Genomic DNA, 245896 nt, shown 5'->3' with positions numbered 1-245896 from the left:
ATAGTTCCTTGTGCTGCAACCAAGCAGGGGAATGTGGTCTGAAGAACACAGGCAATGTACTTTTCACAATCTGTTGTCCAGGGACTTTGAAAACTATTTTTGAAAAGGGAGTGGATATTGACTTGACTCCTATTAGAAGAGCCCAAAATTCATCAGAGAATGAGAAAAGAAAGAAGCCTTTTATTTCGATGCTAGCTACTCCTTCTGAAGTCTATTCATGTTTACAAAGAGATGAAAATGATACCTATTTTCATTGCTAAATAGAATTTTGTAGCATGTGCTTGATCAACTGGAAAGGGGGTTGATTGAGACAATGGGATTTTTCAGAATTTTATAAGCTTAAATCTGAAGATGGAGACACACTAAGGACAGTTTTCTTCATTCTTTCACACCCATATTTGAAATGATAAACAGAAAACATGTATGTGCACTTTCACAAATGGGAGTATTTTAATGGACAAAACAAGCACATTACTCGTTTATGTAAAACATCTCTACTCTTTTGCCATTGAGCGAATGTTCACAAATTAGTTAATATGAAAACTGAAAATTGCAAAAGATTAATTAATGACTAGGTAAAAACTGGATTTTATTGAGGTTAAATAGTATATTTTGATGTTTGTTCTACCTCAGAGACTTAAATTTTAAAAGGTAACTAGAATTGTACTACATTTTATAGAAGAGCTATTGCTGTGAAATCTGAATGTTGTAGTTTTGTTTACAATAGAATGAGCTGAGATGCACCAGGATAAATCTTTATTAAAGGAAGCCTATTGGTAAATCACCTTTAACTTATTGCTTATATAAATCCAAGTTTTGTACCTGACCTTTATTTAAAACAGGTTTTACATCTGTAGTGTCTAATGTTCTTTGCTGTTACATTTGACTGATGTACTAATAATATATTCTGTATTTTAAGAAAGTAGTGTTTTGCATGATTTCTTTAAATGCTGGATAAACTAGACATACACTAAAGACTTTCCCGTCACTGTCTTTAGCACTACAGTTCTTGCCCTAGTAAAAGTGTTTCAAGTCTGATAGCAGACTTACTTGATGTGATATGCTTTACATTGAACTTTTTTAAATGAAATATTTTTTTATATTTGATCAGAGTGATTTCTAATTTCTACTCAGCACCTTTGTACTCTTTTCCTTTGAAGAAAACAACAACAAAAAGCTATTCTTCAGAAATTTATTCCTCCTACTCATCCCCAAATATTCCTGGAATAACTCAATATCCACATGCAAACATTAACTCAAGATAGATCAAAGACTTAAGTGAAAGAGGTAAAACTATAAGTCTTAGAAGAAAACAGAGTAAAGACTGGAATTTGGCAATAGTTTTGTAGGCCAAGACACCAAAAGCACAAGCAAGCAACAAAAATAAATTGGATTTCACCAAAATTAAAAACTTGTGCTTGAAAGGACACCACCAAGAAAGTGAAAACTCACAGAAAGTTTTGCAATTCATATATTTGATCAAGGAGTTGTAATTAGAATAAAAAAGAACTCCTATAACAATGAGGACAAATAACCCAATTTTAAAAATGGGTAAAGAATACGAGCACATTCTTCAAAGGATATATACAAATGGCCTATACACACAAATATATTTTCAACATCATCGTATGGGAAATACAAATCAAAACCATGAAAAAAAAATGAGATATCACTTCACACAGATTAGAATGGCTATAGTAAAATAGATAATAGATAATAAGTATTAACAAGAATGCACAGAAACTAGAACACTGAATACACTGTGGGAAAGTAAAATAGCAAGACACTTTGTAAAGCAGCCTGGCAAAAGGTAAAACATTGCTGGAAGACTCAACAAATATGATAGGCGTATATAGAAATATAAAACATGCCCATGCAAAAACTTTGTACACAGATTTCAGCACTATAAAAGCTAAAAAGTGGGGAAAGTTTAAATGTCCAACTGATGAATAAAAATGCACTATATCCACACAATGGGTCATATGGTAAGTGTATGTTTAACTTTGTAACAAACTGGAAAAACTTGTACCCTCTGCACTTTGATCAGGGATGTATGAAAATCCTTTCCCCCAGTACAGGTATTGGCAATGTTTTGTTTTGAATTAGCCATTCTAATAGGTGTGCAGTGATATTTCACTGTGACTTTCATTTCCATTTTCATAATGGCGAATGATGCTGAGAATCTCTTCACAGGCTTATTTGCCATTGACATAATCTGACATGAAATACCCATTCAAGTCTTTTGTGCATATTTGGGAAGGCTGGTTGCTTTCTTTTTTAGCATTACATATTCTGGAGCTAAAAAGTGCATTATCAGATATGTTTTCTCCATGTCTTTTTTTTTACTTTGTGTATTTTCAAAAGCAGACATTATTAATTTTGATGTCAGTTTTTTTTTTTCTTTTAGGGGTCATACTTCTTAGAATCTTTGCCTAACCTTACTCACACAGATTTCTTTTAGATATTCAGTAGTTTTTTATTTTACATTTAGGTTATGACCTACTTTCAAGTTAATTTTGGCGTGTGGTATGAGTTGAGGTTCAATTTTTACATTTGGATAACCCAGCACCACTTGTTTAAAGGCTGTTCTTCTCCAGTGGATAACCTTTTATAAACTCTTGTCAAAATAAGAGGTCCAAAAAAATAATAATAATAAAATAAGAGGTCTATTTCATGGCTCTATTTTGTTCTATTCATCCAAGGGTCTATCTTGATTAGCCACATAGAAATCTTAAATTAAGGAGGGAGTTCCACCTTTGTTCTTTCTTTCAAAAATGTTTGGCTATTCTAGTCGTACCTTTACAGGGAAATTTTATAATCAGTTAATTTCTACAAAAATTCCTTCTGGGATTTTGACTGGAATTATGTTGAATCCTTAGATCAATTGAGGGAGAAATGAAATCTAAATGTAGACTCTCCCAATTCATGAACAGGGTATGTTTTCAGATCATTTCATTTTTTTAATTAATGTTTTTTTACATTTAGCACAGCTCTTGTACATTTTGTTCATGTTTTTTGTTGCTACTATGAATGCTAATTTTAACATTTAAGTTTCCAGATGTTCATTGTACTGATTTTGCATATTGATCATGCTTATTTCACTTATTAGTGCTAGCAGATTTTAAAAAAAGATCCTTTGACTTTTCCATATAGGCTATCACATCAACCACAAATAGGTATCTTCTTATTTCCATGGCCTACTCAGGGGGAATGGGGGAGGGAGAAGGGCTACTGTTATTATAGAGATTTTTTTTTTTAAGTTTATTTTTTATTTTTTTTATAGAGGCATGTTTATTTATTTATTTATTTGTTTGTTTGTTTTGGTTTTTGTTTATACATGCACTGGGTACAGTCAGAAGCGCAGGAGGGTGAGAGAATTCACCAGAGCCAGAGCGGGGAGCAGAGCAGGCAGAAGGACCGAAGTACACTGCTGAGGGGAGCAGCGGGCGGCAGGAGAGGTCTGCGCGCCATGTGGGACCCTCCTCTGGTGGCTGGGGAGCAGCCGGGCATCGAACCGGTGCCGCAGAGGCTGCGGGCAGCTTCGCAACCCAGCGCTCAACCGCTGCGCCACCGGGGAGGCCCATATAGAGATTTTTTTTTTAAAGATATATTTATGTATACACAAGAACTGGGGTACAGGCCAGAGGTACGGAGTGGGAGATGAGAGGATTCACAAGAGACAGTGGGGAGCAGAACAGGCAGATCTACTGAAATACATTGCTGAGGGGATCAGCGGGCAAGGCAGGAGAGGTCTGCTGCACCATGTGGGTTGCTCCCTGGCCTGCTGGAGATAGAACTTGTGCTGCAATGGCTGGTGATAGCTTGATAGCGCTGTCTTTAACCCCTGCGCCACCAGGGAGGCCCAGCTATGGAGTGTTGATAAATGCTTTTTATCAGATTTAAGACCCCTTGCATTCCTAGTTTGCCGATTTTCTTTTTATTTTAATCATGAGTGCTGAGTTTTGTCAGATGATTTTTCTAGGTTTTTAAAAATTAATTTATATAATACTCATTCCCTTGAGCAGACTAATTGAGTATTTTGTATATCCAAAAGGTCATTTTTCTGTAATTTTTGAGATGATCATATAGCTTTTCTTCTTTTGTATGTTGATACAGTGAAACACGGACTTAAAAAAAAGTTAGCTTAACCTTTTATTCCTGGTTTAAGTCCAACTTGGTAACGATGTATTTTTAATATATTGCTAGGTTTCATCTTCTAGTACAATAAATTACAGCATTAAAGTCTGTGACCTTACAATAAACATTACCCTGAAATATACTTTACTGCTTTTCAATGGAAACTAAAACTGACTTAATGCTTTCATTAAACTTGGTATTTAAAAGGAAATTTTTAATCTTAAAAAAAGCCTTTATTACTCTCATCTAATAAAATCACTTGGATCATATGAAGCTCACATTTGGTCTATAATGATAAAATGTGCAGTCCTCCCTGGTGATGCAGGAGGTTGAGCACAGCGCTGCGAAGCTGTCCACAGCCTCTGCCTTGCCAGTTCGATCCCTAGCCGTGGAACTACCCACGCGGTGCAGCAGACCTCTCCAGACTCGCCTGCTGCTCCCCTCAGCAGTGTACTTTGGTCTGTCTGCCTGTTCTGTTCCCCACTCTGTCTCTGGTGAATCCACTCACCTCTCGCACCTCTGGCCTGTATCCCAGTTCTTGTAATCATAAATAAATAAATCTTTTTTAAAAAATGATAAAATGTGCATTAAAGGGAACCTAACAAAAAGCTCTAATTAGTAATTTACAGAATAGAAAATAATCCAATAGTAAAGTTCTCTAGTTGATTGGCTTCCCTTTCCTTCGGATTGCTGCTCCAAAATGCCTATATATTAATAAAATGTTTAAGGGATGCAATATGATCACAGGGAGGGCTGGAAGTCCTGTTCTGAAGCTTCATTTACATAGTATACATTTTCTTACCTATCTGTGTTACAGAGCAATAAAAATAGAAAATTTTTTCTAAAGGTTTTTTTTTTTTTATATTTTATGTAAGACCAAAAAATATCAGTTGTCCATATCAAAGAATGGAGACGCTAAAGCAGTTGTCCCTTCCCAAAGTCACTGCCCTTATAGTTTTACTATAACATTAAGGTTCTGTTTCCCACTTAGTACAAGAGGTAAGACCTACAGGTTGCATTTTGTTATTGAGAAAAAAGGAAATTAAGAAAGGCGCTCACCATAAGAACATCAAACATTAAAAGAATGGACTGATTTTCTACCCTTGAAAGAAACAGTAGGGAAAAAAAGAAGACAAATATTCTCATTTCAAAGCAATTTATGTTCATAATGGGGCAAAATGATAATTTATATTTCTGTTGTGTGCTTTCAAAGGTAATTACAAATTTACTTAAAATCACTTATTTTTAAAGAGTTCTTGCATGCTAAATGGTTAAAAGTGGTGGTATTAAAGAAAAAATGCAAAACTTTTTTTACAGAATAGTATAAATGTTTATTTTCTGTATGATTTACTTTGCTGTCCTGTTTTTACAATATAGAAAAGTGTATTCTTTGAATAGCTCTAGTAAATATAAATTTAATCTTTCTACTTTGGGATGTAAATAGAGCTAAAAAATTATATACCCAACCCCCCAATAGTCTTTTAAAATTGTTGAGTTAATGTGGATATTAATCTTGTTCAGCAATTTGATGCAAATGCCTAAATACAAAATGTTGTTTAGTACTACACAGGAAGGAAAACACTTAATACTTTAGATAGCTTCTTGATAATCAGAAAAACTAGTAGCATTTGATTGCACCTTCAAATTTTTACAAGCAAAACATTCTCAAGCAATGTCATCATACATAATCTACAAGTGTAATCCAAATTCACAAACATTTTCTGCACACTGTATATATAAATACACATCACAAAGGTGCAATTAGAATTAAACACAGAATATGTACAAAATGAACAAAGTTTAGGTTTAGACCAAAAAGGTATTGTAATCTTTTGAAAAATAACTTGATTAGATATTATTTTATCCTCTTACACTAATTTACATTTATACAAACTTTAATTTTAAACATACTAGAGTGAGGTGCTAAGAATGTTTGCACTATCTACATTTAAAGTTACTGCACTGGAATTTTATAAATCCAAATTTCAAAATACACTTTAATGAATAACGGAATCCTCTTTTGGATTACTTAATTTCTATTGCCTATACCTTGCTGTTCATATGAACATATATACACACATAATACATACAACTATAGATTCCTTGTAGGAAATGCAATAATCATCTACTAGTAATTATTGAGGATTAGGTATCTAACAAAATGCCTGAATTTCAACATGGTTTTTTCCTTGTCATAAAATTCAGAGTCCATTATAGGCTCTTAAATTCATAAAGCTTTAAATTTTGAATTACTGAAAATGGTTTCTGTAGTTTTAGTAATTATTTGAAAACACTCATACTTTCCACTTACCAAATCACTGGCTAGAAATAATGCCATATTACACTTCCCTTATAAAAAAAATTCCCAGTACAATTTTGAAAGCTATGTCAGGAGGCCCGTTTCACTACATCAAGAGTTACACACTGGCTTCAAAAGTGTATGATGAGAATTTTGTAATGATGAAAAATTCTCCCCTAAATTCATTTCTTAGAGCTTCAAAATTCTTTATTTCGCCATCCAAGCCAAATTTGATACCTGATATAATGTTACCTCTACTCAGATGCACCTCTCATTGTGAATCACTTTCACAATTTATTATTTCAAATACCACGCCTCCTTGAAAGAAAATAAAAACATCCCAGAGCATTTCTTAGAACATACTACAGAAAGTTATTGCCCACTGAGAATTATTTTCTGTCCTTTAACATTTTTTTGTTTTTAAAATTTCAAAATGACTTATTTTAAAAGTGTGCTTATGGATACTTCCTCTTCCGCATTCCCAAAGTGACAATAAGATATTATTTGAGAATCACTCTAAAAATTGATTTTTCTTAAAAAGATAGTACTTTACTAAACACAAAATGTCATCTGAATATGTTTCATAAGAATTTGTTTATGTAGACTTTCTACCTGCTTATATTATAGATCGAATACCAAAGGATCATTGGGTAATATCAATGCTTCTTTGGGTTTTTCTACTGGAACAAAGCCATACAACACCATACATTATAAATTATAGCAGTTTATAAATGTTCTGTCAATAGAATCAGAAGGATAGAACATCTAATTCTTAAGAAACCCAAGAAAATTAAAAATCTATATAATACATAAAGTAAAATTCAATTTAAAGGGGGCATGAGCAAATTTAACTAAGATTTTAAATGTACTAACTTCCTCATTTAAAATTTCTTCTCTTTCAATATTATAATTTCAGGTCTCACAAGGACTGAATTAACAATACAGTAATTGTTAAACTATCTTCCAGAAAATCAAGTGTCCCTGCACCTTAAATTTTCTGTACAGTTCCATTTGTCAGTCTTTTGTGCAAGAGTTAGCAATTCATGGCACAAGGGTCACTTTTTGCTTTTCCTGCAGAATTGATGACGCTCATCAAACATCGTCCAAATTCCTCGAGTATCATCCGTTCTGCCGCTGCTTTTGATTTTCCCTTCTTGTCTGCCTGCTCAGCCTGGGCAAGAAGGCAATTACACGTGGCTTCAGCTACTTCCTTAGTTACAAAAGTAAATGGCAATCTGAAATGATTTTTGAGAGAAAAAGGGAAATGATGATGGTGTTGAATCACAATAACAGTGGATGACATTCTTTCATTTGGAAATATATTGACATTTTCATGATTCACCATCAGAGTGAACATTACAATTTGTGCAATGAGCAAAGCACATCCCAAAGAGCTTTAAAAAGTTAGACCTAGTTTTATTATTCAAAAATATTGTTCAGAAATACATATTTTTACATTATGTCTTATTACCTAAACAAGGTTAATTAAAAGATGTAATTCTACATGTTAGATATTTCTACCACAGACATCCTCCCAATTCATGATTGTAAGCTCCAAGAATTCACAATTTTATTTATTGCTGTTTCTTTACTGCCTACAACAGAGCCTCACACAAGGACATACCAAGAATATTCACTAAATGAATGAAATGAGTAATGCTGGGAACTGAAAACACTATCTTCTACTAACACCAAAAATAAAGCACTTTCTCACAGTCCTATACATTGTAAAAATTTTGCACTGTTCCATTTCAAAAAATAAAAGAAAAACCAAACGTTGCTCTATACATGGAGTTTCATTCATAAAGACCTGAACTATTAAGTACTATATTAGAGCAACTTATCCTAAGGTTTGCTATACTGTAATCAAGATTTCCTTTCGGAGACAAAGCCAGGCAACTCAGTCACCTGTAAACTGTCATGATTAAATATAAGCTGAGAAACAAAACAATGAAGTCTGAAATTAAGGCCCATTATGACAAGAGAGGATAATTGAAGATGTAGGCTGCTATCCAGTAGTAAAGAAATCTTAAAATGTAAAAAAACAAATTTATATTGTAAGGATGTGACTATTACAATAATATTGTATGATTACTAGTACTGTATAATAGTAGTGCACATTATGTAATATTTGAAAACTACAGAAAAAAAATTTAGATTTTTGTCACTCAAAGACAAAAAGCTTGTTAACAATCAGGTATGACTTTTATTTACAGTTTTGATTATAACATATTTTTCTCTTATACTATATAGTATCATAAGCAGTTTACCAAAGTGAAAACATAACTGTAAATATTTTAGTGTAGCAATGTCTTTTATCTCCAGATAAAGATTAAATAATCTGAAAGATTATTGGGAGCAGATGACCAGAAACATTATAATCCCCATTTAGGTGACTGCCCATTCCACTTAATTTAGTCAACGTAGCAAACCATTTCCTAATTACATTCCAGTTGTAAGCTTCTTTTAAACTAAAACCTATACATTTTGTACAAAGGAAGTCTTACTTTTTAAAACACTGGATCTTATTTCAATTTAGGCATTTTAAATAACATATCATTTGCAATACAAGCCATTTAATAATCCCTCAAAGAAAACTGTAATGGACTCTACTACACATCCAAGACAGCAAATTATGCAAACTATGTTGTAATAGTCCCTGCCAAATACTGAGATAGAAATGCTGTACTCCTCTCAGCTCTGTGGCAAGGGTGACTTGAAGGATAAGAAAACAAAAGCTCAGAGAAATGACATGCTTGTCTAATTCTTAAAGTGCTACAAAGCACTGATAGTATTTAAACTTATGTCAGCCTGACACTATAAAGCTTTTTAACTCCAAAACTCAGGAGACCAGTGAAATAAGGAGCTATAGTAAAATAGTTTGTGATAGCTATGGGAAAAGTATTATAAGGACATGAAAAAGGCAAGGGAAGGTGAGAAGATACAAAAAATATGAATGACATTAATAGAAGGTGTAATAATTTTGATTTTCTTGGGGGTTTGTCAAATTACATAATTACTTCATCTTAATAGGGAGAAATCAAATTAAGCATAATGAACTAAGGTATCACTGTGCATTTTAGAACTGCTACAGTGGTTTTTCTATTAACTTTAAATTTCTTTATATACCACAAGTAACCAAAAACAGAAAGAAAATACAAAAACTGGTTTTACAATAACTAAAAGTCTGAACTAAATTTTGCCCCCAAAAGGAAGCTTTACTAAAAATGTATAGTGATGTAAAACTACAAAAAAAGGTTAAAATACTGACTTACTTTCCTCCTCCGCTACTCAAAGCTGGTGTTGGCCTAGTAAGCAAGTCCGAAATTTGAGAGGATAACTTAGTCTTCGCTGCTGTTTGTTGCTGTACCCTCACTTCAGCAGCATCTGCCAAGTGCATCAATGTCTTTCTTTCTGGGCTTTCTTCAAAATTTTTACAGCCAATACATTTGCATATTGAGGAACACATTATTTTTGCCTAAAAGATTTACAAAAGAAAAGCTTCCACATCAAAAAACCAAAAAACATGACTAAGTAGACTCCATGGTAAAATCAACAAAGAAGAGAATTAACTAGTCAACTGACCGAAGATAAAATGAAAACCTCTCTTGCTGACAAATACTAAAGAGCTAAGTGAATATGAACAAGACTGAGAGAGGTTATACAATGTTTGTGCTTGAGTCCTTTTCATGTCAACCTTCTCCCCACTACAAGTTTTCCTTCTGACATGAATAACATGTTCTTTATAAAGAATATGAATGGAACACTAAAAAAAAGTTTAAGGGTTATCCAGAATTCAGCCACCTTAATCAAGTCACCATTAACATGCTGGTGATCTCCCCTCCCCGCCCCCCACATACAATTTCACATTAGAGATATTTAATAGATGCTATATTTAGTTCGAATTTATCTCTCACTTCTCACCAGATTCCCTATTTTAATAACCCACTGTGAACTTTCATGTAAAATATATGTATTTGAGCCTCCCTGGTGGCCTAGGTTTAAGTCTCAGTGCTATCACCAGCTAAGGCCTGAGTTCAATCCCGGGCCAGGGAGCTGACCCACATATGGCGCAGCAGACCTCTCTTGTCTCATCCACTGCTCCGCTTAGCAGTGAATTTCAGTCAATCTACCTGTTCTGCTCCCCACTCTGTCTCTGGAGAATTCTCCCAGCCCCCAAACTCTGGCCTACACCCCAGTTCTTCCATGCAAAAATAAATATTTAAAAAATATATATATGTATATGAAAAAAACTGTGCACATGTACATTTATCAACTTAGAAATACATACGTCAACTTTTTTCCAGATTTTACAAAATCTTATACTCTTTTCTGCATCTCCCTTTTCTTGCTCTACCTCGTGGAATCCTTTCTTCCAAGTCACCCGGCATAGAATAAATTTGTTCTATTTGGTAGCTGGGTACTAATCGCTGTTATGGGCCACATTTCAGTTGGGCATTTGTTTCCCTACTGATTGATATTTATTTTATTTCCAGTTCTTGAATCCTACAAACAATGCATTAAATGATTTTTATGTTTATTAAACCTTTATTTCTATGAGCAAAACTTCTCAAATTGCAATCACTGGCACGTGTATTTGAATCTTAATAGACCTGGCCAGATTACTTTTTCAAAAAGTTACCATAGCACCTCACATCTCATCAGCACTGTATAATGGAAGCCTTTCCCAAATTCCCTCCAACAATGTATGTTACAGCTCTTCTCAATATTTACTATCTGATTTGGGGAGTGAGGGGAATTGAGATCTCCTTGTTCTTTAGTGTATATTTCCCTTATTCTTAGTAAATAAATATGAGCTTCTTTTGTCAGCTGCATTTCCTTCATTGAACCTATGTCAGTTAGATAAATAAATATGACTACTCTCCTTTTCTATAGCATCTAACAACATAAATGGATCATATTATGAATCTCTGGCATGACGAGATTGCAGGACTTAAACATTTACTCTGTTCCTTTCTTTTAATACACTAATATTTTACCAAAAGGGAAAAAAATAGGTATACAGGTTGAGTTAGTTGGGTTACTGTGAGTCTGGGAATCTAAATAAAGCAACACTTGATAAGCGTCTAATGAAGATATATTTAAATCCCTGACATAGGAGGGAAAAAGATACCAATAATGGTAATTTGGATTAGTGTTTAGAACCATAACAAAGGTACTAATAATGTCTCAGAAGCTCAAGCACCCTTTTAGTTTTGCTATTCAACTTTCCCTGTGGTCAGAAAGAACAAAAAAAGGAAGGGAAGTTCATAAGAAAAGATATAACCACTTAAATAATGTGGACACTCCAAACATTCAATGAACACACTGTGAAAGGCAGGTGAATGTGTTATAGAGAGGCAGATCAATAGGACCAAAAAAGTTGATTCAATTCAACTCAAACTGTGAGACAGCATCACAGCTGATGCATAGTGAGCCACTTAGCTACCACTAGTCACAATTTAGTGTATTCTAAGTTCTTTAATTTCTTAACCATTTGGAACAACAAATTAGTTATTAGACATTTTGTTATGTCCTGAATGTCAAAGATTGTCTCTTATAACATTTTCTTTTTCTTTTTTAGATTTTATTTATTTTTGCATAGAAGAACTGGGGTGTAGGCTACAGGTGTAGGGGTGAAAGGTTTCAACAGAGTCAGAGTGGGGAGCAGAACAAGCATATTCACTGAAATACAATGCTAAGGAGAGCAGCGGGCAAGACAGGAGAGGTCTGCTGTGCCATATGTGGGTTAGCTCCCTGGCCAGGAGATCAACTCAGGCCATCACTGGGGTGTAGGCTAGAGGTGTAGGGGTGAAAGATTTCACCAGAGACAGAGTTGGGAGCAGAACAGGCATATTCACTGAAATACACTGCTAAGGAGACCAGTGGGCAAGACAGTAGAGGTCTGCTGCGCCATATGTGGGTTAGCTCCGTGGCCAGATCAACTCAAGCCGTCACGGTGGGCCCTCTGGGCAGTACTGCTGAGATATAAGCCCTAGGCCACCAGGGAGGTGGCCTTATAACATTTTCCAGTCAGTCCACTGTCTTTTCTAATTCTATTAATTCACAGATTTGTTAACCAACTCAATGAAATGATTAGTCCATGTATATTCGAATTCCATATGCTATCAATTGCTCAGTGCCATATATGTGAAAGGGTTTCTTTGCCCTCTTTACCCAGCTTTACAACAATTTCCACCTCTTCTCTTTTCCAGACTTGGTTTGATAGTTTAATAAAAAAGATTGCCTGTTGTTAATTGCATATATGCATGACATGGTTTTTGAATAGAAGCCACCTATTTTACCAGGTATTCGAACAAAAGAATCAATCTTTTCTGACAGTGGATAAAATTACTGGATTTTGGACTTTGAAATATTACTTAAGAGACCTTTGAAAATAATCTTGGTCACAATCTTCACTTGTACTGACTTAGGACTAACAAGATGTTATTTTTACTACATTTGAGTAACCATTGAAATATGTAAATTAGAATCCACTACTCAAGAGAATACAGTACACACATTCTTTATGGTGACACATTTTGTATGTGAGAAGACACTACAAGTACATGTTCCTTTAGCAGAGCAAGCCTCAACAGGGGAGAGAGTAATCCTTGGTGGTGCTATTTTACCAAGTGTAGATGGGTAGGCCTTAGGCCAAAACTAAAAATAAGGTCTCCCCTGAATATGAAATCTGAAAGAATGAAAATATAATTATAAGAATAGCTAACTGCAGAAATGACTCAATTCAAAAGACTGTCAGCAAAGAGTTTCAAGTACATCAAGAAACCAATGACAGTAACCCAAGTTAATCGTGGGCATGACTAGATTGTTAATTTTATATAAAGCAGACCTTTCAAAGCACACTATCAACTACATTCTCTAGAAAAGATGCCTGAGCCATACATTTTAGAAGTCAGTTTAGTGGGATGGTGAAATTGGAAAAATGGGTGCAATCACCTCATAATGACCAATAACCTCATCTTGCAATAGTCCACATTCCTCTTTTCCTATATTTTTATGCTCACAATGCAAACTTCTTACTTCTTAAAAGAATTTAGTTTTCCACAAAACAGTGTTCTTCTCAGGGCATTACTGGCATTTTGGACAAAATAAATCTTTACTTTCAGGACAGCACCATGGGATGCAGGCTGTTTGTTTACACATATTTTTTTTCCCACTGGCATGGGGGAGCATGGGTAGCACTGCTCCTTAATTAAGGCACTGCTGTAGATTTTCTAATCCACTTTGGCATTATTTTTATTGAAAATTAGTAAACTGATCAATACACATTTTCAGGTGTGATGACTAACAAGTAGGAGCTGGTAAATCAGTTAATGAGACCCCCCAAGCTGTAAAGACAAAACCAAAGTATCCTTTCTCTGAAGTCCTGCTTGAGAGGAGGGAAGATATTCTTCAAGTTAAGGTCCTTGGGATGACAATACAGTCAAACTACAACAGCAAAGTCTCCCAGTTTTGAAGTAAATTTTTATAGTATGCCCATCCTAAAGTTATTGGGTTATCGGAAAAGTCATATTTTTTGTTTTTCAAGCAAAAATGCATCATGACGTTTCTGCTAGCCCAATATTTTAAAAAAATGGCTAGATTATTTTCCCCAACCAGCACCTCACCTCATAACATTCACAGTAGTTTTTAAGACATCCTGATCGTTTGCAATTACATCCTTTGCTGTGACGGCGATCTGATTCTCCCTCTTTCCCTTTTCCTATTTTAGGCTTAAATGCTTCTGGATTTCTGTCAAGGCATGCCTACCAAAACAGAGCAAATATTAAATGAAGTAAATCATAGTACATTAAAATTAAAACATTGCAAAGGGAATTAATTTTGATTTCCTTAAAAACAAAAAACAGGCTCAATTGAAAAATTTTTGTCACTCAAATGAAATAAAAATCATCACCTTTATTGCTTTTTGCCTTTCATTTTCATGTTCCAAATTGTTATAACAATTAGTACAATTGCAGTTGTTGCAAAATTCACCATTTGCAAAGCAATCACAGTATCTGAAATACAAAAATTAGCATAAGTCATGTAAAAGTCATTGTTAAAACTAGAAATGTTCTGATTCAACAGCATTATCTATGCATTGAAACATGTACTTGGAGACACCTAGTTTTAGAATAAACATGTATTGATTGCCAACCACTTATTGACAAAGATAAAAATTAAATTTCCTCAAATTTTGATTTAGAAACACAAAGAAATGTGACTTTTATGTGTTCCCAGAATAAATTATTTCAAAATCATGGAAAAGGAAATACACAGGCTATATTCTACTATGGAACCTGCCTACTTGAACTATAGTCATGTAGAGGATTCTAAATCCTCTATAAACCGATGCTGTTCATCTAACTGTTTCACGTCAAATCTTTTTTTTTTTTTAAGATTCATTTATTTACACAAGAACTGGGTGCAGGCCAGATGTGTTGGAGGGCAAGAGGATTCACCAGAGACAAAGTGGGGAACAGAACAGGCAGGCTGACTGAAACACCTGCTGAGGGGGGCAGCGGGTGAGACAGGAGAGGTCTGCCTCGCCATGTGGGTATCTCCAAGGCCAGCCGGGATCAAACCTGTGCTGCAGAGGCTGTGGACAGTTTGACAGCGCTGCGCTCAACTGCCTGCGCCACCAGGGAGGCCCCGATATATATATTTTTAAAAAGATTTATTTATTTATACAAGAACTGGGTACAGTCAGAAGTGTGGGAGGGTGAGAATTCACCAGCGCCAGAGCGTGGAACAGAACAAGCAGACTGACAAAATACACTGTGAGGGGAGCAGCAGGTGTGGCAGGAGGGGTCTGTGCATCATGTGGGACCCTCGCCGGCAGCTGGGGATCAAACGGGTGCTGCAGAGGCTGTGGGCAGCTTCGCAGCCCAGCGCTCAACCGCTGTGCCACCAGGGGAGGCCCTTCACATCAAATCTTTTAGCTCAGTATTGATAAGCAAATCATCTGACAATTTTTAAACTGCTCAGAGTATCATCTCATTTAAGAGAGGAAATAAAAAGGTTATAAATAAGATTAAATTTGTTATTTTTTAAAAAAAGATTAATTTATGTATACAAGAACTGGGGTACAGGCCAGAGGTGTGGGGGTGAGAGGATTCACCAGAGACAAGGTGGGGAACAGAACAGGCAGACTAACCAAAATACACTGCTGAGGGGAGCGGCAGGTGAGTCAGGAAAGATCTGCTGTGTCTTGTGGGTAGCTCCCGGGCTAGGGATCTAACTTGGGCTGCAGTGGCTGCAGATAGCTTCATAAGTTATGCCTTAACTCGTTGTGCCACAAGGGAGGTCCCAAATTTGTTATTATTAAGGACAGAGACTATGTCTGTCTCAAGTTACTGTGTCCCTAACCCCTATGCCAATGCCTCATCTATGGTGATGACTAAAATGATCTCTTTTTGAATGAAGAGTATTTTTACACTGTCACATGTGCTTAGACATCTATATATTTAAATTACTAGGCTTATGAAATTTGTTATGGTGGTGAAATATGGGTGAGTTGGTAGTAGGTATACTATGGTGGTAATACTTGTGATGGGGATACCCCAATATTACTTCAGTTAAAAGTAAATCGATTACATTTTTTTAAAAAATAATTTTTAGTTAACTATTTTTAAAAGCATTTTTCAGTTGTACAGGAAAAAGACTTACAATTTGAGACACAGTGATTTTGTACAATTACAGGGCTTTCTGGGTCGACTGGCAGACTCTGATGGGATTATGCTATGAGACATAAACCAAAGAAAGGCATTTTAATCAATTACAGGTACCAATTTAAAGTTAAAGTCTTCAATCTAGGAATTCCTTCTAAAATAAAGCTTAAAAACAGTGTCTAACTTTAATAAAAGTTAGCCTGCTACATTAATAAAAGTAAGTCTGCTACATTTGTTCCATTTACATTATATTCAAAAGCATATGGTAATAAGAAAAGATACAGCAGCAAGATAGAGATTTAAAAATAATATTTTACAGTTTTTGATAGTTTCTAAAGAAGAAACCACAAAAAGTCTTCCAACTGAATGGACTAAAGTTGAAATCTCCCCAAAACTTCTGGGATTCAATGACAATTGGTACTGAACGAAAAAGGACTGTGTGAAATTGAAATTTGGGAAGAGAGGGGTCAACTGGTTCCATGTAATTAAGCATTGCTTCTAAACCACTACTACAAAGGCACCAATTAACAGAATAAAAAACAAACAAAAGAAATAAGAACCTAACATAACAACTTAAAAACTACCTATGGTCACTTAAAAGACATAGTCAAGATGAGAGAGAGAAATAAAGCAAATGGGACAAAATTGGTGAATCCAAGTAAAAAATATTTGAGAGTTCTCTGATTATCCTTGTAACTTTTCTGTTTAAAGTATTTCAAACTAAAAGGTACTATAGAGACATGCTCACACTGAGTTTGAGGGGGGATATAAATCAAATATATTTTGAAATAAATATACTTGATGCTGCATTTAAACCTGATCTAACAAGCTAACTAGCATATTTTCAAAATACTCACCCATTGAATGGAAGCCTTGCCTGGGTCTGGATACCAGGTGTTCCAGTAAAGGTAGAGTTGCTTGCTATAGACACATATGAAGACTGCTGTAGCTACACATAAAGAGAGGTACAAATAAAATAAATATTTCCATGGGCAGATTTAAACAGACACTTATCCAAAGAAGACATACAGATAATCAATGGGTATATGAAAAAAAAAGTTCAACTTCACTTTTAGGGAAATGCAAATCAAAACCACAACGCTATAAACTCACACCTGTGAGAATGGCCTATATCAAAATGACTAGAAACAAGAGCTGGCAAGGCTGTGAAGAGAAAGGAATTTGAAAATGGAAATATCATATGATCTATCAATACAAAGAAAAAATATTGAAACTGGCAAGGGGGAAGAAACAGATAACCTCTAAGGGAAAATCGTTCAGGTTAACCTCAGACTGCTCCAAAGAAACACTGTGGGCAAGAAGAGAATGGAGTAACATATTCAACAAACCTCAAGACAGCAAATGCCAACCAAGAATACTTTACCCTGCAAAAATGAGGCAAAAATGAGAGACTCCAGTAAAGCATGTAGGGTGTTTTCCTTTTAAGAACAAGTATGATATAGTGTATTTGCTTTGGAGGCAAGTACAGTGAACTGAGAGGTTTTTTTTTTTTTTTTTTTTTTTTTTTAATTTAAGGTGTATATTTGAGTAGGTTCAGTATGTATTAGAAAGAAACAAACCAAGAGTGGTAGATAGTAACTTGGAATGCAAGTTCTGGAAACAAACATTCATATTGTCACTTCTATGTATGTATGTTGTGTATTTTTCTGTTTTTAATTGTGGATTATTCCCTTTGTTCACTTTTCTATTAAATCATGGCACATAAATTTATCAAAAAAAAAAACAACTGGATGGTCTCTCTCACATGTGGAATATAAATAGCCAAAGTTAATGAACTTTAGACAACAAAATGTACTTTAGACTGTGAAAAATAAGGTAGTTACCAGAGGGGAGAGGGAAAGGAAGTGGGAGGAAATGGTAGAAGGGCCAATTTGATCACGGAAATGGTTAAGAGAACCTTGGTGGTGGGTGAGGATTATACATATAAAATGGTGTGAAGCTGTACTCACCAAAATTATATAGTGTTGTAAATTTATAAAATTTCATTAAAAATAGAAATTTTTAAAAATTTAAAGAAATATTTAAAGGAGTGTGTATATCAGAATATCTAGATGAATGCCCTGAAAGTATTACAATAACTTCAATTCTTTAGAAAAATGGACTGTGTCTACTGCAAATAAAATAGTATTATATTGATCATCACAAGTTACAGGGAATGAAGTTACATGCACAATAATTAAGATTCTTTTTTATACTGATTTCTGAACATGAAATGCAAATGATAAAAATACTGAATACTAAGTTTTTTTATACTTAAAATTTTATTATATTTTGATAAAACTGACAGAAAAAAACTACCCCAAAAGTTATTTATGAGAATTATCATTCTCAAGAGCAATTTTTAATGTGCCACATAATATACTATAAAGTTCACTTTACTGAATTACACAGATGTTTCTCTTTCTCTCTCATAATCTGAGTAGATCAAGTCAAAAGCTTAGAACCTGCTGTTAATTTGCTGATTCTTAGATGAACTTCCACCTGCTTCCTAAAAGCACTCCTAACCCAGGCCCATCAACTAGACAATACATGGCTTTGACTCTATAGATGACCAGATGAGTGTCTGAACTGATCACTAAAGGAACAACACCTGGAAATATATCTCACAGTCTGTTTTCCAAGAACAAGCCAGTGGCTTCATATTCACAAGTGAGAGCAGCTTTATTATAGTCTTTTCTAAAGCCAATTGGATGCTGTTGACTTTAACTTCAACTTATTTTCTCCTATATCTACATGATCATGTCCTCTCCAAACTGTTCTCAGCTCCAAGTTACCTGACTTATATATTAACTCATGCTGTATATTTTTAAATGCTAGATATACATAAACTCAGAAGTTGTTAACATTTCAAGATTAAAAAAAATTTCAAGATTTTAGGAAATCATTTTAATACTGAATCAGGCGTTTTGAGTAGTTTCAGAATGGGATAGTGCTGAACATCTTAGAAACAATTATCTTTTTTGAAATGGAATGACTACCTCTCCCGTTATACCTGAGTAACATACTGTGCCGGAAGCACTGCATAACCCACATTCCCTGTTCCTGGAGCGGGTGCCAGCACAGTGCCTGGTGGCAGGTTGGTGAGGTTTGGCTGGATCTGTGGCAGTGGAGTGGCAGGCATGATGAGCCGCTGCTGTGGTTGGCTGGTAGTAACTATTTGTGAAGTCGGATTGATTGGTTTTGGAACAACCTACAAAGAAAGGAAGTATATCCACAATGACAAAAATAAATTTTACAGCTTCCTAACTCAATATATATATCTTGCACATTAATCTTAGCTTTCAATTTTATTTTATTTTATTTATTTATTTTTTTTTTAGCTTTCAATTTTAAAAGTAAACTGACAGTTTGAAAAAGACTAAGAAAAGGATTTATGTGACACTCACTTGCTTGACAGTCTGTGCCGAGACAATTGGAACTGACATCCGCACTGGAGTGGTATTAACCACCACTGGCTTTGCTTTTTTAAAAAAGGGAAGAAAAAGGAAAAATTACTTATAGAAAATAGTATTTAAAACACTTATAACATTTAGTTCATGCAAGATATCCTCATCAAAGAGTTTAAAGAATTCCATTTGTTTGATATTTGGAGCAATCTTTACTTATAAAGGACAATCTTTCAAATGTCTGTAACTCACCCACTACTTAAATTCTTTTTGTCTATATTCTTATTTACAATCTGGGAATAGAATCTCTCCTATAGGGTATAAGGATTAACCATGTAAACTCATGAAAAGTTATTAGAATTGCCTAACAAGGGCCTCCCTGGTGGTGCAGGGGTTAAGCACGCACTATGAAGCTATCCGCAGCCTCTGCAGCATAAGTTTGATCCCTGGGGAAGCCAGGGAACAATCCACATGGCACAACAGACCTCTCCTGACTCACCCGCTGCTCCCCTCAGCAGTCTATTTCAATCAATCTGCCTGTTCTGCTCCCCACTCTCTTTCTGGTAAATCCTCTCACCCCCACACCTCTGGCCTGTAACCCAGTTCTTGTATGCATAAATAAATAAACTTTTAAAAAAAAGAATTGCCTAACAAATAGTTGGTTTTGAATGTTAGTTACCATTATTAGTTACCATTATTGTTACTGTTATTAATGCAACTTACTACTAAATTAATGGCATTGTCAATGGAGTCTCAGGGAAACTAAAGTACAAGACATCAGCTCAGAGATTACATTGACGAAGAGCAGATTAGACCCAAATAATATAAATACTGAAGGGAAAGTGCTGTGAGATCCAAAGAAGAGAGAACACACATGTGACTGGCAGAGGATGGGAATAAAAATGAATGTATAGAGAACACAGTTTCCTAAGTGGGTTGTAGAGAGGACAGAATGGAGGAAGATATTTGATGCAGAGGCAGATGCACAAGAAGTGGAGGCTTGATCCTAGGAAACAGCAAAGCTTATTCACAAAATGTTGATGAACAGACAAATTTGATTGGAACCCATGGTTAAAGTGGGCAAGCACAGGCAAAAAGCAAATTGTGGTCATTTTCCTGAAGACCTTAAACACTAGGGTAGAAATTTGCATTTATATTTTTAAATTCAGCAGGCAGTGAGAAATGTCTGAGAATTTTGAGGTGCAGAAATATTATTGGACTATTAGAAAAAAGAAAATATTTGGTAGCAGTATGTAAAGACATAATGGAGCCGCAAGAAACAAGAAAAGTCAGAAGAGTACAAAAGATCAGGGTCTAATCTGTGGTGACAGTACTTGGAGTGAAGAGGCAGGTGCAAGAGACATGGGGAGGTGAAAGCAGCATGAATTATCACCCAGCTGGAAGGCAGGAAGAATATGTATAAGGGAAGGAAAAATCACTGAAAAGCATTTAAATGGCCGGGAAAAGATAGCCATTTTAACAGAAAATTCAAGGATGAGGTGATTTGAAGAGATGAAACCTGATCTGGAGAAATGTTATGATGAAATTCAGGAGAAGGGTTGGAACTTGCGCTGTATGTTTGAACCAAAAGAAGGACAATTTTTAATACTGTTTATTGACCATTTCCACATGTAAGGAAGGGATTTAAGAAGATAGAAAGGATATTTCTGTGGGTTTTATTTATGCAAAAGGCCTAAAGCCTGGTCTGAGAGACTGAGAATGGGGTCTAAACTGTACTAAACAAGAACAAAAAAAAAAAAAAGATTTTCTTGGAAAGAAAGGCTGTTAACAATACTAGCAGGATTTATTTCTTTTGGTGAGGATGGGAAGGATGATGGCTAAAGAGAAGTTAAGAGTCCTGGAAGAACGTCAGTGAGTACTCTGATTTGACAGGGTGCAGAGCCTGTAAGGGGACCAACTAGGGTGAGGAGGCAGATGAGACCTCTAGAAAGAGTGGATGCTTAATGGCAATGATTGTGTTATCTATAAATAGACTAAAACCCACTAAATTATATGTTCAAAAAGGGTGCATTTTATGGTAGATATGAATTATATCTCAATAAAAGTTGTTATACAAAAATAGTATATAATTGTGAACCATGCATAGCAGCAGTGAGATCTGGATACTGGATTTGCAATTGTTCTCTGTTCTGTTTCAATGCTCCTCAATTATTTTAGTTTTAGTGACATAATGACCACTGTAGATTGGTCTTAGTAATACTAAAAGTAATCAAAAGAAATAAAAGCCTGAATTTGTGCTCGGGACACAGAAGCCTGAACTCCCCACACCACTTGTTCCTTGGAGGGGAGATGCTGGTCATTGTTCTGTGAGTACACAAAGCAGAGATTCTGAAAGAATACAGCAGTCAGAGGAATGTCAAGAACTTCCTGGTGGTCTGTGAAATAATGGGGGAGGAGTGTATGCTGCATCTCTAACATCAAGTGGAGATTTTGATGATTCTCAGCTAAATGACAAGGAGAGTACAGCTATCCCCAGGCATGCAAAACACACACACACACACACACACACACACACACACACACACACAAACCTAGATAAGTTTACATTAGCTTGGCATCTGCATGCTGTGTTTTAACTGAAATCTGGCATTCCAGAATTGGAAGTGATCAGAAAATAGACCTTTTTTTTTTTTTAATTTTATAGAGGCATGTTTTATTTTATTTTATTTATTTGTTTGTTTTTGCTTTGTTTATACAAGCACTGGGTACAGTCAGAAGCGCGGGAGGGTGAGAGAATTCACCAGAGCCAGAGCGGGAGCAGAGCAGGCAGAAGGACCTAAGTACACTGCTGAGGGGAGCAGCGGGCGGCAGGTGAGGTCTGTGCGCCATGTGGGACCCTCCTCTGGTGGCCGGGGAGCAGCCGGGGATTGAACCGGCGCTGCAGAGGCCACGGGCAGCTTCGCAACCCAGCACTCAACCGCTGCGCCACCAGGGGAGGCCCCAGAAAATAGACCTTTTATAATATATCTAGGGAAAGGTGCAAGATTGTTTGTATAACTAAGTCAAAGTCTGGATTTCTTCTCCTAACTTTCAAGTACAAACCCACATTACTACTAGTGTATTTTTCATAGATAGTGGCACGTTTTTATTTTTTTTGGTCTTTAGCAGGAATTCTGAATAATAATTTTAGGGCCTCCCTGTTTGTACAGGGATTAAAGACACAGTGTTACCAAGCTATCGCCAGCCACTGCAGCATAGGTTGGATCCCGGGCAGGCCAGGGAGCAACCCACATGGCGCAGCAGACCTTTCCTGCCTTACCCGCTGATCCCCTCAGCAGTGTATTTCAGTAGATCTGCCTGTTCTGCTCCCCTCTCTGTCTCTGGTGAGTCCTCTCACCCCCATACCTCTGGTCTACACCCTATTCTTGTATGCATAAATAAGTAAATCTTAAAATAATAATAATAATATTTTTAGAATACCCTCCTTCCAAATTTCAGAACCCATACCTACAAATGTTTTAGGCTTCTTAATTTCTTAAGTTTATTTCCTCCCTCACCAAAATATTAATAGATTACCCTGTGAAGAGGTTAACTAATTACTCTTCTGGGTTCTTTTACTGTACTACCTTCCATGCAATCAGCAATTAACAAGGTGGAGCCTTTCACACTGACTTAAGTCTTTGGTGAGAAAATGTGCAAGATGAACCCAACTCCCTCTGGCAGTTAAGTAAATCCTTATAAGGAGTTAAGCCTTTAGAAAGACATATTAATACATTTCATGAACTATTGTAACTACTAATGTATCTCTAATTGTAAATATAAGTCATTATTCCTCAAAATCATGTATTATTTATGTCCAGATCTTTAATGGGATAGGAGAGAAAGACAAAAGTAAAAATGAGAGTGGATATAAGGGAAATTGCAAGGTTGATATATCTATGAAAGTTGGTGAGAAGAGGGTGTATAAGATAGACTTGACGGAGCAAGACAGAGAGGGAGAACAGAAAGAACACACAGAAAAAAGGGAAGATGTAGGGAAGCAGAAAGCAGTAGGGTGGGCCTGGGGGTAGGCATAGCCAGGAGGCAAAAAGAGTAGAGAAAAAGAAAGGCAGAAAGACAGACATAAAATAGGAAAAAAAAGAACTGGTTAAAAAAAAAAAAACAGAATTATGAAATGTCCAACCCATTCCTCCAAAATATAAGTTGCATTTTTCCCTCTCATTAAGAATACTATAAAAAAGTTCCTTCCAAAATCAATTTAAAGAATTAGAAAATACCATTTACAGCAACATGGATGGAGCTGGAAGGGATTATACTAAGCGAAATAAACCAGAAGGAGAAAGACAAATACCGATGGTGTCACTGTCACTTGTATGTGAAATATACATAAATCAAACAAAGGGTGAAAGAAAAACTTTAAACTCTTGAAAGTGGACCATAGAACTGAGGCATCCAGACGAGGGGAGTGGTGGGAAGAGAGTGGGGTGAGAAAAAAATAGACTTTGGTGGGAAACTGTGGGTTCTTTGGTGATAGATGCACTAAGATGACTACACCTAAAGGGGGAAACTGTATACTTAAAAACACTAACAAGGATGTAAATCAATGGTACCTCAATAAAGGAAAAAAAATTAGAAAATGTAATTACTTGGTATGTCCAATTTTAATAGACCACACACTAAAATACTGTTTCCCTCATGCATCCTGTGTTTTCTGGCATCAGCAATTTAAAACACAAATAGGGGGCCTCCTCTGGTGGCGCAGGCAGTTGAGCACCGCACTGTGAAGCTGTCCACAGCCTCTGCAGCGCTGGTTCGATCCCAGCCGGCCAGCAAGGGTCCCACATGGCTCAGCAGACCTCTCCTGTCTCGCCCGCTGCTCCCCTCAGCAGTGTATTTCGTCAGTCTGCCTGTTCTGTTCCCCGCTCTGTCTCTGGTGAATCCTCTCACCCTCCCGCGCATCTGGCCTGTACCCCGGATCTTGTGTAAATGAATAAATAAATCTTTAAAAAAAGAATTAAAAAAAAATAGGATTTTTCTGTCAGTTCCCTTAGGTAAGCTAGCTATGGGCAATGGAAAGCTCCAACTTTTGATCCCTTAATAAAAAAGAAAGAGTAAACAAGTGGTCATTCATTCTTCTGTTTACAATCAGTAAACAACAAATCATTCACTTGCCATCAACTGCTTTTTGACATAGGTAGAATATGCAGCAATCTTCCAAAAAAGAAAATTAGGTCCTAAACTACAATCTGTCCTGATCCTGACGCACCACTCAATTTTTTAACAAGTAGATAAATACAGGGAAAGGTTATGTATGTGAGTCTATGGTACTAAGGGTTAAACACAGACAGAAAATGGAAGGACCACAGAAATGTCCTCTAGGAAAAGTACAACTAAGCAAGGTAACAGATCATTTTCATCACTTTTTATTAACAACTATAGATTCAAATAAGTATAGGACATAAAATGCTTTTCATCTACACCTTGGGTAACTCAGATCCTATTAAGTGACTTCACAGTTTAGAAAATAACATAGGGCCTCCCCGGTGGCGCAGCGGTTGAGCGCTGGGTTGCGAAGCTGCCCGCAGCCTCTGCAGCACCAGTTCGATCCCCAGCTGCTGGGCAAGGGTGGCGCGCAGACCTCTCCTGCCGCCCGCTGCTCCCCTCAGTAGTGTGCTTCGTCAGTCTGCCTTTTCTGCTCTCTGCTCTGGCTCTGGTGAATTCTCTCACCCTCCCACGCTTCTGACTATACCCAGCGCTTGTATAAATAAATAAATAAATCTTAAAAAAAAAAAAAGAAAAGAAAATAACATAAATAGGGCCTCCCTGGTGGTACAAGGAGTTAAGTCTCAGCACTATGAAACTATCAGCAGGGAGCTAACCCACATGGCACGGCAGACCTCTCCTGTCTCGCCTACTGCTCCCCACAGCAGTGTATTTCAGTAGATCTGCCTGTTCTGCTCCTCACTCTGTCTCGGGTGAATCCCCTCACTCCCGACACCTCTGGCCTGTACCCTAGTTGTTGTATGCATAAATAAATAAATCTTTCAAAAAAAGGAAGAAAATAAGATAAATAATTTGGTCCATGTAAATCTATCCCACTGGCAAAAAAGGTAGGTCTTTAAAGCAGTAATAAAATGGCTACTCGCAAACTAAAGATAATGCCTAGCAGAATGAAATATTCTAGTTTATCCAACTATGATTCCATTTCACTAGCCTCTGCACTAGCTGTTGATTCAAACTTAATACTTAAGCAGGACTTAAGCAAAAAAGGTCTAACGTTCTTTATCAAATGTTCAAAACTTCAATTACTGTTTTTAAGAAATGGCTACTAACCTTGCTGAAGAGGCTGAGTGTTTGTACTGGGATTCTGACTGACTGGTTGTGTTGAGCTGCTGGCTGTTGTGGCAGTAACAAGTCGGACATAATGAAACTTGCTTCCAGGCACTTGAATCTGCTGAACATTGGGAGCAGTTGCCAGAGGAATAATTGTCTTAAATTGTGATGTGTTCACACCTCCAACAGTGATGGTTTGCACAGCTGATTTCACTGCCTATTAAATAATACAACATGGTTATCATTAATCTGGGATTTAACTTTCCAACTTTTAATTTATGAAAATCGCTCAAGTAAAAAAGTACATTCCAGTATTTCATCAAAGCTGCTGAAGGAACACCTTGTTCAAGGAGAAATGAGAATAGTAATGAATACAAGAATGAAACCAAAATAGATGAGTCAAGTCTTCCATCTCTCGTAAATTCCTTGATAGTCCAGGTCAGATGACTTGCTATAAAGAAATCATTATTTAAATTACAAGAACTTACAATTTTGTTAATATCAAGCAAACGATTATTTTTAAACAGCTAGAATTAAGCCTCATCATCAACATCAAAACAAGATACAGATATTTGGCTCTACTGCTAACCACCAAATTAATTATGACAAATTTCATTTTCACATGTTCTAAAGAAGAAAAAAAACCCCAACTTATACTCTCATTAAGCCAATTCTAAAAGACTTACAAAACTCCATAGATACAAATGTGCCAGCTAACATATGGGTAAAGAGTACAAATTCAGTCCCAATTTTGGTTGTTTAGGGAAACTAGTTTTAGGTGATTCAGATCTGAGTCAATTATAAATCACTTAAATGATTTTCAGTCCTTTCCTTCAGTCTGACAAAAAGCATTATTACTTCCCAACAAGCTAAATGAAACATCAGAGGCAAAGCAGAACAAGTCTTTTAAAATGTCTCCCAAAGGATGTTTACCTAACATATAACAGAGTCATAGAATGCAAAGGTCCAGACATAATTGTTCTCTAGTTCTATAGCTTTATTTTATAAAGAATTATATCCCACCTATTCTTCTAAATGTCCTCATGCTAAAGTACAATTGACATGATAGAAGAAATCTATATACATTATGGAGATAATTTACAAAATAATAATTCCAAAGAACTTGAACACTTTCACAAAAACTCAGGGAAAAAAAAGAGCGACAGATCACTTAGTTACAAAATTCTACAGGTAATAAAGGATATTACTTCAGCATAAAATAGGACACATATTATCATTCAACAGAGGCACCACAAAGCAGATTTAAAATAAAGAGATAACAACCTAAGTTGTGAGTTACATGAAAACAGTGAAGCTTAAGAAAAAGGATAAAATGTCTGCAGATGGATGTTACTGAAAAATCAAGCAACCTATGAAGGCAAATAATGTACAATATCCTCGTTATATCAGCTCAAAATGGAAAAAAACAGTATCTCAGGAAACAAGGTGCCTCAAAACAAAATAGTTAAATTTACCAGATACTTAATATGCATAGAGGACAGTGCTTTTAAAAATTCTTAGGTAAGATTATTTGATTTAAATCTAGCAATTGTATTAAGAGTGAGGTACAGCATGATCCAAGAGGAGAGGTTTATTAGCTAAGTATGAACTGTATACCTTTCCCATCTTTTTTTTTTTTTTTAAAGATTCATTTTATTTTTATGCATACAAGAGCTGGGGTACAGGCCAGAGGTGCAGGGGCCGGGGGAGTGAGAGGATTAATCAGAGACAGTGGGGAACAGAACAGGAAGATGAACTGAAATACACTGCTGAGGGGAACAGCGGGCGAGTCAGGAGAGGTCTGCTGCACACATGGGTTGCTCCCAGGCCAGGGATCGAATTCGTGCTACAGTGCCTGAGGTTAGCTTCATAGGTCGCGTCTTAACCCTTTGCGCCACCAGGGAGGCCCCTTTTCCGTCTTTTTTACGTTCAATATTTCTGTATCCTAAACTTCAAGCTACAAGTTATAAAACCTGCAAATAACTGAATCCTTTAAAAAAAAATCAGATATGGGGATCTCCCTGGTGGTGCAGGGGTTAAAAACAGAGCTATCAAGCTTTCCTCAGCCACTGCAGCACAAGTTCAATCCCCGACCAGCCAGGGAGCTACCCACATGGCACAGCACACCGCTCCTGCCTCGCCGACTGCTCCCCTCAGCAGTGTATTTCAGTAGATCAGCTTAGTCTGCTCCCCACTCTCTCTGGTGAATCCTCTCACCCCCTGCCCCCACACCTCTGGCCTGTACCCCAGTTCTTGTATGCATAAATAAATAAATCTTTAGAAAAAATCAGATATGACTTTATTTTTAACCACTGTATGTCTGATCACCCCTAACATACTTAAATATCTAGATTTAAATTTGTCATTACACTGCTTTATATTTAATTCATCCATCCTCTTCTTGTTTTTTCCCCTCCTTTCAGGCTAAATATTTTATTATTTCATCCCCTGGCCCTGTATTAGCTTATTATTTATATACTACGCTACTACTACTTCATGGGTCACCTTAGATATTACAGTGTACCAATTCAACAAAAACAAAGGAAACACTCTAGTCAAGAAATGGGCAGAACTTAAAAGACATTTCTCCAAAGAGGAAATGTAAATGGCCAATAGGCATATAAAAAAATGTTCAACATCCCTTATCATCAGGGAAATGCAAATCAAAACCACACTGAGATACCACCTTACACCAGCAAGAATGGCACTATGAAAAAACTATCAATAACAAATGTTGGCAAGGGCCTCCCTGGTGGCGGAAGGGGTTAAGCACCGCACTATGAAGCAATCCACAGCCTCTGCAACAGGAGTTGGATCCCGGGCTGGCTAGGGAATAACCCATATGGTGAAGCAGACCTCTCCCGTCTCGCTCACTGTTCCCCTTGGCAGTGTATTTCAGTCTGTCTGCCTGTTCTATTCCCCACTCTGTCTCTGGTGAATCCTCTCACTGCCCACCCATTTCTGGCCTATACCCCAGTTCTTGTATGCATAAATAAACCTTAAAACAACAACAACAACAGGGCCTCCCCAGTGGCACAGCGGTTGAGCTCTGGGTTGTGAAGCTGCCCTCAGCCTCCGCAGGGCTGGTTCGATCCCAGCCACGGGATGAGGGTCCCACATGTTGCGCAGACCTCTCTCAAGCGGGTGCACAGACCACCCGCTGCTCCCCTCAGCAGTGTACTTGTCAGTCTGCCTGCTCTGCTCTCCGCTCTGACTCTGGTGAATTCTCTCACCCTCCCACGCTTCTGACTGTAGCCAGTGCTTGTATAAATAAATAAATAAATCTTTAAAAAAAAACACAAATGTTGGAGAGGATGTGGTGAAAAAGGAACTCTCCTACATTGCTGGTGGGAGTGCAAAATGGTCCAACCACTATGGAAAGCTGTCTGGAGGTTCCTTGGTCTACTAAAAATGGAGCTACCATAGGACCCAGCAATTCCACTCTTAGGGATCTACCCAAAGGACACAAAAACATTGATTCAACAGAACACCTGTACCCCTTGCACCCCTATGTTTATTGCAGCACTATTTACAATAGGTAAAATCTGGAAACAACCCTAATGCCCAAAAATAGATGACTGGATCAAGATGTGGTATATATACACAATTATTCAGCAATCAAAAAAAGATAAACTCATGCCAGTCACAGCAACGTGGATGGAGCTAGAAGGAATTATGCTCCGTGAAATAAGCCAGAAGGAAAAAGAAAAATATCGCATGGTTTCACTTATAGCAGGAATATAGGGGAACCAAATAAGACATCAGTGTAAAAAAATAATAACAGTACAAAACACAACAAAGCAAAAACAGACAATTATGAATCAGAGACATCCTGCAGGGGAGGAGGAGGGAGAGGGATCAGAGGGAGGGTGGGAGGAGCACAGGGGACTGAGGTGAGGGTGCTCAGGTGCACTGGTGAAGGAAACTCTATGGGGACTACACCTGAGGGGGTGGGGGGAAGCAAATATTGTTTAAAAATGAACAATGCAAAAAAATTTTAAAAATAAATAAAAAGTGAAAAAAAAAAGAAATTACAGTGTACAAGGTAGGAATTAAATCAGTATTTTATATACCACCCAATGAAAGAACCATAGATCACTAGCACCATTTACTCCTGCCCCACCCTTGTGTACTGTACATGAGATTCACTTCTCTAGGTTCCCCTCAGCTTGGATGGTAGTCTCTGAGGTCCTAGCTACCGTGGCAAGTCTTTAATGCCTTCCAACAACTTATTAAAATATGTTTTACTCTGCTTTTTAGTTGTACTTGGTGCGACGGGTGGTCTGCAACCAGCCAGTTCTGTATAGCTAAACAGAGAATCCAGGCTGCCTCGCTTTTAGCCTGGACTCCAACAACTCCTAGTTGCATGACTGTTTAAGTAACTAAACCTCCCTATGCGGAAGCTTCCTCATCTAAAGATGTGAAGTTTGTTGTAAGGATTAAATAAGTTAAATTATATAAAGTGCAAATAATAATTCATCACATATTACAATGCTCAGTGTTAGTTATATCATCACTCATTCATGATGAGCAAACTGAGGCTCAGAGAGATGAAGTAACTTCCCTAAAATCACACAGCTAAAAAACAATAAAGCCAAGATTTGAACCAGATCCAACTCCAAAGCCTATTCTCTTTACTAAGATATTGTAATACTCCTACTGTTATATCAGCTTAAATAATGTTATTAAATAACTAAATAAAAGTAAATAGCACTGAGTCCTCAAGAACTATAAAGAACTAAAGTTTCATATCTGCCTCTAAGAAACATGAAAAGTAATTTTTTAATCAGTACACTTAAGTATACAGCAGTACTTTAAAAACTTTTTACTTTAGGGCCTCCCCTGGTGGTGCAGGTGGTTGAGCCCCGCACTGTGAAACTGTCCGCAGCCTCTGCAGTGCAGGTTCGATCCTGGCCAGGAGGCAAGGGTCCCACATGGCACGGCAGACCTCTCCTGTCTCACCTGCTGCTTCCCTCAGCAATGTATTTCTTCAGTCTGCCTGTTCTGTTCCCCGCTCTGTCTCTGGTGAATCCTCTCTGCCTCCCGTGCATCTGGCCTGTACCCAGGTTCTTGTATAAATAAATAAATCTTTAAAAAAATACTTTTTACTTTAAAATAATTTTAGACTCACAAGAAATTACAAAAGTGAGTTCCTGTGTTTCCTTTCCCCAGCTTCTCCTAATAGAATAACATCTCACATAACCATAGAACATTACCAACATCAGAAAACTGCCATCTGGTACAATACTATTAACTACAGAAAAGACCTTATTCAGATTTCACCATTTTTATATACGCCTTTTATTCTTTTTTTTATTATTTTTTAAAGATTTATTTTTATACAAGAGCTGGGGTATAGGCCAGAGGTGCGGGAGGGTGAGAAGACTCACCAGAGACAGAGCAGGGAACAGAACAGGCAGACTGACTGAAATACACTGCTGAGGGGAGCAGCAGGCGAGACAGGAGAAGTCTGCTGTGCCATGTGGGTATCTCCCTGGCCAGCTGGGAATCAAAGCGGCACTGCAGAGGCTACAGACAGCTTCACAGCACTGCGCTCAACCCACTGCACCACCAGGCCCCACCTTTTTTATATGTATACTGAATTGCACAGACTCATATAACCAACATAACACCATCAAGATGCAAAACTGTTTCATCATCACAAAGACACTCTATTCTCATATTCCTCTCTATCCTAACTCTTGGCAACAAGTGATTAAACTGCATTTTTTTAAATACTTAAAACACCAAATAGTATATAAAAGTTGCACAAAGGAAAGCATTTTAATATACTGTGGCTTTGAGAATTCACCAGGTGGTCCCTTCCTTTAAGTAGTAAAGTGGCCTGAGAAACTCCATGTGAATGTCAGTCTAAACATATCCTATTATATAGACAAGCATCCAATAAACATCATCAGTTATAGTTACTTCTTGGTCAACAACCTTAACAGCTGGGTTAAAAAGCAACTATCTTTAATTCAAAATCGCAACATTAACACTTATTAGTGGCTGCTCTCAAAAATATGGACTTGAAAAGATTTTTTTTATTTGTACTATTTCCTCCTAAGTAATTTCTATTTAAAGATTAGTATAATAATCTTATACTTCAGAAAAATTTCCTTGACTATTATTATCCAATTAGCAGATGCTAAAAGCCCTTGCTTAAATGAAGATTTACCAAAAAAAAAAAAAAAAAAGACTACTCTTTTTAGTCTGCAAATGAGAATTCTTTTTTATTTGGTGAAGCTGGAGATGTTATATAAACATAAATATGCTTCAACTAATATGCAAAAATGTTGAATTGTAGGCTCCATATTAATTGCCCTTTTAAAAATAATTTGCATTTGGTTTTGTTTGTAAATGTGACTGAGAAACCTTTGCACATGTCTGATTCACTCTTGTATATGTTCTGCTAAACAACACAATGCTTCTTTATACCTTTGTTTCTCTATTTGTATAAAACATTATCACTATATGAAACATGTATAGTGCTTGGGACACATGCACAAATTGTGCTGTTTCAAACAGACACTAAGAAGGTATTTATATACTGCAAAATCAGAATTATACTTTTCTTAATGTTGGTTATATGTTTACTAAATTGCATTTGTTTCACTAAACATTGCTCTTCAGGATTTGATGTTACATGACATGTCTTAGTTTTGTCAAATAAATTTTTGAAACCCTATGGTAACCAAAGTTAAGCATTGTCTTTGCTATGGGACTTCTCAGAGCCTTTAATATACTAACAAGTATTATGCTCTTCTAGAATACGGGTATATGGTGTTTCCCAAACTTATTTAACAAGTAACATTATTTCCTTGGCAGGGAAACTTTTCTATTCTTTCAAAAATGTGTGTATACCGAATTGGTGCCAAAGGAAGGGCACAGAGTGTCATGTCAACACATACAGGAAACAGTTTTTCACAGAATTTGTTATAAAGAATAGTGAATGTATGTGGTTATGTGGTAGAACAAACATAATGAATCCCAAGCAACCTGCACAATGAAAGTCCTAGTTGTGGTATGTCTTAAATTAGCAATTTGTAAGCATTTCTACATAGGATATAACTTAGATGTGAATCTAGATAACTAGGAGCTAATTTTGGCATAATTTTATAGAAATAACTTGTCTTTTTTTAAAAAATTGAGATACAATTGACATATAAAACATTGTATTGATTTTAGTTATATAATGATTTGATATACATATATATTATGAAATGGTCACAATATATAGGTTAGCTGAAATCCATCACCAGCTACATTTTTTCTCTTGTGATGAGTACTTTTAGGATCTACTGTCTTAAGAGCTTTCAAATACACAATATTAACTACATCATTATGCAGTGATTATACACATTATGCTCCCATGATATATTTATCCTATAACTGATAGTTTGTACCTTTTGACTACCTTCACACATTTCACACACACCCCACTCCACACCTCTGGCAACCTCCATTCTATTCTCTGTATCTGAATTTGGAAAGGTTGGTTTGGAATGGTTTGCTTTTTTATTTTTTTTTAAAGGTTTATTTATTTATACATACAAGAGCTGGAGTACAGGCCAGAGGTGTGGGGGTTGAGAGGATTCACCAGAGACAGAGTGGGGAACAGAACAGGCAGACTGACTGAAGTACACTGCTGAGGGGAGCAGCAGGCAAGTCAGGAGAGGTCTGTTGCGCCATGTGGATTGCTCCCTGGCTGGCCGGGGGATCAACTCATGCTTCAGAGGCTGCAGACAGCTTCATCGGTTGCATCATAACCCCTTGTGCCACCAGGGAGGCCCTGAAAGGTTTGCTTTTTAGATTCCACATATAAAAGATATTTTTGCCTGGGAGTGTTCACATGCGCCCTCAACATTTCGCTGACTGGAGCCAGTGTCATGGTGAGCAGTCCCCTGTGGTTCTTGTTGTGATTGCAAGATGTACTTCAGCAACAAATATCTCAAAACTCTGAAAGAAACGGTTTATTACTCAAAGGTCCTGGAGAGTACACCCAAGGAAAGGGAGTGGGGTGGGAGAAGTAAAGCCTACAGTGAGGTGACCAGAGAGCGTATGTGTGGACCTGAGGATCTGCTTTCATTGGGGTTGCCGTTAGGGTTTTTTGGGTTCATACTACTGGTGAATTTAAAACATAATAGTGGAGATTAAAGTGCAAGAATGGCAAAGCAAGTCAGAGCTTTTTATAAAAAGGCAGGGGGGAGAGGAACTTCATGGGAAGGATGATATAGCTCTTTTTCTAGCTGTGTAGCTGATAATATATTTATCCTAGATGGATGCCTTAGTAATCAAAAGCTTACTGTCAGGCTTTTGGATTATAAGTTAATTGTCATAAAAGTTAACTGTCAGGTGCTTATACAATATATCAAATAGTATTTGTGTTTCTGAGTTATTTCTCTTAGTCTAATGCCCTCAAATTCTATCCATGTTCTCATTCAAAGTCTATTCATGTTGTTGTAAATCGAAGTTTCCTTTTTTTTATAACTGATAATATTACATTATATATGTGTATACCACATCTTTATCCAGTCAGCAATGTACACTTTGGTAGTCTCCATGCTTTGCCTGTTGTTAATAATGCTGCAGACTTGGGGGTGAAGAATGAGATAGCAATTTCATTTTTTGCAGATAAATACCCTAAGGTGGAACTGCTAAATTATATGGCAATTTTATTTATTTTTTTTTTTTGAGGAGCCTCCATACTACAATCCATAGTCACTGTACCAATTTACATTCTCCCCAATAATAAACAAAGGCTCCCTTTATTTCACATCCTTGCCAATAATTGTTATTTCTTGTCTTTTTTTTTTTTTTGATTGATTGATTGATTTATACAAGCACTGGGTACAGTCAGAAGCGCAGGAGGGTGAGAGAATTCACCAGAGCCAGAGCGGGGAACAGAACAGGCAGACTGATGAAATACACTGCTGAGGGGAGCATTGGGTATGGCAGGAGAGGTCTGCGCGCCATGTGGGACCCTCGCCAGCCAGGGATTGAACCGGCGCTGCAGAGGCTGCGGGCAGCTTTGCAGCCCAGCGCTCAACCACTGCGCCACCAGGTGAGGCCCGTCTTTTTGACAATTCTAATAGATGTGTGGTGGTTCTGATTTGTATTTCCCTGATAATTAATGTTGTTGAGGATCTCTTCATATCTGCTGGCCACCTGTCTTGTATTTCATTTTTGGAAAAGTATCTATTTGGATCCTTTGCCCATTTTTTAATCAGACTGATTGCTTTCTATGCTATTGAGTTGTATGAGTACTTCATATATTTTGTATATTAACTCCTATCAAATATATAATTTGCAAATATTTTCTCCCATTCAGTAGATTGCCTTTTCAATTTGTTGATGATTTCCTCTGCTGTACAGAAGCTTCTTAGCTGATGTAATCCCACTTGTTTATTTTTGCTTTTGTTTTATTTGATTTTGCTGTCAAACACAGAAATTATTGCTAAGGCCAATGTAAAGGAGCTTACCAACTATGGTTTCTTCTATGAATTTAATGGTTTCAGGTCTTATGTTGAAGTCTTTAATCCATTTTGAGTTGATTTTTGTGCATGCTATACGATAATATTTCAGATCCATTCTTTTGCATTTGGCTCTTCAGTTGAAGAGGCTGCCCTTTTCCCATTGTATATTCTTGGCTTCTTTGTCATAAATTAATTGACCATATAAGTATGGGGTTACTCCTAGGCTTTTCTATTCCATTCCATTGATCTATTTGTCCATCTCTACTTATACCAAAACCACAATGCTTTGATTACTATAGTTTTACAATATAGTTTGAAATCAGGAATTGAAGCATTCCTTAATAATGTTTTAAAAAAAATAGAGATTTCCCTCACAGAAAAATTAAGTCTGTATTATCTTAATCCCAAACTTAATCCTCAAAAAAATTAAACACATGGGCCTCAGAGGTGGCGCAAGGTTAATGTCTCAGCAATACATATAGCACTATCAAGCTATCGGCAGCCACTGCTGCATGAGTTCAATCCCCGGCCAGGGAGCTAACCTACATGGCGCAGCAGACCTCTCCTGTCTCACCTGCTGCTTCCCTCAGCAGTGTTTTTCAGTAGATCCACCTGTTCTGCTTGTCACTCTGTCTTTGGTGAATCCTCTCACCCCCCACACCTCTGGCCTATACCCCAGTTCTTGTATGCATAAATAAATAAAATAAATTTTAAAAAATTAAACAAAGGATTACCCTACAATCCAGAAATTCCACTTCTGGATATACACTGAAAAGAATGGAAAGCAGGGTCTCAAAGAGATCATCATTCACTAAAACTGAAACATGGAAGCAACTTAAGTGTCCATTAACAGATAAATATTCATACAGTGTAATATTATTCAGCTATAAGAAGGAAAGAAATTTTGACATATGCTACACTGCTTGTGAACCTTAAGAACATTATGCTAAGTGAAATATGCCACCCACAGAAGAACAAATACTTTATAATTGCATTTATGCCAAGTACTTAGAGTAGTCAAATCAGAGACAAGGGTTGGGAGGCAGGGAAGAATGAGGAGTTATCATGTAATACGTACAGAGTTTCAGCTTTCCAAGATGGAAAAAGCTCTAGAAATGGAAGCCACATCAATCCACTTGCTACAATATGAATGTACAATATGAATACAATACCACTAAACTGTATACTTATAAATGATCAAGACATCAGGTTTTATGTTTATATTTTACCATGATGAGAAAACAGATCCAACTTCTAAGATGGGTTATTGGAATCAGAATCAAAGTGATATAGAAACTAATTTTAATTTAAATATTTCATAAAGTTTAAAAAACAAGAATAAATTTATTGTATTTAACTTGCAAGAAAGGAATATTACACATGAAATAAAATAATAAAGCTTGATGGAGGAATATCTTAAAATATTAGAGTAAGAAAGAATTACCTAAACATGACTTAAAAACTCAAAACTTATACATGATGACACCAAGATATTTTGGTAATTTAATGTATAAATTATATGCCAAAAAAACAAACCAAAAACAAAACACACAATCAGCTGGGAAAAATGTATTTAACTACACTGAAAACAAAGCAATAATTTCCTTAATATGCTAAAGGCATTTTTTAAGTGCACAAGGGGAAAAAAAATACAATGGGCATCAGAATTCATAGAAGAGTCTAGAAGACACAAAGATATGAATAATTTATAAAATACAAATTTATGTGAGATCTTTAATCAGCTGACTGATAAACAGAAGAGCACAGAAAAATACTCACACACATACCATCAACTGATCTCTGACAAAGGAACAAAGGTAATTCAATGGAAAAAGGACAGTTTTCCCAACAAATAAATGATTTTGGAACAACAGGACATCCACATGCAAAAAGTTGAATCTTGACACATATCTTACACTTTATATATGAATTATGGACCTAAAACAAATACAAAACTATAAAACTCCTAGGAGAAAATATAGGTTACCCTGGGTTTGGCAATGATTTTTTACACATATCATTAAAAGCATGATTTGTGAGGGAAAAAAATTACTAAGTCAAATTCCATTAAAATTAAAAATTTCTGCCCTGCAAAAGACAATGTGTAGAAAACAAAAAGACAAGCCACAGACTAGAAAAAAAAATCTGAAAAACATAGTAAAGTCTAAAGAAAAAGAAGTTATCTGGGTTCCAAATATTCTTGACACTAAACAGCACCACAGGGATGCAAGCAGCAAAATCCAAACTATGAAAAATTATAGGATTTAAACAATCCAATTTTATTTAAAAAAAAAAAAGGCAAGGGAGGGATCATGCTCAGCGAAATAAGCCAAAAAGAAAAAGAAAAATACCGGATGGTCTCACTCATAGCAGGAATCTAGAGAACTTAAATAAGGGACCAGGAAAATGAATATAAGAAAGTGAAAATCAAAATCAACAGAAAACTATGAACCAGAGACAGTTTTTGGGGGGTGGGGGGTGGGAGGGGAAGGATTGGGGTCAGAATGGGGCGTTTGCAATTGTATGGGGGAATATAAAAATAAAATTTATTATTTAAAAAAAAAATATCAATTCTGAACTACTTATTCTAGTTTTAATAAATGGTCCACAAAGAATTAAAGGAGCTATCAATATTTACTAAACCAAAGGTTTTTAAAACTTAAGAACCTTTCCTTTGTTTTTTTCTTAAAATAAAAATTTACCTGGATAAAAAAAAAAAAAAAAGGCAAGGGAAAAAAGGTGAGACAATGAAACTATGAGAAATATCAGACATATGCAAACTTATTTGCATCCCAATTCATATAGTATAAAAATAAATAAGATGACTGAGGAAATGTGAATTACCTAGATAGCTAAAGACATTAAAGGAATGTCAGTGCTGTTATCTTTTATGTACATGCTATTTTTTATGTACATACTATGTACACAGACAAATATCTACAGGTGAAACGTGACTTACTTTTATTTATTTTTTTTAAAGTATTTTTATTTTTTTTTTTATAGAGGCATGTTTTATTTTATTTATTTATTTGTTTGTTTGTTCGTTTTTTTGTTTATACATGCACTGGGTACAGTCAGAAGCGCGGGAGGGTGAGAGAATTCACCAGAGCCAGAGCGGGGAGCAGAGCAGGCAGAAGGACCGAAGTACACTGCTGAGGGGAGCAGCGGGCGGCAGCAGAGGTCTGCGCGCCATGTGGGACCCTCCTTCGGTGGCCGGGGAGCAGCCGGGGATCGAACCGGCACCGCAGAGGCCGCGGGCAGCTTCGCAACCCAGCGCTCAACCGCTGCGCCACCGGGGAGGCCTGTGACTTACTTTTAAAAAAAGGCAAGGGTGAGGTTATAAATGAGAACTAGGTAAGTTGATAATTACAAAGTTAGATAAAGGGTTAATTACGCTATTCTAACTTTTTAATATATTTAAAATGTCTATAGTAAAAAGAGTTTCAAACATGACTACATAACTCCATAGGTATTCCATCAACATAACAAAAGCAAAAAAACAAAACCAATATATGACACAGAAAAGAGAATAATCTCTTAGTCATTTATTCCTTCCACTCCTTCATCCTGGATAATGGGTATTGGTGTGAGGAGCTCTGCACAAAATAAAAATTCAGGCAACTGATCAATGGCGCCTACAACTTGTAGTCAGTCACCTCATCTCCATCTTTTATTAATCTTATAACAACCTATGCCAAAGCTATCCGGAAAACAGATTTCCTATACATCAAATTTTACTCATTACCACCATGACTACCCCCCAACTCAAACATGCAATTTTCACAGCAAAAGCAAAATTTATCAACTTCTGAAGTCTCTTTCTCAAAACTGTTTTTAAATGATCAATGTGTCAATATTGTCATTGTTCATATCACTTCCTACCCGGATATGTGCAAAACAAATTCAGAATCAGCTTTATGATTCACGTCTACCAGTCCTGAATCCACCATATAAATACTGCCTTGCTAATGTTTTGCAAATTTCCCTTTCATACATTATACCTCCTCTTGCCTCAGAAATATTCCACAACAAAACTTAATAACATTTAATGACAAAATTAAATCTGAATTTGCTTTGTTTTGAAAATTATATGTAATCAAATCCTATCTTTTCTCTCCACTCTCTCCAAAGTATTACTAATTTCAATCAGAGTAGTGTGTTACTGTCTCATGCAAATATCTATTTCACACTTCAGTCCTTCACTCATAGTTGATAGCCATTCTTCCTGATATCCTTAGCTAAAGGATTCTGTCTCTAATCATCCCTACTTTGGTTGAATCTCCTTATATAGGATCTCATGTCATGCGTCTTATCTTAATTTTGGAATTCTCTGTTTTTATAATTATTTGATTCCTTTCTGTCACATTCCTACCCATACCTCCAATGACTTTAGGTTACATGTGTCTATTTCTGCTCTCTACTTTTTTCCCAAAGAGCACAGCCCTTGATACACAGTAGGCATTCATAAATATTTGCTGAACAATGAATAAAGGAAATATTGGGACTAATTTCTTTTCTTTCCTTTTACATCACCTAGTCTATACCATGCAACTTAGCAACTACTCCATTATTGACTGTTTTACTTGAATTCAATTTTGTCTGCCTAACCATTATAAGCTCTTCTATAGTTCCCATAGTCTCAGCACAGTGCATACATAGACCTCAATAAATACTTGATAGCCATAGATAAACACAGAATGGAAGAGTGACTGTAACAGGAAACCTTCACTAATATTCAAGCTCATTGGTTTCTGCCTCATGCCAACTGCCAGTGCTAATACAGCACAATAAAGCTGTATTTAGGTAATTATGCTACAGACTGCCTGTTGGTAACCAAAATCTACATTCTCTTTTGCTTTGTAGGCATGTAGTTGGATCATATTTCTTATTCTCCATGAGTAAGACTATGCTGAATTTTAGCTAGTGGACAAACATGCACACTTCCATATCTGGCCTAGAAAAATCTCTCACATGTGCCTTTCCTATCTTTCCCTTTCCAGCCGGCTGGAATGGAGATAACCAGTATAATTCAGACCATCACTCAGTTCATTTCAATTTCCATATTATGAACATTAGCATTTAAAATAAAACTGGGACATCACTTTTTTAAGTGTATTCAATGGAATTAAATCAACTTTAGTGATTCATCACCAGTATCAATTATAGTTTTAAAAATACAAATAAACCATTCTTTAGCAGTCAGAATTTTATATTATCCCTTTCCCCTGTGAACTTCTATTTTAATTTCATCTCCTCTAAAATTTTATCCTAATATAACATTTTATGCTTGTGAAATTCTTTTATCACAATCTCTGGAACAAAAAGATATAAACTGTAATTTCAAGTATATTATTTTCTATTACCTTTATGTAAGGCTCTAAGTGTTAAATAATTTCATCTGGATTGAATTAATAATACAATTATTGTATACATTTAATTAAAACAGCATCATTATAAATTGTGATTACGACAACATAAAAAGTTTCTATTGCATGCACCTGTCAATAAGATTTTTATATATTACTTCCAATGTCCACAGATGAATATTACACATTGTAGAGTGAGAGTTCAGGACCAATTCTAATTTTTTAAAAACAAATGTCTACCAGACACTGAAAAACATTGTTTCGCAAATAAATACATATGAACAGAATATTTATTATAATAGTATAGATTAAAACTTTTAATTCCTTCTGAACTTTATTGTATTCTAACATGAATAATTATTTTTAATGATAGGAAAATTCCTTCAATTTAGTAGAAATTGGAAGCTATCTGATCCATAATGAAAAGAAATTTTAATAATCTGAAATCATTTGTTTTTCCATTTCTAGTTAATATGTCAAAAAGGCTTTTTATTGAAACATATCATAGCTGCCTTGTTTATCCTGATACATTCAGAAACAGAGAAAATAAATTTATTGTTAATTTCCTGCAGTGATAATAATGCTCTAATCTTAACAAGTTTGGGGTACAGGAATGTATGCATTTTTATCTGAATACTTCCAAAGGTACTTTCAAATTTTGAATATTTCAGTATATGTGACTTTTACCTCAAAGGAAAAAATACCCTAAACAAATAATGAATTCCAATGAATGGTTATGCATGATGAAATATTTAGGAAGATGAATATAGAATATGTGCAACTTGCTTTGTAATGCATTTAAAAGTAACATCTGGGTGATAAAATGATAAAGCCAACTATAGTAAAATGTTGAGTCTCAAATTTAATTATAGAAATTTCATGGGAAGTCTACCCAAACTACATGGCCTAGAAGTAGGAAGAGTTCAAGAAGTTAAACTGGTCATAGAAATCAGAGAAGAAACTTTTATTAAACCATCTGTACATAGCTTACACTCTGAAATTCTTCACATGAGAATCCAGTACATTTTGCATTCTAAAATGGCAATGTGGTGACTCAAGTACTTATCACAGGCAAGGCAAACAGGAAAGATATGTTTGTCAAATAAAGCCTCCTTGGGAGGAGAGAAAAATTGAAAAATGGATATAAAGTATATATAAGGATGTCCAGGATAATCTGAAGACTCTCAACCATAAAGAATAAGGTATGCTGAAGATATAGTCATGTTCATCACTGTGATATGATTTTTAATCAGAAAAATATGCTTGGTCTTTGTTTCTGTCACAGAGCTTCCATTGCTGTAGGAAAACTCCTAAACTATGAGATTAATAAAGGTATTTTGTTATGTTAATGAGGTGACTTTGGAGTTGGTTGCCAAAGGGACCAATGGGATCAGAAAAGGGCTGGAATTTTCAGATACAACCCCCTAAGTAGAAAAAAACAGGCTGCAGACTGACCCAATCATAAATGGATAATGAGCTAATCAATCATGCCTAAGTCATGAAGCCTCTAAGAAAGCCCAAAAGGAGCCATTCTGGAGAGCTTCCGAGTAGGTAAACTTGGAGATTTGAGAAGAATGCTGTGCCCAGGGGGCACAGGGAAGCTGTCCTCTCCCCATGGCATGTTTTGTGCATGTCTTCCAGATGGCTATTCCTGCAATACATCCTTTTATAATAAACCAGTAATCTGGTAAAAAAAAAAAAAAAAAAAGTTAGAGATTCTCTGAGTTCTGTGAGTAACTCTCAGAGTCGCTACCCAACAGAAGCAGCAGTGAATCAACAACTTCGGTTACTCTAAGGAGGTCATTGTGGGAACCTCTGATTTATGGACATTTCCTCAGAAACGGTGGTGTGAGGGGAAAACCCCCACACACACACGTTGGAATTGGGTGTACTACCTCTTTAATCATGAAAACATTAGAGGGGAGGAGTACTCATCAGTATTACATAAAGTGTAAGCAGGTCTTATACTTCAGGAATATTTACTTACTCTGGGACCAACAATAGTAGGAGGGGGGTTTGTAGGTTTCTAACCCACATTTCTTTGATCCAAGTTCTGCAAACCTTTAATTTTCTTGAACTTCAGATATCCAAAAATCCACTATACTAAAATATTTCTCATCAGAGTTGATATGAATCAACAGGCCACCTTCAAGGAACAAGGTTCCCCACCCTAGATGTATAACCTTAAAAATCCCAAAATTAAAAAGAAGAAATACAAATGGTCATTCCATGAGAGCCAGACCCAGAAATGCCTCAAATAGTATAATCATCAGATAAGGTTTTAAAAATAGCTATAATTACTTGGTTAACAGATACAGTGGGAAAGGAAGACAACAATGAAAAGAGCGCAGTTTCAGCAAAGATGAAAACTATAAGAAAGGTCCAATTGGAAATGCTAGAAATCAAATAAATACATTATCAGAAATAAAGTTCTTTAATAGGCCCATTAGTAGACTCCATGCCCTTGAAGGGGAAAAAAAAAAAAAATCAATGAATTTGAAGCTGTCAATAGAAATTATCCAAATGGAAATACACATATGCAAAACAAGTGGAGAAGGAAAACAGAATAGAGCATTTAAGATCTGTAGAACTTTATTGGTCTAACATCTTTGAAATTGGAGTTTTGAATGAAAAGAAATAAAGCAGTAGAAATATTTGAAGAGATAGCAGCCAAAAGTTTTCCAAATGGCAAGAAATCATAGCTCTAAGAAGCTTTAAAAATCAAGCTAAATATATATCTAAAAAATAGCAACAGCAAAGAAGCACACATCTGCCAAATATAACTCTTGAAGGCAGCAAAAAAAAAGGCATGTTACATACAGAAAGGGGAAAAATTACAGCATTACTTCTAGCCAGAAACTAGGCAATCCAGAAATCAATGGAGTGACATTTTTAAAGTAGTAGGGGAAACGGCAACCCAGCATTCTTTACCCAATGAAAATATTTTAAAAATTAATGTCAAGGGCCTCCCCGGTGGCGCAGCGGTTGAGCGCTGGGTTGCGAAGCTGCCCGCGGCCTCTGCAGCGCCGGTTCGATCCCCAGGTGCTCCCCGGCCACCGGAGGAGGGTCCCGCATGGCACGCAGACCTCTCCTGCCGCCCGCTGCTCCCCTCAGCAGTGTACTTCAGTCCTTCTGCCTGCTCTGCTCCCCACTCTGGCTCTGGTGAATTCTCTCACCCTCCCACGCTTTTGACTGTACCCCAGTGCATGTATAAACAAAACAAACAAACAAACAAATAAATAAAACATGCCTCTATTAAAAAAAAAATTAATGTCGAAATAAGACTTTCTCAGGGAAACAAAAGCTGAATTTGTCAGCAGACTTTGATGAAAAGAAATAGTAAAGAAGCAGTAGAGGAAAAAAAAGAAATAAATATTAAAGTTCTCTAGTGAAGAGTTTGGAATCAGACTGAGATTTGGACCTAAAAATAAAAAAAAATAAAAAAAAAAAGAAAGGAAGCATGTAGGATATGGTTCAAATGTTTTCCTTATTTTTAATCATTTTATTTATTTATTTATTTATTTATTTTAATTTTTTTTTTTACATCATTGTTCATTTTTAGACAATATTTGCTTTCTCCCACCCGCTCAGGTGTAGTCCCCATAGAGTTTCCTTCACCAGTGCACCTGTCACCTCAGGCCACCATCACCTCAGTCCACTGTGCTCCTCCCTCCCTCCCTCTGATCCCTTTCCCTCCTCCTTCCCTGCAGTATGTCTCTGATTTATAATTGTCTGTTTTTGCTTTGTTATGTTGTGTACTGTTATTATTTTTTTACACCAATGTCTTATTTGGTTCCCCTATATTCCTGCTGTAAGTGAAACCATATGATATTTTTCTTTTTCCTTCTGGCTTATTTCGCTGAGCATAATTCCTGCTAGCTCCATCCACGCTGCTGTGACTGGCATGAGTTTATCTTTTTTGATTGCCGAATAATATTCCATTGGGTATATACACCACATCTTCCTGATCCAGTCATATATTTTTGGGCATTAGGGTTGTTTCCAGGTTTTGCCTATGTAAATAGTGCTGCAATAAATATAGGGGTACAGGTATTCTTTCGGATCAATGTTTTTGTGTCCTTTGAGTAGATCCCTAGGAGTGGAATTGCTGGATCCTATGGTAGCTCCATTTTTAGTAGACCAAGGAACCTCCAGACAGCTCTCCATAGTGGCTGGACCAGTTTGTACTCCCACCAGCAATGTAGGAGAGTTCCTTTTTCACCACATCCTCGCCAACATTTGTTGTTGCTTTTTTGATTTGTTTGTTTGTTGTTTTTGTTTTTGTTTTTGTTTATACAAGCACTGGGTACAGTCAGAAGCGCGGGAGGGTGAGAGAATTCACCAGAGCCAGAGCGGGGAGCAGAGCAGGCAGAAGGACCAAGTACACTGCTGAGGGGAGCAGCGGGCGGCAGGAGAGGTCTGCGCGCCATGTGGGACCCTCCTCCAGTGGCCGAGGAGCAGCCGGGGATCGAACCAGCGCCGCAGAGGCCGCGGGCAGCTTCGCAACCCAGCGCTCAACCGCTGCGCCACCGGGGAGGCCCATGTTGTTGCTTTTTTGATATGTGCCATTCTCACTGGCATAAGGTGGTATCTCAATGTGGTTTTGATTTGCACTTCCCTGATAAGGGACGTTGAACATTTTTTCATATGCCTGTTGGCCATTTTAAACAGTAATTTTGTATAAAGCAAAAACAGTAAGATGTATTATGGTGTTTGTAAAATGTTTAACAACGATACCACTAAAGTTGGAAAGGAGGAACTGGGAGCACTCTATTTTAAGATTCTTATCCTACATGAAGTGATGAAAGTTTGAAGGTAGACTGGGGTAAGGCAAAAATGCATATGTGACTCTCGAGCAAACAGCAAAAAAAAAAAAAAAAAAATATGAAGTTAAAATGAAGAATCACAAAAAAATATTCAATTTATCCAAAGATGGGGAAAAAGTTAAACAAAAACAGAAGGGACACTGAGAAAGTAACTAGTACGATGGAACATTTGAGTCCAATCATATCTACAATTATATAAACTGCAAATGATATAGTAATATTGATTTCATTTTGTATCTAATCATCTTGCTAAATTTATACATTTTTTTAAATTTTTTGTGTAATTTTTTAATTTTTGGGGTGCAGGCCAGAGGTGCAGGGGGTGAGAGGATTCACCAGGACACAGTGGGGAGCAGAAGAGGCAGAAGTGAGGGGAGCAGTGGGTAGACAGGAGAGGTCTGCTGTGCCATATGGTTTAGCTCCCTGGCCTGTAATTAAATGCAGGTCATAGAGTTGACAGAGTTGAGAGTTCATCCTAGCTACGAGGGAGGCCCTATATACACACATTCTAATAGTTTAATAGAAATTCTTAAATTTTACATGTATATAATAATGTATGTAATATGTAAATTATTATAATTTTTTACTTCTTTTTAAGTCCTTCTGCCATTTACTTCTCTTTCTTGATTTGTTGCTTTAACAAGACTTGCAGTAAAATTGAACTATTGCTAAAAATGGATATCCTTGATCAATATTGCAACATTACATGAAGTTTCATGTATTTCTCCCCTTTTCAAATTATGAAAGTATCCTATTTTTATTGTTTCCAGTAATTTTAACTAAAATGAAGGTTGTATAGTATCAGAATTTTTTTTGCATGTATTTGAGATTGTCATATAATTCTCTCCATTTTTTAAATTAATGTAAATTAGATGAACACAGGGCCCTCCCTGGTAGCACAAGGGATTAAGACGCAACCTATGAAGCTGTCTGCAGCCTTTGCAGCATGAGTTCCATCCCCGGCCGGCCAGACCTCTCCTGACTCACCTGCTGCTCCCCTCAGCAGTGTATTTCAGTTGATCTACCTTTGCTGTTCCCCCCTCTGTCTCTGGTGAATCCTCTCACCCCCCACACCTCTGGCCTATACCCCAGCTCTTGTATGCATAAATAAATAAATATTTAAAAAAAAATTAGATGAACATATTTTTAATTAAATTTATCATTTACATTTCTATCAATCAATACATTTTTAAATGTTAAAACCACACTATATTTCTGAAATAAATACAAATATGATGCGAAAAAACAATACTAAATGGTAAGAATTGTATCACTGGACAAAGACGCATTAAATGCCAGGAAGTAAAGGAAAACAGCATTGCTTAAAACTGAAGCAAGAACAAAGTTTTGCATGCAGAATAATATTTCCATTCATTTAATGCTTATTTGCATGTCTAATAACTACTTAAGAAAACTGAGGATTACTTTAGAAAACAAATATAATGGAAGTAATCTTTCTTACAGTAAGAGACAATAACAATATCAAGTAAACTGAGAAAACATTAGACATATCCAACTTCCAATAATGAATCTGGTAACATTAATTACAAAGATGCAAAAAAGGGGGACAATGGTCCAAAAATTGTTATGAGAAAAAGCAAGGCAGACACTTATTCTCCCGAACCCCCTTTCCAGGCTCTAGTATAAGATATGAAGGAGAAATATAGCTATCACTTAAGAGGTCTACAGGGAAAGCAGTATTCTCAGGGAAAGAGCCAGGCATCCATTAGATCAAGAAGATAAAAGAAACATTCAGTGTAGAGGATGAGGATTTAGGGGATTACCTTGACTATGAACTCGAGAGGGCACCGCACAAAGATTTTAAGAGTTGGGAATGGGAAGGAAAGGAGACAGAGGATTTGATAGCCTTAAGAAAATTAGATGTGGCAGAATGAAAGATAATCTAGGATTCTGGGTCTTCAGTGGTACCCACTATAAACAGGGATAAATGATGAAAGAAGTCCTGGCAGAGTCAGGGCAGATGGTGGTCAGACTGTGAATGCTGGCAAGGAGGGAAGGTGAGGGAAGGGGTTTCCTTTCTACCACTTTTGATCAAAAGGAACAAGGAGATCTCCAGCAAAATCTTACTTTTTATCTTTTCTAATATTTGATAACATATAGCCCAGTGACATTCTTGAAATCATCTTCACTTCCTACTTTTTATAGAGTCTCCTATCACCTCTCCGACCAATCCTTTTCTTCCACTGACTTCTTTATTCTACTAACTCAACATTTTGTGGTTTGCTCCTGGTTTTTTTCTTACTCTACATGCAATCTCATGCTCCCTGGTTGATCTAATCTAAATGCACAGTTTTAGCCACCACCTATATTCGGCTTCCTCAAGACATATTCCACTGGATAATCAGGGAGTACACATTTCAGTGATAAACATCTGTAAGAAGCAAACACATCTCTGCACAAACCAGGTACTCCTTCAATATTCCCTCTCTACTGAAGAAGATAATGCTATTTTTTTTCTACTTTATCAAAATTTGGCAGAAGTGAGGCCCCAAAGCTGAGAACTACAAATAAACATCTCAAAACACTCATACAAGAACAAGACATCCATGCCAGACTTTCTTAAGGAGAGCACTCACATAACCTGCCTCCAAAATATCAAAAATTAAATAAAACAAAATAGATTAGAAGTAGAAATGAATTTATAAAATAGTGAATGCTAGGGCTTTATACCGCAATGAGAACAAAGTTGGAAATTCGCCAAGAAAACCTCTGGCATAGACAGTTACATCAAAACGAATGCTAACACAACATCTAGTTGCCTTTATCTGACAAGGCTGACAACATACTGAGATAAACTCTTAGACCTGTCTTGATCTAGCTACCAGAGTGAAAGAAGAAAGTTCTTAGGAAAGCCTAACCATATGCCCAGGAGTTTAGAGCGTATGTGAACACAGACACTGATCCCAGCCTGGAGAATTCTGAAAAATAAGAGGTTGGCTGGAATTTTCACAATGGCAAGGCAAGGACAGAGAGGACAGCGTTTGACAAGCTGGAATTCTACCGCTGGGTCCTGTAGGTTTCCCATTAGTCCAGTCAATGCTGTATAAGGGCTAAAACACCTTGATAGACCAAAGACATGTTCCTTCTCAAGTAAAGCACTCAGCATGACAGACTGTAGTGTGGATATAGGAAGCAAGAGAGAGCTAAGAGCACAATGTCAAAGGTAGCTGGGCGTGCACCACATCCACGAAAGGCAAGTGGACAAGGGGGACAAACCCAGCGGGGTCTTTAAAAAACTATCTAAACGTACAATTCTAAAAGTCCACACTTACACACCTGCCGCACAGAGGGCACCTGCAGTTAGATTACAATAGCACCAGTCATATAAAACTTTGTCGTTTCTCATCTAATCTTCCTTGTAATCAGTAGGCAAAAGCAGAAAGAAAGGCAACAGAAGAGTGAAGGAAAATTACAATGCTCTTCTGAGTCATGACTAGGTCTGAGTTGAGGAAGCTTTGAACCAGATGTAAACTTTTGACTAGACTGTAATACCTGTATACCTTAAATTTAATTTAAACTAAGGTTAATTCTTAGAGTTAAAAATGACCTCCAAAATGCATGAAAGTCAAGGACAGAAAAAAATAAAGCTAGTTCCTATTAGCATACCATATACCAGTCTTGCCAGCCGATAATGTCAGCATGTACTCTGTTATGTAAGTCAGGAATCTAGGAATCATCCTAGATTCTCCTTCTCCCTAAGACCTTGATGTCTAGCCACTATGTCTTAAACTCTTTCCTCTTTTTGTTTTTATTTATTTTTGTGTAGAAGAACTAGGGTGTAGACCAGAATTGCAGGGGTTGAGAGAACTCACCAGACACAGAGTGGGGAGTAGAACAGGCAGATCTACTGAAATACACTGCTAAAGGGAGTAGTGGGTGAGACAGGAGAGGTCTGCTGCGCCATATTGGTGTTAGCTCCCTGGCCAGGGATTGAACTCAGGCCATGGCAGTGACAGTGTGATAGAGCTGAGACTTAACCCCTACACCATCAGGGAGGCCCTTAAACTCCTTTCAATACATCTCCCTTCCTGTCCTTTAGCTACTAAGTCAGCTCAAATGTGAAATATTATAATAATCTAGTTTAGTGTCTCTACCCTTTTTTTTAAAAAGATTTATTTATTCTTATATACAAGAACTGGGGTACAGGCCAGAGGCACGGAAGGGTGAGAGGATTCCCCAGAGACAGAGCGGGAAGCAGAACAGGCATACGGACTGAAAGCACTGCTGAGGGGAGTAGCAGGCGAGACAGGAGAGGTCTGCCACACCATATGGGTAGCTCCCTGGCCAACCGGGAATCAAACCCATGCTTCAGAGGCTGCGGACAGCTTCACAATGCTGTGCTCAACCCGCTGCGCCACCAGGGAGGCACTCTACCCTTTTTTTTTTAACTTTCATATTTTAAATCTAATACCTAGACACTAGTCACTAGTTTTTCTAAGAAGCCCCCAGATATCCCTAAAATGCAATCAAGGTTGAGAATCACTAGTCTAACTGATCTCTCTCAGGATCCAGATGTGCTTTCCCCACACTATCTTTCAATAATGCCACATGTCATCTTTTTTAAAACGCAAGTCTCATATTATCATAGAGCAGTGGTTCTCAATCCAGGTCACCCATTACAATCACATACGGAGCTTTTAAAAGTATTAATACCAGGCCAAATTCTTGAAAAATAATTAAAACATCTTGGGGATGAAAACCAGGCATGGGCATTTATTAAGGTTCCCAGGTAATTCCAAAGTGTAGACAAAGTTGAGAATCACCGCCCTAGAAGCAACAAGAAGCCACAAAGCCTTTAAGAATAAACTCCCATCTCCCCTGAAAGTAATGGAACCTTCCATCTAACCTCGCACCCTTGGCTCTCACACTACCAAAGCAATATATCTCCTACAAAAGCCACACTTTTATACATTTGTGTAAAATATTAGCTAAATTAAGGGAGCCCCCTCTGCTCAGCTAAGACCTAAAGCATCCTTAAGGTTAAGACCTTTCTAGAAGAACCTCCTTTGTATAAATCCTCCATGACACAACAGCAGAGCTCATCAATTTAGCCGTGACCACTATGATTTTGAGGGTAATTTTTAATGTTTTAAGTACAACTTCTCACCTAAACTACTTGAAATTAAAACCTATCTGACTCATACTTTTATCCCCAGTGACTATCACTATGCACAGCACATAGTAAGCACTTATATAACTATTGACTTCATTCCATGTAAGAAATAATTATTAATATATACAGGTAGAATCCATTTTAATAACTGATGTAGTATCAGACATATTTATACATTATAATCAAGTATCATTAAGATAGAAACTAATAGCCAGACTTTTTAAAAAGGTAAGGCAAGCTGTTAATGTTTGCTTTATTTATGAACAGTAAAAAAAGTTGGGTACAAAGGGCAATATGTTTCCAGATTCACATGGGAAGCTCTTACAGAAAATGACACTTGGTTTTCCACTTGAATATGTTCTTTAAAACAAACCTTTTTTAGGAACCTTATTACACTGTTGGTGGGAAAGTAGACTGGCCCAGCCCCTATGAAAAAAGTATACAGACTTCCCAAAATATTAAAAATGGATCTGCCACAGACCCAACAGTTCCAATTATAGTTACCTATCTGAAGAATACAAAAAAACTAATTTAAAATGAAACCTACATCCCCATGTTTACTGCAGCACTATTTACAATAGTCAAGCTATGGGAACAACCTAAGTGCCCAAAGAAAGGATGAGTGGATTAAAAAGATGTGGTATATATACATAATGGAAGACTACTCAGTGATCAAAAAAGATAAACTCATGTCATTTGTGGCAACATGGATAGAGCTGAAAGAGATTATGCTAAGCAAAATAAGCCAAAAGGAGAAAGATAAATAGCAGATGATGTGACTTATATGTGGAGCATAGAAAAACTAAACACAGGGTCAGACAAAGACAAACTTCAAAACCAACCCTTGAAAGTTGATGATAGAACTGAGGCATTGCAAAGGGGATGAGAATACAGTGGAGACAGCAAACAATGGACTATAGTGGAGGACAGTGCTTGCTTTCATGATGCGTGCCCTTTCATGACGGCGGAGTTTCTCTACTTCCAAAACATTAACAAATATGGAAGCCAATGGCACTTTAAAAAAATACCTTTTTTACCCAAAGCAATATGTAGGATCAATGTACTTCCTATTAAGATTCCAACGGCACTTCAAAGAAATAAAACAAACAATACTAAAATTCACATGGAAATACAGAAGATCTTGAATAGTCAAAACAACTCTGACAAATAAGTGGAAGATGTGACAAAGGGCTGGTATCCAAATACAAACAGAACTCAAGCAACTCAACAGAGAGAAAACAATTAACCCTATCAAAAGATGGGTAGAAGAGCTAAACAGACATTTCTCCAAAGTAGACATACAGATGGCTCAATAGGCACATGAAAAAATGTTCGTTATATACTTAGCATCAGGGAAATGCAAGTGAAAACCACATTGAGATACTACCTCACACCCGTGATAATGGTTCATATAAAAAAGACTGGAAACAAGTATTGGCAAGAATGTGAAGAATATTCTTACATTTATACTCTGTTGGTGGGAATGTAGACTGGTCTAACTCCTCCAGAAAACAATTTTGAGTTTTCTCAAAACATAAAAAAATAGATCTAACGTATGACCCATGAATTCCTCTCCTAGGCATCTATCCAAAGAACACAAAAACAGTTATTTGTAGGGCTATAAGTACTCCTATACATTGCAGCCCTATTTAAAATAGCCAAAGAATGGAAACAACCTACATGCCCAAAGACAGGGAATGGAATAGAAAATGTGGTATGTGTACACACAAACATACATTGGAATTCCAGTCAACTATAAAAAAAGATGAACTCCTGCTATTTGCAGAAACATCAATGGAACTAAGTGAATGCTAAGTGAAATAAGTCAAGAGAAATACAAATGCTGGATGATCCATTTATATGTAGAATATAGAGACAAAACAAAGGGTCAGACAAAACCAAGCCAATAACAAACCCTTGACATCTGAATGCAAAACTGAGGTAACCAGGAGGAAAGGGTGGTGGGGTGACAGTGGGGGAGGGTAGGGACCCAAAGAGCACAGTGAAGGATTATTTGGGCTTTGGTGGTGGGCATGATGTGAAAAAATAGTTTAGAGGTTTGAACAAATACCCCTAAAACAAATACAATGATGTAAATCAACCTTTCCTCAATGATCATAAGTAGAGGGGGAAAAATACCTGTTTTCAAACATGTGGTATAATGACATCTGTATGTTTCAGGAAAGTGAGCTAAGACTACTTACTTTACCTGTATGTTTTAGGAAAGTGAGCTAAGACTACTTACTTTACCTAGGAGTAAAATGATAGGTACAATAAATGAAAAGAAATTATGAAAAATTACCAAGTACTCTCAATGAATTGTACTAAGCTTTAAGATATCTGATAATATGGTTACCAGCATTTAATAGCAATTTCTAGCAGTCTGGGTACTGTGTTACCAGCGAAAGTTCAGATCTCCATGACACCTGTGACAGCTTCGGCAGAATACATAAAGTATTTCATTTTTAAAAAGTCACATTTAACATTTAATATTTACAAAATCACTCTATATGTGACTTACCCAAATATGGTAACCCTGCACAAATATTAACAGTAAAGGTACTAAATATATATTCAAAAAATTTTTATTGTACCCACAGTCCAATGGGCCATGTCAATTATTTTAGCATGCAAAATGATAACTATGTTACTCTGTATTTAGTTAACTGTCATATATCCTTGATTATTAAATTATTCCAGTATTAATTGAATGTCTATTACTTGCTTGGGAATATAATGAAACTAGTATATGAAGTGACCAGTAAGACAATAAAGGCATTAACCACAATATTTGGCATTTGTGGCTAGTCTTTTTTACCTTATTTGGCGATTTCAAAGGTGAGATGGCTATTTTATTTGGTGTCTGTGTTGTAGAATTTAAAGTTGATCCAATAACACCACTTTCAGATATTGTTATGGTCTTTGATGGAGTCCCGGGAGTAGACTGTGAAAGAACCCTACCTGCAAATGAGAGGCAGCACATCAGTTTGACTTTTTTCAATAATAGTATAAAAAAGAATGTGATGATGATCTACACCACCAAGGACTGTAGATCACTAATTCATATTTATCCATCTATAAACTCAAACATGTGAGTCCCTAATGACCCATGGTGAATCTAGGCAGAAGAGCAAAACAATGCTTCTTAGTGACACTGTATCTTAACACCACTTTACATAAAGCTCACAAAAACATTTCTGCTCATCAATACATTTTCATCAACACTGTTGTCATATCCATCAGAAAATAGGCTAAGGACAACTAAGAAATATGTCCTATGTAATACACCTCCTGGAAATGAAGACCTGAATTCAAGTCTTAAAACACCAGTTTCTGTTCTCTGCTATGCTATAGCTCTCTTCTTGTTTGAACTTAAACCCTTCAAGATACAATTTAAATCCACATCTATAAGACAAGTAATTATTGAACTACTTAAGTACTGTCTGATGTTACACTGTGCGACTTTCAGACTGTCAAAAGAAAAAAAAACTGTTTTTTTCTACTAGCTGTTCTGGCCAGATTCCAAGAGGAATACTGTGTTCCCTTCTGGGCAATACTCTTTAGGAACAAAATAGAAAAATCAGAGTGTGTCTTACTAGCTTAGGGAATTGGAAATCATATTACAATGAGTTGAAGTATAAGGAATTTTTATCATAGGCAAGAGAGGGATGCAAAGAAAAAACACACGAGTCATTAGTGCCATTCACCAAGATTCTGGTTCTCACCCATTCTGGGCGGTGTTAGAACTGTACTTCCTACCCCACTCACCGTAGTTAATTTAGGGCCATATGACCAGTCCTAGCAATGAGTCATGCATAGAAGTAATGAATATCATTTCTGGGCTAGAATATTTGCTGCCTATGCAAGACTTTCCCAAAACTCGGTTTTCTCTGCCACATGCAAGGTTGGTAGATCTGTCAGTCTGGGTCCTTGAGTGGCTAAATAAAAGTCCCCTTTCTAACCTAAAATAGACATGAAGTTTGAATAAATACTAAAATTTTGGGTTCTTACAAAGTCTTCTAAAGATTCAGAGCTTGTTTATCATGGCAGGAAACCCAAGATTACTCTGACTGATGCTGGTTGTCAGTTGAAGGATTAGAACGAAGCATAAGTACACAGAAACAGAAAATTTTCAATTTAGGACTAAGAAAGAACTTCTACTGAAAAGTTCCAGTGAAATGACTGTTTCAACATAAGGGAGTTTCTAGTCACTGAAAAGTTTCCTGAGCAGTTGCTAGATAACCAAATCCACTGATTAAAATGGAGTTCAGCACCCAAAAAGTGCAGAAGTAGAAAAATAAATTATCTCTAAAATTCCCTCTCATCTTTAAATGCTATGATTTAACTTAAAGGTATAGCTAGAGATGAAAAAAGAGGGAAAAAGGAAAAAGAAGAGACTTTCTCTTTAGACAAAAATTATTATTATTATTTATTAGTTGTTAGCTATTAGATAGCACTTTTGTGCCATTTTCTCAGATAATAATGCCACAACAACATAGCTTCTTTTAAGTGAATCAAATTTTATCTAACATTTACAAATTTAAAAATTATTTCAAACACAATTTTTTTCTGTTACTTTGTAGTACATGATTACATTTAATTTTATGGATATATTCCTTAATGAATTTCAGTTCAGTGTTTTTTTTTAGCCTGAATTGCATCACCGCTAAATAAGCCAATTTTATAAAATAAATCTACGTCAAATAGTTTTAGAAGATCACCCTAAAGTTTGCTGGTTCTTCATTCCAAAGCTAATACCTATGGGTAAGACTGAAGCTGCATCAACCATTATGTTAAGATAAAAATACCAATAAAGGTCCAGTGTAATAAAATATTCACCATGTATGGTTATTATAATTTATTAGTTGTTAGATATTACATATATTTCAGAAAATGTCCACATAGAAAATCCTCAATTCTTGAGGATAATTGACACTAGAGAAAGACCACTTCAAATGAATTCACTTAAAACAGGAATAAAAATTTCATTATAAATAAAAAGAGAACTAAGGATAAAACCTTCACTTTTTTTCCCATTATATTTAACAAAAATTCAATTTATAACTACAACTACAGTTATCCTTAGGATGAACAAAGGATAAATCAACTGTTGTGTTTGAGGCAAAGAGAAGTCTTCTGAAAATCTGTATAACATTTTGTGTTGATGGGTACAACCTGATCATATAGGTCATTCCTTGCAAAAATACTTCAAGATTTCATCAATTTCCCCAAGAATCCTTTAGACCCTTTAAAATTCAAGTTATTCTTTTGGGGATTCTGCTTGTTTTTCATTCAGATATCAATTCTTCTGATTATCTTATCTAATCTCCAAATCCCTAGTTGCTTTTAGTCCCACAGATTCAAACATATATACAAGTTATACAATCTCACCTTGAAATCATTTTGTAAGGCATCTACACTCTACTGTCAGAAGTTCTCCAGAATTAAGAAACATACCCTAAAAGCTACCAACAAGACAGGCTGAGGCAGGGAACTAGCATATCTCAGTAAGAACTAAATCTATTAGAGATTAATTCATTAGTGAATATTTTTACATTAATGATGTTTGTTCCACTATAGCAACCTTCTACTTTGTGAACTTTGAAAATGAGGACCTTTGCATCTCACTTAACCACCTCAAGTCTTGTGAAGTAGTTGGCATTAACATTTTACAGACCTAAGTATGGTAAACAGATAATATAATTACCCAATAATTTGGAGAAAATAAATGGAGGAGTCTTGACTAAAACCTAAGTTTCCCATAGCACTATACTGCCTCTATAATGTACATATTCATTCAACAATCCATACTCACTAAATCACATCTATGTGCCAGAAACTGTGCTAGCTATTGGAAAGAGATAAACACCAGATAAAGGAGCTACCATCAGTGTGGTACATACATACAATGGGATATTATTCAGCCTTAAAAAGAAATTCTTACATATGCTATAACATAGATGAACCATCAGTATAGTATGCTGAGTGAAGACAGTGAGTCATAAAAAGACAAACATTATAGGATTCCACTTATATGAGTTACAGAGAGTAGTTAAAATGTTAGAGATGGAAAGTCTTTTCCAGGGGCTGAGGGGAGGAAGGAATGAGGAGTTATTGTTCAATGAGTACAGTGATTCAGTTTCACAAGATAAAAAAAGTTCTGGAGATGAATGGTGGTGATGGTGAGTACACTCACAGAACAATGTGAGTGTACTGAATGCCACTGACCACTTAAAAATGGTCAATTTAAAGTATTTATATTTACCACCATTAAAAAAAATAATTAAAACTAGATGATAAATAAAAATAACCATTAAGAAAAATACTAAGTTTACTGTGGAAGACAGAAGAAAACCATTAATTATAATAAAGAATGATTAATGGAAACATAAAAAGTGACTATGAAATTTAATAGAAGTCTAATTATAGTTTGGTATTTGCAGGTGTAAGTTTTATGGAAATACAAAGATGGCCAGAAGAGTACCCAAGTAAACCTAGGAATTTTCCAAGATAGGTGGAGCTAATCCAAAGACACATAAGCTCAGAGGATACATAAGCCCAAAGGAACAGCAAAAACCTGAGAGAACATGGTCAATTTGGTGATCTCTTAAAATAAGTTAAGTCAGTAGGTCTGGAGCTTGACAGGAGGTGAAAATGCTTTGTGATAGGCCCATAAATGCTTTTAGTGCTAAGAAAGCACTAGCATTTGATCTTGATTCTGATAAACTGAGGTCAAGAAATGGATAAGAAATGGCTACTACTAGGAAAATTTAAACAGGGGTGTATCAAGATAAGATGTGCGTTTCAGTAAAACACATACAAACGTGTTTATCTTGACTAAAAAGCAGGAAAAGATATTCATCTTCAATGAGAAATCCACAAGTCATTAAAAACCTTTTAAAAGTTCTTTGAAAGATCATTAGCTACAATAAAAAGATTGAGAATCTTCTTGTGACAAGATAATTCAACAAGAGAGCTTCTCTAGTGGTTAAACATCTGTGGCTTCTCTGAATTTAAAAGACTATAAAGAACTAGTGAACAGTAGAAATCATCCCTCCAAACTGAATTTAATGCCAACAATTCTAGTGAAATTTCAGAGGTTTCTATATGCATTTTGGTAGGCTAATATGTGTTTATAATTAGAAGGTAAAGCAATGGTTAATGTACTCAAAGACCAAGCAAAGACATTCATCATAAGACTCAAAGACCAAGCAATGACATCCATTAATGTCAAAAATAAAAGAGATGAAATCTTGCCATTGGCAAAAATTTATTCAGATATTTCTGCAAATATTACAATTGTTTAGCATACAACTTTCCCAGTAACTAAAAAAAATTTAAGGGATATTCTCTGAAACTCAAGAAACAGTAAAGACTAAAACATTCCTCCTGGTTAGCCTCCTCTACCTCAAAACTTCTCAGAGGGCTAGTGTACCCTTTTTTCTTAATACATCCAAGCCTTGCTCATTTTCAGTCAACTAAAACCCTTCCTTAATCACTCCCAAACCCAAACCTTTTCTAATCTTTTTTCTGGGGCTATCCCTGCCTCCCATTGACAGTTCTGAAGACACCAACCTCCTCAAACACCACAAATCTGTACTAAGGATCAAAAGAGAAAAAGAGCACTCACTCACCCAACACTACACTCAAACCACAATCTTCCCTTGCTCCCTACAATGAGAAACCTCCCTACATACAACTCAAAGACTTGAAAAACCATGAATCACTGCCATTGACTTCAAAGCTGCCTACTGCCTGTAATTTTTATTAAAGACAGCAGTGTGTGTGTGTGTGTGTGTATACACACACACACACACACACACATACATACATATATATATATGCATGCTTGCTGGGGATGGTTAGTTTACATTCTAGGAATGGGTTATTAGCATATGAAAGTTTTTAGTCAAAAGGTACCATCCAGAGATGCTTCCATAGCTGTCAGTACAAGGTAAATAAGAAATGACTTCCAAATTGATGAAAAAATAAATGTTAGTAGCGCTCTGAATTCAAGACGAGTCACCATAACTGTGATTTTCTCTAGAAGCATTGTGTTGCTTGTCAGGCAAAGAGTAAGAAGAGATCTATTCTTAACTAAGACATAAAAAGAGAATCAATGGTATTTCAAGAGAGTGGTAATTACAGGGCCACAGACTCCAGTGTGAGGAAGAACTTCAGCAAAGAAGGGGATGATTATTGATGAGAAAGTAGAAGGATTAATGCATCACAGATTTCAAAGAATTGCCAGATTGGGTACACAAAAGAAGGTTAAACTAGAATATTACAGGGAATGAAATACTCAGTTAAGATTTCTACAGTTTTATAAATTGTTGGTGATGACAAATTCCAAAGTATATAATAAAAGAATATTGGGCCACACCAGAGAATTTGCTGGTAATAGTAATATAGCTAAAATTCTGTTACAACTTAAGTAAATTACAAATAAGACAATTGCCTATTTGTAAATAATTTTATAGAAAGTGTACTCATTAAAATAATGAGACCAAAAATTCAAACAGTAACTATGAAAAATTATATTATGTAATCTAAACCTATTAGACTTAGTACATATACTCTAGAGACCCTGAGTGGGTTCAATTCCCAGTTCAGTCATTTGCTGAGTGCCTCCATTTCCCAACTGATAAAATGGGAATATTAGTACCTACCTCATAAGATCATCAGACGAACACACATGTCACTATAGCTAAAGAGCTAATAGTGCAGGACAAGAAGCAAACACTATAGAAATGCTAGCAAGTATTATTGGAATTTAAGATTACTTTCATGGTAAAAACCTACCAATAACTAAGGAAACTAAAGTAATGAACTGACTTTGAGAAAAGGCATTTTGTTTTAAGCACATATTTAATAAATGTAACATATTTTATTAACTAGTTTGGTTTATAATAATAAGTCATACTTATTGCAGTAAAACATCTCAAGGTGGTAGAGCAGCCTTTTTAAATCTAAAAGGCATGTAAATTTATAGCTTAGTAAACTATAAAGAAATATAACCTGCAATGACTGGTGGTGATACTTGAGTTGTCTGTCCTGTAACTGCTTTACTATTAATTGGTTTTGCAAAGATCAGCTTCGTGATTACCGGACCAGAGGTTGGTGTTCGAGGCTTCTTAGCAATCTGAAATATATAAATAACTATGAAGACCATTTGTTTCCTTAAAACACCTATCCAACCAAAATTAGACAAAAGATTAATATACAGAAGTACACGTAAAAAGAGCTTATTTAACAAAATATATTTAAATACTAAGGTTGAAAACATTTAAAATGGAACCAATCATCAAAATATTAAATATGATCACACACTTAAGTCAATATACCCCTTTACATTTTGCCATAGATTCTTACGTTAGTCCCTGTGATATGTGCATGATGAAAACCAAATGTTTAATGTTTAATAGCAATGTTTATTTAATCTTAAACATAATAATTTAAAAACATTGAAATAGCAATATTCTTTTTTGAAATAAATTTTCAATAATAAAAAGATGAAGTAGAGTAAGTTAAAAAGTATAGTGCAAATGATCAAGACACCATTGAAAAATTACATTCACCCCTGGAATCAAAATAGAAACATACATTAAAGATAAGCTTATGATTAAGATCTTAAAGTTTTAGATCTATGTATCAGAGTAGGTAAATGAAAAACTGAACAAGTTAATGCTCTAAGATACAAAGGATACAAAAAATAAATTTGGCAACAGAAAGAGTAGTCTAGGACAAAGACTGAAATATTTACTGAAAATACTGTTTACTAGACTATAAATTCCTTGAAGGGAAAATCTTTATTTTATTTATCTTTAATCATAAGATATATATTGGCATACTGTGGACATGCACTAAAGTCTCCACAAATCAAGGAAGACTGAATTACTAATTTTTTCATATAGAAATTATCGATGTACGCAAAGACATAGCTTCTTCTAAAAGTCAAAAGCAGAAATTTAACTCTGATAAAAATCACAGACTTCTAGATTAACTTAAATATTGTTATCTTTTGGCAAATAAAAAAACTGAGTCCTGTAAGTACTATTAATTATTGGAAATCATGACTCAAAATGAATAAACATGGCCATCTTGAATGATAGAAATAAACCCAAAGCTATACTAGACTAGATCACAGAACTTGATAAATATCAACTGTGTGCTCAAATTACAAATTAATGTATTTTCTTACCTAGAAATATACTACTTTCTTACACTCAGCACATATTACTGACAAAAATTATAAATGAAATACAAATCACTTTTTATTTTTTTTATTTTTTTTTAAATTCTTTTATTTTTTTATAGAGGCATGTTTTATTTATTATTTTATTTGTTTGTTTGTTTGTTTTTTGTTTATACATGCACTGGGTACAGTCAGAAGCGCGGGAGGGTGAGAGAATTCACCAGAGCCAGAGTGGGGAGCAGAGCAGGCAGAAAGACTGAGGTACACTGCTGAGGGGAGCAGCGGGCAGCAGGAGAGGTCTGCGCACCATGTGGGATCCTCCTCCGGTGGCCGGGGAGCAGCTGGGGATCGAACTGGCGCAGCAGAGGCCGCGGGCAGCTTCGCAACCCAGCGCTCAACCGCTGTGACACCAGGGAGGCCCACAAATCACTTTTTAAAACACAAGGAAATCCATCAATATTAAAAACACCCAGTTTAAAAAAAAATACAAAACTACCCAGCTTACAAAACTGATATATCCAAATAAATTCATAGTTGTACTTTTAAAAACTGATGCAATTTAGGGAGTCATATAGAAAAATAGCTCCCAATTGTGTCTTCAGGCCTAAAATGCTAAAATAAATGAGAATATGTTATCTATTGACTTAGCAGTCACGTTGTCTTAGAAATATTAAATATTTTCCTATTTTTAACTGATCTTCACAATCAGGGAAAATATGCAAGTAATACAACCAAAAGCACATTAATTATTCAAATGAATAATCTCAACTTGCCCTTGCAGTTATGTTTCTTTAGTGGAGCACAGCTGAGAATAACGATTTCCAGTTCCATTAAGGAACCAAGATTTTGCATTATGAATTCTACACTATGTAGAACAAAATCACTTTATTAAGTAAAACAAAGCATAAAGGATAATTTTTAACAAATTTATCTAATCAGAAGATTAAGACAAAAATGAATCAGAAAAGGAAATTTACAAATAAGACAGTCAAGTATGTGATCAAATAATACACATAACTTCTGGCACTGCGTTGGATAGCTTTTGAAACTAGTATGGATTTATGGTATTCCAGAATGCTAGTTATTTATTACTCTTATATACTATGCATAAGAAACACGGGAAAGTGTTTATATATCTGTAATTAATTGTAACTATACCTCTTTGTTACTGCCTCTGGCCTCAACTGTCACCTCTTCCCTTCATTTTTCAAGATGGGTCTCCTTCTTCCACCCTTACCTGATGTCCATACCCTAACAGTTTCAATACTCTGATTAAATTTAAGACAACGCTGAGGACTGTCTAGGAAAAAAACCAGAGAATCATATACACCGTGTAATACTAAACCAAATATTCTGATGCCTAAAAAGGTACCATATAGATATGTAGTTGTTTTTTTCTGTGCTTCAGTCTTGCAGGTTACTTTTGAGACTTGACTTGCTAAAATAACTGCTCACATAGAGCAATATTCTAAATGGGGTTTCTTTTGTTCTTGTTATGTTTTCAATTGTCTTTTTTAAAATCAGCAATATCAGGTTTTATGAAAATAACAATCCAGAAAGAAGCTACAAGAATATGACCCCAGTATTTTTTAATGTTAGTACTTAGGAGGGATTATAGCAAAAAAAGTAGTGGATAGAAGTAAAATTGTCATTGAAACAGTAGGCTTTTACATACAAAAGCCAGCAGGCTTTTAAAAAAAAAAAAACAAAAACAAAAATATCCATTACACTTTTACATACAAAATGACAAAAGAATGTCAAAAAAAATGACATTCTGATTTACATTATCAGTTTCTTGTGAATGTGACTGATTCATATTCCCAAAGCCAATGAAACTGGTAAACTAATAAAAAGTTTCAAAACTGATGGCCAAAAAAAAAGTTGAGAATAATACTGATGGAGACAGAGAATATCACATTCAAAAGATCTTCATCAAAAAAAGTAAAAGAATGTCAGCTGTAAGTGAGAGATGATAACAAACAAGAAAGAAAAGAACTAAATGTTTAATAGTGGCAGAAGAGACATGAGCAAATTACAACGCTTGAGAAATCTTATAAAATTCTTAAATAATAAGCCCATGAAAAATAAGTTTCTAACTTCTTTGCCAACATAATAACCAAAACATTATTTCTAATGTCAGTTAAGAGAGGACAGCTGTTCAAACCCTCCTACTTCTTTATATACCTGTGTTAGTACTCTAACTCATGCCTTTTTTCTAAAAAGTTCTTTCTTCTAAGAGACCACTTTCAAATAGGGAGTGTGTCTGTGTTTCCAGGTTTTAAGTGAATCATTGTATTTCGAAAGGTAATGGTGACCTAAAAAGGTCTATTGGGGCATGAAAACCACCTATAAATGGTCCAAAACCTTCTATCATAGAGCTCTATTCATACTAATAATAGGTATCATTTTAAAGAATACTAAGGTTTAAAGAACTATACAAGTATTACCTTTTACTGTGTATTTCTCTAGGATCAAATAACCATCCTTCAACTAAAGTAAAAAACTCAAAGATAAATAACCTTTTCAAAGTTTCATTGCTAGAAGGGTTTCATTTCACAGCTGGTCAAACTCTGTAGCCTATATGTTACCTTCCATCACATGGTACTGCATTTTCCATTTTGCAAATATGAAATGAAGGCAGTGGACAGAAAACTCCAGAGAAGATACATACACTGGCTAGTATGAACTGGCTGGCTCCAAGGATTTCTCAGAGCAGCAAATTTTCCTGGACTTTGGCCATCTGTTAACTGAGAAATTCATGTCTAAATGGTTTTTAACAATCCAGCAGCAACTCTCTGGCATCTTTATACCAGCAGAACATATTTGTAATCAAACTACTACTAAGAACAAAATGCATTTAAAAATGATTAAAGAACCACCAATACACTAATTTGAAATTTAACCAAAATTAAGTTCTAAATTTTCTGGCAAATATACTCAAAAGCATTTGACATAGCAAATTTAACAAAAAACCACACCATTACTAAAAGCAACATTCAAAAGAATTCAATAACTATGCATTTAATCACCCTACAAACATAACTGAGAATCCATTTAATTTTTAACATGCACTTTAAATTAATAAGCCCCCTTTTTTTTACCTGTACTGTTTTTAACTGTTGGGTCTGTAACACAGAGGGCTGAGTTGTAGTATTAATCAGTTGACTTCCTGGGGTCAATGCTGAGACACCAATGACAGGTTTCACCTCTGGCCTCCCTCCAATGGTAACTACTTTAATTTGCTGCGGTGGTAACTTAGCATCTCCTGACTGGGCCTGAGTTGTAACTTTCTGAGCCTGGGGTAGTTGGCTATGGGGTAGTGCTAAAACAATTGGTGAACCAGACTTGCCCAAAGTTGTTAAAATTAACTTCTGTCCATCTGGTTTAAGGGTCTGATTGCCAAGTTTAAGGTCAGATGTCTGTGATACTTTGTTTAAAATAATCTGATTGGCTGATATAGTCACAGGAGTCTGAGCACCAAGTTTTTGAAGGCCACTTGGAAAAGCTGGTTTCACTGTGGTATTAGAATCTGCTTTAGTAATTGTGGTATTCACTGCAACTTGGTTAGTGTGGTTACTGTACACTGTGACTGGTTCCGTGGAAATGGGCGTGGTTGTAGAGTCACCAGTAGAATTTATGTTGACAATTTCTTCCAGTTCTGTCTCCATGGGAATTGGGGATGAAACAATAACAGCCTCAATACTATCATCATCCACTAAAGTTATACCAGTGTCCATTATCTCCTCTGGAAGCAAACTATTCACCTCAGCTGGCACCACCTCCATGATCGTTCTTCTGCTAGAAAGTTGATCAGGCGCTGTAATAAATGTGGAAAAAAATGAATAAATTACTAGGTTTCAAAACAGAGTTAAAGGAGAAAAGAATTATTCAGAAAGAACACAAATGACAATCAGTTTTATTGATGTATCATTGAATGTAGGATATTACCAATGCTTATTTGGAATCTGAAAGTTATAAGAGCAAACATTCCCATTCTCCATGTCTCAATCTAAAAGTACACTGCATAAAAAAAAATATAATAAAATAAAATAAAATAAAAGTACACTGCATTCAGGTAACACTAAGTCACAGGGAACTCCTTTTCAAAGACTACCCATTCAATCTTTTTCATCTTTGACACATCTGGTCATCTTATTTCTTCCCAGTTTATGTTTTCTTTCCCATTGATAGACTAAAAACTGCTGATTCACACAAGAAATAAAGAGTTAACATTAGTGTTTATTGGGAAGTACCTTCAAACCTCTAATGAGTTAGGGACTACTATGAGAGTACTGCGCCATTTAAAAAAACTATTAAATACTTCAAATGAATTTGTTATAGGAATTTATAGAGTAATCCATCTCAGCAACTGCAAATCATATGGCTTATTTCATCCAAACTTCATACTAAAGAAACCTTTATTTTTAAGAAGATTCTCAAATCCTCCTCAGCCATTTAAAATGTCAAAAAGGAAACCATTTAAGAGGTGTACAGTCAGCCCCCATAAAGAAAAAAGAAATCATAATGACAATAAAGCAGATTCCGAACAAATCAGAACTATGATGCTTTTAGCCAAAGGTGATGCAGAACCTCCAATAAAGGAGTATCATTATCTTCACATATTAAAGAGAGTACATCATGTTTATGACCGACTACATAGCAATAACTTACTTGCCCAGAGAACATCAAAGATCCGTAGTAACCTAAATAGAAATTCTTTCTTTCCTTCCCTTTTTTAAAACATAAAAATGTAATACCCACTCTGAAACTAAGAGTAACAGACATGAGTAGAAAATTATACTTGTTAGCACTGACAACTACTAATACTGCCAAAATTAATTACCATTGTTGAGTGCTTACTATGTACTAGTGATGACATAATTTTATTTATCCCAACAACTCTGAGGCAGTATTATTATCATGCTCGTTTTACAGATAGGGAAACAATTTCCTGCAATCACATAACTGTGACATAGAAGTTAGACAGCATAAATAGTGGAGCCAGAACTCAAACTCAATAAATACATTATGACACCAAGGTTCATAATTTTAATCACAAAACTATATTGCCTAAAAATTTTGCCACTTATGTTTAAATGGAGAAAAGTATACTCCCTTATAGTCAAAACCCTGCCCAAAAATCCCACCCTATATAACCAGTGATCTCAGCAGATCACTATAGTTTTATTTTTTTGTCCATTCTAGAACTTCAACATAAATAAAACCACATATTATGTACTCATGACATAAAGGAATATATACTATAAACATTTTTTCTTTCAGCACATTTGTGCAAATTTATCTTTATTTTTGAACTTACTATTAACTTTGTCCCATTTATTACTGAGTAATATTCCACTCTACCAATCTACCACAATTTGTTTATACATTCATTCGTAGATGGACATTTAGGTTGTTTCCAGTTTGGGACTATTATCAATAGTTTCCAGTTCCACATTTGAGATTGCCATGAACATTCAAATTCAAGTTCTTTATAGACACATATTTTCATTTCTTTTGAATAAAAACCTAGAAGGGAATTTGCTAGGTCATAAGGTTAAGTGTATTTTTAATTTTGCACGAACCTGCCAAACTATTTCCCAAATTGGCTGAACCATTTTATACACCCACCAGCAATGTGAGAGTTCCAGCTGCTCCACAGCCTCACCAACAATTGGCATTGTCAGTCTTTTTAATTTTAGCCATTCTTGTGGGTGTGAAGTGATAGCTTATTGTGGTTTTTAATTTGCAATTCCCAGATAACTAATGATGTTGAACATCTTTTCATATATGCATTATCTATTGGTATATCTTCTTTTGAAAAGTTCCTGTTAAGGTCTTGCCATTTTCAAAAAATATTGAGTTCTATCTTTTTATTCATTTGAACGAGTTCTTTACATATATTACAAAATCATCAATGACAATAACTTGCAATTGAAGTTATTTGGGGACTCCAAAGTACCTCTTTATAGGTGGCTCTTCCTGATCAGAATAATCCCTTCTGGCACTTTATGGGCATTTACAATGCAGAAGTGTAAAACATCAACACCAATTATAACTGTAGCAATGGAAGCCACAAGAATATACAACAAAGGGCCCCACCCACAATGTCATATTAATGTCTCTTCCCTACTGAAACCCTTGCCCAAGTCCTATTGATGGAATCCCAACACTCCATTCCCCTCAGAACAAAACAGAAAATGACCTAGTTGCCAGCATCCAATCCATTCATAAAAGTTTGACTCTCTCTTCTCTCTGAAGTTACCCCAGCATATTTACACACATACTTATGGCCTTTGGTCTCCCTTAAGGACAAGCAGACCTCATCCAATCCCCTTTCATTTTTCTCCTTAAAGTACTAGCTAAACTCAAGGCGTAGGAGGAGGAGTATTCAGACAAGGGAGGGCCAAATTATGTACTTACTTTCAGTTTCAAGAACCCACACTTGCAGCTCAACTAATAAACATCGAATGCTTTCAATCTATCCATAGCTTTATATCCTCATGTCTGCAGAACACCATTTTTCTCAGCTCTGGGAAATCCCTGACTAAGCAGTTACAGCCACACTGCCATTCAGCTAGAGCCATGGAATTGAGCCTACACAACAACCCAAGCACCATTTGGGCAACCTTTCTGTTCAATGCCTAAATATTAATTTAAAAGGTAGAACACTGAAGGATTGTTACCCGAGTCCCCCTACCCTTGCCCACAGCTTGAGTGAGAACATTTGCTACCAGATGCCGGAGAATCTTTTCATATCCCCTGGTCCACAAGGCCCTCATCCTTCCTCTTTCAGAAAGAGGTCAGTATCAGCATTCCATCCCCATGGGCTTAACTGTGGAAAACTGTCAGGAGCCTCAGATTTTAGACCTTCCTTGCAAGCTAACAAAGTAAATAACTTGTTACTGTTTCACAGATACTAGCAGACAATTCAGTAGTCCTAGTCAGAGAGGCAGGACTTACTACTCACAGCACAGCAATGAACAAAAGCACCATGTGAGTATCAGTTCTCCCATGCCCCCAAGTATCACAGCGCAGATATGGAAACATTGTATATGCAGGAGGCTTGCATCACAATTGAGAAATGTGAGTTTAGGAAATGGAAATCATTTTTTTTTTTTTTTGTATAGAGGCATGCTTTATTTATTTGTTTGCTGGTCTGTTTGTTTGTTTTGTTTATACAAGCACTGGGTACAGTCAGAAGCGCGGGAGGGTGAGAGAATTCACCAGAGCCAGAGCAGGGAGCAGAGCAGGCAGAAGGACCGAAGTACACTGCTGAGGGGAGCAGCGGGCGGCAGGAGAGGTCTGCGCGCCATGTGGGACCCTCCTCTGGTGGCCGGGGAGCAGCCGGGGATCGAACCGGCGCCGCAGAGGCCGCGGGCAGCTTCGCAACCCAGCGCTCAACCGCTGCGCCACCGGGGAGGCCCCAGAGGGAGATATCTTTATTACACCGGACAATAAGCAAATCTTCCCTTTGCTATAGCTGGATTAATATCTCTATCATTCAAGGCTGTATACTATACAAACATCCTGGAAAAGATCATTTAAAAGGACTGTCATTTTCTCACTTGTAAGAGGTGCGGAAATGAAAGACCCATGGAGAACTGTCTCCTTTATTTATATATTTTAAGAGTACAGGTCTTACACATATTTTGTGAAATTATCCCTAAGAGTTTTGTTTTTTGATGCAGTGTAAATTTTCTTTTCCCATCTTCCAATGGTGTGCGGTTAATATTAGAAATACAACTGATTTTTTAAATTTTTCCCATGTATCTACAATCTAGTCAAATTCACTTATTAATGCTAGTATTTTTTCATGTAGATTTTTTAGGATTATCTATAGACAATTGTATGTCTTTTGTTTCTTCCTTTCCAATCTGTATGTCTTTTGTTCCTTTTCTCTATCTTCTTATACTGGCTAGAGCCTCCAGTAAAACGTGAAATAAAAGTAGTGAAAGCAGATAATTTTCCTTGTTTCCAATTTTACCCACTAGCTGTAGGTTTTTCATAAACTTTCTTTTTTTTTTTTTTTTTTTTTTTTTAGAGGCATGTTTTTCTTTATTTATTTGTTTGCTTGTTTGTTTGTTTTGTTTATACATGCACTGGGCACAGTCAGAAGCACAGGAGGGTGAGAGAATCCACCAGAGCCAGAGCGAGGGGCAGAGCAGGCAGAAGGACCGAAGTACACTGCTGAGGGGAGCAGCGGGCGGCAGGAGAGGTCTGCGTGCCATGTGGGACCCTCCTCCGGTGGCCGGGGAGCAGCCGGGGATCGAACTGGCGCCGCAGAGGCCGCGGGCAGCTTCGCAACCCAGCGCTCTACCGCTGCGCCACCGGGGAGGCCCTCATAAACTTTCTTAACCAAGTTGAGGAAGCTTGCTGATATTCCCAGTTTATGTAGTTGGTTTCTTTCTTTCAATTATAAATGACTATTTAATTCTGTCACAATATATGCTTTTCCTACAACTATTGAGGTCATTTGGTTTTCCTTTTTTAATTTGCAAATTACATTGATTTTTTTTAACTAGGCCAATTTTGCATTTCTGAAATTAATCTCACTCAGTCATAATAATGTATTATACTTTGTATATATTGCTGAATTCTATTTGCTAATACTTTGTTAAACATTTCTTTCTGTCTACACTCATCAGGGATATTGGTCTGGAGTTTTTATTTTTCTTGTAGTAACTGACTGGGGCTAATGCTAGCCTAATTAAGTGGGTTGACCAATTTTCCTGCCTTTTCAATTCTAGGGAAAAGTTGCCTTACAATTGTTACTATTTCCTCCTGTATGCACCAGTAAAGCCATCTAGACATAATGCTTCCGTGTAGGAAGGGTTTTGACTATAAATTCAATTTCTTTAATAGATGTAGGGTTATTCTGGTTATCTCTTTCTTCTTGAGTGATCTCTAATATTTGATAGCTTGTGCCTTTCAAGAAATTTGTCTATTTCCTCTAAGATGCCAAGTTTATTAACACAAAATTACATTAACATTCTTCTACTGTCTATAAAAATGTCCTTTCTTCAGTTCTCATTTTGGTAATTTTGGCTCAATCTTGCTGGAGATTTATCAGTTTTTATCGATCTTTTCAAAGAATATTTTGGCTTCAATGATTTTCTTAATTGTTTATCCATTTTTTTAATTTAACTGATTGTTATCTTTATCTCATTTCTTCTACCTACTTTAGACTTAATTTGTTCTATTTCTAGAAGCTTAAGATGAAAGCATAGGTCAGGGTTCATAAAACTATATCCCATAGACCAAATTAGGCCCATGGAGTATTGCTTTTAGCTGTGACTAGGCTTTTACATTTTTAAATAGTTGGATACATACAACACACACACAGATGACAGATGTACATGGTCTTTTGAAGCCTAAAATATGTCATCTGGGCCTTTATTGAAACTGTCAATACTTGGTTTAGATCATAGATTTTAAACCTTATTTTCTAAAATAAGCATTTATAGCGATATTTAAAATTTCGTGCAATGCTACTTTATTTGCATCCTATTAATTTTAATGTGTCTTTATTATCATTCAATTCAAATGTTTTCTAAAATCGTTGTGATTTCACCTTTGACACATGGCAAATAAAAGAGTGTCTTAAATAACCTCCCTAGTGGCGCAAGGGGTTTAAGACGTAACCTATGAAGCAATTCACAGCCACTGCAGCAAGAGTTCGACCCCCAGCCAGAGAGCTACCCACGTGGCACAGCAGACCTCTCCTGTCTTCCCACTGCTCCCCTCAGCAGTGTATTTCAGTCAATCTGCCTGTTCTGTTTCCCACTCTGTCTCTGGTGAGTCCTCTCACCTCCCAGCATCTCTGGCCTGTACCTCACCTCTTGTATACATAATAAATCTTTTTTTAAAAAGTGTATTATTTAATTTCCAAATGTGGGGATTTTCTGTTGTAGTATTATTGATTTCTAATTTACTACTATTATTGTCAGAGAATGTAATAGTCTCTACATCTCCCCTATTTCAAATAGTCTCTGTTTGAAATTAAGAGACTTGTTTATGGCTCAGTATACGGTCTATCTTGGTGAACACTGCATAGCCACCGAAAACTGTGCATTCTGTAGGTGCTGAGAGTAGTGTTCTATAAGAGCCATTCAGGTCATCTTGTTTGACAGTGCCATTCAGATCTTCTATATTCTTACTTTTTCGTCTTCTACTAATTACTTAGAAAGTTGTTTAAAACCCCCCAAATATGATCGTGGACCTCTCTATTTCTCCTCTTCTGTGTTATTTTGGCCTCATATATTTTGAAGCTATGTTACTAGGAAGAACATGATTTTGATTTGTCCTATTGAAACAGAGTAAGAATTACAGGAATAAGAGTCTCTTTTTGAACTCAGAGTAAAGTTTAATCTACTAACAAGAAAAGGTCTGATTGGCTTGGGCAGTTTCTGTGCAGGGTAAGTCTCTGCAGAGTTCTGCAGTCAGCATACTTCATAAGCCTATAAGTACTTTTCGGTTAGACATCATATCTGTTTCAATCAGGGTCACATGTAGAGCGTGGTGGTCTATGTTGAGAGAAACTCTCAAAAGGAACTTGTGGGCACAGCAGGAAAGGGTTTGGTCATCTATTTAACATGAATCATCACTCTAATTTTATCCCTTAGGAATGGAAGTTATGCACTGACACATGCTACCTCATCCTCAGTGTGTTGAGGACCACTCCAAGGAAAAGAGAAGATCTGCACAAGCCATCGGGACTAAGGAGTTGTAGCTCACCTCATCTGCATGAGTGGTTTACCTGTCAAGGTATGTTAGGAAAAGAATACAGAACATACAGTGTTCTTCATGCCCTCAATATCTTTTGCTCTTTTGAAGCAAAGTTCTAAAGAAATAGCTGCAAAACTGAAAACAAATATGTTGAGCTCTTCCCTCTCACAGGTGAACATGATTGAACGTTTTAAGTTAAATGAGAGTTAAAGATTCACTCATTTCAAAAAGTCTAATGAGGCCTCCCTGGTGGTGCAGTGGTTAGTCTCAGCACTATCAAGCCATCGTCAGCCATTGGGGCATGAGTTCAATCCCCAGTCAGGAAGCTAACCCACATGGCACAGAAGACCTCTACTATCTCACCCACTGCTCCCCTGAGCAGTGTATTTCAGTGGCGCCACGTGTTCTGCTCCCCACTCTGTCTCGGTAAATCCTCTCACCCCCTGCACCTTTGCCCTATACCCCAGTTCTTGTATGCATAAATAAAAATAAACCTTTAAGAAAGTCTGATGATTTCTAAATTTGTCTCAATTGTATTATGCTTATAAGATCTACTTAAAATGTCTCCTCTCCACTGTTCTAGGCATTTTATCACATTACCCTGCTATTTCCATCACAGCATCTACCACAATCATAAAGTATCATTGTTTAATGTAGCACCCCCCCACCACTTCTGTCATCATCACCACTGCATCTCCTATTCCCAGTACTTAGAACAGAGTTTGCAAATAATAACCTCTCGATACAAACCTGAAGAATGAATAAATTAATCATAAAGAAGGGGTATCAGCTAAAACTCTAGCATCAATGACACTGGGCTTTGAAAGACATCTTTGGTTTGTGTATTGAATAGGACAGCTTACATAGTTACCTGAGACTCCACAATGCTTCAAATAAAATAACAAACTAATACCATCATAAGGCACTCCAGCAAACATAAGAAACTCCATTTTCAAATAGGATTTTGCTCAGATTTAGCTGTTAACCTCTGTCATTTCATTCCATCTTAAAATCTACATGGTTCTCTTAGGGTTTTTTTTAACAAGCTGATGATTTTATCACTCACTTCATTAATATTTATTGCTTCCCAACTTTGTAAAGGGCATTATGGGAAATTAACCAAACCTTGTCCGGACAACCTAGAAATCAACAGAAGAGTGAAATGATCACAGCTGTACTTTGGGAGGATTAGCTTCATCTCAGTATTTCATTGGACTGGAGGCAGGAAGGTCAGTTAGAAGGCTGTTAACAGCAATTAGTTCAAGACAGAAATAAATGGTCTAATTTAGGATAGCAACAATTAAATGATTTATTTATTTATGCATAATACAATATGTGATATGTTCAGACAGAATATCTCAGTGTTTAAGAATTATACTTTTGTATTCTAGAGTTCCCCACCACCACTAACTGGTAAGCTATGACATTTGGATTTTAGCTTTGATTTCTAAAATCAAACAACTCAAAAACAGTAACTTGAGAAACTACATTTCTCAACTGGGATCAGTAGACTGTAAGCCATGAGTTCTGAGAAGGATATGGAAAGTCTGTTATCATTTAAAAAATACATTTTTAAAAGTATATTCTGGATTATATGGCTACCACACCACAATCAATGACACTAAACAGGGTGGGCTAAAGAGAGAGGTACAGAGGTCTCATAGGGTAACTGATATAGTTATGCCAAATGAAAGTCAATTGACCTAATCTGTGACTTAAGAAGGAAAGCTTTACAGTATTCAAGCACAGAAAAGTGATGTAGGAACTGAGTTATCACAGGATTTACAGTATATAGAAAATTGCATGCCTTGTTGAGACATATGATACTAAATTCACTACACAAAGATTTCATTTCCGCAACACAACATCATCCATCACCCTAAATTTAAGTTACTTTGAAATACAGTTTTTGTCTTTATTTGTAGTTTTATCTACATTTCACTTACACTTTTGTCTATATTACATTTACAAATTGATTTTTGGTTTATATTTGCATAAAAGCAATAAGCATAAGGAACATATTTATATACAACTAAAATTAAATAATGTAATAAAACAAAATTAGTTAAGCTAATTTGGTATTTACAATATTTTTTCCCTTTAAAGGGGGACAATAGATTATTCATGTTAAGATGAGCATGATGGGAAAAACATGAGAATTCAAATCAGAAAGATACATTTCCATGCTTATCATGTAATCCCAAGCAATAATCTAAGCCTCAGTGTATGGAAGGGTTATTGTGAAGATGGTTATGTGGTACACTAGTGACTCAAACGAAAATCTGTTATACATCATCACTCAGATCACACCTTCACTTTGTCCTCTTCCAACTGCATTCAAGATTTTCCAAAATCTCCAAAGCTTGAAGTTTATTACATTATTTTTATCTGCATCTCTTCTAAGCTACAACACACCTTACATAAAAGTCTTAGAATTTATTTCCCTTGGGCCTCCCTGGTGGCACAAGTGGTTAAGTACTGCACTATGAAGCAATCCACAGCCTCTGTAGCATGAGTTCAATCCCCAGCTGGCCAGGGAGAAACCCACATGGCGCAGCAGACCTTTCCTGTCTCACCCGCTGCTCCCCTCAGCAATGTATTTTGTCGGTCTGTCTGTTCTGTTCCCCACTTTGTCTCTGGTGGATGCTCTCAACTCTGGCCTGTACCCCAGCTCTTGTATGCATAAATAAATAAATCTTAAAAAAAAATTATTTCCCTTCAGTGCATCTCTGAGGCTGTCACTCTCCCACACAAAAGTTTTCTGCAACTCTCAAGGCCCTACCAAACCTACCCATTTCAAAATTACCTACAGGGATTCTTAAACTTAAATTTCCTAAGGAAATGCTATTAGGTATCCCCTATCACTAGCACAGTATGTAGGCACCAATTGTAATGTTTTAAAATAGTAAAATCTATGATGTCACACCCTCCCAAAAAGGATGCCAGGCTATCTCCAGCGGCATAACTCTTCCTTCATATCTAACTCTAATTTTAATTCTAATTATTAATAGACAATTTCTAATCACAACAATTGAAAACTAGCCTTTAAAAACAAAATCACAGGCCTCTCTGGTGACGCTAGGCGTTAAGCACTGTTCTAAGAAGCAATCCGCAGCCTTTGCAGCAGGAGTTCGATCCCAGGACAGCCTGGGAGAAACCCCTGCACAGCAGACCTCTCCTGTCTCACCCCCTGCTCTCCTCAGCAGTGTATTTCAGTCAGTCAGTCTGCCTGTTCTGCTTCCCATTCTGTCTCTGGTGAATCCTCTCACCCCTTGCATCTCTGGCCTGTACCCTAGCTCTTGTATGCATAAATAAATCAATCTTGGAAAAAAAAAAAAAAAAGAGTACCAGATCTTGAAAAAAAATCACAAGACAACAACCCTCTGTGATTAAAAAAGAAAGAAAATCAATGAAAAATTCATCTTAAACTCTTTATATTAATTATTTTAAAAATTCTTTCTTACTACTAATTTAGCAGCTGATTGTAACTGGCCAAATAACTGCAACATAAAAGGCTATTAAAAAATCAAATTTCTACTAGACAATACAAAATCAGCCAATTTTTTAAGAAAAGCTTTTTAACTAACCTGAATATTATAATTTTTCAAAAAAAATCTTTGGTCCCTTTTTCTTCTACTGAGTGAAAGCCAAATGCCCAAGCTATACATATACATAAAAGTATTTTGCCTATGAAAAAAATACATAATGTATGATGTAATATGACACAGTATGACATCATCTCTTTGTAAGAAACTAGGAGAAGAAAAATTACTGCTAATCATGAACATTATTACCAGTGGGCATTTCTTAAATATGCACATCTCTGTTCGCTCTCATACTCTGTGTCACCAACCCAAACTTCCTCTACTAATGCAAGGGGGAAAAGTCCCAAATTAATGTATAAAAATTTCATTCCATATAACTTTTCAGTAACACTACAGCTATGTGCAGAGAGACAGAACTCAGGAATCTGCAGCACAATCTAAAACATACACAGATCTTTAGGTAAAGTCACAAAATTAAATATGGCTGTCATAAGGTCAATCAATCCAGTTCTTCAGTTCTTCAAACAATCTAAAACATACACAGATCTTTAGGTAAAGTCACAAAATTAAATATGGCTGTCATAAGGTCAATCAATCCAGTTCTTCAGTTCTTCAAACAAAGAGCTAACAAGACTAGTATTTAGAATAAGACAGTCCCTCAATCCATCTTTACCAACTTAATGTACTCACATCAAACATATGAGGAAACCATCATAACTTCCTTCTTAACAATGAGGGTAAAACTTGTAACCAAAATAGTGCTCCCAGATTGTATTTCACTAGGATTATAAAATCTACTGCAAAACCTTTCATAACTTTATAGTCTGGATGCATGTAATCCGTGGGGGGGTGGCGGGGGCGGGTGTTTAGGAAGCGGAGGTGGCAGAGGAGGAAGATATATCGATATCCATAGATACAGATATCTGTAACATGCCTGACAGTTTCTTAATTGTTATTTGCCAAATGGCAAGGGTCACTTGTCCGCATGACAGTCACAAAAGAAAAAGACAACATTTTTAATTGTTACAAAACTGGTTCATATGCTCAAAAAATGTGAGCATCCACACCCCAACAAGTTACAGACTAGGATCAGAGACCCGGAGCTTAAATGCTAAAAAAAAAACCGTCAATGCCCTGCCTCCCTAAAGAAACACCCAACCCCACAAACTGCGGAACATCACCAACTCAACACCCACCGGGGTGGATGTCTAAACACTGTATCAGGAAATCATGGTAAGTGCTGGCGGTTCCTCTAGGCCTCAGCAGCAGCCTTGGGTGTAAGAGCAAACTCGATTCCTCTTCACTCTCAAAGAATAATGTTGCTGTCATTACGAAGCTACTGATTCTTCGCACTCGGGACTAGTCATTCCTTGAGCCACCACGCAATTCGCCCCCCTTCCCACCCCCACTGCCGAAAAGACATCTCAAGACAGAGAAGCCCTCGGGTACCCCCTTCTGCTCTACCTCCGGCGGCTGCCGCTTTCTCCTCCCTCCGGCTCCGAGGTGGGGGCTCCAGCCGGTCCCGGGCAATCCCAAGCCCGGGAGGTGCCTGTTTTGCCCGCGCACGGTCTGCCCAGTCGCCTCCTTTCCCAGTTCGCCCAAACTGGCGCGCTACAGGGGCCCCGCGGGCCGAGGAGGGAGCCGGGGCGCTGCCGCCGCCTCTGGTATGTCAGGGGCCGGGATTGTATTTCGAAAGATCCGCCATTTTCACCTCGTCATCACCATCACAGCTCAGCAGCTTCCCCGACAGCCCGAGCCCCGGCCGCCGCCGCCGCCGCCAGTCACCTCCCCCTTCCCCCCCACGGCCCTCCTCCCGCCCGCCCCGGCGCGCACACCCACAGCCCCGGCGCCCGCCCGCCCCGCCAACCTTCAAACGCAGGGGAGAGACAAACGCGCACCCAGCCCGCGCCGAGACCTTTCACCCCACAACAAAAAATGGTGCTTCTGCGGGTCCGGCCGCAAAGCGAAAGGAAGTCTCGCTACCTGCGGGGTCCCCGGCGCGGCGTATTTTTGTTTTGAAAAGCAAAAGCCATGAGGAAGGTGGCATAAGGACAATAAAGGAGCCAAACGCTTTCATTTTCGGGAAAGCAGCTGAAGAGAGATTTGTTCGCTGTGCCCACTACAGGCATGGTCAAGACCTTTAATGTCATCCGCCAACTCTGACGTTGTCCTCCGCCGCCAGCACTGCTCTGACAGGACGAGCCATTCCCCAAAGCACCTCTGACCTCTCGGACATGTTTGTAAATTACAGGCGCTGATCCTCCTGCAGAGGCTGTGGTCAAACATATGGTCTTTAACATAAAGTTCGGAACTATTTTTCTCGCCACTTAATTTCATCTGATCATTTCTGTCCATCAACACTGACACTTCCAATTTATCAATGGTTTAAAATGTCAAAGAGCCATTAGATTTAAAAGGGACTGATACTATTCGTGAAAGACCAATTTCCAAAATACAGAAAATATTCCTCTAAGTCCAAATTCTTCGCCAAACGTTTTTAGGATCTAAGTCAACACATTAAAAAAAAAAATTCACTACTGATAGATTTGCCCAATACAGAGAAAATAAACAGCTTGCTTTTAGAAAAAGACCCTAAAGTTATCCATCCACCCATCAGTACTTCTCAACATGCAGCTTAATAACTAAAAGAGAACCTAAGTAATATTAATTATCTAAGAAATAACAACAACAACAACAAAAAACCCGTAAGCCTCAAGGCTTCTGAGACCAGAATTTTTAAAATGAAGTCGGCTACTTTATCTCATCTCCGAAATATTTGATAATTATCCATTCAAACGCTCCATTCTATCCTGCCATTCAACCACAGCAGGAGCTCGCAAAGCCTCATCTGAAAAGAGCAAACTGAATTACAAGCAGGGTCACTTACTGCTGTCCAAAAAGTTAGTGTGAGAAGAGTGAGGCAGAGCTGAAAAAGCGACTTCCCAGCCTTACCTTGCTTGACGGACAACTTCATCTAAAATCAGTAGGTTCAGGCTCAAACGAGCGCTCGCCAGCTCCCACCCAATCCCCTCGCCGCCGGCTCTAGGCGCAGCCTGCCAGTGGCCGGGAGGACCCTGTCCTCATCTGTAAACTTTATTTCCCCACCGCCAGCCCCGTCCCCCCGCACTCGGCCTCGTATTTACCGTTGCTGGGCCAAGCTAAGCCCCAGCCCGCTCCCTTCCCCCGTGCACCTCGGGAACATTATGACATTTGGCTGGTGGGCTTCGCGCGGAAAACGGACACACAGGAAGACGACACCATACAAAGGGGCGTAGGAAGAACGGGGCGGCGGGCAGCAGGGAAAGGAGGGGCTGGTACAAAGTGACACAGCAGCAAAACCGGTTCCCAGAAACCCGGGGCCGACGCGGCCGGGTTCTCGGGCCGAGCAGGGTGCGTGTCACCAGCAGCCTCGGAGCCGCCCTCTCGCCGGCCGGGAAGGGCGCGCTGCCGGCCGAGCGCCCGCCTGGCGGGTGACAGCCGCCCTCCGGGGTGCGGGCGGGAAGGGGCCGCGCCCGGGGGATCCCCCCGCCCCCTGCGGCCCAGGGCTGGGGCGCGCCGGCCCCCAGCCGGCAGGTTCCCGCTCTCGGCCGCGACCCACCAGTCCCGGCCCCGGGAGGGGGAGTCCGGCGCCCGCCGCCTGCGCCACCACCCGCAGCGGGAGCCGGCGTCCCCTTCCCGCCCGCCCGCCCGCAAGGATGCCTCCACCCCGGGGATTGACACTCACCAAAGTCGGCGGCGCCGCCGCCTTCTCCTCGCGCCGCGCTCCCTGGGCTCCCAGCAGCCGCGGCGGCGGCGGCGCCTCCGAGACACAGACCCGGGTTTGTTCAAAATCACGCGCCCAGCGCCATTCCACCGCCGCATCCCATAATACGCCGGGCCCTCCCCGCCCGCGCGCCCCTCTCAGCCCGCCCCTCCACTCCGCCGGCCCCGCCCCTCGGCCGCCTTCCTTAGCCCCGCCCCTTCCGTGCCTGCTCGCCCCGCCCCTTGGCAACCCAGTCGGCGTCATTCCGCAGGGCGCGGGGAGCGCGCTCCCGCCCACGTGACCCTGACCGCGCGGTGTCAGAGCAGTCGCTGGGAACGTTCCATCAGGCCGAGGCTGGAGGGGAGAGCCAGGTCGCGTCGGCTGCATCTTCTAGCTTTCCTTGTTAGGAAGTCGGTGCTGTCGTTACGATTTCCTGGGTGCTGCTGCTGTGTAATGTGCTCGCATGAGAAGGTGATCGATATTCACAAATGCCAAAGGTCGTCGGGTTGGGGGCACTAATTTTTCAGGGTCGCTGAAAAGCCCCCGTGTCAGACCACGCAGAGTTAAACTTATTTTGAAAGGGACTTTTTTGCAGTATGTAGCTAAGACTAACAGAGTCAAAACTCTTTGTATTTAGTCATCTCTTCCTTTTATTTTCTCACTGTCCTTTGTTTTAAAAACAAGAAAAAGATATATAAATATGGAGTGGGATGAACAGGTACTGAGTAATAATTCAGTTAATAACTGTTCCATGTAAGACAAGAACTATACGAACAATAGAAAATACGAAAATTATATGCGATACAGGCTATGAATTGCTAATGGAGCACAGAGGACATACAACAACGTGAAAGACTGTAGCCAGGGAACCTAAATGGACATAGCACTTTGAGATCAGGCAGTTCCGGCTCTAAATTCTAGCACCTCCACTTATAAGTGTGTACTAATTTATCAGGTTTCTTCTCCCATCTGCAAATTAAGAAAGACAAACCTTCCTGGGATATTGAAGGTTAAATGCAGTTAGGGTATCAGGCAGCTACATAGTCCCTGCCTCAAATGTTAGTTCTGTTCTGCCATAATCAACACCACCCCATACCTCCCACCTCGAACTTGTGAAATTAATGTATAGAAATCCTATTCAAGTGAGATCTGGCCGCTTTAAGAAAGTTCCCGCACTTGCTCATTCAGCAAACTACAAGACCCAGCATGCCTTGCATCTCCAGTAGGAAGTAAGTTTTCTTCCCACCCCTCAACCCCAGCAGAAGGAAGGACTTGCCTTTTTGCCCCTCTAAAAGGTAGCTAAGGGGATGCAGCCTTTTGTTCTGGAGAAGTACATATGTGTTCAGCATGAGATTGCACTTTCTATATTGCCATTTTGCCATTTTCTGTTTTGGAACAAACCCTTTTGTTTGGTGATATAACAGGTTGCATTTTGTTTTGTTTTGTTTTGTTTTGTTTTGTTTTGTTTTGTTTTGTTGTCCACAAACTGAATGGTTAGTATTTAGCAAGGCCACTGAAATTAGCAAGCTCTTAAAAATCTTAAAAGGAGGATCAGGATGTCAAATTCTCACGGTTAATGATGGGTGGCAGTATAAGGCACCTTAGGAACGAAGAAGGGAATGAGATGGGGTACCTAACCCCAGCTGGATTATAGGGAAACTAGCCAATAAAAGAGAGGCATTTTCCAAAAGACTAGAATAACGCTAATACCAAAGGGGTGCTTTCTCACTATGACTTTGATACCGAACCAAAATGTGTATTAATATATCAAATCCGGTAGTGTCATAATAGACTTCATACCATGACAAAGTATGGATTATTCCAAGAGTGGTGAATTACTAACATTAAGAAATCTGTGTGTGATTTATTACATTAAAGGAGAAAAGTCAAATGGGATGCATTTGGGATGCAATGTGCAATATTCAGCCATTCAATACATTTTATTTATTTATGCATACAAGAACAGGGGTGAAGGCTGGAAGTGTGGGAGGTGAGAGTATTCACCAGAGAATAAGTGGGGAGCAGAACAGGTGGATCAACAGAAATACACTGATTAGGGGAGCAGAGGGCGAGACAGGAGAGGTCTGCTGTGCCATCTGGGTTAGCTCCCTGGCCAGGTATGGAACCCTGGCGGCAGCGGTGACAGAGTAATAGCACTGAGACTCCTACACCACGAGGGAGGTCCCTTTAATAACTTTTATTTTAGTAACCTAGGTGTAAAAGAATATTTCCTTAAGTGGATCAAGATAATCATCATCAGAAAAAAAACAGTAACAATATACATTAGAGTGAAATGTCTAAAGCATTCACTGACAGGACACAATAAGGAAGTAAGACCGCAATATCTAACAGTCTCAGGATGCCCTAGGTAAATGCAATTAAATAAGAAAAAAGGAGGTTGAAATACTGAATAGAAGCAACTTTATTCGAATAATCACAAGAGCTCAGTGTTGTGGTTATTTGTTTAGTCTTTGAAACTGGATTGCCTGGGATGAAACTCATGCTGCAGTGGCTGCTGATAGCTTCACAGTGCTGAGACTTAACCCATTGTGCCACCAGGGAGGCCCTCCACTGTGTGTTTATAGTAGGGGATGCAAGGCATGGTGGTTCTGCAGTTTTCTGTTAACACATGTGGAAGCTTTCTCCAACCTCATATAAATAGGGTTTCTGTGGGCCTCCCTGGTGGCAGGGGTTAAAGATAGCGCTATCAAACTATTGCCAGCCATTGCAGCATGAGTTCCATCCCCAGCCAGGCAGGTTACCCACATGGCATAGCAGACCTCTCCTGTCTCACCTGCTGCTCCCCTCAGCAGTGTATTTCAGTCAGTCTGCCTGTTTGTTCCCCACTGTCTCTGGTGAATCCTCTCACCCCCCACCCCACACCTATGGCCTGTCCCCCAGTTCTTATGTGCATAAATAAATAAATATTTTTTTAATTTTTTAAAAAACATAATCTTTTATTTTTTCAAATAGTGTTTTAGCTCCTAAGAACCACTGCTATTCAAATATCTGTATTACAAAGAGACTGAATATTTTTTATTTGTATGGTTGTTATTTCTCATTAATTAGAAACATTTATTCAGCAAATATATATTATTCAGCAAATATATATATCCAGCTTATCATCTGCTGGATCCCAAGTACTATGCAAGGCATTAGAAATAAAGTGGCAAACAAGATGGAGCTGCTCTAGCCAATAGAACTTTCCCTTATAATGGTCGAACTATTCTATTTCTACACTATCCAGTACAGTAACTACTGGACATGTGGTTATCAAGCAACTGAATGTAATGAGTGTGGCTAAAGAACAGACTTTTTTTTTCATTTTTTGTCATTAATTTAAATTTCAATAGCCATGTGGACAACACAGTTCTAGAGTAAGCAACAGACAAGAAGCAAGTTGGGAAAATGACAGCTTTTAAAATAAATAAAGGGGATTTTGAGGAATATATGAATACAAGAAAATGAGAGGACACTGGAGAAAATGAGAGGCATGAATTGAGTAGAACTATCAACAGACAAATATAACAGGTTTCTGGGTACCTATTACGGGCCAGGTATACTGCTAAATACAAAGTATAGAATATAGTTAATAAAATTTTCTTAAAATAGGTTAGTTTCCAAAAGATCATTCAAAAGTTCCTTTGATTGTGAGTCTGTGTGTCATTAGTTCAATATGTTCCTATATACGCAACCAACATGTATAAATCTATATAAATACAATTACCCTCTTATATCTTTTTATTATCATGTAACCCTTATAATTGATCCCAAAACCCCTATCAACAATTTCAAACCCCAAAATGTTTTCAAAACTGAAAGATGAAAGTTAATGCAAGGGCCTCCCTGGTGGCGCAAGGGGTTAAGCACCACATATGAAGGAGTCCGCAGCTTCTGCAGCATAAGTTTGATCCCCAGGCAGCCAGGGAGCAACCCATATGGCGAAGCAGACCTCTCCTGTCTCACCTGCTGCTCCCCTCAGCAGTGTATTTCAGTCAGTCTGCCTGTTCTGTTCCCCATTCTGTCTCTGGTGGATCTTCTCACCCCCTACATCTCTGGCCTGTATCCCAGCTCTTGTATGCATAAATAAATAAATCTTTTTAAAAAAAGTTTATGACAAGCTCGTTTAACAGGCAAACCTAAACATAGAGCTTCCATATGATCCAGCAATTCCACTCCTAGGTATTTACCCAAAGGACACAGAAACATCAATTCCAAAGAACACCTGCACCCCTATGTTTATAGCAGCACTATTTACAAGAGCTAAGCTATGGAAACAACCCAAATGCCCAAAAATAGATGACTGGATCAAGAAGATGTGGTACATATATACCATGGAATATTACTCAGCATTCAAAAAAGATAAACACATGCAATTTGCAGCAACATGGATGGTGCTGGAAGGGATCATGCTCAGCGAAATAAGCCAGAAAGAAAAAGAAAAATACTGGATGGTCTCACTCATAGCAGGAATCTAGAAAACTTAAATAAGGGACCAGGAAAATGAATAACTATAAGAAAGTGAAAATCAAAATCAACAAAAAACTATGAACCAGAGACACTCTATGGGGGGTAGGGTGTGGGAGGGGAGGGATTGGGGTCAAAATAAGGGGGTTGCAATTGTATGGGGAATATAAAAATAAAATTTATTATAAAAAAAAAACAGGCAAACCTGGCCCAATATGAGGTATTAATATTCCTTATATCATTTAGTTTAAAAATGTATATATGTCAGAGCAGAAATATGAAAGTGTTTGATTGCTGGGTTTGATTATGGTCAAGACAGTTGGAAGGAACTTTCTGGGATATGAGAATGTTTTGATGTGGATTGTGGTGGTAGTTGCATCAGTGTATACTATGGCCTAAACTCACTGGGTACTCTTAAAATGAATTTGTGCTAGGGCCTCCCTGGTGGCATAGGGGTTAAGTCTCAGTGGTATCACCTCTATAGCCTGAGCTCCATCCTGGGCCAGGGAGCCAACCTACATATGGCGCAACAGACCTTTCCTGTCTCACCCGCTGCTCCCCTTAGCAGTGTATTTCAGTAAATCTGCATTTCTGCTCCCCATTCTGTCTTTTTTTTTAAAAAGATTTATTTATTTCTGCATACAAGAGCTGGGGTACAGGCCAGAGATGCAGGGGGTGAGAGGACTCACCAGAGACAGAGTGGGGAACAGAACAGGCAGACTGACTAAAATACTCTGCTGAGGGGAGCAGCGGGTGAGACAGGAGAGGTCTGCTGCGCCATGCGGGTTTCTCCCTGGCCGGCCAGGGATAGACCTCATGCTGCAGAGGCTTTGTATTGCTTCATAGTGTAGTGCTTAAACCCATGCACCACCAGGGATGCCTGACCCCCACTCTGTCTTTGGTGCATCTCTCACCACCACCCATCCCAGCACCTCAGGCCTTCACCCCAGTTCATCTATGCAAAAGTAAATGAATTTTTTTAAAATGTTAGAAAATGAATCAGTTTTAAGGAGAAAAAATAGTTTTTTAAATTGTGCCTACTATTTTCTAAATCCAAAATATCCTCAACCACCAAAGCTTTTTTGTACCAAAGGTTTCTAATAGATCAGTATCACATTGAATATACCCCACATTTTTTCATTGATGGTACAGGGTGTGATTGGTAATGTTGAACCACCTAAAAAAAAAGGCAGGCAGAGTTCTTTTAGTTTTCCTCTGGCAATAATATTTCTTTGCCTCTGTAATGGTTGTTTTTGCTCTCACTAAAGGTTAGAAGTAGAGGCTTCTCTATAATGTACTTTACTGGCTAGGGAGGTAACCATCCCTTGTGTCTAAGAGAGATTTCGCTTGCAAGAAGTGAATATGGGCAATAACTGCCATTCTGAGAAAAGGCATGTCTTGAGACAGGATGTGGGCATTGGAAAGAAGGGCTTTCACTACAGGCGGGAAGTGTTTCCCCTCTCTCAGTTTTGCTCATTTGCAAATGAGCCCACATGCCAAATGCAGCCCAAAGGCTGGTTTTGTGCAGCCCATAAGAAGACATCTGTCCTTGGAGAGACTAGAAACTAAGCAGTGTTAGTTTTGGGGAGTTTGGGGATTTTTTTAATTTTATTTATTTTTGTGTAAAACTGGGGTGTAGGCCAGGGTTGTGGGGGCTGGTGTAGGGTTGAGAAGATTCACCAGAAACAGATTGGGGAGCAGAACAGGTGGATCTACTGAAATAAACTGCTGAGGAGAGCAACAGGCAAAACAGGAGAAGTGTGGTGCGCCATGTGGGTCACCCCCCTGGCCAGGCATGGAACTCAGGCCATCGAGGTGAATCTTAACCCCTCGGCCACCAGGGAGGCACCTAGTTTTGTTTTTTTGTTTTGAATTACAAAACACCTTAAAATTCTTCATGGCTTATAATCACAAGCATTTCTTTTTCTCATACCCTGGCTGAGTTTAACTCTCTAGGCTGGACTTAGCAAGGACAGGTTGGAACCCAGGCTCAGAAGGGTTCCCATTTGTTGCATAGATCTTAATTCTGTGGTCTGGGATCAAAGGGCATTAGCAATCTGGTTGCATGCTTGTTGCTCTTCTACGGCATCACAGGAACACTACCGGAATGAACAGAAACAGTACTATGTTTAAAGCTACCCTTCCTCCTCAACCAACTGGCATACCATCACTTCTGCTCATATATCATTGGCCAAAACAATCCATATGGCCAACCCCAACCTCGATGAAGTGGAGGAATATATTATTTCTACGTAGTGAGAGATAACAATGGTGAAAGGGGGTAGATGCATAATTCTATTACAGGGAGGAACTAAAAAATTATCAGTAATGATCTAAACTGCCAAGAGATAACTATGAAGACTCCTTGCACACAAACCTGAACATGGTATAATATCCACAACACATTCCCTTTCTTTAACATAAGCAAATGACTTCAGTCTTTATAAACTGATATACCTACACAGCATTAATTTCTTTTTTTTTAAGATTTATTAATTTTTGTGTCTAAAAACTGGGCTGTAGACCAGAGGTGTGGGGGATGAGAGGATTCACCAGAGACAGAGTAGGGAGCAGAACCAGCATATCTACTGAAATACACTGCTGAGGGGAGCAGTGGGAGAAACAGGAGGGGTCTGCTGGGCCATGTGGGTTGCTCCCTGATGTGGGATGGAACTCAGGCTCTAGAAGTGATAGCACTGAGACTTAACCCCTAGGCCGCCAGAGAAGCCCCACAGCATTAACTTCTTCATTCCAATCAAACTACTGTTTTTTGTTTTTCCAGTATAAAATGGTCACTGGTCTGGAGCCCGAGAACTCAAAAAATTAACCAGAAAGGTATTTGCTACATAGTTGTAATTTATTATCAATAGTAACTAAGCTACTTCCATCTCAAGGCAGAGAAAACCCAAGTAAAAATGGCCTATGTATCTCAGAACTACCTTTATCTCTTATAAAATAAATATTAATAGTATACAGACTGGTTTTTCCAGAATAATTTAACAGAAAAAAGATGTCATCAGTCACCAGTTCATTCTTCCTTTCTATGCAGCTTTCTCAAGGCTTTGTCTGTTCGTGGGCTTCCTGTGGTTGTCACCTAGAACCATAAGTATACTACACACAACACAGACAACAGCTCCAGAGGGAGAATATTTCTCCCATGCCCTCTTTTTACCAGCAGATTAAACTTGTATCCCAGAAGACTTCCCATCCTGATACACTCACTACAGCTGGACCATAAGTATCTTCTTAAACAATTCACTATCAAGAAGGATGGAAATGCCACAAATGACTTAGACCGGCAGTAAACAAACTAAAGCTCACAGACCAAATCCTACAGATGACCCGTTTTTGTTCAGCCTACAAGCTGAGAATGTTTTTGTTTGTAAATTTTTTTAAAAGAGTTTTATTTATTTATGCATACAAAAACTGGGGTACATGCCAGAGGTAGAGGGTGAGAGCATTCACCAGAGACAGAGTGGATACGGAATAGGCCGACTGACTAAAATACACTGCTGAGGGGAGCAATGGGGAAGACAAGAGAGGTCTGCTGCGCCATGCGGCCCGGCTGGGGATGGAACTCCTGCAGTGGCTGCTGATAGCCTCACAGTGCTGAGACTTAACCCCTTGCACCATCAGGGAGGCCCCCCAAATGCATTTAATACACCTAAATACTGAGCAGGATAGCTTAGCCTCATCCACCATAAATGTACTCAGAATACTTTATTAACTTACAGTTGGCAAAATCATCTAACACAGAGTCTATTTTATAAAAGTGTTGAGTACCTCATGTGCTTAATTAACACCATACAGATGGATGTTTTGTAGACATGATGGGATGTGAAAACACAAAACACAATATCCCAAAAACACTAGCAACACAATACCTGCAGAACATAGGTTGTTTACTCTCCTGATTGATACTGCCTAGTGTCAGGAGACAGAATGAAGTAAAAATTGACACCTGCTCGGCATCAAGAAAAAGAGCAAAATAAAAAAAAAAAAAGTGAACCCTGTTTTCAATGAAATCCATGTTGCTTTGGCACCATCATAAAGTCAAAAAATGCTGTCAAATGATTATAAATGTGGGATTGTCTATACTCTCTAACATCCAGTTAATTTTTACTCAGAGGATAAAACTTGGATCGTCAGAAAACAATGAACAAGGGAAATCCTTCCAAAAAGCAGAAATAGGGTCTAATCAAGGAACTTATTCCACTAAGAGAGTAGTGGGCGTTCATAACTCCTTTTCAGAATGCCAACATTGCCATGGACAAATTACTGTTTAGTGTTTCCTATTCTTACTTTTTCTGTTGTAATTATGGGTTACCTCATCATGCTTCTCTATTATTTTGTATTACATGTATATATATGAGACAGATACTTTATTTTATAGTTTGTATGTCTCTGGACCATGAAAAACATATTCAACCTGAAATAGAAATTGGAAAATCCAATGGGAAATTGAACTCTCTTCTTTAGGGGTGAGAGTGTTTTACTGTAAGAAGGATACAGTCCAATGTATTAGTGGTTAGAAGGAGACATTGTAGTAGAGATTTGCTGACCTTCCAAAACACCCCTTTCTTCTTCTTCTTTTTTTTTAAGATTTATTTATTTATGACTACAAGAGCTGAGGTACAGGCCAGAGGTGTGAGAGGTGAGAGGATTCACCAGAGGCTGAGTGGGGAACAGAACAGGCAGATAGATCAAAGTACACTGCTGATAGGAGCAGCTGACGGGACAGCAGGCGAGACAGGAGAGGTCTGCTCACCATATGGGTAGCTCCCTGGCCGGGACTGAACCTGGCTGCAAAGGCTGCTGTCAGCTTCACAGTGCTGCACTCAATCCCTTGCGCCACCAGGGAGGCCCATTCTTCTTCTTTTAAGGGCAAAAGGCTACCCAATTGAATACTAAAGTTCCAGTCTCATTGTTTCTAAGTATGTCATGAGCCAAATTTCTTGCCAAACAGTGTGAGATCTAAATTAATGTGGATTATCTCCACATTATTTCCTGAAAGTGTTTCCTTGTTCCGATCTTTTTCTTTCCTTTTCCCAAATAGAGGGGAACATGCTATTTGTCACATATCAAATGGCAAAAAATGCAAAAGTTTGACATCCTTTGTAGGCAAGGCTTTAGTAAGTTGCATTGCTACATAATGGTGGCAGGAAGGCAAAATGTTTCTGACTCTACAAAGAGCAATTTGGCAATACTTAACAAAAATTAAGTACATCTATTCTTTCTCTTTTTTTAAAATTTATTCTACTTCTACACATATAAAATGATGTATGCACAAGGTTATTTACTGCAGTACTGGTTGGCTGATCAAAAACAAAGTTTGTGCCCAGCAATAAGGATTAAATAAACGACGACAGCCCTTCATTATATGTGAAATTCTTCAGTCTTAAAAAACAGTGAAGTTCTCTGGACTTACATGGAAGATGTCCAAGAAAAGTGAAAAAATCGAGAGCAGAATAATATGGTGTGTTAGTTTTTGTAAAAGCAAGAAAGAATAAACATTTTCATTTATTTGCAGAAAGACATTTTATAAGGCTACATAAGTAACGAGAACAATTACGTATAAAGAAAGAGTGACCATATGTTATCCAAATAGAACCGTTTCTAGAGTGAAAGGGTGTGTTATTAACAATTACGCCCAAACAGGTGGAAAATGCACGCTTCTGACAAACTGGCGTGCATGATCAATCCATACAAAGTACAGAGAAGGAATGTGGTTTTTTAAAAATTGTATTTTACAAAAGTACCGGTCTGTGGTGAATCGGAAATAAAATTAATTCGTCCTTCAGCACAAGTAATTGAACGGTTGCCTTAAAAAATGAGCAACAGCAAAGCGTAAACGTAAAGCACGGAACTTAAGGAAAGCGCAGTTGTTTTGCTTACCGGTTATTTACTGGAGCTGCACAGCGACACACTTAAAGTTCATCCGCCAATCCGAAGTGGGAGCGTGCGAGCCTGAGCCTGTGGGAGAGGTCTAGGAAGACCTCGCACTGGAGGAGCTTCACGTCACTCAACTATGGGGGCGGACCTACAGCAGGGCCTCACACTCGGCGCTCTAGCCCATCATGACGCTACTCTGTGGCAGCTCGGGTTCCCTCTGGCTGCCCTGTGGAGGACTAACTCGTTTTCTTTTTGGCTTTGAGAGGGCAGGCATCCGCGACTGAGCTGGAAGAAAGATGGCGGCAGCCGTGCGACAAGATTTGGCCCAGCTCATGAATTCGAGCGGCTCTCATAAAGATCTGGCGGGCAAGTGAGTATTTCCCAGGGACCTGGGGAGGCTTGGAGGGAAGCCACAGACTTGTTCTCCTTGGGTTGACGGCGACTTTCGGGTGTGAGGGTAGGATTCAGCCGAACGACCAAGGGGGCGGGCCTGTGGGCGCTCGTGAAGGCAAATGTTGGGAGCAGCAGAAAGCTGGAGGGGACCTTGTGCAGGGAGACCTCGAGGCCACAGACCTAGGGTGACTGTCAATCTGTTCATGCCTTGCTAGCATCCTTACTGGTCTCTTAAGATTCTCGAAGCGCGGTCTGAGGGGCAACTGCTTCCACGGCCTTCTCAGCCTTTCCTGGTGTTTCTTTTTATCGCTCACACACCTATTTAATTTTTTTTTTGATCGCTGAAAATTTATATTCAGGGACTTTAATGCAAAGTTTTCCGGGGAGATGGTTTCTTTACGCCGACGGGGGCGAGGAGGAATGGCCGCTATCATGTCGTCCAGAACCAATCGGACTATCTTCTGTGGCTTCTCGTGTTTTGGGTACTCTCTCTCCACCAACAACTTTGAAAAAGGAAACATAGGCGAATGTTCTCATAACGTGGCCAGGACTTCAGTTATGTTTGTAGAAATATGAGTTAAGAATTTTGTCTCAGTTTATGTAGAAGGCTTAGGTCTACTCTGTTAAAATTATGACATGTGCCTGTCCTGCAGTTACTCAACAGTGTTAATTGTGGAAAGATAACTATTGTCCGTTCGTTCCCTGCGTGTAGATTTCACAGTAGTTTTGTCAAACAGGTATTCTTTTCAAAGTATGTATCTCAAATTGATCCTACTATTTACATTCTGACAACTGACATCACTTTTATCTATGTTAATGGAGATAACACCTGCTCTAACCTGACTTTTGACACGTTGGCTATGTTTTATGTAGGCTATGCTGCCTTTTCTTTGGTGGCAAGTGTAATCTACTTTTATCATTGGGAAGTTTAGCGGTAATCTTGGGCTTAAATACTTTGTTCTGTAATTTCCACCTAAAAAAATGGGGATAATTTTAGGACTTAATACTTGTCTGAGGGCAAATGAGTACCTATGTATAAACACTTATAGCACTAAGAACAGTATTGGACAGTTAGTGTCACAATATTGTAATTGTTAATATTAATTGTTAATATTAAGTCATTAGCAAATACTTATTCCATGGTTTGGAAGTAAGTTGAATATGTCTTCATGGCTCAATCCTTTTTGCATGTGTTTTTGGAGGAAAGTAAAAGTAGCTTATAAATTTTCTCTGTGCTTTTTTTTTTTAAGGTTGATTTATTTATGCATACAAGAACTGGGGTATAAGTCAGAGGTGCGGGGTGGGGGGGTGAGAGCATTCACCAGAGAAAGTGGGGAGCAGAATAGGCAGATCTACTGAAATATACTACTGAAGGGAGCAGCGGGTGAGGCAGGAGAGGTCTGCTGTGCCATGTGGGTTGCTCCTTGGCCTCTGGTCGGGTATTGAACTCGTGCTGCAGTGGCTAGCTATAGCTTAATAGTGCTGTCTTTACCCCTGTGCCACCAGGGAGGTCCCTTCTCTGTGCTTTTTTTATTTTGTTAATGAAAAACAAGTGTATTAGTTGTCAGAAGAGATAGTTTTTTCAAGATTTGCAGGATTTTGAAACTTAACTGAAGCATTTGCTTCCTCAGTTGTGAATAGCAGATATATCTGTCTTAATAGGCTGCTATATAACAACCCCAAAGCTTAGCAGTCTAAAACAGCTATTATTTTTTTAGGATTCTTTTGTTCCCCTGGGCTGTTCTACTGGTCTAATCTGGACTCACTTATGCAGATGCAGTCAGCTGGCAGTTGGGACTAGTGGGATTATATGAATTAACATACACATCTATTGGCTGGGTCTTTCTCTCCACATGGTCTCTTGCTCAGTAGTTTAGCTGAATCTTCCTCAGTGGGCTGTAGAAATGTTCCTAGAGGGTAATAATTGAAGCTGCAAGACCACTAATTTAGCTCTGTGGATAGCTCTCATTAATTCACTAGTACTGGTCAAAGTACAATACAGGATGATTCCAAATTCACAGGGAGAGGAAATGAAGTTTACCTCTTTAGGGTAGGACTGGCCAAGTTACATTGTAAAGGGGCATAGTCACATGGGGAGACATGACTCATTCTGGGGGCCCTTACTGTAACAATCTACCACACAGGGTTACTGGAAAGTTTAAATGAAACAATGTGCTTGATAACTGATAGCCAGTGCTTTCTGTGGAAAGTCTTTACCTTGCCTACAGGTACATATCTTGTCCTATCTGGACATGAAAGCCTCAGGATGTTTATTTTCATAACAAAATAGTTCTGCCAGTGACATGCTTTAGGAGAGAAAGTCTTGAAATAACAGTAGTTTTAGGGCTTATGTTGGGAGCTGAATAACAAAAGGATTCTATATTAAGGAATGATGGAATAAATTTATTTCTAAAATATTAATGTTATGTTTTCCCAGCATTTAGCAGGATTTATCAAAAAATATTGGTTGAATCGGTGAAAAACTAGAAAGGTATAGAGCTTATTTAAACCTAGGTTTGTCTTGGGCCTCCCCGGTGGCGCAGCGGTTGAGCTCTGGGTTGCGAAGCTGCCCGCAGCCTCTGCAGCGCTGGTTCGATCCCCGCTGCTCCCCTTCCACAAGAGGAGGGTCCCACATGGCGCGCAGACCTCTCCTGCCGCCCACTGCTTCCCTCAGCAGTGTACTTCAGTCCTTCTGCCTGTTCTGCTCCCCGTTCTGGCTCTGGTGAATTCTCTCCCCCTCCCGCACTAATGACTGTACCCAATGCTTGTATAAATAAAAAATCTTTAAAAAAAACCACAAAAACCTATAGGTTTGTCATCTCTAAAAAGGTTATTTAAGCTGCCAGTCTTTACTGACTTCCTTGTCAAAACATTAATTAGAGGGCCTCGCTGGTGGCGCAAGGGGTTAAGCACCGCACTCTAAGGCAATCCACAGCCTCTGCAGCACAAGTTGATCCCTGAGTCCATCCCTGGCTGGAAAGGGAGCAACACACATGGCGCAGCAGACCTCTCCTGACTCGCCCGCTGCTCTCCTCAGCAGTGTACTTCGGGTCAATCTGCCTGTTCTGTTCCCCTCTCTGTCTCTAATGAATCCTCTCATACCCCGCATCTCTGGCCTGTACCCCAGCTCTTGTGTGCATAAATAAATAAATTTTAAAAAGCAAACAATCATCAATTAGAAACTATTTCCTGTAGCCTGCGCTAACAGTCTAAAATTGATAATAAATGACATCATGAAGTGCATTTTTGCAAAGTTTGTAGACTGCTTTTGTACATATTATGTGTGCATTTTATTCATATGTTTGCATTGTATTCATAATTATGTTCATAATTTCATATAAAACTTTAGAAGAGGAGAACCTTGAAAAGGAACATTTGAGTAGGTAGCTGTGTGGTGGCCTGTCTTATTCGCTTGACTAAAACCTTGGTTTTTTGAAACTCATTTCAGATGTTGGTTCTTCAAAAAAAGCCTTTTCTGAAAAATCACCAACAAACACTTAATACCCACTCACACACACAGCTCCTGGTTAGTTGCTCTTTCTATGCCCAGTGGCATCTTGTATTTACCTCTACCATAGCACTTAATTGTTTTCATTGTTTATTTGTGTGCTTCACCCATTCAAATGTAATCTCTGAAAGTAGGTTTGAGATCATGGATTATAGGTTTTTGTTGAGTTACTTGTATAAAAATTGTACTTTTTCCCCCCCTCCCTTTTTTCCCAGTTCTGAGGTATGGAGAGTACCCAGAAGAGGATAGCAGGCATTTAGAGTCTAAACGTTTCATTTCACAAGAAGCTGTTAGCTTGGAGAAAAGAAACTTACAGGAAACCTCTTAAATGACTTTGCCAATTAGACTTTTCTAATAATAAAGTGGAATAGAATGGAGGAAATGCACGCATGCACCCACACACAGACGCGTGTGCGTATAGCCTAGTATAGAATGTATAATCTCAAAACCCCTTCATTTAGGGCCTCCCTTGGTGGCACAGCGGTTGAACGCTGGGCTGCAAGGCTGCCAGCAGCCTCTGCAGCGCCAGTTCGTTCCCCAGCTGCTGGCAAGGGTCCCACAAAAAAAAAATAATAACAAAACCCCTTCATTTACTGTGTACCAGGTATACCTTTACTAACATTTTAAAACCCTTTGCAAGTAATGTTATTTACATGACATATGAGAAACTGGAGCACAGAGCTGAAATATCTTGCCATGTAGTTAATGGCAAAGCCAGAATACAATCTGTCTGCCTGGCTTATAGACTTCAACTCTATTTTTTATCTCTCTACCATTTAGCCTTATATTATTTTCACCAAACTGGACTACATTTCAGATAGTGACTTTTTGCCTAGAGGTCCTTCCCCACAGGTCCCACTAAACACTAAGTTGAATATTTAAAATGTTTAAATATCAGCCTCACTAGGAAATTATTTCTCCTAAAATGTTTTGTTAGCAGGTAAGATGAAAATTTTATCTGTAATTTTCTGAACTTCCTTACAGTATACCTGTGTGGATTTATTTTTGCCTTCTATGTCATCTAGCTTTTGCTATGAAGTAAACCACATCAAGCCTTAGTGGCTTCAAACAGTATTTCACTGAGAATTCTGTTATTTGGTGTTTTGGACTGGGTCCAGTAGATATTGATAGTTCTTTGCCTCAGATGGTCTTGCTTTCACATGGGTTGCCACATGTGTTTATAGTCAGTTGCAGATCAGGCAGGCAGCTCTCTTTCTGTGTGTTGACTGGGCCTGTGAAGGTGACTGCGCTACATATTTCACCATCCAGTATAGCTTAACTTGGACATGTTCTTGTGGTGGTGTTATAGAGCAACCCCGATATTAAACGGGTTCCTGGCTGTGGGTCCTCACCCGCGCGCTTTAAAGGGACTTATGAATACTCTACTACAGACACACACAAAAGGGTTAATAAAAGGTTTATTTACAAGAAAAAAAAATAAGGAAAATGTACAACTCAGGGACAAAATAGGGAAATAAAGTCTTTAATGCGTCCTACCCGATCCGACGACCTGGAAACCCAAAGTCACTCTCAGAGCTGGCCGGAGAGCCAAAAATGGGGGAACCCTAAAGCCCACGTGTCTGCCTTTTGTATCCACCTGGCTGCTTAACCCCACCCTCAGGTCCCAGCCACCTTCCCTTTGGTGGTGATGGGATTTGGAGTTCCCAGTGTCTTTGGCTTTGACCTGGGGTGGGGGTGGAGTCCACAAAGCCTATATGGAATTTGCTTTGGGACATTCTTTTCCCCCTAACAGTGGCAGCAGAGTTCTAAGAGAAAAAGACGAACGTAAGTCCTCTTGAACTCGAGGTTCAGTACAGGCACTTCGCTTTTAATAAAACAAAGTCAAAACAAAGTCAGATGTGAAACACTGCAAGTCATGCTACGAAGGAGCATGGACATAGAAAGAATTGTGGCCTTTTTCAGTAAATACTCTACTGCATTTATCCTGGTTGTGCTCCATTGAATTTCTTGAATGAATAAACTGAGTTATTTCATTGTCCTTTGAATATATCTCCTTAAATGTTGCCTTTGTCTCATTCTATTTTCTCCCCTAGGATGCCAGTGAATTTTTAAGTTTGGTAATAGTATTTTTTTAGTTTTATAGTTTTTGATGGGTCTTTTTTCAAGTGGTACTTTGTATGGTTCCCAGTTTCTAACTGAAACTTTATATCCATAAACAAGATAACCATAATTATATTATCATCTTTCTGAGGATTTCAGTCAATGGAGTCCTTGTTTGTTGTTATTATTTGTTCCTTTTGTTGATTGTCATGTACTTTATAATCTTCCTTTGTTAAGCAGATTTTATTTATTTGTTTGTTTTTGCATAGAAGAACTGGGGCGTAGGTCAGAGATCCCAAGGTGAGAGAATTCACCAGAGTCAGAGTAAGGAGCAAAACAGGCAGATTTATTGAAATACCCTGCTAAGCAAATTTTTAAAAAATGTATTTTTAGAAACAATTGCATACCTAGGATATTACTTTTCAGAGAGGATTTAATTTATTTCTACAACGCACCTGAAGGTACTAGCAGCCTAGGACCAAGTTTTCAGAACTTTTGATTTATATAGATGATCCTTGGAATAGAATTTGTGACCTTATTTCCAAAGTGCTAGTGTTTCTTCCTTTGGCAAGTGAGAATCTCAGCTTCCTTTTCTTCTATCTGTATAGTTAGCTAAAAATTACAACTTGCCTCGCAATGTTCCTGGCAGAATGGCAGATCTCCCCAAGGCAGAGCCCACCCAAAGTGCCGCTCTGCCTCTGAGCTGTCTTTCCAGTCAGTGGTTGCTTTCAGGCGAAAGCTCTTTGTATTCTTAATGTTTCTTGTTTTCTACTTCTTGTTAGGATTTTATGTTACTAAAAATTTTTTTGAGGGTGGTTTAGACCAATCATTTATCTAGTAAGTGAGAAATCTATTAATACTTATATATTCCATTTATTTTGGCCCTCAGTAGTGTCTGTGGTACCTTTTCATGTGTGTATGTTTATTTATCTCCAGATTAAGGTGCCCAGAAATCAAGAATAGCATTCTGAGATTTAGTTCATAGATGTAATAGATGCTCAGTAAACTTTTGCTGATGCAACTGGATAGGACAGATGCAAGGTGACTTAATTAAATGCATTTTCCACCATATTTTAAAACCATAATAACTTAGTACTTCTTATGTTTTCTACATCAATTACTTTTCTATTGAGTGCTCAGTAAAAAGTTGTTCTTATCATTTGTGAAGCTTTCTCTCAGTAAACTAACCTATTTTGTTTTTACTTGCTTCTGAATGAAAATATTACTTATTTACTTGTATCTTTTTATTTATTTTTTTTACTTTTTATTGAAATGTAAGATACACATGTATCTGTGTGTGTATGTACATATATACATTGAACTTAGAACTCAATAAATCTCACATACATATATACCAGCTATCCAGATAGATCAAGGTAGGGACTATTTCCAGCCTGCCAGAGGTTCCCTTCTGCTCCTTTGTAGTCAGTACCCCCAAAGATAACCACTATTCTGACCTCTATTCTCATGAATTAGTTTTACCTGTTCTTGAAATACACACACACTGAATCTTTCAGTGTAACGTCCTTTAGTATCTGGCCTTTTTCACTCAACATAATAGCTCTGAGATTAATTCATGCATGAAGTGTTCTTTATTGATTTGTAGAATTTCATTTTATTAATAGGGTCTCGCTTCCTTTTTGATGGACATTAAAATTGTTGCTAATGTAGGGCTATTATGAGTAAAATTGCAATGAAAATATTTGTACACATCTTTTTATTGACCTCTACATTCTTTTTTCTTGGATACATAACCGAAAGTAGAATATTTGGTTTACAGAAAAGACATGTTTAGTTTTGCCAACAGTTTTCAGAGTGGATGGATCAGTTTACACTACTTTCAGCAATGGATGAGAATTTCAGTTTCCCTACATCTTCAACAGTACTCAGGTTTATTTGTGTTTTTAACATTACTCAATCTAGTGGAAGTATTCTGACATTTATCTGTGCTTAAAATTTGCGTTTACCTAATGAGTATTGAGTTTGAGTAACTTTTTATATGCTTATTAGCCATTTGGATATTATCTCCAGGGAAGTGCTTATATAAGCATTTTGTCTGTTTTTTTTTTTTTTTGGGGGGGGGGTGGGGTTGTCATTAATTTATGGGCCTTTTAAATATGTTCTGATTAGGGTTTCCTTGCCCAATACATATATTGCAAATATCTTTAGTTTGTGGTTTTCATTTTTTTTTAAACTTATGTTTTATTTTAAGACATCATTTTTTTCTTCTGTAATAATCTTAAAAGATATCCAGCCATTTGGTCAGATTTATTTATCTGTAGCAAATGAAGCATTAAATGACAGTTTTTAATTCAGTTCTTAATATTGTATTTATTATTCTTGATATTGTTTAGCTTTCTTCTGGAGAGTAAAAAAGCTAAAACATAAACCTTTATAATATACATTTACAGGTCCTGCAGCATAATTTTAATAAAAAAGATTTACTGAAAATTGGACAATATATTTGATGTGAGTACAGAGATATCAAAAGAGGTTATAAAGTGGTCAGTCTTATAAATCAAGAATTATGATCTTTGATCCATTGCTCAATCCATTTCAATATCTGTTTAATTTAATATCCTCTAGATCTTTTTTTTTTTTTTTGGGGCATAGAACTGGGGTATAGGCCAGAAGTACAGGAGGTGAGAGGATTCACCAGAGATAGACTGGGGAACAGAATAGGTAGATTTACTGAAATACACTGCTAAGGGGACCAGCGGGCAAGACAGGAGAGGTCTACACCACATGTGGGTTTAGCGCCCTGACTGGCAAGGAACTCAGGCCATGTGGTGATAACGCTGAGGTTCAACCCCTAGGCCACCAGGGAGGCCCTAGAACTTCTGGTTTATTGCTGGGCAACAGATGCACTAGCTTATAATGTCATTTTTGTCTCTGACTTATTTCACTTAGTATAATACTTTCACAGTCCATCCAGGTTGTCATAAATTGCAAAGATTTCCTTTTTTTTTTTTAAGATTTATTTATTTATGCATAAAAGAGCTGGGGTGCAGGCCGGAGATGTGGGAAGTGAGGGAATTCACCAGAGACAGAGTAGGAAGCAGAGCAGAACAGGCAGATCTATTAAAATACACCTCTGAGGGGAGCAGCGGGTGAGACAGGAGAGGTCTGCTGCTCCATGTGGGTCACCTCCCTGGCCGGGATCAAACTCATGCTGCAGTGGCTGCGGATGGCTTCATAGTTCTTCCTCTTAACCCCTTGCACCTCCAGGGAGGGCCCAAAGATTTCCTTTTTTATGACTGAATAATTTCTCTCTCTCTCTCTCTCTCTTTCTGTGTGTGTGTGTGTGTGTGTGTGTGTGTGTGTGTGTGTCTCTCTCTCTCTCTGTATGTGTATCAAGGAGCCTACTGCATGTATTTTCTTCTAGGGGTTTTATAGCTTATGGTCTTCTGTTCAAGTCTTCAATCCATTTTTAGTTGATTTTTGTGTGTGATGTAAGATAGTGGTTTAGGCTCATTCTTTTGCATGTGGTTGGCCAGTTTTTTTTAGTATATGTGCTGCCGAAGCGAGCACTGTGGTTGGCCAGTTTTCCATTTATTGAAGAAATTGTTCTTTTCACTGTTGTATATTGTTAGCACCTTGCCATAAGTTAATTGACCATATATGTGTGAGTTTATGTCTATACTTAGCCCACTAATCTGTGTTGTGTCTCTTTTTATGACAAATTACTATTTGATTACTGTAACTTTATGATACAGCTTGAAATCAGGATGTGTGATGCCTCCAGTTTTATTTTTCCTTCTCAAGACCTCTAATTTGGGGTCTTTTGTGGTTCCATATAAATTTTAGGAATTTTTTTCCTATTTCTGTGAAAAATGCCGTTGAAATTTTGGTAGGGATTTCATTGAATCTGTAGATTGCTTAGGTATTGTAGACATTTTAACAATATTCTTCTGATCTCTGAGCATAGAAGCATAGAATATCTTTTCTTTTTTTTTTAGAATATCTTTTCATTTATTTGTATTTTCAGTTTTTTTCATTCATCACATAGTTGTCAGTTGCAGATATTTCATTTCCTTGATTTTTTTTTAGTTCAATGTATTTTAATATCAAAAAGGAATAGCACAGGATAGGTAATATTAGAAGCATGCACTTGTGGTGCTGAGCTAAGTGGGGACTGGTCAGACCACCTGCCACACCTGTCCTAGGGCCATATTAGACTGTACTTGCTTGCAGTGTCTTTGGTTCTCCATGGAAGGTAGCACCAAGAGGCCATGGTTGTCACTGGAGGTGCCTGTGGAGCAGGTGCCCATGGCATGGGTGTAGATGATCAATATGCAGGGTCTGCTAGAGACTGCTCAGTTTTTGGAGCGTTGGAACTGAGACTGAACATGGCTACACCTTGACCTTTCCCTCCATGCTAAATCTGTGGCTGCAGCCTTCAAAGCCCCCATGTAGGTTGAGCCCGACACAGAAACACAGCAGTGGAGGCAGCAACAGGTCTGCATATACCTCTGAGGGGAGTGCAATGCACTGGGAAAGGGTCGAGGAGCTTATCCTGTACCTGTGTTTAGAATGCTTATAAGTTCTGATTCCACTAGGACTAGACTGCACCTGGCACACAACACTTGGCTTGGCAACAAAGCCAAAGCACCTATCAAAAAACTTGAGGAAGCTGTAAGGAAGTGCCAGCACCAGTTAGAGAACTTGGAAGGGGAACAAAAAATTTTAAAGCAGTAACTAGAACAACTTCAAAGTCCCCAGCAGATGGAATGAATAGGAATGGACAGCGTTCAATCAACTATTTCTTCAGAACATTCTGATTCAGGACCAAGGAAGATTGAAGTAGATGTTGAAGGCAGAGTTCTCCCATGGAAAAGTGGGCGGTACCACCAGCCTCAGGACTTGGATGACCAGCAGCCTGCAGAATATTGGAAATGAGGAGGGTTAATCTAGTGCCAGTGTCAAACTTTGGCTCACTTCCTAGGACCCAGCATGACATAGCAGTGCAGGGCAAAATATTCACTGGGCCAAGCAAGCTCTTAAACTGAGTTCATGATGTAGTCTCCTCTTTAAAACTAAACAGAACTATACTTGAACAAAAGAGTCAGAAGACCTCTATTTTTTTTTTTAAATAGAGGCATGTTTTATTTATTTATTTGTTTTTGTTTATACATGCACTGGGTACAGTCAGAAGCGCGGGAGGGTGAGAGAATTCACCAGAGCTAGAGCGGGGAGCAGAGCAGGCAGAAGGACCGAAGTACACTGCTGAGTGGAGCAGCAGGCGGCAGGAGAGGTCTGCGCGCCATGTGGGACCCTCCTCTGGTGGCCGGGGAGCAACCGGGGATCGAACCGGCGTCACAGAGGCTGCAGGCAGCTTCGCAACCCAGCGCTCAACCGCTGCGCCATCGGGGAGGCCCGGAAGACCTCTATTTAAAAGCAAATACTTTTGTATAAATTCTCAGCAATCAAAAATAGACAAACTCATGCCATTTTTGGCACATGAATGGAACTGGAGAGGATTATGCTAGCCAAAATAAGTCAGAAGGAAAAATATAAATACCAGATTGTCTCACTTATATATGGCATATAGAGAAACCAAACAAGAAACCAAACAAGAGAAAATCAAACTAGTGAGCTGACCATAGAACTTTGCATACAGCAAAGGAGGTTGAGGGAGGGGGTGAAGGCAGGGTAGGGTTGAACACACAGGAATATGCTGATGTTTCATAGGTGATGGTGGCAGAACTATGGGGACTATGGCAATGTAAGAAAAAAAAAATCCTTAATTAAAAAAATAAAAAAAAAGTAAATACTTTGCAAAAAGTGGGGCAAAACCTTCCCAGCATAACAAATTTTCATAATATTCATATTTGAAAATCATAATTTCCAATGGCAAAAAAAACTTTTGTGAAATTTTCTTAACTTGATTTAGTTGATTTGAAAGGGGGGGGGGCTCCCTGGTGGTGCAATGGGTTAAGAACAGCACTATGAAGCTCTCCGCAGCCCTTGCAGCACGAGTTTGATCCCCACTTCCAGCCACATAGTGCAGCAGCCTTCTCTTGACTTGCTCCCGTTGCTTCCCTTAGCAGTGTATTTCAGTCAATCTGCCTGTTCTGCTCCCCACTCTGTGTCTGGTGACTCCTCTCACCTCCCGCACCTCTGACCTGTACCCCAGTTCTTGTATGAATGAATAAATCTTAAAAAAAAAAAAAAAGAGAGAGAGAGGACATTGTATATTCCATCCTCTTTTTCTTTCCTAGTTTGCTCATACTACATGGAGTAGACACTTTTAAGGATAGGATTATGAACCCTTCATGAACTTTATGGTTCTCAAAACAAAACAAAACCTGTCATAACTACAAGACAGGATGATCAGGCTTTAATTTTGGATCTCTAAAGAGCTATTTAACTCTCCCTGGGACAGCTTAACATGAAGCTTGTGCATGATCCGTTCTTTTTTTAAAGCTCATTTCATGCTTTACAAAAAGGAGAGTCTTCCATGAAGCCTTTTGAAAGGAATCATCCTCCAGCCCAGCTTTCTGCTGGATTATATGCTAAGCAAGCTAACCTTACCCTGCATTGCTAGCACTAGGGCACCAAACCACTAGCTCAACAGTCAGCCGCCCTTAGACCCATGAGTTCAGATGGAACTCATAGATGGAAAAAGGTTGGGAAAAAGCTCCACATGTCTTTGTCTGTATGAGCCAGAAGAGTTTTGCATGAAGATTAGCAGGCCAAGGTCTGAACATGGCAGCATTTTCATTTCAGATTTTGATAACTGTATGTGCTGAAAACCAAAATGACATGGGTTTTTTTCCTTAAGATTTATTTATTCATGTATACAAGAACTGGGGTACAGGCCAGATATGCGGGAGGGTGAGGGGATTCACCAGAGACAAAGTGGGGAACAGAACAGGCAGACTGACCAAAATATACTGCTGAGGGGAGCAGTGGGTGAGACAGGAGAGGTCTGCTGTGCCATGTGGGTATCTCCCTGGCCGACCTTATCAAACCCGTGCTGCAGAGGCTGCAGACAGCTTCACAGTGCTGCGCTCAACCGCCTGCGCCACCAGGGAGGCCAAAATGACATTTTTTGAAGCAAATCAATGGAAATTTTTATCATGAGAAAAGACATGGGGGGGAAATCTCTTTTGATGCAGCAATTGATAATCATAAAACATCTCACACCTCACTCTTAAAAAATGAGTGAGGTTTGTGCTAGTAGAAAAAAGGTCAGTGCTGTTTTTGTTTTTTGAATCATTACCTTTTTTTTTCCAAATGTTATTTATGGGATTATTTATTTATTTATTTATTTATTTATTTATTTATTTATTTATTTATTTATTTATACAAGCACTGGGTACAGTCAGAAGCGCAGGAGGGTGAGAGAATTCACCAGAGGCAGAGCGGAGAGTGGAGCAGAGCAGGCAGACTGACGAAGTACACTGCTGAGGGGAGCAGCGGGCGGCAGGAGAGGTCTGTGCGCCATGTGGGACCCTCACCCGGTGGCCGGGGATTGAACCGGCGTTGCAGAAGCTGCGGGCAGCTTCACAGCCCAGCACTCAACCGCCGTGCCACCAGGGAGGCCCTGAATCATTACCTTTTACCAGTTTTAACCATCTGATATTTTATAGTAGACATTATCATAGTTTGCATAGTTAAGTTCAGCACTTGTCTCATTTTAATGTAAAGATTTGCTTCTGTTTTTCTACAGTCTCTCTCCTTCACAATCCTACCATGAAGGTGCAATTGTTAATCTTATCAGTATTTTCAGAAATGTTATTTTCTTTTAAGTGAAATTTTTAGTCTGCACTTGGATATTGTGTGCTCCTTTTCTTTCTTCTGGCCCTCTCCCTTGCCCCAGTACACCTTGGACTCCTTACTCCTGGCTGTTTGGACTTTTTATACTTCAAATAATTAAATATCCTTAATTACTTAAAAAATCCCTTTATGATTTTCAGACTTATTGCTGATTTTAATGAGTTCATTTCAGTTCTGCAGTTTTGTTTAGATAGAGGTGGGCAAGAAAAAGAAAGACAACTATATTTAGCAGTTCCTAAGAAAACCACATACTTGCATGAAGGAAAACTCAGAAAAGTGTAGTTAATGAGTGGAATATACCATATGATAAAAATGCTACAGACACTGTATAGTTGTTGTCAATAAGAAATATCCTTGGTAAGGGCCTCCCTGGTGGTGCAAGGGATTAAGACGTAACCTATGGAGCTGTCTGCTGCCACTCTAGCACAAGTTCGATCCCTGGCCAGGGAGCTACCCACATGGTACAGCAGACTTCTCCTGACTCACCCACTGCTCCCTTTGTAACAGGGTGGTCCCCAGGAAAGGGGGAGGTTCCCTGCCCCACCCAAGGGAGGGTGGAGCTGAGCAGGAAGAGGAGAAGCTGCAGAAGAGACTGAGGAAGGAAGCAGGATGGAGCCAGGAGACCTGGAGGAGACACATGGAGCCTAGAGACACGTAAAGAAACTGCGCTTGTCTTTTGGTCGTGGACTGGGTGACACAGATGTGGATGAGACCCGTGGAGAGGTGACCATGGCAGCTTTTATCTTGATGTTGATTTTGCTCTTTTCCTTCCGGGCTTGTTTGGTTGTTTGTGATCCTTTTCTGTGGGTCCCCACTGGAAGATGCTTTAGACTTGTGGCAGGCCTTGGGGCCTTGCTCTGGGCCAATCCCATATGGATGGACTTTTACCCACGAGGGGACGGGTAGCTTTGGGTGCTTCATTTAGAAACTAGACTCTTGGCCTTACCTGTATTGTTTCCTAGTTTTATTAAAGTTCCTTCCCATTAAAGTCTCATATGTTTTGTGTTGATGCGGCGGATGGCAGAACCCATTTAGAATAGGCAGGTTTGCGGGATTTGGGCTGCCCCTCTCCCTGTCCTATAACACCTTCAGCAGTGTATTTCAGTAGATCTGCCTGTTCTGTTACCCTCTCTGTCTCTGGTGAATCCTCTCACCACCCCCGCCCCTACACCTCTGGCCTGTACCCCAGCTCTTGTAAGCATAAATAAATAAATCTTTAAAAAAAAAAATCCTTGTTTAAAAAGATGCAGATTCTGATATTGTCTGGAAGTAATTAACAGGTTTCTTTATATCATTATAAAGTAGAACTGCTGAAACTTGTTCACTTAAGCATTTTGACTTGTATTATTGCTTTATGTCCCTGCATTTATATTAAAAATTCAGATTAAAATTGAAAACTGCCAATACATGATTTTTATCCTCTATTTTTCCATTTGTAATCATATTATAGTTAGGTACTTTTGACTCCTTGGGGGGGGGGAATCTAATGTTCAAAACTACCAATAACAGGAGGAAGAGATTTAAATAAATTATTTTCTCGAGAATGAAATGTTTACCATAATAGTGGATTCTTAAGCCCGTACTCCACATATGTGGAATGCTAGTTGGATGTCTTTTGGGGTAATTATTACTCATTTGACATGGATAATACACAGGTTATCTTCAAAAAGGCTAACCAGATAGGCCTCATCTGTGTCCTGGAAAGCATCAGTGGCTGTGCTCTGGAAGCTCAGATCTGTTTTGAAGTACTGCGCAAGTTTTCATACCACACATTGAGAGGGAAGTTTGTCAGTATACTTCTTATAGCATCTAATTTCAGTGTGCCATAGTACTGGAGTATGTACTGGCTAGGTTTCTTTACCGAAGACACACTCTTATGAGTGACTTTTGTAGCTAGTTGTTTCCTGAGTGCTTTACTGCTAGTGAATTTGTGGGCAGCCCACTTTGTGGGAGTATAGAGAGACCTCCTTACTTACCTTCCTCCTTCTGCTGGACCTGGGGGTTAAGGGGGTACAGCATCAGAGAGTGCCTGGCATTAGAGAGTGGGGCGGTATGACGGTTGGTGTGACAATTAAAAGCTTACCTCCTTGATTCAGTTTTTTCCTAGGTATCTTATTCTTTTTGATATCATTGTAAATGGATGTTCTTAATTTCTCTTTCTGATAGTTTATTACTAGTATATTAAAACTTAGCAGATTTTTGTATATTGATTTTGTGTTCCGCAATTTTACTGAATTTGTTGGGGTTTTTTTTTTTTTTTTGTAACTTTTGTTTTATTGTAATTGTAATACCTGATTTTTTTTTTTTAAGGAAATGCATTTTTTTTTTAAAAAAAGAATCATTTATTTACACAAGAACTGGGGTATAGTTGGAAAGCAAGAAGATTCACCAGAGAAAAAGTGGGGAACAGAACAGGCAGACTGACCGAAATACACTAAGGGGAGCAGCGGGTGAGACAAGAGAGGTCTGCCTTGCCATGTGGGTATCTCCAAGGCCAGCCAGGATTGAACCCACGCTGCAGAGGCTGTGGACAGCTTCACAGTGCTGCAGTCAACTGCCTGTGCCACCAGGGAGGCCCTGATATATTTTTTTAAAAAATGCTCCCAGCTATCTTATAGTATCTTCAAAGACTAAGGTTATTTAAACATTTTGGTATCATTCACAGTCTCATAGCAGCTTGAGTCTAGGTGCTCAATTAACATTTTGGGATGATTTTGGGTGACAATATTAAATGGCTAAGTCCCTGATTTAAAGTAATTTTATAGGGGCCTCCTTGGTTTGCACAAAGGGTTAAGTGTCAGCACGATGAAGCAATCCGCAGCTACTGCAGCATGAGTTCGATCCCCAGCCAGGAAGGTGACCCACACGGTGCGGCAGACCTCTCCTATCTCTCCCACTGCTACTCTGAGCAGTGTATTTCAGTCAGTCTGCCTGTTCTGCTCCCCACTCTGTTTCTGGCCTACACCGCAGCTCATGTATGCCTAAATAAATAAATCTTTTTTAAAAAGTAAATTTATAAGTCATTCTATATAGTGATTATGAAAAAGTAAGTTCCTCTTCTTAGATAATAGAATTTATATATTAGAGAAGGAACAAAGCAGCAACTAGCATAAACTCTACACCTTTTTTAAATTAAGATAACACTGGTTTATAACATCCCTATAAACTATATTATCAGTGCCACTGAAAGTGCCATTCCTGCATACAGTTGAGTCCCTTTACCCATTTTACCTCTTATCCCTCTTCCTGTCTGGTAAATATCAGTCTATTGTCAGAATCTAAGAGTTTGTTTTGTTCCTTTGCTTTATTTCTTTGTTTTCCACATATGACTGAAATCTTACAGATTTTGTCTTTTGTCTATCTGATTTATTTTACTTAGCACAATCTCATCAGCATCCATCCATGTTGTTGCAAATGGCAAGATACCATTTTTTTTAAATGGCTGAGTAGTAGTCCATTGTGTATAGTCATGTGTTGCTTAACAGCTTTTGGCCAGTGGTGGGCTGCATATAGGATGATGGTCTCAATAGGCTGTACTGTACAGTCTAGGTGCGTAGTAGGTTATACCATCTAGGTTTTTGTATTCACCCTCTATGACACTTACACAATGAAGAAATTGGCAATGAAACATTTCTCAGAACATATCCCTTTGTTAAGTGACATATGACTGTGTGTGTGTACCACATCTTCTTTATACATTCTTCCATCAGTGGGTACTTAGGTTGTTTCCATATCTTGACTATTGTGAATAATGCTGCAGTGAACATCAGGGTGCATATGTCTTCTTTTTTTTTTTTTTTTTTTTGGTTTATTTATTTATTTTATACAAGCACTGGGTACAGTCAGAAGCGCAGGAGGGTGAGAGAATTCACCAGAGTCAGAGTGGGGAACAGAACAGGCAGATTAACGAAATACACTGCTGAGGGGAACAGCGGGAGAGACAGGAGAGGTCTGTCGCGCCATGTGGGACCCTCGCTGGCAGCCAGGGATCGAACCGCCGCTGCAGAGGCTGCGGGCAGCTTCCAGCCCAGCGCTCAACTGCTGCACCACCAGGGGAGGCCCCATATGTCTTCTTAAATTAGTGTTTTGATATTCTTCAGATAAATATCCAGCAGTTGAGTAGCTAGATCATATAATTTTTCTATTCTTACTTTTTTGAGACCTCTCCATTCTTTTTCCCATAGTAGTCTGCACCAATTTACAGTCCCACCAGCAGTATACAGGGTTTCCTTTTCTCCATACCCTTACTAACACTTGTTTCTTGTCTTTTTGAGAATAGTCATTTGAACTGGTGTGAGGGGATATGTCATTATGGATTTGATTTTTATTTCCCTGAGGATTTGTGATGTGGAGTAACTTTTCATGTATCTGTTAGCCATCTGTATGTCTTCTTTAGTATAATGTCTATTTAGAGTCTGCCCACTTTTTAATACAGCTGTTTGTTTTGTTGTTGAAATAGGTGTGTGATATATATAATAGATATGTATGTTTTTAATCTCTTGTTAGAGAAATGATTTGCAAATATCTTTCCCACTTAGTAAGCTGCTTTTCATTTTGGTTTCTTTGGCCATACAAAAGCTTTCTAGTTTGTTGATAACCCAGTTGTTTATTGTTTTTGCGCAACCCACTTTCTTAATCTATAAAGTCAGGAGTTTGAGTAGGCAATTTCTAATGCCCTGGCAAGTTATAGAGTTTGGTTAATATGAAAGTTTTATTACTTTTTAGATTTTTTTTTGTTGTTGTTGTGCTTGCAGTATGTATTGATAAGTTAGGAAATTCTGTGTTAAAAACTTGTTAATCAGCACATTTCTATAAGTGAGAAATCTTCAAATATAATGTTATTAGTGTAATCTTTAGAGAGGTAAACTAAAAGAGCTTAGCCATGAGCTTTGATTTAATTGAATATGAAAAATGAGTCAATCAAAAAAAGCAGTAAGAATCTTTAAATGTATCACAAGTGTATCCAGGACAGTAAAGTAAATGTATAAATATAGATATGGAAAATATTGTACACATATATAAAGAGAATAAGATAGACATTCAATGTAAATGAATTTTCAGGTAACTGAATTTTATCCCTCAAATGTAGCGTTTTTCTTTCCACATTCACCCTCACCTTCCCAGCTCATAGCCACTACGGTTTTTAAAATAACAATTTTTATTTTCAAACTTAAAGTTTTCTTGTCGTTTTAGAGTAGTTTATCTTTTCTTCTGGCGTTTGCTTTTACTGACTTTTCTCTCAGTATACCTGCTTTCTTTCTTTTTTTTTTAAAAGATTTATTTATTTATTTATACAAGAACCGGGGTACAGGCCAGATTCGTGGGAGGGTGAGAGGACTCACCAGAGACAGAGAGGGGAACAGAACAGGCAGACTGAAGAAATACACTGCTGAGGAGAGCAGCGAGTGCGACACGAGAGGTCTGCCGCACCATGTGGGACCCTCGCCGGCTGGCTGGGATCGAACCGGTGCTGCAGAGGCTGCAGACAGCTTCACAGAGCTGTGCTCAACCACCTGTGCCACCAGGGGAGGCCCTCAGTATACCTGCTTTTTAACAGTTTGATTCACTGCAACTTTGAGAGATCATATAACTGAATTTGTGAGAATATTATACAAATTGAGAATCCTAAGTGCTGAAGGATAGCTTGAGGGTGCACCCTACAAAATACAAGTCATAAATCTGAATGGAGTTTGGGGCCTATTTGTGTATTTTTATTTCTTGGCTATACTCTGGATGATGTTCTGAATAATTGCAATATATTAGGCTTGTAAAATGCATTATCTATTATTTTCAATAAATATTCTAATTAAGGCAAACAAGAAATAAAGAATAATATAATACTTAATCTACCCACCATTTAGTTTAAGAATTAAATTGTTAACAATGCAGTTGAGTAGTTCAGTGCTTATGAATGTGCTCTTCTAGGCATTTTACATACACACGCACATATATATATATATATATATATATATATATATATATAATATGTGTATGTATGTATGTATTTAGCAGTCAACAAAACAAAACTCCTTATCCTGGTGGAGTTTACAGTCTAGGAGGGACCATCCTATTGCCTTATAATTGTCATTACTCCTGTTCTGAGCATTTCCTGTTTTGTTTTTTTCCCCCAGTGATGAATTGAATGATACGTGGTCATGAATGTAGGCATTTAGAACTGAATACAAGTAAAGAATGAAGAGGCACTGACTGGCGGCATCAAGGATGTTCTCTCAGCGGATTTGTCTTGGTGGGCTTTGTGCACATGAAGCCGTTCAGCTGCTCATATTTGCTTTCAGTGCCTAGTCAGGGTTAGCCTATTGTTGGTGGCCTTTGGTCCATTAGGTTCACAAGAGGAAAACGTCACCTCAAATGATGTTCTTCTGTGTCTGTGTAATACATAATTGAAGGAAATAAAAGTTTTTTTTTTTTTTTTGTGATGGGCTTGAAAGATTGTGATACACTATAAGGAAACTAGAAATGGTATTTTAGAATTATAGATTTAGTGTTTCTTGTTACTAAAAAACACAAATCTGTGATGTCCTATAAAGAAAACCACAAACTAGAATACTGTGAAAGAAACCAGAGTAAATAGAAATGAATAAACATCAAAGTTAGCATTAAAATACACATAGTGTCCTCTGAACATGATTTTTATTTGATATTATTTAGGTATCGTCAGATCCTGGAAAAAGCCATTCAGTTATCTGGGGCAGAACAACTAGAAGCCTTGAAAGCTTTTGTGGAAGCAAGTAAGTGGAATGAAAACTCCATGTTTGCCTACTATTACTATGTTGGCAACTTAAATCTTGCTCTAGCCTTGTTTTATAACAAATTATTGATATAATCTGCATTGATATGAAATTAATTGTGCATTGAGTTTTTTTAGAATTTAAACTTTACAACCTGAATATTTTTCAATGAATTGAATTATTTACATTCCTAAATAAGTTTTTGTTTAGTTATTGATGCAGTAACTAATAAAAGACAACAAAGCACAATAATAGAATATTCCAGATTCAAATCTAGTCTGCTATTTTATTACTAGCTGTGTGATCTTGGTAAGTTGCTTAGCCCCTTTGTGCCTTCTTTCTTTGTCTATAAAATGGGGCTATGATACAAACTTTGTAGAATTACTGGGATAGTAAATGAGTTAATGCTTATAAATGGTATATAAGTGTTAGCTATTATTAATGTTAAAAACATTACTTTTGAATGGAATCTGGAAATAGACTTTTTCAAGCCACTCTCCCCATCTTCTTGATTTCGGCGTATCCATTTATTTTGAAAATTACTCAGAATTCAGGCTGGAATTTATAATGAGTTAATAGTATTAATGATACTTGATAGTGCTTTATAGTTTATAATATGCTTTCACACATATTACCCATTGCACAGGTGTCTTTTAATAGCCTGTGACTAGAACAATATAGGTGTAGATAGACCTGTAAAGTATACTGTAAAATGAGTGTCTGGATTAAGTTACTTTTTTTTTTCTGGGGCATTTAGTCAGTGGAAGAGCCCATAGTAGAAACTATATTTTCTGATTGATAGTACTTATTTATTTTTATTTCCCTGTGGAGTGCTTGTTTGTGTAGCAATTTCTTTCTAACAGTTTTAAGGGTGTAAAGGCACTTATAATGACACTGTTTTAACAATCACAACTAGTTTTCTCTAATAATGAATTCCAGTTAATGTAAACTGGTTAGTTGCAAGACTTGTAAGTTACTATCTTAAAAAATCCGAGTCTGCAATGTGAGGTGAACTGGCAGTGGTTTCAGAAAAACTGTTAGAAGAGACTTTATTGACAGCATTGTATATAATAGCAAAAGAATAATGCTCTTCATACACTTTGATCTTCATATAAACTTTCAATCCAGGGAAATACCATAAAAAGTGTTTAAAATAACTTATGTCACTGAACTATTTTTAACCATCATTTATTTTCCCGTAACTGCTGATTTAACACTTGTCTAAGCAGCTGTTCACAGCATGATGCATTTTTTAAATTCAATAATAGTGATGATAAAAACTGACATTTGTTGTATACTATGTACCAGATATCATTTAAAGCTCTTTATATATATTGCATTTAAGCTTCACAACAATCTTATCCACGTTTTACTGAAACAGAAGCATAGAGAAATTAAGTTTGTTGTCAGAGGGCATTTAATTGGGAGTGATGGCAATAGTGTGATGCAGGAGTTTTTGTCCTTAATCACATGTATTAATACCTCACAAATGTTTCTAAATAATGTTATATATATGTCCACATGGTGCTTTGTTGTTTTTATAGGGAAAGTAAAAGTGGTGGTAACTGTCACTATTTGATATAATTTTCATGAAAATTATTTTACTATTTCTTCTTTAACTTTTTTTTGTAGCTGGTAGGATATAAGTACATAAAAAATAGAGGTGTTCATGTGCCTTCCTTTGTAGAAAAATAAGGAAGAGAATGTTTAAACAAAAATTTCCATCCATTTCTATTTCTTAGAAAAGTTAGGGTATTTTTCCTGTTTTGGTGTAGGCATTATGTAATTATTCAGCAAAAGGAAAAATGATTCTATAATATAAGATGGTATGCTATGGGAATTTCTGAATAATGCATTGAAGGTTGTGCTAATATACATTGTTTTGGTATTAATTTAGGTAAAGATTGATTGCTTAATGGAAATTTTTTTAGTTGCTCATTTTTCTTATCTCTTCATTTTTTTAACAAGTGGTAAATGAGAATGTCAGCCTCGTGATCTCTCGACAGTTGCTGACTGATTTCTGCACACATCTCCCTAACCTGCCTGATAGCACAGCCAAAGAAATCTATCATTTCACCTTGGAAAAGATCCAGCCTAGAGTCATTTCATTTGAGGAGCAGGTAAACATCTAGAGCAGTGACTTTTGAATTTAAGATAGCATCAGTTATTTGAGAGAGATTATGTTTTAAAGGACATAATCATTCAATCTCAATTTTGATAAAAGTGTGCCAACCATCATTTTACAATGTAAAATCCAGTATTAGGATGTTATATCTAGCTGATATTTGCTTATGCATTAAAATTCGATTTATGGACCAGAATTGCTCTTTAGATAACTTCAGAACCAGTAGAATTAGGCTGAAAACATAGAAAAACTCTAACTTATATATGCACTAACATAAAAGCAGAATTTAATATTTAAATTATTTTATCACTATAATTTCACACTGCAGAATGTGTTATTTCAAGTCAGTATAAGGATATTCTGTAAATGTAATATTCATAGAAAAATTTGAGCAGTCTAGATAAATTTGTGCTGTCTACATGTCAGCTTAATATACTGAATGAAAGTGCTGTCACATCTATTTTAATTAGTTACTAATGTCAGTTGAAATGATTTGATGTGTACCTACTATTTCAGGTTGCTTCCATAAGACAGCATCTTGCATCCATATATGAGAAGGAAGAAGATTGGAGAAATGCAGCCCAAGTGTTGGTGGGAATTCCTTTGGAAACAGGACAAAAGTATAGTAAATAGTGGATATTGGATGGAGATATATAGATGGATATATAGATGTAATATGTAAAATTTTTCATCTTTTTCCCTTATATTCTAATGCAGAAAAATGTAATTAAACATTTTAATAAATTTTTTAGTATGTTAGAAGATGACTAATTCCATAGAGGAAAAAAGTAAGAGGCAAAGTGGGGGGATAGGTTATGTCATTAAACAGGGTGATTGGAGTGTTGGGTGGTCTTGATAACACCGTCTCAAATTCTTGAGGGAGGTAAGAGAGTGGCTATGAACTAACTGAGGGAAGTGTATCAGTAGATCCTCTTAGAGAGGTTGTCTAGTATAAAGGACCTATGATTGGAGCATGCTTGGAGTGTTTTTAAGAAGAGCAAGGAGACCCAGTGTGGGGGTGGAGGGGATGAGCAAAGGGTAGAGATAGGGACTGAGATCAGAATCCTGGAGACCAGATTATATGAAGTTTTGTAAGCCATTTTAAGGCCTTTGACTTTTTGCTTTTAAGTGAAATCCATTGGAGAATTTTGTACAGAAGAGGGTTGTGTCCTGATTTATATTTTAAAGAATCATTCTGACTACTGGGTTGAATAAACTATAGGCAAGCAATGATAGAAGTTGGGGTATCTGTTAGGAGACATACGCATTACTGCAGATGAGATGGAAATAGCGAGCAATGTTAGAGTCTAGATCTGTTTTTAAGCGCTAAGGGTTTTCGGGCCTCCCCGGTGGCGCAGTGGTTGAGCGCTGGGTTGCGAAGCTGCCCGCGGCCTCTGCGGCGCCAGTTCAATCCCTGGCTGCTCCCGGCCACCGGAGGAGGGTCCCACATGGCGCGCAGACCTCTCCTGCCGCCCGCTGCTCCCCTCAGAAGTGTACTTCGGTCCTTCTGCCTGCTCTGCTCCCCGCTCTGGCTCTGGTGAATTCTCTCACCCTCCCCTGCTTCTGACTGTACCCAGTGCATGTATAAACAAAACAAACAAACAAACAAATAAATAAATAAAACATGCCTCTATTAAAAAAAAAAAAAACTTAAAAAAAAAAAGAGCAAAGGGTTTTCTGGCAACATGGATATGGAATGTGAGAAAGAGCCTATGTAAGTCCTGATTTTTGATCTAGATAATTGGAAAGATGAAGTTGCCATCTATTGAGTGGTGCAAAACAGGTTTAGAAGGAAGAGCAAGAGTTCCATTTTGAATACGTGATAATCAAGTGGAAATATGTACAAGGGAGTTGAAATGTATTAGTCTATAGTTTAGGGGAGAGGTCTGGGATAGAGATATACATACATTTGGGGGTCATTGATACAGAGATGGAATTTAAGGTCATTAGATTGGATGAGATCCCTAATGGAAGGTATATAAGTACAGGAAAGGGCTGAAAGCTGACTGCAAACTGAGCCTTGGGACATACCAACATTAAGAGGTCAAGGGGAGGAGGAGATATAGCAAGTGAGTAGGACTGTCCGTTGAGGTAAGAAGAAAACCAGAAGAGTATGGAGTGTGGTCACCTAGAAGCCACATGAAGAAAATTTATCAGAAAGTAATGTGATCAGCTCTCTTGTTGATAGGTCAGTAATATGAAGAATGAGGGTTAACCACTGAAATTAGTAATGTGGAAGTCACTAGGGACCTTAACAAAAACAGGTTAGGTGAAATGGTAAGAACGAAAGCTCAGTTGGAGTGGTTTAAGAGAGAATGGGAAGAGAATTAGAGATGGGAACTCTGGGGAAGTTTTCACAAAAGGAAACGGAGAAATGGGATAGAAGGTGACAGCAGAGTTTAGGTTAAGAGATAATTTTTTCTTTGATGTTCCAGTGGAAAGCAAAAATTTGATACAGGAATATGGGAGAGAGGATTCTTACAGCAGTACACAACATGGAAAGGAATCTGTTGGAGGAAGGGCATAAACAGTTCATTTATGGCAATTTCTCAGCCTTTGTGCACTGTGCATTTTAGATTAGATAATTCTTACTGTGTTGTAAGATGTTCAGTAGTGTACCAGGCTTCTACTCACCAGATGCCAATAGCATTACTGCCCCCAGTTGTGACAATCAAAAATGTGTGTAGATACTGCCACCTGTTCCCTGATGGGCAAAATAGCTCCTCAGTGATCTAAAGTAACTGCCTATAATATAGAATATGTAGGTAGCTGTTAGAAATGTGGTAGAGTTTGTGCAAGAACTCTGATTTCTTCAATATCTTCAGTGAAGTAAGAATCAGTCATCAGCTGAAAGTGTGGATGGGGGTGGGCATTGTGTTGTTGAGGAAAGACAAATACGAGAAAAAAAATTCCCTATGAGAGTGAGGCAGTGAATGCACTGGGGAAGTAGAAGATCCTTAGCAGCATTTAGGACTTATTTGAAGGTCAGAGGGGATAAAATGAGATTAATCAGATTAGTTGGGTGTTTTTTCCATCAGAGTTCAACAGCATGGGTGCAGGAAAGGCACTGGCGAAATGTTTAACCCAAGTTACGATTTTGTCCAAGTATGACAAGAGATGGACAAAAGATATGGGTATATAGACAAAGCCATGATTATAATGATTTACCATTTGAGTTAAGGTAGGTAGGGAGGGAAATGAGGCTTTTCAGGTGAAAGACAGTAACAGTGAATTAGGATTAGTGGTTGGAAATTCACAGTGGGTTCAGTCAATTGTCGAGTTTGGGATACTGGAGAAAATGAGATGGAACAATGGAAGAAATTAAAGTTTGTAGCTCTTTCTGAACCAATATTACCACTTACATATTTTTAAAAACATTTATAGTTCACTATAAAACAATACTTCAAAGTATTGTGTGACAAGGATGAAAGGTGTGAGACTCTTGGTATATTATTAAATATACCTTCCGCTTCAATTGACAGGTATAAAAATACCAGCTATGAATGACTGAAAAATATTTCCACTGCCTTTTTACTCTTTTACCAAATGATGCATTTTTTTTTTGTTCTCATTAATGTTTGTGTTGATAAAGGTAGAAACTATTCCAAGCATCTTGCCTTTTGTATATTATTTGTGAAAATCTTAGGGAGTGCTACTCCTTAAAATAGCAGTTTGTGAAAAAACCTTTATGGGTATATGCTGAATTTTGCTTTCCAAAGCTACTTGTTGATTTGCTTTTTTTCATTGATAGTTTGAAAAGCCTGTTTTGGCCTTATTCTGTAGGAGCATTTTCTTCTTAGCACAGAAAAATGTTTATTTTCACTGGTAGTTGAAATAAATATAAAATTAGATATCATTTTTTGCAGTGGTTTTAATGATTTTGATAGTTGTATAGCCCTATCTTTATCTGTGAGTCTACCAAAGAAAAAAAAATTTAATGGTTTCCAAGGCAAGTGAAAGTAAAAGTGATTAAAAATTTGAATAAATGATTGAGAATTTTTTTGTTAAAAAGTGGTTCATTCTGATTATGAAAAATTATAGATTTAACGGATACAGTTAACATAATTGAAAAACTCAGTGTTATATGTAGCAATTCATGTAAGTTTGAGTTGTAAATAGAAATAGTGTAGTACAAAATACTATCATTGTGTGACATAAAAATAAAATATAGGAAAATTTGAATTTAGTATAAAAGATTTAAAAAGTAACAAATTAATTTCAAAGCTGGGGCCAAGTGAAATGTGAAACTTTCTGTTCTTGCCAGATGGTGGCACCATTTTTGCTGATAAGAGATTTGGTTTTCTGTAAGGATTAATCTTGAATTATTTGAGGTTATCTGAAGTTATGCATTTCTTGCTAATGCAAGAATTTTGCTTTCCAAAAATGTAACCACTGGTATAAATAAGAAAATTTAAAAAACCTGTATCTTACTCAACAGAGATAATTGCTATTAACATCTTAATGTATGTGATAAAAACATGTTTTAATGGTGTTTTACACTGTTTTAGCTTTTTTACTTAACAAAAATATATGACTATTATCATATAGTAATGATTATCATAACTACATTCTACCATCTTTATGTACCACAACTTAATTATAAATACATTAGGTGATTTCTAATTTTTTCCTATTACAGATATTTATGAATAACTTTATAAATGAATATTACTTGTGCTTACAGTCGTGTGCATGTCCCTAATTATTTTGTTAGGATTTTTGTCATAGGTGTAAAATATAGTAGGTTAGTAGTATATATATATATTTAAAAGGATTAAAGGGATAGTTGGAGAACATATTGCCAAAGTGTCTTCTAGAGTGGTTGTATATTCCTAACAGTAGTGCAGAAGTCATTTTATCCATAGCTTCACTTTCTGTGGTTTCATTCACCTGTGGTCAATGATGAAAATATTAAGTGCAATAATATATTTTGAGAGAGAGAGACCATAGTCACTTAACTTTTATACAACATATTTTTATAGTTGTTCTATTTTATTATTGTTGTTAGCCTCTGTAGCTAATTTGTAAATTAAGCATATCACAGGTACATATGTGTAGGAAAAGAGATATAGGGTTGTTTACTATTTACAATTCCAGGTGTCTATTAGGGGTCTAAGGACATATACCCTGTGAATAAGCAGCATCTATTTGAGGATTAAAGAAAGCTAAAATACAATGTGAGCAATGCTAATAAAAATAAAAAATCAGTAAAATTCAGTTTGGATTTTTTTTTTAGTTTTTCTATAATGTAATGCAGTAAAATGTTTGATTGTTTGATTCCCTTCTATTAATGGAATATATAAGGGAAAAAATTCATTTTATACTACTCTTAAGCATTTTCATGATAAATATTTAGATATTCTTTGTTTTTCTCTGTTATATCGTAGGCAGTATAATGTAGATTATAAACTGGAGACTTACTTGAAAATTGCTAGGCTATATCTGGAGGATGATGATCCAGTCCAGGCAGAGGCTTACATAAACCGAGCATCTTTACTTCAAAATGAATCAACCAATGAACAGTTACAGATACATTATAAGGTAACATGTGAGACGATTGGGTATTAATTTGGGAGAACTCAGCTGTACTAAGATGTTCCAGAACATCTGTTCCAGAACATCTGTTATATATACTAGAAATTCTCTTTAATATTTTGCTTTTGCTTTTTAATTTTTCTCCTTAATTGAAACATTTTCCTGTTGTAGGTATGCTATGCACGAGTTCTTGATTATAGAAGAAAATTCATTGAAGCCGCACAAAGGTACAATGAACTCTCTTACAAGACAATAGTGCATGAAAGTGAAAGACTAGAGGCCTTAAAACATGCTTTGCACTGTACCATCTTAGCATCAGCAGGTAAACACATAATTTATGTCTTCATGAATAGTTAATTATCTTTGCTTAATAATTTTGGTTCATTACTATTGGAGGATTTGGCTAGGAACTATTCTTCTAGGGGATGTCTTACTACTACAACAATGGTAAATTAGCCTAAACTTTTTTTTTTAAAGATTTATTTATTCATGCATACAAGAACCTGTATGCATACATGCATACAGGCCAGTTATGCAGGAGGGTGAGAGGATTCACCAGAGACAGAGCGGGGAACAGAACAGGCAGACTGACGAAATACACTGCTGAGGGGAGCAGCGGGCGAGACAGGAGAGGTCTCCCACGCCATGTGGGACTCTCGCAGGCGCACCAGGATTGAACCCACGCTGCAGAGGCTGTGGACAGCTTCACAGCGCTGCGCTCACCATCTGTGCCACCAGGGGAGGCCCTAGCCTAAATTATTAAAGTCAAAAACAGCAGTGCAAATGAATTGCTAGCTTAAATGTTAAATATGCATGTATCAGTTGTTATCCACATGTATAGGAATGGTTAAAAGATACAATATGAAGCTTTTTGTTCTCCTAAAAGTCACTGAAAAAAAATGGATATCAAGTGAGAAATTCATAAAGGTGAATGAAAACAATCTAGTGACTGGTGATATGACTATGTAATGCTTTCCACTTTTTTTTTTTAGCTTTCAATCCTTAGTTTTAAACTTGGTATCATATTTTTCTTCTATACATATGAAAAATAAACTGCTTTTTACTTTTTTTGCTAAGTTATAGAATGTAATTCAATTTGCAGAACACCAACTGCTTTGTGAGGAAATGCTGATGTTCCCAAGTGTGACTTTTCTAAATCATTTAGATTGTTTATTTTTGAACTTTGTTTAGTTGAGAACTTAATGACATTTAACTATACTTTTCATTCTTTTTGAAGCAATGATCTTATTTATTCTGTTTTTGTTATTGAAAAAGTAGTGCATAAAGTGGTATTGCTTCTAGTTCTAAAGAACTATTGCTGCTTACTTGGATTTCCTTTGATGCAAAAGTATATTTGTACATATAACCTGTTTTTAGTACACAAATGGTAGCGTGATATGTACGCTTTAACAGCTTGATTTTTTTCCATATATTTCTATAGCATAGCGAGCTTTGTCAATACATGTATCTCATTCTTTTTGATTTTCTTTTGATTGGCTTTATTATTATTTTGTCAATTTCAAAAATATATATATATTTTTTGAGAGAATATATATTTAAACTTTTGATAGAAATTGCTCATTACCTTTAATGTTGCCTTCCAAACAACATTGTCCATGTTTACCTGCTTTTTCATACATATATCACCAAATGTTTTATCATTGCTAATTTGGTAGATGAAAGGTAGTACTTTGCTAGTTTTAATTTGCATTTCAATGTTCGTGTACACCTGAATCCTGATACCTGTATCACTACATTTTTTAAATCTTTGCTAATCTGGTAGATGAAAGATAGTATTTCATTCTAGTTTTAATTTTCACTCCGTTATTACAAATGCTCTTAAGTATCTTTTCATATATTAAAAAATGCATTATTTTAAAGCTTGATTTTATTTTTCTGAAATTTTTTCCCCATTAGCCATTTCTGGAGTTTTTATCCATTACTAAATTCAACAATTCCCCCTGTTAATTTTTTGTCTCTTTTTGACTGTTAATGAAATTTTTGCCATGCAGAAACTTTAAATTTTTACACAGTTAAATTATCAGTCTTTTCTTTCATGATTTCCAGGGTTTTGTTGGCTTACTGAGAAAGTCTTTCCTACTCTGAAATTATATATTTTAAATTCCCACATATTTTCCTTCAGTTCTCAAATCCTGTGGGCTCAGGGCTCCTTCACACTCTGAAATTGAAAACCCTAGAGAGCCTTTGTTTGTGTAGATTATATTCATCAATTACTGTATTAGAAAATGAGAAATTTAAAAATATTCATCTCAAAGTAATAATAATAGATCCATTATATAGAAACATAAATGATATTTTTTTATAAAATAACTATTATCCAAAGCAAAAAAAAAGTCAGGAGAATGAAATTGTGTACCATTTTTTTCTTTGTCTAGCTTACTAGACAAAAACTGAATTCTTAAAACTACTTCCACATTGCCTTTTTTGACATGTTTTAGTGGCAGTATATGAGGAAAACCCAACCTCATGCAGATGTGTACTTAGAAAAAGCTGGCATATTCATGACTTTTCAGATGATTGTGAAAATGCTTTTTTGATATTATACTTGATAGTCACACTGTGGCATCTGAAACTGTATCAATGAGCTTTTTGCATTCTGTTATGTTAAAATTTTGGTCTCTCGCAGTTTGAATGCATCTTTTACCAATGCAAGATTTTATACTATCAGGCTGCTTTGGGTGTTTGGAAGATTTTTTTTTATTTTAAAGATTTACTTATTTATGCATGCAAGAACTGGGGTACAGGCCAGAGGTGTGGGGTGGTGAGAGGATTCACCAGAGACAGAGTGGGGGAACAGAACAGGCAGACTGACTGAAATATACTGCTGAGGGGAGCAGTGGGCAAGATAGGAAAGGTCTGCTGTGCCATGTGGGTAGCTTGCCGGCTGGGGATCGACTCGTGCTACATAGGCTGTGGATAGCGTCACAGTGCTGTGCTTCACCCCTTGTGCCACCAGGGAGGCCCTGTTTGGAAAATATTGTTTCCCTGAGTTGTGCAGAACTTCTGAACATTAATATATAATATGCAAAAATTACAATAGAATGTTTGTCACTTATCAGAAAAATCCTTTATTAGAAAGCTGTTAAGCTCATGGTGGCAGATATAAGATTTCTGAAATACGGATTATTTAAGCTTGAATTTTATCAGGGTCAGCAAATGCCGTTGGTTAATAGTGACAGGGTTTGTTCATTTATTTTTAAGAAAATGGATATTTTAGAAATGGATATTCCAAATTCCAAGTCTGAATAATTTTCCTCTCAGTTGTTAGTTAAGTAAATGGTGTTCCATGAAAAAAAGATACTGACTCAGCTTGCAGTGTTTTCTTGGGACAATTGTACTTCAATTTGCAGCAGAAGTGCTTTATGAACATTTTGGTTTTGTCACACAGAATATTAGAGAGCTATATTCTCAAGTGTCAAGATTTAAAAAAAATTATTTACTGCTGTAAGGACATTTTTTTTTTCCCTTCCCTTAGAGCTGGGGCACAGGCCAGGATGTGGGAGGTGAGAGGATCCACCAGAGACAGAGTGGGGAACAGAACAGGCAGAGTGACCGAAACACACTGCTGAGGGGAGCAGTGGGTAAGACAGGAGAGGTCTGCCTCGCCATGTGGGTTTCTCCCTGGCAGGCCAGGGATCGACTCCGTGCTCCAGAGGCTGCAGACTGCCTCATAGTATGGTGCTTAATCCCTTGCGCCACCAGGGAGACCCTGTAAGGACATTTTTAAGTGAACTTTTTGTTTTGATTGTTGACTCTGTGGCATGATAAAGTTTGGTATCTGTGGTTCTGCTTTGATTTGTACTGTTGTGCCAGTAGTTTTAGCCACTGTTACTTTTGCACAGCAGTGCAAATGCCGATGCGTTGAAAAAGCAAAAGTTGTACTTATGTTATTACAAAAATAGTGTCAACCCTCATTGATCCCTTGAAAGATATCAGGGGCACCCTTTGAGAACTACTGCTTTAGGATTTCATTTTTTATCTTCATGCTTCCTACTAGTCACTACCTCTACTCCCCACCCCTCAAGAGTAATCACTATTAGGGATTAATTTTCCCTATTTCTTACTTAAATTTACCTGAAAATTTTAATCCATTTAGATTTATTTTAGTTTAAGGAATGAGATTGGGTATTAACCTTTTTTTCCCAAATGGCTAATAATCCTTTATTGAATAATTCATCTCCCCATGATATTTGAAGTGCATAATACAGATTTCTGGACATAATATTCTATTCTAATAATTAGCCTATTTATGAATATACTAGTATTGTACTCCTTGAAATATATCACTTTATGTTTTATTATCTAACAGGGCTATTCCCCCTTCATTGCACCTTTTCTAAATTTTCCTGGGTTTGAGTCATACTTTCTCTCTGTCTTTATCTATGTCTCTGTCGAGCTCTCTCTCTCCTCTCTCTCTCTCTCTCTCTCTCTCTCTCTCTCTCACACACACACACACACACACACTTTTTAAATGTATCATATTAAATTGTAGAGCAGCTTCATACTTCCTCCTTATATGTCATCAATAAATGAGTTAATAATATATATTTAGTAGGGGTCTTTACAAAGAAATGCTTACTAAGTAAGGTTACATAGTGATTAGTTGTGTCCAGAGAGACTCATAGGAACGTACTCCTGTATTTCCCCTGGGAGCAGCAGTTGATTTTTCACCAGTTGAGCATTGGGGACAATTTCATAGAACATAACTACCGTAAATAAAAAGAATTGATCCTGTTTTTTAGTAGGTGAATACTGGAGTCATAAGAAAGATCATTTTTTGTTGAAAAGATAGATTGTGAGAATATTTGATGCTCATTTGCTTTCCTTAGGACAGCAGCGTTCTCGGATGCTAGCTACTCTTTTTAAGGATGAAAGGTGCCAGCAACTTGCTGCTTATGGGATCCTAGAGAAAATGTACCTAGACAGGATCATCAGAGGAAATCAACTTCAAGAGTTTGCTGCCATGCTGATGCCTCACCAAAAAGCAACAACAGCTGATGGTAATGACCATGTCTTATAAGTGTGTAGTAATAAATATTTGATACACATTAATGGGAAGTGTATTAAACTTGAAGCACCTTGATATGGTACTTTTATATAACACTTGATATGTAGGGAACATTACATATTGATTGAAGATGAGTATTATACATAGATTTGAATTGGTGCTATAGCAATGGCACTGTTGGAAAGCACTTTGTGGAATAATGTGTTTGTTTTTTCTTGAAACTATAAGGGCAGAAGAATTATGGACTATGCCTATCCTGTCTGGGTTTTTTTTTTTTTTTTTTTTAATCCTGTCTGGTTTTTTAAAAAACTTGAACCATTTGATAAGTACCTTGATTAATCTTTAGTGTCAGTTTATAACAGCATAATTATCTGATTCTATTTTAGACAGAGAAAAATTTGGCACACTAGCTTGCCCAGGGTTATCTGGGGTAAAAGTATTGCCAATAAGAATAGAACCAAGTGTCATGTTTCCTAGTTAAGGGATGTAATTGCTTAAATCACACTGTTTTCCAGGAGAGAAGTTTTTAATAGTTGCTTATACATAGCATCACTTACTTGTTTCTCAATAAGGGTTTTAAAGTAGCTTTTAACAATAGCACATAATAATAAATATATAGACATAGGCCATCAGGAATGTAGAAAACATCATGATAAGTAATGCAAATCTATTGGACTTACTGCTGTGGACTCACTGTCGTCCTAGATGGAAGAGAATTTAACCTAAAGAATCATCTATGTAAGAGTTGGCTGAAAGGTGTACACTTTAGCCAGTCTCACTACCCTCTCACCCATTCTTGTTGTTCTGAGTTAAATCAGTTATTGAAAGGATAAGGAAGTCAATATATTGACTTCCTCTTGAATCTTTCATTTCGTTGAACTTTAAGAACCCAACCAATTCATTCTCACCTTTCTATCTAAAGGAGATACTTTGTCTGTGGGATATTCTTCATGCAGAGCCTCAGAGAAAATTCCTTTATAATTTTAGGATTAGTTGTTATTCCCTTGAGCAGTCTAATTTTATCTTATTTAATTAAACACATTATGAGTTAATAAAACCAATTAGTTTTCTTATTTTGATTAACTGCTCAAAAGCTTAATATTAAAGGTGTAGCACAACTATAAAAGGTGTGTGTGTGTTTAGATTGTTGCTATTCTTGTTGTTTTTCATTTTTACTTCTAAATCTTTGTCTTCTGTGTATTCTGAGTAACTTGAAATTCTTTTTGCAAAAAGATATGTAACAAACAATTTAAAAGCTAGGTAAATATGAAAAGCTTTCCGGAATTGGTATAAACTTCAGATTTGACTTTGAGCCTTCTGGCTGTGAAAAAAAATATGAAAAGATGTAACCCGTTACATCATTTTTTCCTAAAAAAATCATTTTTTCTAAAATTTGGGAATCATGATCTCTGAGGATGCACGATTCCCAAATTTCTCTAATGTGACTATTACATAGGAGAGACAGATGTTTGTTTTCTTACTCTTCCATTTTAGACCTTACTGCTTTCCTTATCCTTTCTGTGTATTTTTTTTTTTTTTTTTGTAATTGACATCACAATGTTAGGCCAGCAATCTTGAGATATAAATAACTATTACTGTTTTTAACTGCAATTCAGTGGTTTTTAGTGTATTTCAGGAGTTGCACAACGTTGCTACTAATGTATTTTCTGTTGTATAAGTTTCCTGTTCTGGGCATTTCATACAAATTGAAATATCATAGGACCTTTTGTGACTGACTTTCACTTAGCATAATGTAATCAAGTCTCATCAATTGTATCATCTATCAGTACTTCATTACTTTTTTCCCCCCAGATAATATTCTGATACATGGATGTACCACATTTTATTTCTTCATTAGTTGATGGGCATTTAGGTTGTTTTCACTTCTGGCTATTAATAATGCTGATACGAACATTTATGTAAAAGTTTTCAGCAGATATTGGTTTTTATTCTCATGGGTGTATACTTAGTGCAATTATTGGATCATATGGTAACTGTGTGTTTTTTAGTCTTTAAAAAAAACTGCCAGACTGTTTTCTAAAGTGGCTGCTCCATTTTATATTCCTTCCAGCTGTGTGTAAGGGTTCCAGTTCTCCATTCTCTCTCCTGTATCTGTCCTCTGTCTTTTTGATTTAGCCTAATGAATATGGAGTGACAGATCTCTTTGTGGTTTTTGATTTACATCTCCCTGGGGGTTAGTGATGTTGAGACACCTTTGCAGGTGTATATTGGCCATTTGTGTGTATTTTTAGAGACATATCTTCAAATGCTTTGCTGGTTTTTAAATTGGGTTATTTATTCTTTTTTTTATTGAATTTTAAGAATGTTAAATTGGGGTGTTGGAAAAGTCATGATGTATTTTTTCTGTTTTTCAAGCAAAAATGTGTTATGACTTTTTTTAACCTGTTATTTTCTGGACCTGATTGATCATTATCAAATAAATCATTTTCAACTATTTCTTCCCATTCTGTGTGTCATTTCTTCACTTTTTGCTGGTATCCTTTAAAACACAAATGTTTTCCAACTTAGTGAATTCAAGTTAGCTGTTTTTTACTTTTGTTGCTGTGCTTTCAGTATTTAAAGAAACCATTGCCTAATCCACAGTTATGAAGATTTGCTCTTCTTTTCCTATAAGTTTTGTAGTTGTAGCTCTTACATGTAGGTTTGATTTGAGTTAAGGGCCGAACTTTAATTCTTTTGCATGTGGATATCCTGTTGTACCAGCACCATTTATTGAAAAGATTATTTTCCCATTGCATTATCTTGTAAATGTGAGAGTTCATTTCTAGATGCTTAATTCAATTCCACTATTCCATATGCTGATATAACCCTCTCGGTTGCTATATCTCCCCGCCCCCTCCTTACTTTCATATTTATAATTTACTGACTTAACTTTTTAATCAACTTGCAAAAAAAATTGTTATGGTGCTAGAGTAGATTGTAAATATAAACAGTCTAAACATTGTAACAAGAAATAAATACCTGTCAGAAAAAAGGAGATAATGATTGAGTTATTTATTATATGCCAAGAAATTCTCAGGAAAAAAAACTGCATCTTTTAAGTGTCAAACAAGTTTCAAACTTACAATTGTCTTATTTATATTTATTTAAGGTTCTAGCATCTTGGACAGAGCTGTTATTGAGCACAACTTGTTGTCTGCAAGCAAATTATATAATAATATTACCTTTGAAGAACTTGGAGCTCTTTTAGAGATCCCTGCAGCTAAGGTATTTTCTTGTTTCCAATACATAAAAAGGAAGTAAGAGACTAAAACTATTGACGTAATGAGAAAATAAAATATATAATTGATAATACTGACAACTGCAACAAAAATACACATAAAAAGCTTCAGGTAAATGGAAATAATTTATTTGAATGTTAAAATAGTCCTGTAATGGAGTTTTCTGTTTTTTGGTTTTTTTAATTGTATCTTATGATAAAGTGACCTAGAGTGGAAATCTTAAAGGGATTTCAAGTTATGACACTTGTTTTGTAAGAATATCTTTGTTTAGTGTCTGTTTAATTATACTTCATGTGTTTTATGACTTCTGACTAATTTAAAATTTTGATACATGTCTTTTTCTGCTCTAGATTGACTTGAAGGTTAAATATTTCATTTCTCTATTTGAGAGAATGGGCTATTCTGTTGTAACTCCTGTGCTTGATTTAATTTAAGAAGTTGACTGACTTATTAAGGAATTTTCATTTTTAGACATGATAAGGGTTTGGTTGGCTATGCGCAAATTCTAGCAAAGTACCAGTAGTACTTAGAGAAGATATTTCAGGTTTTATATACAAAACAGTCTCTTAACTTTAACTATATTCAACCTTAATAGTATCTACCTTGCACCTCTTTAAGAAGTCATGTAATATGGATCATATTCCCTTTTATCTGTTAGTGAAATTTTAAGGTAGGATTTTCTGACATAATCCCTTTACTTGTATATTCAGTACATAGTAAAGGAAGTGGAACAATTAGGGAACCAAAGCTTAAATTGCCATTAAAAAGATGCTTTCTTTTTAGGCTTTGAGCTATGATTCCTTGCTCAGACTAAGGGAAATGAATGTATTTTTAACAATAAATGCTGTCATGGTTTGTTCAGGAGCCATGGAGGATTGATTGTGAAGATTGTCAGAATTATTGAAATGACTTAAGTCACAACCCAATTTGCTTACACATAGTGAACAAGAAATATGACTTTAGGAGCTAGGCAGAGGACCTTTTGATCCCTATAATTGTCTTAAATCTTTTTAATTTGCTTTTAAATTTGAGCATCCATTTTTTTCTTTAAATTTTTTCTTCACAAATATTACTTTCCTAAAGGGTTTTTGGGATGATAAACACTGAAAATTGAAGTTAAATAAAATAGGGAAAACTAGTTTTCTTTTTTTGAGGTATAGTTCCCAGTAAGAGGAAAAAAACGTTAGTTTGACTTTGACCAGAGCAAAAAATTGGTAAGAGTGCTAGTCCCACATCTTGCAACAAGAAAAACAGACCCCACTTAACATAATGGATTATACACAAAGAATTGGGGGACAGAATAGGCAGGTTTGTTCTTGAAATGAATGGCAGGTGACCACATGTGTAAAATTTAGTGTTGGGTAGCTAAATCAAGAGCTTTCAATTCTCATGTGTAAATAACTGTTAGCTATAATCATTCAAATTTCTGAGAATTTATTTATCTATTTTTTTTAAACAGGCAGAAAAGATAGCATCACAAATGATAACAGAAGGACGTATGAATGGATTTATTGATCAGATTGATGGAATAGTTCATTTTGAAAGTAAGAGATTTTGCTTTTTTCTTTCATAATGAAGTGGCAGTGAACTGTTGCATAGTTTTGCTTAAGACATGTCAAATAATTTCCTTTGACCCAGTCTTCTTAAAGCAGTATTTTCTGTGCTATGGAAAAATTTGAACTGGAATTTTTATATTATTAATTTATTCATCAAACATTTATTGACCACATGCCATGTATCAGACATGTAGACATGCCAGTGGCATTCCCTATTCAGCAGCTCATTAAACTGACAGAGGCAGACAGATGAAAAAGAAAAGAAAGCCAAGAGACTATTTTTCTAACCTTTTTTTTTTTTAGTCCCTTGATTTTCTTAGTGTCTGATACCTCCTCAAGCCCTATTCATGCCACATTTGCACTCTGGACCTTGCTGTACCCAAAAACTATTCCAAAAGTAAAATTTTTACTTTGAAATATCCAACTCTACTGTAAGCTTTTTCCTGTTTTTCTAGTGGTTTCTCTCTTTTTTTAAAAAATATTTATGCATACAGAAACTGGGGAACAGGTCAGAGCTGTGGGGGGAGGTGAAAGGATTCACTAGAGACAGAGTGGGGAATACAACAGACAGATTGAGTGAAATACATTGTTGAGGAGAGCAGCGGGTGAGACTGGGAGAGGTCTGCTGTGCCATGTGGATTATCTCGCTGGCTGGGGATTGAACTCTTGCTTTGGTGGTTTCCAATAGCTTCCTAGTGCTGAGACTTAACCACTTGTGCCACCAGGGAGCCCCCTATCCCCCTATTTTGATGTCTGTCATTTCCTTCACCCTGTTCTCCTGCTTTCCCTTCTGTTTCTCGAGGCTTACTTCCCAATTGCCTTTATTGATTCTGTAGTCCCTTTAAATTTAAATATTGGTATTGCTAAATGTTTTTTACGAGGCTTTTTTCTCCTGGGTCTACTGTTTACCTTGGTGATCTCATTCCTATTGATTCAGTTACTATCTTATGCAGACAGTGCTTAGATTTCCCTGTCGTAAATTTTTCTTCTGAGTTCCAGGCCCAGTGGTTCTAATTGCTTACTCAGTTTCTACCTGATATTTTGTGAGCATCTGGAGTGCACATATTCCAGACTGAACTCATCATCTCCCTCCCCCCCCGCCTCACAACCAGCAAACCAACTGGCCATCCAAACACTGCAGTGGTCACTTTGTCTCGCCTTCCTGATCCTTGATCCCTTCTCTTCTTCACTGTTCAGAATCCTTTGGAATGGAAGGAAATTGTAGGAAACATAGTTTTGTCCTAAAATCCAAATCCAAATCCTTTGGAATCCATATGCTTTTATTATTATTATTGTTGTTATTTTTTCATTTCTTATTGACTGTCATCAGCCTATCCTGAATCACCCCCCAAGCTCATCTGGGTTTAACAAATAGCTTCTTAACTTTTTTTCTCAAATCTACAATTGCTCTGTCGGTCTAGTTGCCCTAATAGAGCCAGAGTGATTGTGATCTTGTAAATTGCAAAACAAACAGAAAAAAAGAAGTAAACAAAACTTTAAACCATGTTACTCGGGCCTCCCCGGTGGCGCAGCGGTTGAGCGCTGGGTTGCGAAGCTGCCCGCGGCCTCTGCCGCGCCGGTTTGATCCCCAGCTGCTCCCCGGCCTCTGGAGGAGGGTCCCGCATGGCGCGCAGACCTCTCCTGCCGCCTGCTGCTCCCCTCAGCAGTGTACTTCGGTCCTTCTGCCTGTTCTGCTCCCCGCTCTGGCTCTGGTGAATTCTCTCACCCTCCCGCGCTTCTGACTGTACCCAGTGCATAAACAAAACAAACAAACAAACCAGCAAACAAATAAATAAAGCATGCCTCTATTTAAAAAAAATAAAATAAAATAAAAAAAATAAACCATGTTACTCTCTTCTTTGACATTTCAATCAACATCCTTCATGATCCTTTATAGGTTTCTCTTTTCAACCCAGCCACACACACAGATGTTTTCTAGCATTGTAAATTCTTTCTCACATCAAACCTTCTGAAATATTTATTCCTCTCCACAACCAGCTCTCTACGCATCTTCTATTTTTCTCCATATCTTAATTTGAATAATGTTGATCTATAATGATTTTCCTAACTCCATGGTTAGTTATGGCTTTATGTTATATGTTCTTATGTCACCCCACATTTTCCCTGGTATTAATCATAAGTACTTTCATTTCTGTAACCATTTGTCTAAATGTCTGTTTCTGCTTCCAAGCTAAGTTTCCTGGTGATAGATATTGAATCTTGTTCTCAGTATAGTATATCCAACATCTGTTTCAGTGCTGCACACATTATAAGTGGGAAATAAATATGTATTGAATAAGTGAACATAGTATATCATGTCACCAGGTTGAAGGAAAACTAAAATTAATGTATACCAACTTAATAAAGTATGAAATATTTTAAAATTTTTCTTAGACTTAAAAAAAAATTCATGATAAATGTATTTATAACAATAAGTAAAGCACTTCTCTAATCCTCCCTCCCTGGCAAGACTAATATTAATTTACAGGCTATATGTCTTTCTATGTGCTTATGCAGGTAGGAAAGCAGAGGTTTTTTTCAAAAGTGGTATTATATTTTAAAGTACCTAGTGTTCAGCAAATTGGTTTTTACATTTAATGTACCCATAGATACATTGTCAAGTCAGTAGATATCTAATTTATTTAATAACTGCATAATATTTCATGGAGTTCAAGTATTCACCTACTGGTGCATAGTCAGGTTGTTTCTTTGTGCATATCTCTATATCTCTATATACTAGCACATTTATTTCTGTAGAACAAATTCTCAAAAGTAATATTGTTGTATCCGAGGATATAGCTATTTTGATTCTTTATCGATACTACCAGTTTACTTTTTTTTTTTTAAAGGTTTATTTATTTATTTATTTATACAAGCACTGGGTACAGTCAGAAGCGTGGGAGGGCGAGAGAATTCACCAGAGCCAGAGCAGAGAGCAGAAAAGGCAGACTGACAAGCACAAAGCTGAGGGGAGCAGTGGGCATAGCAGGAGAGGTCTGCGTGCCATGTGGGACCCTCGCCAGCGGCCGGGAATCGAACCGGCGCTGCAGAGGCTGCGGGCAGCTTCGCAGCCCAGCGCTCAACTGCTGCGCTACCAGGAGGCCCCTACTTTTTTTTTTTTTAAAGATTTATTTATTTATGCATACAAGAGCTGGGGTGTAGGCCAGAGGTGCTGGGAGGGGGAGCGGTGAAAGGATTCACCAGATACAGAGTGGGGAGCCGAACAGGCAGATTGACTGAAATATACTGCTGAGGGGAGCAGTGGGCAAGACAGGAAAGGTCTGCTGCGCCCTGTGGGTCAGCTCCCTGGCCAGGATAGCATCTGTGGATAGCTTCATAGTGCCGAGACTTAACCCCTGTGCCACTCCCAGTTTACTTTCCAGAAAAAGTAGTTATTTATATTTTACCAGTGTGACAGAATGAATCGTCAACAGCTAGATATTACTCCCTTTTTTAAATTTTTTTCAATTGATGGGGAAAATACTACATTTTATTATAATGTGCATTTCCTTGAGATTAGTGAAATTTAGTGTCTTTTCTTGTATTAACCATTAGCATTTCTTCTATGAATTGATTTTACTTTTTATTATACTTTCCCCTTCTTCAGACTTCCCAATATCAGTTTGCTATAGCTTTTGGTTGAATGGTTACTTAACTGTGTTTGCTGTATGTGTTACAGATATTTTTCCCTTTCTGTCAGTTGTGTTTCCTGTAGTCAGTGCATACTACACACACAGTAGCATTTTTCGTATTGTCAGATATAGCAGTGTTTAATTTATGACTTTTGATTTTCCTATGTATTAAGAAGGTGTTCTGCATTTTAGGGTAAAATTAATTTTCCTACAATTTCTTTTATACTTTTATTTATTATTTTGTATTAAGAAATTTTATGTGACCTAGTCAGATAAAATTACCTAGTTCTGAAACAAATATCACATGTAGTGATATTTAGTCTGTTCATTTTTGTGTATAATTTTAAGGTATGGTTTACTTGTTTTGTTTTTTTTCAAAGATGGGTAACCAGTTATGCAAGAATAATTTATGAAATGAAATATCCTTTCTGACCTTTGAGATCGTTAAGGTTCTGCATATAATCATACAGGGAGCACATATCTGTATATTATTTGGATTATTTGGTTCCACTGATCTGAAACAATATGGTAATAAACAAATTTATAATGAATTTTATTGTAGTAAACTAGCTCCTACCCTCTACTATTTTATCATTGAGTTGAAATTCACAAAACATGGTTAATTATAAAATGAACACAATTCAGTGAAATTTAGTATGTTCACAAGGTTGTACAAACACCGCTTCAGCCAAGTTCCAAATCATTTTTTTTTTTTTAAAGATTTATTTATTTATTTATACAAGCACTGGGTACAGTCAGAAACGCGGGAAGGTGAGAGAATTTACCAGAGCCAGAGCGGGGAGCAGAGCAGGCAGAAGGACCGAAGTACACTGCTGAGGGGAGCAGCGGGCGGCAGGAGAGGTCTGCACGCCATGTGGGACCCTCACCCGGTGGCTGGGGAGCAGCCGGGGATCGAACTGGTGCTGCAGAGGCTGCGGGCAGCTTCACAACCCAGCGCTCAACCGCTGCGCCACAGGGGAGGCCCAGTTCCAAATCATTTTAATCTGCTCAAACGGAAATCCTGTATCTGTTAAGCAGTTACTTCTGATTTCACCTTCTGCTCAGCCCCTGACACCTGAAATCTTTCTCTGGATTTATCTATTCTGGATATTTCACATAATGGAATTATTTAATATGTGACTTTTGACTTCTTTCACTTAATATATGTAGTGCTTTTAAGTTTCATTCATGTTTTAGCATGTAACCATTTCTTCATTCCTTTTTAAGATTGAGTAATATTATTGCACTGGATAGATATTATACCACAATCCTGCTGCTATTTTTAATATTTTAAAAATTATTTTGACTATTCTCAAACATCAGTTTTTCCATATGACTTTGTCTCTTTTAGAAAAGCAAAACAGAAAAAAGGGAAATGGTCTTTGGAATTTCTTAAAATGTATACATTTGTAGGAGAGAAGCGATTTTTTTGATACTGTATTTTTCATTTTGGCAATGTGATTTATGTCCACCGAGGTTATTTTTTGTACTTTATTAAGATTTTATATTTTTTCCCTTCTTTAATTCTGTGCCCATATTTATTTATTTATTTATTTATTTTAGATTTATTTATTTATTTATACAAGCACTGGGTACAGTCAGAAGCACGGGAGGGTGAGAAAATTCAACACAGACAGAGCGGGGAACAGAACAGGCAGACTGACAAAGAAATACACTGCTGAGGGGAGCAGCGGGCGCTGCAGGAGAGGTCTGTGCACCATGTGGGACCCTCGCCAGTTACCGGGGATCGAACCGGCGCTGCAGAGGCTGTGGGCAGCTTCGCAGCCCAGCGCTCAACCACAGCGCCACCAGGGGAGGCCCTGTGCCCATTTTTAAAAATTTGGTGCTGTTTTGTTTGGATTTCTACCCCCTTCTCCTCAGTCTATCATTTTTAAGTACATGTTGCTGATGTATTCATGATGAGTTTTTTTGTTTTCATTGTAAATATTAAAATATTTACCTTCAGAATCGAGTAGACAGCCTTAAATATATAAATAGATTTGCTTCCCCCAGTAGGTGGCAGTGTCTTATGAATCAGTGAACACTGGTGATGAGACAGTTGACTCTTACTGTGGTGGTGGTTGTGGTTTAAGTTGTTTGGTTGGTTTTATTTTGTTATCAAACACAGTAATAATAATAAGTATCTGTGTGTGTGTGTGTGTGTATAAATGTATGTATGTATGTTTTTTTTTTATATATATTGTGCCAGTGATTTAGGTATTTTTCTTAACAATTGCTTACTTATTTGCCAAGGTTTTTGGAATAAAATTAAAAAATTAATACTACTCTGTGTTTTAACTCACATTTGCTATAAATGAAAAGGAGTAATTTTAGCTTTGTATATTGTTCCTTTTTTCTTTAGCACGAGAAGCCCTGCCAACATGGGACAAACAGATCCAATCTCTTTGTTTCCAAGTGAATAATCTTTTGGAGAAAATTAGTCAAACGGCACCAGAATGGACAGCACAAGCCATGGAAGCCCAGATGGCTCAGTGAATCCTCGCAGAGCTTCTGTGTACACTATTTCTTTTTCCATGTTGTACAGATTAATTTCACTTGCTCCAAAGCATTTGCATCTTGACCTTCCATATTTCAATCCCTTTTATGCTGGGTCCCTTTAAAGAAAACTTATTAGAGCAGGAAGTACAGCATTTAAAAATACGTAGTTCTCATATATTCAGGGTCTCTGTGTATCAAGCTAACTCAGATGTTTTGAAAATTTTTTCTTTAAACTGAGTAAGTGAAATATCTGTGGCTAAAAGTTTGGGATTTGTGATAACTTTGTAGTCATGTAAAATTTAAGTGCTTTGTGCCTCTCCAAATGTGGTTATTCTAATAAATGGAGAAATGAGCCAAATAAAAGTAGTACTGTTTTTAATTAGTAAACAGTGCTTTGTTCCTTTTTTCCTTTCAGTTCAGTGGATGTTGATTTTTACTGTTTGCTGGAAATGTCAAGATGGGCCATAATACCTAGAATCACATAGCCAGTAGACAGTATGTATAAAACTTGTAGTTATACCAAATACTAGAGCACACAGGGAAGAGCTTTTCATTTAGAGAAGGAAAGGTTCCTTAGGGTTATTTCAGCCTAGTTTTGTAGAGAAAATGGGGAAAGGAGTTTTTTTAAAAGTTTGTGGGTGACTTCCAGCATGTGAGAGCTTAGAATCATTACTCCATCCTCACAACAAGGAAAGAGCTGAACAGGCCCGAAGCCAATAGATTCTCTTAGATTTACCAGAAAATTGAGGTCACAGAGCCAACCACCATAAAACAGGAGAGACAAATAGAATCACAGTTGAGATCATTTTACTGAGAGCGGAAACTGGTGGAGCAGTGATGGGTATGAACAGTAAAAAGGTAACTTTAACAAATTCCTGAGGCTGAATGTGAACCAACTTGAAAGTTAAAATCCCCCAGGACCCACTCTTTGGGAAGCCCTCCTACTTTATAGAATATATCCTCAGGAACCTTGCCAGGGTCTTTTGAATACAATCAAGGATCCCCTTGTGTTTCAGGCAGGGCAGGGGAGGGCAGGGGAGAATCACTATTCTGAAATACACCCAAGGGAAAAGTACTTATTTCGAAATATATCAGGACCATTTTCTATTACAAAGGCCTGTCCTCCAAGCAAAACTACTTTGCCAGCGCCCTATCTGACCTGGAGAAAAGACAGGACTCTGTCTTTTCAACCCCCTTTAACCTTATAAAAGGAGGGAAGAAAGGTAAGATACACCTGAAGGTCACAGCCCAGGGACTCAGGTCAACTAAAAATCAGGTATAAAGATAAGATATAAAGTTGAATGCTCCCTATATACCATATCAATAGGGCTATTGTATATGTCAGTGGACTGTGACTGAGAGCTGAAAACACTGTAACGGGGAAGAATAAAAACAAGGAAAATAGAGGAAACAAGCCTCTGATACTGCTTAAGCAAGTAATAAATACAGCCCAGCTCCTACCCAGATTAACATAAAATCTTACGTAAAAGCCTAATTGTCTCAGTTCCTGTGATAAGAGACATCATATCTGGCTTTCAACCAAAAAACTACAAAGCATAATAAAAAGCTAGAAATTGCATTTTTTGGAGTACATATTTGTGGCATGTTTTCTGATAATAACTAGGTGTCATATCAGAGGCATAATGGAAAATTTAGATACTTTGGGCCCTCCCTGGTGGCACAGCACATTGAGCGCAGCGCTGTGAAGCTGTCTGCAGTCTCTGCAGCGCGGGTTTGATTCCCGGCTGGCCAGGGAGATTCCCACGAGGCGTGGCAGACCTCTGCTGTCTGGCCCGCTGTTCCCCTCAGCCGTGTATTTTGGTCATCTTTCTGTTCTGCTCCCTGCTCTGTCTCTGGTGAATCCTCTCACCCTCCTGTGCCTCTGGCCTGTAGCCTAGCTCTTGTATAAAAATAAATAAATCTTTTTTAAAAAATTTAGATACTTTGTGTGGAACCAAGCGTAAGTATTCTTAGCCATTGCTTTGTCATTTTGTGTGTAACTGCCATTTTAGAATTTCAGGTCTTGCTGTCCTGGGAAAAGACTGCATTCCAGAGTTCGACCCCCACCCCACTCTGGTCTTATCTCAGTCAGCTAGCCACAGCAGAGCCGAGCAATTCAGGCCACTAATAGGGTCAAACTAGCCATAAAATAGAGCTGCATCTTGATGGGACCATTCAGCTCAAAAACTGAAACTGCACCCACCGTTGTTAGGAAATGCACCTGTGTAACCAATGAATGTTTGCCAACATGATTTAATTTTTAGAGATCAGCTTGTAACCCTATGTAAGATCCCTGTTCCCTTTGTTCAGGGCTCCCAACCTCCACCGTTATATTGGTGCGTGTCGTGGGCCCGGACTCAAACCCGTAATAAACTCCTTTATGCTCTTGTAGCGACTGTCTGTGTGTCCTTGGGGGCTGCACTGGTCGAGGCTGGGCACAACACTTTGCTAAGTAAATAAAAGACAACATGAATCTAATCAAATAGAACAAATAGGTGATAAAAATACAGATGTGAGGTACATCGAAAAGACTGGAAAAAATGTGTCAAAACTAATATTGGTTATCTTTGGGTGGCATAATAGAAGGAGTGCCTTTTTCTTCTTTCCTGCATTTCCCAAATATGCTACAATATTAGTGTGATGACTGATTTTATGTGTCTGATTAGACCATGGGGTGCCCAAATATTTGGTCAAATATTCTGAGTGTGACGTGAGGGTGTTTTGGAGTGAGACAATGGTACTTTGAATCAGTAGACTCAATAAAGCAGATATCCATCCCCGACGTGAATAGGTTCCATCCAGTCAATTGAAGAGCTGAGAAGACCAACAGCTTGGGTAAGAAGGAACTTTTCTGAATGTCTTGGAGCAGAACCACCAGTCTCCTACCTTCAGGCACAGACTTGGATTCAGCATATTTTTTTGTGTTTAAAATTTTGGAAATGAGGTGCCTCCCTGGTGGTGCAGGGGTTAAAGTCTCAGTGCTATCAAGCTATTGCCCATCACTGCGCCTGAGTTCCATCCCCGGCCAGGGAGCTAACCCACACAGCAGACCTCTCCTGGCTTGCCTGCTTCTCTTCTCAGCAGTGTATTTCAGTAGATCCCCCTGTTCTGCTTCCCACTCTCTCTGGTGAATCCTGTTCCCCTGTTCCCTGTCCCGCACCTACACCCCAGTTCTTGTATGCGTAAATAAATAAAAATCTTTAAAAAATTTTTTTTGGAAATGAAACTTTTAGCTATACATTAAGTACACTTCACTGATTTTAAAATCAGTAAGAGAGGCCTCCCTCGTGGCACAAAGGGTTAAGTCTCAGCACTATGAAGCTGTCAGCAGCCACTGCAGCATAAGTTTGATACCCGGCCAGGGAGGTGACCCACATGGCGCAGCAGACCTCTCCTGACTCACCCGCTGCTCTCTCAGCAGTATATTTCAGTACATCTGCCTGTCCTGCTCCCCACTCAGCCTCTGGTGAACCCTCATCCCCTGCATCTCTGGCCTGCACCCCAGCTCTTGTATGCATAAATAAATCTTAAAAAAAAATAAGAGCAATGAGACTCAACAAAAACAAAGAAAACAATCCAGTCAAAAAATGGGCAGAAGAGGGCCTCCCCAGTGGCGCAGCGGTTGAGCGCTGGGTTGCGAAGCTGCCCGCAGCCTCTGCAGCGCCGGTTCGATCCCTGGCTGCCATACGAGGGTCCCACATGGTGTGCAAACCTCTCCTGCCGCCCGCTGCTCCCCTCAGCAGTGTACTTCGTCACTCTGCCTGTTCTGCTCTCCCCTCTACCCCTGGTAAATTCTCTCACCCTCCCACGCTTCTGACTGTACCCAGTGCTTGTATAAATAAATGAATGAATGAATAAATAAACAAATCTTTAAAAAAAAAAATGGGCAGAAGAGCTAAAAAGAAACTTCTCTGAAGAGGAAATGCAAATGGCCAACAGGCATATGAAAAAATGTTCAACATCACTTGTCAATCAGGGAAATGCAAATCAAAACCACAATGAGATACCATCTTACACCAGTGAGAATGGCACATATTAAAGAAACTAGCAACAATAAATGTTGGCGAGGGTGTGGAGAAAAAGGAACTCTCCTGCACTGCTGGTGGGAGTGCAAACTGGTCCAACCACTATGGAGAGCTGTGTGGAGATTTCTGGACCTACTAAACATAGAGCTTCCATATGATCCAGCAATTCCACTCCTAGGTATTTACCCAAATGACACAGAAACATCAATTCCAAAGAGCACCTGCACTCCTATGTTCATAGCAGCACTGTTTACAATAGCTAAGCTATGGAAACAACCCAAATACCCAAAAATAGATGACTGGATCAAGAAGATGTACATATACACAATGGAATATTACTCACAATCAAAAAAGATAAACACATTCAGTTTGCAGCAACATGGATGGCGCTGGAAGGGATCATGCTCAGCAAAATAAGTCAGAAAGAAAAAGAAAAATACCGGATGGTCTCACTCATAGCAGGAATTTAGAAAACTTAAATAAGAGACCAGGAAAAAGACTAATCAATACAAAGTAAAAATCAAAATCAACAAGCAACTCTAAGCCAGAGACACACTATGGAGAGGGGCGGAGGGAGGGGCGGGGAAAGGAAGGACTAGAGTCAAAATAAGGGGGGGTGCAATTGTATGGGGAATATAACCATAATGAAAATGCATACATTGTGCAAAGATGAAAAATGATGTAAGAATTATATAAAATAAAATATAAAAAAATAAGAGCAAAAGTCTTTATAAAGCTTTTACTAGAGATTTTATTTCTTTATGAATTTTGAATTACTGTCCAGTGTCTTTTTATTTCCCCTGAAATATTCCCTTAAGGCAGGATAGAGGTAGAGAACTCTTTCAGCTTTGGTTTATCTAAGAATGTCTTAATTTCTCCCTCATTTTTAAAGGTCAGTTATGCTAGATAAAGGAGTCTTGGTTCGCAGCTTGCTTCCTTCCACACCTTGAATAGATCAGTTCACTGACTTCCAACCTCCAAGGTTTCTGATAAATGTGCTCATCTTATTGGCAAAAAATAGAGTGAAAGCTGTCATCTTCCCATCTTTCTAGATGTATGGTAATGTACCTTACCACGTGTTAGCAACAGATCATTTTCCTATAGTATTGCAATATCACTTAATTTGTAACATCATTTCTAAACCAATCAGTTTAAGGAAAATGAGTATGTTAAGCATACATTAGGAGGTCTTTGAAAAGTCAAAAACTAGTACAGATTTCAAACTGGAAATGAAAAGGCCTTTTAAAGCATCTTACACGTTTTAATTTTTTAATAGACATCAATCTTCAGTAATTCATATAAACACAAACCTCTGAAGTCCTTTTTTCACTTGTGGAATATAGAGAAACAAAAGAAAGGAACTGACAAAACAAAAACAAAACCCTAGAAATATGACTGCAGAATTGAGGCTATGGAAGGTAAGAGAAGGGCATAGGGATAAAGGAGTCGACCCAACAGTCTAGTGTAAAGGATCATGGGTGCTGTGGTGGTAGGTGTGGTGAGACATACATCTGAGGTGATTTCCCCGTAAATCTAAGTGTTGTAAAGCAGTGTCACCTTAATTTAAAACAAAATCTTTTTGTTGTGCCCATGTCAGAGAAGTCCACACTATGACTCATCCCTCCATCACCAAGTTATTCCAGGTGATCTACACAGGATGATCTGATCCTCCTAGAGTATGTTAAAGTCATACACTGGCATGCTGATCTTTGGGACCGTGGTTGCATGATAGAAAAAGGGGCCGGAGTCAAGTTTAACAAATTAAACAAGCTTTGTTTAACAATTTGTGCTGCAGTACTGCTGAAAAGGAATTGCCAAGCAAATAAATCTTTCCTGCTAAAGGGTCTTAGGCCTGGTGCAGTAAATAATCCAATGCAATTGTAAATAACAAGTTTGCTTACTTGATAAACCTGTCCTTAGAGAGCTTTCCAATTAAGTTTTTAGCTTATCTAAATGATGTTACATTTTAACAAGGTCGGACAGCCGGCCAAGCTGATTTATCTCTGGAAGGACATCCCCAAATGTCCATCTTTCCCCCTTTGTCTAGGAGTTTTACAGCAAATAGTTGTGCTTGCTAACCCATGTTATCAACGTAAGATGCTTGTGTATAAAAGAAACCCTTTGTCTCTAGACCGGTGCTCAGACAGGGCTACCCAGGTCTGGACCTCATTGCATGAGTAATAAAGCTTCTCCTGACCTCACCATTCCTGAAGTACCGTACCGCTTGTTCTTCCCTTGCCTGGGTAAAAGGCTAGAATTTATTTCTGCAATACTGCCATCATAGAGGGATAGTGCATTGGGTCTTGAAACCAGTGAATCTCCTTATTGAGACCCAGCAAAATATAAAACTTGGAGATTTTAGCTTGAGTTTAGAATTTACTGACCCAAAGCAAACTGTTGCTGCGTTCCCTGCACCCAGGCTCCAGTTAGGAGGAGACCAACACTGCCAAAGCTTTCAGGAAGAGCAAATCCAAAATACCTGGTGAACTCAAAGGATGGTTTGGTGCCCCCTGAGTAAAAGTGAGGGCCCTGGGAAGTGTGCAGCAGAGTTTCCAGAATATACTGTGGGAGTTTGGCCTTTCCATGGGCTGCTTTCTTTTTGTAACTGTGGGACCAAACAGTCCCTCTGAAGTGGGACAGGGGGCATCTTGGGTGTGCTTGCTCCTTCCCCTTGCCTGTAATCTTGAAAACAAGAACACTTACAATAGTGCCTGTAAGTCATAGCTTAATGATCAACAGCAAATCATTACTTACTTTCTGTCCCTAGTAACTTCTTTGTTTTAGTGACTTTTCTGACCTCTCCTGACTAACCCGCTGCTCCCCTTAGCAGTGTATTTCGGTCGTCTGCCTGTTCTGCTCCCCACTCTGTGTCTGATGAATCCTCTCATCCTCCACACCTCTGGCCTGTATCCCAGTTCTTGTATGCATAAATAAATAAATCTTCAGTGAAATGTCTGAGCAGTTCAGACACTACAAAGTGGAACTGTTACTGCACTTGGACACTTGGTGGCGCATATGAATCTTGAGAACTTAGCTTCTTGAACTTAACTCTGACCTTGTCCTCACTATATTACTGAGATCCCCTCTGGGTGGGGTTTGCTCTTCGTTGTCTGAACATGCACCTCTTAAAGAAGCATGACTACTGTGGCCACACAAGTCTGCTCCATGTAGAGTAAGGTCATCCTTTGTGTTAGGCTCCTTGTGGTCTATATAAGGGAGAGGCTGTTACTCCCAGGGAGACACCTGGAGCTTCCTGTGGCTCCATTGCTTCGTTAAATCTCAGCTTCAAAAGCAGCTGCCTTGGGGAGAGTCCTCATTTCATCCTTGAGTGAGGAACTCAAGAGCCCACTGCCCCTGCCTGGTAACAAGAGGTCTGGCAGCTGGAGGTTCCCAGGGAACTCCATGAAGAGTCAGATGTCTGGGGGAGTCCAGAAGGAGAAGGATTTACAGTAAGAGACAGCAGGCTGGAGGAATGGAGAAGATGGAGGAAAAATTACTTTCGAGATGTAAAGGTCCAGGAACCCAGCATTTACACTCTAGCTTTGTTCTGAAAATAGTTGGAATTCAGTAAAAACTAATGTTGCACAGTGATAGGTTCTGTGGAGAGTATAAATAATAATGAACGCCTTTTAAAAATTTACCAAGTTCTGTATTAAGTGTTATTTAGTCCTCACAATAACCCTGTAAAGGTGCATCAGCCCATTTTGTAGTGAAGGAAATCACCGTGACTCATGAAAACCCCCTGGGCTGGCAGGGAGCAGAGCCCGTGTCTGAACGCAGGTCCTCTACTTCTAAATCCCATGCTCTTTCCCATGGAGTGTGACTCTGGCAGCTCTAGGAAGCTTGAAGATGAGACAGACACATGAGAAAAGACCTGAGTATGCAACTAAGTTTTTTAAATCCGAGTGGTCTTGTTATCGACATCCATGGATAAAAGCGTCTCCTCTGACTTGGCCCATTTTATTTTATTTTTAAAGATTTATTTATGCATACAAGAACTGGGGTACAGGCCAGAAGTGTGGGGGGTGAGAGGGTTCACCAGAGACAGAGTGGGGAGCAAAACAGGCAGACTGACCGAAGCACACTGCTGAGGGGAGCAGCAGGCGAATCAGCAGAGGTCTGCTGCGCCATGTGGGTTGCTCCCTGGCGCGCTGGGCAAAAACTCTTGCTGCAGTGGCTGTGGACAGCTTCATAGGTTGCGTCTTAAGCCCTTGCACCACCAGGGAGGCCCTGACTTGGCCCATTTTAAAAACTGAAGTTCAAAGTTGAAAAATAATTCATCCACATAATTACTGGCATCTCCAGAAAGAGCCTCTTGGAATGATGGCTTGTGTTCAAATGAGGAATAAACATCCACATAGCTCTAGCCCAAGAAGCAGTGTTTTGAGGGAGTCAGTGTAAAGGCTATTTCGTTCCCCCTCTGTGCAGATGTTTAGAAACCATAGAATGTAATGATGCAGATCGAGAAAGGCTTCTGTATGATTGGCGACAGTTTATTTTTTATATTTAAAATGTGGAATGCTTCACAAATTTGCATATCATCCTTGAGCAGGGGCCATATTAAACTTCCCTGTATTGTTCCACTTTGAGTGTATGTGCTGCCAAAGCCAGCACCATTGACATTTTACAAAGTCTATCCAAAAATAGTGGTTCTCTTCAGAGTCCTCAAAATCATTGATTTCTTCTACATAGGATGCCAAGAACTGGATATTCCTTTATAGTATAGTTTTCCTTCCAGATAACCCCAAATTGGGTGATAAAGTGTAAAGGTCAGGAACGGGCACAGTGCAGGTTTTCTGATCCCATGCAGACTGGGTAAAGGAGGAGTCTGAGTCCTCAGTGGTTTTTTGCAGGTCTTTATTGGGGTTCAGCGGGTACGTGGCAGGCAGGGGTGCTGGGGGGCTGGGAGGCTGGCAGCCTATTTTTCCAGGCCTCCCAGCCCCCAGCAAATCCTCACTCTATCTGGGCTCTCTGATGATCTCGGCTTCTCTTCGGCTTCTGCTGCTGCTTTCTCGGCTTCTGGCATCCCTGTGACCCCGCCCTTAAAAGCACAATCTTAGCGCAGGTGAACCCACTTCAGGTACCCGCCATCAAGCATGCATTCAGGATCACAGGATTCCCTCATCTATCCTGATGGCGGGAGGGCAGAAAAGCCTGATACCTTTTACCTTACCCTACATAAAGCATTAGAATGTTTTTAAACATTTATTTATGCATATAAGAACTGGGGTACAGGCCAAGGTGCGGGGGGTGGGGTAGGTGTGAGAGAATTCACCAGAGACAGAGTGGGGAGCAGAACAGGCAGATCTACTGAAATACACTGCTGAGGGGAGCAGCTGGCAAGACAGGAGAGGTCTGCTGTGCCATGTGGGTAGCTCCCTGGCTGGCCAGGGATGGAACTCCTGCTGCAGAGGCTGCAGATAGCTTCATAGTGCTGATGCTTAACCCCTTTAAAGCATAGGATTTTATTTGATGTAGAGGTAATGCTAGTACCAGGATGGTTGCACCCCTGTTCCCTTCAATTTAGTTCTAATCCCTCAGAACTAGAAGTCTCTGAGGGACTTATCACCCCAATGGATTGTGATGATGTTGCTGTTCTCTATTAAGAACCAATCCACTACATTGAGGTGGAAAATGAGTGAACAAATCACAACTCTTGACTGCTCCTTGAGTGTTTTACCTGAGACAGAAGCATATGAAAGAGGACACCTCGAGTTTCTAAAATCCTAACCACCCCAACCCTCTGGGAAAATAAACCTTCATTGCAAAAATAAACCTAATTCAGGGCTCAGGTGTTGCTACTTCTTTTTATTTATTTATTTATTTGTTTGTTTGTTTTGTTTATACATGCACTGGGTACAGTCAGAAGCACGGGAGGGTGAGAGAAATCACCAGAGCCAGAGCGGGGAGCAGAGCAGGCAGAAGGACCGAAGGACACTGCTGAGGGGAGCAGCGGGCGGCAGGAGAGGTCTGCGCGCCATGTGGGACCCTCCTTTGGTGGCCGGGGAGCAGCCGGGGATCGAACCGGCGCCGCAGAGGCCGCGGGCAGCTTCGCAACCCAGCGCTCAACCGCTGCGCCAACCGGGGAGGCCCAGGTGTTGCTACTTCTTCACCAGAAGGGGAGCTGCTCTCCCTTAGCCATTGAGCCCTCTCTTAAACCAAAGTGTGGCCTGACTTTTGTCCTCCCATTTAATTTTCCTCCTCTACTGTCCTTTTTTGTGCTTCATTTATTAACGTGGTGTAGGGTAAGGTAAAATGTATCAGGCTTTTCTGCCCTCCCGCCATCAGGATAGATGAGGGAACCCTGTGATCCTGAATGCATGCCTGATGGCGGGCACCTGGAGTGGGTACACCTGGGCTGAGACTGTGCTTTTTAAGGGCGGCGTCACAGGGACGCCAATAGAAGCCAAGAAGCCAAGAAGCCAAGAAGCCGAAGAGAAGCAGAGAGAGAAGCAAAGAAGTGGAAGCAGAGAGCCCAGAGAGAGTGCGGATTTGCTGGGGGCTGGGAGGCCTGCCAGCCTCCCGGCCCCCCAGCCCCCCTGCCTGCCATATGCCTGGTAATCCCAATAAAAAACCTGCAAAAGCCACTGAGGACTCTGACTCCTCCTTTACCCAGTCTGCTGGATCAGAAAACCTGCACTGTGTCTGTTCCTGCCTTTACACGTGGTTACTATATAATTTATTTTCAGAAACTACAAAAAATTATTAAATGGTTAAAATAGACTGACAGGTCAATCTTGAATGGGGTGGGAGGGTTTGAGGATGGGGTGAGGAAAAGGAAAGATGTTTTGATGTAAACAAAACAAGTACATTTGAGTGTGTTTTGTATATTTCTGGAGCTAGAGGAGTGGGTGTTGAGAGGTCCCTGTAGATTAGTTCAAGAATGGTGCGGGGGGTGGGGTGGGTGTGAGAGGATTCACCAGAGACAGAGTGGGGAACAGAACAGGCAGATCTACTGAAATACATGGCTGAGGGGAGCAGCGGGAGAGACAGGAAAGGTCTGCTATGCCATGTGGGTAGCTCCCTGGCCAGATGAAACTCGTGGCTATTGATAGCTTGATAGCACTGTGTCTTTAACCCCTGTGCCACCAGGGAGGCCCCAGGTGTGATAGATTTTTTAATATAATTTGTGTGCATAGTGAGAAAGAGAGAAGGCAGGATTTCAAACAATAGTGTCTTTTTTAGGCATAGATTTATTTAGAAATCTTATATTAGACAGTTGTTAACATTTCTGCTACCTAGGCAACAAAATATGGTTCTGTTGCTGACATCTTTTCATTTTTAACAAAGTGAAATCTTAAACTCTTTTAACCAACTTGTAAAAAATAAAAGCTAAACTTGAATATATTCCTTTATCTTAAGGAAACTTATATATATAATCCTTTATCTTATTTTTTATTAAATACTATTTTATTTATTTTTTAATTTTCTTTTTTTATTTAAATTTTTTTATATTCCCCTAACAATTACAACCCCATTATTTTGACCCCAAGCCTTCCTTTCCCCACCCCCCAGCCCCCACAGAGTGTCTCTGGTTCATAGTTGTTTGTTGATTTTGATATTTTCTTTCTTATAGTTACTTTTTCCTGGTCCCTTATTTAAGTTTTCTAGATTCCTGCTATGAGTGAGACCATCTGGTATTTTTCTTTTTCTTTTCTTTTTTTTTTATATGTATTTATTTATTTATACAAGCACTGGGTACAGTCAGAAGCGTGGGAGGGTGAGAGAATTCACCAGAGCCAGAGCAGGGAACAGAACAGGCAGACTGACGAAACACACTGTCAGCTGAGGGGAGTAACAGGCGCGGCAGGAGAGGTCTGTGCGCCATGTGGGACCCTCGTCAGCAGCCGGGGATCGAACCAGCACTGCAGAGGCTGCAGGCAGATTTGCAGCCCAGTGCTCAACCGCTGCGCCACCAGGGGAGGCCCCTATTTTTCTTTTTCTTTCTGACTTATTTCACTGAGCATGATCTCTTCCAGTGCCATCCATGTTGCTGCAAATTGCATGTGTTTATCTTTTTTGAATGCTGAGTAATATTCCATGGTGTATATGCACCACATCTTCTTGATGCAGTCATCTATTTTTTGGCATTTGGGTTGTTTGCATAGCTTAGCTATTGTAAATAGTGCTGCTATAAACATAGGGGTGCAGGTGCTCTTTGGAATTAATGTTTCTGTGTCCTTTGGGTAAATACCTAGGAGTGGAATTGCTGGATCATATGGAAGCTCTATGTTTAGTAGGTCCAGAAATCTCCACACAGCTCTCCATAGTGGTTGGACCAGTTTGCACTCCCACCAGCAGTGCAGGAGAGTTCCTTTTTCTCCACAACCTTGCCAACATTTGTTGTTGCTAGTTTTTTTAATATGTGCCATTCTCACTGGGTAAGATGGTATCTCATTGTAGTTTTGATTTGCATTTCCCTGATTACAAGTGATGTTGAACATTTTTTCATGTGCCTGTTGGCCATTTGCATTTCCTCTTCAGAGAAGTTTCTTTTTAGCTCTTCTGCCCATTTTTTGACTGGATTGTTTTCTTTGTTTTTGGTGAGTCTTATCAGCTCTTTGCAGATTTTTGTGATCAGTCCTTTTTCATTGGTGTTGTGTGCAAAAATGTTCTCCCAGTGGTGGGGTTTCTCTTTGTTTTTGTCAAACAATAGTGTCTTAATAAAACTCCAAAAATTGCCCATCCCCTCATGTGCAAATGACCAGTCAAACTGACTTGGTGGGGTCAGTGAGGGTCGGTGGGGGCCAAAAGCTTGACACAAGTCTAAGGTGCCCTCTGGCAGAGATCCACAAAAAAGGGGTTAGGTAGGCCCTAGATAGCTGCCAGAAGGAGAAAGTCAAAATTCAAAATATACCACATTAAGGTAACAGCTGCCATTGTCTCTGCCAAGCACCAGGAGCAGCCTCCTCACATGTCTCTCACCTGTGTGTCTCTTCCAAGTCTTCCACCTATGTGTCTCCTTCCAGCAGAACGAGGGTGCAAGACAGAACTGAAAAATTCAAGAGAATCTGAACATGCATGTGTTCGTTATAACCAAGTGTGGCTGCTTCTCTTCTAGGCCCTAGCTGTCCCCATTCAGAAAGTCAGGTCTAAGGAATGCTGGGAATTGTAACTCTTGACACCTGTGGTGTCTTTGGTGCTGGGCATGGAGTCTGTAAAAACAACAGGGGGTAGATTGTTTCTCTAACACTAGTTTGGGTTTTTTGTTTGTTTGTTTTGTTTTTAAAGATTTAGTTATTCATTTTACACAAGAACGGGGGGGGGGGGGGGCGAGTACAGGCCAGATGCACAGGAGGGTGAGAAGATTCACCAGAGACAGAGCGGGGAACAGAACAGGCAAACTGACGAAATACACTGCTGAGGGGAGCAGCGGGGGTGGCAGGAGAGGTCTGCACGCCATGTGAGATCCTCGCTGGCTAGCGGGGATCAAACCGGTGCTGCGGAGGCTGCGGACAGCTTCACAGCATGGTGCTCAACCACCTGCGCCACCAGAGGAGGCCCTAACACTGGTTTTTAGTCAGGAATGAACTGCAAAAGGTTTACAATTATTTGAAATAAAGTTCTGGGGATTTCATCAGCATTAGAAAGAACTGTGAAAACAATCTCTCTACAGCTCAGGTCAAAGAAGTCTGTGACAGGTTAGCAGAGATTAGCGCACAGTGACTGAGGGACTCTAGCAGAGCTACTTCTTGTTTTCTCATTTTTAAACTAGGATGTGATTAGCAATCTAATAAGCAACAATGAACATCATTTTTGTTGAGTATTGTTTTAGAAAAAAAAAAAAAAAGAAAAGTGCTGCGCCTCCCCTGGTGGCACAGCGGTCGAGCGCTGGACTGCGGAGCTGTCTGCAGCGCATGTTAGATCCCCGGCGGCTGGGTGAGGGTCCCACATGGCGTGCAGACCTCTCCTGCCGCCCACTGCTCCCCTCAGCAGTGTATTTCATCAGTCTGCCTGTTCTGTTCCCCGCTCTGTCTCTGGTGAATCCTCTCACCCTCCCACGCAGCTGGCCTGTACCCCGGTTCTTGAATAAATAAAAAAAATTAAAAAAAAAAAAGGCTTTGAAATTTAAAAAAAAAAAAGTGCTGATATTTGAGTTCAAATTCCAGGTCTAGCACTTACTAACGGCCTTTCGATAATTTACTAACCTTCTTGAATCTTAGTTATTAACTTGGACAATTTATTAACTCCTTGCATCTCCTCAGTTCCTATGATCTGCAAAATGTTATTAATATTTGCTTTACCATGCTGCTGAGGAAGAAGTCAATGGAATATTTTTCAGAGCATCTAGCACCATGCAAAGCATGTTATATGTGCACAATAATGGTTGGTTGGATCACTATTGAAGCTGAGTTAGAGAAACACTGTAGCATTGTTCCAAGTATTTTTATGGCTACAATTTATTACACCTTAATAACTAATCATTTTCATAAATTTTCTTGTGTTTTGTGAAATATACACTGGGGTAAAGAGGCATTTAGGATTAAAGAGGCATTAAGTCTGCTTTTACTAAAATGGTTCAGAAAAATAACTTTCTCTACATATAGATTTTTATATATATATATAGAGAGAGGGGGGAATTAAATAAATAGAATGTTGATATCTGGGTAACCTTTTTTTTTTTTGGTAGGACCCTCGTCGGTGGCTGGGGATAGAATGATGATAGAACGGGGATAGAACTGGGATAGGTTGCGGGCAGCCTCGCAACCCAGCGCTCAACCGCTGTGCCACCAGGGGAGGCCCTGGGTAATCTTTTTTTTTCAATTTATATCTTTTACATCATTGTGTATTCCCTGTAAAATTTCCACCACCAATTCACCCATGAACCATCACCATAGTCCCTTGTGCTCTTCTCTCCCCTGTTTTGATCCCTTTTCCTCCCACTCCCTCACAGAATGTCTCTGATTTATGGTTGCCTGCTAATTTTGTTATATTATTATTATTGTTATTTCCCCCCTTTATTTGGTTCCTCATATATTCCTCCATCTGGCTTATTTCACTGAGCATGATCCCTTCTAGCTCCATCCATGTTGCTGCGAATGGCAGGAGTTTATCTTTTTGATTGCTGAATAGTATTCCATTGTGTATATACCACATCTTCTTGAGCCAGTCATCTATTTTTGGGCATTTGGGTTGTTTCCATATCTTACCTACTGTGAATAGTGCTGCAATAAACATAGAAGTGCAGGTATCTTTTGAATTAATTTTTTGTGTCATTTGGGTAGATTCCTAGGAGTGGAATTGCTGGGTCATATGGTTGTTTCATTTTTAGTAGTTTGAGGAACATCCACACAGGTTCCATAGTGGTTGGACCAATTTGCATTCCCACAAGCAATGTAGGAGGGTTCCTTTTTTTTCCACATCCTCATCAACATTTGTTGTTTCCTGTTTTTTAAAGATTTATTTATTTATGCATATTAGAATTGGGGTACAGGTCAGAGGTGTGTGGGGAGGTGGGTGAGAGGATTCACTAGAAACAGAGTGGGGAGCAGAACAGGCAGATTGACTGAAATACACTGCTGAGAAGAGCAGCAGGAGAGACAGAAAAGGTCTGCTGCGCAATGTGGGTAGCTCCCTGGCCTGCCAGGGATTGAACTCGTGCTGCAGAGGCTGTGGATAGCTTCATAGTGCTGTCCTTAGCCCCATGCGCCACCAGGGAGGCCCCTGTTTCCTGTTTTTTTTTTAACCTGTGACATTTTCACTGGTGTAAGTTGGTATCTCATTGTGGTTTTGATTTGCACTTCCCTGATTATAAGGGATGTTGAACATTTTTTCATATACTTGTTGGCCATTTGCATTTCCTCTTTGGAGAAGTGTCTTTAGCTCTTTGTCCATTTTTTGACTGGATTGTTTACTTTGTTTTTGTTGAGTCATGTGAGCTCTTTGTAGATTTTTGTGATCAGTCCCTTATCAGTTGTATTGTGTGCAAAATTTTTCTCCCAATCAGTGGGGTGTCTCTTTGTTTTGATTAGTGTCTCTTTTGCTGTACAGAAGATTTTTAGTTTGATGTAGATGTTTGTTCATCTTTTCCTCAGCTATCACTGCTTTGGGGGATATGTCTTTAAAGATGTTACTGAGATGTATGTCGCATAGAGTTTTGCCTATATTTTCTTCTTTATATTTTATGGTTTCTGGTCTTTCATTCAGGCCTTTTATTCATTTTGAGTTGTTTTTTATGCATAGTATGAAGTAGTACTCTAGCCTCATTCTTTTGCATGTAGCAATTCAGTTTTCCCAGCACCATTTATAGAACAAACTGTTCTTGTTTCATTGCATATTCTTTGCTCATTTGTCAGAAATCAGTTGTCCATAAATATGTGGGTTTACTTCTGGGTTCTCTATTGATACTTGGGTAATCTTAATGAAGGTTATTTACACTGTAACAGGGCAGACCTCAGGAAAAGGGGAGGTTCCAGTTTCCCTGCTCCACCCAAAAATATGTTTAGATAGAATTTTCTAATATCTCCAGAACAGGGAAGAATAGAATACCCCCTGCCCTGTAACCATGCTATCACTATAACTTTTCTTTAAGTTTACGATTATATCAGAATAAAAAATATATAATACTACTGAATCCCTAGCATATAGCAAACACTAAACAAGACATTCACATACATTATCCCCACATCATTCAATGCTCATAATAATTGTAAGAGAAAAATCCTATTATGATCTTCATCATTTTACAGGTGTGGCAACTGAAATTCAGAGAGCTTAAGCTATTTAACGAACAGCAGTATTTGGGGCACTAAGATTCAATGACAGGTCTAACTTCAAATTCCATGTTCTTAAATCACACAAGTCCCATTAGTTACTGGCATCAAAAGGACAAAACAAAGTTTACAAAAGTATTAAGAAGTTGAAAGCTTAAAAAGTTTGGGATTAGTGTGTCCCAGGGTCCAAGGGTTGCTTGAAGCAATAGGTCAAAAAGGGCACTGTTTTAGGGTGTAGATCCCAAAAACTCACCTTCCTTTTCAATAAGTTCCCTGTTCAAAGTGGACCACATTTTTTTTAAAAAGATTTATTTATTTATTTATACAAGCACTGGGTACAGTCAGAAGCACGGGAGGGTGAGAGAATTTACCAGAGCCCAAGTGCGGAACAGAACAGGCAGACTGATGAAATACACTGCTGAGGGGAGCAGCGGGCACGGCAGGAGAGGTCTGTCGCGCCATGTGGGACCCTCGCCAGTGGCCTGGGATTGAACCGGCACTGCAGAGGCTGCAGGCAGCTCTGCAGCCCAGCTCTCAACTGCTGCACCACCAGGGGAGGCCCCAAAGTGGACCATATTTTGAGAAATAGTTGAATTATTGAGACTCCTTATCCAGTCTGTTCCCCTTCACCAAGGGTGAAAAATACATTTGAATAAAAGGTTTTTTTATAATAGAAATAATGTCATAGCACTTAATGTAGGTGTATTTCTGCCTAGTATAGTACTTCACCCCCTCAACAAGCATTTATTAAATATTTTCTGTGCCCAGTAGTGAGCAAGTCCCCGTGGTTGACACACAATAGAGAGAAAGTCCAGTTAGTTTCCATTTCAGAAAGGTTTAATGCTGGTAAGGTGGTAGCATATCACTGTGGCATTAGTGTCCCACCAAAAATATGTTTAGATAGAATTTTCTAAGATCTCCAGAGTAGAACAGGCCTTTTCCAGTATGTGTCACTTTGTGTAATATATTTGGGATGTGGCACTATGGTCAATACAAGGTCTGTGGGTCTCAGAAGAAATTGCTACCATTATTATTTTTTTAAAAAATTTATACTATTTGTCTATGCATACAAGAGCTGGGGTATAGGACAGAGGTGTGGGGGTCAAGATACAGAGTAGGGAGCAGCACAGGCAGACCAACTGAAATACACTGCTGAGGGGAACATAGGGCAAGACAGAAGTGATCTACTGGCTATGTGGATCAGCAACCTAGCCAGGGATAGAACTTGTGCTGCCCATAGTTTCATAGTGCTGAGTGAAACTCAACCCCCCTTCACCCTCCTGCCTCCCAGGCCCCTGCTACCATTATTTAAAGAATACAGATTATGTAGATTTAGGGATATTTCTTGAAACAACCTTTTTATTGGAGAAACCTGTCTTAAGGCAGGGCAAACACCCAGAGGCAAAGTTTTGTTATATGAAATCAGAAGAATGGTCTAAAAAAGAAAAAAAATAGGAAGTGTAATTGATATGCTGAGAGAAGAGGGAAAAAGTGGATTTATAAAATGCTCAACTAAAACTAGACGGTCAGGTGGCATGAAGTCCTAGCAAGGAGTCTAAGAGAGGAGGAGGAGCAGGAGCTGGTGGTGTGGATGGAAAAGTGGTGCTGAAAATAAGCGAGAAGAGCATCTCCCAAATTGTATGCTATGGAACTAGCATCTACTGTGTTCTCAACACTGCCACCTACAGCAGATCATGGGAACAGCAATAGTAGTCATGTAAAAATCTTATAATGAAACAGCTGCTTGAATGTCTGAGGAAATGTTCTAGTTTACCCAAAGAGTCACCACTGGTAGACTATGAGATCATGATATGTCATCCTTTTGAATTTCTTTTTAATAATATGTGACCCTTTACTCTGGATCCCCAGACATGCATTACCTTGGTAACCATTTCATTTTAACAGTTCAAATATTTACTGAATGTGTTACAAAAGACCTTTAGTCAAAAAGACCAAAGCCCATGTCATCATCAGACTCCTCAGATTCTTCTTTCTTTGCCTCTACTTTCTTCTCCTCAGCTGGAGCAGCAGCAGTGGAAGGAGCAGGACTACCTGCAGGGGCAGCCCCTGCAGCTGGGGCAGGCCCACCAGCCCCTACATTGCAGATGAGACTTCCAATGTTGACATTGGCTAGGGCCTTTGCAAACAAGCCAGGCCAGAAAGGTTCAACATTTACACCAGCTGCTTTAATGAGCGCATTGATCTTATCCTCCCTGACCGTCACCTGGTCGTCGTTGTCACCTGGTCGTCGTGCAAGATGAGAGCCGAGTAGATGCAGGCGAGCTCCGAGGCCGAAGCCATGGTGCGGGCGAGGGCTGGACAGACGCTGCCGGGCGCGGTGCTAGTCGCAGGATGAAGTGAGGGGCTCACCCCAACGCGGCCTTAGCTTCCTCGGAAGGACCGAGCACCTTAGCGACAGCAGAGGAAAAGCAGTAACCATTTCATTTTAAAATTTCATTTCATTTTTTACTTTTGATGTACAAAATGTAACATTCCATCTCTCAAAGTGCAACTGCTGATTTCCTCAGATAGAGATACTCTTGAGCGATAAGTTTGCAAAATATTGTCTACATTTTCTGTATTAAAATTCATTGTAGCTTAAAAACAAAAACCCCAGAAGGCAGAGCATCAACAACAGACCATTACAATAGTGAGGCAAAAACCTATTAACTGCAAAGAGAAATAGATGAATCTATGGTCCTACTTGGTGACTTCAACACCCCCCCCCCCCATCAGCAATGGACTGATTTGGCAGGTAAAAAATTGGTAAGGGTGCAACTGGAGTTCAATTACACTTCACAGCACCCTACCATCGACCAAGTAGCTCTAACTGACATCTGCAGATTAATTCCTCCAAAAGCCACAACATACACACGATACTGAACGCTGGCCTCAGATTCCCTCAGCCAATAAAAGGAAACAGAGTTTGAGGAAAAGGAAAGTGGTTTAATTTGTCAACAAATGAGGAAGGCAGCAGACTCATGTTTGAAAGACAACTGTCCTCTTTGGCAGAGGGCAGGGTTATTTATACAAAGGAGTAAAACAAAAGGGAGATGAAAAGGGTAGGCATGTCCTGTGGATGCAGGCATATGGAGATTTCTGGTAAGCGCCAGCTTGCTTTGTTAACACCTGATGTTTAACTTCCTTATTATCCTCTTAGGGAAATGTCCTTCCTTTTCCTTAGACTGCAAGAAGACAAACAAGGGGTCTTCAAACAAGGGGTAATTGCAAGAAATACGGGAAAGGCAAACTTGTGAATTCTTATCTGAGAGATTGGTCATAAAGAAGGCAAACTTGTCAAATAAGGCGGAAATTGCAAGTGAAAGGGGAAGACAAACTTGTTAATTCTTATCTAAGAGACCAGTCATTTGTAACTGCATCACACATATGTCTCATGCTCACATGGAACATTCACCAAAAGACCACATCTTGAGCCATAAAACACACCTAAGCAAATTAAAAAGAATAGAAATCATCCATGCATACTCTTAGATCATGATAAGGTTAAACTAGAAAACACTAACAGAAAGATAGCTGGAAAATTCCCAACTACTTGGAGATTAAACAATAGGCTTTTATTTTTTTTATTATTTTTTTTTAGAGGCATGTTTATTTGTTTATTTATTTGTTTGTTTATACAAGCACTGGGTACAGTCAGAAGCACCAGAGCCAGAGCGGGGAGCAGAGCAGGCAGGACCGAAGTACACTGCTGAGGGGAGCAGCGGGCGGCAGGAGAGGTCTGCGCGCCATGTGGGACCCTCTTCCGCCATGTGAGACCGCCGGGGAGCAGCAGGGGATCGAACTGGCGCCGCAGAGGCACCCTCTTCCGCCATGTGGGACCGCCGGGGAGCAGCAGGGGATCGAACTGGCGCCGCAGAGGCCGCTGGCAGCTTCGCAACCCAGCGCTCAACCGCTGTGCCACCGGGGAGGCCCAACAATAGGCTTTTAAATACCATATGGGTCAAAGAAGAAACCTCAAGTGAAAGTGAAAAAGTGTTTTGAACTGTTCAGTGAAATGAAAGCACAGTTTATTAAAATTTGTGAAAGCAGTGTGTACATCAAAGAAATATCTAAAATCAGTAATCTAGGATCCCATCTTAGGAAACTAGAAAAAAGAAAATTTAATCCTGAGTAAGTAGAAGAAAAGTAAGAAGGAGAAGTAGGGTAGATTAGAGCATACATCAGTGACACTAAAAACAGGAAATGAAGAAAACCAGTGAAACCAAAAGTTGATTCTGTCAAAACATCTATAAAATTGGCAAACTATTCAGGTAGTTAAAACTAAAAAAAGAAAGAAGATTAAAGATGAACTTATGCCCATCTTGTTAAAATTATTTCTAAAAATCCAAGAAGAGGGGATGCCCCCTAATACATTGTATGCCAACAGTACCCTAATGCCAAAACTAGACAAAGATGATAAAAGGAAACTATAGACCAATATCCCCAATCAATATTGATGCAAAATTCTTCAACAAAATACTGACAATCAAGTTCAAAAATATACTACAAGGATTACACATCATACCCAAGTGGGATTTACCCTAGGGATGAAAGGATGGTTTAATATTTGTAAATAATTCAATGTAATATATTATATAAACAAAAGAAATGATAAAAATAATATGGTAATATCAATACATGCAGATTCAATGTCATTCTGGAAGTCCCAGATAATGCAGTATGACCAGAAAAGAAAATTTAACTTATACAGATTGAGAAGAAACAATAAAACTGTCTTGGTTCACAGTTGACATCATTTACATAGAAAATCCCAAGAATCAGCCAAAAAAAAAATTCTGTACCTAATAAACAATTATAGAAAAGTTGCCGGGTATATGAGTATGGTACAAAAGTCAGTTGCTTTCCTGTGTAATTAAAGAACAGTTGGCCTTTGAAATTTTAAGAGTATATATGTTGAAGGTAGGAAAATAGGGAATTTTGAAAAGGAAAAAGTGGCAAGAGAATGGGTTAGCGAGGTAAACTGAGGCTACATTATGAAGAACTAGGAAAATTTGGGTCTGTTGTTTTGAATATTCACAATTTAACTTGTGGTACAGTGTATGGAGTGAATTGGAAAGAAGGCAATAAGAACTGGGGTTGCTTAGATGTGAAGACTAATTCAATCACTATGAATAAGAATCTGCAAAGAGATCATGAAGATCTGCATTTTATCCAGGTTAGTGGAGAAAAAGAGATGGCAAACTAATTCATTCCATAAATAATTTGAGTTATTATCTAGTAGGCATTGGGCATTGTTTTAGGCACCGGGGATACAGCAACAAATGAAGTAGATCATGCATTGAGGGTACTTATCAAATGGGGTTTAAGTGACTGAAGTTGGTGTCTGATTAGATGTAAGAAGGGTAAAGGTGTGATTAGACAAGCATGAATCATTGATTCCTAAATTTCTCATTTTAAAAAATGGTAATATTATTTGATCTGTTGTGTAGAGAATGCCTTGAGAATATTCAGATGGATGAATGTTTAGAAGTCAGCTGAAGAGACGATCTCTGAACATCAACTGAGCTGAACATCAATAAGGAGACGCATCAACACTAAGGAGAAATACTAAGGAATTACAGTCCTCCGTGGCATATGGGAGGCAGTTGCAGTCATAGGAGTAGATGACACTGAGAAGAACGGGAGGTATGAGAGGAGTGGACCCAGGACAGAATCTCACAAAACACCTGCATCTGTAAGATAAATAAAGGAAGGGTCTCAAGTTGAGTGCCTATTAGGTTCCAGGTGCTTTTATGTTTTATTTCCCTGAAACTTCACAATGAACCTGTATAGTAGTTTTGCCTGACAGATGAAATGGACTCAGAAATGTAGGAGCAGAACAAAAGGAAACAAGGAAATGAGAGTCTCATTAGGGTAAAATGTTGCACATGGATCAAATAGGATAAAAATTTGAAAAAAAAAGTTGCTACTACATTTATCCAATCAGATTTAACTAAAATTGAGTCATACTGAATTTGATAATTGAATTTTTATTACTTGCTTTGATATCTCATACTCAAAAGAGAAAGGAAATCGACGCAATGAGAACCCACCAGTGTGCAGCTGAGAAACGGCATTGTGTGTTATTGCTCTGTCAACATTAATAATACTTGTAGATAACACAAAAAGAGGCAAAAGTGTCAGGTAAAGTACAAGTGTTTTACAATAGTTATCTGTATTTTTTTTTGTATGTATCTCTCTCTCTCCCTCTTTAAGTTCTTAGATGAAAGAGAGTTGAGTTACTGTGAGCTGAATTCTTCAGAGTATGAGAACAAGATTAAAAGATCAAACCTTGAAATTAATGAATAAAGACATTTTATTTAGAGCAGACACATAAAGAATTGAATTAGTAAAAATCTTTTATTTGGCTTGTATTTAGCTGTAATACAAAAATTGTAAGCCAGAAAATTTAATAACAAGAAAGCAAGAAGAAATTAAGCTGCATCATTTAGCAAGGGTACCATGCTTGTAAAACAAAGTAAAATTCTAAATTTTTAACCCATTTAACTGTGTTTGAACGCATTCTTCAGGTCCAAAAGATAGAAAAGTAGTCAGGCTGAAAGTATTTGCTGATTTAATTCCTTCATTAAGAGTTTTCACCTATAAGAGACACAAAAAGAACATTTTCTCAAACTACTGTTCTATTTTTATAAACTTTTAATTTTACAATCAATTTAGATTCATAAGAAAGTTGCAAAGACAATGCAGAGAGTTCCCATATATCCTGCACCATTTTCCCTACTGGTTAATATCTCACTATGTTTGTCAAAAGAAATGGACCAGTGTTGATACATTATTATTTTTTTTGAAGATTTATTTATTTATGCATAAAGAACTGGGGTACAGGTCAGAGGTTTGGGGGGGGGGGCTGAGTGGATTCACCAGAGACAGAGTGGGGAGAAGAATAGGTGGATTGACTGAAATACACTGCTGAGGCGAGCAGCGGGCGAGACAGGAGAGAGGTCTGCTGCGCCATGTGGATTAGCAACCTGGCAAGGGATGGAACTCCTGCTGCAGTGGCTGCTGATAGCTTCATAGTGCTGAGATTTAACTCCTTGAGCCATCAGGGATGCCCTGATGCATTATTATTAGTCAAAGCCTACACTTTATGCCTCAGTTTTGTTTTTTTTTAAAGATTTATTTATTTATGCATACAAGAACTGGGGTACAGGCCAGAGGTGTGGTGGGTGAGAGGACTCACCAGAGACAGAGAAGGGAACAGAACAGGCAGATGCACTGAAATACACTGCTGAGGGGAGCAGCAGACGAGACAGGAGAGGTCTGATGTGCCATGTGGGTAGCTCCCTGGCTGACTGGGGATCTATGGAACTCGTGCTGCAGAGGCTGCGGGTAGCTTCACAGTGCTGTGCTTAAGGCCTTGCAGCACCCAGGGAGGCCCATGCCTCAGTTTTCACCTGATGTCCTTTTTCTGTTCTAGGAACCCATCCAGGATAACACACTATATTTAGTTATCAGGTTTGTCTATCTCCTCTATACTGCGAGAGTTCTCAGACTTTCCTTGTAGTTGACGACCTTGAGAGTTTTCAGGAACACGGGTCAGGTATTCTATAGGATGTACTTTGATTTGTGTTTGTCTGATGTTTTCCTCATGATTACACTGGAATTATGGGGTTTTGAAAGGAAGGTCCCAAGGGTCAAGTACCATTGTCATCACATCATTTTAGGGTAAATGCATGAGGTATTACTGATGAAGTTAATTTTGATCACTGGATGAAATAGTTTTATCAGGTTTCTTCACTGTAAAGTTACCCTTTTTTCTCCCTTTTCATACTATACTATTTGAAAGGAAGTCACTGAGCAAAGCTATAAAGAAAGATTGGGGAATTATACCCTATCTCCTTTAAGGAGAGTATCTAGATAAATTGTTTGGAATTTTTTTGTAATCTTGGGAGATTTGTCTATTCAAATGTATGTACATATTCAGGCATATGAATACATAGTTATTTATAGCAGTATGGATTCATATTTTGTTGGGATTATAACCCAATACTACTTTGTTTGTTACTGAATTGTTGATTGTTGGTTCTTGAGAGCTTTTCTGTTGGTTCCTATGTCTCTTTGTCTCAATCTATTGTTAACATAAATCAAGTTATTCTTTGATCTTTGTCTTTTGTTTCTCCCATTTCAAATATTTGCATATTAAATTTTATTGTCAGTAAATACTTTAGTGTCCAAGTTGATGAGCTGGAGTTAAGATCACAAGATATTTTAGTTCAAACCTGTTCACAGATTTAATGAGATTTCCCTGTGGTTGAAACATAATCAGATGTCAGGATTCATCATTATGTATATGTGGGGAGATATTTTATCTGAATTTTATCTGAATTGTCTTGGTGTTTATTTAAATAGACAAAGTTAAAGTGTTTTAGTTCCACATCTTTGCTTTGGATCTCATCCTCTGTGCTTATCATTATCAGATTAATTTTCCTAAAGTATACATCTATTTATGTTGTTTCCTTGCATAAAGTTTACAATAATTCAAACTGCCTATTAATGTTTTTTCCTACCATTAGCCTGGTATTCATAATATTGCATGCGAATGCTCCAATTCATTCTAGAAAATCACTTATTTCTCATTATTTTCCTACTTAAACTATATGTTTGCTCCAAGTTGGATATAAGTTCATGAAGATATTCCTCCCCCCCCTCTTTTTTTTTGCTTCTGTAATTTTACTAATGTTCTTGCTGATTAGAAACAACACCCAATTCTGCTAATGTGAATTTTCAAGGCACCTCTCCTGTCAGAATCTTATGTGCCCAATCTGATCCATTTCTATCCTTTGTGCCCTGGGCAGCAGACCTGTGGACTCTAGCAGCTCTTTCTTGCCCTCTGCCTTTCTGGCAGGTTCAAACTTCTGGAAGCCCAGAAGACATCAAAATGTAAGAGTACTTTTTCTCTTCGTAACTTTCTGTGGGGTTGCCTTCTAAAGAGTCCTTCTAAAGTGAAGTTATTTTTCTCAGGACTTCCATTTTCACAAGGCTCTCCTTTGAAATTCCTATAATTGTGCCCTCCTGCCCTCCCTGAGGCCAAGAGGTGGTAACAGTTAAGCAGTTGTTAGCCCAGTTACTCCATCATCTCAGTCATTTCCTGGCGCCCCCCCCCACCTTTATATGTTTCTTCATTAATTCCTTGCCTATTGAGTACCGTCTATATTCTGATTCTTCCTCGTTAGGATCAAAAACCATTTCTATCAAGAAAATTTCACTATTCCTCTCACAGTATATGATCTTTTCTTCCTCTGCAACATAAAACCACACTTTTGTCTGAAGGCATTAATAGTCAAACTCTGCATTTTACTTTGGGGCTTATCTAATCCCCTATTTTTGAATATAAAGCCTTTAAGGACCAGAGGACATGCTTATTTATTTTTGTCTGCCACAGAACCTAGCAGTGTCCAGCATAGCACTAGGTATTTGACACATTATTTGTTAAGAAGCAAGTGAATATTTTTTACGTATCTTCCAAGAGTTATTTTTGTTACTTTATACAGAATCCCATTGACATGACAAGTGAGATATTGCAAAAAATGGAAAAATTAATGTTTTTTCCTACTCAAGATATATTTTATAGTCAACTCACAAAATCAACAGCTAATTATGAGAATTTTGAAAAAATTAGTTGGAAAAACTAGATTGAATTTCATTCAGATGGTGAAACTCAAGATCATATTTCTAAATAGTCTATATACCTCTTTCAAAAGTGACTTTCTCTAATACAGCTTTTCTTTTTACTCTCACTTCGTTTTTGATAGATGCTCTAGGCCATAACCAATCCATTACATAACATGTAATTTTCACTTGCTCTGTTATTTTGTAATTATTTACCTGTTTATTTTTGTCAATTTGTTGGTGTTAGGAAGGGAACTTGTTTTCTACTTCTTTGTATCCCTGGTATTTTACAGTTACTTCATTAATAGACCAACTGAATTCTAAGAAGTTCAGAAAAAAAGGCACCATCCCTTTATTTGTTATAGAGCTATTATTACGGACTTAATGTCGTGTCCTCCCCACTCCACAACTCATATATTAAAAGCCTACGCTCATGTGATGGTTACCTTTGGGAGGGAATTAGATTTATAAGGGGTCATGAAATTGAGAACTCCAGGAGGAGGTTACTGTCCTCATAAGAAGAGGGACCAGAGCTCTCTCTTTCCCATTGAAGGTAAAGTGAGAAGGTGGTACTGTTATAGAGCAGCCCCGATATTGAACGGGTTGCCTGTCTATGGGTCCTCACCTGCGTGCTTAAAAGGGACTTATGAATACTCCACTACAGGCACACACAAAAGGTTAATACAAGGTTTATTTACAAGGGAAAAGGAAATAAGGGAAATGTACAACTCAGGGAGAAAATAGGGAAATAAAGTCTTTAATGCGTCCTACCTGATCCTAAGACCTGGAAACCCAAAGTCACTCTCAGAGCTGGCCGGACGCTGCGAGATGGCGGAGTGCCAAAATGGGAGAACCCCTCCAAAGCCCACGTGTCTGCCTTATATCAACCTGGCTGCTTAACCCCACCCTCAGGTCCCAGCCACCTTCCCTTTGGTGGTGATGGGATTTGGAGTTCCCAGTGTCTTTGGCTTTGGCCTGGGGTGGGGGTGGAGTCCACAAAGCCTGTATGGAATTAGCTTTAGGACATCCTTTTCCCCCTAACAGTACTAGGTAGAGAACCTCATGAAGGAACTGCAATGGCCTGTACCTTGTTCTTGGACTTTGCATTTTCCAGAACTATGTTTAAGCTGCCCAATCTATGGTATTTTCTTATGGCAACTCATGCAAATGCATATAGCTTGCTTCCTCATAAGGAGAAATTAAAATCAACCTTTGTATTAAGATGACATTTGGGAGACTTGAGGAATTGTTATAACTGTATTATTATTCAAAATAAGGCATGCTTTCCAGGATCTCTAATTATATTTCTGGAAAAAAAAAAAAGCCCAAATTTGGTACTTACCATTAGGTTTTTCTTTTTTTTAGAAAGCATTCATGGCTCTCCTTCTATTGATGTCTCTCTTGATTTGGCAAAGAGAACAAGTGGGACAGCAGTAGACTATCAGAGAGTCACCACAAATGGATCCCTGTTTGAAAACACAAAAGAAATAGAAATGTAAAATCCATCTATTTGGAAATCAAGACTCGTGCACTTCCAAAATATTTTGAAGAGAAATAGAAAACACTTTGAATTCAGTTTGTATGGCTACACCAAAAAAAAAAAAAAAAAAAAAGTAATTGATTTTTCCATATCATACTTGTCTCTTTTTATGACATCAAATATTTTCCTATGTTTTGTAATATGGAAAATAGAAGACATATAATCAAACTATCAGTATAAGGGTGAAAATGAGAAATTTGGGAAGTAAAAATAAAAGAAATTTAGGAAATAAAATCTTAAAATTTGTTTCTCCTATATCCCCTCCTTGTCTGTGAAAGCTACTAGAAGATGGTTCTATAATATGAGGGACTAAACCATTGCAGAGAAACATATGGGACATAGGATACAGGAGTCTAGGGCCTCCCGGGTGACGCAAGGGGTTAAGACGCAAACTATGAAGCTGTCTGCAGCCACTGCAGCATGAGTTCAATCCCTGGCCAGGGAGCTACCCACATGGGGCAGCAGACCTCTCCTGAATCACCTGCTGCTCCCCTCAGCAGTGTATTTCGGTCAATCCACCTGTTCTGTTCCCCACTCTGTCTCTGGTGAATGCTCTCACCCCCCACACTTCTAGTCTGTACCCCAGCTCTTATACGTATAAATAAATAAATCTTAAAAAAAAAGAAAAGAAACAGGAGTCTAAGGTAGGAAAGAAGGACTCTTCAGTCACAAGGTAAAGGAGATACCAGGATGAAGGGAGAAAGAGTAAAGAGCAAGTAATTCAAATGGTACCAGTTTAAAGAGTGACTTAATCAAGAAGACGAAAATGCAGTATTGAAAGTGTTGGTAAGATTTTAGAAAGCTGTGAAAGAATTTGGTAGTAAATTACTTATAAGTGAATGGAAAACTACTACTTAAAAAGCCAGGAGTGATTAATACAAGGGCATATAAAGTTTAGCAGGAAAAGCAATCATGACTCAACTCTGATGAGCAGAGAAATAAAAATGTAAATAGAGAATATGGATTTAGCCAAAATTACAACTTATTGGAAAGTGTGGGATATAGAAAGGTGCTTGCATGTGATAGGGAAGGGAGAGGAAACAGAGTCAAATTCTTATCTTCTATAGTGGGAGATCAATAGACAATGCCCCAGGGCCATGGTGTAGCAGACCTCTCGTGTTGCACCTGCTGCTCCCCTCAGCAGTGTATTTCAGTAGATCTGTCTGTTCTGTTTCCTACTCTGTCTCTGATAAACCCTTTCACCCCCCACATCTCTGGCCTGCACCCCAGCTCTTGTATGCATAAATAAATAAAATAAATCTTTAGAAAAAAAAATAGGCAATGCCCCAATGAGATATGGAAACAATACCCAAAGAATCAGGTCTGAGAAAAGGGAAGTAGGAAAGACAAACAAGTTTAGAGACTGATGTTTTTCTTAAGCCTTGCAAATTTGATAATTTAATTTATTTATTTGTTTTTAAAGATTTTATTTTTATTTATGAATATAAAAACTGGGGTGTAAGCCAGAGGTGCAGAAGGTGAGAGGATTCACCAGAGACAGAATGGAGAGTGGAACAGGCAGATCCACTGAGATTCACTGCTGAGGGGAGCAGCGGGTGAGACAGGAGAGGTCTGCTGCACCATGTGTGTCACCTCCCTGGCTAGAGATTGATCTCTTGCTGCAGTGGTTTTCGATAGCTTGATGGTGCTGAAACTTAACCCTTTGCACCACCAGGGAGGCCCACAAATTTGATAATTTTAAAAGCTATTTGGTTATACAATGTTGAAATATTGAAACATTTAGTAGGTCAGAAATTTTGGGCCATTTTTCGGAAATATGAACTAGATGGGATTACAGTGATGGAGAAAGCAAAGCACAGTCAAAGAACCTGAAACTAACATGGCATTGGCAATACATTAGATAAGCCCTGGGTTCAAAACCTGGAAACTCATAAAAGTAGATGATCAAGCTGGCGAACAGAAGACAAGGAGGTTAACTGGAGCCTGTTTGAGCAGCTGGGTTGTGACTTTGCCCGGAATATAGCATGCAAATGAATTTTATGGAGGATTCCTAAGGTGGGTTTGGGGTCCCAGGAGAGGGGTGAGATAAGTAAGGGTGAGAGAAGAGGGGTGAGATAAGATATCTTATCTCATAAGATGTCAAAGTCCCCTAAACTCACCACCAACATACGAAATGAAAAAGCAAAATGCTGTGCACTTTAGAGAAATCAAAATCATTCTGACCTATGGGAGAGTCATGGTGTTTTATGACTGATATTCACTGAATATTTTTTTTCCTTTTTGCTAAATAGATCTTTCTTTCCTGGAACCTTTGTAGTTTTAGATGTTCCACAGCTTTTTCTTAAAATTTTCCCATAATTTAAAATTATATCTGTGATTCATTCAAACTGTCACACATCAATAGTTCATCATTATTATTATTGCTGGGTAGCATTTCATTAAATGGATACATCACAATTTGTTTATCCATTCATCTGCTCAGAGGCATCAGATTGTTTTTAGTTTTTGGCTATTTATACAAGAACTGGGGTACAGGCCAGATGCGCAGGAGGGTGAGAGGACTCACCAGAGACAGAGCGGGGAACAGAACAGGCAGACTGACTAAATACACAGCTGAGGGGAGCAGCAGGCAGACAGAAGAGGTCTGCTGCGCCATGTGGGACCCTTGCTGGCCAGCCAGGATCAAACGGGCGCTGCACAGGCTGCGGACAGCTTCACAGCACTGCACTCAACCACCTGCGTCACTAGGGGAGGCCCTAGTTTTTGGCTATTATGAACGAAACTGCTCTCCAAATTTTTGTACAAGTTTTGGTATGGATATATATTTTCTTTGGTCAATTTCTAGGAGGAAAATTGTTGAGCCAAATGTTAGGTGTAAGCTTAGTTTTTTAAGAAACTGCGCTTTTACTCTCACTAACTGAGCATGAAAGTTTCAGTTCCTATACTTCATCACTTGTGGTTTATTCCGGTTAATGTTAGCTATTCCAATAGGTGGGTAGTGGTGTGTCTGTATGGTCTTTTATTTATTTAGTTTGTTTGTTTGTTTGTTTGTTTATACATGCACTGGGTACAGTCAGAAGCACGGGAGGGTGAGAGAATTCACCAGAGCCAGAGCGGGGAGCAGAACAGGCAGAAGGACCGAAGTACACTGCTGAGGGGAGCAGCGGGCGGCAGGAGAGGTCTGCGCGCCATGTGGGACCCTCCTTTGGTGGCCGGGGAGCAGCCGGGGATCGAACCGGCGCGGCAGAGGCCGCGGGCAGCTTCTCAACCCCGCGCTCAACCGCTGCGCCACCGGGGAAGCCCTGTCTGTATGGTCTTAATTTGCATTTCTCTAAAGACAAATGATGCTGAACAGATTTTATGTGCTTATTTACCATCCAAATATTTTTTTTTATTTCTATTTTATTGTGTTAAGAGCACTTAACCTGGGCCTACCTGGTGGCGCAAGGAGTTAAACACTGTACTATGAAGCAATCCACAGCCTCTGCAGCATGAGTACGATCCCTGGTCGGCCAGAGAGAAACCCACATGGCGAAGCAGACCTCTCCTGTCTCACCCCTGGTCCCCTCAGCAGTGTATTTCAGTCAGCCTGCCCGTTCTGTTCCCCACCCTGTCTCTGATGAATCCTCTCACCCCACCCACCGCGGCCCTCACATCTCTGGCCTGTACCCCAGCTCTTGTTTGCATAAATAAATAAATCTTTTTTTTAAAAAAAGAACACAACCCATTAACATATTTTAAATGCATACAACATCTTAAATGAATGTCAAAATAATTATATAGAATAAAAGAAGCCAGAGGGCCTCCCCGGTGGCGCAGCGGGTTGAGTGCAGCACTGTGAAGCTGTCCACAGCCCCTGCAGCGCGTGTTTGATTCCCAGTTGGCCAGGGAGCTACCCACATGGTGCAGCAGACCTCTCCTGCCTCGCCCGCTGCTCCCTTTAGCAGTGTAGTTCAGTCGTCTGCCTGCTCTGCTCCCTGCTCTCTCTTTGGTAAATCCTCTCACCCTCCCGTGCCTCTGGCCTGTACCCCAGCTCTTGTATAAAAATAAATAAATTTAAAAAAAAAAGAATAAAAGAAGCTAGACAAAAAGGTGTATATTGTATAATTCTATTATATAAAACTGAAGAAAATGCAAATTGATCTGTAGTGACAGAAAACATTGATTGATGGTTATTTGGGAAAGAGGAAGGATTACAAATGTGCATGAGTGGGGGTGAAGATATTGATTATCTTAAATGTGAAGACTGTTCATTCTCCTGTTGCATAAAGTGAAGCTTATGAAGTAATACAATGTGTATTTATGAAAAGGTAGAGTTGAGTAGTGACTCTTTCTACTACCAGTGCTTATGTGGGTGGGTTACTACACCTCTTAAAACTTGGTCCTTTCTCATCTGTAAAATGTGGTAGACTTATCTGATTTAGAAGGTGGCAAAAGAATTTAGTGTGGTAACGTGCGATGAACTAGGGCTTTTTGTATGATTGCAAATATGAATGTTTTTTGGGAAGCATCCATTCCGGGTGATGGATACCACCCATTCCGGGTGATGGATACCATCAAATGACCTCCATGTTCATAACAATTATTTTGAATGTGGATGCGTATTTGAATAATGCAGTATTATAGGAGACTTACAGGAATGCCATATCGGGACCGAAACAGGGTCCTCATTGCAACACTTGCCCCACACAGGCAGCATTCATTCATGTCAGCTGCAACTTGACAACAAAGGCACGGGAAGCAAAATGAGCCACAGATACCTGGACAAAGGAAACCAGAGTACAAGTTATTCTAATCTGTCCGTGTGTGCCTGTAGTGGAGTATTAATAAGTCCCTTTTTAGCGCACAGATGAGGACCCACAGCCAGGCAACCCGTTTTATATCGGGGCTGCTCTGTAACATCCCCACCACAGTTGAAATTTCCTTACACAAGTAACAGTCCAAATCATGGGGTCTTTGCCACATAAATCATGCCAAGTCCACTGCAATGTTCATCATTCATCAGCTTCTTCCTTCTCTCCCAAATCCTCAGTATTTTTTTTCAGGAATGATTGCAGCTTGGAGGTATGCATTTCTTTTATAGTACTTCCTTTATCCATTTATTGAATGAGTCACTGAAACCTAGCCACATTCCAGAGATTATCCTTAGTACCTACATACCCTTGTCTGAACTCTAGTAGGGGAGACACAGATAATATGAGCATTTTTCCAACAGAAACCTACTCAGGATGCCAAGGGATCACCGAGAAATGGTCCTCCAAGGCTGTGAGAGGAAAATGCTGTTTGATCTGAATAGGTAAGGTTGACAAGAAATTTTATAGCTAGACACAAGGGGAAAGAGTCTCTTTGGGATAACTTGTTTGTCTTGGTAACAGCTTGTGTTCACTCAATACGGCTGGAACCCAGAGATGGGTGGGGATAAACTGGAGCATGAGGCAGGTTGGGGACCAGTTGATGAATGGTCAGAGTTAGTCATGAAAGTCCCAAGGAACCACTGAAATATTTTAAAAAGTGTTATAGAGCAGCCCCGATATTAAACGGGTTCCTGGCTGTGGGTCCTCACCCGCGCGCTTTAAAGGGACTTATGAATACTCTACTACAGACACACACAAAAGGTTAATAAAAGGTTTATTTACAAGAGAAAAGGAAATAAGGAAAATGTACAACTCAGGGAGAAAATAGGGAAATAAAGTCTTTAATGCGTCCTACCCGATCCGACGAACTGGAAACCCAAAGTCACTCTCAGAGCTGGCCAGACGCTGCGAGATGGCGGAGAGCCAAAAATGGGGGACCCTCCAAAGCCCACGTGTCTGCCTTTTATATCCACCTGGCTGCTTAACCCCACCCTCAGGTCCCAGCCACCTTCCCTTTGGTGGTGATGGGATTTGGAGTTCCCAGTGTCTTTGGCTTTGGCCTGGGGTGGGGGTGGAGTCCACAAAGCCTGTATGGAATTAGCTTTAGGACATCCTTTTCCCCCTAACAAAAGGAAGAATGATGTGGTCGAATCTGTAGTTGGGAGACTTTCGTGAAGTAATGAACTCTTTACTAGAAGTAATTGTAATTCACTTACCTAAAGAATAATACTAAGGGCAGGAGGATTAACATGTTTATCTTTAGAGGATTTAACTATGTAGTCTAATTATCACTCTGAATTGCAGGTGTTGAATTAATATCCTGAGATGGTAAATCATCTTGCCCGTCTGTCCACTAAGGCAATGAGAATGAATAAGTAAAATCAATTGTTCTATTTCCTAGGTAATTTTTCCCCTCTATGCTTTTCAATGCAATTATCAATCAATTCATTTCAAATTTCAATTTCATTGGTAAGTTGAAATTTAGTGCATTTTTCTCTCCTGGTGTTGACTACTACGTAGAATCAAGACAGGCAAATAAGCCTCAGAGCAATTTTCTTCTGTAGGCAGGTTTGCTTGTTTCTTGTTGATATTGAGAATTAACTTCCTTGATTATCTCTGACACCCCCTTCTCACCTCCAAACTCTTTTCTCTTAAATTTACTTAAAGAGACTTAAAACCAAAAACAAACAAAAAAAACCAAAACAGAGTCAAAAACATTTTTCCCAAAGAGAGGTTAATAACCTTAAAATTCTTTATTCTTAGGTATGTACAATACTTAAAAGCATAAAATAAACAAATTCTTCTCTGAGCTAAACACATGGATGAAAACATCCTTGTGTTTTGGGTACAATGTAGTCATAAAGTAGTGAGTTTAATCTGTAGGTCTAACAAGAATAGTCTCCTTTTTCTTTTCTTAAATCAGTTAAACTTGAAATTTCCCTGTTAACTTCATAGATGGCCTAGCTATAATTATTAGACCAGGCCTGTTCATGGTAGAATTATTAACTTTTACTATTATTTGAACTCCAGAACTTATTTCAGGAGTGAGGCTATTCTTGGAAGGACTGGAGAAGAATTAACTTGTTCATCATCGCTACAGGCCTCTTATCTATACCATTGACGGAAGTGCAGAGTTCAAAAAGGTGAGGAACTTTAATTACACAGTAAAGGATAAAGGAGGGATTTGGTCTTTGACAGTCACTTCCACATCAATTATGGGACACTTTTCCCAGGACTTACAGACTCCGCAGTCGCTGAAACAATCACAAAGGCCTGTCTGCCAGTTGGAGGCTTGGGGCACATTACATGCAGGCTGTGTTACAATGACCACTGGTGCCTGAGCTTGCATTTTCGATGCAGGGTCACAAAGTGTTGTGGTCTGAAAGGGAAAAACAGAAAGGCTAAGTAACTCCAAGTTGCTCTTGGGAGCCTCTGTTTTGTGGCACTCTGCTTCACTGGTCAGTGAGACAATTTATGTCAAGTTGCTTGCTGATCTTTGAAGAATGTAATTTTATCTCCACCTCCTCAGAATACAAAGACCCCTAGGGAAAGGAATTCATTGAACTGATAAAATGAACAGATGGTTCTCTTAGGGTACAAAATAGGGAGCAAAATAGGGTCCTTAGTATTATTTATAGATAGCTACCTAGTCAAGGAAATGAATGACCAACCTGTGATAGTGGTTGGAAAGAGCAAATTATAGAAAACAGATTTTTCTAGAACATGCACTTATCATTTGACCCAGTAATCCCATTTCTAGAAAATTATTCTGAAAATGTATCTCTAACAATGCAAAAATATATATGTACAAGGCCATTCAGAGTAACATTGCTTTTTGCAAAATAGTGAACAATTGCAATGCCTAACATGGGAGAATGGTTCAATAAATGATGGTACATCCACACAACAGAGTGTTATGCACTATCAAAAAAAAAGAATAAGGACAGTCTTCATAAATTATTATGGGATGAACTTCAGGATAGACTGTTAAGTGATAAAAGCAATGTACAAAAAGAATGCAAAAAATAAAAGGGTATCTGTTTAATTGTGCTATAAAAATTATAGAAAGAATAAACCAAAAACAAATGAAATTTGTTATGTTCAAAGTAAATGATGTGGAAAGAACTGAAGAATGCAAATTGAGTAGTAGGGCTGGGGTGACACTTTTTAAAAAGATTTATTTATTTATACAAGAACCGGGATACAGGCCAGATTCGTGGGAGGGTGAGAGGACTAACCAGAGACAGAGAGGGGAACAGAACAGGCAGACTGATGAAATACACTGCTGAGGGGAACAGTGGGCACAACCAGGAGAGGTCTGCCGTGCCATGTGGGACCCTTGCCGGCTGGCCGGGATGGAATCGGTGCTGCAGAGGCTGCGGACAGCTTCACAGCGCGGCGCTCAACCGCCTGAGCCACCAGGGAAGGACCAAGTGTGCTATTTTCTATGGCTCTTTTCCAGCACTGCTAATATTTCACACATTGAGTCAACATAGACATGTTTAATTAAAATTAACCAGAATGCGAAGAAAGCCCAAATGAAATGTAAACAATAGCAAATGGACCTAACTGTATTACAATATTAATCACACTGAAGGGAATGTGGAAGAAAAAAAAGTAAATTAAGTAATTTTTGGAAAACAGTATTTTTGACTATGAAATATAAAGTTAAAGACAAAAAGAACTGACACATATTGGATTCTAGTTAATAAACTTGTTTTCATAGGGTATGGGTAAACATTACTGAAATACACACAGACACACACAAATAAATTGTGGATCATGAGATAGAGGATTTTTATTGTCACAAATGGAAATCATAAAGAAAGAAAGGAGGATGGCCAATATGAATCCTGTGTTTTTAGACTGGAATCAGAGATGTGAACTCACAGTGTTTGCATGCGTGTGCATACACACACAAACCCCCCACAAACACATAGAGTGGCAGATGGAGTCCCCTCTGTGGGGTCTTTAAGGATCACTCCAACACAGTCATGAAAATTCCACTAAGGAGGCATTTGAAATTAAAGGAGCTATTGGACTCACAGGTTCTGGAGAGGGGGGGAGTTTGCCTGGAGAGTCACTCAAAAATCATCCAGCAAGGGGCCGCCCTGGTGGTGCAAGGGGTTAAGACACAACTTATGAAGCTATACGCAGCCACAGCAGCACAAGTTCTATCCACAGCCAGGGAGCTGCCCACATGGCACAGCAGACCTCTCCTGCCTCGCCCGCTGCTCCCCTCAGCAGTGCATTTCAGTCATCTGCCTGTTGTGTTCCCTGGTCTGTCTCTGGTGAGTCCTCTCACCCTCTCCCACACTTCTGGCCTATACCCCAGTTCTCATATGCATAAATAAATAAATCTTTAAAAAATAATCATCCAGCAACTCAGAGTTTGGTAACTGCAGGGAGCAGAGCAAGGATCCATGGCAAATTCTTTTACTGAAGGTTATGCGTGTAGTAGCTTGTGACACACAGGAAGTATTCTCATTAGAAAGTTTGAATAGGGGCCTCCCTGGTGGCGCAGGCAGTTGAGCACAGTGCTGTGAAGCTGTCCTCAGCCTCTGCAGCGCAGGTTTGATCCTGGCCTGCCTGCGAGAATCCCACATGGCGCAGCAGACCTCTCCTGTCTTGCCTGCTGCTCCCCTCAGCAGTGTATTTCGTCAGTCTGCCTGTTCTGTTCCCTGCTCTGTGTCTGGTGAATCCTCTCACCCTCCCGCACATCTGGCCTGTACCCCGGTTCTTGTATAAATAAAATAAATCTTTAAAAAAAAAAAGAAAAAAAGAAAGTTTGAATAGGACCTCCCTGGTGGTACAAGAGGTTAAGTTTCAGAACTATGAAGCAATCTGCAGCCACTGTAGCATGAGTTCCATTTCCGGCCAGAGAGCTAACCCACGCGGCCCAGCAGACCTCTCCTGTCTCATCTGCTGCTCCTCTCAGTAGATTCAGTAGATCTGCCTGTTCTGCTCCCCACTCAGTCCCTGGTGAATCCTCACACACAACCCCCTGCACCTCTGACTTATACCCTAGCTCTTTTATGCATAAATAAATAAATCTTTAGGAAAAAAAGGAAATTTTAATATAACTGAGGCAATATTGAAAGGAGGAAAAGGGAAGAAAGGGAAGTCATTTTAAGGCTTATGAACACGCATGTTGGGGATGGCTACAGAGAACTGGGCAATAATGAGATAAAAATTCAAAATAAGCACTCAGTGCCAATGAGGCACCAAAAACCAACTTTATATTACACTCACATAGAGAGAGATATGGATATATGTGTATATATATTTCCTAACTCTGACCATTAAGAGAAACTAGAAGTAATAAGAACTCAATATCAACAAACATACTTCATGCCTAAATCTCATATTCCAATTGAAAAAAAAGGGCTAGAGTTCATTGGAGAAAAGACTTATTTCAGGGTTAGGGCTAGAAAAGCACAAGATAAGCCTGCAGCCTCATGTGAAACCAAGAAATAAAAGGACTTAACAATTGATTAGCAATAGAACTTCAGAGCCAACTTGATGGCTCTCCCAATGATCAAATCTGGGACAATTTGAGCAACAAAAAAATAATGTTAATTATGGTTTATAACTCAAAGATTAAAGTAACTATCCACAGTCCCATACTGATATAAATAAAATAATAAATTAAAAAATGAGGGAGAAAGCATAGTGCTTTCTATGGTAGAATTTTCATAGTATAATCGAGATGCAAGATCATCATTTGGTAAACCAATAGTTGTAGGCAAAATCTCATGGGTGGATGCTAAAATGAGCAGGGTTGGAAAATATGAAGAGAACTAAGATAGTTACATGTTTTCAAAGTATCTCCTCACAGATTACTTACTAATTACAAAGGAAAAATAGCAACTTTATTTGGAGAAGTATGGCGACACTTATCTTAGCCAAGTGATCAAAGTTAATGTTACCAGTAATGAGACATATTAACATCATGTGCTTCTTTATTACCAGACACTAGAGGACACAGCATCACTTCTGTGTTATTCCTGCCAAAAATGTGTAATCAGAATCTGATCGAAAGAAAGTGTCAGAAAAACACAAAGGGAGGAATATTCTACAATATCAATGATCAGAACTCTTTAAAAGTGTAAAGATTGTGGAAGACAACAAAAAACTGAGAAATATTCCAGATGGGAGGAGACTAAAGAAGACATGGCAACCAAATGAAATTTGGGACCCTGAATTGAATCCTGTGACAGAAAATGGACTGTCAGTACCCTCCAGCCAGAGACACAAACCAAAACAACACCCAAAACCTTGCCTTTACAACAGATACAGAGAACACATTGATTGTTGCTAGAGGTGGAGATGGCTGTAGAGGGAGAGAGCAAAATGGGTGAATATGATCAAGAGGTATGTACTTTCAGTTATAATATAAATAACTCGTGGAAATGACACCTGTAGTTAACAATACTAAACTGCATATTTGAAAGAGTAGTTATTAAAAGTTTTGATCATAAGAATAAATTCATAATATATGTAGTAATGGTTGTTAACTAGACATCCTATTGACTATTTCATAATACAGACAAGTATTGAATTACATGTTGTACACCTGAAACTAATATAATATTATGTGTCAATTGTGTCAACAAAAACAGCAACACAAAACCTGGTGTATTAGGCAAGCTTTCAGTAGCACCAAAGTCTAACTAATCGCACCAGAACAGCTCAGGATGGCAAGGGCTGCTTTTTATCTTCTGAAGACATTAGTGAGACACTTAGTAAAATCTGAATAAGTTCGATAGGTTAATTAGTTAATTGTAGTTTATCAGCACTAATCATTGATCTGTACCTTTTAAATGAATGAATTTTGTGATATGTAGTATATATATCAGTGATTCATAGTTGTACAACCATCACCATAATCTAATTTGAGAATGTTTTAGCATGTCTTATCAACAAAATGTAACCATATTATCATACCAGTATATGAGGAAAAATTATTTGACAAGATCCAACACCCATTTATGATAAATAAAATAGGCATAGAGAAAAAGTACTTCAACATAATAAAGGCCATATTTGACAAACCCACAGTCAACAGTATACTCGGTGATGAAAAAGTGAAAACTTTCCCACTAAGATCTGCAGCAAGACAAGGGTGTCCACTTTCTCACCACTGTATTCAACATAGTATTAAAAGTCTTAGCTAAAACAATGAGACAAGCAGAAGAATAAAAGATATCCAAAGAGGAAAGGAATAAGTAAAACTGTCATTATTTTATAAAATAATCATAAAATTTTATACATTTATACATTGAAAAGCCTAAATGATAAAAGACTCCATGATAAAAACCATTAAAAATATAGTAATGTTGGAAGCTACATTATTAATATCAATATATTAATATGTTAAGTGAAAAAAATCGGTTTCATTTCTATAAATACAACATGCAATCCCACATACCAATGCACCAAAAAAACCCCAAAAAAACAAAAAACCTGGCAATAAATTTAACCAAGGAAGTTAAAGACCTTAACATTGCTAAAAAAAGCCATTCTATGGCCATCAGGCATATGAAAAATGTTCAACATCAATTGTAATCAGGGAAATGCAAATAAAAACTACCATGAGATACCATCTTACATCAGTGAGAATGGCACATATTAAAAAAACTAGCAACAACAAATGTTGGCGAGGTTGTGGAGAAAAAGGAACTCTCCTGCACTGCTAGTGGGAGTGCAAACTGGTCCAACCACTATGGAGAGCTGTGTGGAGATTTCTTGACTTACTAAACATAGAGTTTCCATATGATCCAGCAATTCCACTCCTAGGTATTTACCCAAATGACACAGAAACATTAATTCCAAAGGGCACCTGCATGCCTATGTTTATTGAAGCACTATTTACAATAGCTAAGCTATGGAAACAACCCAAATGCCCAAAAATAGATGACTGGATCAAGAAGATGTGGTACATATACACAATGGAATATTACTCAGCAATCGAAAAAGATAATCACATGCAGTTTGCAGCAACATAGATGGAGCTAGAAGGGATCATGCTCAGCGAAATAAGTCAGAAAGAAAAAGAAAAATACCAGATGGTCTCACTCATAGCAGGAATTTAGAAAACCCAAATAAGAGACCAGGAAAAAGACTAATCAATACAAAGTAAAAATCAAAATCACCAAGCAACTATAAACTAGAGACACACTACAGGGGGTGAGGGGTGGGAGGGAGGGGCGGGGAGAGGAAGGAGTAGAGTCAAAATAAGGGAGGGGTGCAATTGTTTAGGGAATATAACCAAAATGAAAATGCATACATTGTGCAAAGATGAAAAAAGAGGTAAGAATTGTATAAAATAAAGTACTTAAATTAAAAAAAAAATATAAAAAAATTTTAAAAAATTATTCTCTTTCTGGATAAAAAATATATATACCATATATTGCTGTATTTGTAGTACATGTGTTTTTATAGTACTGTTGCTTCCACTTTTGTTAGAACTATACAATAGGAATAGCTTTTGTTATGAATACTTGAATATTATACTTTATTTATATGTTATAAATTATACATTATATTTCACATGGAAGTCTTTTCAGGAATTTTTGAATAAAATGAAAGTTGTAAAAGATCAACTTTCAAAGTCCTAACAGATTTAAATAAATAAATAAATAAGATAGCCATTTTGCTTAAAACAACATATAGATTCAATGCAATCCCTATCAAAATCCCAATTTTACTAAGAAATAGAATTAAGAAGATATAAATTGATCTGGAAATACAAAAGACACTGAATAGCCAAAACAATCCTGAGAAAATAGAACAAATACATCATGCTTCCTGGCTTCAAGTTATATTACAAAACAATAGTAATCCAAACAGTATAGTATTGAAATAAAAATAGACATACAGATCAATGAAATAAAATTGAAAGCCCAGAAATAAACTCACACATATCTGGACAACTAATTTAAAACAAAAGAGCTTAGGGCATAAAATGGAGTAAGGAAAAGCTCTTCAATAAATGGTGCCGGGAAAATGAAGCTAGACCACTATCCTACACCACATAAACATTAGCTCAAAATGAACTAAAGTCTTGAAGACCAGAAATCATAAAATACAAAGAAAAAAACAGGTTATAAGCAATTCAACATCAGCCTTGGTGATATCTTCTTTGTGTATACATCTCAACAGCAAAAGAAACTGAAGCAAAAGTAAACAAATGGGACAATATCAAACAAAAAAGCTTGTGCAGAATGACCAAAAAATCATTAAAATGAAAAGACAACCCTACTGAATGGGAGATGATAATTGCAAATAATCATATATCAGATAAGAGGTTAAAATGCAAAATATATAAAGAACTCATAAAACTCAACAACAGAAAATGAGTAACCTGATTAAAAAAATGAACAGAGGATCTGAATAAATATTTCACCAAAGAAAACATGCAGATGAGCCTCAAGTACATGAAAAGATGTTTTTCACTGTCTTTTGTTAGAGAAATGCAAATCAAAGTAACAATGAGGTGTCACCTCACATTTGTGAGAATGACTATTATCCAAAAGATAAGAAAAAACAAGTTTGAGAGAATGTGGAGAGAAGAGAACACTTATACATTGGAGGTGGGAATATAAATGGATACAGTCATTATGGAAAACAGTATGGAGATTCCTCAACAAATTAAGGCTAGCAATACCATATAATCTACTCTTTTTTAAAAAAAAAGATTTATTTATTTACACAAGAGCTGGGATAAAGGCCAGATAAAGAGAATAAAGAGGTGGTGGTATATATTCACATAGAATACTACTCAACTATGAAAAAAAGATGAAATCCTGCCTTTTGCAACAACATGGATGGACCTAGAGGGTATTGATTATGCTTAGTGAAATAAGTCAGGATAGATAAATGGAGAAAGATAGATACCATATGATTTCACTCATATGTGGCATACAAAGAAAGAAAATAAATGATTAAATGAAATAAAACAAAAAGAAACTTTTAGACTATAAAAATACAATAATACCAGCAGGGATAGGGGAAGGCAGGGACTAACCAGGTGAAAGAAGTCAACCATATGGAAGGAAATTAAAATTCTAGTGGTGATATAAGGCAGCATATTCAGATGTTGACTTAAAGGGCTGTGCCTGAAACTGAAAGGGCTGTGTTCCCATAAAAGAAGAGGAATGAGGAAAGGTTATTTGGTAATTGTGCTTTTTAAAAAATAGCTTTATTGAGATATATTCTACCTGTCATAAAATTTACTTATTTAGAATATACAGTTCAATGACTCATAGCTGCACAATCATCTCTATAATCTGAGAATATTTTAGTACACCCCCTTAAAAAAAAGCCCATACCATGAGCAGTCACTTACCAAGTCCCCTCACATCCCCTTGCTCCCAGCGACCTCCAGACCTTTTTCTGTCTGTATTGGTTGGCTTATTCTAGACTTTTCATACAAATGGAATCATATACTAAACAGTCTTTTGTGAGTGATTTCCTTCACTTACCACACTTGCCTGCAATTATAGGATCATCTCTGCCTTCCGCTGATGGGGCTCACTTTGTACAGTTTGTGTTTGTGTATTAAATTGGCTGCTTCTAGGTGAGACGTGAGCATTCTATGTGTGCCTCTGAAACCCAAGCAACGTGACCGCAACACAACTTCATTCAAACTACCTATTGGTTGACTTCAGGTTGCTTTGCAAAACAGTTTAGTACCTCAGTGTAGTAATATAAGCTTCACTGTAGTGATGTAAGCAGTCTTTTGTCCAACTCGCAAAGCTATAGGTATAAGTGTTTCTTTGACACCATCAGCTTCCTCTTTTGAATGTGGGAAATTGTGGCAACCCAGGTGCTTCTGTGAATTTTTGCAAGAAGAAACTGTGAACAGAGAGAAGGGCCCCAGGATTTCCTCATGGTATTTGAGTGTGGTCTCTAGTGCATGAGCATGTGTTTCTGTACTCACTGGAATTTCCTAAGTTGACTAAATTTAAAGCAATTAGATAGGAAAATACCAATCTTCTGGCTGAACCTCAAAACACTGTTAGAAGGAAAGCAAGTAAATCAAACAAGTGCAGGTTACTGATGGACCGCAGTGGAGCAGGGTGCTCTGCCCAGGAGGGTAGCACTAAAGGGAACCAGTGCGCCAGACTTCCTTTGACCAATTCAGCTTATTCTGAAGAGGGTCTTGTAAATTCTCTCTTGAGACTTCAAGAAAATACTTTCTTGGTGGCTGTAAAGCAAAAGCACTGCACACTCAAGCAAATCTGTAGTTTAAATGTTTCAAAATTGTAGTTGCAACAAAATATAAAACCATTGCAAAATGTCCCTAACAACTGGCAAATCTCTGCTCAGTTACTAACTATGGGATAATTGGTTTTTTTTTTTTTTTTAAGATTTATTTATTTATGCGTACAAGAGCTGGGGTGTATGCCAGAGGTGTTGGGGGTGAGAGGACTCACCAGAGACAGAGTGGGGAACAGAACAGGCAGATTGATTGAAATACACTGCTGAGGGGAGCAGCAGACGAGTCAGAAGAGGTCTGCTGCGCCACGTGGGTAACTCCCAGGCCGGGGATCGAACTTGTGCTGCAGAGGCTGCGGGCAGCTTCGCAGTCCAGCGCTCAACCACTGCACCACCAGGGGAGGCCCTCATAGGTTGTGTCTTAAACCCTTGCGCCACCAGAGATAGTTCTTAACCTTAGCCATTCAAGGTTAAATATTTAAGATGGAAATGAGGGGTGGGGATGAGATTTAAAAAAAAAAAAAAAAAAGACACTTCCCTGAAATCTCTTTAGTGCCTGTGATGTTTCTAAGAATTTTGGGGGCCTTCTCCACAAGTCTCTTCCCATTACCACCCTATTCAGTGGTCTTCAAAATTTATTGTTCACTAAAGTAATTCAACAAGCTTGTTTAAGATAGAGATTTCTGGTCACTATCCTCCCAGATTGTGATTTAGATGAGATGAGCTGGGCATCCAAGAATCGGGTTCAAGCTTCCTCAGGGTCCCAGTCTCTATGCTATAGAATGCCGTCTCGTAGAGAAACTTTTCGGTATAGAGACAGCTTGGTGAGAATTGGAAAAATAACATTCCTTTCTTCAGGCAGCCGGTGTCGGTGCGGCTGAACTGACCGCACTGGCTCCTTGGCTGCGCGCCCCTGCAGAGCCTGGGCGTTCCAGGAATTTCCAACACCAGCACCTAGCAGAGCATACTTTGTAACCCACAGCCCTGGGCTTTTAAATTTCTCTTCTGCTACTAATAACTTTAACTCCAATTCAATTCAGCAAGCATCTATTGGGCTCCCAAAATGCATAAAAGCCTTGTGTTAGATCTGATAAAGGGTTAGGGTGAGCTCGGTAGGTTCCTCTCAGGGCCAGCGTGCTGCCTCTGATCAGCACTGACTGGCTGCCCAGCCTTTTCATCTCATGCTACCTTTGTTCCCACAAGAGGAGAGAGAGTGATGAAAAAATGTGAGGACTACTTTGAAGAAGGATACTGCTGCTCCTTTCTGTAGTAAGCTCTTTCTATGGAATGGACACAATCCTCAACCTTGCTGAATTTGGCTCATGTTTTAAACATCCTATTTTCATCCATCAGTCTTAGAATTTACCTTACACCTGTCTCCTCTGCTTACTCCTCCTCTCCTCTGCACCTCATTTTTTTCCCCCTCATATAAGGCTTTTTAAAATTTTTTTAACATAACAAAAATTAATATTCTATTTTATATAGTACAATAAATAAGACTTTTAAAACATGGAATCTTCATTTATCAAAAAAAATTCTCTTACTTTTCTTTTTTTCTGGTATATTTTTAGTTTTTTTATTTTAATATTTATCATTTTTTAAATTTTTTAGACAATATTTGCTTTCCTCCATCCCCTCAGATTGAGTCCCCATAGAATTTCCTTCCCCAAGGCACCCATGCACCACCACCACAGTCAGTCCCCTGTGTGGATCACCTCATTTTTGAGAAAGACAGCCCTTCATCTTATTAATACTAATTAACAGTACAACGTGTTATTACACTAATATTAATCAATATCATTAATATTAATCAAGCAAGGTAATAAATCTGCTACTTAGATTTTTCTCCTCTTTCTCGGGTTTATTGATATTAAATTTTAATTTTTTTTTGGTTTATCAAAACCTTTCCATTTCATAATCTCTCATCTCATAAGCCATCAAATATCATTTGAAAAAGGAAACATCTCCCTTTATACATATAAAGAAAGCAACAGAATTTAATTTTAAATCATTCTGGTCTGTTTTTCTTTAATATTGAAAAATCAAGACATCTTCTGATTCATTAGCTAAATCTACAAAATCTTATTTCTCTTTTTCTAAATATTTTAAATGGAAAAAATCAAGTAAAGTAGTTTAAAAAACAAAGGAATTAGAACAGCACAAGTAAACAATATGTATTTATTGCTGAGAACAGTATTTGATGAAGATTCAAGGATATCTTATACCACTTTGAAAAGCAAGGCATTGAGCCCATGTTTGGCACATACTTGCTAAATTTGAGTAAACTGACTAAATTTAAAAGCAATTAGAAAAGAAAACAGCAGTTTTTCAGCTGAGCCTCAAACAGATATGTTAGGAAAAAAGCATCACATCAAATTCTTTTAAAGAAAACTTTTTTTTGGTAGTAAGATAAACTTTTCAAGAAGTGCTAATTTCAAAGTATACTTACGGTTAGAGAAACAGGTTCCCCACAGGAAGTGTGTGTGACTTGGGAGAGTATGTTACTAGAAGTGAAATATGTGTGAAAGGGAAGTAGATAATACCCCTTATTTTGTACAGTCCAAAGTAGACGCTCATTCTTTTTATTGGCCAATGTACCAGGCAGAAGTGTTTTCAAAGTGTCTTTTGCTTTTACCTTGCAAATGAATTTTTTTTAACCAAACAAGCTGTGTTCTTCCTCTACAGTGTGTTAGGTATGCTCATAATTCTTCCGTAGTGGAAAAAAGATTTGGTTCATTATATATTTTTTTTAATGTTATTTATTTATTTTTTAATAGAGGCATGTTTTATTTATTTATTTGTTCGTTTGTTTTTTTGTTTATACATGCACTGGGTACAGTCAGAAGCGCGGGAGGGTGAGAGAATTCACCAGAGCCAGAGCGGGCAGCAGAGCAGGCAGAAGGACCGAAGTACACTGCTGAAGGGAGCAGCGGGCGGCAGGAGAGGTCTGCCCGCCATGTGGGACCCTCCTCTGGTGGCCGGGGAGCAGCCGGGGATCGAACCGGCGCTGCAGAGGCTGCGGGCAGTTTCGCAACCCAGCGCTCAACCGCTGAGCCACCGGGGAGGCCCTGGTTCATTATATTTGGTTTTACATGTATGGCAGAATTTACCATTAAAAAAATTACTTTCTTTAACATGGCAAATAAGTATGAATTTAGTGTAAATTTATTGCCATCTTTTTTTTTTTATGGGGGAGCTTATAGGTAGTATTTGGGAGAAAAGAGGCTATCAGGAATTCTACCTGGTCAGATATTTCTTTCTGTTTTTTTTTTTTCCTGCTTCTTTGAATTCCTTTGTTTGTTTTACCTGACATTGATTAAATGCTACTTTATGTTAGAAACTGTTCTAAAAATTCGGCAGGTATTAACTTATTGAACTTTCCTCACAGTTCTGTGGGAGTGTGATAATTACCTCTTTCTGACTAAGGAGACTCAGTCACAGAAGTGCAAGTGGCTAGTCGTTGGAAGCTAGGAATTGGCAGAAAACAGCACACTAATCTCTGTGCCATGTTTGCGCTCACAATTTAACCATTAAGTGTAAAGTCAACAGCCTTGCCCTGGGGGGCACATTTGCCATTTCAAACAAGCGATAGGAAGGCTGGCTGCTCTAATCTCTGAAAGGTTGAAATTACAAAATCAGAAACTGAAAGACTAAGAAGTATTTCAAGAGGAGGAAATACAAATGTAAAAAAATAGCACAAGGAAATTGGACAAATAAATTGACAATCCCCTCTCGCAAAAAGGTGCTGAACTGCATGGAATAAAACCCTTGCTGTGTGACTTGCAAGTTAAGTGACCTCTGCCAATCAGCTTGAGAATCTGAGCTTTTGTGTCCTCACCTCCGAAATTAGAAAAATAAAGCTTACTACCAAGTTCACTGGGGAGTTTTCAATAATGCTTGACCAGTTTTAATGCTGATATATATGTAAGCTGATTTCATTGACAGATGCTTGAGATACCAACTGTCATCAAAACAATGTCTCCCTCAACCCCTGACAAAAAGGACATCCAGTCTTAACAAGGTTTTAGGTAGTATTATAAATTGGTACTCTCTTTTCAGGAGACAGTATTGACTATATAGCACACAGCAGAATAAAAAATGTACTTAACTTTGGCTCTGCAATTTCAAAGAGTGAACATTTTCTTTTTTTTTTTTTAAGATTTATTTATTTTTATGTAAGAACCGGGGTACAGCCCAGATGCATGGGAGGGTGAGAGGATTCACCAGAGACAGAGGAGGGAGCAGAACAGGCAGATGGACTGAAATACACTGCTGATGTGAGCATCAGGCGAGATAGGAGCAGTCTGCCATGCCATGTGGGCATCTCCCTGGTCTGCTGGAAATCGAACCAGAGCTGCAGAGGCTGTGGACATCTTCACAGCATGGCGCTCTACCAGCTGTGCCACCAGGGAGGCCCACCATGTAATCTATTCTTGTCTGAATATTTATCAGAATACAAAAACATGCATTTCATGTTCTTTTCACAATAGTCAAGATATGGAAATAAGGTCTCCCTGGTGACGCAGTGGGTTGAGAGCAGCACTCTGAAGCTGTCTGCGGCCTCTGCAGCAGGGGTTCAATTCCCAGCTGGCCAGAGAGATACCCACATGGCACGGCAGACCTCTTCTGTCGTGCCCACTTCTCCCCTCAGCAGTGTTTTTGGTCTGTCTGCCTGTTCTGCTTCCCGTTCTGACTCTGGTGAATTCTCTCACCCTCCCATGCCTCTGACCTGTACCCTAGTTCTTGTATAAATAAAATAAATCTTAACAAAAAAAGATATGGAAATTACCTAAGTGTACATCCATAGATGACTGGATAAAGAGGTGGTGGTACATATTCACATAGAATACTACTCAACTATAAAAAAAAGATGAAATCCTGCCTTTTGCAACAACATGGATGGACCTAGAGGGTATTGATTATGCTTAGTGAAATAAGTCAGGATAGATAAATGGAGAAAGATAGATACCATATGATTTCACTCATGTGTGGCATACAAAGAAAGAAAATAAATGATTAAATGAAATAAAACAAAAAGAAACTTTTAGACTATAAGAATACAATAATACCAGTAGGTTTAGGGGAAGGCAGGGACTAACCAGGTAAAAGAAGTCAACCATATGGAAGGAAATTAGAATTCTAGTGGTGATATAAGGCAGCATATTCAGATGTTGACTTAAAGGGCTGTGCCTGAAACTGAAAGGGCTGTGTTCCCATAAAAGGAGAGGAATGAGGAAAAGTTTATTTGGTAATTGTGCTTTTTAAAAAACAGCTTTGTTGAGATATATTCTACCTGTCATAAAATTTACTTATTTAGAATATACAGTTCAATGACTCATAGCTGCACAATCATCTCTATAATCTGAGAATATTTTAGTACACCCCCTTAAAAAAAGCCCATATCCATGAGCAGTCACTTACCAAGTCCCCTCACATCCCCTTGCTCCCAGCGACCTCCAGACCTTTTTCTGTCTGTATTGGTTGGCTTATTCTAGACTTTTCATACAAATGGAATCATATACTAAACAGTCTTTTGTGAGTGATTTCCTTCACTTACCACACTTGCCTGCAATTATAGGATCATCCCTGCCTTCCCCTGATGGGGCTCACTTTGTACAGTTTGTGTTTGTGTATTAAATTGGCTGCTTCTAGGTGAGACGTGAGCATTCTATGTGTGCCTCTGAAACCCAAGCAACGTGACCGCAACACAACTTCATTCAAACTACCTATTGGTTGACTTCAGGTTGCTTTGCAAAACAGTTTAGTACCTCAGTGTAGTAATATAAGCTTCACTGTAGTGATGTAAGCAGTCTTTTGTCCAACTCGCAAAGCTATAGGTATAAGTGTTTCTTTGACACCATCAGCTTCCTCTTTTGAATGTGGGAAATTGTGGCAACCCAGGTGCTTCTGTGAATTTTGGCAAGAAGAACTGTGAACAGAGAGAAGGGCCCCAGGATTTCCTCATGGTATTTGAGTGTGGTCTCTAGTGCATGAGAATGTGTTTCTGTACTCACTGGAATTTCCTAAGTTGACTAAATTTAAAGCAATTAGATAGGAAAATACCAATCTTCTGGCTGAACCTCAAAACACTGTTAGAAGGAAAGCAAGTAAATCAAACAAGTGCAGGTTACTGATGGACCGCAGTGGAGCAGGGTGTTCTGCCCAGGAGGGTAGCACTAAAGGGAACCAGTGCGCCAGACTTCCTTTGACCAATTCAGCTTATTCTGAAGAGGGTCTTGTAAATTCTCTCTTGAGACTTCAAGAAAATACTTTCTTGGTGGCTGTAAAGCAAAAGCACTGCACACTCAAGCAAATCTGTAGTTTAAATGTTTCAAAATTGTAGTTGCAACAAAATATAAAACCATTGCAAAATGTCCCAAACAACTGGCAAATCTCTGCTCAGTTACTAACTATGGGATAGTCTTTTTTTTTAAAAAGATTTATTTATTTGCGTACAAGAGCTGGGGTACATGCCAGAGGACTCACCAGAGACAGAGTGGGGACCAGAACAGGCAGATTGATTGAAATACACTGCTGAGGGGAGCATCAGACGAGTCAGGAGAGATCTGCTGCGCCATGTGGGTAGCTCCCTGGCCGGGGATCGAACTTGTGCTACAGTGGCTGCGGGACAGCTTATAGGTTGTGCCTTTTTTTTTTTTTAAGAGTTATTTATTTATTTATACAAGTACTGGGTACAGTCAGAAGCATGGGAGAGTGAGAGAATTCACTAGAGGCAGGAGAGGCAGAAGGACCAAAGTACACTGCTGAGGGGAGTAGTAGGTGTGGCAGGAGAGGTCTGAGCACCATGCGGGACCCTCGCCGGTGGCAGGGATCGAACCGGTGCTGCAGAGGCTGCGGGCAGGTTTGCAGTCCAGTCCTCAACTGCTGTGCCACCAGGGGAGGCCCTCATAGGTTGTGTCTTAACACCTTGTGCCACCAGATAGTTCTTAACCTTAGCCATTCAAGGTTAAATATTTAAGATGGAAATGAGGGGTGGGGATGAGATTTAAAAAAAAAAAAAAAAAAAAAAAGGCAACTTCCCTGAAATCTCTTTAGTGCCTGTGATGTTTCTAAGAATTTCTGGGACCTTCTCCACAAGTCTCTTCCCATCCCCACCCTGTTCAGTGGTCTTCAAAATTTATTGTTCATTAAAGTAATTCAACAAGCTTGTTTAAGAGAGATTTCTGGTCACTATCCTCCCAGATTGTGATTTTTTTTTCTATTTTTTTATTTAAATATTTTATTTTATATAATTCTTACCTCTTTTTTCATCTTTGCACAATGTATGCGTTTTCATTTTGGTTATATTCCCCACACAATTGCACCCCCCACCTTATTTTGACTCTACTCCTTCCTTCCCCACTCTCGCCCAAGTGTGTCTCTGGTTTATAGTTGCTTGTTGATTTTGATTTTTACTTTGTATTGATTAGTCTTTTTCCTGGTCTCTTATTTAGGTTTTCTAAATTCCTGCTATGAGTGAGACCATCTGGTATTTTTCTTTTTCTTTCTGACTTATTTTGCTTGTGATTTAGATGAGATGAGCTGGGCATCCAAGAATAGGGTTTGCGGGAGGCCTTGTTGCCCCAGCCAGATAAGGCACTGGCAAGCAGCTAAGAAAAAGGGCCTCACACCTTGGGGCCGAAGATTTCCAAAGAGCCTCACACCGTGGGGCTGAAGATTAATCTATAACCTATACACATCCCTTTGTTTTTTGTTATTGGTCATAAAAAGACAAAAACCTCTCAGAAAATACATTGGGCAATAAAGTATATGCATAAGAATATTATAAGCACATGGCATGGAGAATTACCTGCTTAAAAATTAAACACTGTAAATTTGGCCTGCCTGCCAATGGGAAATAATTGTTATACATAGACATGGCTGACAAGCAATCCAGGACAATGATTATGGTAAGTCCTTCTTTTGCTTTTTTTAGAAGTTTCTTAGGAAAGTTTTTAAATGAAGTTTATTTTGTGTTAAGGAGTTTCTAGGTAGAAAAAGTTCTGATAGCTGAGAAGCAGCTGGTCTCTGGCTGAAGGCCATATGAATAGAAGAGTCTTTTGATGCTTAGGCTTTAGCTGATAGGAGTGTACCAGCGGCTATCGGCTGTCTTAGGCAATTGTCTAGCTGATAATGAGTTTTAGTGTAAGGCTTAGTTTTTTATCTATTAACCTTGAAGGTCGCCTTCTTGCTGAAAGCATGTAGCAGCAAAAAGTCTATGGGAAAAGAATGCATAGCTTATTTCTGCTTTGTTTCTATGCACATGATAATGTAATCTCACTGCTTGCTAAAAATGTATAAATAAAGACCTGCTGAGTCTCTCAGTAGAAATTGCTTGCACCTAATCAAGTGTCAGTGTCTCCTCACTACCTCAATCCCGTTCCCCTTAGCCCTTAAGTTTCACCGACGCCATCTCATCCTTTCAGGGACTCCTGACACCACATTTTGCCGAGGCTGGTCTTCAGTACGGGTTCAAGCTTCCTCAGGGTCCCAGTCTCTATGCTATAGAATGCCGTCTCGTAGAGAAACTTTTCCGTGTAGAGACAGCTTGGTGAGACTGGAAAAATAATATTCCTTTCTTCAGACAGCCGGTGTCAGTGCGGCTGAACTGACTACACTGGCTCCTTGGCTGTGCGCCCCTGCAGAGCCCCGGCATTCAGGAATTTCCAACACCAGCACCTAGCAGAGCATACTTTGTAACCCACAGCCCTGGGCTTTTAAATTTCTCTTCTGCTACTAATAACTTTAACTCCAATTCAATTCAGCAAGCATCTACTGGGCTCCCAAAATGCATAAAAGCCTTGTGTTAGATCTGATAAAGGGTTAGGGTGAGCTCAGTAGGTTCCTCTCAGGGCCAGCGTGCTGCCTCTGATCAGCACTAACTGGCTGCCCAGCCTTTTCATCTCATGCCATCTTTGTTCCCACAAGAGGAGAGAGAGTGAAAAAATGTGGTGAGGACTATTTTGAAGAAGGATACTGCTGCTCCTTTCTGTAGCAAGCTCTTTCTATGGAATGGACACAATCCTCAACTTGCTGAATTTGGCTCATGTTTTAAACATCTTATTTTCATCCATCAGTCTTAGAACTTACCTTACACCTGTCTCCTCTGCCTCGGAGCACCTCATTTTTTTCCCCCTCATGTAAGGCTTTTATTTATTTATTTATGTTTTACAAATAACAAAATTATTGTACTATTTTAGATAGTACAATAAATAAGACTTTTAAAACATGGTATCTTCATTAATCAAAAAAAATTTCTCTTACTTTTCTTTTTTTCTGGTATATTTTTAGGTTTTTTTTTTTATTTTAACATTTATCATTTTTAAAATTTTTTTAGACAATATTTGCTTTTCCCCCATCCCCTCAGATTGAGTCCCCATAGAATTTCCTTCCTCAAGGTACCCACGTACCACCACCACAGTCAGTCCCCTGTGGGGAGCACCTCATTTTTGAGAAAGACAGCCCTTCATCTTATTAATACTAATTAACAGTACAAATGTGTTATTACACTAATATTAATCAATATCATTAATATTAATCAAGCAAGGTAATAAATCTGCCACTTAGATTTTTCTCTTCTTTCTCGGGTTTATTGATATTAAATTTTAATTTTTTTTGGTTTGATCAAAACCTTTCCATTTCATAATCTCTCATCTCATAAGCCATCAAATATCAGTTGAAAAAGGAAACATCTCCCTTTATATGTATAAAGAAAGCAACAGAATTTAAATATGAATCATTCATTAGTTAAATCTACAAAATCTTATTTCTCTTTTTCTCAATATTTTAAATGGACAAAATCAAGTAAAGTAGTTTAAAAAACAAAGGAATTAGAGCAGCACAAGTAAACAATATGTATTTATTGCTGAGAACAGTGTTTGATGAAGATTCAAGGATATCTTATACCACTTTGAAAAGCAAGGCATTCAGCATGAGCCCAAGTTTGGCACATAAACATAAATTGCTAAATTTGAGTAAACGGGCTAAATTAAAAAGCAATTAGAAAAGAAAACATCAGTCTTTCAGCTGAGCCTCAAACAGGTATATTAGAAAAAAAGCATCACATCAAATCCTTTTAAAGAAAACCTTTTTATCAGTAGTAAGATAAACTTTTCAAGAAATGCTAATTTCAAAGTATACTTACGGTTAGAGAAAACAGGCTCCCCACGGGAAGTGTGTGTGACTTGGGAGAGTATGTTACTAGAAGTGAAATATGTGTGAAAGGAAAGTAGATGATATACGCTGTATTTTGTACAGTACAAAGTAGAGGCGCATTGTTTTTATTGGCCAATGTACCAGGCAGAAATGTTTGCAAAGTGTCTTTTGCTTTTACCTTGCAAATGAATTTTTTTTTAACCAAACAAGCTGTGTTCTTCCTCTACAGTGTGTTAGGTATGCTCATAATTCTTCTGTAGTGGAAAAAAGATTTGGTTCATTATATTTGGTTTTACATGTATGGCAGAATTTACCAATAAAAAATTACTTTCTTTAACATGGTAAATAAGTATGAATTTAGTGTAAATTTATTGCCATCTTTTTTTTTTTTTATTGGGAAGCTTATAGGTAGTATTTGGGGGAAAAGAGGCTATTTGGAATTCTACCTAGTCAGATATTTCTTTCTGTTTTTTTTCCTGCTTCTTTGAATTCCGTTGTTTGTTTTACTTGACATTGATTAAATACTATGCTGGAGACCAGCTCCAGCTAGAAGTCGTGTCAGGGATCTCAGAAGGAGAGGACCGCGTAGGTGAAGTTTTTTCGGAGGGCTGAGGGGAGGTGGAGCAAGGTAGGAGTGAGGAAGACACAGACACCTTATTTCGTGCAAGTATCTGCTGCTGAGGGTCTTTATTTATACCTTAAGGCGAGCAGTGAGATTACATCAGCATAAGCATTGAGGCAGAACAGAAACAATCAATACATATTTTCTCATGAACATGTAAAAACTCCCTAGGTCTGACACCTAAAGGGCATTTCTCTGGTAACCTTAAGAACAGTTTCCTAGGTACAGCTCATTTATTAACATGATCAATCATATAAGGCAGCACAACATTTGGCAACAATTAAACTTTCCCAGTTACAGAGTGGGTGTAAAATTCCTAGTCTATGTCCAATTACTAAAATCAATCTATCTCCTCGCACTCAATTAACTTGGCTAATATATTGACCACTTCAAAGTGGTCTAAAACAACTCATCAAATCTTAGTAAGTTCTACTGAAGTCTAACTCTTAACTAGAAATTCCTAACCTCCACAGGTCCTGCGAACTATTGACCTCTTGCAATCACCAGGAAATGTACTGCTGCCACAAACATGCACCCCCCCACCCCCCACCCCTCACCCCGTGTTAGGCTATGGCTTCCTGAACCCAGGGCAGCTTGTTCTCCATAGTTCTCAGGGCCGGAACATTTCCTTCCTAACTATACCTTTAGCATTTTGTACTTTTTTTGATACTGATTCAAATGTAAGAATAACAAATCAATTAACTTCTAGGTCCGAATTGGGTTTTCACATGCCAATTAATAAATAACTTCTGCATTAACTAAGAACAAAGAGGAGAGCATTAGCAGGCGTTGCCATGGAGACTCCCTAGTTCAGATCTTCAGTGCAAGAACTCCCCTCTTCTGGGAAGTACAACTTTCCTTCTTGGGGGAGCACAGGAACTCCCCTCTTCTTGGGAGTCTCCCTCAATGCCTGGACCATGTCAAGAGTCAGCATGGGAGGTACAGCCTGCCGCAATACTTTTTGTTAGAAACTGTTCTAAAAATTCGGCAGGTATTAACTTATTGAATTTTCCTCACAGTTCTGTGGGAGTGTGATAATTACCCCTTTCTGACTAAGGAGACTCAGTCACAGAAGTGCAAGTGGCTAGTCGTTGGAAGCTAGGAATTGGCAGAAAACAGCACACTAATCTCTGTGCCATGTTTGCGCTCACAATTTAACCATAAAGTGTAAAGTCAAGCAACAGCCTTGCCCTGGGGGGCACATTTGCCATTTCAAACAAGCGATAGGAAGGCTGGCTGCTCTAATCTCTGAAAGGCTGAAATTACAAAATCAGAAACTGAAAGACTAAGAAGTATTTCAAGAGGAGGAAATACAAATGTAAAAAAATAGCACAAGGAAATTGGACAAATAAATTGACAATCCCCTCTCGCAAAAAGGTGCTGAACTGCATGGAATAAAACCCTTGCTGTGTGACTTGCAAGTTAAGTGACCTCTGCCAATCAGCTTGAGAATCTGAGCTTTTGTGTCCTCACCTCCGAAATTAGAAAAATAAAGCTTACTACCAAGTTCACTGGGGAGTTTTCAATAATGCTTGACCAGTTTTAATGCTGAATATATATGTAAGCTGATTTCATTGACAGATGCTTGAGATACCAACTGTCATCAAAACAATGACTCCCTCAACCCCTGACAAAAAGGACATCCAGTCTTAACAAGGTTTTAGGTAGTATTATAAATTGGTACTCTCTTTTCAGGAGACAGTATTGGCTATATAGCACATAGCAGAATAAAAAATGTACTTAACTTTGGCTCTGCAATTTCAAAGAGTGAACATTTTTTTTTTTTAAGATTTATTTATTTTTATATAATAACCGGGGTACAGGCCAGATGCACGGGAGGGTGAGAGGATTCACCAGAGACAGAGCGGGGAACAGAACAGGCAGACTGAGGAAATACACTGCTGAGGGGAGCAGTGGGCGAGACAGGAGAGGTCTGCTTTGCCATGTGGGGTTATTGCAGGCCAGTGGGGATTGAACCCGCGGCGTTGCAGAGGCTGCAGACAGTTTCACGGTTGGCGGTTGGTGCTCAACTGCCTGCACCACCAGGGAGGCCCAAGAGTCAACATTTTCTTACAATGACTTCAATAGCTCTTTGTTTGTTTGTTTATTCTGGTTCCAGTTCTGAGTGAATACACGAAGGTAAAGGGTCAAGTCACACCAAGTTTGTGTTAAACATGATGCTACCCAGAGTGGAGAATACAGCAACTTAATTACCTAGCCCATCCCTTTGAGATATGCTGAGAGCAAATGGAGAAAAACACAAGATGACATTATGTAGCCAGCTAGAAAATGTGGACAGAACACAATATAATAGGGCTTAACTATTTTTTAAATAATATTTATTTATTTATTCATGCATAGAATTGTCAGATCAGAATGCAAATGTAAACAGAAAAATCTAGTTATATGTTCTTATCACGATTTGCTGGAGCATAATATACAGAAATTTTCACTCAGGATAGATAAAATTAAGCATGTCTTAATTCCATCTTCCATTGTTTTTCATACTTCTGAAGCAGTCTCCAGGTTTTTACAGAAAAGTATCTCTCCATTTCTCTTTGGTCTCCTCTACAAGTACCCTAATTTTCACTTAGGATAGATAGTCTACCAGTAGACTAATCAAAAGTAAGCTAGTGTCACTATTGTGTTGTCAGACAAGTAATGTCATAGTACAGTGAAATGGAATGAACCACAACTGTCTTCATCCACTTGGATCAGCTCAAAAACATGCATGGGAAAAAGCAAGCCAGAAAAATACATGTGGTGTGAAGATATTTAAGGAAAACCCATATAGTGAATATGTATTTTATGTCAAAACATATTGCAAAACCAAAATTTTACTGGTCAACAATACATGCGCATATGATGAAACTATACAGGAAATCAAAGAAACTGTTAGTGCAAAATCCAGAATACTCTGACAGAGAAAGCGTGGGCAAGAGCAGGGCAGGATGCACCAGGGGGTCACAGGTACTGGTGATATTAAGTATTGTTAACAGGGTGGTGGGTTTATTGGTTTTTATGTTGTTATTATTATTTTCAAGATGTATTTGTATGTTATATTCCCACTTGTCTATAGATTTCCTTTAAAATGTTGAAGACATTATTCCATGGTCTTCTGCTATCTGGTGTGACTGGGGAGAAGTCACTTTAATTCTCATTCTTTGGAAATGTTCTGTTTTTGGAAGCCTTTCAACTTTTCTTTTTTATGCTTATATTTCTGAAATTTCACAATGAGTTTTCTTTTTGTAAAATTTCCACCTTTCATTGTGTTAGATACTTGTGGGTCTTTTCGTACCTAACATTCTTGTTCTTCGACTCTAGGAAAATCTGTTATTTTTTTCAGTAATTGATTTCTATGCCAATGCATGTCTTAATTCCATTTTCTATTGTTTTTCAATGCTTCTGAAACATTCTCCAGTTTTTGCAGAAGAGTATCTCTCCATTTCTCTTTGGTCTCCTCTATAAGTACTCTAGATATAGCTTCTTCGTTCTTAATTCAATTAATGTTCCTCTACTTTGTTTTGTCTTCTAGAAATTTATTGAGGTCTTTTCTGTCTGCTGATGACACTCCTCCCTGTTTCTTGGTTATAACAAGGAATCTTCACGAATAGTTTCAAAATGTTAAAATCTAAGTTCCTTATCTACTGGCTATTTAATCCACTGTTTCTCTACCAATTTTTTCTGAGATGAGAAAAGACCAGTGAGTTTTCTTTTTGTAAAAAGAAGAGTCAAGATAATTGGAATCAGAACTTAAATGAAACAATACCTGCACCAAAAATACCCCTTACTCACTAACTGTTTAATCTTGGACATACAAGTTGTTTCTTTTCTATGCTTCAATTTCAGGTAACATGGGAGTAATAATACTCAATATGCCACTAAATAGGATAGAAAACTCTAGGTTTCATGAAATTTACATTAAATGTCTTAACCCAATAAATAGATTGCCACTCACCCTTCCCCACATAATCTATTCCACGGAGGACAAGGAGGAATAAAATTCTGATCGCTACACCAGGATAAACTGGTGGTAATGAAGAGCCATGTCTGTGGGCACTGGAGGTGAATAGAATATGCACTCGCCTTCCACTGTGCCTTTGCATATACTTTTTCACTCAATGCCTCTGCTGCCTCTCCTGTTCCTCTTGGCTAATGAGTTACTAATCAAGTTATAGGAACTCAACTCAATTGTTAGTTTCCTGGGGAAGCATTCCTTGACCTTGACCATGTCATATCTGTTACCATTGCCGCCCCCCCTTACTGTGTATCTCTGTGTTAATATAACATCCCTTACTAAAACACTCTCCTCATATGATTTTGTAATATGACCTCTGCACAATTTCATTCAAATTCTACCCACGCCTTTCCTCTCATCTGTCCTCTTAAGAAAGTCAAACTATTCAGAATTTCCTGTGTGTCTTCTGCTGGATCTCAGTATCTTGTAGACCCAGACTGTTTTCTTGCTGAGAAAGCCTCCTTTGTTTGGTTTTACCGATTAAGTGAATTCTATTTCTATTTCACTATTATTGACCACTTTCTCAGTTGTTTTTTTTTTTTTTAATATTATGTTACTTGCTTGGAAAGGCAATCACAGATGCCAGTTTCTTTCGCACCCTTCAGAGACAGTAGATGCCCTAGTAAATAGTAGATGCCCTACAAGTAGATGCTCTGTAAGTGTGTTCAGTCAGTTGTTCCTTACACATGATAGCTGCAGTTCTATCCTGGGGCTTCTTCTTTTTTGATTTATCAGTGTATCTCGAAGATAATTGTTTCCTAAAAAATCTAACATACATAGCAAATCCAAATAGCACAACCATTACTGCTAGAGACCAGCTTTCGGCAAATTGTTGGATCAGATGTCCCTGAAAGGATGAGACGGCTAGGTGAAATTTTTTAAGGGCTGAAGGGAAGGGGAGTTGAGGCAGATGCAAGCACTCTTATATTGGTGAAAGCATCTCCTGCTGAGGGTCTCACTAGGTCTTTATTTATACCTTAAGGCAAGTGATGGGAGTACATCATCCTGTGCATAGAAGCAAAACAAAAACAATTAATACATTCCTTTCCCATAGACATTTTGGCGCCTACGTGTTTTTGAGAAAAGAAACGCCCTTAAAAGTTAAGAGATAATTAAAATTTTGACTCTTTATTTCAGCCTAAACAACTACCTAGGTCAGCTAACAGTCCTTGCTACTGCCCTATCGCCAAGGCTACAATATCAGGAGACTCCTCTATCTATATGGCTTATAGCTAGAGACCAGTTGCTTCCTGGTAATCAGTTATTAGAACTTTTTTCTATTACCTAGAAACTCCTAGCGTAATCAACTTCATGATTCATTACAAGACTTCTCTACAGAACTTCCATATGAGGAATATTATTATGACCAGCTCTGGGTTGCTTATCAGACATGCCCTTGCACAGTAATTATTTCCCATTGTCAAGTGGGCCAAATTATTCAGTGTTTAATTTTTAAGCAAGAAATTTCCATGCCATGTACTTATAATATTCTTATAATTTATTGCCCAATGTATATTCCATGAAGTTTTTTCCTTTTATGACCAAGAACAAAAAACAAAGGGATGCTTAATCTTCAGCCCCACATTGTGGAGCACAAGAAATCTTCAGCCCCACGGTGTGACGCTCTTTAAACTTTGGTCCCACGGTGTGAGGCCCTTTTACTTCAGCCCCTTAAACTTCGGCCCCACAGTGTGAGGCCCTTTCTTAGCTGCTTGCCAGTATCTTACCTGCCTGGGGTAGCTAGGCCCCCTGCAGCACATTACTTTCTTTCAAAATACTTTATATACTTTGTTTTTTGTGGATTGCTACTTTTTAAAAAAGATTTATTTATTTATGCACAAAAAAGTGGGATGTAGGCCAGAGGTGCAGGGGGTGAGAGGATTTACTCACCTAGCCGTCTCATCCTTTCAGGGACATCTGATCCAACAATTTGCCGAAAGCTGGTCTCTAGCAGTAATGGTTGTGCTATTTGGATTTGCTATGTATGTTAGATTTTTTAGGAAACAATTATCTTCGAGATACACTGATAAATCAATCAGAGCAGGGAGCAGAACAGGTAGATCTACTGAAATACACTGCTGGGGGGAGCAGAAAGCGAGGCAGGAGAGGTCTGCTGCTCCAGCGGGTCAGTTCCCTGTCCCGGGATCGAACTCATGCTGCAGAAGCTGGCCGTACCTTCATAGTGTTGATGCTTAACCCCTTGTGCCACCAGGGAGGCCCTATTACTTTCTTTTTTTCCCGTGTCCATTGTAATTTCTTTTAGTAGCTGCCAGTGTTTTAGAAAATCATAATACGCCCATAATGCTGTCATCCTTGGTGAGGCGGCAGGCACTGTGGTCGTTGAGGGAGCAGGGCATGACAGCCTCAAGGCAGCTCCTGGGGCCTGAGCTTGAAGATCAGCCTTCTGGTGATTATGGGTCTCTCTTTTCATCCTGTCCTGTTTCTCCCGGTTGCCAAACACTTTAAAGGCCATATTCAGCAGATCCTGAATAAGGGGTTTGAGGACCACCCGCAGCCTTTTTTTTAGTTTTTTCCTGATGTCAGGGACTGATTGAGATATGAAATGGGTAGCCAGGACTGTGGTCTCCAGGAGAGTCAGGATCTAACCTAGGGTATTGCAGGAGGGCATCAGTGAGGTGGCTAAGGAAAGCGGCCAGATTTTTTTAGGGGACTGGGTGATCTCTCGCAGCTTATCAAAATTAACTGCCTTATGGGCTGCTGCTTGGAGGCCGGCTAAGAGGCAGGTGATGAAGCAGTCTCCGCAAGCCCTGCCCCGGCGGCCCGAGTCAGGGTCAGTCTGGTATTCCCAGCCAGGCTCCTGGCAGGGAACTGCTTCAGGGCCTGGGGCATGGCTGTGTCAGTGAAGTGGACCTGATCTGCATGGTCTGGAGCAGACCGAAAAACACGTTCCCTTTTATTAGAGGTCAGGGTGGAAGAGAGGATAACATATAAATCATGCCACATCGGTCATAGGCTTGAGTAAGAAAACGAAATTCTTTGGTGCAGGTAGTTGGATCAAAGCCGAGATGTTTTTCGATCTGGGAGAGATCAGACAGAGAGAAAGGAGTGTGGACCCTACTACTCCTTCGGTCCCCGCCACCGCCGCAAGGGGACAGAGAAGAGGACGATCATGAGAGTGGGTGGGGTAGCTAGGAGGCGAAAGAGCAGGGCTGGATTGGGTAGCTGAAGGAGGTGAAGACAGGGAATCTAGAGGATCAGAGAATGTTGAAGAGGGGTCTGGAGAGGGCGAAGAGTAAGAGGAGTTGGAGACTTGGAAAGCATGACAGGTTTTCAGGAGGGAGGGATGGAAGGAAGGGACGGGAGCGCAAGAGAAAAAGAGCCTGGACATAAGGGATCTCTCACCATTTTCCATTGCGGTGACAGAAATTATTTAGGACTATAAAGACAGAGAAGTCAAAAGTGCCGTGATTGGGCCAGTGGGAGCCATTGTCTAATAGATATTGAGGCCAGGCAGTGTTGCAGTAGAGGAAGAGACGTCTAGGGTCTATATCTGGCCTAAGTCCCAATGGGCCGAGGTTTGAGAGAAGGCATCCCAGGGAGTGGCCGGGCTAGGCTTAGAATTGGCAGACCCCATGACTAAGTTGGCTCCTTTTCCCAACTAACAGGGACACAGAGTCAGGAACGCAGTATCCCATGAACCTGATCTGGCCTTTGGAGGCGCAGACCCCGAATTGCTGCGTCCCACGACTCGGTCCTGGCCTTCGGAACGGGGCCAAACAAGCGAGAGGGACATCTCCACTACTCATTTGTTGCCTAAGATTCAGGCTCCTAGTCTGGACGGGTGTCCCCAAGTTCAGGTCTAGGTAGAACGGGAGTCTGCTGTGGGCCCACGGTGGTTTACAGAACAGCCAACCGACCGAGGGAGGGGTTAGGAGAGGAGCCCAATAGCCACACCCTGGTTCCCAGCACCGAGGGGTGAAGTTCTGCTCCCAGGCCCTAGCTGAGGGTTGTGGCTTTGTGAGGAGAAGCAGTCTGCATTCTTCTCCAGATGCAGACATTCAGGGCTCACTCTGACACCTTCCACAGTTTACTTCCCTTCTCAACCACCAGTCACACATTCCTGAAACCAACAGTTTGCAACCTAGTCTTCCTGTCCGCTTGTGTCGATGCAAATGTCTTCAACTGTTTTATCCCTTCCCTAATAAACCTGCCTTTTAAATATAACTAACGTCTGTCTCAGGGAGAAACTTGTCTGGGAAACTTGCCGCGTGTCGCTGAAATGGGAGCTCTGGTGAAACCTTTCCCAGGGTGAACCCTAGGACCCCGCACTCCAAACCCACAGACTCCAAAAACGACAATGTAAGGTCTGTTGGATGTTTGTTTCTTTTTTTCCTTCATGAAACAGTCTTGCATGAAGGCTTACCTCTGAAAGCAAGGACAGGCCACGGAGTGACTTATTTGTAAGTGTCTCTGTTCATCCTTAAGTTCATACCAGGTGTGTGCAGGTTTGAGAGCAGTTGATGCTTAACCCCTTGCGCCACCAGGGAGGACCTGTTACTTTCTTTTTTTCCCCGTGTCCATTGTAATTTTTTTAGTAACTGCCAGTGTTTTAGAAAATCATAATACACCCATAATAAATCATAATACACCCATAATGCTGTCCCTTTAGAAGGGAATAAAGGGACAGAACAGTATCAGGGAAGGCGATCTGCTCCACATTCATCCCGCTGTGGAGAGGAAACTTTGAGGGTAACTGCACCATAGTGAAGAGTTCAAAAGCAGGTAAAGAGCTCCAGGTAGAACTAGATGGAACTCTGTAAGCTCTTACGCATTGAGAAAATCATGGTTTCCCTGTCCTATCATACAAAGTTCAAAACAAATATATATTTTTAAAAATGACTTTATCTTTTACATGTATGCTGAAATCCAAACACATTTTCAGTGTGCCAAATTTTGGATAAATAATTGGGGTCACCTTGCTTTCACTCTTTGTCCCTCCTTTACTGGAGCCTTATGCATGTGCTCAGTTAACCTCCTGCATCTCTCCAGACTGTGCCGGATGATCAGTGAGAGCCAAGTAGCCAAGCGTCGCTGACCACTGAGAATCCAAAGATGAATAAGACACAATCCCTGACTTTGGGTTGCTCTTTCAGGGGGACAAACAGCAGGTGATTTCAATTCTGTGTGGTGCATGCATATATTCACTATATGGGTTTTCCTTATTATGCTCTGATAATGTACTTGAAGGGTCTTAACGTAAACAAAATTGAAGCTAGATTCCTGACATTTCAGTCCTCTAGTTGTAGACCGCTAACTGCATTAATTAGGTGGATCATTTTATTAACAAGTTCTGGGAATATATTACTATTGCTTCCAATTCCCCATTATGTGCATATAGCAGGCTGAGTTTTCCGAAGGTGGCCACCCTGACATTTTTCCCATTCCACATACTCTTCTTAACATGTGGCTGGCACTCTTACCAGAGACATGTGGTCACTGGCTTCCCTCTTGAAAGCTGGGTAGGGGCTGTGGCTGTCCAACTAATGCAGTCGCAGCAGATGTGACACTATGTGACTTCTGGGCTCAGTCATGCAAAGAACACTCCCCGCCCCTGTTCCCAGGACTTATCTTGCCACTAGTCCCTCAGGACTTGTTCTTGGAATGCACCATTCTATCTTGATGACATGCAAGCTCCATGGAGAGCCTACAAATGGGGGTCAATAGCCCCAGCAAGGCCCTCAGCCAACAAGCCAGCATCACCACCAGACATGTGAACAAATAAGTTTCAGATGATCTCCACCCCGAGCCACTGAGTCTTTCAACTGAGGCTCAGATATGATGGAGCAGACAAGCTGTCCCCACTGATCTTACCAGAATTACTGACTCATAGAATCCATGAGTTACAATACATGATTATTGCTGTTTTAAGTCACCAGGTAGAGGGAAATTTGTTATGTATGAATAGGTAAATAATACAATGTGTAGTTATTTATGAGAATTCCCCCTCCTTTTATTGAAAGATAAGAAAATATTAATCTTCAGATTTAAAAAAAATCAAAGCATAGTACTTTTTATTCATTGATGAAGTGATATTTTAAAATGATCATTCAGTAAAATGCAAGTCGAAGCCAAGTTGTTGATCTAAGCTTAATTAATACCCCTGAAGGGCCTCCCCGGTGGCGCAGTAGTTGAGCGCTGGGTTGCGAAGCTGCCCGCAGCCTCTGCAGTGCTGGTTCGATCCCCGGCTGCTCCCCGGCCACCAGAGGAGGGTCCCACATGGCGCTCAGACCTCTCCTGCCGCCCGCTGCTCCCCTCAGCAGTGTACCTAGGTCCTTCTGCCTGCTCTGCTCCCTGCTCTGGCTCTGGTGAATTCTCTCACCCTCCTGCGCTTCTGACTGTACCCAGTGCTTGCATAAATAAATAAATAAATAAATAAATCTTAAAAAAAAAAAAAATACCTCTGTAGTTCATACAAGACTTGAGAAAGGAGAAATTTGAGCAAAGCCAGGGTTGAACGGATGTTTCCATTTTGGCTATGGTCACCCTGCAGGGTTTGAATTAGGGGAGGTTTGGTGGGAGGCCATCTGTGGAGGACTTTTGAAAGGGGAAATTCCAGTTGGACTGACACTATGTAAGAATCCCAAGCTGCAGAAGTCTTTCCAGGTGACACCTAGAAGTCTTTCTAGGTGATACCTAGGCGTGTTTGATGTGGAACTGAGACTGATCGTGGTCTGGGGCTCATTGGAGTAGGAAAGTGTGAGGATTTTCCAGCTGAGCAGGTCCATGATGGAGAAGGACTGGTCTGTGAATAACCTCGTCCACCTCGGAGAGTCCCATTTGGATTGTAATATACTGGTCCCCAAGTCTCTCTTAAGAGAAGCTGAAGAGCTTATTTGCTCCCTGCAAAATACTTAGTATTTTTTTTTTACCTGGGGCTTCAGAACTGGTGGCTCTGGAGAGTCAGGACTAGCAGGAGACAGCTGAGACTCAGATCCAGGTGGAGTAGATGGGGCTCACTCGAGTGGGATTCCCAAGACACTGGCAGAACGAAGCAAGGGGGGCCTCCAGGGTGCCCAGGCATATGGTGGGGTTGTTCTTTATCATCAGTGGTTGAAAAGACAGGTTCCTCAAAGTTTTGTGGGGTCGGGGATTTTGGAGAAGTCTTTGTCTTTGCAATAACTTGCATTCTAATTTAAGAGGTTGCAGCCGAGGTTGTAAAACAGAGGGAGGTTGTTCTGCAACTTTTAACCAAGGTGGCTGAGAAAGGACTATAGTAAGCCAGGAGGCTATATGTGGAAATTGGTCGGGGTGACCTGGGTTGCCTATGACCACTCTGTAGGTGGTGGTGAGGGAACACAGCTGGGATAGAGGTATGCCGGACCATAGGGTAAACAGTGGAAGGAGACAGCGGGTAGTCCTGAGAAGGACTTGGAGATGTTTGGAGCAGTGGGAAGGTGAGAGCAGCGCTAGGGTCTTGGAGCCATGAAGCAGTAGCCCCGAGTTTGGTTAGGATGTCGCAACCCAGGAGTGGTGTAGGGCAAGAAGGCATGACTAAGAAAGAGTGAACTAAGGGCTTTTTGTCTATTTGGCTGGGATGGGGCCAGTAGCTTGAGGTTGAGAGGGTTGGCCGTCAACTCCCATAACAGATCTGAGAAGGGTAAGTCTGACCCGGGTAGAAGGAGAGGACAGAGAAGGTAGTCCCCGTGTCAACCAGAAAGGAGATGGACTTACCTGCTACCTTGACCGTTACCCTGGGCTCCTCGAAGTATATTGGGTCGATGAGTCCAGGCCTCTTCAGTCCTTAGCCGCCAAACCCAAGTCTGCCGGTGGCAAGGACACAGGAGTTGGAGGGACTGGTCCACTACGGCTGGCACACGGCAGGCACTTCTCCAGTGGCCCTGGGGTTGCCACAGATGGGACATGGTCCCGGCGGTGGACAAGGGTTGGGGTAATATTGGACCCGTGACCTTCCTGGCCACATTTGAAGCAAGCTCCCGGTGGTGGGCAACTGGGGTGCATTGTCATCCTTGGTGAGGCGGCAGGCACTGTGGTCGTTGGAGGAGCAGGGCATGACGGCCTCAAGGCAGCTACTAGGGCCTGAGCTTGAAGATCAGCCTTCTGGTGACTACAGGTCTCTCTGTTCATCCTGTCCTGTTCCTCCCGCTTGTTAAACACTTTAAAAGCCATATTCAGGATAAGGGGTTTGAGGACCATCTTCAGTCTTTTTTTTCAGTTTTTTTCTGATGTCAGGGACTGATTGAGATATGAAATGGGTAGCCAGGACTGTGGTCTCCAGGAGAGTCAGGATCTAACTTAGGGTATTGCAGGAGGGCATCAGTGAGGTGGCTAAGGAAAGCGGCCAGATTTTTTTAGGGGACTGGGTGATCTCTCGCAGCTTATCAAAATTAACTGCCTTATGGGCTGCTGCTTGGAGGCCGGCTAAGAGGCAGGTGATGAAGCAGTCTCGGCGAGCCCTGCCCCGGCCCGAGTCAGGGTCAGTCTGGTATTCCCAGCCGGCTCCTGGCAGGGAACTGCTTCAGGGCCTGGGGCATGGCTGTGTCAGTGAAGTGGACCTGATCTGCATGGTCTGGAGCAGACCGAAAAACACGTTCCCTTTTATTAGAGGTCAGGGTGGAAGAGAGGATAGCATGTAAATCATGCCACATTGGTCATAGGCTTGAGTAAGAAAATGAAATTCCTTGGTGTAGGTAGTCGGATGGGTAGTGAAAGAACTGAGATGCTTTTCAATTTGGGAGAGATCAGACAGAGAGAAAGGAGTCAGCTGCTGTGGGCCCACGGAGGTTTACAGAACAGCCAACCCACCGAGGGAGGGGTTAGGAGAGGAGCCCAATAGCCACACCCTGGTTCCCAGCACCGAGGGGTGAAGTTCTGCTCCCAGGCCCTAGCTGAGGGTTGTGGCTTTGTGAGGAGAAGCAGTCTGCATTCTTCTCCAGATGCAGACATTCAGGGCTCCCTCTGACACCTTCCACAGTTTACTTCCCTTCTCAACCACCAGTCACACATTCCTGAAGCCAGCACAGTTTGCAACCTACCAGGTGACTTTGCAGACTAGCATCTGTCTTGCTGTCAGCCTAAACTGCTTTCTGAAGGTACTGTTGTTGCTTTTGTTCTGAATGATAAATAGATCGCTTGGAAATTGAAAAAGGTCAGTGCTCACTGAGGTATATAAATGTTGCATGAAAATTATGGACATTATGGGCCATAGTTCCTTTCCTGTTCAGGTGACCTGGGAAGATTTAGGACCTGAGAAATTACTGATGCTTATTTGTATCACACTTCGTAGTTGACAAACCCTGTTCCTATATTGGTATGGTATATTGTTTCCTTTAAATGTTAAGATCTAGTGAGTGGCAGGAAAGTCTTATCTTCCTTTTAGAAGTGATGAATCTGAGGCTCACAAAGATCAGATTTGCTGAAACCCACACAGCTGGCAAGGGCGTTGCTGGTGGGGATTTCTTTGCCCGCAGTTCCTCTTTTGGCAGCCTCTGACACCAACATCCCCCGGGGCTCTGCTCTTCACACCTGCCTCAGCTATCTCATCCTTTAACTCTCAGCTGTATGATGATTTCTATATCTGTATCTCCATCAGAGACCACAGTCAAATGCCAAGTAAATATTTCCATTTGCAGTTTCACAGGCATCTCAAACAAAACATGTTCCTGTCAAAGGCTGTGAAATGTATCCCACTGGTCTCTCCCCTTGCTATATCTTCTCCTCCTCTTCCTCTCTCCCACTGAAACTCATTCTCCTTCATCGGTTCTTGCTTTTTTTTTTTTTTTTTCTGAAAATTCAGGTTTTTCTTCCTAATTACTCTTTAATTTCAATTTTAGGACTTCAATACATGGGCAAATATGTAATTTCCATTTCAGAATGATAGAAAAGAGAAAATAGCCATTTGATGGAAAAATAAAGTAGTTAAAACAATCAAGACCATCACTGATTAAAACTCTGAAATTTTCTTCTGCTGTTCTCTGCTTTGTCAATTTGCAAATCTTCTGCATATTCCCTTCTCCCTCCCTCTCTTGCCCTTTGAGCTTTCTCTGAGGAATTGCTGCTTCTTGGCTCCAGCAATTTACCTCTGGCAAATAACAGCTTTTAAGGGATTTTAATTTAATTGAGGGAAGTATCTTGATACGAGGGAGGCTTAGGTATTTCAAATGACAGGATGAAGTATATAAAGAGTGGGAGAATGAGGCTAAGTAACAGCCATTCCCAGCTTAGATGAAAAATGAAAAAAAAACAACAGTGTTCATCTAAACTTTTATGTACAAACCTGTATAAAGTATATTGTAACTTTCTATTGAGTTAGATGAAAAACATATTACTTTGATTAATTGTAGAATTCCACCCCCATTCTATCTTTGGTTCTGTGATTTCTAGCACTAGTAAACTGAAATGGAATAAATTCTTAGGCATAAGAAAGACATGTGGCCTGCACCTCTATGTTCCTTGCAGAACTATTTATAATAGCCATGTATGGAAACAACTGATACCAGAATTGCAGATTTTCAGGCCTAGTCTCCCAGCCAGGAATGGATCCCAGGCTGCAGGGGCAGCGCTGAGTCCCAGCCACTAGACCACCACGGGTTGGTGTCTCTTGAAGCTGCGACAGGAACTTCGCAGACACTCAGGCAAGCAAGCGAGAAGAAGCGGGTTTGTTTAGAGAAAGAAACATTTATTGAGGAGAAAAGGAACAGAAATAAAGTGGGACTCCCAGGCTATGAAACCAGGCCAGGGAGGGGCATGGAAGCTCAAGTGGAATCATGTCTCAGGGACTATACACCTTCTTTCCCTAATTATTCTAAAGTCCCCCCAGTCTCTTTGTGATTGGTTAGTTCTCCGTGGTCTCACTCACTGCCTAAATGTCTCTGTGCCCAGAACTAAGTCTCTGTGTTCCAGCCCTTATCTTTTTTCCTTCATTGCCCTCTATTTGGAATGTCTTGTTGACACTAAGCTCATAAAGTCCCTAATGTCATTAGTCCTGGGATGTTTGATTAGTCCCTTTTGGACTTTGTGGCCCTTATCACTGCAGCCTCCCTTAACTCTCCTGAAGTCCCTGCACTGTCCTTGAGGCTGCCTAATTATCCCTAACTTGCCCTAGGATTAATTTCCCCCCTCCACAGTGCTGTTAGGACAAAGGACATCAATCTGATCAATGACTGCTTCCTGCTGAAAATGGGTGACTTGGGGAGGCAGTCAGGGCTCCACCGCAGGGCTACGATCTAAGGGACCTCCGAAGAAGGACAGTGGAGGCTTTATAGTGGGTTCCAACTGTAGGACCCTATGGAGTTTGATGGCCTCTAGGCAAGAGATGATTTCAATGAGGGCATTGAGGATGTAGGACCCGAGCAAGAGAAAAATGGAAAAAAAAGGTTTTAGTTTAAGAGTAAGGAGGTCACAAACTCCTTTAACCTAATTCACATCGATAGATAAATGGATAAGGAAAATGTAGTATTTACACAAAGGAATATTATTCAGCCTTAAAAAAGAAGAAAATTCTGTCAATTTAACATGGATTGAAACTGAGGGCAACAAGGTATGTGAAATTAGTCAGATGGAGAAAGACAAATACCATGTGATCTGACTTATTTTTGTAATCTTAAAGAAAATGGCAATGGAATTCATAGATACAGAGTACAAATTGGTGGTTACTGGAGGCTGGGTGGGAATGGTGGTGAGGGTAATATGTGGAATGAATGAAGATGATCAAAAGGTACAAATGAGCCCTGGGGATTAGATATACAGCCTGGTGACTTAGTTAGCAGTACTCACATTTGTTGAGTAAGTTGCTAAGAAAGGTCTTACAAGCTCTCGTCACATGAAAACAAGTTTGTAACTATAGGCTGTGGTAGATGTTAACTGAACTTACTGTGGTGATTTTTTTTTTAAAGATTTATTTATGCATACAAGAACTGGGTTACAGGCCAGAGGTATGGGGGTGAGAGTCTTCACCAGAGACAGAGTGGGGAACAGAACAGGCAGAGCAACTGAAATACACTGCTGAGGGGAGCAGCAGGCGAGCCAGGAGAGGTCTGCTTCGCCATGTGTGTTTCTTCCTGGCCAGGGATCGAACTCATGCTGCAGTGGCTGCAGATAGCTTCATAGGTTGCGTCTTAACCCCTTGCACCACCAGGGAGGCCTGTGGTGATCATTTTCACAATATATACAAATATTGAATCAATATGCTATACACCTAAAACTAATACAATGCTATACTTCAATTAAATAAAATGCACATTAACCTGGTTGAAAAAAAGATATGTGAAGCCTCTGTGACAGACTTGCTGAGGGAGATGGTTTTGGGGAGAATAGAAATGTTCAAGGGGAATTTTAATTAGGTGATTTTCTATGTGACTAATGAGAGAAACCCTCTGTTTTGTCTATATAATCTATAGTAATCTCTTCATTGCAAAAGTTTGATTTACTTTGTGTGTTTGTGTGTGGGGCTGGGGGTGAAAAGAACTTCCAGATGTAATTTCAGGATTCTAAAGGGAGGAATCATACTTTCTGGGAGTGAGGGAATATATAGGGTAACTCTTGTCTTCCCAGTGGAGATAAAACCCAAAATAATAAATGCCTTTTTACATGACAACATTTAAAAACCTTTTTATTTGGGGAACACTATTCAGCTATTAAACAGATGAAATAGTGCCTTTTGGGACAACGTGGATGGATGTTGAGGTGATTATGCTAAGTGAAGTAAGTGAGAAAGTGAAAGACAGTTATTGGAACCCTGTTACCTCAGCAACTGGAGCTACCTCAGTGGGAGAGCTGCCTCAGCAGCTGGAGCCCACAGCAGTAGTGGCCACTCTCACTTTGTAGCTCTACCACAGGCTGGCTCTGGCTGTGTCTCCTTGGAGCTCAGCAACCTCTCTTTTATACATGGTGCCTGGCGCAAGCCATGAGCTGATTGTTGCTAAATGGTCCAATCAGTTATAGGACTGAAAACCATCTAATCAGACTTTCAGGTGGGTGACCCTGAAAAAAGCTATCAGTCAGGGGGCTGGAGGGAGCTGAAAAGACTATTCCCAACCTCCATAAAAAGGAGACTCCATTCCTGGCCTCTGAAGAAGGAAGAGGGACCAGAAACTGACCTTTCAAGAAGAAAGAAGCATCTAGCAGCTGAACTCTGAAGAAGGAAGAGAAACCAAAGACCTTTGCAAAGACTAGGCCATCATACCAGCCTCTGGTCCTCTTTCTGACATAGCCTGGGAGGTACACCAAAGGTCTGGGGCCTGGTGTCTCAAAGAGCTCTTTGTCATTGATGTAGTCCAACAACTCACAAAGAACTGTTAACACTTAGTGTTTCCGGCACTGCTTCTGGGTGACCAGTAGTGACCTCACTACTGGCCAGAGCTGTCCAGCACTGTCGACAGGTGACCTGCATTCTGTTTACATCTGAACACTGTAAACACTATCTGGGGTGAGAAAGCCAGCTACCTGTGGCTACAGTAAGCTCTTTATTTCCCATTTGTAAAATAAACCCCACTGTTGTTGTTCCTTGAGCCTAGGGTATTTTGAAATTGTGCACATGGCGGGGGTGGGGGACCCATTGACAGCACCTGTCCTCTATTGGGCACAATCCTGTGACCCGTATATAGTACCTTGCTGTCTAGGTATAGCTATAGCCCTTGGTTTGGCCTTTTGCCTCTCATCAGCCAGCCCTGTTTCAGATGGTTTCACTCATTTGTGGAATATAACTAAAGAAAACAAACTGACAACACAACAAAAATAACAGATTCTGTGGCAACTATGGTGGTTACCAGAGGGAAGGAGGAAGAAGGAGCTCATCGAGGGGCCAGGCGCCAGTGATGCCAGAATTGTCAGGCCTAGTCTCCCAGCCAGGAATGGATTCCAGGCTGCAGGGCAGCGCTGAGCCCCAGCCGCTAGACCCCCCATGGGTTGGTGTCTCACGAAGCCGCAGCAGGAACTTCGCAGACGCTCAGGCAAGCAAGCGAGCAAAGGCAGGTTTGTTTAGAAGAAGAAAAAAGTTTATTGAGGAGAAAAAGAGCAGAAATAAAGTGGGACTCCCAGGCCAGGAAACCAGGCCTGGTAGGGGCAAGGAAGCCAAAGTGGAGTCGTGTCTCAGGGAATATACACCTTCTTTCCCTCATTATTCTAAAGCTCCACCAGTCTCTTTGTGATTGGTCAGTTCTCAGCTGTCTCACTTAATTTGCTACTGAGTGGGGGATCTTCACATTCCTTATCTAACAGGTTTGTCTTTCCCCATTTGTTACACCTTTATCTTTATGGCCTAGTCTTCGGGAGAGCATCTCCACACCTTATCTTTATCACCTGAAGAAAACCAGGACCATCCTTAACAAGATTGTCTGTGGTTCTAGGATGTTTGTTTTTCCCGGTGGAGTTGGTTACATTTCCTTGGTTGTCCTTATCTCTGAAGCCTCCCTAAATTCTTCAGAGGTCCCCTCCTGCACTGTCCCTAAAACTGCCTAACAACCCTAGCTTGCCCTGTCTCACCAGTATGTGGGCATTGGCGCTTTGGTGGAGGGTGAGTGAAACATGAGCACATGTTGAGGTGTAGAATTGTACTCTCCAAATTGTATGGTTTTATAAACAAATGACAAAGCATTAAAATTTGATTGAAAGAAAGACTTTTTTATTCTGGGCATTTCCAAACACATTTAAAGACAGAAAAGTAGAATAAAGTTGAGAATCTCCATGTGCTCATCATTCAACTGCACCAGTTTGACAACCTTGGGTTTGGTTTTCAAAGAAGCACATTGAATTTTCTGTGAAACAGAAACAAGAATTGTTAAGAATGTTATCTTTTAAAGAGTCCTAGTCATCTTAAAGACCAACCTTGTCTGGGAATTAAAAATCCTAAGATCATTTGAAACCATTTGATTAATTGAAGTAGTTTCTACAATTTGAGGTAAAATATCACTGAGTAGATGCAGCATCTCATGCCAGTCTTTCTTTTACTGCCATGTGAATTTGACCTGCAGAAATCAGAAAAAAAGAAAAAGAAGAAATAAAAGAATGAATAAATTAGAACTTATCAATTCCATCTTACCTTACATTATTTAGCTCTAAATATCAAAACTTCCATACTAGTCCTGCCTTACTGCGAATTTACTACGTATTTCAAATTTAGATAAAGTAATTCCATTACCCCTCCCCCCACCCCAGTTCAGTGCAATTTGTTAGGAAGAATTATGACCAGCAGTCAAGATTCATCTGAATCTCTTATTTTAGGACCTCATTATGCTTCCTCTTTGAAAGTTGGGTTCATTTATTCATCTACAATATTTATTAAATGCCTACTATGTGCCAGCCACTGCTAACAGGTGGTGGGGTGAGCCAATAGAATGCTCTGCAGTTTGCCAGAGTTAACTTCTGTCACCAATGTCAAGGAATCCTAATATGTGAAGGTAAGAGTCTCCAAGAGGTGGAGACTACCAATCCTTTTCATTGACAGTGACTTGGCCAGTAAATGGCCACATTCTAATTTCCATAGGGATCAAATGTGAGGACCCAAATAAATTTTAGAAATGTTACTGCTCAAGAAATGAGACAATAGGGAAGTCTCAGTAGTTAACGTATAAAGAGGAAAAAAATAATAAGAGAACTTCCCATCTTGACTCTATTTGAAAGTGAGTAAAGCACTTCAGTCAATGAGGGGAACCATTTAAAGTCATCAGAAAACAAACACTGGGAAACTAAATGGTACCAAGATGCAATGGACTGAAGTTTGGTGCATGAAGGAGACATTATTTTGTGCTGCTTGTGCAGAAAAGCTGAGAAACAAATTGAGCCACAGTGAATTATATGGAATCAAAGGCCCCTCTGGATCAAACACTCTCGATGAGTGTTTGACTCCTGGAAGTCCTGGAAGACTGGACTTTACAGAGAATAGCCATTTCCAGGTGAAAATGAAACTTTGATTATAATTCCATGGGAATGGCAGTATGAGATTAATAGACAGGATTGAGTGATCATTTCCCTCTTGCCTAAGAGCAAAAGGAAGGACTGAGAAGATTAAAAACACGAGCAGAAGAACAGTTTAGGAAACTAGTTGTCTAATTGACAACCCAGCCACCAAAAAGTCAGCAACTCTTCTTCACAATAGGGGCTTTTGGAATCCTGGGTGAATTATCCACAGAATTCATAGAGACTAAAACAACGTTCCGTCACTTTTGAGGATGAATTCTTATTTTAATGTTGCTTTGTTGACAAGAACATATATGTAGACACATTACACACTGGCATTTAGTATAGCATTTTAATTGGTTACTACTGACAGCAGTGGACCTGCAATCTAGGCTTAAGGAAACGAATGTCTGGTCATATTGATATCTCAAGGATCTTAAATTATGGTGTAGTTAACATAGGTATGATTGATATGTAGCACACTTATTTGGTAGATCACATGGCCTGTGGCAGACATCTTAATAAATCACAGAATTTGTTCCTATGCAACCAGGCTTAGCCCTTTCAACATAGGCTCTGGAAAGCTGACTACCAACTGATTGGTATAAACTGGTCATTAAAAATCATTTACTCTCAGGCCTTCCTGGTGGCGCAAGGGGTTAAGTCTCAGCACTATGAAGCTACTGGCAGCCACTGCAGCACAGAGTTCGATCCCCGGCCAGGGAACTATGTCTATGGCACAGCAGACCTCTTCTGTCTTGCCTGCTGCTCCCCTCAGCAGTGTATTTCAGTAGATCTGCCTGTTCTGTTCCCCACTCAGTCTCTGGTGAATCTTCTCACACCCCCTGCACCTCTGGCTTACACCCCAGCTCTTGTATGCATAAATAAATAAATCTTTAAAAAATCATTTACTCTCCCTTTATTAAGAAATAGTTCAGGGCCTCCACGGTGGCGCAGCAGTTGAACGCTGGGTTGGAAAGCTGCCCGCAGCCTCTGCAGCGCCGATTCGATCCCCAGCTGCTCCCAGGCCACTGGAGGAGGGTCCCACATGGCGCGCAGACCTCTCCTGCTGCCCGCTGCTCCCCTCAGCAGTGTGCTTCGGTCCTTCTGCCTGCTCTGCTCCCTGCTCTGGCTCTGGCGAATTCTCTCACCCTCCCGCGCTTCTGACTGTACCCAGTGCTTGTATAAATAAATAAACAAACAAACAAACAAACAAATAAATAAATCTTAAAAAAAATAGTTCATGTGTCTGTGGGAGAACATCAAGGAAATAAAACATGTCATTGCAAATTTGATTTGATAGTCATCAAAGGATTCCCAACAACTTACTAAGCACCTTTCATAAAGCATTCATTGCTCTTTTTTCTGTCAATATCTCTCTTGAGTTGACAAATGGCACAATAAAAGCAACAGCACACTGTCAGGCAGTCATTGAGACTAAACCCCTGTTAAGAAACAAACAAATGGATCAACCATGTAGCCTTATATAAATATAGTCACACACTTCCTTTCATTTGCATAGCTTTTCTTTTCTTTTTTTTTTTAAGAGGCATGTTATTTATTTATTTGTTTGTTTGTTTGTTTGTTTATACATGCACTGGGTACAGTCAGAAGCGCGGGAGGGTGAGAGAATTCACCAGAGCCAGAGCGGGGAGCAGAGCAGGCAAAAGGACGAAGTACACTGCTGAGGGGAGCAGCGGGCGGCAGGAGAGGTCTGCGCGCCATGTGGGACCCTCCTCCGGTGGCCGGGGAGCAGCCGGGGATCGAACCGGCGCCGCAGAGGCTGCGGGCAGCTTCGTAACCCAGCGCTCAACCGCTGCGCCACCGGGGAGGCCCTGCATAGCTTTTCAACCCTCTTAAAAACATACTTTTACGTTACTTGTTTATCAGGAAAATTCTGTGACACTGTTCCCATTTTTCTAATGACCCATTTAAATGACTTGCTGAGGTCATATCACAAATTGGTGGCAGAGATTGTCCTTTCCCTTCCCAAGACAGTGCACCTTTCATAATATTACAGCACATGAAATGATCTGCACGTTATGACTATAGCTCCAGCCTTCTATCATCTATTCTAGATTAGTTCCCTTTAAAGTCAGGTGTGGAATGCACCAATTATTCTACAATTTATGAGTTGTGCCACCTTGCATCTTTTAGTCATTTTCAATGACGTCATTCGTGTTTCTTCCTTTTTAAAAAAAAAAAACTAAGATTTTTATTTATTTTTAAAGATTTATTTAGTTATGCATACAAGGACTGGGGTACAGGCCAGAGGTGTGGGAGGGCAAGAGAATTCACCAGAGACAGAGCAGGGAGCAGAAAAGGCAGAACGACCAAAAACACTGTTGAGGGGAGCAGTAGGCGAGGCAGGAGAGGTCTGCCACACCATGTGGGTTTCTCTCTGGCCGGCTGGGAATCGAACCTGCACTGCAGAGGCTGTGGACTGCTCCACAGCGTTGTGCTCAACCTGCTGCGCCACTGGGGAGGCCCTCATGTTTCTTCTTCAAGGAAGGAAGTCTGGAGCAAAAGAGGGTTACATGAATTATGGGAGTAAAAAGAAAGGAGAAATTATATAGTGCTTGGAAAAAGATTGGAATGGGCTACTTTGCAAAGTTTTGAGAGTCCACTCCCTGGAATGGTCCAGGCGAGTGTCCAACAACCTTCTTGTAGAGCTACCCTTGAAAGACTCCCACCCTTCTCAGGGGGCATTGGGTGATCCAGGGGTTTTAGTCCATGTACTAGGTTCTATGATGGATTGAAAGATTCTGAGCTCCATTTTGTGATAGTACTTATTTTTTTTTTTAATGTTGAGTTTAATGCAGTTCCCAATATATGGTGTGAGGAGAGTGAAGGAGGGGTTGGGGGAGGGGTGGAGAGAGAGAGAGACTTTTTTTATAGGGGTTAGAGCTGCTAAGTGGTGAAATTAACTTATAAGTGATTTATTTCTCAAAAAAAAAATTTTACCATTGCTATAGTGATTTTGATTATCATCTAATAGACTAAGCATGTGGGAAAAGAGTGGACAAGCAGTGATGTTAAAATTCTAATGCAGTGACCCTCACAGAGGAAGGAAGAATACATATTCAGCTCGAAGACAATTCAGTCCCGTAGCCCTTTTTTCTCTGAAAAATAATCCAAACTTCTCGAAACTTTCTTCATAATATTTGTTTTATTCTGTCCTTAATTCATGATTCACTTTTCATTATTTTATCTTTCCAAACCATTATTTTATCTTTCCAAACCAACACTTATTGAATGCTTATACTAAGCCACAAGGGAGAAAATATTCTCATTGAATAAGTAAATATCTAATTACTTTTCTCTTGTAACACGTCTGTACCTGTATTTTACTGCAGCTTGTTTTTAGGAGAAAAAAATCTCGTTATTATTTGCTGAGAGACCCAGGGAAGCCTGTAGAGAACACCCCCCAATTCTGTTTCATAACATAGACCTAGAGAATAAAGAGAAGAAAAAAAGGGAAATGAACTACAGGTTTATAACACGCTGAAGGGACATGAAGGAGTGAAGTGGAATAGCTTTTCAGGATATAGGAACCAGAAATAAAGATTCTGCATTCACCTCTGTTTGGTTAAAGGAAATTGGTGCTTCATTTGTTTGGAAGCTACAAGAGATCTCATTAAGAGCACCATTTACAGAATCCACGACTGAGTGAATAAATGAATGAGTTGTGGCACTTGGTTGAATATACATCTACTCAGGAAGGTGTGATGGTCAAGTGGGAAAAACAAGACCCTTGGAGCTAGAATAAACATGAGCCCAAATTCCAGTATTTACATGTTCTGAGAACTTTAGCCCTTCCCATTCCTTCCCTTTTTGAAATACAGATAACAATCTCTGCACCACCAAGGTGTCACAAGTATATGAGCAAACATATGTTAAAACAATAATTTAGCACGTAATTGTTTAATCACTGGCTGTTTCCTTTCCTTGTCCTCTCCTCCTGCAGAGACTAAGCCCTGGCAAAGGGATGATCTATCCGGGAAGGAAGGATTACATCGTAGCTGACCATAAAAGTTTGTATAGATGTAAAAGGGAAAAAAAGTCGATTCCAAGACGGAGTCCAGCTCCTACTGGGGCCTGTTTCCACAAGGGTGTGGGCGAAGTGGGGGGATGAGGGGAGGGGGGATGAAGTAGATGAGGCAGTGAGGAGACACTGACACTTGATCAGGATGCAGACATCTCCCACTGATAGCCTCAGCGGGCTTTATTTATACATCAGAAATTGTTATTTGATCATTACATCATGCGATCATGATTGATTTTACTTTTACATTGTTTCAAAAATTATTAATGATCATTAACAGTGCACAGTCCCTTTTTTTAAATTTTCCTAGTCTATGATTAACTTGGTCACTTGGTTACATATTTCCCTAGGTGATGTATGTTATTCAGAAAATAGAAACAGGTGCTATACACAATATGATTTGCTCAGTCAAGCTAGGTAACTAAAACAAAGCTAAGCAGGCATTGTAAAATCGAGGGCGGCTTCCTATTTTCTATATAGAACCAAAGGGTCCCGGTGCCATGGGAACAGCGTGTGGTGTGTTTTTCTCGGACCATTTCGCCTCCCGGGGCGCCTCAGGGTCTTCTCTAGTGGGGACTTTTATGGGGCTCAGTTCCATCAATTCTATCAAGCGTGGTTTGTTAGAGAACTCAATGTTACTCATGGTAACTGAATTACAAATTGGTGGACGTGAGAATTATTGGGATTCATTTGATTATCAATCATGTTTGAAGGTACATTTTTTTCAAACTACTGAAGTGTGTATTACTGAAACTGGCATTGATGCCAACACTCATTGTGTTAGTCTAAAACTTATAGAAAATTTCCATGGTTTCAATAACTGGCACAAACAAATGAAAGGAAGTAGCAGGAGCCAGCTATGGAGCTTTCTGACTTTTCAGAAATTTCCCCCATGCCCGGACATTGTCAGACAGCATGGGAAGCATGGCCCGCGCCAATTCCGAATTATACAAATCAGTCCTAGGAATTACGGGCCGTAGTGGTGGTCTGTTCTAAGGGGGAAGGTAGAGATACACCATCTGTAAATACACACATTTAATATATGTCCAAAAAATGAACCATGTCATAGAATCCTAGACCTAGTGTTGACCTTAGAAATCATCTTGCACAACTACTCATGAGAGATGAGAAAAGTGGTGCAGCCCAGGGACTTATCTGGAGTCAGAAAGTTGGCTCTTTGCTGAGCTGTCCCAAGAACTGTTATCTCTAGAAGCAGCTAGATTCAGTGTCCCTTTATGCTATTTTGGGGTCATGGACCACTTTGAGAATTTCACCCTCATAACCGTACACAAGCTACAGATGCTTGACATTTTGTGTACAGCTTCATGATGTTCATGGTTCTGTAATAAAGTAAAGGAGCCCTGTGTATTATGCTCCCTTATGGGGAGTGTAAATGAGAGCTGCAGGGAGTGCTGGGAAAGACTGGAAGCTGAGCAAGCACCCAGCAAAACCCAGTTGCAGCCTCACCTCACTTCTGCCCTGAGAAAACAGCTAAGTCATTTCCTGAGATGACAAAAATAATACTAGTTATTTATTGAACACTTATTACTTGCCAGAACTTGTGCCAAGCCCTTTCTTTCTTTCCTTTTTTTTTTTTTTAAAGATTTGTTTATTTATTTATGCATACAAGAGCTGGGGTACAGGCCAGAGGTGTGGGGGGTGAGAGGATTCACCAGAGACAGAGTGGGGAACAGAACAGGTGGACTGACTGAAATACACTGCTGAGGGGAGCAGCGGGTGAGTCAGGAGACGTCTGTTGTGCCATGTAGGTTGCTCCCTGGCCGGCAGGGTATCCAATTCATGCTGCAGAAGCTGCGGATTGCTCCACAGAGCAGTGCCCAACCTCTTGCGCCAGCAAGGAGGTTCCCAAGCCGTTTCTATACACAATCTTATCTGACTCTTACTATACACCAAGGGACCCCAGGCTTGGGAAGATGAATAACTTACTTGCTTTTGATCTCATGGGCCAGTGAGCAGGCAGAGGCTAAACTTCCTGGAACAAGAATCCATCGTATCACTTCCTTGTTTAATACATTTCAGTAGCTTCCCAACTCACTCACAGTAAAAGTTGAGTTCTTTTATCTGCAAAGCCCTAGGAGGTTCAGCTCTTGCTAATGCTCTCACATCACCTTCTAATACTCCTCATCCTCTCCCTCATTCTATTCCCACTTTACTTTTTCTGAAACATCCCATATAAGCTGTACTTGGTTCTGATTCTTTTTTTTTTTTTAAGATTTGTTTATTTATGCACATAGGAGCCGGGGTACAAGCCAGAGATGTGTGGGTGTGTGTGTTAGAGGATTTGCCAGAGACAGAGTGGGGAATGAAACAGGCAGATTGACTGAGATGCACTGCTGAGGGGAGCAGCAGGTGTGTTAGGAGAGGTCTGCTGCACCATGTGGGTAGCTCCCAGGCCGGGGATTGAATTCGTGCTTCAAAGGCTGTGGACAGCTTCATAGTGCTGTGCTTAACCCCTTGCGCCACCAGGGAAGCCCAGATTGATTTATTTTCATATAAAGACTATTCTTAATTTCTTTTTTTTTTTTTTTAATAGAGGCATGCTTTATTTATTTGTTTGCTGGTTTTGTTTGTTTGTTTTGTTTATACATGCACTGGGTACAGTCAGAAGTGCGGGAGGGTGAGAGAATTCACCAGAGCCAGAGCGGGGAGCAGAGCAGGCAGAAGGACCGAAGTACACTGCTGAGGGGAGCAGCGGGCGGCAGGAGAGGTCTGCGCGCCATGTGGGACCCTCCTCCGGTGGCCGGGGAGCAGCCGGGGATCGAACCGGCGCCGCAGAGGCCGCGCGGTTTCGCAACCCAGCGCTCAACCGCTGCGCCACCGGGGAGGCCCATAAAGACTATTCTTAAGATGCTTTGTAAAGTTTAAATAAGGGCCATAGGTCAACTGATTGTACTGTATCAATGTTAATATCCTGATTTTGATCATTGAATTGTAGTTATGTAGAAGATGTCCTTGTTGTTTAAGAAATTTTATGCTGAAATAGAGGTAAAAGGGCATCAAGTTTGTGATCTACTCTCAAATGATTCAGAAAAATGGAATAATATATAGAGGAAAGAGAATAAAGCAAATGTGGCTAAATTTTAATTTTTGGGGAATTTGGGTAAAGTATATTTAAGGAGTCTTTGAACCATTTTGCAAATCTGAAATTATGCCAAAAAAAAAGTTATTTAAAAAAACTGTAAACTCTGTAAAGATAGAGTTTTGATTTGTTCTGTTCACTTGTGTCTCCAGCATCCAGAATAATACTCGGCATATTCTATATACTCAGCAAGTCCCTGTTGAATGAGCAGCAGCTTATGGCTTAAGCAGGTTCTTGGTGCTCAATAATCCGTTTCAGTGAATGAACACAGCCCAGTAGGCACCAATGACACAAAATGTGCCAGCTCTGAGAAATCTACCATAACGCCATTTTTACTCAAGGCTTTCTAAGAAACTGTCAGCTCCCCCCATTCCCTTACAGATTTGCAGGGTCCTCAGTCCTTGCTGAGTAAAGCAAGGAGAGGCAGTGTTGGCCTCCACTCCTCACTGCTTCATCTACAGCAACTTTTTTATAGACACATCTATTGGATCAATAAAAAATTTTGTTACTAATATACTCTAAAGTAAAGAGAGCTGCATTGCCCCTGTAAATCATTGTATGTCAACATTTAGGATAGCAGAGGAGAAAAAAATAAGGTCAAGCCATGAAGTTGAGGAGGGTATTCACGGAGATTCAGTCAGACTAAGGAAGCTCAGGTGCCTACTCCCAGGGGACATGTGGGTGACTCACCCGGATGCCTTATCGAGCCTGGTACATGGTCCTCATGGTAATACCTGTTCCATACAGGCAGCATACATTCATCACAGAGGCAATCTCACATGAAAGGATTGTGGGTAAGCAAAACCTACAGAAACCTGGGCACAGAGGAATCAAAGTCATCAGTGGTTTCTAAGTCACATTGGCTTCAAATAGATACTCACTCAGGAAATGGCCTTATTGGACATTCTGATGAAACAACACAGTCATCTGGCTCTTGATGGCTTCGAGAGCTTTCTGTCTAGGAGTTAAAAGAATTTGCATTGGCAGCACAGCTGAGGAAATTTAATTGTAAAAGCTTCTGTTTTGTCAATCTATGCATTTCTAAATTATCTATCTTCCTTGCTCTTGATTATGTTTGAGTCATGTTTGCCTAGGAAGTTTGTAGCATCAGGATGTTGGAAAAGTCCTCTGGAAACTATGATAGGGTGTATGGTCAGAAAATAATGAATAAACATACATTAGGGCCAAAGTGATGAAAGCAATAAGGAACAGATTCTAGATGGTCATTCAGGCAACAGGAAACTTGTGATCATTTCTAGAAAGGAAGCAAGTAGAAGTGACATGATTTGGCAACAAAAACTTATTGTGGTCACTGCAATTTCACTTTAAAGAATCTGTGTAAGACAAGAAAAAAGGGGGAGGGGAGCCTAAAAAAATTGCAACAAACAGGAAAGTTTTCAAATATACTGAGTACATGGAAAGCTTTGGGAAGAAATTTCGAGCTGGTGGTGACTTAGATAAGAAAGTCCAAGATTTTGATTGATTTAAACAAAACTATCTCTTATGAACTTAGATCTCCCATTACAACAACAAAAAAAGGAGTCTGTTTCTCAGATACTGCAAGATGAACTACACAGTAACCTCAGCTCATGTGGCAATAGGAAAATCTCCCATGAAAGTGTATTCAGTATTGCAAAAGAATTATAAGTGAGGGGGGCCTCCCCTGGTTGCGCAGTGGTTGAGCACTGGACTACGAAGCTGCCCACAGCCTCTGCAGTGCCGGCGAGGGTCCCACATGGCGTGACAGACCTCTCCTGCACACCCGCTGCTCCCCTCAGCAGTGTATTTTGTCAGTCTGCCTGTTCTGCTCCCCACTCTGGCTCTGGTGAATTCTCTCCCCTCCCACGCTTCTGACTGTACCCAGTGCTTGTATAAATAAATAAATCTATTTTTTTTAAGATTTATTTATTTATTTTTTAGATTTATTTATTTATACAAGCACTGGGTACAGTCAGAAGCGCGGGAGGGTAAGAGAATTCACCAGAGCCAGAGCAGGGAGCAGAGCAGGCAGAAGGACCGAAGTACACTGCTGAGGGGAGCAGCAGGCGGCAGGAGAGGTCTGCACGCCATGTGGGACCCTCCTCCGGAGGCCGGGGAGCAGCCGGGGATCGAACCGGCGCCGCAGAGGCCGCGGGCAGCTTCGCAACCCAGCGCTCAACTGCTGCGCCACCGGGGAGGCCCAAAATCTGTTTTTTTTTAAATGTTCCATACTATTTAAAAATTAATGCAATATCAAAATCAACAAGAAGCGGTAAACCAGAGACACACGGGAAGGGGAGTGGGAGGAGGGGCGGGGAAAGGAAGGACTAGAGACAAAATGGGGGGGGGTGCAATTGTATCAGAATATAACCAAAATGAAGATGCATACATTGTGCAAAGATGAAAAAAGATGTAAGAATTATATAAAATAAAATATTTAAATAAAAACATAAAAATTAATGCAAGAGGATCCATTATATAGAGGCCAAGAAAAACATATCCAGAGTTTACAAGTTTAAAGTAACAGATTAGCATGGAACTTTATGAGAGAATAATCAAACAGTTGTTATAAAGTCAGTATTCTGTATTGTCATGGGCAAAGAGAAAGCAATAACTATGTGCACTTACCAACACTTACCAACACCCATGTCACTGCAGCAGTCAAAAGACCAGTCAGTGACCATTGCACCCTCTATACACCCTCTGGTTGCGTAACAATTGAATTAATTTTTCAGACAAAGTTCAAAATGGCACTGCCTGTGAAAACAACCACCCCCCCAAAAAAATCAAATATTTAATTGTATTGGCTGGATATAATGTATTGAATAGATATCAGTTAAGAAATTCATCACACCTTTCCTGATTTAGGGTGGTAACATTCACTAACTTAGCATAACAATTCCAGACTATTTGGAAATTAAAAACATGAAAGAAGGGGGATAAAGTTTCCTTGTCTTAAGTCTTTTTTTTCTCTTTTCATCTGCAAGATGATTTTTTTTCTCTTCTCAAGACTACCATTTTGAACAATGTTTGTTTTTGCATTCTGTAATGCGATATTGCATGCTGAGAATGCAGGACAATATATGACTACCTGGTGTTGCAGAGACTATTAACTGACAAACTAAAATAGCAAAAGGATGAGCAGAGAACCCTACAATAGTGCTTGCACAGTAAACATGCAACAGAATATTGTTAAAAGAATAAATGAAAGGTAATGGAATATTGAATATTGTCAATAATATTGAATAATGGAATTATTGAATAATATTAAATAATGGAATATTGAATATTGAATATTGTCTTGCCTAAATTAGTGAATTTAAATTTGCACAGGATAAGGCACAAACTTTAAAATTTTTATATAGGAGGAGTATTTTGTAGTTCTGGTTGCAGTGGAATCTTATTAATTAAAATATTCTGTATAGCAGATATTTATTGTCTGCTTTCTATCTATATTCTGTTTAGGAAACCAATATCATATTGTTAGCTAACATTTGTGGTAAAACTTATTCAAATACAGTAGAAAGCTTGTTATAATTAACTACATCCCTAGAAATGTGGATTTAATAGGCCCGGCAAGGGATAGAGGAATCTGTATGTTTAATAGGCATCCAAATGTTTCTTATGGGAGAGAGTGGTTGATAAGAAAAAATGAGTGGTGAAAGAATCAACAACAGGATTATTGCCTAGTCTGACCACTTTTAAATTTAACTGGTATTTTTCTCAAATCCCGTCAAGACACACCCTGATTTCTCAGATAAACAAGTTAAAAGAGGCTTAGAAGGGATCTCCCCAGTGGCACAAGGGGCTAAGCACTGCACTATGAAGCAATCCACAACCTTTGCAGCACTATGGAGCACTATGAAGCACTATGAAGCAATCTGCAGCCTCCGCAAGCGTGAGTTCGATCTCCAGGCTCAGTCCACATGATGCAGCAGACCTCTCCTGTCTTGCCCGCTGCTCCCCCCAGCAGTGTATGCATACATTAATAAATCTTAAAAAAAATAAAAAAAATAAAAGAGGCTAAGAAGACAAAAGCACCATTCATGCAAAATCTTTTTATCCAGCAAGCTGGGGCTTATTTTGGTACTGGTTATAGTGACAGAGCCAGACAAACATATTCTAATTTGAATAAGGAGACAAACTAAGACAAAAACTCGTGAGGGGAATGTCATTAGTGAAATAAAAGACCTAGAACTGCAGTGAAATTACACAGCCCTGGAAGGAAGAGTATGCTTCAATTGCTCTATATGGAAACCCCACCTATCCTAGTATGCATTGTATATTTGAATTGATGAATTCAGTTCGTTCAATTCCTAGTCCACCAGAGGGATTCATACCACTTGCTTTTATTTTTTTTTAAGAGTTATTATTTTTATTTATTTATGCATACAAGAACTGGGGTGTGGGCCAGAGGTGAGCAAGATGAGAGGATTCACCAGAGACAGAGTGGGGAGCAAAAAAGGCAAATTGACTGAAATATACTGCTGAGGGGAGCAGTGGGCGAGACAGGAGAGGTCTGCTGTGCCATGTGGGTAGCTCCCTGGCTGGGGATGGAACTCGTGCTGCGGTGGCTGCTGATAGCTTGAGACTTAACCTCTGTACTTCCAGGGAGGCCCCTCATACCGTTTACTTTTAAATCCCTATATTTCCTTTCTTAAAGTAAAATGTTTAGAAATATTTTATAAACAGGGCAAATATATGGATGAATGGATGTATAAATGAGTTTGCCCATAGATTTTGTACCTCTACACATTGTGGATAGATCTATACTGAGCAGCAGTAGACACCAATGGTTCTAAGTTTATAATGTGCTTAGGACTCAGGTTTCCTTTTGGATGCAGACCCCCATTCAGCAGATCCAGAGTAGGACCTGAGATTTTGCCTTTTTAACAAGCTCCCTGGTGGTGCCAGTGATGCTGATATCTGGCCCACACCTTGAATAGCCGGGGTCACGATCATGATTTGGAAAAGTGGAGACAAGAAAACCTAGGGCCAAATCTTTTTCCCCCTTTGTGTCCTAGGACAAGGAAGCTAACTTCTCAGTCTTGGTTATGACAATATAGAGATTAATATAATATAATCTTTCTTATAGGGTTACTGCATTAATGTAATGAAACTATGTCAATATAGTATGTCTACTCAGCAGTACATTTCCTGTTTGTCAGTGACCTAACATATGCACTGAATCTGGTTTTTTAAAAAGATTAATTTATTTATGCATATAAGAACTGGGGTGTAGGCCAGAGATGGTGGGGTGAGAATATTCACCATAGACAAAGTGGGGAGCAGAACAGGCAGATGTACTGAAATACACTGCTGAGGGGAGCGGCAGACAAGACAAGAGAGGTCTGCTGTGCCATGTGCGTAGCTCCCTGGCTGGGGATGGAACTTGTGCTTTAGAGGCTGCGGGCAACTTCCTAGTGCTGATGCTAACCCCTTGTACCACCAGGAAGGTCCCTGCACTGAATCTGTTGTTTTTTTTTCCCCCACACTCCTCTGCACTGAATCTGTTTTAAACTAAATGTTCCTAAGTAGTAGGCCCCATGCCTGATTTAATAATATGGACAAGCTAGCCAGAAGCACTTTATTGAAGCATAATGATAATGTGGTGATAGGATAACCAATGGATGAAAAATAAGACGGCTGGGATTTTAGTCTTTGCTAGTATTTAGGAGGCTCGAATCAGATCATGTACATAAGGACATTAAAAAAATTACAAATCACTATATACAGGAGAAAAAGTCCAAGTTCCAGTGAAAGCTGAAAGAATCTGAGGGTGACGTGTTGTTGATGTGATAATGGTTTACACTTGAACAGAACATTGCACTTTTCAAGTTTTCTCAAGATTGATCTCCAGTTGTATATACAGCAGCTCGGAACACTCTGGAAATTAGGTTAACTGCCAACACCAAGGAAAAGCCATAATCACTCATGCAACTTTTCAATTTATAGATGAGGAAATGAAACTTGTCTCAAAGACTGAGTCATCTCTTCTTGTCTCTTTAGGAAAAAGACATGGCGAGCACCTCACAGGAAATGTCATAAATCCAGAAGATGACCAAGTGGACTGAGAAGCAGAAGCTATGGCTAAGATCATGGACTCTTTCCTCCCTTCCGCACTGACCAGCTCCATGACCTTGGGCAAGTTACTACACCAGTCTATGCTTCAGCTTCCTCATTTGTGAAATAGGGAAAATAATGGTAGCAGTTGATTAAGCTCTCAGGAGGATTTAACGAGTTGATATTTTATTTTATTATTATTTTTTTTTAAATAGAGGCATGTTTTATTTATTTATTTGTTTGTTTGTTTGTTTGTTTATACATGCACTGGGTACAGTCAGAAGCGCGGGAGGGTGAGAGAATTCACCAGAGCGGGGAGCAGAGCAGGCAGAAGGACCGAAGTACACTGCTGAGGGGAGCAGTGGGCGGCAGGAGAGGTCTGCGTGCCGTGTGGGACCCTCCTCTGGTGGCCGGGGAGCATCCGGGGATCGAACCGGCACCGCAGAGGCCGCGGGCAGCTTCGCAACCCAGCGCTCAACCGCTGCACCACCGGGGAGGCCCAAGTTGATATTTTAAAAGAACTTAGAGTGGTGCCTGGCATAGGCCAAGTGATTCATGAATATTATTTAAATAAAAGAGAGTACCTGATCCTGGAGGGAAGGACATACTATCCCTCCTACACTCCCCCCCCCCCAAAAAAAATCTTTACATGCCTAGATATTGAGATATTGTAAGGTGTGGGTAGTTCTTCTTCAAGGTGATGAAGGGCATCAGGAGGAAGTCTAAAATCTGTCTAATTTTGGGGCCTCCCCTGGTGGCACAGCGGTTGAGCGCTGGACTGTGAAGCTGCCCACAGCCTCTGCAGCGCCAGTTCGATCCCTGGCCGCCAGGCGAGGGTCCCACATGGAGCGCAGACCTCTCCTGCTGCCCACTGCTCCCCTCAGCAGTGTATTTCATCGTTCTGTCTGCTCTGTTCCCCGCTCTGGCTCTGGTGAATTCTCGCACACTCCCACGCTTCTGACTGTACACAGTGCTTGTATAAAATAAATAAATAAATCTTTTTAAAAAATGCTTAAAAAAAGAGAAATCTGTCTAATTCTGTTTTCTAGCAGGTACAAAAAGTCTGCTGTTGGTCTGACTTGAGTCCTTGAGAGGAACAGAATCTAACACATTGGTTCCTTTTTCTTTAAGATTTATTTATTTATGCATACAAGAGCTAGGGTACAGGCCAGAGGTGTGGGGGGTTAGAGGATTCACCACAGACAGATTGGGGAACAGAACAGGCAGACTGACTGAAGTACACTGCTGAGGGGAGCAGCGAGCGAGTCAGGAGAGGTCTGCTGCACCATGTGGGTAGCTCCTTGGCAGGCCGGGGATCGGACTTGTGCTGCAGAGGCTGCAGACAACTTCATAGGTTGCGTATTAACCCCTTGCGCCACCAGGGAGGCCCCCCACATTGGTTCTTAATTCAAGAATGTTCAAACTGTAAGTACTGGGGGAGCATTACAGGACTCAAGCTGCCCCACAGATTCATTCACATCCTGTTGTGAAATTCCTTCTGTGTGGGAAGTCCTCCTAGGTCTCCCCCCCATGGCCCAGCCTCCCTCTTTTCTCTGCCTTCTGATTATTATCCTTATTTTGACAGTTTAACTTATCCAGTTCTAAAAATCTTTAAATAAACTTTTAACTGAAATGTATTACACCTACAGTAAAATGCAGAAATTGTAAGCATAAATGAATGTTCATAAAGTGAAATGTTGCATCGAGACAACACCACACTGACAAACGGGAGTCCTGGAGCAGGCTACATAGTGCAGGATGCTGCTGAAGAGCAAGATCCTGGCCCTTTTATTGATGCATGTAATTGATTGTAAGGAGATTAAGGAGATTAAAGAAAGGTAAAGGGTGTAGAAGATTAGGGATTGTGAGTCTGCCCTCCAGGCACTTCTAATCTACTTGATGCTACACCCTAATCCCCAGCCATGGTTCTAATCTTATCAATAAGGCTCTCCACTGATCAGCTTCTGGGGTCCCTTGTCATACATTGGTCCTCAGCCCCCTGGGCATTCTGGACATACCTCCTGATGCACATGTTATGCATTGGTCCTCAGCCCACCAGGCGTTCTGGACATACCTTGTGATGCATAACCTTCCCATTGTGATCCAGCTTTGTGCTCTTGTTTGATCTGAAGGGTTTAAGGGTTTGGGCTCCTGCCCCTAACTGGCCGGGCCACTTTGACCTTGTTTAGGTGACAAAATGGTGGCCGAATAGGCTGCCTAGGAGTAGCAGACCCACAGTGAATTGTTCTTGTAACAATGCGATCTAGAAACTAAGACATTTCCCAGCAGCCACCCCTTACCTCAGAGGAGGTCATAATCCTCTGCCCAGAGGCAACTCCTACCCTATCTTCTAGTATCAGAGACTCCTTTTGCCGGTGTTTGGACTTTATATATTATATTAAATGATATACATTATTTGTTCTCCTGTGTCTGACTTCTTTTGCTAAAAATCATGATTGTGAGCTTCAACCACGTGGTGTGTAGTAATAATTCATGCATTCTCACTGCAAGAACCGGGGTACAGGCCAAATGTGCAGGGGGTGAGAGGATTCACCAGAGACAGAGTGGGGAACAGAACAGGCAGATTGACCAAAGTATACTGCTGAGGGTGTAACAGGGTGGTCCCCAGGAAAGGGGGAGGTTCCAGCTTCCCTGCCCCACCCAAGGGAGGGTGGAGCTGAACAGGAGGAGAGGAAGCTGGAGAAGAGACTGAGGAAGGAAGCAGGATGGAGCCAGGAGACCTGGAGGAGGCGCATGGAGCCTAGAGACATGTGAAGAAACTGTGCTTGTCTTTTGGTCGTGGACTGGGTGACACAGATGTGGGTGAGACCCGTGGGGAGGTGACAATGGCAGCTTTTATCTTGATGTTGATTTTGCTCTTTTCCTTCCGGGCTTGTCCGGTTGTTTGTGACCCTTTTCTGTGGGTCCCCACTGGAAGATGCTTTAGACTTGTAGCAGGCTTTGGGGCCTTGTTCTGGGCCGATCTCATATGGATGGAGTTTTACCCACGAGGGGACGGGTAACTTTGGGTGCTTCATTTAGAAACTAGACTCTTTGCCTTACCTGTATTGTTTCCTAGTTTTATTAAAGTTCCTTCCCATTAAAGTCTCATGTGTTTTGTGTTGATGCGGCAGATGGCAGAAGCCATTTAGAATAGGCAGGTTTGCGGGGTTTGGGCTGCCCCTCTCCCTGTCCTATAACAAGGGGAGCTATTGGGAGCCATGCTACTCATGTCGTCTGACAAAAGTCCGGGCTTGGGGCAGATTTCTGAAAAATCAGGAATCTCGTTAGCTGACTCCAAGATTTTCCTCATTTGTTTATGGCTAGTTTCTACCATTGCTAAAAATACGCATTTAAAAGTAAAACTGCAAAACTGATCAATTACTGAATAACCAATTTGATGGCAAATGGCATGATACAAATATTACATTTTTTATAAAATTAGTCCTTCTCTGCCAAAAGGCAGTCAACATTTGGCCTTACATTAACAAGTAAAAAAAACTTCTGGGAACAAAAGGCTGAACCGGGGTACAGGCCAGATGTGCAGGGGGTGAGAGGATTCAGAGACAGTGGGGAACAGAACAGGCAGATTGACCAAAGTATACTGCTGAGGGGAGCAGCAGGTGAGGCAGGAGAGGTCTGCTGTGCCATGTGGGTTGCTCCACGGTAGGCGGGGATTGAACTCGAGCTGCAGAGGCTGCGGACAGCTCCACAGCGCTGCGCTCAACCCGCTGCGCCACCAGGGAGGCCTGGAAATGTTTTTTTAACCAATAAGTACTGTGTAAATTACTGATGCTGGTGATGACTGCAGTTGCCTGAAATTGTTAGGGGGAAAAGGATGTCCCAAAGCAAATTCCATATAGGCTTTGTGGACTCCACCCCCACCCCAGGTCAAAGCCAAAGACACTGGGAACTCCAAATCCCATCACCACCAAAGGGAAAGTGGCTGGGACCTGAGGGTGGGGTTAAGCAGCCAGGTGGATACAAAAGGCAGACACGTGGGCTTTGGGGCGCTCTCCATTTTTGGGCTCTCAGCCAGCTCGCAGTGTCCGGTCAGCTCTGAGAGTGACTTTGGGTTTCCAGGTCGTCGGATTGGGTAGGACGCATTAAAGACTTTATTTCCCTATTTTCTCCCTGAGTTGTACATTTTCCTTATTTCTTTTTCTCTTGTAAATAAACCTTTTATTAACCCTTTTGCGTGTGTCTGTAGTAGAGTATTCATAAGTCCCTTTAAAGCACGCGGGTGAGGACCCACAGCCAGGAACCCGTTTAATATCGGGGTTGCTCTATAACAAGATGAACATTAGGGTTATGATCTTGGCTCTTCTCCATGTCCACAAGTGCCTCTCATCCTTCAGATCTCAGCCCTAGTGGCCTTCCCTAATCTCCCCACCACCTTGGGGTGTCACTGCACTTGCTACTGTGATGATTGGATTCACACCTGTCTCTCCTGAGCACCCCAAAGGAGTAGGTTCCACATCTGTTTTGCTCCCCATTGGAGCATGGCTCCCCAATGTCCTGATGGCTTTAGTCTGGAGTGGGGGTGGAGTCTACAAAGCCTGTATGGGATTAGCTCAGGACATCATTTCCCCCTAACACTGGCACATCAACCACTTCAGAAAAGCAAAGCAAGAATGTAAAGGTAGCAGGAAGTTCAGTCAGAGAAAGAGGAAGAAAAACAGAAACCACAGTTTTTGCAATCATCACTGACTCTTACTTCCTTTTGAAGAAACAAAAGGGAATGAAGAATGGGGAAAGACCTCAGGTTAACTGCACTTTGCTGTGATTAGAATGGTGCTGCCATTTAGAATGGTTTGAATATGATATGTGGCAAAGCTATTGGGTGAAAATAGCCTTCGGGTTTCTAAAAAGTAAATGTAAATATTTAAAACACTTCTTATTTGTGTTTGCCATTTAACCCTGAGCAATCTTGTCCTGTGAAGCAGAAAACTAAGGCATATGAATTCCACCAAGCAACTTGAATGGGGCTGTAGAAACCCTAAGATGAGTTTATAGTGCCCCATAGGTCTACAGTTGTCCTAGAGGCGTTTCTAGTTAAAAAACCTTTGTTAAAACCCCCAGCCCTGTTAATAATACTGTATTATATACTTGACAATCACTAAGGGTATCATAAATGTACTCACCACAAAGAAGAAATGGTAATTATGTGATGAAGGTGTTAGCTAGCTGTGGCAGTAATTATTTTGCAATAGTATATCAGATCAATAAGTTGGATACCTTAAACTTACACAATATTCACTATATCTAAAAAACCCAGTAAAAAACCCCAAACCTCAAGAGCTACAATGATTTTCAGTTCAGTTATTTAATTTGCCTGTGGAGAAAATGTCATTTAATTTGGGTGTTTTTTTTTAATTTAATAACTTTAATGCACAGTTTCATAGTGCAAACATTTTCTAAGTTCATTTTTTAATCTGACTATGAAATATTTGGAAGCTACTTCATTCTTATTTGATCCCATAGGTCAGAGATTATATATGTAATCATTCTGAAGCTTTCTATATAATCACCCCTAAGCTTTCTATATAATCTGTCATAAAGTAAAATGTTATTTTATCACACAAGGGTAAAGATTTATTTACCCCTTTTCTTCAGTATATGGTAGAGACATTTACAGTGGTTACATTTTTAAAAATTGTGTTAAAATACACATAAAATTTAGTATTAACCATTTTTATGTGCATAGTTCAATAGTGTTATACTCACGTTTTGTGCAATCTTCAGAACTTTTTCATCTTGCAAAATTGAGACTTCAGAACCCTTTAAATAACTTCCCTTTCTCATCTCCTCTAGTTCCTGGAAACCACCCCACAGTAACTTTTGTTTTCAATTGAGCTAACATTGATTTACAAACTGTGTAAGTTTGAAATGAAGTTTTATGCCTCTATAGTAGCATACACCACACCTCCATGGTAATTTTTTTTTTTTGGTCCATTTCTTAGAAGTTCTTCCTCACATCCCTGGAAAGTCAGACTCCACAGGTGCCATAGAAATTAGAGTGGCCATTTGGCTTATCCAGAGAATGAGCGATTAGACAATCCTCTGTCAAGAGAAAGCGTAATTCAGTGGTAAATTAATAAATACTAAGAGGTGGACAAGGTTTGGAAAGAGGTAAAGCAATTTAATTTTATGCATTAGTCACACAATTTGTATGTGGGCATTTCAGCTGGAGGAAATAGAGTGGTTAGGTGAGGAAGTTATTCATTCAGTAAATATTGAGTTTGACTAGGCCCAGCCTAGCCTAGGACTTGGCACTCAGTGAATAACCCAGCTTTGCAGGCCTGAAGGAGCTTACCCGAAAAGTTCTGAACAAGATAAAGCAAAAAATAAGAAGGTGTTTATTGGCTGCCATTTCCACAAGTTCCTGCATGCTATGGATTTCCTTCCTTCCTCAAATAAATTGACTTTGGATGACAAAGATATGTATCTTTGTTATGGAAAATCTTTGATTTTTAAATTATTCATCTTAGTTTCTATCACAAAGCTCTTTTATAATATCAGTGCTAAAACATTCACCACTTAACAGTTGGGCTGATGTGCACTGACTGTGTGCTAAGCACCAAGTCCATAATCACTTTTGCTCCTTAGAAATGACTCTGTGGTGGATGTTGTTATTATTATCCTTCTTTTGCAAATGAAGAAATAGAAACTCAGAAAGACTGGGTGACTTTCAGAATCAGAATGCCAAAAAGAGGGACTCCCTTGGTGGCACAGCAGCGGTTGAGCGCTGGGCTACGAGGCTGCCCGCAGCCTCTGTAGGGCCGGTTCATTCCCGGGCCGCCAGTGAGGGTCCCACAAAAAAAAAGAAAAGAAAAAGAAAGCCAAAAAGAGTAGATCTAGGATGGGACTCAGAGACTCTGAATCAATGCAGGGCCCCTTTGACTTGATGCTAATCGTGGCTAGAAGTCTGCATTCATTTGGTCAACAGTGCACATTCACTGAGCATTTTCTGCACCAGGTACCAGGGGACTGCAGTGAATGGATCCAACCAAGCTAATACTGTTATTTCCGGAAGACAGAATTACAATCAACCACAAAAGCTAAGTGCTAGGAAAATAAAACACAGGAATCCCACATAGACAGGGCTGGTTGTGGGGATGGAGGAGGGAGCCATAGACCAGAATTTTCCTTCTAGAAATAGAGCTTCAGGACCTTGTGCATAATAGCTGTTGGTTGCAGTCAGATACTTGCAAGTGTGTTTTGTTTTGTGGGAGGATTCAGTTACCGCAAGGGTGGTTGTGATTGAATTGTGAGCAGATCGTGAGATTCATCTGCGCAGACTAACTGAAACCGGTACCAGTGCTTTCACAGCCTGTGAAATTTACACTGGGTGGAGTGTCTACTGTGTTGGAGCAAAAATGAGAAGTAGAACCTGGTAGAGAAATCACACCTGACTTATTACCTATGTTGTTAGGTAAAAGACATCTGGTGAGGAAAAAAGTACTTTTTAACTTGATGCAAATCTTGAAATGAATTTTTGAAGAATCGATACTGTGTTTTCTTCCTCCAAATCCATACAGTCATAAAAAAATTTCACAGGAAAGTGCTAGTGAGTCTCAGTTGCAAAAGTTTACAGTAACACTTGAAGGATTTCACTACTCTGTAACACAAAAAAGGGAACACATTTTTCAGTTCTTTTTATAGCTACTTGCTAATTAACTAGCACTCATTTTTACACACTGTATCAACTTTACCTGAACTAGAAGGTAAGGCTCAGAATATACACCTGCTGAGTGGCTCACTACACTGGCCCATAGGTAATAAAAATACAGGAAAAATTTGTTCCTGCCTTTTGGCATATAATCTTTTTTTGAGTTGATGATTTCATGTTCTTTGGTGAGATAACCAGGAGTTTGATTTCTGGGTCATATGGTATTTCTACTTTAGTATTTTACAAAAAAATCATACTGGTTTCCAAAATGGCTGCACCAGTTTACATTCCCAACAATGTTGTAATGGGGTTTCTCTTTCTTTGCATCCTCTCCAGCACTTCTTGTTGGTGTATCTTTGTTTTTGTTTCTTTTTTAAAGATTTATATATTTATTTTTATTTATTTATTTTTTAAAAAAGATTTATTTATTTATTTATTTATACAAGCACTGGGTACAGTCAGAAGTGTGGGAGAGTGAGAGAATTCACCAGAGCCAGAGCGGGGAGCAGAGCAGGCAGAAGGACCAAAGTACACTGCTGAGGGGAGCAGTGGGCGGCAGGAGAGGTCTGAGCGCCATGTGGGACCCTCCTCCAGTGGCCGGGGAGCAGCAGGGGATCGAACCGGCGCTGCAGAGGCTGTGGGCAGCTTCGCAACCCAGCGCTCAACCGCTGCGCCACTGGGGAGGCCCAAGATTTATATATTTATACAAGCACTGGGTACTGTCGAAGACCAGCTTGCGGCAAAACATTGGGTCAGGTGTTCCTGAAAGGATGAGACAGCCTAGGCGAAACTTGAGGGCTGAGGGGGAGGGGGAGTGAGGTAGACACAGACACTCTTATATTGGTGAAAGCATCTCCTGCTGAGGGTCTCACTAGGTCTTTATTTATATGTTAAGGTAAGTGATGGGATTACATCATCCTATGCATAGAAGCAAAACAAAAACAATTAATACATTCCTTTCCCATAGACATTTTGGCACCTACATGTTTTTGAGAAAAGAAACGCCCTTAAAAGTTAAGAGATAATTAAAATTTAGACTCATTATTTTAGCCTAAACAACTACCTAGGTCAGCTAACAGTCCTTGGTACTGCCCTATCACCAAGGCTACAATATCAGGAGACTCCTCTATCTATATGGCTTATAGCTAGAGACCAGTTGCTTCCTGGTAATCAGTTATTAGAACTTTTTTCTATTATCTAGACACTCCAAGCGTAATCAACTTCATGATTCATTACAAGACTTCTCTACAGAACTTCCATATGAGGAATATTATTATGACCAGCTCTGGGTTGCTTATCAGACATGCCCTTGCACAGTAATTATTTCCCATTGTCAAGTGGGCCAAATTATTCAGTGTTTAATTTTTAAGCAAGTAATTTTCCATGTTATGTACTTACAATATTCTTATAATTTATTGCCCAATGTATATTCCATAAGGTTTTTTCTTTTTGTGACCAAGAATGAAAAACAAAGGGATGTTTAATCTTCAGCCCCACGGTGTGAGGCCCTTTTTCTTCAGCCCCATGGTGTGAGGACCTTTTACTTAGCTGCTTGCCAGTGTTACCTGGCTGGGGCAGCAAGGCCCCCTGCAGCAGGGAGTAGTCAGAAGCGCGGGAGGGTGAGAGGATTCACCAGAACCAGAGTGGGGAACAGAACAGGCAGACTGACGAAATACACTGCTGAGGGGAGCAGCGGGCGCAGCAGGAGAGGTCTGTCTGTGCGCCATGTGGGACCCTCACCGGCGGCTGGGGATCGAACCTGCACTGCAGAGGCTGCAGGCAGTTTCACAGCCCAGCGCTCAACTGCTGCGCCACCAGGGGAGGCCCATTGGTGTATTTTTTATATGTACCACTCTCATGGATGTGAGATGGTATCTTATTGTGGTTTTTGATACATGGCAGGAAGGGGCACTAAATCTGGCCAAGGACACTTCACAAATAGTTTACCAGTCACTGTCTGAGTTCTTCACCTGTGCACACAATTGCAAGGCTGCTCAGGCTCAGGGAACAACAACAATGTGATTTATTGAACAAACCAGGGGAAAACAGTTACTGAGGCCAAAAATGGCCGTTTACCTCACCTGAAGCAGTGTCCAGTGTTTTCTTTCTTTCTTTTTTCTTTTTTTGAAGATTTTTTTTCTAATTTTTATACAAGAACCGGAGTACAGTCCAGATGTGCAGGAGGGTGAGAGGATTCACCTGAGACAGAGCAGGGGACAGAACAGGCAGACTGACAAAATGCACTGCTGAGGGGAGCAGTGGGTGAGACAGGAGAGATCTGCCCCGTCATGTGGGTTTCTCCGCAGCCGGCAGGGATGGAACTGGCACTGCAGAGGGTGCGGACAGCTTCACAGTGCTGCACTCAACTGCCTGTGCCACCAGAGAGTCCCATTGTCCAGTGTTTTCAAGTCCTAAGCCGAAGCAACTAAAATGGCATCTTCCCACCACTGAGGATGTGGAGCTCCTCTCCCAAACAATAGGCCGCGTGCCCAAGATGGCTTCTTGCCACTATGGACACGTGGCAGCCAGACTCTAGGCCAATTTCCAACTCACGAAGACAACAGAAGACACAACAGGAGATGCTCGCGGAGCTGCTGAGATGCCCCAGCACAGCACCAGACAAGCGACATTCAAAACAGCAACTGCTGCGGCTGAATGGACCGACAAATGGCCTCACTCATGCAACTCAGTTGTTATAGGGCAACCCCGATATTAAACGGGTTCCTGGCTGTGGGTCCTCACCCGCGCGCTTTAAGGGGACTTATGAATACTCTACTACAGACACACGCAAAAGGGTTAATAAAAGGTTTATTTACAAGAGAAAAAGAAATAAGGAAAATGTACAACTCAGGGAGAAAATAGGGAAATAAAGTCTTTAATGCGTCCTACCCGATCCAACGACCTGGAAACCCAAAGTCACTCTCAGAGCTGGCCGGACACTGCGAGCTGGCAGAGAGCCAAAAATGGGGGATCCCCAAAGCCCACGTGTCTGCCTTTTGTATCCACCTGGCTGCTTAACCCCACCCTCAGGTCCCAGCCACCTTCCCTTTGGTGGTGATGGGATTTGGAGTTCCCAGTGTCTTTGGCTTTGACCTGGGGTGGGGGTGGAGTCCACAAAGCCTATATGGAATTTGCTTTGGGACATCCTTTTCCCCCTAACACAGTGAGGCACCCAACTCCCGGTCTTTGCCTTCCCTGGCAGGCTGTAACAGCAGCAAAACCAGGAACAGTTTCAGTCACTTGGTTGCTTGCAAAGCCTCTGAACTTTTCTCTCTGTGGTTGGCTGCTGGACACCTCCACCTGCAGGAGCCCACAACAGCCTTCTGAAAGACTGGCATGGTGGGGCTGAAAATGCTGACCTGGAAAACGCTGAATTCCAAAACACTGAATCTGGAATACTAAATCCTCAGATGAGGAATCTGAAATACTGAACCCTCAAAAGCTGAATCTGGAACACTGAATAATCTGATATGTGATACTTTTTAGCATTTTTCCCCTGCGCTCTACATCCTCACCAGCACCCCCCTCTAGGGGGCACCACCTGTAACAGTCTTTGGCTTTAGCCACCCATTACATTTTGACTGCATCTTCCTATTACAAGCGAAGACAAACATTTCTTCATGTGCCTTCTCAGATATACCCTTTGGACTGTTTATATCTGTTGCCTATTTATTAACTGGATTGTTTTTATTGTTAAATTGAATATATATTTTATATCTCTTAGATATTAATCCCTTGTTGGTTGTGTAATGTGTGAATGTTTTCTCCCATTCAGTAGATGTCCTTTTAATATACTCATGTTTTCTTTTGTTATGTAAATGCTTAACTGAGGTAGTTGCAATTGTTTATTTTTACTTTTATTTCAGTGAGTTTTAGTGAGGGGTTCAGTGAGGTCTCTAGAGTTTTCTATATACAGTATCCTATTGCCTGCAAATAATCATAGTTTCACTTCTTTGCCAACTTGGATTCTATTTTATTTCTTCTTGTTCTGCTTGCCCTATCTAAGAGTTCTAACACTAAATTAAACAGAAGTCAGACTCCATCTACAACATGGAGGAATAGAGAGGTTGGGATTGATCACATTCTTCCCTAAAAACAACTATGAAAAAATAATATTTTCTCAAAGGAAGACTCAGAAATTCCTTAATAGAGGCCCCGGGGAGCTTGAACTAAGGTTGGTGACTGCTGCGGGGAAGGGGTGCCAGGAAATGCAGGGGGCGTGTGACTGGAAGAGGTGGTGCCCCAGCTGCAGAATGGGCTGGGGTTGGCTGTCCATGGCACAACAGGGCACTGAAGGTCACTGTGCATTTTCCTGAAAGAACTTTGCAGAAAGAGCACAGTCATACATAGATGTGGGTGTGACTCAGGACACTGGGAACCCTGCAACTGGCATAGGGAAGAAAGCTCTTCTCCTCTTCTCTTTCCCAGAAGACATCAAAGGACACCAGGCTGAGCTAAGCCAGGCTCCATGGTGGGGCCAGATAACACAGAGAAGGGCTATAGAAGCAACTCACTAATCTTTTGCAAAATGTGGAGTGGGAATGCAGTGCTTGCAACCCTGGTCTTTCAGAAACAACATGCCACACTCAGGTTCTTCCTCTGTTGAAGCCAAACTGGGTCTTGGAACATGGAACTTCTGGACCAGAGCTAGCTCCGCTAACTGGGGAACGTCATAGATCACCATCTGTGGCAGAAAGGAGCAGGGAGGAGGAGTGGGACATTAAGACAACTAAAGTACTGGGCCTCCCCTGGTGGTGCAGAGGTTGAGCGCTGGGCTGTGAAGCTGCCCGCAGCCTCTGCAGCACCGGTTCGATCCCCGGCCACCGGCCAGGGTCCCACATGGCACACAGACCTCTCCTGCTGCCCGCTGCTCCCCTCAGCAGTGTATTTCGTCAGTCTGCCTGTTCTGCTTCCCGCTCTGGCTCTGGTGAATCCTCTCACCCTCCCGTGCTTCTGACTGTACCCAGTGCTTGTATAAATAAATAAATCTTTAAAAAAATAAGTAAAGTTTAAATAAAAAAGACAACTAAAGTACTGAACAGAGTCTTTATGGAGAGAAAGGAGGGGAGGCAGACATGACCAACTTCACTCCTCAAACTGAGATCAAGTATTTAAGCCCCACCCAGACCCTCCTCCTCCCCTGCCTCATGCCAAGGTTAAGAAAGAAGAGAAACAAACAAAAATAAACCTGCAGTGCCCCAGCCACAAAAAAAGCAAGCAAGGAAGCACATATGCTTAGGAAGCAAGGAGCATCTGAGCACAAGATCGACAAGCAAAGTGAGAAGAACAGACGTTCTGGGACAAATGTGAGAGATTCAGAAACAGAGGACCTATCAGATGAAGACTTCAAAAGAACAATACTAAAAATGTTAAATGAGCTACTAGAAAGTCAAAGGGATGCACTTTATTCATGACTGTTGGAATAGGTGTTAGACTATCTTAATAGAGAAAAGAGAGAGGCTCAACTCCAAATACAGCAAAGACGGTTGGGAATTTATAGTTAATGACAGACTGAGATCAGTGGATGGAAAAGTGCTAAGAGAAGACAAAGTATTGACCTCAAACAAAAGCAATCAGCTATTCCAAAAGCATAATAGGCTTTATTTGGAAGTAAACAACAGAAGAGAGGGCATTATGGAAAGTAAGTTTATGACAAAATGCACATTCACTTCCCTGAATCCAAAGCTAACAACTCCCTAAGTACCATCTGGAGAACCTGTCCTGCAGGTTGCCAGAGGTGGAAACAGCATCCCATTCTCCTGTGGGAGGTGCAAACTGCTGGGTCTTGTAGTTTGTTGTTTAGGGAGCGGGTGTAGGCACTCTCCTTCAAGCCTCCTGGTTTCATTTAAATAGCATTTCTGCTATTAATGTTCATATATCCTTTTTTTTTTTTTTGAGGTTAAGCATCAGCACTATGTTGTTGTTGTTTTTTTAAGATTTATTTATTTATACAAGCACTGGGGTACAGGCCAGAGGTGCGGGAGGGCGAGAAAGAATTCACCAGAGACAAAGCAGGTAGCAGAACAGGCAGAAGGAACAAAACACACTGCTGAGGGAAGCAGCGGGCGAGACAGGAGAAGTCTGCCGTGCCACGTGGGTAGCTCCCTGGCCGGTTGGGAATTGAACCGGTGCTGCAGAGACTGCGGCCATCTTACAGTGCTGTGCTCAACCCGCTGTGGCACTGGGGAGGCCCCTTATATATCCTTCTTTTGATCCAGATATTTCTCTGAAAGTATTATGTATCAATAGTCAGGTATGTCCCATTTGATGGCTTCCGTTGCTCATTGTCAGGAAGCACCTTCTGGCTATCACATCCCATATTAGAGGGAGGATATACAGACTAGGAACCTAGCACAGTGGCATTAGAATAACAAGGAGGGTAGAATAACAAGGAGGGTAGAAATCTCAGGTATTTCATCCCGCCTTCCAGATATATCTTAAATAATGTCTATGCTTATTAAGGTTGTAGGCTGTGGAGATTTTTTCAAAGCACTCCAGTATCATCTTTGTAGGTACATTATTTCAACAAAACTTTATAGACAAGCACAGAAGTAAACAATATGCATATAAAGACAGAAATAAATAATATTATAAGTTCAGTTTGCATTAATGTGCTAAACAAGAATCAAACACCTAAAAGGATGTCGACTAAGTAAATCAAAAGACCTAGGGTCATTTGCTACAACTTGTTATATAGCCAATGTGATTCTTTCTTAAATATTCATGTAATTAAATTTCTACATTTCCAGAGGTTTTTATCCATATAGAACAGGTGGTATTTATCCATATAGAACAGGTGATATATATATATACACACACACCATATATATTGCTATGAACATATAGATATACCTCTTTGCTTAGCAAGTAATTGATCAAGGAGTATATGATTATTAAAAACTAGCATAGCTCAGGGTCGGAAGATGGTTGCTTAGCCAAAACTGTTTTGACTATGGAATTTGGTTAGCTTTCCTTAGGTTAAAGATTCAAATCAGAAAGATCTCCCCCTTTTGTAATAGATTGAGAGATATGAACAAGACCATTGTCCACCCATGGAAAGGAATGAGAAATATGAGGTAAGGAAAAGCAATGTGAGAAACATGTATAACCCAGATTAGGTCATTTTGGGAAGTCTCTTAGATGTTGTCTGCCTTAATGTCCTAGGCAGGGCACCAGATAATGTGCTGTTCCAATCAGGATGTGGTGATTTCTCAGATATGTCATGTGAACCCAAGTCTCTATTCCCAATTGCGCAAGGGTTTGTCAGCAATACTTGATAATGTCCTTTCCAGGGAGGTTGAAGAGCATTTTTCTGAAGTTCTTTCTCCAATAGGCAACATCTCCAGTTTGTAGGGTATATTGCTTAAGGTCTGTGTCTCCTTGGAATGTTTTGCAAAAGGCTGACTATATCAGAAACTGGTTGTTTTTGATCAAGGCAATTAGGTTTTAATAATATTGCAGTGTATCTCTATTAACTGTGAGCAAAAGAGGAAGTGATTAGGTGCTACCCTAAGACTATCTCAAAAGGTGAGAGTTTATGAATTCCAAAGATTGAGTATGAGATTTAGAAGACCAAAAGCAATACTTTTGGCTAGGGTATCTGGGAGGTCTCTGTAATTTCACCAATTGAGGGCTGTTGGTGTGTTCTGGTAAGCCAGATGATTGAGGATGGTAGGCATGGTGAAAATGTTGCAAAATCTGCAAATAGCATGAGCTTGTGGGAGACCCCGTCTCCAGCAAAACAGGTTCCTCTATCACTTGAGTTCAAGAAGAGGTCCCCAAGTAGGGATGATATTTTCCAAAAGGACTTTGGCCATGAAAGAGGCAGTAGTTTGATTACAAGGGATAACCCTAGTCTGGTGAGAAAACATCCAAACAATAACTAAAATGTATTTATATCCATAAGCTGCATATACCTGTGTATAACCTGTGTATAACAACAATGTAAAATCCACTTGCCACTTTGAATGACCATTAGGCAATTTAGAGTCCAGGAGCTATGAGAACAGGTTTCCATGGATTTTATTTTAGACATGTGGGAGAGCAAGGTGGAAATGACTTGTGGTCTTATTAATATTTCTTCACTCATATTGATCCATGAATGCTACCATTTTATCAGCGAATGGATGATTTACTACATATACAGTGGTTGGGATCAGAAATTTCAGAGCCTCTAATAAGACAGGTTGTTATTTGTTCCAAATCAGAGGTTTCTCTTATTGTCATAACAACAATTATCTAATTTCCAGCCCTGATTTTCTTTTTCCATGGTCAATAATTAGGCCTCTCTGGCTATTTCCTCTAAGTTATCAATTGGAGAAATATCCCTTTGGATTATGACAGAGGTTGATTACTATGATCCCCTTAAGAGAAGCATTTCTTTTATTATTATTATTTATTTATTTATTTTGCATAGAACTGGGAAATAGACCAGAGGTGGGGGGGTGGTGGTGAAAGGAGTCACTGGAGAGAAAGTGGGGGGCAGAACAGACAGATTTATTGAAATACACTGGTAAGGGGAAAAGCGGGCAAGACAGGAGAGGTCTGCTGTGCCATATGTGTGTTGGCGCCCTATCTGGGGATCGAATTCAGGCTGTAGAGGTTATAGCGTTGAGACTTAACCCTCCTAGGCCACCAGGGAGGCCCCAAGAGAAGCATTTCTCATGGAAATACCAGCAGGGTGATTTCTCTTAGCTTTCAGACAGTCAGCCTTGGAATATCTTGGAATCTTAATAATATCTAAGGCAGCAGGTAAAAGTATAATATCCAGAAATTCCTGAACATTGGACTGTTTTAAATTTTGTCTCCACTGGAAGTAGGAAGTCATATTGCTTCCACAGCATTCCAAAATTATGAGCCACTCCAAAAAAGAATACTTTCAATGTAAGTGTTGGAAGTTTTGTCCTTGGCTAGGGTGCATGTCGACATGAGCTTGTAGAATTCAGCTTTTTGGGCTGTGGTAGCCAAAGGCAGAGGTGTTGCTTCAATTACATCAAATGTGTTGATATCCAGCACAATATTTACCAGTTTTACCTCTCACTGACAAATCATCAATGGACCATGAGAGGTGACTATGACCCAAAGGAGATTCTTGCAGATGATCACACAGGGTTGGGAGGTCACATGTCAGTGTCAGGCCCTTGTGAGAAATGTCATCAGTAGCAGCAAGGAGTGTTACTGGTCAAGGTTATTATATGTGAGTTATATGAGGAACAGTCAGCAAATTTTTTTTTTTTTTAAAGACAGTAGTGTTTGTTTTTTTTAAAGATTTATTTATTTATTTATTCATTTATTTATTTATATAAGCACTGGGTACAGTCAGAAGCGCGGGAGGGTGAGAGAATTCACCAGAGCCAGAGCAGGGAGCAGAGCAGGCAGAAGGACCGAAGTACACTGCTGAGGGGAGCAGCGGGCGGCAGGAGAGGTCTGCACGCCATGTGGGACCCTCCTCTGGTGGCCGGGGAGCAGCCAGGGATTGAACCGGCGCTGCAGAGGCCGCGGGCAGCTTCGCAACCCAGCGCTCAACCGCTGCGCCACCAGGGAGGCCCAAATTTTTTTTTTTTTTAATGATCTATTCATTTATGCATACAAGAACTAGGGTACAGGTCAGAGGTGCAGGAGGTGAGAGGATCCACCAGAGACAGAGTGGGGAACAGAACAGGCAGATCCACCAAAATACACTGCTGAGGAGAGCAGCAGGCGAGACAGGAGAGGTCTGCTGCGCCATGTGGGTCACCTCCCCGGTGGGGGATTGATCTTGTACCGCAGCAGCTGTGGATTGTCTCACAGTGCTGCCACTTAATCCCTTGTGCTACCAGGGACACCCCAAACAAAAGGTTTTTATAGGAAGTAAGGCAGCTGACTGAAATGTTCAATGATAATCAGAACGTATAGTGCATAAGAACAAAAACACTGAAGAGGAAATCTACAGGGGAATTCCTCAGGGGCTTTACCACACGAGCGGTGGCAGCCGTCACTACAAGGCAAGGAGGGTGTCCTGATGCACAGAGTCCAGTTGTTGACCTTATGGTTCAATGGCATCCTCATGCTTTTGGGCTAAGATCCCAAGATCTTTTATTTCCTTTTCATATACAAAACACTAGAAGGGAATCTGATAACTGGACTATCCCAAGGCAAGTGATTTATAAACCCTCTTTTAAAGACTAGAAGGCATCCTACTTATAGAGTATGGGTTAATCTGGGAAAAGATATACAGGAATCTATTTGATGTAAGATGCACTGTGAATTGTCCCAACATCTGTGGGAAAATTTGGCTATAAGAGGATGGTATCTGATTCAACAGGAGCAGTAGGTCAGTGTCTCCAGAATCAACTTTGATAGCAGCAGAGACAGGGTAAGTGAAGGATGTTAAAGTTTCATTTAATTCATTTGGTGGGTTATCTTTTTTTTTTTTTTTATGGTTATTTATTTATTTATTTGTTTGTTTTGTTTATACATGCACTGGATACAGTCAGAAGCGCGGGAGGGTGAGAGAATTCACCAGAGCCAGAGCGGGGAGCAGAGCAGGCAGAAGGACCAAAGTACACTGCTGAGGGGAGCAGCGGGCGGCAGGAGAGGTCTGCACGCCATGTGGGATCCTCCTCCAGTGGCTGGGGAGCAGCCGGGGATCGAACCGGCGCCACAGAGGCTGCGGGCAGCTTCGCAACCCAGAATTTTCGAAGAAGTTTTGTTCAATAATATGAATAGGAGTCCCCCTTCCCCTATAAAGAAAGGTTCAGGAAGCAGCAACTTTTTTATTTTTTATTTTTTTTAAAGATGTATTTATTTTATTTTTATACAAGAGCTCAGGTACAGGCCAGAGGCGCGGGAGGATGAGAGGATTAAACAGAGGCAGAACAGGGAGCAGAACAGGCAGACTGAAGAAATACACAAAACACACTGCTGAGGGGAGCAGCGGGTGAGACAGGAGAGGTGGAAATCTCCCTGGCTGGCCAGGATCGAACCTGCACTGCAGAAGCTGCAGACAGCTTCATAGTGCGGCGTTCAACCTGCTGTGCTACTTGGGAGGCCCAGGAACTTTTTTAAAAAAGAAATCCTCTCTGTTGAACTGTTTATAGCTGTGGGATTATTAAACACTGAAAATCTGACTCCAGTGTCAATAGGACAGATTTATTCCCAATGTAGAGAGTTATATCTCTAAGCCAGTTGAGAGGGAAGATTGGGAAAAAAACCTGGTAGTTCCTGTGAGCCCCAACACCAGAATTATTAATAGAAGATGGACTTTGCAGAGTGTGGCTTGAAAACTGTCTACTTTTGAATTTGCTGAGTTTGTGGAAATCTTTTTTTTTTTTTTTTTAAATAGAGGCATGTTTTATTTATTTGTTTGTTTGTTTGTTTTGTTTATACATGCACTGGGTACAGTCAGAAGTGCGGGAGGGTGAGAGAATTCACCAGAGCCAGAGCGAGGAGCAGAGCAGGCAGAAGGACCGAAGTACACTGCTGAGTGGAGCAGCGGGCGGCAGGAGAGGTCTGCGCGCCATGTGGGACCCTCCTCCGGTGGCCGGGGAGCAGCCGGGGAGCAGCCGGGGATCGAACTGGCGCCGCAGCGGCCGCGGGCAGCTTCGCAACCCAACGCTCAACTGCTGCGCCACCGGGGAGGCCCTGGAAATCTTTTTTTTAATGTTTTTGCTTATAGTAATGGCAAAAACTATAAGGTTTCGGGATCTTCATTTGGCAACATTTGAAGATAAAAAATTTTTGCAATCTTTGTTTGACTGTTTCATCTAAGGTGCAAGCAAGCTGATTTGCCAATTTAACTAGACTGAAAGTAGATTTGGTCTCCCATTCTACTTTATTTATTTTAACTAAAAGAGAAAGGTGTCTTCTCAATCCTTTAACAAACACAGAATTCAAAGCGATTCTCACAGGCTTGGTATCAGAAGGTAAACCTGAATTTGCTTGAAAAGAATTTGAAGCAAGTGATAATGAACAGGTTCATCAAATTTTTATGTCGAAGTCTGAATATTATACTAATCAGTAGGTTTAGAAAAGGTGGTACAAATGACTTGATGACGTTTGACAGCCAGCTTTTTGACCTCTTGCTCAAAGCTAGGATTTTGTTTAATGAATCCTTGTCAGGATTTTCCTTTCTGGTAAGTTTCATAAGATGTTTGGTATAACCCTTAGCAAACACCATGTGATGTAATTGACATTGGTCAGGCAAATCAGGTTGCTAAGTTTGCATTATGGTGTTGAATTCTGCAGCAAATCTATGAGGGTCATGGGTTACTTTAGGAAACTCCTTACCTATGGCTTTTAATTTGACCTTAGTCCAAAGGACATTAGAGATCTGAGGTTTTCCTGGATCCTGAGAAGGCTTAACCTTAATTAAAATTTTTTTTAAAGATTTATTTATTTATTTAAACAAGCATTGGGTACAGTCAGAAGCGCGGGAGGGTGAGAGAATTCATCAGAGCCAGAGCGGGGAACAGAACAGGCAGAGTGACGAAATACACTGCTGAGGGGAGCAGCGGGCACGGTAGGAGAGGTCTGTTGCACCATGTGGGACCCTCGCGGGTGGCCGGGGATTGAACCATGCTGCAGAGGCTGCAGGCAGCTTCACAGCCCAGCGCTCAAATGCTGCGCTACCAGGGGAGGCCCAAAATTTTTAAAATTTTTTATAGATTTATTTTATTTATTTATGCATACTAGAGCTTGGATGCAGGGCAGAGTTGCAGGGAGGGGCGGGGGGCAGGGCGGTGAGACGATTCACCTGAGAGAGTTGGGAGCAGAACAGGCAGAAATGCACTGCTGAGGTGAGCAGCGGGCTAGACAGAGAGGTCTGCTGCGCCATGTGGGTCACCTCCCTGGTGGGGGATCAAACTTGTGCTGCAGTGGCTGCTGATAGCTTCACAGTGCTAAGACTTAACCCCTTGTGCCACCAGGGAGGCCCCGAGTGCTTGAATCTTGATTCATAAAATATCAGGGTCTAAGTTCCTAATTCAACTACATGTTGAAATTATCTAGGCAGCTTAATTTTTTTTAATACCCATATTAATCTCCTCCCTTCCACAACTCTCATTCTATTGATCTGACGTAAGCGTGGACAGTTTTTAAAAAGTTCTCAGGTTTTCAATTGGTCAACGGGGCTGAGAACCATTGTGCTAGAGAGCTCACAGGAGAGAATGGTGAACTCAAACTGTATCCAGTGGCTGAAGCCAAGGACTGTTGCAGGTGGTGCCTCCTGGAGGAGGTTGCTGGTGAGAATAGATACCCCAGCGAAAATGCTAAAAAGTATTGCATTTTTGGGATGGAGCTACTGATAAGTAATATAAGAGACTACAGAAGGGGGCGTGGATTCACTCAGTCTTCAGAATTCAGTGTTTTCTGATGTTCACCATTTGGGGTCAGCGGATTTTGGCCCCTACCATGCTGATCATCCAGAAAGCTGTTGTGGGCTTCTGAACATGGAGAGGCCTACAACAGCCAACCTCAGAGGGGAGAAGTTTGGAAGCTTTGCATGTAGCCGAGCAACTGAAACTGTTCCCAGTTTTGCTGCCTGGCAGAGAAGGCGAAGACCTGGAGCTGGGCACCTCACCGAGCTGCGGGAGTGTGATTGTTGGGTGGTTGGTCATTGCAGCTGCTGTCTTGAGTGTTGCTTGTCTGGTGCTGTGCTGACGCATCCTAGCAGCTCCGGGAGTGTCTCCGTTGCATCTTCTGTTGTCTTTGTGAGTTGGAAACTGGCCTAGTGTCTGGCTGCTGCATGCTCCAGGTCAGCAGAGAAAGGAAGATGCTACCTTCCTTCCATGTGATCTATTCCAGAGAGGAACTCTGTGTCCTCAGTGTTGGGAACATGCCATCTTAGCTGCTTTTGTTTAGGACTGAAAACACTGGACACTGCTTTGGTTGAGGTAAACGGCCATTATTGGCCTCAGTAACATTGTTTTTCCCTGATTTGTTAAATAAATCCCATTGTTGTTGTTCCCTGAGCCTGAGTAGTCTTCCAACTGTGTATGCGGGTGAAGAACTCAGACAGTGACCAGTAACTATTTGGGCAGTGTCCTTGGCCAGTTTTAGTGCCCCTTGCTGCCCTGTTTCAAAACTGGTAGGGTGGAAAAGGTATAGAAAGGTCTTGTGCCAAACCTTTGAAGGGTATGTAAGATTTGGGGATTAATATTTTTGGACTAGTTAATATGTATACAAGACAAAATTCCTAAGTCCAAAAGGATCAATCATAAAAGGTATATCTTCCTCACCCTTCTAGCCCCTACCTCCTTCCACCTCTATGGAGCAAATAACAGTTTTTGTTTTTACTCTTCGAAACTGCTATTAAGGATCTTGTCAGTTCTGCCACAGGCGCTCCCATTAGGCACAGGATGGCATTTCTGTGATTGAGAAAGTTCATGTAATAAAAAAACCCAAAAATTGGTTTTCAGGATGTTTTTTTCTTTTTGAAGTTGGGGAGGGGTGATAGTTCTTTCTCTCACAGTACATTCTGATTAGCTTGCTTTTAAAAGATTACACTTTTTTAAAAAAAAATTATTTATTTATTTATACAAGCACTGGGTACAGTTAGAAGCGCGGGAGGGTGAGAGAATTCACCAGAACCAGAGCAGAGAGCAGAGCAGGCAAACTGACGAAGTACACTGCTGAGGGGAGCAGTCTGCGTGTCATGTGGGACCCTTGTCGGGGATCAAACCAGCGCTGCAGAGGCTGCAGGCAGCTTCACAATCCAGCGCTCAACCGCTGCGCCACCAGGGGAGACCCAAGATTACACTTTTTATTTTGAGATAATTGTAGATTCACATGCAGTTGTTAGGAAATGGTAGAGTTCCCTGTAATCTTTGCCTGAGTACAAATGCTAATTCCAGTGCTCATCAAGTCACTTCAAATCAAATTTTCCAGTAAAGTTTTGAAAAATTGTCCTTAGGAAATAAAAGCACGCATGTGTTTGCGGGGAGGGCGTAGGGCATGGAGAGGAACAAAGTGTTTTCGTTTTCCCTTATAGTTTTTGAGAAATCAAAACTAACATGCTAATGTACTTACTTCCCCAGGGCACAGATGCTTCCTCTCCTTTGTAACACTATGTGTGCGTGCAGGGGAGTTGGAACCACACCAAGGGAGGGGCACCAGTGGGGAGGGAAGCTTTTCTTAGCCAGACTGAAACAACAGGTTTCTTTCAGAGTCTAGACTCCAGGTCAGAACATGCGGGGCCTGTCCCTTCCAAATCCACCTTTCTGGTTCCAGACACAACCACCACCAAAGAGAGGCAACCAGACTTTCTGACCCTCTCTGGTTTCCACCTTGGCTCTTTGTTACTGGACTCTGACTAAGCACGTCCCACTATTAAAAGTTTCACAAACAGATCACGCCGTAACAGGGCAGCTGTGGTCCCTTCCATGCCGATTCTTTTTTGAACTTTATTTGCTGAAAGGAACACTTGGTTGGAAAGACTCAAAAAGATTTATTATTATTAAATTTATTTATTCATTTTCTTACAGCATTGTTAATTTTTGATCTCTCCCCAATTCACCATCCACTATTTACCTTCACCTTGCACGGTATGTACTCTGCCAATTAAAAATGTACCTCATGGGCCTCCCCTGTGGCGCAGCAGGTTGAGCGCCGCGGTGTGAAGCTGACCGCAGCCTCTGCAGCGCCGGTTCAATCCCCGGCCGCCGGCGAGGGTCCCACATGGCACGCAGACCTCTCCTGTCGCCCGCTGCTCCCCTCAGTAGTGTACTTCGTCACTGCCAGTTCTGTTCCCCGCTTTGGCTCTGGTGAATTCTCTCACCCTCCCCCGCTTCTGACTGTAACCTGGTTCTTGTATCAATAAATAAATAAATCTTAAAAAAAAAAAAAAAGAAAAAGCTACCATTATTGGGTGTTTAATATGATCTGTCATAATGTTAATGTTTTTAATTTTAACCCCTACTTGTAAAAGCTAGTGTATATAGCTTTTGACCATCTGTGCTTATTAGGCAAACAGCCTGTTAGGTTACAAAAGTAACCTCTGAATAATGTATTTTTAAAGATTTATTTATTCATGCTTACAAGAACTGAGGTACAGGCCATAGTGGGGGTGTGTGTGAGAGGATTCACCAGAGACAGAGTGGGGAACAGAACAGGCAGACTGACTGAAATACACTGCTGAAGGGGGCAGTGGGCGAGACAGGAGAGGTCGGCTGTGCCAAGTGGGTAGCTCTCTGGCCGGCGTGATCAAACTTTTGCTGCAGAGGCTGTGATTGCTTCATGGTGCTTTGCTTAAGCCCCTGTGCTACCAGGGAGGCCCTGGGTAATCTTTTTCTATGCACGAAAGCCAACTTTCATGGTATCAAGATTCACCCCAACAGTTTATATTTCAACTATGTAACTTCTGGTTTTAATGGATAGCTTACCCTCTGTATTCAGAAGGATCAGGTGAATGGGATTAAATTGCAAAGATTGAAAAAAAATGCAGGATTCTTCTTTTCTAGAACTTTTCTTGTTCCAAAAATGCCATTTTCTCTGATGGGGAGATGAGTTGGTAGAGTGAACACAGAGCACCAAATATAAATTTAAGATAGCCAGAGATAACTCTTAGGTTAATCCAATCCCTTTTGGGTAAGTGCTGAGTATTTCAGCCATTTTCCACTCTCTCCCTTCCCTTGGCGAAGATGGCATCCAGGAGGGGGAATGTTTTTGAGTCTGTATGATACTGGGTGGAATGGAGACTGGTCCAAGTGGGTTTTTGCTTTGCCCAGTGGACCCTTCCTAGACTGCGTTTGCAGTGCCTTGCCTCACTAGGACCCGACACTGGTCACTGTCTTTGCTGAATCCTCTTGGCCTCCAATGACATTTTGCATTTGACATGGGCTTTTACAGGTCCAATAGGCCTTTTTGTCTGTTCCCCGACTCATCTAAGGCACACATGGGACACCGACAAAGGATCTCCCGCTGTCTCAGGGAGACTTTCCAGGCTGTGCCTTCTCTTGGGGCCAAAGATTGGCTACCCAGGATATGTCTATGTGGCTTGTGGATTATATGAAAAAAATTGAGCCAAAATATCAAAGAATGATATTTTTTTGCCTAATTATATATCTCTCTATAGGGTTGGTAACAATAGCTGTGCACACACATGCAATAGGGAAAAATTTTGCTTAATTAAGCTCTTCTTAAATATAAAAACCAG

The 245896-nt window shown here is 39.4% G+C and overlaps 3 protein-coding genes and 1 pseudogene across 8 annotated transcripts; 1 reads left to right on the top strand and 3 right to left on the bottom strand.

The window, feature by feature from the left end:
• Positions 1-7469: 7469 nt before the first annotated feature.
• Positions 7470-78942, bottom strand: LIN54 (lin-54 DREAM MuvB core complex component; the record flags this gene model as incomplete). 3 transcript variants are annotated; one of them, XM_084233230.1, is made up of 13 exons in its annotated part: positions 7470-7671; positions 9712-9914; positions 14068-14205; positions 14355-14457; positions 16109-16180; positions 16968-17059; positions 19124-19321; positions 19518-19591; positions 25812-26028; positions 53432-53574; positions 59632-59755; positions 63910-64625; positions 78806-78942. In XM_084233230.1, the coding sequence occupies 12 exons, from the start codon at positions 64591-64593 to the stop codon at positions 7470-7472; spliced, it is 2250 nt and encodes a 749-aa protein (XP_084089356.1). The 3 variants fall into 3 exon arrangements, with proteins under 3 accessions (XP_084089356.1, XP_084089358.1, XP_084089357.1); XM_084233232.1 differs by lacking the exon at positions 78806-78942 and having other exon boundaries at positions 64573-64593; XM_084233231.1 differs by lacking the exons at positions 53432-53574; positions 59632-59755; positions 78806-78942 and having other exon boundaries at positions 63910-64593.
• Positions 78943-89478: 10536 nt separating this feature from the next.
• COPS4 (COP9 signalosome subunit 4) lies at positions 89479-133290 on the top strand (the record flags this gene model as incomplete). Of its 3 annotated transcripts, XM_084233824.1 has the most annotated exons (10): positions 89479-89552; positions 109596-109675; positions 111644-111795; positions 112317-112420; positions 117188-117341; positions 117507-117657; positions 122186-122356; positions 125477-125592; positions 127066-127150; positions 133157-133290. In XM_084233824.1, the coding sequence occupies 10 exons, from the start codon at positions 89479-89481 to the stop codon at positions 133288-133290; spliced, it is 1221 nt and encodes a 406-aa protein (XP_084089950.1). The 3 variants fall into 3 exon arrangements, with proteins under 3 accessions (XP_084089950.1, XP_084089951.1, XP_084089952.1); XM_084233825.1 differs by lacking the exon at positions 127066-127150 and having other exon boundaries at positions 133157-133213; XM_084233826.1 differs by lacking the exons at positions 125477-125592; positions 127066-127150.
• An 18680-nt stretch (positions 133291-151970) lies between these two features.
• On the bottom strand, positions 151971-152332 carry LOC311170762 (large ribosomal subunit protein P1-like; annotated as a pseudogene). Its single transcript has one exon. The product of its transcript is annotated as a large ribosomal subunit protein P1-like (transcript).
• A 4218-nt stretch (positions 152333-156550) lies between these two features.
• On the bottom strand, positions 156551-168365 carry PLAC8 (placenta associated 8; the record flags this gene model as incomplete). Its single annotated transcript, XM_084233589.1, has 4 exons — positions 156551-156631; positions 161004-161127; positions 165798-165922; positions 168257-168365. The coding sequence occupies 3 exons, from the start codon at positions 168363-168365 to the stop codon at positions 161023-161025; spliced, it is 339 nt and encodes a 112-aa protein (XP_084089715.1). The 3' UTR covers positions 156551-156631; positions 161004-161022.
• Positions 168366-245896: the final 77531 nt, after the last annotated feature.

This window comes from Talpa europaea (assembly GCF_964194135.1).
Source record: "Talpa europaea genome assembly, chromosome: 5".
In the NCBI taxonomy this organism is placed as follows: domain Eukaryota; kingdom Metazoa; phylum Chordata; class Mammalia; order Eulipotyphla; family Talpidae; genus Talpa; species Talpa europaea.
The sequence above is the reverse complement of the archived record's forward strand: the minus strand, read 5'-3'. Positions and strand labels throughout refer to the sequence as shown.